At 48.9% G+C, this 284,866-nt stretch overlaps 3 protein-coding genes, 1 long non-coding RNA gene and 1 other non-coding gene across 9 annotated transcripts; 3 read left to right on the forward strand and 2 right to left on the reverse strand.

Moving 5' to 3' along the window:
- Positions 1–23,369: 23,369 nt before the first annotated feature.
- TP53BP2 (tumor protein p53 binding protein 2) lies at positions 23,370–81,161 on the forward strand. Of its 4 annotated transcripts, none has more exons than XM_070602311.1 (18): positions 23,370–23,669; positions 47,482–47,629; positions 51,438–51,551; positions 54,807–54,889; positions 58,147–58,248; positions 60,517–60,691; positions 61,658–61,839; positions 62,188–62,352; positions 62,741–62,969; positions 64,248–64,358; positions 64,682–64,830; positions 65,579–66,041; positions 67,271–68,046; positions 70,594–70,731; positions 71,447–71,580; positions 73,756–73,922; positions 77,551–77,750; positions 80,364–81,161. In XM_070602311.1, the coding sequence occupies exons 1-18, from the start codon at positions 23,643–23,645 to the stop codon at positions 80,403–80,405; spliced, it is 3,405 nt and encodes a 1,134-aa protein (XP_070458412.1). In that variant the 5' UTR covers positions 23,370–23,642; the 3' UTR covers positions 80,406–81,161. The 4 variants fall into 4 exon arrangements, with proteins under 4 accessions (XP_070458412.1, XP_070458414.1, XP_070458415.1 ...); XM_070602313.1 differs by lacking the exon at positions 23,370–23,669 and adding an exon at positions 23,918–24,336; XM_070602314.1 differs by lacking the exon at positions 23,370–23,669 and adding an exon at positions 38,227–38,340.
- A 4,566-nt stretch (positions 81,162–85,727) lies between these two features.
- On the reverse strand, positions 85,728–144,881 carry CAPN2 (calpain 2). Of its 2 annotated transcripts, XM_070602316.1 has the most exons (21): positions 144,382–144,819; positions 139,945–140,014; positions 110,183–110,301; positions 109,004–109,137; positions 107,729–107,897; positions 106,405–106,488; positions 104,881–104,966; positions 103,975–104,049; positions 103,389–103,549; positions 101,318–101,487; positions 99,583–99,594; positions 98,762–98,973; positions 96,747–96,783; positions 95,675–95,740; positions 94,406–94,463; positions 91,790–91,854; positions 90,744–90,812; positions 90,107–90,185; positions 88,762–88,878; positions 88,451–88,509; positions 85,728–86,737 (listed from the first exon to the last, which is right to left on the reverse strand). In XM_070602316.1, the coding sequence occupies exons 1-21, from the start codon at positions 144,616–144,618 to the stop codon at positions 86,714–86,716; spliced, it is 2,103 nt and encodes a 700-aa protein (XP_070458417.1). In that variant the 5' UTR covers positions 144,619–144,819; the 3' UTR covers positions 85,728–86,713. The 2 variants fall into 2 exon arrangements, with proteins under 2 accessions (XP_070458417.1, XP_070458416.1); XM_070602315.1 differs by lacking the exon at positions 99,583–99,594 and having other exon boundaries at positions 101,303–101,487; positions 144,382–144,881.
- On the reverse strand, positions 126,079–126,184 carry LOC139080708 (U6 spliceosomal RNA). The gene has a single exon (XR_011535423.1). It is a non-coding gene; the product is annotated as a U6 spliceosomal RNA (small nuclear RNA).
- Positions 144,882–150,190: 5,309 nt separating the features above from the next.
- Positions 150,191–151,410, forward strand: LOC139080641 (uncharacterized). Its single transcript, XR_011535312.1, has 3 exons — positions 150,191–150,327; positions 151,004–151,091; positions 151,269–151,410. It is a non-coding gene; the product is annotated as an uncharacterized lncRNA (long non-coding RNA).
- Positions 151,411–179,766: 28,356 nt separating this feature from the next.
- CAPN8 (calpain 8) lies at positions 179,767–242,502 on the forward strand. The gene is made up of 21 exons (XM_008543101.2): positions 179,767–180,047; positions 188,945–189,014; positions 209,022–209,140; positions 209,680–209,813; positions 210,630–210,798; positions 211,841–211,924; positions 213,376–213,461; positions 215,828–215,902; positions 216,625–216,785; positions 219,539–219,714; positions 223,552–223,563; positions 226,402–226,613; positions 228,054–228,090; positions 232,169–232,237; positions 234,850–234,907; positions 236,366–236,430; positions 239,051–239,119; positions 239,544–239,622; positions 240,159–240,275; positions 241,169–241,227; positions 242,217–242,502. The coding sequence occupies exons 1-21, from the start codon at positions 179,811–179,813 to the stop codon at positions 242,238–242,240; spliced, it is 2,112 nt and encodes a 703-aa protein (XP_008541323.2). The 5' UTR covers positions 179,767–179,810; the 3' UTR covers positions 242,241–242,502.
- The last annotated feature ends 42,364 nt before the right edge of the window (positions 242,503–284,866 follow it).

Here is a 284,866-nt window from a genome sequence, read left to right on the forward strand (position 1 = left end):
TGCTCCTGTCTGCAGTTTTGGTAAGAGGGGATAAGCCAGACGGATGAAACATTCTAGAGTTTACACAAACTCCCACAACACACTTTGTATTCCCCTCCATTGATTTCCAATTTCTTCGCCTGCCCACGGAAGGAGTAGGTAGCTTTGCTACGAAGGGTCGGCAAGGACATTTCTCTTGACCATGGCTTCCATTGTGAATCTTTAGCTCACTTTGCTCTGGTCCTGCTCACGGGCTCTGGAAGAGCTCTTAATGTTTCAAACTACTTCCAGCACTCCACTGTGTTGCAGGATTGTGTGCGTGTGGATGTTGCCCCTAAGGAAACTTCAGAAAATCACAAGGTGGGGATCCCCCTGGAGTCCTGCTGCAAACTCCTCACAGGCACCAGAGAACGAGCCTGCAGTGGACACTGGGGCAGATGGTCCTTCAAGTGGAAATCCCAGAGGGTGGAAGGAGCTACAGCTCAGAGTGAATGAATGCCTTGGGGGTTGTTGGCAGACTCACGCCTGGGTGAGGATGAGTCATCTCAGGCACCGTAATGCGTGGGTAGAGGTGGGAGGTAGCGTCACTCTAGTTTCAGAGTCAACTTATTAGTATTGATCCAAAATGATTTAGGCAAACCATTTGCCTCTCTTCTTCTAGAAAATAAACATGGAAAACCCCATGTAATCACCAGGATGAGGCAAGAGATTAAGGGTCGTTGACCCACGGGGGACAGCGCTGAGCTGTCTTCTCCGTTGTGACATGTTGCTTTTCAGCTACCAAGCCCCGGGTCGGTCAGGATTACACAGCGGAAAGAGGGGGACTGGGAATCAGGCCGACCTGGCTTTTAATTACAGCTTCTCTACTTCCCTGGCTCAGATTACTGGACTTTTTTAAGTGGTTGGTTTTTTCTTCTGTAAAATGGAGATCTAATAACTACTTCATGGAACTGTCACGAGGATTTAATAAAATAATATTGTAAAAGCACTCAATAAATTGTAAGCACTCAGCAAATGAGAGCCTTGTTATTTGGAGGACCTAATGATGTCATTTTGGTTTTTTAGTCAATTGGGAGAAAGACATTTGCCAAGACTTAAGGTTTCCTCTTTGATTCTGGGTATTAGAATCTCAGGTAGTAGGTTGCATTTTTATCCACATAATTGAGTTAAGTTATAATACTATAGGTTGGCTGGACGATCAGGAAATACACATGTTTTGTTCTTGTTCTTTGTTTGCGGGTAAAGATAAGACAAAATCTTGCATCTTTCTACCCAGGGAAGTAAACTCTACGTTGGTGCTTGTAGATTGTGAACAGTCAGGTGCTGGGTGCATTAGCCAAGGAGAATCCCACTGGGCGTGTGACAGTGGGGGGTTCTATGCAAAGGCCTGGGCGATGATGTGACCACCACAGGCAAAGCCACCCACAAGGCCCCTGTGGGTGTGTGATATTTTAAGAGCTGTTGGTACCATCTGGAGCTTTTTTTCTGTGCCCCTCAACCCTTTACACAAATAAATGGCATCTATGACTTAATATTTTATGACAAAGGGCAATGGGATGTAGGACAAAGAAAATGAAATTAATAATTGTGGTATATGGCTCTGTGCTTAGTATATATAAATACTGATGTGAGTGCAAAGGTTGGTTCAAGGACCGTACAAATTACTCATCTCCACTCCGCAGTTGCCTTTTCCGGTACCCTCAAGTGAGAAGCCTGGTGTCCTCTCCAGCTCTTCTCTCTTTGTCCTCTGCAAATCCAAAGGCACTGCCTACTGCTCAGTCTGTCTACGTGGTGTTTCTGTATTTGTCTCATCCACATTACCAACCTGTGTTGGGCCCTCTTTGCCAGATGTATCAGAGTGGATTTTCCCCAAAGCAGAGCCTGATCTAAGGCCCCGGGTGCAGGGAGCAGGAGCGAGGGAGCAGGGAGAATGAGATAGACAAGGAGGAAAAGCCAATATCAGGATCCATTACTGAGGGTCCGAGTTGCACTGGGCAACAGAGATGTGATCCCACTGGCATCCCCTCCCAGAAGAGTCCACCTGAAGGACAGAAGACAGACATGTTTTCAATGGTTCTGTCCCCTGCGAGTTGGCGGGACTCTGTACTTCTGAGCTGCACATGCCCAGGGCTTGGCGGGCTATCAGAGCCTTAGAGAAAGCCTGGGACAGTCAGCTGAAAGACCACTGCATGCCACCTGAAATCACAGGTTGGCTGAGGGGACGGCATGTGGGCACCATGGTGTCTGGTATGCTGGGCAATTGCGACAGCTTCCTAATTATTCTTTCTGTCCGTATCTCTGCCTCCAATCCACCCTATATATATTGTCAGGTTAATCTTCCTAAAGAACAGCTCTTATCAGGGATTCCTCTGCTTGAAAGTCTTCCGTATCTCTTCATGATATCCTGGGGAAAAGATAAAACTCCCTGGGATAACATTCCGATCCCTGTGAGCTGACTTCAAACTCTTAAACCTTACAGGAAGCCTGGCGCCAGCCAGCGCTATCGAACCGCTCCCTGAAGGCTCCCAGACATCCCCATTTCTTACTTTTGGTCATGCGCTCCCCTCTGCCTGGAGAGCTTGTTCCTCCTTTCCTCTATATTTTGAAATCCTACCCATCCCTCAAGCGACAGTTCAAATGTCACTCGTACTACTTTTCCATTATTGTGCAAAAAATTACCGTTACCTTAGTGGCTTAACCCAAAACCATTTATTACCTCCCAGCTCTGTAGGTCAGAAGTCTGAGCCGGCTCAGCCGGGTTCCCTGCTCGGGGTCTCACGGGGAGGAATCAAGGTACCGGCTGCCCTGGGCTTTTACCCGGAGGCTCTGGGGTGGAGTCCGCTTCCCAGCTCTTCCAGGTTGTCAGCGGAATTCAGTCCCTTTCAGTTGTAGAAATGAAGTCCCTTTTCTTGTCAGCTGTTGGCTGGTGTTGCTTTTGGCTCCTAGAGGTTGCTCTCAGGTCCTTCCACAAGGCCTTCTCCATCTCAGCCACAGACAGCCTCCCTGGAGTCAAATCCCCTTTACCCTTCAAGTTTCCTCCTTCTAGAAGAAGACTCATGATGACATTGGGGCCACCTGGATGGGCTCCCTTTTGCCAAATGAGGTAACAGTCATGGGGGTGATATTTCATCATATTCGCAAGGTTCCATCCACTCTCAAAGAGGATGAGGCTATGGAAGAGTGAGAGTCACTGGGGGTCATTCTTAGAATTCGGCCCCCATATCGCCTCTTTCGGAAAGCCTTTTCTGATCCCTTCTGATGAGAGCTGTGTCCTTCCTCTGCCCCTCACAGCACTTTGTGATAAAGAACTCATTGTGTACACACTGGAGTTACTGAGATCTATTCTCCTCTCTCCATAGAGAATAAGAGGCCTTGCTTACCTTCCATCTATCTTTCTTTGTGTTGGTTCCTCAAAGTCCCTGAATTACTTTTGTGCCAGAATATTTACTGGTATTATACTATATTTTAATACAGAAAGACACATAAAAGACAAAATCTTAACATGTTAAAAAAAAATGTACAGAGCCATGAAATAAATGAAGTTTATAGAAAAGAAAGTGCTTGAATATAATTTTTTTCAATATTTTTTTGTGGAAGATTAGCCCCGAGCTAACATCTGCTGCCAATCTTCCTCTTTTTTCTGAGGAAGATTGGCCCTGAGCCAACGTTCGTGCCCGTGTTCCTCTACTTTATATGTGGGATGCCTGCTACAGCATAGGTTGCCAAGCAATGTGTAGGTCCGCACCTGGGATCGGAACCCACAAACTCTGGGCTGTGAAGCAGAATGTGCAAACTTAACTGCTGCGCCACTGGGCCAGCCCCTTGAATATAATTTTTATAAGTGTTTTCCATGACATTTTTTATGTCTTTTTGGTGGGCTAAATATGAAATATCTCTCTTGGTTCCTTTCACTGCTATTCCTTAAATAATGTTTTTATTGAGATATTAATTTTCTTTTTTGTAGGTAGTATGGTGGATTCCTATATAAACAGAGTTCAGTTGGAATTTAAAATCCAATTGAGGAGTCCTGTCTTTTAATTGGTGTGTTTTACCATTTATATTTATTGTGATTACTAATATATGTACACTTATTACTACCATGTAATTTTGTGTTTGTTTTTTTCCATGCTTTTATTTACTATTTTTTTCTTCTTTCCTGCCTTCTATTGAGTTGATAAATTTTTCTTTACTCTTCTTATTATAATGCTAGGTATAATATTCTGGTGGTTGCCTTAAATTTTTAACATGCGTACCTATTTTTTTCTAACAAAATTTGAAGTTAATCAGTATTTATATCCTCTCCCTGAATGAGGCAAGAATTTAGTGCATTTCAACTTCCTTCCAAACCCTCCTCCCATACTCAGCCTCACGTGGGTCTTTGTTTTAGTTTGTTTCTAAACATGCAAAAACTATTATTATTATTGTTAATGGTCAATATATTTTTAGATTCAGATGTGTTACCGTATATTACCAATTTCTCTCTTCATCTTATTTTTCATATTCTACATTTCCTTTATTCTTTTCCATCCTTTGGTAATTTTTCAATGAGAGTATTTGGGCAGTAAACTTTCTAAGTCATTGGATATTTGAAAGAATTTACTATTTTAGTTTTGTTTTTTAAATTTTTTACAGCACAAAATTTCAAATATTTACAAAAATAGAAAGATTCTTATGTGTCACGATCTTTCACGTGTCCATCACAACTTCAACAACTACCAGTGCGTGGCCAACATCATTTCATCTATATATCTCCACTCACTTCCACTGTTTACTGATTATTTTGAAGCAAATTCTACATTATTATCAGACTGAAAACAAACACTAATTCATTAGGATCATCAAATATCCATTTGGTGTTTAAATTTCCCAATTCTCTCTTTTTTTGCTCTCTCTCTATAGTTTGATGTCCAAATCAGTACTCATACATTGCAATAGGATGGTATGTCTCCGGTCTCAGTGATCTATAGATTTTCCTCTCTCTTTCTCTCTCACACTTTTTTCTTTGCAATGTATTTTTGGAGAAATGGAACCATTTGACCTATGGAATTTCCCATAGTCTGGATTTTGCTGATTGTGTCTCCTGGGTGTCATCTAACTGGTTCTTTGGTCCCCTGTGTTTCCTGTTAACCAGTAGTTAGATCAGAGGCTTGATCTTTCAGGTTCAATTGATTCTGGCCAGGATTTATATACAGAATATATAAATAATTCTCAAAACTCAATAATACAAAATCAAATGACGCGATTTAAAAAAGATGGGTAAAATATTTGAACAGACACTTCACTAAAGAAGGTATATGAGGGGCCAGCCCTGTGGCCTAGTGGTTAAGTTCAGCGTTCAGCGCACTCTGCTTCAGCGGCCCGGGTTCAGTTCCTGGGTGCAGACCTACACCACTCATTGGTGACCATGCTGTGGCAGCAACCCACATACAAAATAGAGGAAGATTGGAACAGATGTTGGCTCAGGGGGAGTATTCCTTAGGAAAAAAAAAAAAAAGAACGTATACGGGTGGTAAAAAGTACATGAAAAGATCCTCAAAATCTTTAGCTATTTGTATTTTAATTTTAAGTACAAATTAATGCCACAATGAGATACCTCTATCTAATTAGTGATCTAATTAGAATGGCTGAAATGGAAAAGCGTGACGATACCAAGTGCTGGTGAGGATGTGGAGGAGCTGGAATTCTCATACACTATTGGTGGACTGTCAGATATACAAACACTTTGGAAAACAGTTTCGAGGCTTTTTAAACGGTTAAATACACACTTACCAGGGGCTGGCCCCGTGGCCGAGTGGTTAAGTTCGTGCGCTCCGCTGCAGGTGGCCCAGTGTTTCGTTAGTTCGAATCCTGGGCGCGGACATGACACTGCTCATCAGACCACGCTGAGGCAGCGTCCCACATGCCACAACTAGAAGAACCCACAACGAAGAATACACAACTATGTGGGGGGCTTTGGGGAGAAAAAGCAAAAAATAAAATCTTTAAAAAAAAAAAATACACACTTACCATCTGACCCAGCTATTCTACTCCTAGTTATTTACCCAAGAGAAATGAAAACATGTCTCTATGCAAAGACTTGTACATTAATGTTCCTAACAGCTTTATCTGTAATATCCCCAAGCTGAGAACAACCCAAATGTCCATGAACAGATCAATGGATAAACATATTGTGGTATATCCAGACAATGGAATACAACTTAACCCCGTCCCCCAATTGGGATAAAATATTGATATACACAAAAACATCGATAACTCTCAAAATAATTATTCTGAGTGAAAAAAAGCCAGACTACCCCCCAAAAGCAAATAGTGTATGATTCCATTTATATAAAATTCTAGAAAATGCAAGCTAATCTATACTGACAGCAATCAGATTGGTAGCCACATGGGGAGGAGGAGGAAAGGGAGGGAAGAGAGGTATGGGTTATAAAGGGACACGAGGAAACTTTTGGGGGTGATGGATATGTTCATTATCTGGATTGTGGTAACATTTTCACAGGTTTGCACATATGTCAAAACTCATCAGTTGTACACTTTAAATGTTGCAGTTTTTAGTATGTCAATCATATCTCAATGTAGTTGGCAGGATAATGGCCCCCAAAGATGCTCATGTCCTGATCCCCAGAACCTGTGAATATATTGCTTACATGGCAAAAAGGAATGAAAGTTGCAGATGGTGTTAAGGTTGCTAATCAGCTGACCTTAAAATAGGGAAACTATCCTGGATTATCTGCGTGGGCCCAAAAATCACAAGTGCCCTTAAAAGTGGCAACCCTTTAAATATATGGAGATTTTTCTAAACATTTTATTATGGAAAAATTTAAACCTCTACAAAAATATAGAGTAAAAGTATAGAGTATAGTATAATGAACCCCACGTGCCCATCACTTACCTTTAACAATGACCAACTCCAGGCAAATCTCATTTCATTTATAGCCTCATCTCCTTCCTTCATCCTTTACTGTTTTGAAGCAAATCCCAGATTATCGTATTGTTCTGTATATATGTATTTTAATATGTATAATAGAAGATAAAGACTTCAAAAATAAACAGAATAATATCATTATCACTCAAATTTACAATAATCTCATGATATCATCAACTATCCAATAATTTATTCTTAAATGATAGTTTGATTGGGCATATGACCTTTTTTTTAAAAAAAATTCACATAAAAAGACCTTTCTGACTGTTTTTATAAGCATCAGACACTTAGAAGAGGAGTATGCAGTTCCGCCTCTAAGTTGCATAAGTGACAAATTTAGTGCCTATGCTAGTTATGAAAGAGGCTCATTTAGAAAGCTGGCGAACCATGCGCACTTTGGCATATGGTAAAAACTTTCTTCAGACTTGCAAAACAACAATTTTTCCCCCCCAAGGAAGTCCGGCCCTGAGCTAACATCTGCTGCCAATCCTCCTCTTTTTGCTGAGGCAGACTGGCCCTGAGCTAACATCCGTGCCCATCTTCCTCTACTTTATATGTGGGACGCCTGTCGCAGCATGGCTTGATAAGCTGTGCGTAGGTCCACGCCCAGGATCCAAACCTGCAAACCATGGTTCCTGAAGCAGAGCTTGAACTTAGCCGCTGCGCCAAAGGGCTGGCCCCATAAAACAATAATGTTAAAATTTAAATCTACCTCCTTTACGGAGTTCACATACAATTACATACCAATATGTCATTTTTAATCCAATGGAGGTTTATTATCGCAAATGTTCTAAGTTATAACTTAATTGTTAATTCCATTTCTTGTAACCTAATTGAAGCTATTTGTAGGCTCTTAGACCATTTGCAAAGTGTTTTCACATCTGTTTCAGAAATTTCCCTGGGCCCTTCAGCCTCTGGAGGCACTCGGACTGTGATATGATAATAAGTCTGCTATTCCCTGGGGCCGTTTTACAAACCACCAAGTCCTACACATCCTGACTAGCTGCCAGGTGTCTGCGGGGGGCCCTGGTTGCCCCGAGATTATCTCGGTACTGAGCGCTGCTACTGCTGCTTGAAGCATCTGGGTTGCAAGCTGTTTGCAGCCACAACACCTACACCCAGAGATTCCGCCTGCCCTCTCCGCAGCCCGTCTGTTCTGGAAAGCACCTTGGACCCGAGGTACAGCGACCAGTGAGCAGCTGGATGCTCTCATTCCACAACCTTCTCGTCAACTGCTTGGGTCCTGGTACAGAGCTGACCACGTCCTACGCATCCTGTCTTAGCCTTGGGCGGTTTCGATGCTTAGGAACCAGGATCTGTTCTCTTTCCCTCTTCCAGTGCTGTGCCAAGTGGCCAGCCTCCTCACTGAATTTTGCTCACTTGCTTGCTCTTTCCTGAAAAGCATCCTTTCCTTCTTTCCCAGCTCCCCCCAGCCACTGGCCCCGGAGTTGTCAGTCATTTTGACCTAAGGCTCATGTTCCTCTGTGAGGTTTCACTTCACACATATAATGATAACTGATGCTCACAGCAATGCCATGAGGTAGGAAAAGCAGGCATTATCCTCATTTCAAGACCAAATCGAGGCTTAGAAAGAGTCAAGTAGGGCTTCAGAGGGCATAAACCTGTGAAGGAATGACTTGAATCAAAGATTGTTGGAGGTAAGGCCAGATGGCTGCTTCACTTGGGGAATGAAGGACCTGAAGAAGAAAATCATGGGCACCCGGACCTCTGAGAGGGGAGACTTGGCCCCCAGACAGAGCCATTCAGAGTTTCCCAGCGGGTTTCTTCTGCATAATCCACACCAACAGCCGGGAGTCCGAGGTGGGGAAGGCCTGACTTTGATACCAGGTGAAAACACCAGGAGCTACCCCTTAGTGACTGTGTACAACGGGGCAGGTTCTGGGTTATGTGTTTTACATATATTATCTCCTTTAATTCTTGCAGTCACCTGAGAGCTAAGTATTGTTTTCCTCATTTTACAGATGTGGACTCTGAGGCTTCCAGAGATTTAAATAAATTGTCCAAGGCCACCAGCTATCAAGCAGCGGAGGTGGCTTCCAGTATGGGTCTGTGTGACACTTGAGTCCATGACTTTAGCCACTCTGCTATATTTCCTTTTGGAGACTGAAGTTCTTAAACACCTAGTAGGCTTTATTTCAGGGACGGAATTAGACAGGTAGACTCAGTCTGTCTCCAGTTAAAGGGACTGATTTTCTGCTGCTTGTGTCTGAGAAACGTTTCTCAGAGACTCAGCAGCTCTTTGATCTCTCGATGGACCAACCTGTTGCTGCCCCGTGGTCCTTGGTACCCAAGAACTCACATCCTTGGTTGAGGTTTTATTCTTCTAGCTTGTTGAAAATTCCTTCGATTTATTATCACCGTCTGCCTTTTTTTAAACTTATTCTCAGACTGACTTAAGATTCATGACTTAGGCTGCTGGCATTATCCAGAGGGAGCCACTTTCCTGATTACTGTTCACCAAGATCTGCCAACATCCCTTGCCATCCTTAGGTTCAACCAGTGTTGGGTTCATCAGCCCAACTTACCACCTGGTTTAGATGCAGCACGTCTCCCCAGCATCCCCCTCTCCCAGGCTGGCTTTTCTGAACCCACACAGGCATGTCCCCAGAGACGACAGCGTCCACTTCCTGCTGCTTCTGAGTGTAGCTGTGAGGCCCCAGCTCTAGCTCAGCTTTGCCACCTGGGAGCAGCCAGGCTGTCATCTGGTTCAACAAGTTCTGTCAGTTAACCCCAACCCTCCTCGTTGGAGGCACGTGTGTACCTGCCAGGAGTGTGCAGACTCACAAGAGGTATTTGGGCCCTGCCTCCGGAGCTGCGGTTTAGAACCACCTCCTGGAACTTTCGGTAGACTTGAATTTGGGGAGGAAGTCTGCTGGCTAGTGGACACCTATCATTTGTGCCCATATGAAGAACCAGAAGACATCTCTTCTAGTCCTCACGTAATTCTGGGAGAGGGTGAAACCCTTCTTGAGGGCTTTTAAGGCATCGAGCCCGTCCTAATGGCACACTTTAACTTTTGTAGTCTTAAACTGCTAACGAACGTGGCAGACTTCAGGCCGTGGTGGGGAACCCACAGAGTTGTAGCTGCCCCTGTTCCTGCTGCCGTGCTGGCTGCTCAGGAGTTCCTCCAAGTTTGTTTTCACTTATGGTTACAAGCATAAGTTTTCACTTCTACTCTGGCCAAGCTGTGGTCCTTGGTACTGGTCTAGCCTCCCTGCTAGAAACAAGTATAAAACTAGACAAAATATATGACGTGACTGTTTTCAGTCATTTAACAACAGGCAGTACCGGCCTGTGCTCCTTGAGGAAAAGGAAGCTCATGGGGTGAGCCCCATCTGCCCTGACTTTGGGCAAATTGGATCTGGGGACAATTTCTATGGCATCACCAGGTAGAGCTCAAACAGAGCGTGGGGTCCCTCTGAGCTGAGGAAGCAGAGATCAGAGTGTGGGGCTCTTGATGTGGCTTGAATCTGTGGGCTGGGGGGCAGGCACTGGAGAAGTGGGAGCAGTGTGTGTGTGTGGAGAGGGGTGGTGCACGGATACTGTGAGACATGTAATCAATGGGACAGAGTGGAGAGCCCAGACATAAACCCACACATATACGGTTAATTTGATTTTTGACAAAAGGGCCAAGGTAATTAAATGGGGAAAGAACAGTCTATTTCATTGGAATAGACTGGATATCCATATTAAAATCAAAAAGAACTTTGACGGGGCTGGCCTGGTGGATAGTGGTTAAGTTCGCATGTTCCACTTCCGTGGCCTGGGGTTGGCAAGTTTGGATCCTGGGCACAGACCTAGCACTACTCATCAAGCCATGCTAAGGTGGCGTGCCACATAAAATAGAGGAAGATTGGAACAGACATTAGCTTAGCAACAATCTCCCTCAAGCAAAAAGAGGAAGATTGGCAACAGATGTTAGCTCAAGGCCGATCTTCCTCATGAAAAAAAAAAAAGAATTTTGACCTTATTTCATAACATATACACAAAGTAACTGAAAACAGATCATGAACCTAAATGTAAAAGGTAAAACTATAAAATTCCTAAAAGAAAACACGAGAGAAAAATCTTTGAAACCTTGGGCTAAGCAAGATTTCTTAGGATGTAAAAAGCAGAAAACATAAAAGAAAAAATTATAAGTTGAACTTCATCAAAATTATAATTTCTCCTCTTTGAAAGACATCATTAAGAGAAATGAAATGAGAAGGCACATAATGGGAGAAAATATTGTCAACACACATCTGTCAAAGGATGTTTTCCTGGAATATACAAAAAATTCTTACAACTTAATAATCATGAGACAAACAACCCAATTGAAGACGGGCTAAAGACTTGGACAGACACTTCACCAAAGAAAATATACAAATGGCCGATAAGCACATGAAAAGAGGCTCACCATGTCGTCAGACTTCATTCAAGAGTTCTTGGAGTGACTGGAACTCTCATGCGTCGCTGATGGCAGTGGAAAATGGTACATCCACTTTGGCAATTTTCTGTAAAGGTAAACATACACCGACCAAATGACCCAACAATTTTATTACTAGACATTTACCAAAGAGAAATGAAAATATGCGTTCAGGAAAAGACTTGTACATGAATGTGTGCATAGCAGATTAATTCATAAGAGCCAGACCAGGAAACAACCCAGATATCTCTCAACAGGTGAAGAGATGGACAAACAATGGAAGACTACTCAGCAATAACAGGAATGAATGATTGACATATGCCACGACATGATTGAATTGCAAAAATACTATGCTGAGCAAAAGAGTTAGACACAAAAGAGGTCGTACTGTCTGATTTTACTTCTTTGATGCTGCGGAACAGGCAAAACTACCCATTAGTCTCAGAAAGTAAATCAGTGGTTTCCGGGTGTAGGGAAGATCGATTCAAAGGGGTTGGAGGGTGGGGGGAATGTTATACAGCTTGATTGGGTGATATATACAGGAGTGTATACAGTTGCCAAAACTCAAGTGACTGTGCACTTAAGATACGTGCGATACATTGTATGTAAATTTATATCTCAATAAAATTGATTAAAAAAATAAAGACCGCAGACCTCATGCAGGAAAGAGATTGGTCACTGCTTCTCACTGATGTGCGACCTTACACAAGTTACTTATCTACGTCTAAATTTGTTTATCTGTTAACTGGACTATTACTGGTATCAATTTCACAAGGTTGTTGCGAGGATTTAATAAGATATGATATGCTGTTTTTCTCAGGGTCTGGCATGGAACTTAACATCAAAGGTAGCTCCAATTACTGCTATTCACGGACTTTTCCTAATCCAGTCACGAAAGAATGTGGTTCACGCTTCGTCTCCTTTTCAGAAGAGCTGCCGCTACAGATCTCAGAGTAGATGTGCACCTTTGCCCACCACGCACAGGTCGTGCAGGCGGGACAGACAGATCACACCCTGGGAAAAGCACCTTCTCTTATGCTAATTCCCTCCCCCAGCTGAGCTGGAGTACTAAACCGTGTACCTGGATACAGAGAAGCAGCTCAGCCCTTTAAGATGAAACAAAATTTCTTGGGACACGGCTGTCCAGTGAAATCCAGGCTTCCTTGAGTTAAAAATGGACTCATTTGATCCAGCGAGGTGTTAGAACAACATGTTGCTCTTAGATTCGTGTGTGGTGTTACGTTTTGCTAAGCTTTTCTGCCCTCCTTGATACTAACAGCTTGCCTGGAGACTTGAACCCGCCCTGCCCACAATTGGCCCTCTGCCACTTACCTCGTGATTACTATCTCAGTAACAACTCATTTGAGCCTACCGCCCTCTCCCATACGCACACCAGTTTCATCTCACCTGACCAGCCAACCCTGCACCGTCTCCTGCAGAACCCGTCGCCCCGCTGGCTCCTGCCTGCTGACAGCTCTTCCCTTGGAGCCTCCAGAAGTAGGGACCCTCCAGACCAAGGAGTCCTCTGCTGGCACCTGTGGGAAGCGGGAAGCACTTTTTGCTTTAAGCTTATCTGAACTCCTAGTCTGAAGAATCAGAGCTGCCTTCCCTCAGCCCGCAAGAGATTTCAGTCTCAGATAAGAAGTGAGGATGCACAATGGGTTGAGGTTCAGACGGGGCAGAGGAAGCTGGGTTTGACACAGCGTGTGCAAGACACTGCTTGATCCGTCTTTGTAGCTCCCGTTGTAGGGGGGCCTTCCTGCTGGCAGGTTTCCTCTATTCTGACTTTTGATTCCTTATGTCCCCTTTTCTTTGAGTTTGGCTCAAGTCAATTTAAAAACACACTCAGTATGACAACGTGCAGATTATTCTATGTGTTCCTTTAGGCGATTTGCTTAGTGGTAGAGGATGGGCTTCAGCCTTAGGAGACCGGATTTGGCTATTCTCTCTGCTGTTTATCGGCTGTGGCGCTTGGGGTAAGGGCCTCTGCTCAGCCACCGTGGCCTTTCTTCTCACGGACCGTGCCGAGCTCATGGCTCCTTCAGGGTCTTTGCATTGGCCATTCCCTCTGCCTGGGACTCTCTTCATCCAGATTTTCTGAGGAAAGTTTCTTCCTGTCGAAGGTCATCTCTCCAGATAGAACTTTGCTGACCACCATTTCTAAAACACCTACCCCCCCCCCCTCCAGTCACTATTGCGTTGTCTTCTTTTCGATTTTTTCAGAGCATTTGTCCTACTTGTTTATCGTCTGTCGTCCTCAATTAAAACAAAACCTTCTAGAGACCAGAACAGGACCTACTCTCTCTTCTTCACGACTATATCCCTCGAGCTTAGAATTGTTCCTGGCACATACGTAGTCACTTCTTAGTAGGCATTTATGGAATGAATCAACGAGTTAGCACCTCTAAGCCTTGGTTTCTCTGTCTGTAAAATGGAGAGAACAGTCCCTCTCTACAGGTGTCGTGAAGATTCTATGAGAAAATGTTTGTAAACCACTGAGCACGATGCTCGGCAGATAGTAAGTGTGCTATAAACGGTGGGCCTAGTTATTGCTATTCCTACCTGCACTTCTCCTTCCTGGGTTTATGAGCTCATCTAGGGCATAGATCACATCTTATTCATATAGTTCATATTGCTATGCATATAGTAGGCATTCAATAAAACATAGTTTAAATGAAATAAAATTTCCTCCTAATAAGTCAAGGCCCCAGATAAATGAAATAAAAAACACACCCGCTCCAGGTAAGCTCATCTCTTAGACTCAGCCCATGAGCACTCCTCCGTGAGAACTTTCCAGACTGTCCCGTCCTGGGAAGGCCAGGGGATTAGGTGACTGCTCCCCGTGCGGACTTCAACCAGAGCACGTGGACGTTCGGTTCCACTCACGTGCTCGTAGGTCTGTTTTCCTCTACGAGGCTGCACGTGCCTTGAATCTTCCTTATCTTTCCATCCTCCCGGCTGGCCCCTCGCCTCCCGGCACTCAGTACAGAAGGGCTGTAGGACAGGGTAGTGGTGAAAGGACAATGGCGTGGTTCTTAACACAGTGTCTTCGACTCTCTCTGTGTACCTCATTTCACACAGACGCGCCCCAGATGGTTCTTGGCTTATAGCAGACATTCAGTAGTGTTCATTGAGTTAAACTGAAAAGTTCAGTATGAACTGAATCTTTTTGGTAAACAAAAGCATATTTAAAAGGACAGGGAAAACTCGCTGTAGTTGGCCCTTTGTAATATGTATAAGTACGCCTTAATTATTGGTGTTTTCAATTTCATGTTCATTTTATTAGATGTGGTAAATGTGAAATATATTTGAGAATATATTTATACTTTCCCCCCAAATCAACTTATAAACACTTTCAGAGAACAAATTACTTTAAGAAAAAAAAAATCTTCAGTGGTTACATCTTGGGGGTTCATTAGTTAGAAGTGAAAATTCTCTCCAACCGGATAACACACTCCTTTTCAAGTTTTATAGTCTTCTAAATTTACCTTAAGTTTCCTCTGGACCTGAACTAGAAGAATAAAAACCGAATTCAGCCAAGACTTTTAGAAACGTCACTCCTCCTCAATTAATCTGCATCCGGCAACAATAGGCAGTGGGGTGGTGTGTTCTCAATTGTTAATTAGTAACTAACTTAAGTGTTACACAACCGTTACTAGAAGGGAGTGTGGACTCCTGGGGTCTGCATAAGTGGGGTTTAAATAGCAGTATAGAAAACCTTAGGATTAGTTTTTCCTTTTCTAATGGTTTATCTGTAGCTATTGGGAAAAACATCTCTTTACAGTAGCAACATGACTGCATCCATTTAATACTTAATTGATGGTGAAACACTGTGTGCTAGGCTAAAGGAAATAGCAAGAACTTTAAGAACTGGTCCTTTCCCCAAAGTAACTTTGGCCAGGCATCTGTAACACCAGCGTGTTTTTCCACAGATACTCTTGAAAAATATTTGAATAAAGCCCCAATTCAAAAATGGTTTTAAAATGACTAGAACTCAGTTCATTGTGATCTAACATAGTGTATTTTGATAGATACCAGGAAGAAATACATGTACATTCCTCTTCATGGAATGTTTGCACTGGGGAAAACAGAAGCCAGAGCAGGCTCTGTTGATGGCCAGTGGCCTTTGTGACACCTCCGTACTTGAAAATGTCTGTTTTCAGTATTTTAGTCTAGGCTTCTCTTGCTTGCTAATGGCAAAGACTCAATTTAACTTTCTGGAATCTCTATCAAGTAGATTTTCATTCTTTTCCAATGCTGCATAGTAATTATAAACAGAGTTCTTATGGAGGATGACATTGTGGGCCAGTCTATGGCTATAGGATTGGGAACATTTACAAATTGCTGGCTGTTATGGACTGAATTGTGTCTCCCTATAATTTGCACGTTGAAGCACTAACCCGCTAATAGGTGGTATTTGAAGGTGGGGCCTTTGGGAGATAATTAGGTGTAGATGAGGACATGAAGGTGGGGCCCACATGACGGGATTAGTGACCTTATAAGAGACACCAGAGAGCTTGCTTCCTCTTTCTCTCTCTGCCATGTGGGATTACAATGTGAAGACGGCAGTCTGCAAGCTAGGAAGAGAGCCCTCACCGGGGAACCAGGTTAGCTGGCACCTTGATCTTGGACTTCCCAGCCTCTAGAAAAAGAAATTCCTGTGGGTTAAGTCACTTAGTCTATGATGTTTTGTTATGGCAGCCTGAGCTGACTAATGCACTAGCTTTAATCACATGAGCTACAGACAAACGAACACCTCATTCATTTATTCATTCTTTCGTTCATTCAGTTGTTCATTCTACCACTACCAGTTTGGGTACTGAAGAATCAATGGTAAACAAGGATGAGTAGAAGTCCCCACCCTATGGATAACAGTCTTGGAGAGGCAGACATTAATTGAACAACACTAGTAACACAAATCAGGCTAAATATTCAGTGGTGACACGTGGCATGAAGGTGAGGTCCTTGGAGCAGAGGGAACATGCAAGGCCAAAGAAAAAAGATGGTGAGGCTGAGTCTCAGAGAGAGAGGGGACTGTGGCACCTAGCAAGGCTGGAGGATGGGCAAGGACACATCTTCAAGGGCTTGGAGGCGGCATCAAGGAGGGACATTAAATAGGGCTGTCAGATCTGTGAGTGAGGATGGTAGCCTGAACAGGGTGGTTGTGGTGACAGAAGATGGGGAGTTTGAATAAATATTTAAGAGAAAGAATGGACAGAGTTTGATGACTGAATAGATGTTAGAGATGAGGGAGAGATGGAGTCAAGCATGATTCCTAGGTTTCTGGCTTGAGAAAATGGATGAACACTTGTGCCATTCACTTAGACAGCAAATACTGGAAGAGGACAGGATGGGGAAGAAAGACTATATATTCCATTTTGGACAAGTTGAGTTTGCAATACTTTGAGACAGCCAAGAGGAAATATCAAGCAGGCAGTTGGCTATGACTGGATATGGATAGCCAGCACTATTCAATAGAACTTCCTGTGATGATGGAAATATTCTATATCTATACTCTCTAATATTTTAGCCACTACCCACACGTGGCCATTTAAATTTAAATTAACTAAAATTAAAAATTTGGTTTCTCAGTTTGCACTAGCCACAATTCAAGTGCTCAATAGCTGTATGTGGTCAGTGACTCTCGCATTGGATGGTGCAGTCCTAGGGCCCAGAGAAGCAGTTTAGGTTGGAAGTATAAAAATTCAAGCCAAGTGTAGATGAGGTTTAAGATTGTGGATAAGACTGTCTAGGAAGAGGGTAGTCAGTGAAAAGAGGAAATGGCTAGAACTGAGCCTCCAGGACCTTCAGCCTAAAAAGGCTGGTGAGGAAGAATGAGTCTTGAAAGAGCACAGAGAAGAAGCAGTCAGAGAGGGAGGAAGGAAACCATGACGGCATTGTCCTAGAAGTCAAGGGGGAAGAATGTTTTCAGAGGGAGGGAACGAGCATCAGCTGAGCGCTCCTGGAAAGTCAAGGAAGATGAAGACTGAAAATGTTTGTTGCATCAGTGGAATGGAAGTCCCTGGTGACTTCAGCAAGGGCTGTTTCAGAGAAGGGATGGGCTGAACAGCAGACTGGATGAGTAAGGGGCAGGTGAGGTAATGGGGAGAGAAATCACAACAGAAGATAAGAAACCATGAGCTCTGTGTTCCATAACATGGATAAATCAGAGAAGGACTCAAACCAAATCAAGACATGGTCAACAGCAGAGAGAGATGTCTTCTAGGCACTGAGTTTATCTTGCAAAGTTACCAGTTTTGAATCTTTTGTCATGAATATGGGGAGGTACACCTCTACTGTTCCTCCTTCCTACCCTAACCATCTTGGAGAGTGGTGTGAGCTAGACTATGCAGGGCTCGGAGGCCGTGTTAACTGCATGTTATCCTAACAGCAATGGAAAGCAATTGAAGGCATCTCTTTTTTTCTATCTTTTTAAACACTTGCTATCTAGAATTTAGAGCAAACACAAGAAAATAGAAAAGTATAATAAACCTCCATGTACTCCTCATCACCTGGCCCCAACACCCTTCCTTCAATCCTGTCCCAGCCATATGTCCGTCCACTTTGATGGGAGAGTTTTAAGCATGGGAGTGTCATGATTACATTTCTGCTAAAAAGATCATTCTTGCTGCTCTGTAGAGCAGGAGTTGGCACACTTCCTCTTTTACTTTTATTTTTTGGTGAGGAAGATTGGCTCTGACCTAACATCTGTGCCAATCTTCCTCTATTTTGTATGTGGGATGCTGCCACAGCATGGCTTGATGAGCTGTGTGTAGGTTGATGCCTGGGATCTGAACTTGCAAACTCCGGGCTGTGGAAGCGGAGCACACAAACCCAAACACTACACCACGGGGCCAGCTCCCAAACTTCCTCCTTAAAGGGCCAGAGAGTAAATATTTTAGGGTTTGCAGGCTGTCCAGTCTCTATCACAACCACTCAGCTCTGCTGTTGTGGTGTGAAAGCCGCCGTAGACAACATGTACACAAATAAGTGTGGCTGTGTTCCAATGACACTTTACTTAAGGACACTGAAATTTGAATTTCATATAATTTTCATGCATCACAAAATATTCTTCTCCTTTGGATTTTTTCCCCCAACCATGAAAAAATGTAAAAATCATTTTTGCTCACAGGCAACACAAAAGTAGGAGGAGAGCCAGATTTGGCCTGATGTTTGGGAACCCCGAGGGTGGAGAATGAGTTGGAGGCAGCAAGAGGAGACGCACAAGACCCGCCTGAGGCGGATGCAGAAGTCAGGAACAAAACCTCACTGGATCTAGCAAACACAAAAGACAGCATGGTAAGCATTTATTAAGGACCACCAACTCTACATTTACGGAGTACATACTACACCCTAGGCACAATGTTAGGGCTGAAGATATAGAAATAAATGAACAACAAAGAGTTTTTGCCACTGAGTCTAGTTGGGGAGACAGATGTGTTTTTTTCTATATGGTAAGTGTCATAATAAATAAATTATATATATATATGGCTATGGAATATGGATGAGATATTGACTAATTCTGTTTGAGAAACATCAAACATGACTTCCAAGAATGACATTTAGGTTGGCACTTAAAAGATGAGTGGAGGACTCATAGGTGGAAGTTAGTATATTGATGAGGAGATCTGATCGGTGGTTACCAGGGAAAAGGGGGGGTGGGGGGAGGGCACAGAGGGGGAAGGGGTGTACCCACAACATGACTAACAAAAATGTACAACTGAAATCTCACAAGGTTGTAATCTATCATAACATTAATAAAAAAAAAAAAAAAAAAAAAAGGTGAGTGGAGGGGCCGGCCCGGCGGTGCAGCGGTTAAGTGTGCATGTTCCACTTCAGCGGCCAGGGTTTCACGGGGCCGCCTGTTTGGATCCTGGGTGCGCACATGGCACTGCTTGGCAAGCCATGCTGTGGTAGGCGTCCCATGTATAAAGCAGAGGAAGGTGGGCACGGATGTTAGCTCAGGGCTAGTCTTCCTCAGCAAAAAGAGGAGGATTGGCAGCAGATGTTAGCTCAGGGCTAATCTTCCTAAAAAAAAAAAAAAAGAGTAGAATCTTACCATATAGGGCAGGAGGGGAAGGTACTGAAGGCATCAACATGTGCAAGGAGGCTTGAAACTCAAGCTCCCCCCATCTCTCTCTTCTGAATTACTGCTGACTGGAGAGGAATGCAGGAGAGAACCAAACAAATGTGTAGGCTAAGAAATCTGTGAACGTGGAGTATCTGAGGTTTCCAGAGGGAAGATAATTGGCGGAACATTCAATGGTCCTACATGATTCAGGCCCTGGCTGTATCTTCCATCTCTCTTACAATTCCCCTCCTTGTTCACTCAGCAACAGGCACACGGGCCTTTGTGCTGTTTCTTTAAATGCCACGCACACCTCTGCCTCAGGCCCTTTGCCCTTGCTGTTCCCACTGCGTAGAGTCTGATTCCCTCCCTCACTTCATTCCTCAGACTCCTTCTCTGCCCACCCTATCTACACAGATGTTATCCTCTGACGTTTACCTATCTGCTCCCCCACCCACAGCATTATCATAAGCTCATCCATTTGTTTGTCGTCTAGCTCCCCTACTAGAATAAAAGCTTCATGAAGGCAATCTTCACGTTGTGTGGGCTGTGGGATCTAGAAGAGTGCCCGGCAAAGTATAGACACACAGAGTATTAGTAAAAGGAATCAACAAAAGGAGGGGGAAGAGAGCAGAGAAGGATGCACGATGGGTTGGAGGTGGAGGGAATGGTACCGCAGGAGTGCAAGTCCCATAGCCTCTATTTTCTTGGCTAAGTAAGAAGGGAGTTCATCTTCTGAGAGGGGAGAGGGATGCAAGGCTTGGCACATCTGTGGGAAACGGGAAAGAACATCACATAGGAGGAAGTTGGGAACTCAAACATTTGAACTCAAGCCAGACAGATAATTAATTCTACTGTGCTCGGGGGTGAGGTGAGGTGCAAAAGAGAAGACAGCTCCCCACCCAGCTTGTGGTAATTTGACTTATCTTTCTTGGCGATGAATACAGAATTAGAGAGTAGGGAGAAGCAAGGAGAGGCTCTTGACAGGATAGGCAGGTGGGGTGAGAGGGAGAAGGTGGAACCTGGAAGGGAGAAGACAACCCACCTGAGAGCCATGTGGGGACGGTAGAGAATGTGAGGGAATGAAACTGAAGCCTAGACGAGGTTTCTTTGATTTCCATGCTTCTACGATTTAAGGAGAAAAAAAAACCCAAAACAAAACCCTTAATATAAACATACCTGCCATTTGGCAGCAGGGAATTCTGAATTGGCTGAAAGTGAGTTTCGGGACATAGTGCCAGCTGCTGTCCCTTTTTTCTTCCCTCTCCTTGGGCAGGGCATTTGTGAAAACAGGCAGTGGAGAAACAGAACTGGACCATCTTATTTTTAATTCTTCTCTCCTTGCTTCTACTTCCATTTTTATTAATAAGCCAGGGCTGCCAATGCTCATACGACATATGATTTACTTTTGTGTGTGGCCAGTTTTGGGGTAGTAGAGAGAGATGTGTTTTCCTTGTTGAGAACTGGAGGTTTAGCGATCGATATCCAGAATTCTTTTTCTTGATAACTGTAGATCATGTTATCTTAGGTTGTTTCTGAGATTTCTTTGTATGCAAGAAAATAATGAAAATCAGTGGAATATGAAGCATATTTCTTGGCACTAAACAATCTCCTTATGAGCTGCAAGTTGCCAAAAGGATTCTTGCTTTCCACAAATGTGCTTAATTTCAGCATTAGAGTTTCTTTTTTCTTTTTTTTTTTTTGAGGAAGATTAGCCCTCAGCTAACATCTGCTGCCAGTCCTCCTCTTTTTGCTGAGGAAGACAGGCCCTGAGCTAACGTCCATGCCCATCTTCCTCTACTTTATACGTGGGACGCCTACCACAGCATGGCTTGCCAAGTGGTGTCATGTCCGCACCCGGGATCCGAACTGGCGAACCTGGGCTGCGGAAGTGGAACGTGCGCACTTAACTGCTGCGCACTGGAAACTATAAAGGAAACTAGAGTTTCTTTTATTTTTATTAAAATTCTCAAATTTAACATGCTCTTCTCTGCAACTTGTTGCACTCATGGTCTTCTCTATCTCAGTTGGTGGCAACTTCCATCCTTCTGGACAAAAATCTTGAACTTATCCTTGAGTTTTGTCTCTCATATTCCATATCTAATCTGTCAGGAAATTCTACGGGTTCAGCCTTGAAAATACGTCCAAGATCTGACCACTTTTCACCACCTCCACTGTTATTGCCCAAGCCACTTTCATCTTTTGCCTGGATTATTGCAAGAGCTTTCTACGGATTCTCTGCTAACTTTCAGTCTGTTTTCCACAGCAGCCAGAGAGATCCATTTAAAATATATGTCAGATCATGGGCCTCATTTGCTCAAAAGCTTTCCATGGCTTCACTAAGAGTAAAAGCCAAAGTCCTTCCAATAGCCCACAAGGCCATACATTCTCTGGCCCCGACATCGCTCTACTTCAGCTCCTGCTGTTATCCCCCTCATCTCGTCCACTCCAGCTATTCTGATCTGCTTGACAGCCCTCAACACCTAGGCAGGCTCCCATGTCAAGGCGTTAGCACTGGCTGTTCCCTCTGCCTGAAAGCCTTCCCTCACAGGTTCACAGGGTTCACTCCATCTCCTTCAAGTCTCTGCTCACGCATCAGTGAGGCCGACCTTGACCACCCTATTTAAAACCTCACCTGGACGCCTCATTCCCTCGTGCCCTTTTATTTTTTCCTTGTAACCATACTTGGTAACTTACATAATTATTAATTATTAATATACTTAGCTATCGGTTTGATTGTCCATCCAATTTTCGTTTTGTTCATTATTCTATCTCCAGCGCTTAGAACACCCAGCCCATGGGAGGTATTTGATAAAAATTTACTGAACGAATGAAGGACTGAATTCCCTTCACTCAACACAATCCTGTTAAAACAACTAGACCTTAGATTTTTGGAGAACTTTGAATTCTACTGAATTAGCCATAGTTTAATATTCCCAGATAGGCAGATGGGATGGTGCAATATGGAGTTTGATGGAGATTCTGGTAGGGTCTATACCGGACTAAGAAAGAATTGTCCCTTCTCCAGGCTACTTAAATCCGGGCGCTTCACTCCACCGAACTTTGTAGAATCACAGAGAAACGTGACTCTGAGCGAGCTTGCATGGACAACTTTACCAGAACTAAGCTTCCCGGAGTTAGGGCTCCTGGAGTCTGTCCCCTAGGCCTTGCTTCCCTGCCTCCACACGGCGGGCGCCGAGTCCCCTCTCGTCGCATCCCAGCCCAGGGCGTAACAAGCATCCTTCGAAGAAACCCACAATGATGCGCTTGAGCGGCAGCGAAGCAGCTGCTCGCAATGGTGCTTTACACATTTTCAACTTTTGCGGGGGTTTGACTTATTTTGATCGTGATAAAATACACATAAAATTTACCATGTTAGTCATTTTTAAGTGTACTTTGAACAAATTACAGCAAGCCACACACGAGTTTTAAATCAGAAGCGGGCAGTGGCACAGGCGAGGAAAGGGCCGTGCTGCGGGCTGAACCACCACCACGATCTCCATTTTGTCGGGACGGGGCCGTCCCCGCGGCCTCCGGGGAGACCCGCAGTCCCCGGGCGCGGCCAGGGCGGTCCACCCGCGTCCGCTCGCTCGCTCGGGCCGAGCCGAGCGGCACCGCCGAGGCCGGGACGCAGCGCGGGCGCCGGGGCGGCCCAGGGCTCCGAAGGCGGAGGGCTCGGCCGCGGCCCCGGCTCCCGCGCGGCTCCCACTATTGTGTTTTCCCGAGGCGCCGCCTCGCCAACCCCGGCGCCGCGGGAGGCGCGCGCCCGAGCCGCCGCGCGCTCGCCCCCGGCCGCGCCTCGTCCCGAGGCCTGGACCCAAAGAGGCCGCCCCGGGCGCGCGCCCGCCGCCGCCGCCGCCCCCGCCCCGCGGGCCCGCGCAGGCGCGCCGCTCCGCCCGCCGCCGCCCCTCCCCCAGGCCCGCCTGCGCGGGGGCGGGGCCGGCGCGGGCTCGGCGGAGCGGCCCGGGCTTAGTTGGTTTCGGAGCGGAGGAGGGAGCCCGAGCGGCCGCCGCGAGCGCCGAGGAGACAAAGCCGCGTCCGGGGGCCGGCCGGGTGGGCCCGGGCTCGGAGGCGCCCCAGCCCGCGGGGAGGGCTCTGCGCCCCGCCGCCGTCCCTCCGCCCCGCCGCCCCGCAACAGGTCCGCCGCCGCCCGGGCGGCCTCGCTCCGCGCGCCCCTCCCCCGCAGCCCGCGCCCCCCGGGGCGCCTCCGCTCTCCTCCCGGCCGCGTCTGGCTGCCCGCTTCGATGCGGTTCGGGTCCAAAATGATGCCGGTAAGCGGGCGGCGGGCGGGCGCGCACGGACCGGGGCGCGGGGCCCGGAAGTGCGCGGGGGCGCGGGCGGGGGTCTGGGGCGCGCCCCTTGCGGGTCCCGAGCGGAGCCCGGCGACCTGCGCCCGCGTCGCGATCCTCAAGGCAGCGGCCGCGGCTCGGTCCTCCGGGCTCCGCACCGCGAGGCCGGCGAGGGGGCGCGGGGAGACCCTCGGCGAGCGCAGCGGTCCCGGCGCGGCTGCGGAGTTGGTGGAGCGGCGGGGAGGGGGGGCGGGCGCTCGAACTTTTCTTTTCCTCCCGGCTGGGTCCTGACTTTTTGCAGTTCTTGAAGGTGACGAACAGGGGAGCCGGGAGTCCCATTATTTGCTTGGTGGTGGTGTTGTTTTTTAAACTTTTCATTGGAGTGAAATATATATAGTGAAAAGCGTACCCTTGCTTTATTTTGATTCGAGTTTTGATCTTGATGTCTGCGATAGCAGCCACGCTGCTTGCTCTCTCTCTGGAAACTGGTCTCAGTAAATGAAGCCTCAAAGTTTTGGATCGCAGTAAGACGTACGTGCCTGGCTCGCTGTTGCACGGCTTGTTCAGCAAGACCTCTGAGAAGATTAGTGAGTTCTTTCTGGGCTCCGCGGGCTTTGGACATGGCCACCAGGCCACAGGTGGACAACAGGTTTGCGACGTTTTTGAAATGTCCCTCTCCTTCGATGTTCGCAGAATCTGGAGGGTTGCATTGCTTTATGCCGACTTTGGTAGCGTGTTTCCTCGAACAAGTTGTCCTTGCAGCTCTGCCGCCGAAGCGGGACCATTTTGCAGTCATCTGATGTTTGTTATGGCTTCATTTGTTCAAACAAAGAAACAGCTTTTCTTTTACTCTTTAGACTGTCTGCGGAATGGAGTGACGACAAGTTTTGTTTACTTGCACTCCCAGATGCAGAGTGTAATATTCTGTCCCCTGGCCGCCTCCTTGTGTGTGTGTGGGGGCGTCCTGAACTTCCACATCCTGGCCAAACATAATTTATTGGAATTGATAAGTGAGTTTAGGTGGTTTGGCTTATTTGATCCTGCCAGAATTCAAGGAATTTGAAAGTGTTAATAAATAGCATTATGCATTCTATTTTAGTTTAATACTTAGTTTTAAAGTTATGTTTCTGGTGTGAATGCCCACTGTTAAAATATGAACAATGGATAATGGTGAGGGATTTTGCTGTTAAAGTTTTTATTCCTTGGATTTACATTTCCTTGTCTTGAAATAACTTTTGCAGGTTGTCTGTGAATTTTACTTAAGAATAGCAGCAAGACAAGAAACGTTTGTTGTTGCAATGTAATTTCTTCCTTAAAGATAGTTTTATGACGGGCTATCCTTTGGGCTCTCTTAACACTTAATGAAAGTTTTCCTTTTCCCAACCACGTACCAGATCATCAGAATTTATGAAAAGTTATGTAGCTCTTGAGAGAGTATTTAATTTAGCAGTACGGTTCTTCTGATTGCCTTTCAAGTGTCAGAGTAGAATCCTAGCTGATTCACAGTGTGGTGTGGTGGCGTGTACACCAGCTTTGCATTTGTTGAGCTCCTACTTTTGTGATCACAGGTTTTTTTTCTTTTTAAATAATTTGTCCCTCGGTTTCAGCATCTGTGAAGTGGGGGTGATAATGGTACCCAGCTCTCAGGGTGGCTGTGAGGATCAGAGCTCCTGTTGAGGAAGCAGTTGGTACAATGCCCAGCTTGCAATCAGTAGTTGCTAGAAAAGAGCTTCCCTTCCTGAATTTGCAATATTGGTTAAACTGGGGATTCTTATCCTTGCAATGCATAAAAGTAAGAAACAGATTTTTTTTAGTCATGTTATGTTGTATGTGTCTTTATCCTGTAATATTTTGAATACTTGAAAACAAGACTATTATTGTTAAATATATTTCTCGTCTTTAGCTTTTAAATGGATTTGAATTTATTTGAAAAATTCTAACCCATTTATCAGGAAAAGCATTATGATTAATAGGAAAAAATGCTTGGTCTCAGAATGTAGGCAGTTGCCTTGATTAGGCTGTTTTGTTGTGGTGGTAAAAGGTAACTATCATAAAAGTAAGCATTTTGGGGCCGGCCCGGTGGCGAAGAGGTTAAGTTTGCACGTTCTGCTTTGGTGGCCTGGGGTTCGCTGGTTTGGGTCCCGGGTGTGGACCTACCCACTGCTTGGCAAGCCGTGCTATGGCAGGCATCCCACATATAAAGTAGAGGAAGATGGGCACGGGTGTTAGCTCAGGACCAGTCTTCCTCAGCAAAAAGAGGAGGATTGGCAGCAGATGTTAGCTCAGGGCTAATCTTCCTTAAAAAAGAAAAAAAGCCCCCACCATTTTAACCATTTTTAAGTATACCGTTCTGTGGCATTGAGTTCATTTCTTGATTTGCTTTTAAAGGTGTTCTACAGATAACAGCTTGCTCTGTAGACTGCATTATATAAAAAATGTGCGAGTAAATTGTGTTCGTGTGTTTTCTCACCAAATGGTCGAGAATCAAGTGACTTTCTTTCCTGTGGGACATGAAGTGATAATTGGACCCAAAACAAGAAGGGGAAGATGCATTTTCGTAGGCGAACTAAAAATAGGTAGACAAGCACTTGAGAACACAGCGGAGTTAATGGTAGGGTGTGCAGAAATGGGTGGAATAATTGCACTCTTTTTCGGATACCTGCCACAGTCGGTAGCTCTGGTTCTGTGATATTTCTCCAGCTTGGTGAGGAGAGACTGGTTCATGTCTCATACTTGGCACCTGACTTTTCTTCGTTAAAGAAGGGGTCATTCGCAGTTTGAGAGTGTGGCTTTTTGGTGAGTCACTCTCATTGTGTTTGACTATCAGATAAAGGGAAAGAATTATTCAGAGCCAGATTTCTCAGCTATTTAAAATTATATCAGATATCTTTTTCATTATTTTCATCTTGTGAAGTGTTCAAACAAATGTGTTTTTATGAAAGAACTTAGCTGACTCTAAAGCATTCACTATTCTTTTTAGATATAGTTATTCTAAAAATTTGTCCGTGCTACTGAAATGATAACTTGAAAAAATGCACCCAACACCACACACATTCTGGAGGGCCACCTGGAGGCCAGAGCACTGCAATTTGCCTGTCTCTCCGTCACAGACGGCATTTACGTCCAGCTGTGGTGGAAACGCTCTGTGTCTCTGCTGTCCAGCATGGTAGCCACCGGCCACCTGCAGCTCCTGCACTTGAAATGTGGCTAATGGGACTGAGAAACTGAATTTAAAAATAATTTATTTAGTTTTAATTATATCTCAATAGCCATATGTGCCTGATGTCCACCGTATGCACAGTCAAGTCGGTTTGACAAAGTAGCACAAAGAATAACTTTACTTTGAATCCCGTATTTGCAGCTTCACGGTTACATTAATATTTCAAATGAGATAATAATGGCCTATTTATCCCTAATGGCTTGGAGAATGGGTTTCCTGATTAATTTAGTGTTCTGTTTAAATGAATTTCATCACATAGCCTTAATACGTATAATATTTTCAAGAAAATAATGGCTCATTTTAAAAAGCTCAGTTGAACTAATCATGACTTAGGTTTTGAATTTAGGGCGTTTTATCTTCCAGCGCTGCAGAGGCAGCGTAATTATTTCTGATTATACCATGATGCTGTAAAATAATGTCCCATCGTTTGAGCTTCTAGTTTGGGGGTGCAGGACAGAAAAATAGGTTCTTGCAGTGTCTCCTTTAGAAGTTTGACCGCTGCTCACTGGGGTTTATATATTTCTAAAGGTGACCGCGTGCAAGTTGTGCGGCTCACAGACCAATAGCTTAACTCCTGCTTAAATGCTTGTGTGATTTTCATGTGAAAGTCTGGTTTGATTTGTGTGTATTTTCCAAATGGAAATTGTGTTTTGAAATTGAGAAGTTTTCAAGTTCTAGCTGTGGAACATTGTACTTCTGTGATTGTAGCCTGTCCTGAAAGGACTGCTGTTTGTCACTGAGCAGTAATGCGGCAAGTCCGTTTAGGTTTTCTTCCAGAATCAAGTTTGTGGTCGGTTCCCTATAGGATTGTAATTCTCAAAGACTGTTAAACAAATCATCTGTTTTTAAAAATGTGCCAAGTATCTCACATTTCATGTGCTGTCATGAGGTGTGTTGCCTTGTGACTTCTGCTATCTTAATTAGAAGCTGAAAACCATTGAAAAATGTCTGTTTTTACCTGTTTCAGAAACAGATTTAGACTTTATAAAGAAACTTAGCACAAGCCTACACCTGCTTAGATTTTAAAAATTAACTGAAAGAGAGTTTACTTGTCTGGAAACAACCTGGACGTTCATTTATTCCTACGCAGGTTCTAGAAAGAACTGTTTTCTCTCCCTCTGTGTGTCCCCTGCCCCCTCAACAGCAGACAGTAAGGACAATAAAACAAAGCTTCTGTTTTCTGGGGCTTTTAAGGAATACTGTGCAGACCTTTATCTCTTGGTAATCTACCATAGTGGGTGGCGTTCCTTAAAATGGCTTTCTAAAGCTGATCTAACGCCGAGCCCTTCTAGAAGCTCCTGTGTTGTCTGGCTTTTCTTCAGCTCAGATGAGGTAACTGCATCCCGGTACGTGTCGGTATGATTTGCCCTCCTGTCCTGTAAACCTCTCACCAGCCTTTTCTGCGAGCAGGTGTCACAAAGAATTAGAAAAGTGGCATACAAGAATTTAGGAATCTGGAGTGTCCTTTTCAGCTCCTGCCACTTAATCAAGTCAAACATTATTTCAATACTTGTTTTTTGATGGAATGCTTGGTGCCGCACAGAACGTTTTTCTTTCATCAGATGTAGTTGAGAAAAGAAAACACAGATGACAGACTGTGTGTGAAATGTGTACTTACGTTGGAGTGGTGGGTGAGACATCAAGATTTTCCACCTTACTGGGGAGAGCCGAGGAGGAGTTGTGGTCATCGCGAGACCCTTTAAGAGCCCTGGGTACTAAGGAGGCAGGGACTCTTAAAACGCTTTGCATTCTGTCTTATCCAAAGAAAACCATCTTATCAAAGAAGTGCACATTCTAAACATAATTAGATCATGTGCCAGAAAAGTTCCTTCGTAGACTCAGCAGCAGTGGATCACGTTTAACTTTTTTCTACATAAAATTTATCCAAAAACAAATGGTTTGTTTGAATGATAACAGAACCAGATTTTCATTGAAAATGTTCGTTTGGCCAGTATACCGAACTTTCGCTTTTGAAATGCATACTTCAATTGCATAACTTAGTACTACTTTATTTAAATTTCAAACATTTCCGCTAAAAATCTCTTAAGGCCCAAGTTTAGGAGAGTGTAGGAAACCATAATAACTATTATAGAATACTAGTTTAAACTACCAGTGGTAATAATAAAAAATGGTTGAGAGTTTCCTGATCTTCCACGGTGGGTTGAGCAATTTTTCTGGAAACCAGAGAGACTGAAGGCGCTCTGCTCTGATTTCCCGCCCGGGGAAGGTGAAGGAGCTTCTCCTGAGAACCTTCTCTGTGCCTGACACTGCGCCACTGATCAGGTTGGTCATCTCGTCCAATCCCGATAGGACCCTGTGAAGTGGGTGTCCCTGGTCTCATTGTCACATAAAGAATTTGAAGCTTGAAGAGTTTCAGTACTTTGCTCCTGGTCACTCAGCAGAAATGAGCTCTGACCCAGGTCTGCCCGTTCACGTGCTCTGTCGGAGATGGCGGTGTCCAGATTAGAATGTTTTTCCATACTTGACAGGACAAGCACTGGTCATGGGGTTCTTTTGGCTAATGCTAGCTTCAAGTAGTGCTTCTCAGAGCATGACTATAATTATTTGTGAGGGAGAAAAAGGAAAACAGAGATGTCTTCCCATATTTAAATCCAAACTGGATGAGAAGGTTGGTAAATGGTTCTCTTATCAAGTTCTGAATGACACGGAGGTGACCTCACCCCATGCAAAGGAAACATGCCGGTGGTGATTATTTTTTTCCTGCCCCTGATACTTCCGTAGAGATCTCAGCGCTCCCACATCTGCAGGGAAAGAATGGGCGCAGCGATCACCTCGTGCATGAGGGTTGTTGAATAATCTTTCTTTAGATGGTGTCTTTAACGAGGGCTTGAAGACGAGGCCGGAGGAAAGAGGATCAGAAGCAGAGTAGGCAGGTGGGGAGACCTGGAGGACACGGAGTCACGCAGCCTCTGCTGTGCCATTGCCGTTGTCATCCTTCTGCATTTCCAGTGGCTTGCATGGTGCAGCAATGACCTGCTGGTGGGATGCTGAGATGCGGGCAGAGTGACAGCATTTCCACTGGCCGCTTCAGGGTGGGCTGTGTAAGGAGTAGTGATTTGGTTTAATCAGATGAGTTTATCGGAAACAAACTAGGGACTGATTTTGAGTGAAACCACATTAAATCGTTGCTTTTCGTTCTTCCTCATAAACCTGCTGATTGTTCTGGGGTGACCTTTTTGGGACAGCATCTGTTCTGCAGATATTTAGGGAACATCCCTATATTCCAGGCACTGTTGCGAGTGCCATGGATACGGGAAAGAATAAGACAGTTTTCAGGGAGCTTCCCTTTCATGGAGTTTACTCTGGGGTTTGGGTGGGGGAGATGGAACATACAAAGAAAAACATGAGAGATAAGTAGGACTTAAATAGCATAATGTGAGTGGCCTGGCTGCTTTAGATTGGGTGGTCAGCGAAGTGACAGTTCAGCTGAGATCTGGGTGACCCGGAGGAGGGGGTCCTGGGAGGCCTTGCTGGTGGAGCATCCAAGTAGGCGGGGTTCGCAGGGGCTGGTGCCAGCCCTGCAGGAAGCAGTGAGGCCTCAAGGCAGGAGCTTCGTGGGTGGGGGCGCAGAGTGGCGAGAGCTGAGGTCAAGAGAGTTGCAGCCCGTAGGCTGTCGTGGGTGGGACCAAGCGTGTAGGTGGCGTGGGAAGGGATATGGTGGCCACTGGAAGCGTTTGAAGCTGTAAAAGTGACATCATCTGATTGATATGAGCAGCTCACCCTGTTGCTGTGTGGAGAATGGGTTGTGGAGCTGCCGGGGTGAAAGGCTGGGGAGGGTGGGAAAGACGTTAGGACACCTGCTGTAGGGGAGTCCCCGGAACACCGCCTACACGTCAAGGGCCTGGCTGATAGTGCAAACTGGTTGTGAACTCAGTTGACACAGTTTCTCGCTTGCTCTAGACATCCAGAGGCCCCGCGGGCGAGAGAAGAAAGTCATGCTCCCCGGGATTGGGAGTAAGACCAAGACAGGCGTAGGGGAAGATTGCTCCAATATAGCAGGCTCCTTCCTGTGGGATGAAAGAGAAACCAAACTTTCTACATGGTGAGGGATCCCTGAAGAGCTTGAGAGAAAGCCTTCTTGTCACTGTGGTTCTTTAAAACAGAGTCGGGCAGATCAGCTTTCTTAAGGAAGCCATAACCGTAAAATGCTTTACAGCAGCTGCGCTTCAGACCACGTGACCCTTCCACCTTGGAAGCTTGTGATGCTCTCACTGAAAAGTTCCTTGATCAGTTTTTTTTTTTGGCGGGGGTGGGGAAGATTGCCCTGAGCTAACGTCCACTGCCAATCTTCCTCCTTTTTCTTTTCTTTTCTTTTTTTTTTTTGGTGAGGAAGACTGGCCCTGAGTTAACATCTATGGCAGTCTTCCTCCATTTTGTATGTGGGACACTCCACAGCATGGCTTGATGAGTAGTGCGTAAGGTCCACGCTGGGATCCAAACCTGCAAACCCTAGGCACGGAAGGAGAGTGCGTGAACTTAACCACTATGCCACCAGGCCAGCACCCCCCGCTTTTTTTTTTTTTTGCTTGAGGAAGATTAGCCCAGAACTAACTCTGTGCCAGCCTTCCACTACTTTGTATGTGGGATACTGCCACAGCATGGCTGATGAGTGGAGTAGGTCAGTGCTCAGGATCCAAACCAGTGAACCTGGGCCACCGAAGCGGAGCGTGCCGAACTTTAATCACTTGGCCGCAGGCCGGCCCCAACCAGTCTTTTTTAATCGGTGATATCTTCATTTCATTGGCAGAGATATAAAGTAGCTGGCAATCTAGGAAGTTCAAGTCAGAGCTGACTTTAATTCTAGAAAGAATCTCATCCTGCCAGTGTTTTTGTGCACACCACGAGATCTAGATGATAACTGAGCTGGTTTGTGATATGTGGGTAATGTTTTGCTAGTTTGTTGATTTCCTGGAAAGGGGGCTCTTTAGGATAGTACTTTGATTTTAAAGGTGGATAGGATCTTTCTCGAGTAGGTTTTGCTTGTTGCTTTCAGTCGCGGGCGACCTGGTATTGCCCACTTTCCTCTGATCTTCCATTTTCTACCTCACCGGTTTCTTCTCTGTGTCACGGTGCCTCCTCTCTAGTCCCTGTGCTCCTTTTCTGCTCTACCCCTCCCTTACCTGGGCTGTCGTAATCCTCTCCTTTTTTATCTTCTTACCTTCACAGTCACGCCCTGCCCAACGATGTTTCAGTCGACAACCGGACCCGTCCATGACGGTGGTCCCATAAGATTAGTGCCATCCAGCCTAGGTGTGTGGCAGGCTGTGCCATCCAGATTTGTGTAAGTGCACGCTGTGGTGTTCACACAACGACGAAGTTTTCAGTGCTGCCCTTCTCAGAACGTGTCAGTGTTGTCAAGCAACGCGTGACTGTACTGCTGTCTGCCCCTTTGATCCATTCAACACGCCACTTCTGTGGTGGTTTTCCTGAAACAGAACTCTGCCTCTTCCCTCTGCACAGCACTTCGGGTCTGCCTTCTGTTACTTACAGCATACGATGCAGACTCCTTACCAGATAGAAAGTGCCTTTAGCATCTAGCCTGGTAGATTGCAGCTTTTTGGTGTCAACGAGACACTTGCATTCCAGAGTATTTAGCCTCACGGTGGAAGTGATATAAAGACCCCGAACTGAGCAGGTCAGATTTAGAACCCAGCACGCGCTGTGAAAGGAGAGGAAGTGCCTCGTCTGGGCACTCAGGGGCATCCACGCACCCCACTGCTCACTCGGCCTCCCTTCTCGATTGTGCTGCAGTTTGAGAAGATCTGCTTACTGCCTCCTGCATGCTCTCGAGGAAGCCTGCATTAGGGCTGCCTGTGGGGCTTGGGGTTACCTTTCCTCCTGCTCACAGCTAGTTGTGCCCTGTTGTGTATTGCTGTCTGTGACCTGCTCTGCACCGTCTGACTTTCCATAACTGTGTGTGTGTGTGTGTGTGTGTGTGTGTGTGTGTGTGAGAAACACGTGTTATAGATAGAGAGTTTCTGCAGCTCATTTCTGGCTCCTGGGTTGAGACCCGCCCTGTCCCTTCCTATTCGGCCAGCCTTGCCCCCGTCCTCCTATTTCAGCAGCTCCGGGATTGCCCTTGTGACAGCATGCTGGGTTTTCTCAAGCCCTGTGCCTTACACGTCATGCTTTTGCCTGGCTGGTCCTCTCCCTCCTTGTCTTCCTCGTCCTGCGGTTTTCAGTTCGGTAGCACTCCTTGAACGGAAGTAGTTTTTTCCTGTTCTCACTGGACAATCGACTTCCTCCAGGAGGAAGTTCTCACGTTGCGTCGTAGCTGTTTGCAGAGCCCCGCGCTGTCCTGTGTGCTCTTGGAGGGCGGGCACCCTGCCTTTCATCTGTGTGTTTCTAGCACTTAACAGTGTTTAACACACTGTGGGGATTCAATAAATATTGTTTGGGTGAATGGATTTCTTATTTTTGATTTTCTTGGGTGAGGGTAGTTCTCACCCATTTAAATTTATGCCCATGATTGGCTTTTGAGCTTTCGTAAAGATTTGCACAGAGGTGACTTCCATAGCAGCGTGTGAGGTCGAAAGGGAAGAAGTAGAAGCAAGGATTGATTGTACTCGTGGCATCATGGGTGGATCGTAAAAATAGAGTGCTTAGTGAATAAAAGTGAAGAAAAGGATGCAATATGTCACAGTGCTGTTGCGTAAAATAGGACACTTGTCCGCAGAGCAGCCATGCTTGGTTTGGAAGAAAGCATCCAACGCTGAGCTTACGGAACTGCTGGTGTCGGGGTGGGGAATTAACTAGCTCAGTATCGTTTTTTAGTTCTTTCACTTGTTTGTGACAGATGTGGAAAGCAGAGTAGCTTCACTTTGAGTAGCTTTGGAGGATGTATTCGAAATTTGAAATCTTACCTAAATCAAGCTGTAGACATAGTTGAAAAGGAGAGAGAAGATTTCTTAAGTTACCCTAAAATGAGCAGAGTGCCTTGTTTTCTTCATCCGAGGCGGCATCTGGCTTGCAGAAGCTCACTTTGAAGTTACCCGTGTGTTCATGTGGAAGTGTTTCTTGAATCCTCAGGATGTGAACATTCTCTGTCATGGTCTAGTGTCCTGTTCACTTTCCGTGGGACTTCGAATCTTGGAACCACAGGATCAGGTCAATTGAACAACATGTATTTCAGGTTTGCTCTGTATAAGACACTGAGAGAGCGTTTTTTAGGGAGGAGAAAAACCTCTGTCCTAAAGGGTTTTATAAACCAGTAAGACAGACGAGCCAGAGATACAGACAACTACAGTGTGAGCGATTGTTAGAGAAGCAGAGAACGTTTGCTTCTGGCCGGAGGTCTGGTTGTGTGTGTGTGGGGGGCGATTGGAGGCAGTTTCATGGTCTTTGAGTTATTCCAGAAGGATAGGATGACTTGAAACAAAGAGACAGGGTGTGGGGGACAGGGAGGGGAGTGAGGAAAAGGGCGGGTTTTTAGCTTTCTCATTTGGTGATTTTTTTTTTTTTTTAAGATTTTATTTTTTCCTTTTTCTCCCCAAAGCCTCCTGGTACATAGTTGTATATTCTTCGTTGTGGGTCCTTCTAGTTGTGGCATGTGGGACGCTGCCTCAGCGTGGTTTGATGAGCACTGCCACATTCGCGCCCAGGATTCGAACCAACGAAACAGTGGGCCGCCTGCAGTGGAGTGCGCAAACTTAACCTCTTGGCCATGGGGCCAGCCCCTGGTGATTTGAGGCTGTGACTGTGGAGCAGCTAATTTGATTTTAGGTCTTAATGTTTCTTATAACTGAATGGAAGTTCCCTGAAATTCAAAATATGTAAAGATAAATACCAGCTTATATGAACCTTTGATGTTTTGATATTGTTACTGGGTTGACTCTTGGCATTATAATAGTTAGTATACACTGGACAGATTAATGTGCACTGCTGTTACCTGTTGGTGAAACAGCTAGTGCTGTGCATTATTTATAGCAAATTATTCAGGAACCTAGCTTCGTGTTACATCTCTGTTTGTAACCCCCTAACGCCACGGTTCTCAAACTCAAGCGGGATTGCTGGGCCCCACCCCATGGGAGTGTGTGTGATTCAGGAGGTCGGAGGAGGGGGTGAGACTTTCTGTCTCTGCTAAGTTCCCGGATAATGCTGATGCTGCTGGTCTGGGGACCACACTTTGGGAACCACTCTTGTGACCTTTCCCTTCCTCCAGAGCCCGTGCTCCGTATGCTTGACCTCTAAGGCCCTGCGTGAGCTAGCCCCTGTCTGCCTCTCTGCCTTCAGTCACATGCGCCTGTGTTCCTGATACACTGGCCTTCTTTCTGTTCATGGAACAGACCAACCTCATCCGCATCTCAGGGCCTTTGCGTGGAATGTCTTCCCCAGATGTTTCAGGCGGCTGGCTCCTTCAACCTCAGGTCCGGTGCCCCTCCCCAGAGATGCCTTCCCTAGCCACGATTAGCCTCCTCCCCTCATCACCTCCGTCCTTCGCTGTCACATCACTCTATACCATGCTCATTTGTTTGTCAGTCTCTTCTCCCTGCCCAGAGAGTGCAGGCCTTTCCATCGCTGTATTCCCTGTGCCTAGACTGTGCTTGCCTCGTAGGTGCAGTGAAGCCTGATGGATGAATGAATGAAAGATGCTGAAGTCAGCAAGGGGTTGGGGTTGGGAGAGAGACATGGAACCAGGAGCCTCCTTAGAGAGACTGACGCTGGAAGGGCATCACTCTCTGAGTCTCAGGGGTGGCGACTGTTACCTGGTTACATATGTGGAGTGGGTGTGTAATCAGACAGCTAAGAACAGCATGCAGCTTTCCGAGAAAACACTGTTTTTCAGAACGTAATGAATTTTTCCCTTAATTAAAGTAACCCCTTCCTATTTGCTGTATCATTTTTTTCCAGAATAGCAATTATCTCAGAAAATGATTGTGTGCTTGCGATCATGCTGAATGAATGGCTAGGATATTCCATGCTGGGTGAACTTTTGTAACAGTACCGTTCAAATTGGTGTTGAGACTTCATGTGTTCCTGACTTCTGAATTCTACTCACTTGCTATAGTGACCAAAGGAGTAGTTTATGATGTATAAAAAACCAATCCATTGAATATGATTTTATGATTTTGCTGTAGATAACTCAGATTTGGCTGATAGACACTGATGGACTGATTTTAAAATATGTCATGATAAAAAGTGGGACACTTGGGGGGCTGGCCCCGTGGCCGAGTGGTTAAGTTCGTGTGCTCCGCTGCAGGCGGCCCAGTGTTTCGTTGGTTCGAATCCTGGGCGCGGACATGGCACTGCTCACCAAACCACGCTGAGGCAGCGTCCCACATGCCACAACTAGAAGGACCCACAACGAAGAATATACAACTATGTACCGAGGGGCTTTGGGGAGAAAAAGGAAAAAGTAAAATCTTTAAAAAAAAAAAAAAAAAAGTGGGATACTTGGTGTAGAGGTGAGTTTAAATATTATTGACCCTCAATAGAACATTGGTACACGTAACTCATGGTAATTGATGAAGATTTTAAAAAGCAGCTTAATGGCCTCGAGAGTAAAGTCTAGGCAGGAGAGACAGCTCGGAAGTCATCATAGGCCTCTGGGGACAGAGATCCTCCGGTAACTGTAATAGGGTCGGACCGATCATCAGGGACGCTGGCGAGTGTGTCTTTGAGGAAAGGACTCAGAGTGAAGCCTTGCGGGTTGCCCATGAGGTACTGGGGAGACGAGGCAGTCCAGGCTGACCCGTGTTCTTGGTGCGCAGTCCCTGCCAGCAGAGTGACCCCTGGAGTGGACAGCCAGGTATTTGAGAAGCAGGAGGCAGAAAATCCCAGGAGACTTTCCAGTGTTGTGAGCCGTGGGCTGACGGGCTGAATGGCTGTGTGTGTTTGAGAGGTTGAAAGAAGCATTGGTTGATGATACTATTTCTTGATTAAATCCCCTTTCTGTATCATAAGTGTTGAGAGAGGTGGTTTCTTGACCAGGTTCTAAGAAGCCTGGTAGCAGCATTCTCTTCCAGAAGGTACTCTGGGGCCTTCTTTCATGAGGGGTGCAGCACAATATAAAAGTGAGGTTGTACTTCACGTCTCTCTCCACAGACAAATGTTAAACACAAAACATCCAGACTTTTCTCTAGTCTCGCTACGAACCTTATTACCTGGCTGTCCCCGTGCTGAGTTTCCTGGGAGCTGTAAGATTTGGGGAGGAAATATGTCACTCTTTTTACAGGTTGTTCATTTTTCTCTAAAAGACAATTTTTTTTCCCTCTCATATTTCTTTTTTCTCTTGGGTAAACCTAAGGGATTTGAGTTTTTATAAATCAAAACTCTGAAGGTGTTACTCCAAAGCTTAATTTCCTTTCTGTGACAAGGAACATCTTATATTCTTGGTTCCTTTTTTCTTTCTGTGCAACTTCACATGGTTTTTTAAATCAAAGAAATAAACTTTAGCCTCTGACACAAAGTGAATTTCTTGTGAAGGCCCTAGCCAGTTCTTTTGTATTTCCTCTTGGAAAAGTCTTCCAAATTTTAATCTGAAATAATTCTTCTTTGAAAATGAATCATTCTTGTATTAATAGCATAACATCATAGTTAGAGTGAATGCATGTCCTGGAAAAACAGAACTCTTAAAAATAGATCTGTGACCCATTCTTTTTAGATGAAAATGGTCTGTGACTTTGGGTTTTTGGAAGGGCGAGTCTCCTCTTGGACATGACTTGAGCACGAATTGCTCTGGAGTGTGGGGAGGTTGCCTGGCAGAACTTAATAGAAATAGTGTTTTATCTTTCCTGAATCTTCTTTCTTTTCACATTCATCACTTTAAGAAGTAGAAGCAAATAGTAATCACATTGACCATTTTTAAGGAAATATTTTCACATTCTTTTTATCACTGTTTATATTGTGTACTTTTAAATTGTAAAGTATTTAAAAAATCTTAACATTGAGATTTAAAACATCTAAAAGTGCCACCTGTACCTGCCGTCCTCATACCACTCATTACGTTTGTGTGTTCCACACAAGTCACCCCGTACACACATACGTTTTCAATGGTTATAATCTCCAGCTTAATTCTGTTTTGTAACGTTATCTTACCGTTTCTCTAACACTGTACTTATACTAGTTGGTGGCTGGGTTATAGTGCTTCCAGCAATTGTATTTTAACTTACGTTTCCACGTCGCTGGATATTTAGTTTTTCATCTTTCTGTTTATAGGTGTTAACACTGTGGTGAAAATCTTTAGGCATTTAGAGTTTTTCTTCATTTCAGTTATTACTTTGGGATAAATTCCCAGAAGTGAGGTCACGAGGTATACATAATCATATGCCTTTTGACACATGACTCATTTCACTTTCCGGCCTGGAGCTTTAACAATTTATAGTGGCACCATCGTGTCTTTGAGTGAACACCTCTCCTCCCGTCTCCTCTCTGTTGGAGCTTATCTTTTAATTGAAGACGAGTGCAGTGGTTGTAAGTGGTACCCCAGCGTTTTAATTTACCCTTCTTTCCCCCAGGCTTTTCCATTTATATTGTCGTACGTGATGTGTCTGTTACATCCTCTGCTCTTCCATACCCTTTCGAGTTTCTCTTCTCCTTGTGCTCAGACTATAAAAAAATGAAGTTCCTGTTTTACAAGTTGGAAAGAAGGTAACGTTTCCGTGTCTTTTGGTCACCGAGAAGGGCGGATCAGGTATTCACATCTTCTACCAAAGGAAGAAAAGCCGTCTGCTGTGCGGCTGGACGTTGTGAGCGTTTTCGGATGCCCCAGCGGTGTCTTGTCCTCGTGGTGTATGGGGCTCTACGGGTGCGACTGAAGGCCGAGGGGTTGTTTTGGTCTGATTCTCGCTGCACTCTCTCTGATGAAAAGAATTACCTCAGAAGTTCCCAGGAACGCATTTGCAGCTTGAGTCAGTGAGAATAATCAACTTTCTCACAATGGCCTCCCAGGGGACATAACTCCAGGGAACACAGTTTTGTCTCCATGTATGGGAAAGAAGCTAATGAAGTCATCTCTATTTTCCTGAGAATATGGTGTTTAAAAAATTATAAAGTGCTAGGAGAAGATGGCATTTTGGAAGTAAGGTTATTATAAATTATTTTTTTATTATTTTTCTTAGGCTTTCCGTGAATTTATGCCTTTTTGCTGAAACCCTCAGTCTATCTCTGATCTCATTTATTTGTTTTATTTCTGAATTTCCGTTTTACCTACAGTCTCATTTATGTAATTTAGTACTAAATTGTTCTCTGATTTTTCCACGAGTGAATCTCATCTACCTTAAGTGGTTTTCTCTCTGACACGTAGTGAGCCTGTAGTGGGCTTTTTAAATTGTGATAAAATTCACATACCATGAAATTCACCCTGTGCAGTGCACATCAGGTGGTTTTTAGTATATTCACAAGGATATAGAGCCGTCACCACTAGTTCTAGAACATTTTCATCACCCCAAAAAGAAACCCCGTACTCTTTAGTGGTTACTCCCAGTTCCCCTGCCCCCGAGCCTCTAAGCACACTTAATCTACTTCTTGTCTCTGTGGATTTGAATATTCTGGACGTTCCCTTTTGTGTCTGGCGTCTGTCACTTAGCATAACATTCTCAAGGTCCATCCATGTTGTAGCATGCGTCGGTACCTCATTCCTTTTTTGTGGCTGAATAATATTCCATTCTAATATAGCAGGCTTTTAAGATTTATTTCTCAATTGCTTGTTTTTAATGGTCGTTGAGTACAGTTGAGGCAGCACAGTAACCCAAGAGAAGCACTGTCAGAAACACATTTACCCTACATATCTCACAGCAAGGATCCAGGCAAGTGGTAACGTGTGTGAGTAAAAATGGTACCTTATTTTATTTTATTTTTTTGGAGAAAGATCAGCCCTGAGCTAACATCTGCTGCCAATCCTCCTCTTTTTTTGCTGAGGACGACTGACCCTGAGCTAACATCTGTTCCCATCTTCCTGTACTTTATATGTGGGACTCCTATCATGGCATGGCTTGCCAAGCACTGCCGTGTCCACACCCGGGATCCGAACCAGCGAACCCGGGGCCGCCGATGCGGAACGTGCGCACCTAACCCGCTTCGCCACCGGGCCGGCCCTGGTACCTTATTTTTATCTTGTTAATTTCATCATTGATTCCTTAAAAGATCGATTTTATTGTACAAGTGGTGCATAGTCATTCTAGAAAATTTAAGCATAGATAAGCTCCCAAAAAGTCACTTCATCCTCTTATCACCAAGGCCTAGCCACTGTTAATTTGAGGAATATAGTCCCAGGCTTTTTTCACTGCGTGTATTACATGTTTGTATAGACATATTTTCCATTTGTATAATAGTATTTGGCAAATACCGTTTTGTAACAAAACAATACCTAAGGGACACTTTTTTGAAAGTTTTGTTATTTGTGCTTTTTCTTTCTAAAATGTTTTAGTGTCGGATGCTGAAAACTTCTAAGATTTAACGGTTCCATTTTTTTATTGTTAAAGGTCATGAATTCTAGGCCACAATCCTTGCTTCCTAAAGGACGTAGTTGATCAAGTGGGCTGAAATTTCTTTCTGAAGTAAAGTTTTCAACATGCTGATCAAACTACTTCATTTTAATGAAATAAAAAACAGCTTCACCTCATTTTTGTTTTCTTTTTCAGGGGTTTAAATTACATTTTTGAAGAATTCTTTGATGGTTTTGGAGCACAGTAGATTTATGAAACACAGATAAAGACCACATGGGCTTCCTTTTTCTCAGGTTAATATGATAATTAGTTTAGCCAGTCCTCTCCTGTGACCCTCTTTTTCTTATTTTTTTGTCCCTCTTCCAAGCAAAGTAAGAAGAAGGGAATTGATATTTATTGAGAAAATGCCTGTTTCTTCTATAGAATTTTAGATTATTATAAATCATCACAATAAAGCCCACAATAATGGCTTTATTACAATCTAAAAGATTTTAAATTATAAGTGATATGTAAGTGTAAGTGATAATTAACCTTTATAACTTGGGGACATACTTAATGTCTATAAATTGAAAGAGTGGATGAAATGAGTTTAAAAGGTTTATTTCCAAAGATGTGATGCCTTTATTTTGTTCTAATCATAATTTCCTGGAAGGGAGGAGGAGCCATTGCAGATATTGTAGCCCATGGTAGCACTTGGGACGTGTGGGTGGTCCTTCACCCCTCCTGTCTCTGATTTTTACAGGTAAGACACTCCCTCGGTGACATATGAAGGGTCGTACAGTCATAGCTTAAAGCCACCTCTTCTAGCCTAATTGTCGCCACTGTGCTATCGTATCCAATTAAGAAATCATCAAACTTGATAAACTGTGTTTGTAATTTAAAAAGTAAATACTATGACGAAGAAAATGAGTGAGGGTGGGACTGGCCATTTGGCCATGCCAAGTGTGAAGCGTCTGGTTCTCCAGATGGCTGTCCCCACCGGGCAGTGAACACTGGTCTAGAGAACAGGTGATGGCTAGAGAGAAAGACTCAGTGTGATCTATACCATTGTCCCTCTCTACGGGAGCACCCGCTCCCACTAAAACCTGCTGTAAATACCCCCATGTTGAAATATAAACAAAGCGCTCCTTTCACCGTCTGTCTTCTTGCATCTCTAGCTACATTTCCTCTGCGCTGTGTTAAAGTGAATCACCTTGGAAGGGTTGTCTGTACCATGTCTCTCTGTCCATCCGTTGGGTTCTCTAGTCTGTTTTGACCAGGCTTTCATCCTCATTACTCAGTGCTTGTCAAGGCCACCAACAACCCCCATCTTGGCAAATGTGGGGATCAGTGCTCGGCCCTCACTTCCGAGACGTCTAAGTTTCCTTTGACTTCGTAGCAACACTTCCTTTGCTTGGTTTCTGGCACATCACACTCCTCTGGGTTTCCTTCCGTGTGTGTGTTTTTTGTTTTTTTCTTAAAGATTTTAATTTTATTTCTCCCTTTTCTCCCCCAAACCCCTCAGAACATAGTTGTGGGTCCTTCCAGTGGTGGCATGTGGGATGCCGCCTCAACATGACCGGATGAGCGGTGCCATGTCTGCGCCCAGGATCCGAACCGGCGAAACCCTGGGCCACCGAAGAGGAGCGTGTGAACTTAACCACTCTGCCGTGGGGCCGGCCCCTCTTTTGTGTTCTTATTGATGGATCTTTCTCAGTCCTTTGCTGGATCCTTGTCCTCTGTGGCACCTCATGATGTTTGACTCTCTCAAGCCACAGTCCTCAGCTTCTTTTCTGTGTCCGGCTGTCCCTAGCTGATCTAGGACACCCAGCCTTATGGCTTTCAAGGCTCGTATTTGCTCATCTCTCAACTTTTCTTATCTCAGTCAGACTTGTGTCTTAAATGGCCTCTTCCTGTCTCCAATTTAGCGTGGAGGCCCCTGTCCTGTGGGCCCCTCTCCAGTCCTTCCTCCATCCTCATCTCAGTAAATTACACCACTGTTTACCCAGTGCTTAGACAGCAAATCCAGTCACCCTTAATTTTTTTCTACTTTAACCTCCCGTGTCCTGTCCATCAAGTGAGTCTTGTTGGCTCTACCTTCAAAACATGCCCAAATCCAGCCATTTTTCACCGCCTTTGCTGTTTCTCGCTACCATCATATCTCATTTTATGTGCTGCATGTCCTCTTAACTGGTCTTTCATGACTGTCCCCCGTCACGTAGTAGCCAGAGTGATTTTTTTTTAAATGACATAAATCACTTTACTCCCCTGTTCAGAATCTTCTGATGACCTCTTTTCTTAAAAAAATATTGAGAGATGATTCACACACCATCATTTTGCAGCATGCAATTCAGTGCTTTTTAGTATATCCACAAGGTTGTGAAACCATCGCCGCTCATTCCGGAACATTTCCATCACCCCAGAACAAACCCTGGGCCCGTTCGTTGGCGGTCGCTTCCCCAGCCCCCGGCAACCTCTTCTCTGCTTTCCATGTCTACTGATTTGCTCCAAAGGCCTCTTAGATTAAAATCCAAATTTCTTGCTCTGGCTTGAGAGCAGTGGTTCTCGGCTCGTGGACCAGCAGTATCAGCGGCACATGGCAGCTCGTTAGAATGCAGGGTCTCAGTCCCCACCCCACATCCACCCAGTCAGAAACTCTGAGGGTGGGGCCCGGCAATCTGCTTAACACCCCTCTGTCCGCTCCAGAGTTTGAGGACCAGTAACATCCTGAGCCGTGGTTTGGGCTCTTTGATTTAATGTCCTGTAATCCTTGCCCCTTGCTCCCCCTAGGGTGACTTTCCTCTTCCACGAATCTGACACCCTTGACCTCCTCAAGGCCTTTACTTTTGCTGATCACTCTGCCGGGATCGGCTTCTCCTAGACCCCGGCTGGGCTTGTGCTCGCCTTCTGTTTAGATTGTTGCTCAAGAGCCCCCTCTAACCACGGAGATGTTGAAGTCACTGAGTTTGGGTTTGGAGGGGAGGCCTGTTGCCCTGAGCTTCCCTTGCTTGTCTCTCCAGATAGACTCCCCACCCGCTTTGTGCCCCAGGAGGTTGACGTCCATAAACTGCATCAGTGGCTCCCCTTGCCCTCTGACTTCTGGTTGTGTCTGTCCAGTGAGGAGGGACGGGACCACGGAAGAGCCAGGCTGGGTCTTGATTCCCGTGACTCCCTCCCTGTGGGCTGGCTGTGTCCCTCTGCACACAGCACACTCGTTCTCTCTGTTGAATTTTGTACTATGTGCCGTATTAGCTATTTAGAAAAGGTTATTTCTACAGTAGAACTTGGACCATGAAGGAGATGGCCTGTAAATATTGGGTGAATGAAAAGGATGTGGAAACAGAAGTAGGACTGTAGCGTGATAGAAGCTGAAGGAATGAGGAGAGGACACACTCTCATTTTTGTCAGAGCCTATAGCTGTGCCACATACGCTGCGCTGTACCCCTCGTAGCAATACCTGAAAGAAAACTTACCGTGAAAAGAAGTCAGATGTAAATCTGTAAAATGCAGTAACAGCTACAGCATTTATTCATTCATAAACAGATTCTTGTTGTGTGCTTGTTACACCAGGCGCAGGTCAGGGTGCTGAGGGTATGGGATTGAGCAGTCAAGCCCCTGGACTGTGTGGTGCTTACGTTCTGGTAGGGAAGACAGATGATAAAAGCACGTTACGTCGATATAATATGTGGCATGTTGGTGACTGTGCCAAGGAGAGAAATAAAGCAGGGACGTGCGTGTGTGCATGTGCGTGTGTGTGTGTGCATGTGCGTGCACTTGTGAGGGTGCTGGTGCAGTTTTGGGCGGGATGCCCAGGGAAGGCCTCCCTGGGAAGGCAGCTTCTGTGTAGAGACCTGAAGGATATGAGGATGCAAGCCGTGCTGCCATCCAGGGAAGAACAGTGCAAACAGGACAGCAAGTGACAGGCTCCAATGGGGAGCACGCCTGGCACGTGTGGGGAACAGCAGGGAGGGCACCAGCGAAGCAGAGAGAGGAGGGGTTAGGAGGAGGTGAGGGCTGGAAGGGTGGTGGGGGATAGATGCTGGTGTGGGTGGATCGTGGATCGGCCAGTCCACACAAGACACCCCCTACCCCCCTGGCACTGCCCAGGTCACAACGCGCAGCACCCCAGCTCTTGCTCCTGAGTTTCCTCTCGGCATCCGCACAGTTGCTCAAGTCACACGCACCCCACGCCCCGCCCTCGTTCAGTCACCAGAGGCTGTCTTTCCTCTTGAGTCTCTCCCTTTTCCTGTCCTCCTGGCCACTGCCTTCGTTCAGGTCCTCCGTTCATGCCTGAGTTGCTAAGTGCCAGCTTTAGGCCGTTGTAAGGATGGTGGCTTTCCCTCGGACACCATGAACACCTAAAATAAATGATGGCTCTTAGAGAACTCAAAGACTGAGGGTCAGAGAGGCGATCTTACTTCCCCGAGCTGGTCCAACTAATGATTAACAAACCTGGGTGAGAACGCAGACCTCCTGCCCGGACTGCGGCCGGGTCACCGTGAGGGCCCAGCCTTGGGGACTTTGCACGCTCGCTGAGATCTCCACGGGGCTGCTCTCCCTGGGGAAGGGCAGACACGGGTCCCTCCTGCGCTTGGCATTTCCACCAGTGTTAATCCTGTGGATTTTGGGGAAAAGTAGTCTTAAACAGACCCGTCTTTCATCATTCTTATTTGTAATTATACTTTTCAATAAATGTAGCTGTTGTTTTTCTGAAAGTAAAGTTGGGGTTACTGTGGTTCAACAGAGCGTTTGTTGAGATGTTTGTGCTGTAAGAACAGCTCACGGAGAGCGGCTGCGTCCGAAGAACAGAGCTGCACCCGGCCTCTCATTTTGGTAGCCCCACAGATCGCTTCTCTGAGTCAGTGTCTCCATTTATAAAGAGAAAGTAACACCTGCTCTGCTGGTCTGAGAGGTGATGTCGGCCTCTGAGCCGCCGTGTGTGAAGCACCCCGAGAGATGGGGCGTACCAGGTGGGGTGCCCCTGGCGTGCGCACAAGCCTGTTGTTTGTTGACAAGGTGTGTGTTGAGATATACTGATGTTGAATGTTTCTCTGGTTGAGTGAACACTCCAGGTCTCGTGTTTACAATGAACACAGCTACTGCTTTGAAGTGTTGAGCTTTGAAGAAAGTTTTGATGTGGGTGGGGAGTGTGGAGAAGTACTGGTTCATACCGAAGTGTAAATTTTTCGTCTCCGTCATTAAATACGCTGTATATTCTGCCAGAGCAGCAGCAGGTGAAATTCGTGGGCTTAGTTAATCTCTGGTGTTTTTTCAACGTAGTAGGATTTTTGTGTAACAGTTTTAAAGTTCTGCCTTCCTGGCTGCGTTGAGGCCTAGAGCTGTGTGTCTTTGTGTAGTTCAGTTTACCGGAATGTGAAAAACTTGATTTAATTAGCTTGAAAGCGAGCCTCTGAGCTCATACTGGGAAATGACAGCGTTTTCCATGCATTTTATTTACTGTTTTGACAGCACCCACTGTGCTCATTTTCCTGCGTTACCTTCCAGGTGTGGGGGCTGCCTCTGTGTTGTCCGTGTCTATGTGAGGGGAGAGCTTCGGTTGCAGGAAGGGAGCCGGGGTGACCTTCGGGAAGCACGGTGGTAGTGTGACGGGGAGCCAGCAGGCTCCGGGGCTGAGCCAGCCGGCCCCTCCCTCGTGCAGATGGGTCTCTTCTCTTCTTACTGTGACCGCTTCCTCGAGGTGCAGTCCGCTGTCTTGGCCAGTGCCTGTCATCGCGCCTCGTCAGGTGCTGCCTTGTGACCAAGAGGAGCCTGGAGCGTCTCTCTCAGTCCTGGGGTCGTGGGCGGAGACAGGGAAGCCAGGGGGGCGTTGTGTGACGTTGGCAGGCACTGTGACGCTTGTGTGATGTTCCTGTGTCGTTGTGGCCTCGGTGCAAGTCCTGTGCATTCTGCTTCTTTTACAGCCTTAAAATCCACACTTTTCCCGCTGTTTAGCGCGTCTCAGGAGTTATTTTTGCAGGCTGTGTACCCGTCCATCGAGTTTGTGTGCTGAAGCCTTGCCGTTCTCTCTCTGATTGGGATTATTTTCACAGGACCGATTCCCACAGTGGATGCCTCTTTCACACGTGTTTTTGTCTGGATACGTAGTGACTTGCTGGGAGCGGGTGCTCACGGAGTTTGCTGCACAGAGGGGTGTACTGTTGCCACCAGCAATTTGCTGCTTCACTCAGCTTCTTCAGCACTGGGAATTAGCCACTTTTCTTTGTGTGTGGTAACTTAATAGATGTGAAAATTTCAATTCTTTAGTAGCAGGGTTTTTTTTTTTTTTTTTGCTGAGGCAGATGCACCCTGAGCTAACATCTGTGCCAGTCTTCCTCTGTTTTGTATGTGGGTTGCTGCCACAGTGTGGCCGCCGACGAGTGGTATAGGTCTGCACCCAGGAACCAAACCCAGGCCACCGAAGTGGAGTGCACTGAACTTAACCACTCGGCCACGGGGCTGGCTCTCAGTACAGTATTTTTAAGATATAGTGTCCATTTTTACTGAGAGAGATGATTGATGAGTTTTAGATTTAAATCTTCTGCTGGCCTGAAGTTTCTCTCCAGGGTCAGATAAGTTCTAGTGTAACAACCAGTCAATTTCTACTTATCCCTTGTTGATAAAGACTTATGCTTTAAAGTAGGCATTTAATTTGATTAAAACATTTTAGGTTTAAAAGTGCGGTGTTTTGGATAGGTAATATACGTCCGTGGTATAAATATTAAATTTCCTCCCAAGTTCTCCGTTCTCTTTCCCATCCCTCCCCTTCAGAAGCAACGCGTTGTGTCCCCGTGCATCCTTTCACAGAGAGGTTGTGCGTGAATAAGTGTATCCATGTGGTGCTTACAGGGTTGGTAGGAGGATCTTTTTGTGGTGTGGGCCTGGCACGTTCGAACGATAGAAGTATTTTGTAAACAAATAAGATAAATAAAATGTCAGAGGAAGACGTAATTTGCCCTTTGGTGTGAGCTGGTGTGACTGTGCTCTCAGGGCCCCCAGGGCTCGGTGGGCCCTGGCCGTGGACGGAGCTCCGGGTCCCTCCCTGATCTTCAGCCAGGGGACAGCTGTGCTGTCCGATTGTACGTTTGCGCTTTGACGGAGACCGGTCAGGGAAAGGGGTCTAAGGTGAATGGGGAGTGAGAGCCGGCAGCGTGGACAGTCCTGGTAACTGTTGTGTCTCCTTCGTTTCCAGATGTTTCTCACGGTGTACCTCAGCAACAACGAGCAGCACTTCACCGAAGTTCCCGTTACCCCAGAGACCGTGTGCCGAGACGTGGTGGACCTGTGCAAGGAGCCTGGCGAGAGCGACTGCCATTTGGCTGAAGTGTGCTGTGGCTCTGGTATGGCACCCGGGCAGCCCCCTGCTGCAGTGGCCATCTTTTATTATTCTGGGTTTGCAGACGTGGCAGAGTGTGACACTCATGTTTGTCCACAGAGAAACCGTGGAATAGCGTGTCCATCAGGAGATAGTGTTCTCCATCCAGCTTTCTTGTGACGTATAAAGTGTTTTTGCTGTTTTCTTTTTCTGCTGTACAACGAAGACACCAGAGTGTGAAACGTCGAAGGACAGGCAGCTGATAGACCAGGTGGAAGCTTCTGGGGTGTCAGGGTCAAATGCATGATGCTCAGGAGTATTTTTTGTGTGCTAAGGCTTTACTTAATTAGGTTGATTGGCCGTCTCTGAGTTTCTGTGGGTTTTTAGGGACAGCTCTTCAGTGGTGACAGCAGACAGCGCCCCGTAGGACTGTGTAGGTGAGCGAGTGCTGTTTCGTAGTTTCTGCCTTGTTCCTGCACAGCCTGGGTGAGCTCCCCCGCTTTCCTTTTGCTCCTTGGGGCTGCCATGTCCCAGCGCAGGTCGCACGCTGTGTTAATTTGGTTCACACCCTTCGTGCTATCTGACTTCAGCGGAGAACTCGCTTCTTACCAGGCGAGCCCTCGTCCTCATCTCGGCTTGCCTCCCCTGCGGTGGGTGGAGCACATCTTCTGCACTCTCCCTGCGTTGCGTACTTCTTTTTCCCTTCACACAGGAGCTGGATTAGACCGTTCACATGAAGAAACCCAAGTGATCTTTTTGAATGAAAATTTGAGAGTCCGACTTCCCTGTTTAAACTCTTTGGTGGCTTTCTCTTCCACTTAGAATAGGGTCCACACTCCTAGCCTTACATTATGAAGACGTAAAGCTGTGTCATCTTTGCTGTCATCTGCTGTCATCGTCCTCCTTGCCCCCCCTGCAGCTTTTTTATGTCCCTGAATAAACTAAACCAAGCTCTTCCCACCGTAGAGCCGCCGGCACTTGCTGTTCCCACGCCTGCGTTGCCCCCCTTCCAGATTGTCATTGCTGGTTCCTGCTGGTCGTTTGATGGTTTCAGTTGTGACGTTCCCTCCTCGGAGAGGCTTTCCCTGAGCGTCCTGCTGAGGGAGCCATCGGATTCTCTGTTGCATCATCATCCTGTTGTCGTCCCCTGCAGAAGACATGTTGCTCTGGGGGGGTGTGTGTTTAGTAGTTTCTTGCTTCTTTAATCCCCGCAGCCCCGAACACAGGCACTGGAACGTGGACTCCCTAAGCTTGGAGACCTTGCCTGTCTTGTCATTGCTGTGCCCCCGCCCAGGGAGAGTGCCTGGTTTCCAGTAGCTGCTCAATAAATAGTTACAGGATGAATAAATGGCTGCTCCCATTCAGCACATTGCCTTGCTTTCTACATCGCTGAGCTGACTGAAACCCCCCTCTCTAGCTTCCTCAGTTTCTTTCCTCTCTGCTCACCTCAGGGTCGCCCTGCATGTGTGCATGCCGTTTCTTCTGATTTTCCTAGAGGAGGACGTGTTCTTTCTCTCTGCCAGGGCTCACGCTCTTCCTTGAAACGCTTCATTCCACCTGCTCCCTTTCCTCTGTAGTCTCTTGCTCACTTGAGTTCACTAACCCTTACTATGTGATGGTGATGTTTAAAGGATTTCGTTTCTTCTTTTTTTTTTGCTGAGGAAGATTTGCTGCAGATTAGGCTAATGCCTGTGCCATTCTTCCTTTACTTTGTATGTGGGTTACTCCCACAGCATGGCTGACAAGTGGTGTATGTCTGCGCCTGGGATCCGAACCCATGAACCCAGGCCACTGAAGCAGAGTGAACGGAGCCCAACCACTACAGCATGGGGCCAGGCCCCTGACTTTTTAGTTAAAAAAAAAAAAAAGACAGGGCTGGCCCCCTGGCTGATGGTTAAAGTTCCGTGTGCTCCACTTTGGTGACCCGGGTTCATGGGTTTGGATCCTGGGTGTGGACCTACTCCACTTATCAGCCATGCTGTGGAGGCATCCCATGCAGAAAGGAGAGGAAGACTGGTGTGGATGTTAGCTCAGGGCTAATCTTCCTCAAGGAAAAAAAGAGGAGGATTGGCAATGGATGTTAGCTTAGGGCGAATCTAACTCACCAAAAAAAAAAAAAAAGACCACAGCAGAATGTGTTCTTTTTTGTAAAAGAAGAAAGAAATAATATAGAAAGGATGGAAGTCTCTTCACTAAGCTTATCAATCACTTGATGTGATTGCTTGTACTTATAGAGATAACTTTTCAGACTTTTTCTCTGTATTTATAAGTAACTATAGAAGAGTTTTGTGTGTTGTCTGTTTTTCTAGTTTTTCTTTATGTAAATAGTATCATACATGTCAATATCCTGCGATTTTGCTGTTTTTCCTTGGAGATCTTTCCAGATTTAGATGTAAGTGTAATTTACATCATTATTTTTAATAATCACATTGTTTCTCATAGTATGCATAAACTGTAGTTAATCTAACCATTTCTTTGTTCACAAACATTTAATTCCCTTGTTTTTATAAATGCTGCACTAAAAATCCTTTTAGGAGCCTCTTGAGCTTGTGTAAGCATTTCTTTAGATATCAAGAAGTGGAACTGCTTGGTTAAAGGTCCACACATTTAAAATTTAATACATATTGCCAGGTGTCCCTCCGCAAAGCCTGTGTAAGTTCACATTCCTCCCAGTTATTTCTGAAAGCATCCCTCGTCAGCCATTGATAGATTACTCTTAATTCTTGCTAAGCTCATAGCAGAGGTTGCCCACTTTTTCATTTGTGTATTGGCCATTTGGGGTTTTTTTTTTTTTGAGGAAGATTAGCCCTGAGCTAACATCCCCTGTGCTAGTCTTCCTCTCTTTCGTACGTGGGATGCCTCCATAGCATGGTTGATGAGTCGTGTAGGTCCACACCCGGGATCTGAACCCGTGAACCCAGGCCGCGTAAGCAGAGCATGCAGAACTTTAACCACTTGGCCACAGGGCTGGCCCCCATCTGTGCCCTTCTTTTTGTCCCAGAAAAGCTCTGACAACTGGCAGTCTCTCTGGAAGAGGGGCCAAGTGGATATATTTTCAATGCACTAACGGAAATATGGTTTGGAAATGGATATGTCTGATTTTTTTAGCACAGTGTGTAAAATTGTAACTTAAAAATAGCTTAATAGGGGCCGGCCCGGTGGCTCAGCAGTTAAGTGTGCCCGTTCCACTTTGGCGGCCTGGGGTTCGCCGATTCGGATCCTGGGTGCAGACATGGCACTGCTTGGCACGCCATGCTGTGGTAGCCGTCCCATAAATAAAGTGGAGGAAGATGGGCACAGATGTTAGCTCAGGTCCAGTCTTCCTCAGCAAAAAAGAGGAGGACTGGCAGCAGATGTTAGCTCAGGGCTAATCTTCCTCAAAAAAGAAAAAAAAAAAGCCTAATAGATGGTAAGACTAAACTGTTTAGAAAGTTCTTTTTGAATTTTTCATTTATGTATTTAAAGAATGATAGCACTATTAGTTAGAAGGGATGTCAGAGACCATCCTCTGTAATAGGTGAGAGGAACTCGGGAAACCTCGGAGGTGAAGTGGTGGGCCTGTGGCTGGAAAGGAGCCCCCTGCATTAGACCCTTGAGCTCCTGGTGGCCGGCCCTGGCCCGCACCTCTGTGCCGAGCTCCACAGGTTTGGCACTGATTACATGGGTGGGAACCCTGTGATGCTTCATGTTCTGAGGGCTCTTTTAAGGAAAAGGAGATTGCCTAGGCAGCTGTTTCCTGCGTTCATCATGCCCCGTCACCCCGAAGGATGAACGGGCAGTGGTGCGTGCGCCTCTTTCGCCTGTGACCGCTGCTCTCTGTCTGTCTCTTTCAGAGCGTCCGGTTGCGGACAACGAGCGCATGCTGGACGTGCTGCAGCGTTTCGGGAGCCAGAGGAGCGAAGTTCGCTTCTTCCTTCGTCATGAGCGCCCCCCTGGCAGGGACGTCGGTAGGTGTCCGTCTGGGAACCGGAGCAGAGACTGGAACTTTTATTTCCTGTGTTGGAGTAGCTGGGGGAGGGGCCCGTGGTCAGGAGCCGGTACTTGGAGGGGTGAAGGAGGTGGGAGTGGAACAGCAAGGGCAGCGTGGACCCCTCCTCCAAGACCGGGCTGTGGGCGGGAGAACAGGGTGTGGTTGTGTTTTGTTTGAAGATGGGAGCAGGTCTGATGGTTTCAGCGCGGGGAAGCAGTGTGCAGCGCAGGGGGCTGGAATACAGGAAGATGGGGTGTGCTTGCTGGCGAGTCCCTGGAAGGGGTCCCTCAGCTCTGGCGGAGAGGCCCTCTGAGGCAGCGGAGGGAGCCCTCCTAACGTAACAGGACGGACGGACAGCTGTGCAGCTGCAGGGAAGTGTGTGCGCTTTGTGGGAGCCGCTGGAGGGACTTCGCATCTGGAGACGCTAGTTTTGTCTGAGCCAGGAGGCAGACTTGTCTCGAAGCGGTGATGAATGCGGTCAGCGGTGGGAGCTGTTGTGGAGCAAAGGAGAGTGCCTACAAGGGAAGACAGGTGACTGGGGACCGTGGAGGCCAGCTGGGGTTAGAGACCATGGACCACGGAGCATCTTTCTCCATCGGTGGCCTGCAGCCAGAGGGTTGTAAGAGAAGAAGATGGTTGGATTGACCCAAGGTTGGGGTTTTGTGGAATAATTCGATGGAAGATCAGTGGGACAGAGGAGGAGAGGATATTGGCAAGATGGCTTCTAAGCTGGGTGGGGAAGAGGTGAAGGTGGGAGGGGCTGCAGGGAAAGAGTAGAGGCTTGAGAGACTGCAAGTCTCAGGTTAACGAATGGCGTAGTGAGGGGAAGCTGCGGTCAGAAGTAGAATGTTCGAATGTAAGATTTCAGAGGTAGAGCGCCCCTAGGTGATGTGGTCCTGGGTTGGGCCATGAAATGAGGCTGAATGAGAGTGGAGATGAGGAAGCCACAGAGCCAAGAGCCAGCCTTTGGATGAGAGTCATCCGGAATGAAGGCAGGACCTGGAGGGGAGTAGTGACTGAGTTTACAGATGTGACTGGAGTTTATAGATGACAAAGGAGAGGGAGCAAGGAAACACCTGAAGGTGGAGAAATAGTGGATTGAAAGCAGCCCTAGACGTTGAGGACCCGACCATCCCTGTGACCCTGGAGGTCTCGTGGGATGTGGGAGCACAAGCAGTCTCAAGTCTGAGATCTGTGGGGAAGCTCTGTTCTCAGGGGGAAGCCCTGGTTGAAGCAGGATTGCGAGGTATTTCTAAAAACGTTGCAACTTTTAACATAGAAAGTTGAGGGTTTGTGACTTCAGTACATAATTCTTGGGAGTAAGAATATAGATAACAGATGTTAGCTATTGGATGTGCCAACAATCTCAATTTTATTGCTTTAGTGCAAATGTCCATATGGTACCCAACAATTAGAAATTTTAAATTTAGAGTGTGGGGGCCCCGGAACTGACTGAGTCCGGCCTCTTCTGCTCTCCGGGTGAGAAAAGCTGATACTGAGGGGTTAAATGACTCGTCAGAGGCTGCGCGGCCAGGGGCAGACCCAGGAGGGGACCTGAATCACCTCCACCAGGCCGGCTCACGTGCCGTTCAGTGTCATTCCTGACTGTCATTTTATTTTAAATAAGCATGTTTTTTTTTTTTTTTCCTGAGCCGCCTTTTCTGGAGCTTTAAATTGCCACCTGCATCTTATTTTTATTTTATTCTTTCTTTACTTTACTATGTACATCCTTTTCTAACAAACGAGTTGAATTTTACCCGTTCATCTGCCAGTTCGAATATCGTCCTGGGTGGTACTGGGTCAGTTATCAAGCAGCCTCTACATAGTGCAATATGCAGTTTCAGTGTGTAATGTGAGACATGTAATCTGACGATAAAGGGGCTGTTTTCACATTCTTGCAGAGCACCAGTGCCACGTAGTGTTTCGATTGGGATAAAGCAGGATTGCTTTCAGTGCACTTCCATAAGGTGTTAGCCTTTTTTTGGGTAGACTTCTAGATTACAGATTAGGAGAGTGTTACCGTATTCTTTTTCCAGTTTAACTAGGACCTGTGACCCAAAATGTATGTGAAATTATTTTTAAGGCTCTTGCTTTTTACTCTAATTGTGTCACTGAACATAAGGAGAGACTGGGTGAGTGCTCTATCTGAGGTAGCAAAGAGGCAATTATTATTCTTCAATGATAGACTTTTCTTTTTCTTGCAGCAATGTTGTGACAGATTGCTTGAGCTATTGTGTCAGAGAATTGAACAGTATTTTAAAAATAAAGCTAATGTGTTAGAGCTCGGTGGAAGTGTGACGCTTGGCTCAGAGGATAGGCACATTTATTGGCATGCGAACGCGTGTTTAGCTTCAAGGCGGGTACGGTCGACATTTGGTTCAAAAGAAATTTTATTCTAAAATTTCTCGAGATAATTTAATAGTTTTTCTAATTTCTGAGAAGTACAGGTATAAGTTTAATTTCATTTATTTAAAAAATTCTCTTTGTTGATATTTGTTTCTTATAATGTATCAGTTTAAATTAAAACTATTTTCCCTTTATGATGAATTAGGTGGTACTGAGAGACCTACATATTGTGACTTAAAAAGTTCTTTTTAGCTAAAAAAGGCAAAGTACACAGGGTTTTCCAGTTAGTACTCTCCCAAACTAAGAAAATGGAGATATTTTACTTAAATAAATGGGGAAGTGCTTCATAGTACTTATGAATCACCACACACATCCTCAATAAATCACATATTTAAAATACCACTTGTTCTGTTTTCAATTGCTTCCTTCCCGTGTAAGTTACAGACACCGTTAATGAGCACAAGGATGGACTGATTTAATTTTCACTTATTTCTTTCAATGAAACTATTCCTGATTTCACCAGTGAGTACTAAATAGAGAACTCGGAGGAGCAGCTATAAGCAGACGGTGTGGATTACCAGAATCAGAAATACGTTTTATTTTGTTAGTTTTTCCTCCTTTGGGACCTGAATCATGCAGCTTCCTAGGGAAATGGTTAGCATGCGATATTTCCAAGTGCTAATTATTCACCATGTCAAGTAAGGTTCTCCAAAACAGGCTGAATTACGAGACCTTAACTCCGTTGTTCTTAGAAGATATTTTGTTTGAAGGATACTTTCAACTTAAAATATCAAAGAGCAGTAATAATGGAAGTCAGAGGTGAACTCGAACTTATGCTATCTGTCAACTCTAGTGTTAATGCATGGCTTTTGAATTTTGTGTTTAGTGGGCGGACCAAGGTCTCAGGATCCGAGTTTAAAAAGAAATGGCGCAAAAGTTCCTGGTGAACATCGCAGAAAGGAGAATGGCGTAAGTGCCCGTTTGCATTCGCGCGTGTGTGCGCGCCACCGTGATGCTGCTCTTTTGACCCTTCAGTCTCGTTCATTGTTTACTTTGTGATTCAGTGGGTTATTAAGGATGGCCCTTTTTTTTTAAATTTTTTTTTTATTGAGTTATTGATAGGTTACAATCTTGTAAAATTTCAATTGTACATTAATGTTTGTCAATCATGTTGTAGGTGCACCACTTCACCCTGTGTGCCCACCCCCCACCCCACCTTTCCCCTGGTATCCACTAAACTGTTCTTGGTCCATAGTTTTAAATTCCTCATATGAGTGGAGTCATACACAGATTATCTTTCTCTCGCTGGCTTATTTCACTTAACATAATTCTCTCAAGGTCCAAGGGATGGCCCTTTTTTGAAAGGTGATTTTAAATGTATTTCGTAGAAATGATTAATTGTAATGGTCTCTCCGTAGCTGACTACCAAAAGCAGTTAGGTGGCGAGTATACCACAAATTCAGAACAAATCATGTTGAGCAAGCCAGAGGAAGTGTTTGTTTCTTGGTAATTTAATTTGTTGCTGTAACTGCTTGGAGAAAAATGGAAAATTATATTTAATGCTCTTGCTGTTGCCTATGAATTTTAGCAAGTATATCTGGGGTACCTTGTAGACGTTTTCTTTTCAGAGCTCAGATGTTTGATACTCTCAGGACTTCGCTAAATTACCTTTGTCCAATCTACGGTCAAGTTATGCTAGAATCCAGATGATCTAAAGCTCCGTTTGCCCCTGTTTTACCTTTCCCCCAATTCTTCCAGTTTCTCTTCTTTGCTCCTAGAGCTATCTTAGTGTGGTGGAAGGCTGAGATCAGGGTGACGGAAATGGTCTCAGCCATTAACAGGATTTGCGTGCATCTTGACACAGTGTATCTTTCCCCCTTGCTGGGATTTTTTTTTCTACTTTATTGACATATAATTGACATATAATAAACTGTACATATTTCAAGTGCACATTTGATAAGTTTTGGCATATGTATACACCTGTGAAACCATCACCACAATCAATATAATGAAAATATTCATCACCCCCGGAAGGTTGCTCACGTCCTTTGGTAATCCTCCCCTTCTTGCCTCCCTCCCCATATAATCTGCGTTTCTCTCATGGCTAATGATGTTGGGCATCTTTTCATGTGCTTATTTGCCATTCGTGTATCTTCTTTGGTGACGTATTTGCTTGCTTTACTCTTTTGGCTCATTTTTTTTTCTTTATTGGGTTGTTTGCTTTCTTATTATTGAATTTGAGAGTTCGTTTTGTATTCTGGATCCAAGTCTTTGATTAGATGTATGATTTGCAAATATTTTTCCCAGTCTATGACTTGTTCTTAATTTTAATAAAGTATAATTGATCAATTTAGAAGTTTTGTAGTTTTAGACTTTACATTTAAGTTTATGAGCCATTTTGAGTTACTCTTTTCATTGGGTGTGAGAATTAAAGTTGATTTTGGTTTTTGTGTGTGGATATCCAGTTGCACAAGCAGCGTTTGCTGAGAAGTCTGTTCTTTCTTTCTTTCTTTTTTTTTTTAAAGATTGGCACCTGGGCTAACAACTGTTGCCAATCATTTTTTTTTTCCTGCTTTATCTCCCCAAACCCCCGCCTGTACACAGTTGTATATCTTAGTTGCACGTCCTTCTAGTTGTGGGATGTGGGACGCCGCCCCAACGTGGCCTGATGAGCGGTGCTATGTCTGTGCCCAGGATCCGAACCCTGGGCCGCTGCAGCGGAGTGCGCAAACTTAAACACTCGGCCACGGGGCCGGCCCCTGTTCTTTCTTTACTCAGTTGTCTTCGCACCTTTGTCTCGCATCAGTTGCCCCATATGTGTGGGGGGTCTATTTTTTTACTCTCTGTTCTGTTCCGTTGATCTGTTTGTCTATCTTAACGTCAGTATCACGCTGTATTGGCTACTGAAACATGAGCAGTCTTGAAATCAGGTAGTGTTGTTTTCCAGCTTTATTCTTTTCAGAGTTGTTTTGGTTGTTCTAGATTCTTTCCACTGCCATATGGAATTTTAGAATTGGCTTGTCAGTTTATACAAAGGAGCCTGCTGGATTTCCATTGGGATTCTGTTGAATCTATAGTTAAATCAGTTTGGGAAGAATTGCCATCTTGACAGTATTGAGCTTTTCAACTCATGAACCCCGTGGTATCTGTCTCCATCTATTTAGGTCTTCTTTCTCTCAGCATTGTTTTAAAGTTTTCGGTGTACAGGTCTTGCGTATCATCTGTTAAATTTATTCCTAAGTACTTCATGTTTTTTATGCTATTGTAAGTGATATTTAAAACATTTTTTTCAATTTCTGGTTTGTTGCTAATATGTAGAAATACAATTAATTTGTATATATTGATGTTTTATCCTGAAGTCTTGCTAAAAACTTATTAGTTTGGATAGCTTTTTTGTAGATTCCACAGGATTTTCTTCATAGATGATTATGTTGTCTGTAAGTAAAGACAGTTTAACTTCTTCCTTTCTGATTTCGATACAGTTTCTTTCTTTTTCTTGCTCTATTGCACTGGTAGAACCTTATGACCTTGTTGAATAGGTGTTTTGAGAGTGGACATCTTGCTTTGTTCCTGATGACCCAGCGCATCTTGAATTTTTTAATGCTAGTGGCATATTTTTATTTTTTATTTATTTTTTTTGAGGAAGATTAGCCCTGAGCTAACTACTGCCAATCCTCCTCTTTTTGCTGAGGAAGACTGGCCCTGAGCTAACATCCATGCCCATCCTCCTCTACTTTATATGTGGGATGCCTGCCACAGTATGGCTTTTGCCAAGCGGTGCCAAGTCCACATCCAGGATCTGAACCGGCAAACCCCATCCCGTGGCCTATTTTTAAAGGGTGTTCTGGTAACTGTATTCTGGGTTGGTTGTCAGTGCCCTAGGATCGTGTTTAACATGAACAAATGCTACTTTCCTAATATAAATTAACTGCAGAACAAGGTAATTCTAAATAGTTCCATTTATATCACGGACTATTGAAACTACTTAATTTTAAATTTACAACTTAAAAATGTTGGTCTGTGTATTAGTGTGTTTTACATCATAGCTTAATACATCAATGTGGGGGGATTAATATAAAAATTAATGGTTTCTTTAATATCATGGAACAAAAATGGCTAAATGTTTTTGTCCTGGTTGGTTCGGGTGAAGCATATGAATAGGCCTTAGAGGCAGGAGTCTCTGGTCGCTTTATGAGGAGCTGGATTGTTTGTGTTTTTCTTTGTAGGTTAGTGGTCCTAGGATGGATCTGACTCTCGCTGAACTTCAGGAAATGGCATCTCGCCAGCAGCAACAGATTGAGGCCCAGCAACAAATGCTGGCGACCAAGGTAATGTCCTGTTTTAAAAGACCTAACAGGCCGCTACTGTTCATGAGTGTGTAAAGCTGCTCAATTCTACCCTCACTACTGAGCCAGTTACTGCACAGCTGCGAGTTGCTACTGTCAACCCGAAAGTTACCTGCTGTTTGGGGCTTTCTCCTCTATTCTACAGCATTTTGTAGAAATCCTAAAATCTTCCCAATTGTTCAAGATCTTCCTGACTCCTGATTCTAATGGACGTTAACCCTGCTGTGTTGGGTACCGGTAACAGGAGAGGCGTATCAGCTTTGCTGGTAGGAACTCCTCTGGGCTCACCTTGTCCTGAATTGTTACTCCAGCAAGAGGAACCTTAAAGTCTGCCGATGCTAACACTGTCCCCTTCTGCTGCCTGGCACACGTAACAGGCTGCTTGCCTTTATTTGGGGACATTCTCCACCCACAAACTGATCCTGGTCCTGGCCCCAAACAAGGGAAATAGAAGAAGCCTGTCTGTTACTGTTACAACCTGTCTCACTGTGGCTTCTCCTGATAGCCGTAGGCTTCTAGTCCAAACCAGGTGTCATCCGAATTTCTCTGTGTATATATGTACGTAGTAAATATTTTATAGTAAATGTTTTAAGGTTTGCAGGCTGTGCTGTCTCCATCCTGCAGTTGTAGCAACAAAAGCAGCCGCGGACAATAGGTGAATGAAGGGGTGTGGCCGTGTTCCAGTAACACTGCGCTTAGAAGAACAGATAGCAAGCTGGATTTCACCTTCAGGCTGGAGTTTGCCAACCCCTGGCCTAAACACTCAGTGTCTACACCTGGCCAGTCCTGTAGAGCTTGTCCGTGTGCTGAAGCTGGGGTAGACAGTTGATGGTTTGACATAGCGAGTTACCCAGCAGGCCTTTGAAGCAATGGGCAGGCCGTCTCTAAGGCAGTTCTCAACAGCACTGTGTCATACTTCTTCATGTGGTGCTTCCTAGGGGTGCTGTGCATCCACTTCTGTTTCTAATGCCGGACACCAGCTTTTTCAAAATCGTGTGTTATCATTGCTTCTCAAACTTTAATGTGCATGTGCATCACCTAGAGGTCTTGTTAAAAATGCATATTCTGATCCAGCAGGTGTGGGTTGGGGTCTCAGATTCTGCACTTCTAACAAGCTCCCATGTGGTGCTTGTGCACCATTCCTTGAGTAACAGGCACAGAAATTCAAATAAAAAGGGTGATTGTTCACACAGTAAATCTCTAACCCCAGGGTCTTATTTTGAAACTCTTTCTGTGTTAATTATATGTTTTAGGCATATTAATCCAAGAAGTTTACCCTTTGTTGGAGGGGGCGTGGGTGAGGAAGATTGACCTTGAGCTAACAACTGTAGCCAATCTTCCTCCTTTTGCTTGAGGAAGATTGGCCCTGAGCTGACATCTGTGCCAATCTTCCTCTTTTTAATGTGGGATGCCTCCACAGCATGGCTTGATGAACGGTGTGTAGGTCTGCACCTAGGATCCAAACCTGCGAACCCTGGGCCACCGAAGTGGAACATACAAACTTAACTGCTATGCCACCAGGCTGGCCCCGAGGAGTTTACCTTAGATTGTAAATTGTATGGCTCTGTTACTCAGTAAAAATTTTTGATATAATAGAAATAAAATTTTAAGTTGCATAATTGCACTTTTCTAAAGGTGTTGAGGAGTTAGTTCTTTAACTCTTTTCTAAGTGTGTTTATTGAGTGTCCACTGTGGAAGGGATGGTTCAGAGCAGTTTACATTTCACGTCTCATTTACTCCTTCTACAGCCCCGGGAGGTAGTTATTATTGATCATTGCAGTTTCATAGATGGGGAGACAGACTCGCATACTCGGTGAGGTTGTGTAATTTGCCCAGAGTTTTGTAAGTGGCAGAGTTTGGGTTTGAATCCGTATTTGACTCCAAAGCTTATCATTGAGCAACTTTCTCATACTGGCGCCCACCTCTCAGTGAGCTCCTTCTTGAATTGTAGCTGCTGTTCATGAAAACTAGTTCAAGGATCGCTGCTGGCTGTGTCAGAACCACTTGGGTGAAAAGTACTGAATCCTGGATCTTACCCCCAGGAGATTCTGGGGCTGGGCCTGGGAGCATCTGTTTTTAACAAACTTCTAGGGCCGTTCTGACGGCTGTGTACAGGACAGACGGTGAGGCTGGAACATTGCCACTAGGGCTGCATCTCAATCTCGGCATCTCAGGGTGTGGCTGGATTATCTTTGGGTTAGTGGGTTGTCTGCTTAAAGTGATATGCCTGCTGATGGCTTTTGTGTTTAGGAACAGCGCTTAAAGTTTTTGAAACAGCAAGACCAGCGTCAACAGCAACAGGCTGCTGAGCAGGAGAAACTTAAGAGGCTCAAAGAAATAGCCGAGAGTCAGGAAGCTAAGCTAAAAAAAGTGAGAGCGCTGAAAGGCCATGTGGAACAGAAGAGGCTAAGCAATGGCAAACTTGGTGAGTTGCTGCTGGTGGGTTTCCTTCAGTTAACCTGCGCATCAGGCTGTGCACCAGACTGTGTGGGTGTAAGCGAACACGTCAGTGTAGGAAGTTTATATAAATTTGTACTAAGTGTGAAGAGGATGAGACTTTGCACGTAGCTAACTTTAAAAGGATTTTTTGGTTTTTTTTGAGGAACATTAACCCTGAGGTAACGTCTGCTGCCAATCCTCCTCTTTTTGCTGAGGAAGACTGGCCCTGAGCTAAAATCCGTGCCCATCTTCCTCTACTTTATATGTGGGATGCCTACCACAGCGTGGCCTGCCAAGCGGTGTCATGTCCACACCCAGGATCCGAACTGGCGAACCCTGGGCCTCTGGAGTGGAACATGCGCACTTAACCGCTGCACCACCAGGCAGCCCCTAAAAGGATTTTTTTCCCAAAAAGTATAATTCACCATAGTTCTGATGCCGCTGGTTCCCCTGAATTGAACTCAGCTGTTGAATATTTTAGACAAGGTTTCTAAGTTTTACCATTGGAAAATGAGTAGTAGTTTGTTTTTTTCCTCTCTAAATATTTTTTGACTGAAAATCAGATGAAGGCAAGGATTTTTATTCATCCAATAGCTCCATCTATTACAGTACCTGTTAAATTAAAATCTTACTGATTTAATACTCCATCTGCCACTGTAAAATTGAGATTAAAAATTGTAAAGAAATCTCATTGTTTCTAAAATTTGGAGTTTGTTTAATTATATCCACAATACAAACTCTGCTAAAAGTACATTCAGAAAGAGGCACAGACATTCAGAGAGAGCCGTGTTCATTTCAGTTGCCTATGAAAGAAATAGGGTGGTTCTAGGACATTTCTTAAGGATTTCTCTACTCTCTAGTAGGAAGTTTATTGTAAAGCCCGGTTGCCTGGGAGGCGGTCCTTTCTTATTTTTCTTTTCAACTCGTGTTCCTTTTCTCCTTCTCATTCTAGTGGAGGAGATTGAACAGATGAATAGCTTGTTCCAGCAAAAACAGAGGGAGCTCGTTCTGGCTGTGTCAAAAGTAGAGGAACTTACGAGACAGCTGGAGATGCTCAAGAACGGCCGGATCGACGGTCACCATGACAGCCAGTCCGCAGTGGCCGAGCTCGATCGGCTCTACACGGAGCTGCAGGTGAGTCCGGCTGCACACGAGATAGAATAGGGTCTCCTCCGGATAAGCGCGAGGGAATGCTGGATTGTGGTTTCTTTTCCTTAAAGGAGAGGGAGGGGATGAGACCTAAAGCCCAAAGAACCCGGAGTCGACTTCGTAGGACCTCAGACAGGAAATTTCAGGCACTCCTCGGAACCATAGTCGGTGGTCTGACGCCTCATTGTAAACCATGAGCTGGGAAGCGTGGAGGGACCTTACATTTTCAGAAATTATGTAATAGCGAGCCATGTGGTTCTCTGTTTGTGAAATTCTTCTTCCTACTCCTTGGCTACCTGCCCCCGCCCCCCCCCCCCCGCCCATTTTATTCAGTTAAGAAACAAACTGAATCAAGAGCAGAATGCCAAGCTGCAGCAACAGAGGGAGTGTTTGAATAAGCGCAATTCAGAAGTGGCAGTCATGGATAAGCGTGTTAATGAGCTGAGGGACCGGCTCTGGAAGAAGAAGGCAGCACTCCAGCAGAAAGAGAACCTTCCAGTAAGTGGGCTGTTTTGTCACGGGCCGGGGAGGGAGAGGGGAGATGACCAGCCTGGCGAGGGCAGTCACCGCAGTGGCTGCTTCAGAACCGTCACTCGGTGTGACTCAGAAACGAGCGAGACAGTACTTCTGGCTCCTCAAAAGCTCGTGCCTTGTTCTTGTGCTTGTTGCTGTTATTGTCTCTGTAGCTTTGCTCTGCTTTCTAATACTTGTAATAAAGTATGGGTGAGAATTCCTTGTGGAGAGTTTTTGTGTGGGGACGTTTCTTGTAGGTTCTGAGGCTAGATCCTGAAAGTGCTGATGTTTAAAAAGTATGAAAATCTCCCAGCCTTTTCTGAGTTTGATCCGATGTGACCTGTAACACTGAAGGACTGTGCTTTTTCTTAAGGTTTCCTCCGATGGGAGTCTGCCCCAGCAGGGGGTCTCTGCGCCGAGTCGTGTGGCTGCTGTCGGTCCCTATATCCAGTCGTTTACGATGCCGCGGATTTCCTCGAGGCCTGAACTTGTGGTGAAGCCAGCCCTGCCGGATGGTTCCTTGGCCATGCAGGTTGCAGATGGGCCCATGAAGGTGCAGACGCTGCCCAACATGAGATCGGGGGCCGCCTCACAAACTAAAGGTAAAGACATTTCTGAGTCCTTCCCCAGCTCAGTTCCTCCATGTCCTCATTATTATTTTTCCCAAGTTTGCATTTTTACAAAATTTGTCTCCCTATCCCTTGTTCTTGTTTGAATTCTAAGAATTTCTGTGTATTTTTTGCTAGTGCAATCAATTTCTTAACCTGAAACAGTACCATTCTATTCAAGAAATGAAAGAAAATGTAGTATTTTTTGCAAACCTGAAAATTGTTTTAATTCCTTCTTGTTAATATGGAATTTTGGATCTGATGTTAATAAATTCAGAACTTTTCATTTTGTGTGAAAACACCATGTATGTGAGTATTAGTGGCGTCATCTACAGAATGTGAGGCGGTGAACTCATTGTGTTGATAAATGGTGTTGGCTTTGATGTGAACTTATGCATGAGTATTTTCCTGCCAGTAACATTTAGAATAAAGGCAAACATTGGGAGGCAGAGTGAAAATAGCAGAGGCTCCTTGTGTTAGTGATCCTTGCATCCTGCAGTGCTCAGGTCCGTGGAGAGGTGCAAGTCGGAGTTTTGTAATAGGAGGAGGAAATGAAGGGAGAGTTAATAGGGAAAACAGGGTGAAAACATCCTTTAAAGACCTTATCCTTCAGACCCCTGGAAGAAAAAAATAATAGCCATTATTGTCTCTCTTCTCAAACCACTGTCGTGTGCAAAAAATAGCTAACTTTAAAATGATTCGTTATTTTGCTGTAATTATCACCGTGAAGCAACAGTGCCACATAGTCTGCGTTTTATTGTAGGAAGAGTTACTTTTGTTTTGTCTCTATAAGGAAAAATAAAAGCTGTGGCTTTGAAACTTAAATATCAGTGTAGGAAAAAACCCTGAAATCACTGATTTGTGAAGGACGGTGGTCAGAGTCATGGGTTGAAAGTCCACGTTTTGCCTTTTTGTTGTGCCTACGTCACCTGTGGTGTCCTTATCTGAGGTACACCTCGGAGCCCTTGGTCTGCTAACCTGGGCGTCTTCTGGGTGTGACGGTGACGTTTTCTTACCCAGTGAGGAGTAGAGTCCTTGCTGGGTCAGGCCGACTTTCTGTTTACCATGAATTATTTTAAATTGCGTTGCGTAGGGGACAAAATCTCAAATTAGAAATAGAAAAATCTGATGTTTCTAAATAAGCTTACGGGGGTTGTTTTGAGTCTGAAATTTCAAGCTCCTTTTCGGGATTAAACTTTGTAGCAGTGAACTGAGCCATTCAGAATCTCTCTAGAACGCTGGGGTAGTGGCAGTGGCTTTTCTGTGTTCCAGGCTCTAAAATCCATTCCCTGGGACCTGAGTGGAGTCCTTCAAATGCAGACTTTTTCCCGACCCAGGCCTCCGCTTCTCTGCCTAAAACCTCCGGGGACGCTGCAGACCAAGGTGAGGTTTCCTTGTGCTGCTCCCCAGCGTTCTGTTTTGGCCATCTAGAAGGCGCCCTGTATTCTTTTTTAGGTAGTTTATTTTCCAGTGCATTAGAACTAGAGACAGTGTTTATTTCCAGAACACTTTCCTTTAGCCACGGAGTTAAGGTACTAGGCTTGTAGTGTTCGAGTTGCTCTTTAATCAACTTAATTTAAAAATGGGAGAGCTTTTAGCGGGGACAGGGTTTCAAAGAAACTGAGGGGAGGTACACTTAAGCGTGAATAAGAAATTTTATGACAAACAGTTTGAACATCCATGTGAGTTTTTCCTGTCGTCATCAGCTGACGATGGGGAGGTGCCACTGAGGGAGAAGGAGAAGAAAGTGCGGCCCTTCTCCATGTTTGACTCAGTGGACCAGTCTGCCGCCCCGCCCTCCTTTGGCACGCTGAGGAAAAACCAGAGCAGTGAAGACATCTTGCGGGATGCTCAGGTACGTAGGAATATCCCACTTTTAAATTTTAATGGTAATTCTGTCTGCCTTTTTTAGAAGAGATAAAGCGTTATGTGAGGGAGAGCAGGAAAAACCGAAATATATGTGGAAGATTAGAAAATATAACAGCATTCTGTTATCTTAAATTCTGTCGCTTGAGTATATTTGTGGTCCCACACCACGTTGGAGGAGGACTGACATACTTGCTTTTGGGTTGTATTTCATGTGATTCTCTAAAAAACATGGGTGCATTGAAGAACATTGTGCTGCTTAATTACATTATTTCTTTAAAATTTGGGGCTGAGTCAAAATTTGGAGTGAAACGATCTGATGGCGAATCTTGTATAGCTGTTAGAATTCCAACCTTTGACAACCCATTCTGGCTGCGTGCTCCAGATCGAGGCGTTTTTTACCACAGTGGTCTAGGTCGCGTGAGGTTCCATGAACAAGGATGGTTTTCATTGATTGGTGCCATTTGTGACTGTGTAAAGTGGCAGATAAAAGTTTTCGCGTGGGCACTTAGAGTTGCCCAAATGGGAAGTGGCAACAAGGAGGAGGCAGTTCAGGACAGGAATCGTGTTGCATTGCTAAAGTCCCTTATTAAATGTGGTTAAATTCAGAGACTTAAAACTTTTTAATGACTTAATTTTCAGTGTATACTCAACATTTGTGAAATTCGGTCACCTGGAACATCCTGGTACCCAGTTATACAATATTCTAACTGGCTCTTTGTGTTTGTGTGTTGCAGGCTGCAAATAAAAATGTGGCTAAAGTCCCACCTCCTGTTCCATCAAAACCAAAACAGATTAATTTGCCTTATTTTGGACAAACCAATCAGTCGCCGTCAGACGTTAAGCCAGATGGAAATCCTCAGCAGTTGTCAGCAGCTGTGGCATCCGTGGGAAATAAACCGAAACCAGCAGGGCAGCAGCCGAGGGTCCTGCTGGCCCCCGGCGCACCTGCAGTGGGCCAAGACCAAGCCCTTGCTCCAGGGTCCAAGCAAGAAAGTCCGCCTGCCGCCGCTGTCCGGCCCTTCACCCCTCAGCCTTCCAAAGATGCCCTGCTGCCGCCTTTCAGGAAACCCCAGACCGTGGCGGCGAGCTCCATATACTCCATGTACACCCAGCATCAGGCTCCCGGAAAGAACTTCCAGCAGGCCGTGCAGAGTGCCTTGACCAAGACGCAGTCCAGAGGGCCGCACTTTTCCAGCGGTGAGCGTCTCGGTGTTGTTCTCACCGCGTAGATGGTGTGTCCAAGCCCTGCATCAGGGCTCCGGCTGTCAGTGAGCGGCAGAGTGACCCGTACCTGTTGTCATGCTTTTGTTCTGAGTTTTGTTTAATCGTGGCTTCTGTTCTTAACCGAGGGTTCAAAAGAGTTCCTGCAAAATGTCAGTTACTGCAGTAGGCACTGAAGATAATAGATGAATAAAATGAAATAAGATGGAAATAATAGATGAACAAGCTGAATAAAAGAGATGAATAGAACCTGTGGTAAACACATAGCCTTCTACTTTGTAATTACTCGTGTGCATTCGTCTTTTACTCGTTGGTGAGCTCCTTTAGAACTGAGAACTCAGGAGCTCATCCGTGAGTGGAGGAAAAACGCCCACAGGTGTCATTCCAGTGCCCAAGGCTGTGTCTTCACTGTAGGGTTGACCAGATGTTCTTGGTGCGTAGAGGGTTGAACAACTGCTTCATGTATGTGTTTTTTAAAAAAATCACTCTCTACTATATTTTAAATTGTTCTAATGAGGACTCAGCCACTAGTTAAATTTAAAAACAAAAAAAAGATGACTTTGTGTTAAATGTAGATAATCTGGTAATTTGTTGGGTTTCTTTCTAAGAGGCATTAGTGGTTTATAGGACTAGAATAAAATTCACCGTGTTGTAATCGAAAGAAAATAGCTTTCTCGTCAGGAAATAAGCATGGAATTGTGGCCTAAGATGTCATAAAGATAGTTGACCGTAAAGAATTAATATATATGCTGGATCTTACTCTTTTCATGGGTCTTTGGTGAAAACTGCTAATATGATAATTTGGGAATTAGGTAATGTTGATAGAATGTTAAGGGGACTAGTTTTGGTAAATATAAGTGGTTCTTGATAATTTTATAAGGCAAATGTGATTGCTCACGTTGATTTACTTTTGAAAATGATAAAAGATGGGCTAGTGTGTGTTTTATTTTAATCTGGACACATCAAAGGATTACCAGTTTTCATTGATTCTAAGTTCTTTTCACGTTTCGACATTTTAAATTTGGATGCTGCAGTCAGTGATTTCTTACACTTATAATTGGCACTGTTTTCTTTCCTATTGTAAAGCTTGTATTGAAAGGTTACCTGTGAAATTAAAAGATGCTTCGCTTATTGTTAGCTATGTCTGTTACTTGCCGTCTTGTTTGATTAATACTAATCAGGGTTTCTCTTCCATTTCCAATTAGTGTACGGCAAGCCCGTGATTGCAGCTGCCCAGAGTCAGCAGCAGCCCCCGGAGAACGCTTACTCCACTGCCCAGGGCAAGCCTGGCAGTCCGGAGCCCGAAACAGAGCCCGTTTCCTCAGGGCAGGAGAACCATGAAAACGAAAGAATTCCTCGACCCCTCAGCCCAACCAAGTTACTGCCTTTCTTGTCCAATCCTTACCGAAACCAGAGTGATGCTGACTTAGAAGCCCTACGAAAGAAACTGTCCAATGCACCGCGGCCCCTGAAAAAACGCAGCTCTATTACAGAGCCTGAGGGTCCTAATGGGCCGAATATTCAGAAACTTCTGTATCAGAGGACCACCATAGCTGCCATGGAGACCATCTCCGTCCCATCCTACCCATCCAAGTCAACCTCAGTGACTGCGGGCTCAGAAAGCCCAGTAGAAATCCAGAATCCCTATTTACACGTGGAGCCAGAGAAGGAGGTGGTCCCTGTGGCTCCTGAACCGGTGTCCCCAGAGGAAATAGGGGGTGCCAGTACAGAGAGCAGTGACTTGCCAGCTCCGTCTCCGGGCCTTGATTATGTGCCTGAAGGAGTCCCAGACAGCAGCCCAAATTTCCAGAATAGCGTGGAAGAGCCAAATCTAGAGGCGCCCCATCCGCTTGACGTGTACCTGGAGGAGTACCCCCCTTACCCGCCCCCGCCGTACCCGTCCGGGGAACCCGAGGGGCCGGGAGAAGACCCTGTGAGCATGCGTCCGCCTGAAATCACTGGGCAGGTGTCTCTGCCTCCTGTAAGTAACGTGCTCTCGTGGTCATTTCAGGAGCCTTGACCTTGTCACCGTCTTCCAGGTGGATGGTTGTCAGAACTCAGTCAGACGCCAGCAAGTACTTAACGGCCACTTGCAAAAGAGGCTTGTGTTGAAATTGCGTGTCGTAGCAAGTGTGTTCCACGGCTGGCCTTTTATTTTACAGTTCCCTTGGCACCAAGTGGATCTCATGAATCAAAATTCAGTATATTCAGTATAAAGAACATTTTTGTCTTTTCGAAAGAACCCTCTTCTTTGTGATGGAAACAGAATTTTGTTCTTAGAGCCATAAGTAGCACCTTGGCGGTTTCTTACCCGGCTGTCAAGTAGTCGGGAAGGCACACTCGACCGAGAGTGGAGAGCTGGATTTGAAGCTCGGTCACTAGCTTAGCTCTGAAATCGGGCGGATGGGTCCACTTCTCTCATTGGTGGTATCCGCTTTCAAACTTTTCTTTTTCTGGCAGTGAAATTTATTTTTAACGTAATATTTAGGTGCAACCTCAAGCTTCCAGCATTGATAAAATTGGTAGGGTTCCGGATGAAGTGGGGGCGCATGGGGGACTTAGCCTCTTCCTCACTTTCAGTGTGGTTTGAAAATCTCTGGGTAGCCTGTGGTCTCGAAGGTTCCTTTGTACGCCAGCATGAAGTGACTAAAGCTTGGTGGGTACTGGCCTGGGCGAGGCTTCCACACTCCTTCCGGGTACTGAGCCTTTATTGGGAAGTTCATCGTGTCGCTTTGAAATAGTTGAGAGAAGGTCAGAATCCCGGAATGTCTTTAAATAAAGTCGGCTTTTTCCGGGTTTAATTGAAAGTCGTTTTGTTTCATTAGGATGCCAAACTATGAATTTTTAAAACCTGGTCAAAAGCAAAATAGGATGTTGTAAGGATTTTTTTTAAAAAGTGCTTTCTATGTTTGATCCCTTCCTACAGCTTTAGGATGTGATAGTGTTCAAAGATGGTGATTATCCAGAGTTGTTTGAACTACTGGTTACCGTAAACGGTCGCTCAAGTTTTATATAGTAAACGTTGGATTCTAGGGGAAAAAGTTTTAAAATAGAGGTTAACACTTTATTTAAGGAGCTCTGTGCCTTCTGTCTAAGTCCTGAGGTTTGATTCTCTTCATTTGAGTGTTCCACAGATGAAAAGGACAGAAGCGTTAGCATCTCCTTTTATTTCCCCTCTCTTTTTGTTGTCTCAGAGAAATTCATACTCTCCAAGAGGAAGAAGGAAACCAGAGTTTATAAAAGTATCATACTGTCTTTTTAAGATTCTGCTATTCTCTTCCTAGGAAGATGCTTGGCTTTTTCATTCTTAGTTCAAGTAAACAGAAGCCGCTGTCTGGTACTTTCTGTGATGGTGGGTGTGGCAGCTGTGCTCACGCTGTGCCCCTGTGCCCCTGTGAGTCGTATTAGCACATTGGTACGGTGTTTACACGCCTTCTCTTTTCTTCAAGAAACAGCATTTTAACCGCTGCATATTTGTGAAATATGTGGATTGCCACTTAGTGTTTTTCAAAATTCAGTAGTTTTCCACACCTCAGATAAAATAAAGAGAAGCCTGTATAGCATATCACACCGTAGGAAACGTTTCCACGTTGTTGGATGGGTTTTTCTTTTTTATTGACGTGTAATTGACGTACAATACTCTGTTAGTTTCAGGTGTACAACATAGTGACTCGGGGTTTTCGTACTGTTGCATATGTTTAAGAAAACTTTTATAGGATGTTGGAGCTAGTTTTTAAAATTTTGCCTTATTTTTTAAAGCCTGACTTATTTTTAGAATGTAGAAAGATTTGATTATCTACTCGTGTACTTTGGAGTATAGTTAAATTTTTAATATAAAATAGTGATAGCATTTTCAGACTGGTAGAATTCCTTCTTGGTATATCCTGAACAGACTAATAACCTTTATTGTTTACCTTAATTGTATGCTTTCTCCCCGAGGAGGCATTTATGTCCTGAAATGGTTAAGAGGAAGGGCTCCAAAGAAGCCGGATTGCTTAGATTTGAATTCTAGCCCTGCTGTCTACTGGCTGCGTGCCTAGTTTCCTTATCTGTAAAATGGGATAATAGGGTTTTTGTGAGGGATGAATGAGTAATCGTTCAGTAAATGTTGTAATTCTGATCTGTGCTCTCGCCCAGTTGAATCGTGTGAGGTTTGTTATACCGTGTTGGCTAGGCAATCTGAAGACCAGTTTTGGCTCATTTTGGTACTTGACAGAAAGTCAGCCCACTGGCCCTTGCGGGTTATGTATATTCTTATTTAGTTTGTGCTATAATGTATTCCCAAATGAAATTCTGCCGGGTTTTATAAAGTTAAGTTCTTCCGCCTGTGTTACATGAGCGTATTCATTAGGCTGTATGTTACGATTTAGGTACTTTTCTGAATAATGTTCAACTTCAGTAAGACGTGCTAGCTCTCTGTTTCTGAAGTTCCTCGCCAGCTCAGCTGGTCTGGTGGCCGTCCCCTTTGTTCATGTGGCCTCTCTGGCTTAGCCCAGGCTCCTCAATTTTCTGTGCGTTTCTTCTGCAGGGCAAGAGGACAAACCTGCGTAAGACCGGTTCAGAGCGGATCGCTCATGGGATGAGGGTGAAATTCAACCCCCTCGCGTTACTTCTAGATTCCTCTTTGGAGGGAGAATTTGACCTCGTACAGAGAATTATTTATGAGGTATGACTTAATTAGTAAATTTCTTACATATGACCTTGTCTTGTGTTTTAAATCTCTCATCAGAAAGCTACTGTAGAGAAACTGTGTTTTGAAACTGTTTTCTTTTCTGGGAGGTGGGTTGTAGAAAGGAACTCTCGAATATGCTCCAAAACAGGCTTTGCTAGTTTCAAGGTGTGACTGTAAAATTTTTGGTGATGCAGAAGTTCAGTTTTCACTAGGGTCCTCTAGAGTATTCTTTCTTCTCCGGGAGATCATCACCGTTTTTAAAAAATTGCTCATGGGTGGGTTTGTGCTAGTGTTCAGTTACGGGACGTGGTCCCTACTTTTCAGAAGCCTACTATTTAAAATATTTTTAGTTGACCTTTTTTCCTTCCCGTGGCAAATGTAACTTTTACCTAGACACTAATTTGTGGTGGGAAGTTGGAGGATAAATAAACGAAAGTGGCTATAAGGATACAGTTTCTGGTACTTTGCCTTCAATTTTTAAAAAACCTTTTTATAGTGAGTGCCTGCTTAATGTGGTTATTCCGTCTGTCTTCTTTCTAGAATTGTTCTTGGTATAGTTTTCTTGGCCCCTCTAGGTCTCAATTATGATTTTAAAAAAATACCAGAAGAGTCTATTTCTGTTCTCTTGATCCTAAAGTGCCAGTTAATAGTGACAGTTCAGGTGACAAGAAATGTGCATGATGGTCCCCCCCTCTCATTGGTGTTCCAGGTTGATGACCCGAGCCTGCCGAACGACGAAGGCATCACAGCTCTCCACAATGCTGTGTGCGCGGGTCACACCGAAATCGTGAAATTCCTGGTGCAGTTTGGTGTGAATGTGAACGCGGCTGATAGTGACGGCTGGTAAGCTTTTCTCTTAAGCTCCACTCAGACCTCAGTTGTATCTGCTCTGGGCGAGGAAAGAGCAGTATCGTAGGTGCTGTTGGAAGGCAAACGAGTGTCAGTATATGTCCTCACACTGCATGTAAGCCAGAAGGAGAAACGTGGAGGGCGTGTTTGAGGAGGTGATGTCCTCATGTGACAGGCATCGCACTCTGCTCTGGAAGCAGAGGGAGTTTTAAAAGTTTAATAGTTAAATAATAGAAATAAGAAATGTCACAAAGTGGCGCACAGTTAATTAGCTTGCTTCAGCAGGTCTGAGAATTGCTGATTTAAGCAAAGTTGCCCCAACCCCCGAAACTTCTCAGAGTCTTTAATATACTAATGCCTATGGTGTGTGTCCAAGAGGGAATTAGAATTTGTATCCCTTCCCAAATGTATTTGACCCTGGAATCCATTTTTCATTGACTGTTTTGTGGAACTGTTGTGTGCATAAAACACAGGAGATAGTATTATAAATGATGATTATTCATAGGACAATGGATTATTATTAAATACTACTAATAATAAAAGTCCCAATAAGTTACTGTCACCCCTTGATAAGTGTAATAGAATAGAAAGTAGTTTTTTTTTGAAAAAGAGTGTTTTAAATTATATGCTCATTTTGGGAAGAATACGAAAAATTTACTTTTTCCATATAGGATTCTTTTAAAAGTACTGTATTTACTGAAGTATTTTAATTTTCTAGCCTATTTTTTTCTTAGTATGGAAAATAGCTATGCTATAATATCAGATTTACAGGTATAGACATACACGTTGCACAGACATATACATTAATTTAAAATCACCTCATATTCCATCGTGTGACTGCATTTGTTTATTGTGGCTGTCTCCCTCTTGTTAGACATTTAGATTGTTTTCCAGTTTTTTTGTTTGTTATAAATAATGCTCAAAGAAGCATTTTAGCTGCAACTTTAAGTGATTATATTTGTAAAAGTAATATGTGCCCACCGTGGAAAATGTACAAAATAGAGAGAAATAAGAAAACAAGCCCCATAATCTAGAGCTAAACACCATTAATATTTTAATATATTTCCTTCAGGCTTATATATATATTTATATACATTTGTATTATATCTTTCTATATTTTAGGCTAATTTTTCGGTTTAACTTTACAGCATAAGCAAATCAAATTATTAACGTGTCATAACGTCCTTGTTTCACTAATATCGGGAGTTTAGAGTATATATAACTTTTCACTGTTAAAAACCATGAAGTTAAAAATCTGTAGTAGTATTCTCCGTGCTATTGATGATAGTGTTCTGGGATGGAGGATGGGGAATACAATTTTTTTAACTTAATTTAGATTTAACTTTTAATTTAATTTATGGCAAGGTGAGTAAAATGAGGAGGAGAGGGAAGAAAAGGGTGGAGAGATGAAATCCCACGGGCCGCGGGCCTGACGAGCGTTCTCAAGGCCGCCGTGCAAGCTTGGCAGTGGTGCTGGCTCTTCTCACACCTTCCGCATTAATCTGGGGTCATTTATACGTTATAAAACACTTGGGATGCTGGAGAAGGTTCTGTGTAACGTATTTATAAATTCCTGCTAACCGGTTGCCTAAAATAGATTAAAATGCTTATTATTGTATAGTCACTTTGCTGGTCCGAATTGAATTGACAATTGCTTTTTTCCAATTTACTTCAGTTTGGATTTTAAAAAATGTTGGATAAAGCATGTGTCATATGCACAACTTAATTCCTTCAAAATTGGTAGTGGTAACGAGCTATTTAAAGGCACATGTTTTGAGCGAAGACCTGTAACTTCAAGACTGTTACGTCCTCTACTCAGGCGGGAAGAATCAGGCTGGGTGCTCCAGAACACAGAACTAAGTGTGTCTTATCCTGTTGTCGATTATTATACGAATTGCACGTCCTTTCTCTCATGTCCCTGCTTCCTCTCACCCTCCCCGCCGCCCTCGCCCCGCGAGCTGGGTGCTCTGAGATTTTCCTCTGTGACTGTAATTCTCCGATGGGCTCAAGTTTCTCTGTTGAACTGATTTAAAAAACTGTAAGAGATTTTCAGAAGAAAGGGCGTGGTAGATGATAGACTCAAGAACTCGCTTCACAGATATCTCGTCACAGCAGGTGTCGTTCAGCTTAGAGAAACATTTCTAGCCCCTGCTGCGTCTTGCCCCGCAGGACCCCGCTGCACTGCGCCGCCTCCTGTAACAACGTCCAGGTGTGCAAGTTCCTGGTGGAGTCGGGAGCCGCCGTGTTCGCCATGACCTACAGCGACATGCAGACGGCCGCAGACAAGTGCGAGGAGATGGAGGAAGGCTACACGCAGTGCTCCCAGTTCCTGTATGGTACGTAGAGTTAGAATCCAGCGGATTGATCCCCGCAGTAATTTACCGTCTCTCTCTAGGGAGCAATTCCAAAAGTACTGTTACTATTTAGAAAAACATTTTTGTGTTGTACATAGTTCTAGGCGTTGAAAATAGGGCAGCCTCAATCCCAAACATTAATGCGGCCTTTGTGTGTATGCCTGGAAACAGCTATTGTCAGGGACATCAGCTACAAAGACAGGGCCGCAGTGTCTGGCTTAGTGGTCACCATGGCTTTTGACCCTCGAAGGATCCTCGGCTCAGACTTCAGTCCTTAGCGAGTGATGGTGTATGTTTGCTGATAAGTAAACAGAGCTCCTTCCTTCCAAGATGATCCAGGAGAAATTCAGCGTCGGTGTAAGAATCCGGTTGATCCAAATTTTCCTCCTAAATCAAACTGGTCATAAAGCAAAATGAGGACAGCACATATTTTAGAGTTGATCTTTTGGCTCTTTTTGTGTTCTTGATTTTGCATTTATGATTCTGACTGATCATGTCAGCTCTGTCCATCACAAGAATGGACTTGAAGTTTTAGATGGAAATATGTTGCTTGATATTTGTACTTACAAGGAAAATTTTTTTCTTTACGAGGCTTAGAAGTTGATTTTTCTTTTTAGTTTGGCCTGAGAGGAATCAGGAAGGGGAAAGACAGAGACACGTGAGGAGGTCCCAGGACTGCATCCCACTCAGGTCTTAGAAACTCCTTTGCCCGTTGATTACATGACCCCCGGGGTTAAAGCCGTCACCACTGTCTTCTCCATTCCACCCTTCCCGGCTCACTGGGCTTGTTCTGGCTCGAGAGAAGGGACAGGGTCAAAGGGAGAACCATGAACTCAGGTTTTCTTCATCATGTCTCAGCTGTTAGTTTTTATTGTGAATATTTATGATTACTTTTTTGTTCTGAACTCTGGATCAAAGAATAACTTTGATATATTAACCTTTTAAAATTAATATATATTAGTATATATTTTGTTATATTAAACGTATTGGCCATTTTGAGCTCTAAGTATGGAATATGATTTTTAAAAACATTTAGGGACCTCTGATCAGAGATTTTTTAAATTTATGAAATATGTCTATCAAGAGCGTTTCTGACTTAAATTTGCAATTTAAATAACGATAATAGATTGACTGCAGTGAACATCCGGGTATTCAGCTTAAGAAACAGAACATTACATGCTCTCTGGTATGGTCTGGGTGCCCCGCCCTGTTGACCCCTCTCACATCTGTGGTGACTGTCACCTTGAATTTTATGTTTCTCATATCTGCCATTGCTTGCTTTTTTCTTTTTGGTGAGGAAGATCGGCCCTGAACTGATACCTGTTGTCAGTCTTCTCCTTTTTTTGCTTAAAGAAGATTGCTCCTGAGCTAACATCTGTGGTAGTGTTCCTCTGTTTTGTGTGTGGGACACTGCCAAGCATGGCTTGATGAGCGGTTGTAGGTCTGTGCCCAGGATCTGAACCTAAGAACCCTGAGCCACTGAAGCAGAGCACACAAACTTACCCACTCCGCCACTGGGCTGGCTCCCTATTCCTTGCTTTTTAAAAATAGTTATATCACCTGTGTGAGAATCCTATAACATTGTTTAGTTTGCCTGGTTTTGACCTTTATATAAAACAAATCACACTGATGACCCTATGGCTTGCTTTTTTCATTTGTCGTTGTTTTTGAGGTTCATCTGTGCTGTTGCACGTAGCTGTAGTTTCTCCCCATTGTGCTGTCCTGTTTCATTTTACAACTGTACCACATTTACTGTTCCATCTACTTATGATGGGTGTTGGGTTGTTTGTTTACTTATTCGTTACAATGCTGGCCCCGTGACCATTTTTGTGCTTATCTTCTGGTGTCTGTCCAGAAGTAGACTCGGCTGGTCACAATGACGCTCATCTAGCAGAGGGCTCCTTTTGCTCCCTGTTCCCTTTGACCCTTGGTAGATTTGGAATCATATCTCATTGTGGCTTTAGTTTGCTTTCCCAAATTACCGGTGACGTTGAGCATGTTTTTAGGTCCCTCAAAAAAACTTTATAACAGTAATTTGTCACTCTTAGTTTGAAAAATAGCAAATAAGAAATTTTCTTCCATTCTTAATGATTTCTTGGAAATGTGACTGGAGTTGTTATTTTCGGTGTACCAGAGTATCCAGAATTTCTCAGCTGCGCCATTCCCATCCCAAACAGATGAGTCTGGCCAGCTTTCAGACTTGGTGGAATTATACTTATATCAGGCCTCATTGTCCTTGTGGATCTAGCTGTCGTGCCCGGCCTGTCTTATTTAAACAGGACAGTTGGAAATTTACTTGTCCCCATTACTGGAAACCTCACCTTGTAGATTGGCAGAGCCTTCTTTTGTTAAAAAACAATGTCATTTCTTGTTTCATTTTCCCCCAGTGTGTGAGAGAGAGAGACAGACTGCCACGTCACATTAATTGATGTGGGAATAATAAGTTCATAATGAATAGTTCAGTGTTTCTCATAAATTGAAAAACCTAGCTATTCAAAGGCAAACAGATATTTTCCTGGCTTTTCTGAAAAACACAGAAGTGAAAATAATGATGAACTCTGAATTGCTCAGGACCTTATTGCTGAATTCCTTCCCTCTCCTCTGCTTTCCTCCTGTTGCCCGCCCGGGGACGACAGCTCTCCCTTATTAGCAGTGCCCGTGGGTGGGAAGGTCGAATGGAGCTCAGCGACACTTACAGTAGCAGTTAATATGTAAATCTGTTGTTACCTCTGGTGAGAGGTGGACATTCGAGGGTTTTTCCTGCCCTAGTTTGTGGATTTCAGTGTCTTAGAATTCTAGTTCTCATTACTTTATATTTGACTAGATGTAGATTTTATATCATGTTTAAAACATTTAGCTATATTTCTTTCTGCATTCTGACATTTATAATTTTTTTTCTTTTATCTTTCCCCATGTGGAAAGCAGTAGAGGCCACTTAATAGACACAACACTTACAGCTCTTTTGCTGTCTGCTCTCAGTTTTAGGTAAAGAATGAAAATGTTTCCAGAGTTCCCTGGACATTACACTTAGGAGTAGGCTGACATTCAACTGGCGTCTCATTCACTTTCTTAGTATCCTAGACTTAAACGGTTTTTTTGTGTGTGTGTGAGGAAGATTGGCCCTGAGCTAACATCTGTGCCAGTCTTCCTCTATTTTATGTAGGATGCTGCCATGGTGTGACCTGACAGGCAGTGCTAGGTCAGCACCGGGGATCTGAATCTGTGAACCCGGGCTGCCGAGGTGGAGCCCGTGAACTTAACCACTGTGCTGCTGGGCTGGCCCCATGGAACAGTCCTTTTTTAATTCCTAAGCTTGCAAAAGTTTTGTATTCTGAGTGAGACTAGTTTCAAGAGCTGCTTATGAGGTGTTTGTTAGTTTTTAAGAGCTGTTCAGAGATGATAGCACACGTTAACTTGTCTTTTGTACGTCCCTTCCACTCCTCCCCTGACCCCAGGAAATTTATGTCCTGAACATTTAATGTAGTAGCTCTGACATTCCAGCACTTACCCAATTCTGCTCATTTGGTTTTATATCTGTAGCTAAAAGTTCTTAAGAGGAGTGTACTCTGAGTTACGTATCCTGTGCTGTATCTTACTGTCATGATTCTAGGCGTTCAGGAGAAAATGGGCATAATGAATAAAGGAGTCATTTATGCACTTTGGGATTATGAGCCTCAGAATGACGACGAGCTGCCCATGAAGGAAGGCGACTGCATGACCATCATCCGCAGGGAAGACGAGGAGGAGGTCGAGTGGTGGTGGGCGCGCCTCAACGAGAAGGAAGGATACGTGCCACGCAATTTGCTGGGAGTGAGTATCCCACACTGGGAGGTTCTCCTGCGTGTCGAGACGGGCTGTGTGAAAACTGCTGTGTGTTACGAATCCAGTGCGCCCTGCTGCCCCTTGTCACTGAGATACGGAATTCTACATTTTTGCTAGTTGTAGATTGAGACTCGAAGCCACATTTTCATTGATTCCTGTAGGGTCAGTAGAGGACGGGCGTCCTGTCTGCGTTTATAAATAGAATAAAGATAACTGCATAGTTGATAGGAATTGAGCTCATGACGTTTGAAATAAATTTTCAGTTTGTTTAAATTAGGATTTTCAAATCTGGTAGAGAGCTTGAATCGGGCACTGAAGACAGGCTTCTTTGCTTTTTCCTACTATTTGATGTTAATTTTCATAAAATCGTATAAACACGTAGAAACCAATAACACCTCTCTATTAGTGCAAAGGGACTGTGCTCATCAGGTAAGACTCTCAGGCGGATTTCCAGGGAAGAGGCTCCTTGTGGTCGGACGGAGGAAGGACAGCGGAGTAAGCTCTGTCAAGACTTTGCGTTTGGCTCTCGTGCAGCTTCCAGTCTTCCCTCACCTGGTCGCATGTGAGGCGGGGGCCCTGCCGCACGTGTGGGAGGGAGGAGAGAAGTGATGGGGTAGGTGAGAGCCCGAGATAAAAGTTTAAAGGTACAGGTGCTCGCAGACTCTGCCGTTGAGGGGGAAGTAAGGAGAGCGAGGGAGGGACGGGCCGATGCAGCCCCCAGCGGGCGCATCCAGTCGGGACACCAGCGTCCACGTCACTTCAGAGCCCCCTGCACACGTGGGCGCTGGGTGCTCAGGGCCCAGGAGGACGGTGGGGGCGCTGGAGCAGGCTGCCCCCTCAGATGGCTGTGAGGATAAAGCCGGAGTGGCACATCGCGCAGACGGGAGCTGTTTTTACTGGTGTCACCCTCAGCCGTCGGGCAGGCGTGCTCGGGTCCCCACAGAGCTTCTCCTCCGGCCTCGGGCCGCGCACCAGGTCTTGCCGGGAGTGTCCCCCGCTCGGGCTCTGCCCTCTGGGGACCTGGTTAAAGTGACTGCAGTATTGCGACCTGGCTGCTGCCCTCCGTCTCCCCCTCCTGACTCTTCCTTCTCCATTGTTGTCTGATGTGCGGCGTAAATGACTTCATCAGCCCCAACCGCCGCCTTCCTGATAGCGACATTTAACCCCAGTGCTGAAATAGGGTGTAGAGTCTTCATGTGATCCTGATATAAACTATAAAGAATAACGAAAGTGAAAAAAATCAGGCTCCAGAGGCTTTAGGAGAACTTTCACGTTCCCAGACGACAGTAGAAATGTGAAAGTCGTTCCCTCGCACGCACCCTCGTTTGCTTCTGTGAAGCCTCTGGCACCGGAGGAGTGTCACCTCCAGTATGAGCCACTTCCCTTCTCCGAGGAACATGAATGGCAAGCGGGCACTTTCGCTCTGTATAGTTTCTCATCTGGGAAAAGCTCTGCCTCTTAGAGCTCGTTGCTTGCTTGAGTCCTTCGTTTTAGTTTCTAATAGAGAGGTCCTGTGGGTGATGACGTGTGGGGGGAGTTGTTCGTGCCCAAGCGTGGAAGCAGTTGGTCTCAGACTGAATTCTGTCTTGTGCATTTGGCTCTTGGAAGGTTCCGGAATCTACAGATTGGACTAAAGATTTCTATTTTAATCTGACGCTTAAATATTCTTAGTCTTTTGGAAAGCTTTTCTAGGTAGAAGTGGCCTCTACACAACTTAATTTTTGTTTTCTTTTGAGGTTAAGAAAAAAAAGGACATTGTGGGAATATTGAATTTCAGGAGCCTAGAAAATTGTGTTGGGTAAATATCTTCTCTCAGTGAGAAAAATAATCCTTTAGAGAACATCGACCCACCAGCTAGTGTCCAGTCTGGCTGAAGTCTGGCTGCTTTCTTGCAGTAAACCTTTTTTCCCTTTGTCTAAGGAGCAGGAAGAGAGCGAGGAGGGTTTCTGTTCAGTTTGCCAGTTGAATTACTAGTCTGACTCTTGGCTTCAAGACTGGGCATCTTGCAGCCTTCACAAACCTCTCCTCTCCAGCTCTTGTTATAGAAAACACAGAACCACAAAATCCTAAAACAAAAGCCTCCACGTATCTTTCCTTAAATCCGTAGACTTTTAGTCTGTGACATTTTGTTCCTGAGAGCCTCAAGTCCCACGACACCATGTTATGTCCATTGAGAATAGAGTTGAAAGACACTTGCATCTCTTATCTTTGCCCTTGGGATGGAAGCCCCTGACGCTGGAGCCTATAGCACATTGCAAGTCACATTTAGAAGTTTGTGGTTCCTGTTAGACTTGATTTATGGTTCAACAAACTGCTGATTGTGTTAATGCTTAGAACCATAGTGGATTTTTGTGTCACTGCACCATGGTATTGTCACCATTGAGAGACCCCTGCAGCTCTTGACTGTCCTTGCAGATAGCTGGTTGGAAGAGTTGTTAATTGTGAGTCTGTGTACTCAGGCAGCCCTGGGGCTCCCCGGGGCAGAAGGAGTTCTTTCTTTAGTTTAATTTCTTTCTTGTGACATCAACCCCTCTCCCCCAGTATTTCTTGAAATTTTGTTAGACTCCCACGTCTGTAAATATTTTTTAAACTCTCTTGCAGCTATACCCAAGAATTAAACCAAGACAGAGGAGCTTGGCCTGAAACTTCACAGAACTTGAGTTAATGAAGAATTCATCTCTGTTATCACTAAGAAGAAGTAATGTGATTGTTTTTGGCAAAAAATTCACAAGACTTATTTTAATGACACTGCAACTTGAAAGCGATGAAGAATGTTCTCTGGAAGAAAATGAAGGATTGAAGAATTCCCTGTTCGTGGAGGACGTTCGGCACAGTGAAATGGAGCTGAGGGGTAAGCTGCCTGTGCACTGGGGTAGAGGCGTTCCGTGTGGCACTCCGAAAGACGCACGGCGACAATCCTGCTTTCCACAAGAAATAGGACCATTTCTGGGGCTACTGGGAAACGAGCTTCACATCCAGCTTAGTTGAAGATTTTCGGCACCTGCCCCTCTACTTGTCCTCCCACCAGAAAGGACCAGTGTCATCGTGGTGCCATCTCCCATTGTCCCCCGGCAGCAGCAGGCCCTCGGGACTCACGGGACGCCTCGAAGCTGCCGCACGCTGGGACATTGTCGGTGAAGGACTGCTGGCTGTCGAGAGCAATGACTTTGTTACGAGTTCTTGTAGCGTCTTCGGAATCACGCATGTATTTGAAATATCGAGACTAAGCTACGCTGCAGGAAATTAGAGTTAGGATCTTGTTTTAGGGTGAATTTGAATCTGTATTTATTGTCTTTTGTATCTCAGTAATTAGACTTCCTATAGACTTACCCATAATATTTGTCAAGATCATAGCTGCCTTTAAAAACAATTGTAATAAAATTAAACTTTTTGACTCTAGCCTTTTACTGGTTTTAGTTTTTGATGTCATTTAACAGCCTTGTTTAAAGTTCACAAGCCATTCGGGTTTCTTAGCTGAAAAATAATACTTCTTTACCAGCCATGTGCTTAAATGTAAGAAGTATTTCTTTGCTTACAGAAAACTGTTTTGCAATTCATGAGTTCTGTGGTAGTCTTTGATAGAGAATTAAGCTTTTTTTTAAAAAAAAAAAGATCTTAGGGCACCTGGTGATAGAAACTTGTACTTACATAAAGCCTCAGACTGTTCCACTGTCCTGATTTTTTTTTTTTTTTTTTTTTTTTTTTTGGTGAGGAAGATTGGTCCTGAGCTAACATCTGTGCCAATCTTCCTCTATTTTATATATGGGATGTGGTCACAGCATGACTTGATGAGCAGTGAGTAGGTCCGGCCTTGGGATGCAAGCCCATGAACCCCAGGCCGCCTAAGCGGAGCATGCAAGCTTCACCACTACACCACCGAGCAAGCCCCTCATGTGTCCTCATTTTATGTCATGTTTTTCATAGAGTTATACATTGATTTGTGGGATGAAAACTTACAGGGACAACGTCTCCACATTGTTTTATTAATTTGTTACCAAGTTCGTGAATTGTTTTAGAACCCGTTTTGCTTAGTGGAACTGTATTATTTAATAGAAGATGCAAATGAAAAACCAGTGACCACTTTTACTTATACTTTTTTATGAGTAGCTAAATCCCAGCAAGAAAGGGAGATGAAAGAACGTTCATGCCTTTCAGAGTAAAAGAGAAATAATGACAACATGAACTAAATGTCAGAAGACGTGTGGTAGGCAGAATTCTAAAGACCCCCTCCCCCCATGTTCCTGTCCCTTGGTGCCATGGACTGGATGTTGGAGCCCTAACTCTCAATGAGATGCATTTGGAGGTAGGGCCTTGGGGGTAATTAGGTTTATGTGAGGGTAGAGCCCCCATGGTGGGATTAGCGTCCTTATGGGAGGAAGACCAGAGGGGCCCGTTTCTCTGTGCCATGTGAGGACACAAGAAGACCACCAGCTACAGGCCAGGAAGAGAGCTCTCACCAGACACCGAATCTGGTGCACCCTGATCTTGGACTTTCCAGCCTCCAGAACTGCGAGAAATAAACATCTGTTGTGTAAGCCACTCAGTCTGTGCTGTTTTGTTATAGCAGCCTGAACAGGCTAGGATAGCTAAGGTTATTCAGTCAGACACTAATCTAGGCGCTGCTGTGGGAGACTTTTCAGATTTAATTAAGTTTACTAATCAACTGACCTTGAAATAGCGAGGTTATCCTGCATTTCCCAGGTGGGCACAGTGTAATCACGTGAGCTCTTCCGAGCCGGAGAGGTGAGGCAGGGGGGTGGGCAGCGAGATTGGGAGGATGAGGTGGACTCAGCCAGTCCTGCCCTTGCTGGCTTTGAAGATGGAGGGGGCGGGAGCCAGGGAAGTTGGAAGCTGAGAAGAACCCCTGGCTGACAGCCAGCAAGGAAGTGGGGACCTCAGGCCTGTAGCCAGACGGAACTGAATTCTCCCAGCCTGAGTGGGCCTGGACACGGATCCTCCTCAAGTCTCCGGTGGGGAGTGAGCTCGCCTGATGAGACAGGTGTTGCACTTCTAACCTGCAGAGCCAAGAGAGTTGGTAAGCCACTCAGTCTGTGCTAATGCATCACAGCAGCAATAGGAAGCAGATAATGTGTGGGTTCTAGTCCTGGGCTGGCGCACTTTCTGCTCAATCACTGGACCTCGCCCAGGACACTGGACCCGCTGAGACTTGGTTTCCTAAACTGAAATGGAGTTTAATACCATCGCCTCAGCACCCCTCAGAGAGGTGAGGGGAACCATGCTAAGCACTGTCCCTGAAGGTACTTGGTACAAAGGTACAAAGAACTGCACAAATGGATGAAAAGGGAAGATGTGAAAGTCAGGAAAATGGCATCAGCTGGGTTTTTTTAAAAGATATTTTATTTTTCCTTTTTCTCCCCAAAGCCCCCTGGTACAGTTGTATATTTTTAGTTGTGGGTCCTTCCAGTTGTGGCATGTGGGACACTGCCACAGCATGGCTGATGAGTGGTGTAGGTCCGTGCCAGGAACTGAACCCGGGCCACGGAAGTGGAGCACACTGAACTGAACCATTAGGCCACAGGGCCAGCCCTGATGGTCTGTTTTATTTCCTTATCTTAAACTTAGAACATCATTTGTTTTTATTCCCCCTTTTTGGTTTTTTACTTGTTTTATTATCAGAGGATCCTTATGTCAAAGCTCCTTATAGAAATATTTAAAAGTACAGAAAAGGGTTATGAAGCAGGAGGAGAAGAGGATCACACTAGAGGCCACCACAGCCAGCCCTGGTGGTCCGGTGGTTAAGGCTCGGCGCTCTCACCGCTGTGGCCCAGGTTTGTGTCCCAGTCAGGGAACCACACCACCCGCCTGTCTTGTTATACTGTGGTGGCTGCGTGTGGCTGGGGTGCTGAAAGCTGTGTCCCTGGGATTTCAAATTCCAGCAGGGTCACCCATGGTGGACAGGTTTCAGCGGAGCTTCCAGACTAAACAGAAGAGATAGAAGGACCTGGCCACCCACTTCCGGAAAAATTGGCCATGAAAACCCCATGAATAGTAGAGAAGCACTGTGATAGAGTGCCAGAAGATGAGAGGATGGTGCAAAAAGACTGGGCAGGGTTCCGCTCTGTGTACACAGGGTCACTGGGAGTCAGAATCCACTCCACAGCACTAACAACAAAAAAAGAGGCAACCGCCATTAACATTTGAGCATGTTTCCTCCTAGTCTTGTCTGTGCTTTTTCTCTTTCCATAGCTGAGTTTACTGTTTAAGCAAGTCCATATTCTGTTTTATGCCTGACACTGTATCATAGACCTGAGTTTTAATGGCTGCACAATATCTGTCTTGCAGTGTGTCCAGTGTTTCTAACGTTGAACTTAACGGCTGTTTTCCGGTTCTTGTGTATTGTAATTGATGCCATAGGCACATCTTTATGATAGCAGAATTTTTAGAGTTTTGAAAAGGAGGAATAAGGCAGCTGAGGAATGGACTCTGCCCAAGAGGATGGCCTGTAAATTTCAGCTGTGCTCAGAGCCTGAAGACAGTGGAGCCACGGAGGGATTTTAACTAGGGGAGGAACAGCGGGGGCACACGAGAGAGCGGGATCCCTGGGGGCAGAGCGCAGAGGGCATGGGGGGCAGGCTGGCAGAGAACCCAGAAGGTAAGGGCTGGTCCTTGCTAGTAGGATCCGGCACCAGGAGGTAAGTGCGATCCTAAAGAGCAGCTGTTTGAGGAGCGTGGGCGGGCCGTTAGCTGGACTGCAGAGGGTGGAGGGGACCCTGTGAAAGGCAGAATTAGGGTCCAGCAGGACAGCTGTCTGGATGACGCAGGGGAGGAGGGTGTAAGGGCGCTTCGCAATGTGGGGAGCACTGAGGCCTGCTTAGACCCTGTGGAGGGAAGAACTGAAGACACACGAGGGGGCTGGGTAGGCCTGAGACTGGGACTCAGAGCAGAGATTCGGGGGGCTTCCTTCACGGGCTGGGGGCAAGGAGGCAGTGAGGGGTTAGGGTCTGGGACTTCCTCCAGGCTCAGAAAGTCGAGGGGATGTGCTTTGTTGGTCATTTTTTTTTCCCCTGTAAAATGGGCATTGGCAAATGTTTATTATGTGGGAGAACTCAGAGTACTTGATAATTCTCTTTTCCAGTCTTTTCTACATTTGCTATGATAAGCATGTACCTTATCTTTTTATTTTCACTTTATTTCTTATACTGTGACTAAAATAGACTTTTAAGAAGTGGTGACCTAGTTCAGCTCTACAGATTAAAGTGCCACAGCAGGGGCAGGGCACCCAGCGCTGCCGGAAAAGTCTGGAGCAGCCCCGCGGGTTGGGAGGGGCCTGCGTGTCCCTCCACCTCCCAGCCCCTGGCCACACTGCCCGTGCTGCTTCAATCTGGAGTCACTCCCCACATCTCACTCTTAGCCCAAAGCCTGTGCTGCTGAATCAGAAAAATCTCATCCCCCAGGGGATTGCCACCTACTGGGCCTCAGACAGCAGTGGGGCAGCAGGACGAACTTAAACTCGTTCAAGTTGAATTGGGGAAATCCATCTTCCTTTCTTTTCATGAAGTCTTAAGCTGGCATTACCTAGCTCAAGTCATCTTACATTGTTCCCATTTTTTTAATGATTCCTCAAGGATCACGAACAGCAGACCAGTGATTTCTCTGCCCGTCGTCTCGGCTCCCTTTCTTGTCCCCCACACCAGCAGGAGTCAGCCACAGTGACGTTTAGATGGCCGGTGAGCAGGGACCTTGCCTGTGGCTCCTTAGGAGACCAGCAAGCAGTGGAAATTACAGCCACGCCCATTTTTCGGTCAATTATCAGAGCTTCTGAATTGGATTTTTATAAATGTTTATAGTTCCACATTGAAATGATGGGGAAGCTGCCTTTTCCTCCCACTACGGGGGTTTGCAGAGGCAGCACACCCTGTGGAAGGGGACGCAGGCTGTAACTGGGTGTGCTCATAACCCACCCACCAGGCCCCCCCCCCCAGGAAGGACAGCATGGCATGCCACTGCCTGGGCAACTCTTTATTGAAACAGTACGTTTGGAAGAAGATAAGGCAACAAGGCAATATTTTTATAACATTGCTAGCATTTTCCCCAAAGTGAAGCCCGGAAACAAGCTTGGGTGGTTTCCACAGGTACTCCCTATGCGATGTCCCCCCGACTCCATGCACGGACAGCAGAGATGGTGACGTTCACGAAGTTTCGAGGCAGGCAGCAGATGGCTCATTGTTTCTCATCACGATTGGCTTGCAAGCTGGACACCTGGTTTCGGTGTCCTGCTTCAGCTGACCAAGAGTAGAGTCTCTTCAAGATGGATAACACTCGGCGTGTAAGACCAGACATGCTCAAAGACTTGAGTTTAAGGAGAACAACTTACTGTTAACCAAGGAATTTTATAAAATCTGTCTTGTTTAATCCAAGTGCCAGAGGTGTGCTTGCTCTCCTGGACTCTTGATGCCTTGGCAAGATTACTTTGTGGAGCATCATTTTCCATTTTGCTTAAGGGCAATGGTAACCCGTTCCCTTGGTATCTGGTTAAACCAAATGGCTGTCTGGTAAATGCCACAGCTGCAGCTTTAAACTGGAAGTTGCTTTTTAAAAATATGCCCAGCAAGGGCCTTGTGTCCTTTGGGATTGCCCTAATGTTTGTGCAGCTATTAAGTACCTCCCTGCATTTTTTCCTGATTTAATATTGCTATAAACAGGGAAGTGTGTAAAAGTAAAAAGTGTATCCTATTTACAGCTTTAAAGCTTTTTTTGAGCTTATCAAATCTTAAGCGATCACTTGTCTTTATTGTAATAATATGCAAATCTTTTACTTGGATATCTGAAAGTTCTGCTATCTCAAATAGTATGATTATTTCCCACTATAATCAGCAGTCTAAGTAAATGTTCCCATCATTTCAAGGTCCAGATAAAAAGTTTCTCTGTGGAAGCTGAGTCCTTGGCTGATCTTCTTTCCTGAGAAGTCTTCAGGCAGATTAGTTATGACTTCAAAGGACCGAGAAACAGAGCCACTGTGAGGAAGAAAAAAAAAATCGGTTCAGCGACCAATTTTAAAACTGAAGGCTATTTAAGCACCTGTAGATTATTCTGAAAGGCTGATGGCTGTACCAGAAAAGCTGACCAAGGGTTAAGAGAGATCAGTGCACTAACTCACATTTTTCTCCCTGAGTCTAGCTTTTTATGGGCCAGTGGTGTATGTGTTATTGGAATCAGGAGGTCATGAATTGATTACGGGGTTGACTGACATGCATGACACGTGAAACTCAGACATAAGAATTCGCATTTTCCTGTCTCTGTCTGAGAGTGTCACAGCAGAACTGTCATGAGGTGTGGACACGCCTTCAACTAGTGGTTTCCGAGCTTGGTTCTGTATTGGAGTCATCTGGGAACTTTAAATCCAATTCTGATTGAATCGGTCAGGGCTGGGCCTGGGCAGCAGGACTTCTGCAAAGTTCCCCCGGTGATGGAACCTGCAGCCGGGGCTGAAATCGCTGCCAGCTGAAGGGGACATTTTCTTGACGCTGCTCGTCCTTAGCAAAGACTAGTCGCAAAGATGTGGGTCTCCAGGGACCCGTGAAAGGCAGGCCTAGAACAGGAGGGAAAGCCAGTGGGCGAGACGCGTCTCAGGAAATGGGAGGAACAGGATACCCAGCAAGAATGATGAAGGGGCTAGCGTTTCCAGAACTTAACCATATGGCAAATTTCAAGGCACAATTGTATTGCCTCTAGCTTAGATTGTAATGTCAGGGTAGGGATATTTCCTAGGCTACACAGAGTTTTAAGCAACTTAGTGTTATTTGTAACCAGCTAAAATAGATTCTCAGTTGACTAAAGGTACCTTATAATGCATAATAGCAGAGTGGATTTAGCGGCTGGCTTCCTCCTGAGTTCAGAATTCAAGGGAAGACTTGCAAGGGTCTCATGCCTGTCCCTACCACTTGGCTCCTCTGGTACAGGGGGACCTTGCCATTCCCACCCGGTGCTGGCCACCCAACCCAGCCCTTTGTCGCCTGTGCCGCTCCAAGCTCAGTTCCCCGGAGTAGAGAGGAAGTGTAGACTGGAGCCAGGTGCTACTGGAAGGATAACCCAGCTGGCTTCTTTCTTTGAAGCAAGAGAACTTCCTGTCATCGGGAGGACAAGAGAACATTTCACGCTTTGCATTTTTGTGGAATTGATCAACCAACTTTATTTGCACTGACGACCATTTCAGAGGTGCGCCTTGCTGGGGTGCCAGACACATGGGCACGGTAATTATATACGGCGAGCTTATTTATTATTGTTAGTTTTATTTCAAAGGGGGAGGAGGGAGAGAAAGGAGTGTGCTCAGAAAGCATGTTTGGTGGATCTGCTCTAAGAATGACAGCTCTTCTCAAAACCCACTGGAGTTTCATCCAAAGGCTTTCTTTAGAAGCACCTTCTCCCGTGCCAGTGAATCAGTCCAGTTTTCTATGAGGGCTCTTGCAGCCGCTCTCTGCTTATTTAACCTTGTGCTGCACTCAAGGCAAAGCTCATGGGAGGAGGGACCAGCTGTGTTTTTGTGGACTCGAGAATCAATAGGTAGTTGGCAAACTACAAACGGCAAATAAAAGTGCATTGCGGGATCTTATAACCATTTACAGGCCTATCCCCGACAGACCAAAAAGAGTCTTAAAGCAAAGCTTTAGAAAGCAGGTCAGTAAGCCCAAGTTCCCCCTCCCCCATCCTCTTAGGAGCCGCTGACTTACAGAGATGAGGTCGAGCTGTATCGTGCCTGTATTCTCGGGATCCAGCTCCTTAAATATCTCTGTGGAGTGAGAAAGAGGATGTCATCAGTGAGTGAGCTGAAACAGAGACCACATTATCCTCCTGCCTGATACGGCAGCTGATTTCATTGAATGTTACAAGCTATTATTTCTTCCCTCCTCCCCCAAATTAAAGGATTTTCATTCTCGACTGGACAGACACGTCTCTGGTTCGGATGACAGCACCCCTGGGGAAAGGCAGGCCGTGTGAATCCCGAGAGAACCGAACGGGGCTTCCCCAAGCACCCACTTACTGAATAGCGTCTCCAGTCGAACCAAACACCGAACGAAGTTATCAAAATCGATGATGAGCTGGTCATCTGCAAACCGAGCGACAATGACCTGGTGCAGCTGACAGGGCAGCTTGAAACCTGGAGTGAAACGAACAGGCAAACCGATTCTGAGTATGAGCTGGCACCCTGGGGCTCTCTTCATGGGCTAGGGGGCTGATGTGGCAATTTATGCTATGGTTATAATTGCTTTTGTACCCTGGCTGCTCTTCTATGAGGCTGGTTTTATTTTGCAAAGCCAGTGCCTTCTGCCGTCGCTTCTGTTTCCGAGCTGTCCGCCGTCAGCCTGCCTGCCTCCTTACTGACCAACATGTAAGATTTTCCTGCCTGTCCCCACCTCCATGGTCACGCTGCTTGCTTCATGCTGTCAACCATCCTTCCTTTTCTGTTTGTTCGTTTAGCTCTGAATCATCTGGGAGACTAGATTCTTCCTGGATGTGTATGGCAGAAACTGTTGATGGTAAACTAATATAAATTCTCCCTTTTCCCATAGTAACAGAATTTTTAATGGGCCATGGCTGCCTAGAATCAGCACTGCATTTCTCAGCCTCCACTGCGGCCACCTGGGGCCTTGTGACAAAGTTCTGGCTGGGGATGCGTGTGTAGAGTGATGTGTGCCCTTAAAAAAGCAAGGAGTCCATCTTTCTTTCCTTCTGTCGACCCACTGCCAGAACATGGTTCTGGTGGCGGGCCACCCTAGGTCCCTCATATAAGGGCAACACTCTAAGGCTGGTGACACGACATGACAGCAGGAGGCACCGCCCCGGCTTGGATGGCTTGAGCTTGGATTACGTGAGAGGAGGATGTATCTTGGTTAGGTCAGTTATTTGGGGTCTCTGCTGCCGTATTACATTCCAATAATAAAATGAACAAACTCCTGTGGTCATGTTTGTCCTCAGAGCACACCACTCTCCCACGCTGCTGTTCTCCCACAGCTTGTGTCCCTTTTCTTGATAGCACCTTCTGCTAGGGACTTACCCAAGTGTGGAGTTGATCCCATTTCTGCCCAACCAACCCTGCACCCAAACAGAGGCGCTGGGGGGAGTCTGTTTGAGAATGGCCTTGCCTGCTTGACCTACCAGCCTGCTCAGAAGGAAACTTAGATTCGAGAAGGTTTAGAAGGCAGAGCATCCTGGACTGCAGTTTATTTTTCCACTAAGTCTTTACAAGGGGAATGAAAAGAACGTCGTCTGTATGGAGCCAGCACCTACTTGATTTCACATGGCATACCACTTTGGATTGTATAGAATACGTATTCATACATTCTACAGATAAAACGAAAGAAGAAAATACTGTCACAAACTCTTACCTGCTTCTTCTAATGCTTTCCGCATCTCATAGGAGTTCATGGTCCCAGACCTGTCCGCGTCGATTTCCCGGTAAATTTTCTGGAACATACAAAATAGTTATAAAACCATGGCCTGGAGCAGGGTAGGGGGCAAGTTCCCTCTGTGCCGTGCGCTGAGTGGGCAGGAAGTTTTCCCAGCTCCGGGCCTCTAGTCTGGCCTGAGAGGAATCACCCAGGTTTCTGCCTCAAATGGCTAATAGTATTTTGCCTCTCTGTGAGCTAGTTTGTAAATATGCCCATCAAATCATCTGGCCAACTGCCTTGGGCCCATCTTATCCTCTATGTAATTTTTGTCCTTGAGCTCTCAAAATCCAGACAAGCTTCTTCAGAACACTTCTGGGGGTGGCTTTTTGATGACCCCATTTCCCGTCAATAATGAGACAAAGGCAGGGAGTAGACACAAGTTGCGAAGTCCTTGTTCTTTCTGCTTGCGTTGGCTCACCTGTCTTCCCTCACCCTGAGCTCCGTTACGGGTGAAATCCCCACCCTCTTGGAACTGCCCCCCCCCCACCCTGGTAAGGAGTTGCTGCCTCCAGAAGTACACGCACAGCACGTTCCTGAGCCCCCGGCCCGCCCGCGCGCCCTCCTGGGCTCTTACTTGGTATTTCTGAATCTTCGTCCAAAGAATGTAGAATTCCTTCAACCCCAGCTTCCCAGTCCCATCCAACTGCCTTCAGTTAAGGGGAGCTCCAGGGTCCAGGTTCACGCGGCATAGGGTCACCTGGTTTGTCCTCCCCACTGGACTTTCTGGGAACCAGCATATTCACAAGGAGCTTTGCAGAAAGACCCTTTTCTAGCTGTTTATATTGGTCAAACCTGTGTCTAAGGGCAGGAGGAAGGGCCAGATAGGGACCTGCTGGCTCCCCCTGAGTCCGCTTACTGTTTGCTCTGGGGGTGCTGTGGGAGGATCCTAGACCCTGCTAAAAACGAGCTGTCACATGATATTCAGGGGGCTGCAGAGGGCTTCTAATGGCTGGCCCCTTGCTGATTTGGGGAGCCCTATTTGCAGTATTTCTCAGAGGCTTTTTGTGGGGGGAGCTACACGGTGGGTGCTGTGAGCCCACAAGATAAAACTGTCTAGAGGCTTAGCCCGTCCCTGGCCAGCACTCCTCGGTGAGCATCGGGAACAAGGGGGAAACGGATGCTCATCTGCCTCAGGGCCAGGTGGGTGGCCTGGAAGGAGCCAGAGCAAAGGAGGAGGATGCTCATGGCGGGTGGGCCCCGGATCTACGAATCAAGAAGGAAATCGTGACCAGAGGAAGCAGGTTCACATCAGAAATATCACGGTTTAGGGAATATTTCCCTAGAGGAAATAGTGGAAAGACTGTCCCTCAGGAAACAAATCTGAGCTGCTTCGGGCGGAGGATGGTGGGGTGCTGTCAGAAATTTCCTGCACGAGGCCCAGGGATGCTGGCCGACCTGCACTTGGAGCCCGCGGAGGTGGCCAGGACGCGCAGCATCTCCTTTTCCCTCATCTCTAGTGTCTCATGCTTCCCCAGGAAGGGAGGTCCGCGCTGACCATAGTGCTACCACAAGTCAGCAAGCCGGCACGGCAGCCGTGCTAAAGGGCAGCGTGCTGGAACCCTTCTAGAGCGAAGTTTCCAGCCCCTTCAGCCCTTCTCTCTAGACCACATTAAAGGATACATCCAACATGTCAACCATGATTTTGCAGGTCTCGATGCTGAAGCCATCGGACTTGATATCTTGCCCTAGAAGACAAAGTAAATGTTTCAGGGAAATCTTCTAGAGCAGCGCTGTCCAATAGAACCTCCTCCAATGATGGAAATGTCCTGTATCTGCACCCTCCAATACTTCAATTATTTTAAATCGCCACATCTGGCTCCTGGCGACCATCCTGGGACAGTGCAGAGGCTGCATAATATTCGCCTGACTTCTCTGTAGATTTGCTGCGGGCAAACAGGTTTCTAATAAGTGCTTTTTAAGTAAATAAATAACGATAAATGATTGGGTCTTTATGTGCTCACGGGTACCAAGTCGCCTGTGGTCGTCAGGCGGGGAAATGAAAAGTGGAGGGCCCGTGAGTTCCTGGTAGGCTGGGACCCGTGAGAGTAAGAGATTTACTTGGGTCATCCATCTGCTGACAGCGACAGAGCATCCATGTCCCCAGCTGACTGAGGAGCCTGAGGACCCGGAAGCCATCAATCTGGAGCCACTGTGCTCTACCAGGTGAGTCCTGTCTCGTTTGGGGTTGGCAGGTGGTATGAGACCGTTGTCACAAATGTGAGTCTGGTTCCCCACTGATTCATGAGGAGCCCCCTGTTTTGTCATGTCCTTGTGAAAGGCTATAACCTAATTGTCTCAAAGCTGGCATCTGGGCACTGACCCCGTCTCAGGAATGGGCATGGGGCTCAGTGTGGGACCCTTGGGCAGAAGGCAGCCATCACCAGGCAGCCGGAGGAGGGGACCGAGCTCAGAGGCACGGGTGAAGCAAATGCTGTCCCCCAACAAGGAGCTGCTGAACCCAAGCCTGGCCTCATTCTCCCCTCCCCCACCCCACCCTCCATCTGTGGAGGAACAATGAGGCTTTAGTCCCCTTGGGCTCATCATGGCCACACATCTGAAGAGCCCATGACCTCACTTGTGCCTGGTGGCCTCAAGGGTAAACACCATCTTCTTGTCCTCCCCCAGATTGGAGGAGGAAGGGTGAGGACCAGGCCCGCCTTGGGGAAGTCCTGCGCTGGTCTGGCCATTCTGAGCCCCTGGTGGGGAGCTCTGTGAATCACGGAAGCTCTAAGGCAGCCGTGTGTTCGGGGCCACAGGGCAGATCCCAGTTATCTATGGTCCCTGCGAGGGGCGGGTGGTTCACGTTCACCGGGATGGAAGACCCCGCTGGCCCTGGACTCTCCTTGGGCTCTAAGTGGAAGATTTCCTTTTATCTCGTGGAGTTAGACCAGAGGCAGCCTTTGAAATCCACGAGACTGCTAGAGATGGTCCACGGGGCTGATGTTCAGGACATGACAACATACGCGTTTGTTTCTGATCCAGGCTTCTAACTTCTGACATTTACAAACCCCTGCTCGGTGGACAGCCATCCTATCAAAGGCAGCATGGTTCTTGTGATCATTTGAGGAGGAAAAAAATAGATGTGTGTGTGTGTTTCTCCCTCTTGGTGATCAATAGTATGTGTGGGGGGGGGTGATATTGGCTTTGATATTTTTGCTTAAGAAATAGTCACAAGGGGGCCGGCCTTGTGACCGAGTGGTTAAATTCGCACGCTCTGCTTCGGCGGCCCAGGGTTTCGCTGTTTTGGATCCTGGGTGCGGACATGGCACTGCTCATCAGGCCATGCTGAGACGGCACCCCACATGCCACAACTAGAAAGACCCACAACTAAAAATATGCAACTACGTACCCGGGGGACTTTGGGAAGAAAAAGGAAAAAATAAAATCTTAAAAAAAAAAAAAAGAAAGAAATAGTTACAAGCTGAAGAGGTTTGTGAGAAGCAGGGCTCCCTAGCTCCTTCTCAAGTCTCTATCTGGTTTTATTCATTCTTCATGGAAACCCTACAGCTTGGGCTGAGAGTGGCCTTTCTGGAGCCTTGAAGTCACTTGCCTAGCCCATTGGCTCCAATGAAGTGACATTTCTCCCAGTAAAGAAGTGGTCAGACTGGCTCCTTTAAACACACATTTGAGAGATGAAGGCCATTCCCTTAGTTTGGGTAGAAGATGGTCCATTGATCCTTCCATTCTGGCTGATCAGTGAGATGTTGTCACTCCATCACTGGGTCCCTGCTAAATAAATGCAGCCAGGAAATTCAGGGGCTTGGAAGGCCTTCTGGCTGCCCTTATCTGGGCTCACTCAGCCTTTTCTTACCAATTAGTCATCGTAATAGCCACCATTTATGGAGCGCAGTCTTTGTGCTCGGCAGTTTCCACGTTACCTCATTTAAGAGGCTCAACCACTCCTAAGACGTAAGTAGTAATAAGCCTCTTTTGCAGATAAGGAAACAAGAGTCAGAGAGGTTATATACCCTTGTTCAGATCACAGAGCCAGTAAGCAGCGGAAACCTGGATGTGCTCTTTCATCTCTAGACCCTGGAAACCTTTATTCTTTTGATCACATCGAGTAGAGCCTCCTTCACCACTTCTTCGATGGTGGCGGTGGCAGGGGTATTTATGTGGCTGTAAGGAGCGATGGTGCAGCCACAGCAGCCAAGACATGGAAGGGGAAGGATTCCCATGTTGCCTCGAGTCCGCAAGAGGAGTAGGATGAAGGATTTGCAAGGAGGGGATACTTACGCTTTGCTAGAATTCTTCTCAGGATGGTCTGCAACTCGAAGGCAGAAATCTCCGCATCCTGTGGACGTGCAACCAGAGCATCATTACTGGCTCCCTTGGAGCAGCACATGAGCAATGGATGCCCGCCCCGGCCAAGCCCCTGGGAGGTGCATTCCGTAGGTCTGGGCTGGAGTCTACGAATGTGCACTCCCAACAAGCCCCAGTAGATGCTGCTGCTTCCCCAGAACACACTTGGAGTGGCACTGCCACAGCCCGTGTTTCAGATAGTGTTGTAAGGTACAGCGTGCTCTAGGCAGAGTTCATTCGCCAGTTCGTTGCCGTACAGAAGATGAAGGATAAATTCTCCACTCTACCCACGTCTGTGGTCTGACTTGACTTGGTTCGCTCACACCATTCCTCCCATCCAGCATGCCTTCCTCACCCTTTAAAACTCAGATCTGGCTTCCTGCAAAGCTGATCAGAACCAGCTGTCTCCAGGAACCAGCCCAGCACTTTCTCTTAGCCAGGGCTCCTCAGAGGTGGCTCATGTGCCTCTATTCACTCACACATGTCGTGTCACTGGGGGACAAGCCCCACTGTTGAAGAGCAAGATTGACTGTGGTCATTTTTGCCTGCTGGGGCCAGGTGTGTGTGTTTGATTCAGTCAGCGGAGAAACAAGTCTCCGTGGCGCCCCGTTCCCTTAGAAGCCGGGAGGGAGGGAGGCAGGGGGAGCAGCCGGCACCTACTTTAGCACTTGGGTGAGGAGGCCCAGAGGAGCTCTGGGGTGGACACCGGAGGGACCTAGATCCTCCGTATAACGGAGGCGGATGACTTTTTTTGGAGTTGTTGGGAAGAAACAAGGCTGAATAATCTGTAGCCGACTAAAGCCTCAATGGCTGAGGGTTTTCTTAAGAACAGGGAAGTCTAGGACTCTGTTGTAAGTTGCTTGCATTCTTCTGTTCCCCCAAATATTTTTGTGGAAATTAAGGATAAGGGGCCGAGTTCCATGTCTCAGTTGAGTGGAACCGAGAAAACAGCCACAAGGTGAGGCCAAGAATCCTAAGGTAGGAGAAATGCAGAGCCAGAGAGACCACGGAAACGGAAGCCCCGGCATCGCTCAGGGGTCCTGGGGAGGACATGGGCGAGGAATCTGATCAGAAGTCGGAGTTAATTTGCAATTTCTTTGTTTTGTTGTTTGTTTCCTCTCCCCTTTGAAACTGAAGGCTCCCTGAGGGGAAAGACTGTCTTTTCAACCAGAGTGAAGAGCATAGAGACCGGGGAACACCTACCTCCCCGGCCAACTGGGCAAACAGCTTCTTGAATCCATCTTCAATGTCGTCCTCACTGACGTTGATCTGGAAGGTGAGGCACAGAAGTAAGAAACAATTGACCCAAGCAAAGAATGACGCCAGGGGGCCTGCCTGCCCTCTCTCCCGGGGCAGCCGCCCCTCCCCGATCACGGTTCCCCTTCTCCACCTCTTGGGCCTGAATTCTAAGGTTACTGGGATTGCAATAAGGCATGGTGTGAAGAATTAATACAAGAAATTCCTTTTCTAGTTAAAACACAGGAGAGGGAATAGAAACTATGTGGGAAGGAGTTAAACTCTAATTTCTCACACACGTATCTTCTTAATCATTTAACCAAAAGGGCCTTTTATGATCTACTCTAATGGGGATTCAGAAGTAAAAAAGACTAGCTGGAATGTTCTAGAAGGATTTTGGCAGTGGCTGGTGGGCACAAGCCCATGAGGCTCTCTGAAATTGTTGGGTCTCCTACTGAGGACACAGGACAAGCACAGACCTTAGGAAAGTGAGGGGTCAATGATGATCACACCACCCAGGTCCTGGGACAGTAGGGAGCAGACTTCCCTCCTCTGTGGTGCTGTCCTTCCTCAACTTTGGATTTGTTGTGGTTGGGCCTATTTGAAGTTCCTGAGTTGTACCCCTCAAAGCCCTTTGGGATTTACCGCTCAATCACAACGCTTAGAACTCTGGGCAACCTGAGAAATCTTGTCATCCAGTGCTCTCATTTTACAGATGAGGAAACTGAGGCCTGGAAGGGAGAGTGACAAGCACCTCGCACGGATCAGTGCAGTACTGGTGTCCCGTCCTTCTCCACAGCACCCCGCATGCACATGGGCTAACTCCGCCCTAACGGGCAGGGGACTGCTCAGGCCCAACACAGCGGCCAGAGCCGCTGCAGGAGGCACTCATGGGCCCCCCGCGGCAGGGATGTGTCTTCCGTTTCAAGCTGTGTTCATGAAGTCCTGGGGGCCTCCTAAACCCTTGGGATCATGTTTGTTCCTCTGCTCCCTGCGTTGGCCAGGACAGAGTGGGTGAAATTCAAGGAGCTACAAGTACCTCTTCAAGGTTGGCCTCGATTTCATCATCAACAACTCTGGAAAGAGAAGGAAATGATGTGTTACTGGAAGGGAGGTGAGGGTGAAAAGAAACGTTGCAGAAATCCCTGCTAAAGTGGAAGTTGACGTTGAATCCAGCATGGGGTGGGCAGAGGGGATTTCTCTGTGCCCTGAGTTTCTGTGCTAACACGTCCCCCGCGTAGCAGAAATTAAGGCAGCAATGATCCAAGGAAGATTTGTGGCCGAAACAACTTGGAGAGCCGGAGATTCTACCGTTGGCTGGGTTTTGGTCTTCATCAGACAGCACGGTCTTCCCGGGCAGCAGGGTGCTGGGACTCTGGACCACTCACTCCGGTCCTGGCCTCAGGGAACCGCTTTCAGTTCCACTGGAAACACTCTTTGCCATGGTAAATCTTTCAAACTGAGAATCAGGCAATGGACACCGCTGCCTATGGGTTCTGCTTAGGGTTGGAGCAGGCAGGCAGTGCAGAGGCCTGTGTGAGATTTCAATTCAGGCAGTGGTCATTTATCCCGTGCACAGTCCTGTGTGTGGGTCCCTCTGCTCCATGTGAGGGCAGTTAAGCTTAGGAGGGTCTTCCCTGTGCCCCTGCATCTTACACTGAGAGTCCCATTCTGCGGTGCCGACACCTCACAGGGGAAAGGATATGGGACTCTTGGTGCTGACAGTTGGAGCCTGCAGCAGAAGGATTAATATCCTGGGACAGGAAAGGCAGGCACCTTTGTGGGGTGGGGGTGTCCCGCCATGGTGGGCAGCTCCCCTGGAGAGCAGGAAAATTGAGGGGGTGGGAGTTTCCGTGGATAGTGGCTTGTGGTTGGCAGGGAGGGAGAGTCCTGGGGTTGACACAGGACGGTGTCATTGCAATGGCACCAGTCAGGTCCCCATTTCCTTGTCAGTGGTAAACTGGATGTGCCAGGATTCCTCCCAGGATCCTGAGAGCTGAGAGCGGGCCCCTTCCCGTGAAGCTCTAGCAAAGGAGGGGACCTGTCCGTGGCAGGAACTGGTCTGCAGCTGCCCAGCACTGTTCCGTCACCTTAACAGCACCCCAGTTTTCTCAGGGGAAACTCCTTCTCTGCCGTGCATTGTCCTGCAGCACGGGTCATTCCCCGCTTCTCCTCCCACTGCCCTCTCCCCTCTGTAGGCGGGCTTACAGAGGCCACCTGACACACTCTACTGGGTCTTTGGATCTCAGCACGTGGCACAGGTCAGAGGCGACACAGCAGTTGCCATGTCCCCGCTTCCCACACCCCAGCCCTCCAGCACACCCTTGGCCCCTGCTCTTCCCTATCTGGTCCCCCCGCCGCCTCCCATCAGCTCTAGATTCCCCGGGGCCTTTCAGTAAATCTCCTTGTGCTTAAGTTGCCCAAGGCTGATTATGTCTCTTGCAATCAAGCGCCCAACGGAATAGACAGGGTTGAGGCAGCAGCTGAAGCGGCAGAAGCCGTGGTGAATTGAGGCCATACTGACAGTGGCATGAGCCATAAAGGGTCCCCAAATAGCTGGGATCCAATAAGCAAGGTGGGAGGGAGCTGGGCTGTAATGGGGACAGGTTGTGAAGACAGAGACCATTGAGACTGTCGTTTACACTTGTCTCCCCCAGGCTGGTCAACTGGGAAAACAAGGATTAGACAGACCAGCACTGCCCGGATCTCTCCAACTGATGGCATTGGGTTCATAGAGAGTCTACTATGGATCGTTAAAGTGAAAATGACAACTTGATCATTCAGAGACACGACTGTGAAATTAGATTCTGCAATTTGCTCCTCAACTACCCCTTTCCTACCAAAAATATCCTGAGTGGCTATTTTCTTTGCTTAGCTGAGAATAAAACTAAAAGTCCCTCGATGTATTAAACCCCCACAGTAACCCTTCAAAGCAGGCAGGTGTTACAGAAAAAGAAACTGACGTTCAGAGGAGTAAAGAGCTCTGCGTGGGTTCAGAACAGGCCAGTGACACGAACAAGCAGGGGAGAGGGGAGAGGAGGCAGAACGACCTACTGGTAGTCAGCTTTCTTTTCGGAAAAGACCCGGATGCAGAAGTCTCCGTCCTTGTTGGGTTCGAAGGTGGACGGCACGATAATGTACTCCCCCGGGGGCAACTTGAAGCGGTTAAGCACCTCCCGGAGGTTGATGAAGGTGTCTGACCGCTCCCTGGCTCGGTGCGTCAGGAAGAAGTTCTTGCTGAGATGGATGTTGGTCTGTCCAAGTAACTGATGAGTAAACAGAAACAAGTGGGAGTAGAGAGTGGAGGGGCTCCCAATCTGGGTCATTTCCACTCATTGAAATAAAAGGATCGCAGCGACAACGTCTGGATCACTTTACAGAAAAAGCAAACTTTCTACCGAAAACAAGGAACACCCACTGAGGATGTAAGAGGCACAGGCAACAGGGGACCCCATATTCACTCAACTTCGCTTGCAGAGAGGCCCCATCTGTCCCCATGGAGGTCCTGGGCCCTCCTCTAAGCGACTCTCAGGGATGTCTGGAGTGTGTGCACACGGCAGGAATCAGCTAGTTATGTGGCGGACCCACTAATAGAAGCAAAGAGGAGCAGGGCGGAGAAGGGGGCCCAGCTTCTAAATAGGTGCGGTCAGTCTGAAAAGTCCAGCACGCCACCAATGGCATTGCCAGGCTCTGACAGAAGTTATTGCTGGGGGCCGGAGCGCCCTGAGTGTCCCCTGGAGTAACTGTGGCCCTTACAGACACACACCGCTATGGATCAGTTATTGCACTAACTGGGCTTGGGCTGGCAGTCTGTGCCTTTTCCTTGTTGGCGAACCTGAGCCCCCAGGGATGGGGCTGACGCATGCCAGACGTACCTCCTCCGGAACCTGCGAAGAGAAAGGAGAGCCTGCTTAATTTAGATTCTGGGAGAGCTGCATCTGGAAATGCCATCACTGGCACTGTCTCCTTTGCCACCCTCTTTCTCTGTAGCTTGAGCAATATTAACCAAGTCAACATACTAATTATTTTCCAAGGAACTCAAAGCATCCCCACATTGAAAAAAAAATCATCTTATGACCCAATAATGTGAATGAACCCTTAAGCACCATTCCTATTATTGAGCATGAAACCCAGGCTCAGAGCTGTGAAGTGACTTATCTAAGGTCACCCAGCCAGCTGTGGCAATGCCCACACTCCACCTCCCACCCAGGACAAGCAGGGCCGCGCCCCAGGAGGAGGCAGAATGGCGAGATGCGTCACTCTGGGGTAGGAGCCAGCAGGCGTCAGTTCCAGGCTTGTGGGCCACATCCTGTCTTTCCTTGGAGAAGTCACTTCCCCTCTCTGGCCTCAGTTTCTTAATCTCTAAAATGGGACCAAATGATCACCCAGGCCCTTCCCCAGCTCTGAAAGCCCACGAGGTGGTGGGGTGGGGGTGGGTTATGTCACAATCAGTTTACAGTTTCCTTAGAGTTCTTTTGAGATCTGAAGTCCTCAGCTCCCATTTCAGAGACTGAGGGGCTAGGAATTGTCTGCATTTTTAGAGCTGATGGTGTTTCCCTACTCCACTTCTTGGTGAGTGAACAGGCAGATCAGTGTCCCATCGGGGGTGGCCATGTTGCCAGAGACGACAGCACAGACAGCCGTCTCCTGACACCCTGTCTGACTCCTACCCGTGGTGCGCCGGGAAACGGGCTCTCGGGGGAGGGTGGGAGCCCCGATTCATAGTATTTGCTAATTTCCAAGGTGTAACTACTCCCCCCTCCACCACAGCCACTTTCAGGCTGCCGGTGTGACCTCACCGAAAGTGGGGCTGGGAAAAGAGGGGCACTCAGCTTTGGGGGGCTGGCTCCAGCACATCGCTGGGCTCAACCCATCAAACCAAAGTGCACCCCACTTCAGCTGCCTGGAGTCTTCTTTGCTCCCCTCTTCTCCCCCTGCTGACCCAGGGCTGGGAGCAGCTCTGTTCTATGCTGCAGAAAGGAGTGGGAAGGTCCAGGGACCAGCATGTTGGGTCAGTTCTCGCCTCCCCAGCCCCAGAGGGGCAGAGGAGGCAATAATGTGGCTGCCTCCTGACTGCGGCCATGCTGGGCTGTTCTTTAATTTGGTATGGAAAGACAGAGGGACGTGCGGGCAGTCAGAGGGCCTGGGTGGGGAGCATAATGACCAATTATTCCCCTGTCCTGAGCTCTCCACTTCCCAGGCCATCCACTGCTGGGCTCTGACCAGCTGGACCATTGGCTTGGTGGCTGCCCTCACAGCATTTCCTGGTGGAGTCCCGTAAGTTCTGTCCTCAGCTTAAGCCTTCTCTGGTCTTTGGAGTGGGTGGGCCCACCAGAGCGCCAGGCCTGGGGGATGTAAGAAGGGCCATGGAGGCCGTTTGAAAGAGAGGAATCACCAGGAAGCCGGCTGTGGGGGGAGCTTCCTGGTGACACAGGGACCTCCCAGCGAGTCGTCTAAGACTGGCCAGGCCCGTGGCTTTGCTTTTCCTTGGCCAAGCTCCCTGACCGGGGTCCCATCTCTAGTTCTGCTTCTGGGCTTGGCCTTCCTGGCGGGGGCTGGGATGAGCAGAGGAGGAAGGGCAGGTGGGAGCTCCACCCGTCCCGCCCACACCTCGTAGATGCCAAAGCCAATGGTGTGCATGTCCTCGCCCATCTTCCTCTGCCGCCGCCGGTGCTTCTGGATGAGGCCCACCAGGAAGGTGCAGCCACTCTCCCCATCATCCTGGTCCTCGTCCTCCTCCTCCAGCTTGATCACGTACTGCGGGTTCATCCAGAAAGTATCTGTGGCCAGAGAGGGGCTGGGGTCAGTAGCCCAGGACACAGGGGCCCTGCCCTGAGCAGGTGTGCATGGGGGAGGAGGCGCTCTGAGGTGGGGCCTGGTCTCCCGGGAGGGATGCTACTGGGAGAGGGATGGAGATGAGGGAGACGGCGGGGCAGAAGGACCAGAGTCCAGACCCCGTCAGGGTGGGAATGGACGCTGGTGGGCCGTGGAGATAGGACGGCCCACACTTGCCTGAACCTCACGGGGACCTGAATTAGAAGCTTCCCCTTGCTGCTCTCCCACTCGCCCGCAGGCTGGCTGGTCTTGGGGATCGGTCTGTCACCTGGAACAGCGTGGCTGGAGCTGGGCCTCCCTCCCGGAGCCTTCCCCTCACCAGGCACTAACGTGGAGGTCAGACACTCACCCGGCTGAGCCTCGGGGACCGGCTCCTGCACCCCCTCAGTGAACCCAGAGCCAGGGACAGCCTGTGCACAGTTTCAGCCTCTCGTCCTGTGTCCCTTGTCCTCCTGGGTCTGTCCCCTGGCCCACTCCCACGATGTTTCTGCCCTGCCCACTTCCAAAACCCATTTACAGGAAGGACCTGAGGTTCGCTCATGTTTAAGGATAGTTATGTCACTTGTCTTCCCTTACCTAATGGGATAAAACTCTAACTGTGGAAATAAAGGCGTCATCTCGAGCAGGCGTGGGTGAACTATGGCTCTGTGGGCTGCTAGTTGCCTGTTTTTGCAAATCAAGTTTTACTGGCACACAGCCACGTCCATTCCTTTAGGTACGGCGGCCTCTGGGCTATGGCAGGGGAGTTGAGTGGTTGCCATAGAGATGGAATGGTCCACAAAGCCAAAAGTATTTGCACTCTGGCCCTTTAGGGAGTTTGCTGATCCCTGACCTAGTGGGTAGGAGAGAGATTTTTGTCTGGGGCAGAGGGCCTTGCCAGCACCTCTGGAACTGCCACTTGGTGGCTGCACCCTTGGGGCAAAGGATTAAAAGCACCAGAGCTAGAGGTCAGTCACCTAATCCAGGCTGACTGCTTGCTCTGTGGCCCAGGTATGCCACTCGGAGCCTCAGCCTGCTCATCTGTAACAGACCATCAGCATATGACTGCGACATGCCACCACAGCTCTTAAACACTGACTCCACAGTCAGATGGCCTGGGTTCAAATCCTGGAAAGCTGTGCAGCTTTGGGCAAGTCACTTAACCTCTCCAGGCCTCAGTCCCCTCACCTTAAAGAGAGATGATAATGAACTACCTGCCTCAGAAATTTGTTGCAAAGATTAAATAGAATTATATATATACATGTATCATTTGTCCTCTCTCTCTGCCCAGTGTGTGTTCCATAATTGGCAGATGTCATCATGATTAGCAATTTCTCGGGGGGAGAAGGGAGGGGAGGACTGGGTCCTCATGGCAGAAAAGCCCCAGGGAATCAACGAAGGATGGACCAGAGGAGAAACCCTCACTCATCTGGACAGGGCCCAGTCCACATCTGCTAAAGGAATCGACTGAGAGGGCTGCTGGGCACAACCAGGGCCTGCGTCCGCGGAGGCCCAGTGGGTGAGGTTCCCTCGCATGGCGAGGCTGCTAGGGCTGAGGGTGGGTAAAGCAGCCCATGGGCCTGAATTGGGATTGAGCGCGGCCTCAGTGGCTGTGGCGGAGGGCCACGATACTGGGAATCTAGGGCCAGGAGAAGATGTCACAGAAATAGCCAGTCTTGGGTTCTGCCTGAGTAGGGAGGCAAGTGAGTGCAAGGTGATGGGGCCGAGAGAACAGAGATGGGTATTGAGACGGAGACTCAGGGAGAAGGGGAGGGTTGGGGAGCAGAGGCTGCCAGGCTGGGTGTGGCACAGCAGGTGCGGGGAGGGGGCCGTGGCCTCTGCAGCCCCGTGTGGCAGTGGGCCTTACTTGGGTAGTTCCTGCAGCCTCCTGCCGTGGAGCCCCGCCGCCAGTTCCCGTCCATCTTGGAGAGTTTCCACTTCTTGTAGGAATCGCTGGTGAGGGTGTCGGGGGTCAGGTTGCAGATCTCCAGGCGAGAGTAGTGCCTCAGGAAGTCGCTGAAGGACATCCTGGCGGAAGCAGGGACGCAGGCATCCAGGTTACAAGAGGCCCCACTGAGAAGCCTGGACCTTCTGCCCAAGGCCAGACTAGGAGCCAGTCAAGGCCACGCAGAGCGGCCTGGAGAGAGCACCTCGGGGCCCAATGGCCACCAGGTCCACAACCAGAAGGTGCGAATTCCAGGCCTGGAGGTGCCACTTTCTGGTGACTTTGAGCTAGTTACTCTCTGTGAAGCTGCTCGCTTTTAAACCCCGTTGTTGAGAGGTACAAATTATGGAGGTTTAAGAATTTTTGTTGAGGGTCTTACAGTGAATTTAAAACAATGACAAAACCAGGACCCCAAGCCCCTGTGCCCTCCACGTGATAATATCGCTAGTTTCCTGGTCAAGATCACTGGGGAAGACACCTCTTTCCCGGAAGCCTCGAGCAATCTTACCAGAACTCTCCGTCTTCATGCCGTCTCGTCAGCCTTTCCCTCACCTCTGGGTCGACAGTGTTCCAGTTTGGGCAGCTGGAAAACCAAGGCATGGGAAAGGCATTAGAAATCATGAGTTTTGCCCAAGGCTCCCCAAAGCTGAGGAGCAGGGGCACATTCTCTCCTCTCTGAGAGCCCAGACCCCAGTAAGTAACACACACGTGGCTAAGAGTGGCAGGAGAGCAAGGTAAGAAGATGCTTTATCCTGGAAGATGGTGGCAAGGAAGAGTCCAGAAAATGGACCCAGCCCATCAGAGGGAGATGACATAGCATCTGTGGCCCAATGAGATGGGGCCTGGCAGCTCTTTTTAGGGACAACTGAAGATGTGATGAGGAGTGGCTCATCTTGGCCTCTGCAGCGAACCTGGAGGCCCTGGCAGGTGTCTCTCTGCCGTGGTGGAGGTTGCCTGCAACAGGCCAAGAAAAAGCTGGAGGAACTGTAGGTGCTGGGCTGTGGGGGAGCAGGAGGAATAGCCCAAAGGCCCAAGGTCTAACAGGCCTGCCAGGAGTCCCGGAAATCAACAGAGGGGCTCCTCTCGGGCCTTAGGCACAGAGTTTACACCTTGGAAAAGAACAGCGCTTGGGGGAAGGTGGGGGTATTTTTTCCCCTGAGGGTCCAATAGCTGGGTGACTCTGAGCTAGGGAAGGTGATAAAGGAATGAGCATCATCCCAGGAGCCCTGGGCCTTGTACAGAGGCACCCAGCCTGCTGCGCGGTGCTGGGGAGTCTTGGGGGACCACCTGCCCCGTGGGCCTGTGCTCGTGGCTCTTCATCCCTCAGCGCAGCCTCCAGGCCTTCCTCTCTCTTCATTTCCCCAGAGCCCCCCAGGAGAATGCAGCCCCCGCCCTCAGCCTGCGCCCTCCTCACTTGTCATTCCACCTCCCGGTCCACTCCACTTCTCCCCAGGGATTTCGGATGCGGATCAGCTTCTGCAGGCTTCCACTGCTTTCAACCTGTGGGAGGATTACATGAGGAGAAGAGGGAGATGGTGAGCGTAAGCCAGGCCCAGGGGTTCCTGGGCCCAAAGCCCCCTTCGCCATGAGCCATGGGGGGTTGAGTCCATGTTATAAGGGGGTCACGAACAGGAGAAGGGCTTGACCCCCAGAAATCTCGCTGCTGCCCAGCTTTGACAGCTCCCAGGATCTGGCCTTTGGAGGACCCAGGCTCTTCAAGCTCTGTCCTGAGCCCGAGGCACACATGCACTTATTCTAGACTCTGCACTGGCGCTTGACCTCTGAACCTCAGTCTAAGAGACTATAATAGGATGCACTTTTGTTCCAGGAGCTCAGGGAAGCTTCACCGCCTGTCAAATGAACACTGGTGATAACGAGCAAACACAGAGCATGAATCCTGGATGGGGGAGGGGGGTGCGATAAAGGATATTTTGGGGCAATTGGGAAAATGTAAATACAGACTATATATTAGATGACGTTATTGAATTAATGTTTATTTTCTTGGGCATGATGGTAGTACTGGGATTATGTAAGAAATGACAGGTCAGGACATCTGCAAATGGCTCTCAAATGGCTCAGAAAAAAAGTACACACGCTAAGAGAAACAAAACAGATGTGGCAAAATGTTAACACTGATTGAATCTATGAATGCTAGAGAAATAGCATTTGCGTTTATTACACTATTCTTTCAACTTTTCTGTAGACTTGACATTTCTCAAAATAAAAAGATGTGTGTATACGTGTGGGAGAATAAAACAAAAATTCAAAGTAAAAAAAAAAAAACAACAACAACAAAACACTGGACATGTCAGAAGACCTGGGGTCTAGTCTGAGTTTCGTACTTAACAGTGAACTTGGACTGCTAATATTTATAATGATAATAGTAACAGCAGCAAGGACAGCTACATACTTAGATACAATGTCTCAGGCACGGTCTGAGCACCTTGCATATGTTAACCTGTCTGAATCACCAGAACAACCTCACAGTGGATATTATTATTATTTCTACTTTAAAGATGAGGAAACCAAGGGGCAGAGAGGTTAAATAACTTGCTCAGAGTCAGATTTGAACACTAATTTTGGGCGCCAATACGTTTGTGACATCAAATGTGAAAGCATTTTAAACAGTCTAAAACACTCCACAGATGATGCAAAGTATCGTTTTATTATTTCTAGCTGGTCTCGAAGAGGAAGGCAATTCTAAAACTAAGGAGAAGCAGGGCGCGCGCCTGGCGGGGGGCCCCCGCGGCCACCAGGGGGCAGCGCGCGCCAGCGGCCGAGGCTCCGGAAGGGACAGGGGCTGAGTCCCGTCTGAGCCTCAGGAATGCAGGACTGTTTAGAAACTGCTGTGGAAACCCGGGGCCCCGCCCTGGGCAGGCACAGGCAAAAATAGGCTTTTGGTCATCGTGTCAGGGAGAGAAATCCCCGCCGGCGTTACCTCCTCGGCGCCGGTGACCGAGTACGCGTGCCCCTTCACCAGCTTCTGGAAGGTGATGGCCTCCGAGTCTGCAGCGCTGGTGATCTGCAAAGATGGGAAGAATCAGTCCAGCTGCTGCATCCTGCCTCCCTCCCTCCCTCCCTCTCTCCCCAGCTCACTCTGGCCCCACAACAAATGCCACCAATGCCGGAGCCCAGCCGGGACCCAGGGCGTGCCACTGCAGGGGCCTTGGCCTGGCGGGGAGGGCGCAGAGCTGGGCTTTCCCACCTGGAGGACCCCCGCTGCTGCTGCCAGAGGCCGAACCGCCATTTACAACCAGAGAAAAGTGGAAATGCAACCCTCCCTCACCCGGGAGAGTGAGCGCTGGCATTAACGTGTGCATGGTGCATTCACACAGTTCTGCAGGCTGACGAGGGCGGACCGGCACGCCATTTCCCTCTCTGCGGGGCACCTGGGCTCAGGACAGACGCTAAACGGCATCATCGGGGGGCCCAGATGCGCTGAGTCCCCTCGTGCTCCATGGTCTGGCCCAGCCCGGCTGACGGTTTACACTGCTCAGAATTTGCTCCTGTTCTGTTAGAACTTCCTCAAAGTCACTCCTTTCTCCCATCTATTCTGATGAAGGCTGTTATTTCTGTCTTGGTAATCGGGAAGAAGGGCTGTGAGTAGAAAGAGTCTTTTGCTTCAACATGGTCTGCAGAAAAAGTCTGGGAATCCCTGCCCGGAGGCAGAGGGAGATTTTGGCCCCAAGAGCCAGCTTCTTATCTCCATCCCACAGGGACCAGGTCCCGATAGGCTAGGGCTCAAGAGCAGCATGGCCTTTGCCTGGAGGCTCCTTGGGGACAGAACATCGTGCCCACTTCCCTTCCCCTGATGAGGTTTGCCAGCAAGGCCAGTATGAGGAAATGGTTCCTTCCTGTGCCTTCTGAAGTCTTCCCACCAGCCCATTAACCCTGCAACAGTGAAGGAGAAGGCTCTTGGGCTCCAGGCACAGGCCCTGCCCATGAGGGAAGCATCTGGAGCAGTCTTCCCTCAGGACCAGCAAAGGGTAGGGGGCTCTCAGGGAACCCATGGTCTCAGGTGGTGATTCACAAGAGGCTGAGGATGGGAAGTGGATTGGAGAGGGAAGGGCTGGAGGCACCATCAACCCCATCAGTTATACCCCAGACAGGCTGACTGTTGCCTTGCAACCCCTGGGTTCAAGGTAATAACGCAATATGGTGGACAAGGGATGGGTTAATGGGTTGCCATGGGCACCACTGGAGGCTCATTTGAGCTAGGGCAGACAGGGGTGGTGGGGTTGGGGAGAGAGGCCTGGACTTACATCAATGGAGCAGCCAAGGAGAGAGCCTTTCTGCAGAGCCTTCTGGATGATCTTGAACAGGTTGGAAGGGGCCTTCCTCAACTCGTACCACTCAGCGATGCCTCCGGTGAAGTCCTCGAAGCCCTCGGTGGTGGCGCCCCCCGAGAGTGCCTCATAACACCCATTGATCCTACAGGAGGGAACAGATGCTGCTGCCACCTGGTGCTGATGCTCCTGCCTCTCCAAATGTCCCCTCTGCTCAGATTCTCCTTGGCTTTTTCTCCATCTCGTGGTGCCCACGAGGGCAAGTTAGCATCTCCATGGTTACCATTTCCCTAGTACTTTGTGAAATGTGTTGAAAATCTCATAGAACCTTAGGGTTGGAAGGACCTAGGAGACTATTTGGTCCAATCTCTCGTATTGATTCTCCCTACATCCTCACAGGAAAGGGGAGGTTTGCTAGTTAGCTGTGTGGCATTTAGAGCTTTAAAAAAGATAATTCAATAATGAGAGCAGTTCCCTGCATCGTAGGCACTGTGTTGGGGGGCTAATTGCTCCTCACTGCCAGTGTGGGCCTCCTGTGGCTTCTCTAACTACTGTTTGAGCATGTGACCTAGAAGCGGGTCTCAGACCCCAGATTCCCACAGCTGGGTTGTGAACCCCTGCCGGCCTCCCTGGAAGGGGCTGTAAGGAACAGAAGTCCCCTGACGCCTTAGAGCTGGTCACTTTAATGGAGGGGTCCCAGATGCACGGCCAGGACGAGGCCATTCTGGAGAGGGGCTGCCATGGGCCTTCCTGCTGAGAACGGGCACTGCTAGGTGCCGGACAAGCTTGATTCTGGGCCACCTGGGTGGGTCACAGCTGGGAGGAGTATGGGAAACCATTTCTAATCAGAGACACCATAGATTCTGGGCAAATTTCCATACCTCCGCAATGGATAGTTTTGCCCACTGGCAAAAACTCTTTGCTGTATTTAGCCGACAAAAATGTAACATGACCTGCCAAGGACCTGCCAAGGAAGTAGAGGGCCTTCTCGAGGCCAGCACACTCAGTACCCTAACTTGTTCCTGTGCTTTTGGTTAAAAATGGCAATAGCTGTCATTTATCAGTGCCGAATGTGGCCAGGTACCACATTATGCATGCATTATCTCCTTGAATTGGGAGCCGAGTTTTGGCCAAAGTGGTCCTTGTATAGAATAGAACTTCCACTCAACGTAGTCCTTGAATAGTTCCTGTTTTTCCAGAATCCAGGGCAGCTGGGGGCAGGCAGCCCGAGGGAAGGGCACAGTCACTTACTTGGCGTACGCCTTCTCCAGCAGGGCGCTCCAGAACTCGCTGCCCTCTGCTGAGTGCACGAAGAGCAGCTCCCCGTCCTTGGTGGGCAGCCTGTCGTCCACCACCACCTCCACCCACTCGCCGTACTGCCAGAACTGCGGGACAGGGGAGGGAGGGGGGGGGCTGGAGGGGGAGCTGGCAGCAGCATGGGGACCCCGAGCCTAAGTTGCATCAGGCTCCCTCCTGCCCTTTTCCCCTATCAAACCATTTATTTGGGGTCAGCTGAGCATGAAGTGCTTGGTGTAGGTTTCATGAGCCCACCCTGGGAGATGTTCCTCCCAACTCTCCTCCTGCAGGCAAATCCTCGGACAGAAGCACTCGGACAGAAGCGCTTGTCCTTCCCTCCAAATCCACACCCACCTCTCGAGCATCCTGCCCTGCACTTTATGCTTTCCAACATTATTTCTCATTCACCAGTATAAAAGGAGGAGAGTGAAGAATAGCTTAATGTTTTGCCTCTGACCTCAAATAAACTTTTTGTTAAAACTTGGAAATTACTTCCTAAGCACTGTGTTCTACTTCCCTCCTTGCACATCCCAAGAGGCCCCCACTGCCATTTTCAAGAGTTCCTGTGTCAGAGGCAGGCCAGGGAGCTTCCTGCTGTCTCTCAGTGTCCTGGAGAACAGCACTGGTCATAGGAGTCTGCAACACTGGGGACTGATGAACTCAGCCAAGCCAGGGGACCTGTTCCTAGCCCCCAGGACCTGTTCCTAGCTTCCAGAATCTGTTCCTAGCTTCTAAGACCTGCTCCTAGCCCCCAGGATCTGTTCCTAGCCCCCAGGACCTGTTCCTAGCTTCCAGAATCTGTTCCTAGCTTCTAGGACCTACTCCTAGACCCCAGGACCTGTTCCTAGCCCCAAGGTCCTGTTCCTAGCTCCCAGGACCTGTTCCTAGCCCCCAGGACCTGCTCCTAGCCCCCAGGACCTGTCCCTAGCCCCAAGGACCTGCTCCTAGCCCCCAGGACCTGTTCCTAGCTTCCAAGACCTGTTCCTAGCTTCCAGAATCTGTTCCTAGTCCCCAGGACCTGCTCCTAGCCCCCAGGACCTGCTCCTAGCCCCCAGGACCTGCTCCTAGCTTCCAGGACCTGTTCCTAGCCCCCAGGACCTGTTGAGGAGAAGCTTGAGCCAGCCATTAAGTTACCTGGAAGTGGAAGATGCCTGCATAGTTCTCCTGGAAGCTCTGGTTTAGGGGGACCACTCGAGCCAGGATTTCTTCATTCAAAGTGAGAGAGGCAATGGCTGCCAGCAGCCAGCAGTCACCTGTGAACACAGAGCCGGGAGCTCTCATCAGAGAATTATGCCGAGAGGACATCAGATATGTTGTCGCTGCCTCTGGGAGCCTGAAGCCTAAGGCGAGCCATGCAGATACAGAGCCAGGTTTCAGACGGTCCTCTTGTGGGGGTAGGTGGGAGGGTCAGGGCGATGCTTTGAGGGGAATGCTGAGGGAGAAAGTTTTTGTTGTGAGTATTTGGATGAGATGGGAGCAGTTATTCCTTGAAAGACCAGAACTCTGTGATGGCTGGACTGTGTCCTCATAGCCTGGCCCCGTGCCTGGCATACTGGAGGCACTCAGCTGAGAGCATCTGCAGATGGTGAGTCCAGCTCGGCAGCAGAGGCTTCTGAGAACACAGGCTTTAAAGGCGCGTTTGAGTGAGAGGAAGGAAACGTGGCGATAAATGGAAGTGGTCGAATGTTGTGGATCTCCTCCCGGGGAGAAGGGTGCAGAGGCAAGGGCAGAAAGCAGTAGGCAGTCCAATGGCAGGAAGGTCTGAGAGATGCAAACCAAGAGCCAGGAGTCAGAGGAGCAGGTGCATAGGGCTGGGCTGTGTCCCGAGGATGGGCGAGGACACACACACACACGGTCCCTTCTGGGATGTGAGTGGGCACCATGTAGTGGGGGATGAGGATGGGGACATCAGATGGGCCGCTGGTCAGTTAGCCTGGCTCCTCCCTGAGCCTCCAACACCCTTCTCCGTGACACGTGGATAACTGTGTGAGCACGTGTGTAAAGCACGCACACCCATCTGGCACCGGTGGTAGATGCTCAGCATGGCAAGCACCAAGACCATTCCATGTGGGTAGAAGCGAGCTGGTGCCAGCAACAGCACAAGATGGTTTGTGGGTGGGGGTCACGTTTACCACCAAATGAGGAGACTCGACTGAGGGGGGTCTGGAAAGAGGATGAGGAAGTTCACTCCATTCGTAAGGAATGTGCCCTTTCCAACAATTTCCCATGACAATAATAGGAAATAGCCTCAGATGAGTTTAACTGTTGGATTTATTTTTACCAATTGGCAGGTCTGTTAAAAATGTTACTGAAGTCCACCGAGTTCTTTGCATTCTGGTCAATAGTTCTTGAACTAGATTGTCCTGTAACATTTAGAAATGATGCTTATAGCTCCTTACATATGCCAGTGACAGCTTGGTAATAAGTGGAGACACATCCCTCCCCAATTAGTCAGGAAGTTAAACAAACCCTGTGGCTCCTTCCATTGGGTGGGTGCTGTGGGTTCACCTGTAGTTTTCCACTGAGCAGCCTTTTGCCCTCCTCCTGGTGACACCGACGTCCCTCTGAGAAACCAGCCCCTCTGCATTCACAATCTGTGGTTTCAGTGGTGGTGACCCTGTCCCCAGTTCCCAGAGGTGGGGCTGTGGCAATCCAGGCATCGGATTCCCCTGGCTTCAGTGGTTGGCTTGGGGAATGCACTGTGACCCAGCCAGAGCCGATGAGGTGCCATGAGACCTTTCCTGGGGCTTTGGCGAGGGTGGAAGTGGCCCTTTTCTACTGCATTGACTCTACAATGATGGATGGTCTGCTGCTGCTGAAGCCATCTTGCTTCTTTGGGAGGAACAGCCTGTCTGAGAATGGAGCCAACTCAGGGGAAAATGGGGGCTGGGAGATGGAGAGAGAGAAACTATGACTTGGTGTCATCACTTGAGTCCCTGAATCAAGCCGTACCTGAAGCCAGACCTGCCTTGGACTTCTCACTGATAACTTGCCTGTTTCCTTACCCATTATGCAGGACTACAAGGGCCTGCAGTAGCTAGGGGAACTTGGGCAATAGCCATTATTTATTGAGCCCTTCCTATGTGCCAGCGCTGTTCTAAGGGCTTCGCATTCATTATCTTGTTTATTTCTCACAACAGCTCTATGAGGATGGCACTATTACCATCTCCATGTTAAAGCTGAGGATAACAAGGCTTGGGTGGTTAAGTGCGCCACCAACAGTACAAGTTAAGAGTTTAAAAGGTGTGGTGTTGGGGCCAGCCCAGTGGCACAGTGGTTAAGTTCAGGCACTCTGCTTCGGCGGCCTGGAGTTTGTGGGTTTGGATCCTGGGTGTGGACCTAGCACCACTCATCAGCCCCGCTGTGGCAGCGTCCCACATAAAGTAGAGGAAGGTTGGCACGGACGTTAGCTAGTGACAATCTTCCTCAAGCAAAAAGAGGAAGATTGGCAACAGCTGTTAGCTCAGGGCTAATCTTCCTCTCACACACACGCACACAAAAGGTGTGGTGCTTGTGTCAGATCTCAGAGACAACCTTTTGGGTCAACTAGGCCTTTCTATAAAACAAACTCGAGACTCTGGGACATGCTAAGAATAAGGAGCTCGCAGAGAAACTTGGCAGTGAGAGTTTCAGGTCTGGCGGTGGGGAAGCAGCCGACAAGCCCCTGACTGGAGGGATGGAAAGTCCTGCTTTTCAATCACTCCTCTTCCTGTAGCCCCAGGTCTTCTCATGACTTCAGTCCTTCTTCGGGATTCTTATTTTTCTTGAGCTTATTTAAGATTTTCTGGGAATCTTGCAAAATGCTTGGATTTGGGTTCATGGATACACAGAGGCAGAAAGGCTGGAGGACAAAGTGGGCCCAAGCGTAGGGATTCCAGCGACGAAAGTCCTGAAGCCGGTTACCCCACAGGCGCCATGGAGCTCCCAGCAAAGCCCTGAGCATCCTCAGAAGAGCTGCGTGGGTCTGTCCCACTGGGGAGTGGCCAGCTTAACACCCTCCTTGTTCCAAGAGTCGATGCTTTTACATAATGCACGTGTGTAGGCACCACACAAGCGTGTGTCTGCTGGTCACTTGCTTCTGTAGTCTCAGAGGTCACAGCTGACTGTGCCGCTATTCATGGGACAATGACTGAAGGCAGGGAGGACTGGCTTCAGGTAGAAGCAGGCTATTTTGTCGCGGCTCCGACATCTAGGTCAGTGCTGACTGCACACCTATCTCAGATTACCGCTCACCACCAGACTGGCGTGCTCTTGCCACATCCCAGAAATCAGTGGCTGTGCTTTGTGGCTTCGTTTTCCTCCTGCATGCCTCAGAAGCATTTCTCCTGGTCACCCCATGTTGGGAGCAAGGCCCCCTCTCCACCTGCCCTTTGGAGAGAATTACTTTTTTCATCCCTGGTTTTCCAATCTGACTTGTTGCCTCTGAAAGAATTCACAATCCTAGAATGTTTCCTAGATGATGACACTGTGGCTTTAAGAGATTAAGTGACTTGCTTGAGGTCACATGTCCTGGAAGGGGCAGTGTGGGGACCAGAACCTGGACTCTCCACTTCCGGTCTATGCTCTTTCCACCAGCAAGAATTAAAAAAACCTAACAGGTAGCTAGCATTTTGTATAATATTTTGCAGTTCATAAAGAGCATGTTACACATTTTATTTGATCCTTGCAGAAGTTTCATGAGATGATTACCCTTATTATTATCATCTTTTGGGGATGAAGAAATGGAAGCTCAGGAAGTCTATCTACTAGATCACGGGCAGGTTTCGCACGCAAATCCTCTGAATCCAAATCCTGGGTTTTGTTTAAAAACCATGCCTTGCTAGAGATTTCTTTCAGCTAAGAGTGTCTGATTCCTTTGACAAAGGAGAGACCCCACTAGGAATATCTAATGCAATTCAAATTTAAAACTAAGGGGTAACAAGCTGGCAGCTTCCTTAAATCCTATATTGTATTTTAATACCCTAATACCCATTGGCTCATGAAATGTTCAAACATGTCACCATTCAACATAATATAACTCACTAAGGCAACAGAAGGATGACCTGTCATTGCACAGCCAAGACCACAGCACTAAGATCACAGCAAAATCAAGAGGAAACTAGAGTTGGACGCATTTTACAGTCAAAGATTTGAAAAGTCTTTCATCGGTTCTCCAAATCCTGCAGTTGCCGGAGACTTAGAGGCCACTAGAAGAACGTCTTGATTTCTCATACGATGGAAGCATTTAAAATCCTATTTTATGCTTCTGATTACTTAACTCTCTCCCTCACCCCAAGCAGCAAAATGTTGTGTTTTTTTTTTGCTGAGGAAGATTCGCTCTGAGCTAACATCTGTTGCCAATCCTCCTCTTTTTGCTTAAGGAAGATTGTCCCTGAGCTAACATCCAAGCTAATCTTCCTCTATTTTGTATGTGGGATGCCTCCACAGCATGGCTGACAAGTGGTGTAGGTCCATGCCCAGGAAACGAACCTGCAAACCCGGGCCACTGAAACAGAGTGCACTGAACTTAACCACTAGACCATGGGCTTGGCCCCAAAATATTCTTAATTATGTTGGGAAGTTCCCAGACGCAGCCCATTTCTTTTATTTATGCAATATCTGCTCATATAAACTTTCTCAGCGACCAGATCTGAACAATGATTATGGTAGTTTACATCCATGGAGACTTACTATGTGCCAGGCCCCTAAATGCTTTACCTGTCTCATTGAGTTAGTGCATTTCACTGTCACAAAACAATTCAAGGTAGGAAGTGACACTGTCACTGTCACAATTCAGTTCCTTGTCATGGTTGAGGAAACTGAGGTCCAAGGTGGTTGGGCAGCTCACCCAAAGGTCCCAGCTCATGCGTGGCTGTCACATCTGCCTGGGCAAGCACGTGCTTTTAATATATAACTTAAATCATCTCCTTTGCAAATTGGTGTCAATTTCTATTTCACTTAATTCACAGGATATCGTCTTGGGGACTTTTGTCCTTTAGAGGTGACTCAATTATGTTTCAGTGTCTGGGCTGCACAGTGTTCTTTCACTGACTTCCTGCTCCCTCCACCTGGGTGGGCTGTATCCTCATGAGGATTTTCTCCCCACAAGGAAACCTGTTACACAGCCTCATCGGTTATGGAGCCTCACTCAGTCCCACCCTTCCTGGCTGAAGGTTCAGATCCTCGGCTCTCCCCATCAAGGTCAGAATCTACCTTCCCTTCAATGATTTATGTTTTCATTAATTCTCCTCTGGACAATCTTGCAGGGACCTGCTCCTGGAGAGGGGACCTGGTTGGAGAAGTCACTGGAGTCTCCTCCCAGCAGAGCCCGTTTGGGTCAGTCACATCCTGGTCTAGATAAAACCAGGCTGGCTAGTTTAAGACAGGCTGGATGAACGGCTTAACTCTGAAGCTACAAACCGCTGGTGCCCTGGAGACCAGAGGAAGAAAGGAGAGTGAAGTTAGGCTATTTCTTCTTCCCTGGCTCCTTTGTGAGCTCGGCTTGAGCTGTGTCCCTTGACCGCAGGGCACGGCTCCTTCAACGTGGCGTCTGTACACGACCCACTCCCAGTTCTAGAATCCTGACAACTGCCTCTGACTCACAGATCAGGGTCCTTTTCTGGAAGGGATTTGGTTATGCTTCCTCATTTGATGACGGAAGGCTGCCGACACAAGCTGTTAATCTCCAGCAGTATTCAAGACTTCTCTGACTGGTGTGGGCTATCCTTCATCAGCTGTTCACGCCTATAAACTCACTCCAAGGGCACAGTCCTGCCTGGAGAGGCTGAGGCAATCGTTACCTCATTTAAAAAGCAGCCCAGATTTTTGGCTAGAAAGATTCATCATCATAAAAATGCCACTTCCCTTTAAGTTAGTCTATAAATTTAATGCAATCCCAATAAAAGTAGTAAGAGGATTTTTTTAAAATTTAAAACTTAGCTGATTCTAAAGTTCATAAAGAAAAATTAAACATGAACAGTAGCCAGAAAAAAATCTAAAAGGGAAGGGAAGTCAGATATGAAAACATATATAAAGCTACAATAATTAAAATAGTACAGAACTTGTGCATGAGTATACAGATAGATAAATGGGATAGAATAGAAAGTCCAGAAATAGTTTCAAACATAGAAATTTAGAATTTAGAATTTAGAAAAGATAAATTATTCACAAATGGAATTGGAACAGCTGAGTAGCCATTTAGAAAAAAATCAAGTTATAGCTTATCTTGTCTCAGGGATAAATTCTAAATGGAATAATATTTTATATAAATGTAACATTATATATCATATATTTCAATATATTATACATTCGTATATAAATGATTAATCTAGCCATTTGTATTATTTGCATATTTATTGTTTATGTATTTATAGGATATATCCTTATTTTAATATATTTACATTATAACTTTTTAATATAATATTTCTATAAATCCATAAACATTCTAGAAGAGACAACAAGAGAATTCTACTATAATCTCTAAAAAATCCAAAGTGGTAATAGGTTATCGAATTGTAACTTGGAAGCCATAAAATCTTAAAATGATAAATTTAGGGGCTGGCCCCGTGGCCGAGTGGTTAAGTTCATGTGCTCCACTTTGGTGGCCCAAGGGTTTGCCAGTTCGGATCCTGGGCGTGGACGTGGCACCACTCATCAAGCCACGCTGAGGCTGCATCCCACATGCCACAACCAGAAGGACCCACAACTAAAAATATACAATTGTGTACCGGAGGGATTTGGGGAGAAAAAGGAAAAATAAAATCTTAAAAAAAAAATGATAAATTTAACTACATTAAAGTAAAAAAAAAAAATCTACAGGGTAAAAAAAATCACAATAAGCAAAGTCAAGCTAAAAAATAACAGAAAAAAAATCTGTCATCCAGATCCCAGACCAAAGGTTATATCTATAAGCTTTTTTAGTATATAAAGCAAAAGAAAAATGAGCTCAATAGAAAAATTGGCAAAGATATAAACAGAGTTAATAGAAGAAGCAAAAATTAATGTCTCAAACATATTACAAGGTACTCACCCTCACCATAAAAGAAACAGAAAGTAAAACTACAAAAAAAAAAAAAAAACTACAGAAAAGTCATTTTTCACCTTGCAGACTGCAAAGATCAAAAGATGTGATCATCTGGAGAGGTTGTAGGGGAGTACAGGAGTCCCCCCTTCTTGGTGGTTTTGTTTTCTGTGGTTTCAGTTACCCTCAGTCAACTTTGATCCAAAAATATTAAATGGAAAATTCCAGAAATAAAGAATTCATAAGTTTTAAATTGCACATAGCGTGATGGAATCTTGTGCCAACCTGCTCTGCCTCATCCAGGATATGACTCATCCCTTTGTTTAGCACATCCAAGTTGAACGTACTCCTCGCCCGTTAGTCACTTAGTAGCCATCTGGATCAATAGTAATAGTAGTAATAATCATTGGACTTAGCAGTTGTCATCAGATTGACTGTCGTGGTATCACAGTGCTTGTGCTCAGGTAACCCTTACTTCACTTAATAATGGCCCCAAAGTGCAAGAGGAATGATGCTGGCAATTTGGATATGCCAAAGAAAAGCCAGAAAATGCTTCTTTTAAGTGAAAGGATGAAAGTTCTCGACTTAATAAGGAAAGAAAAAAAAACTGTATGCCGAGGTTGCTAAGATCTACCATACCTTTTATTACAGTATATCGTTATAATTGTTTTATTACTAATTATAATTGTTAATCACTCACTGTGTCTAGTTTATAAATTAAACTTTATCACAGGCATGTATGTACAGGAAAACGCATAGTATATGTAGGGTTTGGTACTATCCATGGTTTCAGGCACCCACCGGGGGTCTGGGAACATCCCCCGTGGAGAAGGGGGGATCACTGTAAGCACTCTGGTAGCTCGTGGGTGGGCACAGAGATGGGTGCAGGCTCTACAAAGGCAATTTGATGCTATCATCAACGTGCCCCCGTAATTCCCTAGCTAGTCATCTGCCCTCAGACATCCTGACATGAGGAATGATGTAGGTATAAGGTTATTCACTGCAGCACTGGTTGTAACAGAAAGACTGGAAACAGGTTAAATGTCCTTCCATAGAGGGCTGGGAAACCAATTAGGGTCTCTCTCTACAATGAAACTCTGTGCAGCCATAAGAAGGAACAAAGACGTTCTGTTGAGACAGAATGATCTAAAAGATGTGTTAAATAAAACAAAGCAAGGTACAGAACACTATGTGTGATCAGCTCCAGAGCAAAAAACGGAGGAAGGAAATAGAAAAGTAAAAAATGGGGCAACGTTACAGTGGCCCCTTCTGTAATTCATATCTTCCTAATCTGAAGTTACTTTTGGATGATCTGTTATATATAAGAGCAATATGTATCCTTCTGTGTGCTTAAATTGCGGTTTTATTATCATAAACTCTAGCTTATTGCCCTCGATACATAATGGTTATGTCAGCACTTACAGCAAAAAAAATTAACGTTGATATCAGTTATTCTAAAATTATTATTTTTGGTAGAGGTCTGCCGTAATAATTGGTCTATATTCAGTAAGAACAAACAGGCAATCAATTCACTTATTCCTGTGTCCCCCAAAGTGTGTTCTGTAGAAACTAGTTCCTCAAGAATTAACAGATATTCCTTGAACAACACAAAAAAGGAAAACTACAGGCCAATATTGCTGATGAACATAGATGCAAAAATTCTCAACAAAATATTGGCAACCCGAATACAGCAATACATCAAAAAGATCATAGATCACGATCAAGTGGGATTTATTCCAGGGACACAGGGATGGTTCAACATCCACAAATCAATCAATGTGATACACCACATCAACAAAATGAGGAATAAAAACCAATGATCATCTCCACAAATGCAGAGAACGCATTTGACAAGATCCAACAGCCATTTATTTATTTATTAATTTTTTTTCTTTTTAAAGATTGGCAGCTGGGCTAACAACTGTTGCCAATCTTTTTTTTTCCCCTGCTTTATCTCCCCAACCTCCCACCCCCCGTACACAGTTGTATATCTTAGTTGCAGGTCCTTCTAGTTGTGGGATGTGGGACACTGCCTCAATGTGGCCTGACAAGAGGTGCCACGTCCGCGCCCAGGATCTGAACCCTGGGCCGCCGCAGCGGAGCGAGCGAACTTAACCACTCGGCCACGGAGCCGGCCCCTCAACAGCCATTTATGATAAAAATTATTAACAAAATGGGTATAGAAGGAAAGTACCTCAACATGATAAAGGCCATATATGACAAACCCACAGCCAACATCATACTCAATGGGGAAAAACTGAACACCATCACCCTGAGAACAGGAACAAGACAAGGTTGTTCTCTCTCACCACTCTTATTCAACATAGTACTGGAGGTTTTGGCCAAAGCCATTAGGCAAGAGAAAGGAATAAAAGGAATCCAAACAGGGAGTGAAGAAGTGAAACTCTCGCTGTTTGCAGACAACATGATCTTATAGATGGAAAACCCTAAAGAATCCATCGGAAAACTATGAGAAGTAATTAACAACTACAGTAAAGTTGCGGGGTACAAAATCAACTTACAAAAATCAGGTGCATTTCTGTACTCTAATAGCAAACTTAGAGAAAGAGAACTCAAGAATACAATTCCATTTACAATTGCAACAAAAAGAATAAAGCACTAGGAGGAAATTTAACTAAGGAGGTGAAGAACTTATACAATGAAAACTATAAGACATTATTGAAAGAAATAGATGATGACATAAAGAAATGGAAAGAGATTCCATGCACCTGGATTGGAAGAATAAACATAGTTAAGATGTCCACACTACCCAAAGCAATCTACAGATTCAGTGCAATCCCAGTCAGAATCCCAATGACATTCTTCACGAAAATAGAGCAAAGAATCCTAAAATTCATATGGCGCAACAAAAGACCCTGAACTGCTAATGCAATACTGAGAAAACAAAGCTGGAGGCACAATCCCTGACTTCAAAATGTACTACAAAGCCATAGTGATCTGGGCCGGCCCCGTGGCCGAGCAAAGTTCTCGCGCTCAGCTTAGGCAGCCCAGGGTTTCACTGGTTCAGATCCTGGGCGTGGACATGGCACTGCTCATTAGGCCATGCTGAGGCGGTGTTCGACATGCCACAACTAGAAGGACCCACAACTAAAATATACAACTATGTACTTGGGGGATTTGGGGAGAAAAAGCAGGAAAAAAAAAAGAAAAGATTTGGTAACAGTTGTTAGCTCAGGTGCCAATCTTGAAAAAAAAAAAGCCATAGTGATCAAAACGGCACGGTACTGGTACAAAAACAGGCACACAGATCAATGGAACAGAACTGAAAGCCCAGAAATAAAACCACACATCTACAGACTGCTAATCTTCAACAAAGGAGCCAAGAACATACAATGGAGAAAAGATCGTCTCTTCAATCAAGGGTGTTGGGAAAACTGGACAGCCACATTCAAAAGAATGAAGGTAGACCGTTATCTCACGCCATACACAAAAATAAACTCAAAATGGATCAAAGACTTGAAGATAAGTCCTGAAACCGTAAAACTCCTGGAAGCGAATAGAGGTAGTACACTCTTTGACATCAAACTTAAAAGGATCTTTTCGAATACCATGTCTTCTCAGACAAGGGAAACAAAAGAAAAAATAAACAATGGCACTTTATCAGACTAATGAGCTTCTACGAGGCAAAAGAAACTAGGATCAGAACAAAGAGACAACCCAGCAATTGGGAGAAAATATTTGCAAATCATATATCTGACAAGGGGTTAATCTCCATAATATATAAGGAACTCACACAACTGAACAATAAGAAAACAAACAGCCTGATCAAAAGATGGGCAGAGGAGATGGGCAGACATTTTTCCAAAGAAGATATACAGATGGCCAATAAACACATGAAAAGATGTTCAACATCACTAATCATCAGGGAAATGCAAATCAAAACTACACTAAGATACCTAACCTTACACCTGTTAAAATGTCTATAATCACTAAAACTAAAAATAACAAACGTTGGAGAGGGTGTGGAGAGAAGGTAACCTTCATCCACTGCTGGTGGGAATGCAAACTGGTGCAGCCACTATGGAAAACAGTATGGCGATGCCTCAAAAAACTAAAAATAGAAATACCGTATGACCCAGCTATCCCACTACTGGGTATCGACCCAAACAACTTGAAATCAACAATCCAAAGTAACATATGCACCCCTGTGTTCATTGCAGCGCTGTTCACAGTAGCCAAGACATGGAAGCAACCCAAGTGCCCATCGACTGATGGTTGGATAAAGAAGATGCAGTATATATATACAATGGAATACTACTCAGCCAGAAAAAAAAAAGACAAATTCATTCCATTTGCAACAACATGGAAAGACCTGGAGGGAATTATACTAAGCAAAATGAGCCAGACTGAGAAAGACAAACATCAGATGATTTCACTCATGTGTGGAATATAAACAAGCACTGGGACAAAGAAAACAGTTCAGTGGTTACCAGGGGAAGGGGGGTGGGGTGTGGGCACAGGGGGTGAAGGGGAGCACTTGATGTGGTGACAGACAAGAAATAATGTACAACTGAAATCTCACAATGATGTAAACTATTATGAACTTGATAATAAAAAAAAAGAATTAACAGATAGTTCTTGAGAAATGGGTTCTATGGTCAAGTTTGGGAAATGCAAAGCTAACCAGGTCAAGCAAGTGTGGAGACTTCTCACAGCCTTTTTTTTTTTTTTTGAGGAAGATTAGCCCTGAGCTAACATTCACTGTCAATCCTCCTCTTTTTGCTGAGGAAGGCTGGCCCTGAGCTAACATCCGTGCCCGTCTTCCTCCACTTTCTATGTGGGATGCCTGTCACAGCATGGCTTGATAAGCAGTGCCTAGGTCCATGCCCAGGATCTGAACTGGTGAACCGTGGGCTGCCGAAGCAGAACACGCAAACTTAACCACTGCACCACCGGGCCAACCCCTCACAGAGCTTCTCAATAATTTCACGTGGTGACTCTCCCAAGGGTGAGGGGGGTGGGGCATAATATGCATATTTTCCAAACTGATTTGACCCTGGAACACCTCCTGTTGACATCTCACAGAGCCAGTGACCAACGGAGTGTACTTAGGGAGGGGTACGCTTGCAGCTGGTTCCCTGGCCGGTCTCCAGGGGCTGGGCTGCTCGGAACCAGACCTTCCCCAGGGCTCACTGAGATTCTTTTATGTCCGTTTGGCATTAGGACTAAATGTAGGGCCGACCTCTAGCAGCTGAGGTCCTTTTGACAGCATCTATGTCTTTTTTTCTCTCTCCAGGTCTTGACACCCTCTTCTTTCTGGATTGTTCTTTCTTTAGAACTGACTGTCTTTCTTTAATACATGCTTTTTTTTTTTTGGTTAGGCCTTAAATTCTCTGAGGAATGAGGCGAGGCATATGTAAATACATTCTGCCTAAGTCTCTCTAAAGCTCTGACTCACCTCCTCTCTTCTGCCTTTCTCATCCTGGGAGCCGGATGCCTGCCTCAGTCTGTCCAGCGCCCTGGACACGAGCAGGGACAAAAGTCAGAGCAGGGTCACTACAGGTCCTTAAACACCTGGTTGCCTGTGACATCTTCAGCAGGTGGCTGCTGGCCACATCCATCATAAAGGCAGCAGACAGGGCTCTGCCCAGAGCTTTCTAAACCGCCTATTGAAGGCGCTGACCACAGGCTGGACAGACTGGCCATCGCCACATCCAGGCTTCCCCCACTCCCATCTAATTTCTGTCCCTCCTTTCTGTCCTGGAAGACACTCAACCAGTCCAGGCCTGAGAGGCTGGGGCAAGGATGGAGGGATTTTCTGGTAGCTTCCTATCCTAAAGGTCCACCTGGATGCCCCAACAGCCTTGTGCTTAGTCCGGTAGCCCGTGGCTCCCTTCCTCCAGAAGCCCACACTACATCTACTTTATCTCCCCAACCCCCCCCCCCCCACCCCGGTACATAGTTGTATATCTCAGTTGCAGGTCCTTCTAGTTGTGGCATATGGGATACCGCCTCAATGTGGCCTGACGAGCGGTGCCATGTCCATGCCCAGGATCTGAACCCTGGGCCGCTGCAGCGGAGCGCGAGAACTTAACCACTCGGCCACGGGGCCGGTACCCCTACATCTAGACTTAATCCTGTTGGGGGACAGAATTTGCCACCCCAAAATGTATCGCCTTGGCATAAGGCTTATTTTAGACTGGTTATTTTTAAGAAACAGCAGACAGGATAGAAGCTTTGAAAACCAAGTAGAAGTTACCCTCCGTAAAAGACGTTTACATTTGTAAGGAAATCTCCATCTGTAAGAGTGTCACCCTCCCTGTACCAGGAAGATGGGGATGACTCAATCTCTAGAAACTGTCATCAATGGAGAAGGCAACAGTTTACATCTGCATAACAACCTTATTCTCGTTTACAGTGCTTTTCCTGGTAACCTTCTATAGCTGACTCCCCACCCACAACATCCTCTTTTGTCTTTAGCTTGAGTTGGTATTTGAGGTGGCGAGTTACTCAGTTTTCCTGGGTCTCTCTCATGTATCCAGGAGCTCCATGTATTATCAAACTTGCTAGTTTTTCTCCTATTAATCTATCTTGCGTCAATTTAATTCTTAGATGGAGCTGGAAGAATTCAGAAGCGCAGAGGAGAAATTTTTCTTCCCCAATAACTCTTGTACCAGAACAAAGACACCTCGCCCCGCACTGAGATCAGACCTAGAACGCCAATACCCATGGGAAAGAGAACTTCCGATTTCAACGCCCTTATGTGAAAATGAGGGAAAGCAGGTTTGTGGGGAAACGGAGAGGTAGGGGTCTGGGCGTCTGGGGCCGGGTGGAGGTAGAAAGCCGACGACAGAAAGGAAATCACCCGGGGGCGGTGGTCCAGGACCTCAAGGTAGACTTGCCACTTTATCTTTTACTGAGGGCAGCACTGTGGTTCCCTGCCTTCCCCAGTGGGGACCTCTGGATCCCCGTGAGAGGTGTGTCTCCCTGGAGGCTGTGTTTACGCCCCCTCCCTCAAAGAACTGCCCCCACTGGTCCCACAACTTGCTCGCACCCCATTCTCTCACCTTCCTACACACCTTTCTGCCTCCTGGCACCAGGAAGCACCTGCCACACCCTTTGGAGGTTCCTCAGTCAGATTTCAGGCTCTTGGCTGGCCTCTCCATCTCCTCTGGCTGGATTTGTTCCTCCAGCCAGCCCGTGGGATCCGCTTCTGCACAGCCTCCTCCCTGGGACCGTGTGCCCGTCCATTCCCCATTCCACGCTGTCCCAGTGATACCGGTTCAACACAAGGTTGACAGAAAGGAAGCCATATTGTGGAAAAGAAACCATATTGTAACTTTGAATGACTTCAGATCAACTAACCCTGACCCACCAGCCCTTTGAATCTTTGCTTTAGTTTGCCTAGATAAGTAAAGGTCTGTCTCCAGGGGACTTGCAGGCGCTAGATTTTATGGCCCCTCCCTGCTGCTATAAGTTGATAACTTTGTTCCTTTGAGTTCATTAGGAATGCGATAACCCTTGGGCAGAGAGCCTCCGCTCACAGCCATCATCAATGACAACTGAAAGATCAGGGTAGAGGGCATTGCTCCATTCTCTGCCACATATCCAGTAAAACAAACCAGATGTCTGCCCCACCAGGAGATCGAATGGAGGCCCCACCGGACCTCCGGCCTCCCCGACCTGGAGCCTGTTTGGAGAGATGGTTCTTTCAGACATGAGTTGGCCATCTTCCCCCTTGCTGGCAAGCTGTAAGAAGGAAACACTTTCTCTCCCACCATCTTGCCTCCTGACTACTGGCACGTCTTGCAGGCAGCAGAGGACCCCCTTGGGTGGTATCACCAGGTGCCCTCTCTGCTGGCACTGAGGCAGTAAGAGGTGCCCAAACCCACAGGCAGGGTCCCTGCCCACTGGGAGTGCTGGCCTGGTGGACTGAGAACTTTGGCGCCAAGGGAGCACGTGGAACAGGCGGGCACTCCAGGCAGGGCGCTGGTCAGCCTGGGTGCTGAAGGGTCCCAAGGAAGGCTGGAGGCAGGCTCGAAGGGGTTGGAGGGCCTTTGCTGGCCATTCCCCAGCTGCTGGGCACAGATCAAATGGCTTCACGGGCACTGCACAGTGGCACCGCACAGCCACGTGGGGATGCCAGAAGGAAGCAGAGTAGAAAGACCTTCTGGATAGATCTTGGAGGCCCGACCAGAGGTGGGTGGGAACGAGCACTGGATTTGTGGTGAGAAGACCTGAGTTTGAATCCTGATCCCGCCATTTATGACTTGAGAACTTGGATGCATTTCTTTGTGTGTGTGTTTTGAGGAAGATTAGCCCTGAGCTAACATCTGCCGCCAACCTTCTTTTTGCTGAGGAAGACTGGCCCTGAGCTAACATCCGTGCCCATCTTCCCCTACTTTATATGTGGGAAGCCTGCGACAGCATGGCTTGAGCAGTGGTGGGTAGGCCCATGCCTGGGATCTGAACCGGTGAGCCCCAGGCCACCCAAGTGGAACGTGCGAATTTAACCACTGCGCCACCGGGCCGGCCCCTTGGATGCATTTCTTAATTTCTCTGACCTCAGGTGTTCTCAGATATGGAAGGGGAATAATACTCACATATCCTCAGAAAGTTGTTAGGATTAGATGAAAAAGGGAAACTAGGGGTCCATGAATAGGCTTCAGAGATCCAGAAACTGCAACATTTTGTGCTGATTTTGATGTATGTGAATTTATGTGTTCTTCTAGGGGAAAGGAGTCAGGTTTCTTTCCCACCCCCAACCCCAAAAGTTAAGAAACACTGGAGCCAGAACAGCAAGTTCAAATCCTGGCTCTGACCCAGGCCAAACTACTTTCTCTGTGCCTCAGTTTCCTCATATATAAAACGGGTTTAATAATAATAAACTGCCTCACAGAGTGGAGAATGAAATGGGAGAAAATATGTAACGCATGTTAGAACTGAGTCTCTAAGTGCTTGCTGTTTTTTTAAAAAGTTATCTTATTGAGGTCATATCGGCTTATAACATCATGCAAGTTTCAGGTGTGCATTATTATATATCAGTTTCTGTATAGATTGCATCCAGCTCAAAAATATGGAGCGCTTCAGGAATTTGCGTGTCATCCTTGCGCAGGGGCATGCTAATCTTCTCTGTATCGTTCCAATTTTAGTACATGTGCTGCCGAAGCGAGCATGTGCTTGCTGTTTTTATCTCCTAATTTTATAGGGGAGAAAACTGACACCCAGAAGAGCTGAAGTCTCGACTAGGGACGTGTCATGTGCCCCACTGGCCATGTTGGGCTGTCCTGTCCTGGAAGGGGTGACAGCTGATGATGGGGTGGAGAGGGCGTGGGAATGCGGAGGGAGAGAGCCCCAGAGGGGGAGGACGCGGTAAGAATTCAGTGCATATGGAGCCTGTCTCATCACCTTGAGCCCCCTCAAACTCTTCAGAAGGGGGGACCCTCAAATAATGAGTAAATAAAGGTAATGAATGAGCACGGATGAGGTTACAGATGCAAACACATTTACTCTCAACCCAAGAGTGACCACTGCCAGGGCGGAGCTCCCCCACCTCCAGGCCTGATGGAACCTCAACTGGGACTGCTGACATTCGTCCTTCAGGCCCCTCAGTGTTGGTTAGGGGGCCTGAGAACCACGCTCCATGGGGGGGCTGGGTTTGCAGTCTCTTCTCTGCTTTGCCATGTAGGGGAGCAGAATTTGCCACCCCAAAGTGTGTCTCTTCCGCTCAAAAATTTTTAAGAACAAAAGACTCCCGAAGAAACTTTGACCATCCCCCTAATGGCCTAAAATAATTTAAGATAGAGGGCCTGTCGCAGGAAGGAGATGTCACCGTAGATAACTCTAGTATCATATGAACTAGGTGTGGAAGACAGGGAGGAAACCAGCAAGGCCCATTTGATCAAAGTCCTCCCCACGTCTCTGCAAACACTTGTTTATCAAACATTTGCTTTTTTTTTTTTTTTTTGAGGAAGATTAGGCCTGAGCTAACATCTGCTGCCAATCGTCTGCTTTTTGCTGAGGAAGACTGGCCTTGAGCTAACATCCATGCCCATCTTCCTCTACTTTATATGTGGAACGCCTACCACAGCATGGCGTTGCAAGCAGTGCTATGTCTGCACCCAGATCTGAACCGGTGAACCCTGGGCTGCCAAAGCAGAATGTTCGCACGTTAACGTTAACCGCTGTGCCACCGGCTAGCGGCTTGCTTTTCCATCTCCCTGTGAATTGCCTTCCTCCTCTCGGCAGTCCCACCACTACCCCCAACATCCTCCTTTGTCTTTAGCTGAAGACGCTATTTAAGATTGTGGATTGGGTGATTTTGGTGAGTTGCTCAGTTTTCCTGGGATTCTCCCATGTATACATGTTACTACACTTTGTTTGATTTTCTCCTGTTATCCTGACTCATGTTAATTTAATTCTTGGACCAGCCAGAAGGACCTACAAGGGTAGAGGAAAATTTCTTCCTCCCCTACAGCCCCCTCACATAACACAAGGCAAGAGGGTCCTTTAAGAGCCAAACCGCCTCCTGTTGCGTCTGCAGTTTGAGAATCTCCTTCTCTCCCTGCAGGCCTCGGCTGTGGATTTTCAAACAGAATCTTTACCACTTTTACGCCTGTGGCAGAGAGTGTTCATCTGTTAATTTATTCACTTGGTCAACAACTATTTAGTGCCATCCTGTCTGGTGCACCCTCAGGTACCCGCTGAGATCTCTTAAGCTACTTTTGCTCACGGGTCCCCAAGGAATCCCCTCCCAGTCCCCCTCCCCTTCTTTTTTTTAAAGATTTTATTTTTTTTCCTTTTTCGCCCCAAAGCCCCCTGGTACATAGTTGCATATTTTTAGATGGGGGTCCTTCTAGCTGTGGCATGTGGGACGCCACCTCAGCATGGCCTGATGAACGGTGCCACATCCGTGCCCAGGCTCCAAACTGGCGAAACCCTGGGCTGCCGAAGTTGAGTGCGTGAACTTAACCACTTGGCCACGGGGCTGGCCTCCCACCCCCACTTCTAATTTGCTTGGGAAAAGGTCTGAGTTGGATTTCTGGGTCATTAAGCACAGCTTCCTCAACCCTCTGGACTCAGCAGCCTAGGCCTACCTGACAAAAGGTTTAACTGTCTCCAACAGATTAGCAGTTTACCCAATGGGAAGGGGGTGGAGGGAGGGTGAAAGGGGTAAAGGGGCACACATGTATGGTGATGGATAAAAACTAGACTATTGGTGTTAAACACGAGGCAGTCTACGCAGAAGCTGAAACATAATAATGTACGTCTGAAATGTACACAACGTTCTAAGCCAATATGACCTCAATAAAATAACAACAAAAAAAAGGTTTAACCATCTGCAGCTGGGCTCCCCCTCTTCCTGGCTCCTCCGTGAGCACACCAGGTACACACACACGCTTCCCTCCACAGCACGCATTCAGGGGCCTGCCCAGAGCCCCCCCCCCGCCGAGGACGCAACAGTCCCAAGCAGACCTTATGAATGGCTCCTTTAAGCTCCTTTTCTGAAAAGATAAATTCATGCAGAGCCACATCAGTAAGTTTCCAGAGCCGTGCTGCCCGTGTCCCGAAGGTCAGCATCACGCCCAGGCCGCGGTCACCTGGGGCCCCCTGCAGGGAGCAGGATGTGGCCGGGTTACTAATATTTGCGGCTGCTGTTAGTTTTCCTGAGAGGGGAGGATAATATTTGTTGTGTGCTTTCTCCCTTCCCTTCCACTGTCACTGTCTTTCCTCCACAAACAGGAAAGTGAAGCAGACAATCCGGGATGTGCTGGGCTTCTGTCCCGCCTGTCCTCCTGTCACTTCGTCCCCCAGAGTGCAGTTGCCTGTTGACAGTCCAAGCTCTGTGAGGGCAGGGACCACGTCGCAGTGAAGCGCATGCTTTGTGAAGCAAAGTAGACACACGTGCGCACACGTATGCACACACACACACTCACATGCACTCACGCACATGCTTCAGAAACACAGGCTGAGGCAGTCCTCACCTTGGAGAAAGAGCAGACAGAACACAAGCCCAAGGCCAGCCCCACCATGTTCCAGAACCCTCCTGGCCTCAGCACCCCTCTGTCGCTTCTCTCATCTCCTGTGGCCCGACTTGCCCGTGTCACCCGTGAAAGCCTCTGAGCACCTGTCCTTGCGCTGACTCTGGTGTCGGTGTGTCTCTTCTTCCTCCCGTCTAGTCTCAACCTCCCTGTCTGCTCATTCACCCCCTATGCCTGGCCCGTGCTAGGTCTAAAGAATAGTCCTCCCTCTCAGGCGGCTCACGAGCCAGTGTGGGGACTGACATGGAACAGATGGTCACGGAAGATGGCAGTGAGCACGAGGCTTTCAGTCTGAACTGGGTAGACGGCGGCGGTAGGGGGGTGGGGGGCTCCGAGGGGAGCTGGGACTGTCCTGGAGAGCAGGGTGGAGGTGGGGCAGGGAGCACTTGCAGGGAGAAGGAAGGCCAAGTGCAGACACTCAAAAGGAGTGGGGGAGAGCTCAGTGCAGGAGGGCTGGGAGCAGGGCAGAGGCAGGCGGGGGACACGGGGTGTGGAGGGCTGAGGCTGGAGAGATTAGTTCAGGAGTGTCAACTGACCCCCAAGGGAATTCAAGCTAAGGTGCCTTCTCACTCTCTCCCCTTCTGCACCAGACCCTCCGGGTACAAGAAAAAACTTGCACTTTCCAGAATGAGCCACTCTCCTCTTGGGAAGTTCATACCCTGCCCCCTGCTTCCCCGGCCCACACCTTCCCTCCACCTCCCTCCTTAGTCATCCTTGGGGATTCAGTCCCAGCCTTTGGGGGGCCCCTCTGAACCCCTTGCTCTTCCCCTCCTGGGTCCTCACACGACATCCTCGTTGATGCCATTATAGCATGATCAAAACTTATATTTAATTTGTCCACTTAATTGTTTGTTTCTACCACTAGGCTGTCACCTCCCTAAGGACAAGACCTCTGGCAGTAATGTCCAGAACGGATGGAGACAGGCAGGTACCCAGAGCAGGAATCCAGGTGAGCTTAAGGCCCACCCTGGAGTAATGGGGGGAGATAGGAGAGGAGGAAGCTCGGGGAGGGATCAAGGACCCAGAAAGGAGAGGGCTGGAGGGACGTGGAGAGAGGAGGCAGAGAGGCAACTGGCTGGCCTGTGTGGTCAGGGCTTCTGGGCCCCGCAGAATCTCTCAGAACAGCTTAGTGGGTGAAGGGGTCCTGAAGCTGGCAGGATCAGTCCAGCTAGCTGAGTGCCCCTCTGCCCTGCATATTGGAAGGTTCCAGAGAACACACCTGCTCAACCATGAGAGGCGAGCGTCCAAGCAGCCTTGGGTCCAGCGGTGAAGGGCAAGGCCATTATTCAACAGGGAGGAACCATGGCATCTTCCAAAAATGGCGGCCACAATATTTCTGGTTTCTCATGCTCTTCTAGAACCCTGCCCTCCTCCATCAGGAGGTGGAATCTGCGTCGCTTCCCTTGAATCTGCACAGGCCTCTGTCTGTCTCAATGAACAGGATATGGCAGAAGTGATGCCACACGACTTCCAAGGGTAGGTCACAAAAGGCAAGACAGCTTCCCAGCCTCTCTCTTGGAACATGTGCCACTGTGTAAGAAGGTCAGCTACCTTAAATTTTCCATGGAAGAGGCCACATATGAGAAAGAGAGACCCCGGGGCCCCAGCTGATCCAGCCTCCAGCCCAGGCACCAGACACGTGAGTGAAGGGCCTGCAGGTGACCCCAGCCTGGGTCCCGTCTGACTGCAACCACGTGAGAGACCCTGAGAGTCACTTAGCTGAGCCCAGCGATTGTTCAGAACCATGAGCAAGAACCAGGAAACGGTTGCTGTTTCAAGCCGTTGATTTTGGGGGTAGGTTATTACACACAAGGTACAGATGTAACGAGACACGGACCTTCCTGAAATACTGGCCAGGGACAGTAAGTGCACCTGCTAGCTCAACAGTCTGCCCCGCCGGCGGGTACCAGCAAGAGAGTGGAGCCGGCACCAAGAGATGCCAATGTCAGGATGCTGTGCCAAGACGCACAGACGCCCAGTCACTCTGTGGTCCCCCGGGCATCCGAGGACCTGAGATGCACTGTTCACACCTAGTCCAGGAGGCTGATGAGACAGATGGCCCTGCCAGGGGGAGCATCCTCTGAGAAGCAGGGAGGGCCCAATCTCCTCCTTTGCCGCAGCATCTCCCCTGGATGGTGGAGGGTTGGAGCCCCTCTCCCACAGGGTCAAATATCCCAGCAATGCAGCCCTGACTCTGCACTTGCCATGTTGTTTTCTCGTTTCCCACAATGATGTTTACTCCCAAAAGTGGCTGGGCTAGGCGAAGCCACATCGGAAGTGATGCTGGTCTCCAGCAGCTCACTGGCCAATTACCATGGCCCTCTCACCGCCCATTTAGGATCCTTCTCTCTGGCTGCTCCCTTCAGCAGGCTCCCTGCAGGGCCACTCTGTGCCCCGATGCCCAGGACCACCCCCACCATTCCCGTGGTGCTTGATGCTCCTGCATCCCCCTTCGCTCTCCCTGGCTATCAGTGGTTTTCCAGCAGGGTGTTTTTGGCAATGTCTGGGGACAGCCCCCACGATGAAGAACCACCTGGCCCCAAATAGCAACCATGCCCAGGTCGGGAATCCCTGCTCTGTCTCACGTCTTGCTTGTCCTGTGTCCCATTCCTTTGGTGCCCTCTTCCTTTGCTAGGAAATGATAGACGGACCAAAGATATTGAGGTTGCTTCTGGCTAAACTTGACCTTTCCTGTGACACTCATATTTAACAGTCTCCAGCAGACCTGACATCCTCTCGGACAGGAAAATCTCTCATGTCCTAGGCAGCCCGGGGAGGGAGGGGACACATACTTGCAGGTGGCTGGAGTCCCAGCTTTGGAAAGGAGGGGACGGAAGCCCTGAAGAGACAACTCAGGACCACCCTGGAAGCTGGCCAGGAGGGGGTTCTCTAGAGGGAGTGCATCCCTGCCAGCAGCCCAGGCCTGCGAGACCATGACTGATGAGTCACACGGGGCTGTCCCTTCCATGACTCGTTTTGTGGCCTGGCAGCAGCCCAGAAAAGGATACCCCCAAATCAGAATCCCACCCACATACACACATAATCATGTCTCATTATATGAGGGGCTGGGAGGGGGCAGTGGGGAGATGCTCCACTCTACTCACACCTCAGCGCTGCTTAGCACGAAAGCTCCAGCCTCCTCCGAGAACCGCACAGAGAATTATGAGCAAGAGCAAAGGATCCAAACCATGTGTCCCCTCCCCTTCCCCCTGGCTGCTCCTGCTGGAGGAGGCCCTAAAAGGGAGGGAGACGAGGATGCTGAGGCCTGAACGTCACACTCTCCCACTGTGAACCTGCATGGACTACTGGACTCTCAGAAGGGATTCCCTGCCTGGCACCTGAGCCCCCGTCCTGCCCCAGGTCCCTGCAGCCATGGCCCCCATGGTCACTACCTGACATCAGAGTTTCTATCCTCCAGTGCTCCAGCGGACATGGCATCTTCCTGCCAGGCCCAGAGGAAGCCACACCCTTCCTCCCCTAACCCCTGCGGCCCTCAGAGACCCCCACCAGAGGTGGGGGAGCCTTGCCCTGGCTGCCAACTCCTGTGCTGAATTCCTACTCCTGGGAACTTCCCTTCCTCACCTCCTAGAGGAAGCAGCGGGAGAGTCTACTCTCCTGACTTCCTGGGGGCTCCAGTGTTGAACTAAAGGGAAAAAGTCTCACAATGGCTGGGGCAGCAAAATGCAGGAGAAAGATCACGGTGGACTGGCCCGACAGGAAGGAATGCTGGAGACATTCTCAGTCTGATCCTGATCCCCAGAGAGACAGAGACCACAAGGGAGCCTGGGTCCCAATGGCACCTTCCAGTCATACAGGCCTAAAGTTCTCCATCTCATGGGAAAAGGAAGGACGCAAATGTCACCAGTGTTCCCATTTCACAGACGGGTAAGTGGAAGCTCACGGCTGAAAATCACAGGGGTGCTGGTGGCAGAGTGCATGTGCAGGAAGAGGACAGAGCCTGCAGACCTGTGCACTCCGGGGTCTCTGGGCCTTTGAGGGAAACTTCAGGAAGCAATGGCCGTCACATGAGCCCTGGAAGTGGGGCGGAGGGGACTGACCTGAGTTTCTTGAACTTCTCTCTTAATATCATCTCCTCTGTCACCCTCTCCACGACTTCAGTGGTCGCCAATGCCAAGTGCTAGAGCTGGGACCCAAGATGAAGCAGAGTGTGCTCCACGTCACCTCCCCAGCCTCATCTGACATACTCCCCTCGAGCCACACCCTCCCTGAAGATAACTGGCAATTTGCAGTTACCAAACCCCTACGATGCATCAGCCCCTGTACTCGAGCTTTCCATGCATTCTTTCTTTTTTATTTTTTCCTTTTTCTCCCAAAGCCCCCCAGCACATAGTTGGGTTCCTCCAGTTGTGGCATGTGTGACGCTGCCTCAGCATGGCTCCACGAACGGTGCCATGACAGCGCCCAGGATTTGAACTGGTGAAACCCCGGGCTGCCAAAGCGGAGCATGCAAACTTAACCACTCGGCCACGGGGCCGGCCCCTCTATGCATTATTTCATTTCCTCCTCACAGCCCTCTGAGGTGGGGACTATTATCATCCCCATTTCATGGATGAGGAAACTGAGGCTTAAAGGGGATAGGGATTCACCCAAAGTGACAGAACCAGGGAGGGGTGGAACCGGAGGCCAGCCTCTAACTGATGGCCACCCATCTTCACTCTCGACCCTGCTGTTCACAGATGTTCATCGATGTACGTGCCTTGCTTGGCTCTGTGTGAGGACACACGCTGAGGACCATCCCACCCTGGAGAGTAAAGGATGGGAGCCTGGATCCCAGTGCTCAATGGTCTGCTGTGCTGTTCACTGACCTCACAGAACACATGGTCCTTCATTTCTGAAGTCCCCAGGACAGGGGCCTCTCTGTGGCTGATACCGTTGGGGGACGATCTGAGCAAGGGTCCTCAGGCCTTGGGACGGGGGTGTGACTGCTCACAAACACGAGCTGAAGCCTGGTGTGAAAGGATCCGGTGGCGGGGAGTGGGGACTGCCGGCAGAAGGTCGCAGGTTTTGGAGTCAGAATGTCAGAAGTAGACCTTAGGAAAACCCGATGCAAGCCTCTCATCTCAGAGACTGAGGAGTGAGGCCATAACGGGTGTGGGGCCCGGCTCCTGGCTCGGGGAGCACCCAACAAGTGAAAAGTCACGCTCGGATCCCTAGGCCCGTGGGGAGCAGGTGGAACCCAGTGAACTCCTCCTGGGCACCCTGTGGCTTCAGAGGAAAGACATTCAGAGGCAATGGGGGGATTCCCACTGCCTCTCCTCCCTGGGGAGGACAGGTCAGGGAGAGCCAGGGAGAGATCTGCCCTTTAGGCTTCATATAAGGCAGGAACCCCGCTGTGTGAGGGCCAAGGCTGGGGCAGTCAGGACAGGACAGGGGCCTCCGGGCAGAACAGTAGGCTTAGCGATCCATCCCGGCCTGTCTACAGGACAGACGCAGCAGGAAGGGGAGCTGGGAGCACGGGCGGCAGCCACGGGCGAGAAAAGCTGTAAAAGAGCGTTTACAACCAAAGAGAAGCTGAGAGGAAACGATGACTCATGGACAGCGTCCACCAGCTCCAAGAGGCTGGGACAGGCCCCTGCCTCGGAGGCAAGGGTGGTGCTCGCGCTTGGGGGGAAGCGACTGTTTTTTAAGAAAGTGAAAAGAACGTATTTACTTTCTCCACCAAACCAGCCACTTATTTTCTAGTCCTTTTTAATTTTTAAACTACATGCATGATTTTTAAAAATGGCACCTGCAGATTCCAACAGAGGGGCATCCTACGGAACACCTGAGCACCCCTCCTCTAAACCTTCAAGGAAAGTCTGAGAAACTGTCACAGCCCAGAGGAGCCGAAGGAGACACGATGCTGTGTGTAACGTGGTCTCCTGGACGGCATCTTGGAACAGGAAAGGACATTAGCTAAAAACCAAGGAAATCTAAATAGAGTCTGGACTTTAGTTACTAATACTGTACCGACATTGGCTCATTCATTGTAACAAATGTACCACACTAACGTCAGATGTTAAAAATAGGGGGATGTGGGGTGGGGTGTATGGAATACTCCATACTAGCATCTCGATTTTTCTGTAAATCTAAAACTGTTCTAAAAAATAAAGTTTAAAATTAAAATTTTTAAGAAGGCATGTATTATACAAATGACTTTCAAAAATAATCATTGAAAAATCATTAAAAAAAATATTTGACATTTAAACATGAGGGAGATAGGGAAAGATTGGTAAAGGGGACAAACTTTCAGCTGTAAGATGAATAAGGTCAGGGGCCGCCCCGTGGCCGAGTGGTTAAGTTCTCGCGCTCTTCTTTGGCGGCCCAGGGTTTTGTCGGCTCAGATCCTGGGCATGGACATGGCACCACTTGTCAGGCCACACTAAGGTGGCATCCCACATGGCACAACCAGAGGGACCTACAACTACAATTGACAACTATCTACTGGGGGACTTTGGGGAGAAGAAGGGCGGGGAAAAAAAAGAAGATTGGCAACAGATGTTAGCTCAGGTGCCAATCTTTTTTCCTTTTTTTTTTTCTTTATTGCTTGAGCTTGTTTAGTCTTTTTTTTTTTTTTTTAGGAAGATTAGTCCTGAGCTAACATCTGCCCCCAATCCTCCTCTTTTTGCTGAGGAAGACTGGCCCTGAGCTAACATCCGTGCCCATCTTCCTCTACTTTATATGTGGGACGCCTAAAACAGCATGGCTTGTCAAGTGGTGCCATGTCTACACCCGGGATCCAAACAGGTGAGCCCTGGGCCACTGAAGCGGAACGTGCGCACTTAATGGCTGTGCCACCAGGCCAGCTCCTCAAGTGCCAATCTTAAAAAAAAAAAAAAAGAATAACGTCTGAGGATCTACTGTATAACATGGTGTCCGCAGTTGATAACACCATGTGTTACAAGTGAAATTTATATGGTATAACTGAAATTAAACGTTCTCACCAAAAAGAAGATAAACATGTAAAAAAAATTCAATTTTTAAAATTGAAGGGCGTGCACCTGTGTGCGCGCTGTATGGTTATGATCTCCTTTTCCAGTGCTCCTTCCTCTGAGCTCTACAGTCTGTGCCACCTAAATGGAGACACCATGTCTGCCCTACTGCCTTCATGGCACCTCCACCCTCAGGTTATGAGTCTTTAGAGCCAAGGATCTGGTTTCCAACCCTGATTATCTCCTCTTCCTTCTTTTCTACAATTTGGTAAAGGGGCTTTTTGCACAGCTGGACTCGGTACCAATCACGGCCCCCTGAACTTCTTCAGGATTCTACCGTCTGCCAGATGTGTCTGCCTATATTAATCTCATTTTTCCCCACAGCCCTGGGGAGGGAGCATGATCATTATGCCCATTTTACAGAAGAGGAAACTGAGGCTCAGAGAGGTTGGGTAACCTGCCCACAGTCACCGTGGTTCGGAAGCAGCGGAGGGAGTAGGAGCTGGAAACTTCTTCCAGGGAGCTTTTCCCAGGGGTCCTGCGCTACCTGCTCTCAGCTGAGCTGGGCTGTGGGGAGAGGCACCTGCAGCCAAACACCTCCCGTAGGTGCTGGGGGCCCATGTGACTCCTGGGGGGAGAGGCAGGGTGAGCCACCTCTGCGGAGCCCTGAGAACAGGGGCCTGGTTACAAGGAAATGGGGCTGTGCTGTTCTGGCAGCTTCAACAGCGCGACCCCTCCCCCAGGAAGCCAAGGGCCTGCAAGGGCTCCTTGCCAGGGAGCTGCCTTTCCCTGTGAGCTGTGGGGGCTGTGGGGGCGGTGGAGAAAGCTAAGGTGGGAGGAGCTCAGCTTTTAATTTCCTGGGCTGCCCGGGGCCATTCCAAGTGGCAATCACCTGTAAGAACCAGTTGCTGCCAGCAATTCCAGAGCAGAACCAGCTGCACCAGCCTGGGTCTCCCGCCCACCCTCCCTCCCTCCCGGATGGCAGATTTTTCTTTGCTGGTTCCATTCTTAGTACAACCACGGTGTGCAGTGCCGGTGGCTCACTGCAAGCCCGGTCTGTAGACATGAGCTGGAATGACTTTGGTGAGGCTTGGAGCCGAGCCTTCTGGGAAGGAAGGTGGGAGCTGGTGGGTGAACCCCTGCTGGGCTGTAAAGACCGGCAGGGTGCTGGGACATGCACAAGTCCAGGACACTCCCGCCCAGGTCCACGGAGGGACCCAGTGAGCGTCAGGGAAGAAAGCGCAGGGAGGACAATGAATTCTGCTTCGAGAATTTCAACTCCACATTTCCTCACCACAGCATCATGGCAACTCAGAGGGAGTGTGGGGTTATGAAAAAGAGTGCAGAAAGATTTAAAATCAGATCAGGGTTCTTCCTTTGGCCATTTTTAGCTGTGTGGCCTTATAGGCACCCGCCCCCTGGGACCCTGCCTCAGTTTTCTCATCTGCATAGTGGGGATGAAAATACCTATTTTAGAGTTGGGATGATTTCAAGAGATACGGCACTGAAAGATGCTACATGAGTTGCATGCTGTTATATAGGGGTGATGACTCCATATAAGATGAAAGACGATCTGGCGGTGTTGGAACCCTCTAGCACAAGGTCTGCACTCAGCGTCAGGCCCGAGGAACGACTGGAGAATAGCTGGATGCCACATCTTAGGGGATCTTTGAGGTCACCTCATTCACCCCCTTTCCCTGCCACTTTTAGAAGAGACTGAGGTTCTAAGCGATGACCTGCCCATGGTCTCCTACGAGCTGAGCCTCGGCTGTTATCTCTAGTCGTGTGGCCCGGTGTCACTGCCACAGCCCCTGTTCCCGATGCTTCTGAGCCTGTTGGACTTGGTGACTGTCCCCAGCCCATCACTACTCGCTGCCCAGATGCCAGAATCAGCTAAGAGTTTAGTCACTACATTTCACAGATTGTAATCGAGCCAGGATCCTCCAAAATAAAAGACCAAGAAAACAAAATGGCCAATATGGTGTTTTTTTACACCTTAGAAATTACAGACCAGTTACTGAGAGATGTTAAAAGGACTTACACTTAATCTTGTTTTTATTTGACTTGGTGCATATCATGGGGAATTTTCCCCCTAGGAATGTAAGCTACGCCTGCCTCCTCTCCAAACGGTCTGGTAATATTTAAACAGGACTTGAGTCTTGTGTTTGTCACTTGAAATTTGTCCCTTATGATGTCATTAAAGTTTGAAGTAGATGTTTCGTCCAGGTGTGGAATTTAGCCCAGGTGTGGAGTGTAGCCCAGGTGTGGAATTTAGTCCAGGTGTGGAGTATGGTCCAGGTGTGGAATTTAGCCCAGGTGTGGAGTGCGTTCCAGGTGTGGAATTGAGCCCAGGTGTGCAGTGTAGCCCAGGTGGAATGTAGCTCATATGTGGCAGCTGCTGTGTTTATCTCCAGATTCTCTAAAGCCCACAGCGTTGGTCAAAGTCTCCATCAGCTAACTTCCAGCCCTGTTAACACCCATTTTCTCTAACCAATGGATTTTCCTGGTGTACCCACCTTAGGGGTCCAAGGGCCCCCGGGTTTCTATCTTTGGTGGGGAAAAGGCAAGAAACGGGGGGTGGGGTGTTTCCTGCAGGTAAGAACGTGCTCTGGCCTCTCAGGAACCTGCAGAGAGGCTGAGCTCAGACCAGTCAGGTTCTACCCACCCAGCCCTGGGCCACGTCCTGTCTGAGACACACTTCCTGCGGGCTCCGTGCACCTGTCCTGATGGTGCACACGGCTGCCCTGACACCCCTCAGGGGGGTAGTTTTCTAGGCCCCCTTCCAGGGGGTCTAGGTCACAGTTAAACACACAGGCCCTGGAGTCACACGGTCTGCATTTGTGTGCCACGGCCCCACTTCAGCTGTGAGGTGACCTTACACAAGTCACTCCCAGGACCTCAGTGTTCTTGTCTCTAAAATGGGAATAATCACCATACCTTTGAGATTTTGCAAGTGTAGCTTCATGTCTGGCACAGAGTATACACTCAGTAAATATGAGCTATTACTCTTCTGAGCAGCAGACTCTCTGCTAGGTGGGCCAGGAAAGGAGGTAACATCTAAGGTGACCGATTTTGTTACCGTGGACTAGTTTGGAGAGCAAGACAAGTTTCTGACTCATCAGAGCAGATAACCTGCTCCAGCAATCACAGCCCATATTTACTATGAGTTAAAGAATCGAGAGTGGATTCTATGAGAATCTTAAGTCCTGGTCCCAGGCTCCACGGTTAAGACGTCTTCATAGAAGCCTTGGGAGCTCTCACGCCAAAGCTGGAGACTGCGGGTTCCAGTCTCAGCAGGCGCTCCATCCAGGAAGAAATTGGAGCTCAGCTGCAGAGAGCAAAGCGGCAGACCCCCGCAGTCCAGCGCCTCCAGGTGACCGTCCTTAGAGGGACAGTACCACTGCCTTCGCGACAACCACCGGCTTCCCTCTGTTGTGCTACCATGGTGACCTGGCCTTGCAAACACTGAGAGTGCCTGGCGCTTTAACTTCCCCTCAGCAGCAAGCGTTGGGGTTTCCTCTTCCTTCACACTGAGTCACCATCTGCTGTCCCTAAGCCTCAGAGACCTGATGTCTCAGTGCTGTAACGGGCCTGGGGAAGTCCTCCCACGTGGCCCCCAGCCCACAGCCTGACCGTTTCACGGGCCACTGCGAATACCGGCCCCGGGAAGTACAGAAACCAAGGGGTGGGTGAAATCCGGAAGCTCCTCCATTCTCCAGCCGGAGCATCTTTGGAACTCAACAATTTGCCCAGTGCCAGGGACAAGGGAAGCCTCGGTGCACATCTGTGCCTTTGCGTGCCTCAGCACGGGGCCCTCAGGGGACAAGAAATTCCAAAAAGCTTCTAGAAATGGAAATTGTCAAGCTGCTTGGGAAGGGAGAGAAGCGACAGGTCATCCCCCACCCCTCCCACCCACATCCTTGCAGACGAGACCCCGCACCTGCTTTAGGTGCCGTCACTTACCCAGGGCTCCTTGGCAGATGTCTGTGCGGGTGGCTCCTCCAACGATAAATTGCGGATCGTTGCAGAGCTCCTGGGAACGAGACCCACGAAGTGCTGTCAACCCACCAGGCACGTTGCAGTCAGGACACCTCAGTTCCCAATGGGGGCATCAGACCCCTTGTCCCCCTTCTCCTTCCCTCCAGGGAAAGTTCTGCAGTTACAGTTAGACTGCCATGAGGTCCTTCTCTGACCCCTGCTCTGTGGGTCCCACTAGGTGGTGGGGGACACTTAATGCTAAAAAGGGCAATCACTGGACCCCAATACTCCAAACTACCTGGAGCCGTTTTTTTTTTTTTTTTTTTTGCTGAGGAAGATTGGCCCTGAGGTAACATCTGTTGACAGTCCTCCTCTTTTTTTCCCTTGAGGAAGATTGTCACTGAGCTAACATCTGTGCCAGTCTTCCTCTATTTTGTATGTGGGTTGCTGCCACAACATGGCTTGAGGAGTGGTACTAGGTCCACGCCCAGGATCTGAACCTGCGAACCCCTGGCCACTGAAGTGGAGGGTGCAAACTTAACCACTACACCAGCGGGCCGGCCCTGTGGAGCCTATTTCATCATGCCACTTCCTAGGCCATGGCATCAGGGAGTCCAGCCTCCTCTGCAGGACACTGCGACCATCCACACTCTGGAACTGCCCTACCCAGCACGCTAGCCCCTCTCCTCGGATCCTGCAGGTAAGATGTTTTGGCTGCACTGAACTCCTCCTTTCCCACCCTGCTCTCTCCTTTTCCATATCCTCCTCTATCTCAAGCCTCATTGTCTCCTCCTCCAGGAAGCCCCCCTTCGCGGTCCAGCCCTCACTCATCCCTTTGATTCTGAGCCCCACAGTATTTGTACTCTGCAGTTTAGTATTTAGTTGTGCACTGTCTGGGGGTGCTGCTGGGTATCACTGTCTTCCTAACACACACATGCCTCTTGAGGGCAGGGGGATGTAGCTAGCCTTCAGAATTCATCCACGGGGCCATGATGCTTGGAGCCTCCATATACCGTGAACCTGCTGTATATCAATCCTGGGGTGGAGCTTGACCTCGTGGAGCCCACTCAGGAACACGGTGGATACAGTCCCCATCTTACAGGTGAGGAAACAGGGTAAGGAGATCAAGCCACGTGTGCAAAGTTGCACTGCTCCTAAGTTACGGACACGGGGATTTGAACTGACTGTCCTCAAGCCTTACTCTGTCGGCGCCTGAGCTGTCTCTAACTGATGAGGGACAAGCCTAAGGGTGTTAAACCTCAGGACTGGCCCCCTCGCAGCCCTCTCTGAGTGCATTTCCTGATTCTGAAGAGCTCCACCCCAAAGCCGCAAAGGAAGTCAGAGCGTAAATCTGGGCTTCTCTGGGCTTGGGCAACCTTGGTTTGTAGGAGTTCCACCCCGTACCCCCCAGCGTGCCCCTCCTGGTCAAGCAGAAGCTTCTCCTGGGTGAGACCTGGCTCCAGCCCCTGGCCATCGTGGCTTGGATTGAGAAGCTCTTCCAGAACTACAAGCTGAGCACATTCCTTCCACGCCTCTGCATCGTGCCTCCCCTGCTCAAGTCGCTCTGTTTTGAGGATGACAGGGACAATGAGAACATTTTCTAGTGAGGCAAACGAAGCCAGCTTTGCCCAAGGTCTGCCAGCCAAACACTTATCCAGCTGATGGAATAGACCGCACTTGGTGCTGGGAGCCCAAGAACCGTATTGATAACCCTCAGTGCGCCAGGCACTTACCCCAGCAAGAATTTTCCACTATCTTTCAGAAACCTTCTCATACTTTCCACAGCCTCTCCAAAGAAGGCCAAGTTCAGAGAGGCTTTGGAAAATCCAGCCTTGTGCACGGCACGTAGGGCACTGAATTCTATACAGAACGTGACAGAGGAAAGGGCTTGAGGGCTGGGGTTTTGGATTCAGACAACCTGGGTTAGAATCCGGTTCTGCGACCCTGGCAAGTTACTTCTCTTTATGCCTCAGTGAACTCTAAGGAGATGGGGTTGTTCGCACCCTGTCTTGCTAACTCCTCCCTGTCTTTATCTTTCGTCCCTTCCTCTCTGGTGACTCGACATAGAAGACATTCCAGTTGCTTTCATCTGAAACAGCCTCTCAAACCCAGGTCCCTCTCTTCCTATCATTTGTCCCCTCTCCTTTGACAGCACCCTTCTGAAATTCGTAGATCATACTCTTCCTTTCCTCTTTAGAGTCCACAGCAATCCGGCTTCCACCCCACTGAAATTCCACCCCATTGCAACTGCTCTGTCAACCTCACCAGTGACTGGCTCATGTCCAGATCCAGGGGACACATAGCTGTTTCCCTTGCCTGACCCCATCCACAGCAGTGTTTGAGAAAACAGGACAGAGGCAGAGACAGCAGCTGTCAGCTGTGGGCTCTAGCCACCCATAGGCTGGACACAGCCCTGGCCCCACCCTGGACACCTGTTTGAGCAAATATTTAACTTGCCAAGTCTCAGTTTCCTCAGCTGTTGGATGGGACTATAAGAGCCATATCCTCCTGGGTTGTGCAGTGCACAGCCTGCCCCACCCTAAGCAGGGGCTATGAAATGGCCCCAGATTTCTATTTCCCCATCTGGAAGACCCACAGGCATCTCCAACTGTTGGGTGACCTGTTTCCTCTCGCTAGCCCCTAAAGTCTTCAGAAGCAGGAACCATATGCACTGTGCCTGGCATACAGTACGTGCTTAATAAATGCTTATTGAATGAATGAAAGAATAAGTGAAGGAGTGAGTGAATTCACTTTGCAAGCTGTAAAGTGCTATACAAATGCAAGGTGAATATATTCTCTTATTTATCATTTTCACAGCCGTAATTTCATTTTGAGGCTCGTTGCAATCCTGCATTCATTCATTCACTCCTTCCGCAAAGAGTCCCTGTCTTTTGTTCACAGAGGTATCCCCAACATTGAAGCCAAGGCCTGGCTTATAGGAGGCATTCAGTGTTACATGAATGCACGCATACTGGGAAAGGGCGCTAACCCTGCGAGGCACTGGGATGTATGGGTGGATAATGCACACAGGGGCCCTGGAGTGCAACAGGAAAAATGAGCAAATACTCGTAATTATATTTATAAATTGTGAAAATGCTTTGAAGGGCATTAGCAGGGCGGTGATAGAAATGGGGAGGGGGCTGCTAAGAATGGTCAGGAATGACCTCTTTGGGGAGGGGGCATGTGACCAAGTCCCAAAGAATGAGAGTGAGCCAGACTGGAGAAAACCAGGAAAGAGCCTGGGGGTGGGGGGGGAGCTTGTGGGAAGCGAGAAGGCCCAAAGCCGGACAGATGGGGGTGCTTATGAGAAAGTGAAGGCAGCTGGGCCGGGCCAGCCGGAAGAGAGGAAAATATTAGGCATCTCCTCTCCTTTGAGATGAAATGGAGGCAGGGAGGTTAAACAGCTCAGGCAGGCTCACCCCGCAGGTTAGCAAGCGGGCAGCCGGAGCCCCGAGCCCTGGCCTGGGGCATGTCCTATTGCAGCCCCGCCTCCCGCTGCATCTGGGGGCCCAGAAGGTGACCCGGGAGGCTCAGGGGCAGGCGTGCGCATTCTCAGAACGCCAGTCTGGAGGTTGCATTTCCCCGGGATTCTCCTTCAGGTTTGGTGGGGGAGGGACGCTCCATGAAGTGCCCATAGAAGGTGGCCGGCAGGGCCTCCCTGGGAAACAGACAACTAGATCAGGGAGCAAGCCGTCCCAAGGCCTGCCGGGGCGAGGAGGACAGGGAGCCTGGGGGCGGAACAAGGGGGGTTGGGGGTGCCCCCCCCCAGGTGCTCGGGGAGGATTCTGGGCTGGTGGAATGAGGAGGCACGGGCTCCTTGCTGCATCTCCCCCATTCTTTGTTAGTCATCAGTGTAAATGTTACCGGGAGGTCTCCAGCAACATTTTGTTAAAATAAACAAGAAACTCCGATTGCATAAATTTAACCCCGACTGCATGAGACAAGCCCTAGTCACAAAAAGACCAGGCTGCGGAAGGTCCCCCTCCCTGAAGCAGAGAGTATCCGAGTTTGCCTGACTTTTCCTGGTCCCCTGTCGCCTCCCACCCTCCTTTCTCACCCCACCTCCCACCGTCTCCCCACTGGTGTCCCATAAAGTTTCCCCCAGGCCCCCTTCGTCCCCCGAGATTTTCTGAAGTCCGCAGGGGGCTCCCCTGGCGGGCCTGCTAATGGCATTTGAGGGCGGCACGCGCCCCGACCCGTCCCGGGAGGCGCCGTGGGTGGGAGAGGGGACAGGCCCGCTCTGGGGACGCGGGCCGCCCGGGGAGCCCCCGCGCGCGCCTGCACCGGGTAACGGGCTCCGGCGCCGGGCAGCGGGCGGCGCTCTGCGGTCCCGGCTGCAGCGTGGGGCTCCCCGCGCGCCCGGCCCGGCCCTGGTGGCGGAGGCCCGGGCTCGGGCGCCGCCGGCCCGCCCCGCCTGCCTACCGTGGGCCGCTTCCACTGGATGCCCTGCGTCTTGCTGGAGTAGGGGCCCAGCTCCTTGAAGCCCAGGGAGGAAGGGCCGGCCGGGAAGGAGGGGTCCTGGAAGAGCGCCCCGGCCTCCAGGCACTCTGCGTGCAGCGCCTCGTAGTCCTGGTTGAGGTACTTGACGGCCCTCTCGTGCGAGCCCAGCCCCTCGGCCGCCTCCCGGTCCCTCGCCAGCTTGGCTGCGATGCCCGACATCCTGGCGTCCCGGCGCGCGTGGCACAGCGAGCGGGGCTCGGCTCTCGCAGGGCGCGGCGCCACCGGCCTGCGGACGCCGCTACCGGGCCGAGGGAGCTGATTCACCGCCCCGGACGCGCCCTCCGCCGCGGGGTGTGGCCTCGCCGCGCCGGCCTGCTCGGCGCCCGGCCCGGGACGCCCGGCCCGCGGCCTGCAGAGCGGCGGCACGCGGAGCCGGCGGGCCAGTGCTGCCCCCTGCGGACCGGCCCGGGCTGGGCGTCCGGGTGGACAAGGCAGGACTCCGCCAGAACCGGACAGCCAACTTCCCACCTCCCGGGGAGGAGGGCTGGCAAAACCCGGGCTGGGGCAGACATGACCGTCCAGGAACGCCCTGGGCTCAGGAGATCAGGAGGGAGCCCAAGGAGAACAAAGGAGTTGCCATCGACTGGGCCCTCACTTTGTGCAAACTATCCTAACGGCTCTGCATGCGTTCTAAGGTCGTCTTTCTGCTGTTGAACCCGGGGGCCAGCTGGCTTTCACTACACTCAGGTGTCTGTTTGCAAAAGCGGCTGGACATGCGTTACTGAAACCCAGCCTACAGATAACATCTGTGAGCCTGTGTCACCATGGCAACCGGTGCTTGAGTCTTTCAGGAACTGAGTTGACTCTGTCCAGTTCAGGCTGGTTAAGACCACTGAATCATCATCTGGGCCCGCAGGCATGATGGCTAGGTGACCCTTTGACTTCGAGGAGCTGAAAACTCCACCCTGGGGCTGGCATTTTGTGAACTTGCCTCCTCTGAAGAGGCATGAAGCTTGACTAGGCTTGCAGCTGATGGGCAATTATGTCACTTCTCCTTACCTCCCATCACTTATCTATTCCAACCTTCAGACTACCCCGTCCCTCTATTTCATAAATATCCTCAAACCCATTTTCAGGGAGGCAGATTTGAGACTTGTTCTCTGTCTCCTCTCTCGCCTGCCCTGTGAAGTAAAGCCTTGCCCTGCCGCAAACTCCTCCTCTCTGACATTGGCGTAATTGTGTGGCGGGCAAAACCACCCTGGTTCCGGAACACTCTTGTCCCCATTTTGCAGATGCGAAAACTGAGCATCAGAGCATTAAATGACATTACCCAATGTTGCACAACTGGTCAGAGGCAGAACAGGGATTCTAAATCACCCAGGCCTGTTCCAATCAGCTACACTGCTGTGGTCAGTGATTTGATCACCAATAGAGTTGCCAGATTTGGCAAATAAAAACACATCCTCCCAGTTAAATTTGAATTTCAAGTAAACACCAATATTTTTTTTTCCTTCTTCTTCTTTATTTACTTATTTATTTTTTGGTGAGGAAGATTGGCCCTGAGCTAACGTCTATGCCAGTCTTCCTCTATTTTGTACGTGGGATGCCTCCACAGCATGGCTGATGAGTGGAGTAGGTCTGCACCTGGGATCTGAACCCGTGAACCAGGGCCACCTAAGCAGAACGAGCAGAACTTTAACCACTTGGCCACGGGGCAGCCCCCAACACCAATAATTTTTTGAGTATGTTCCAAATATTGCATGAGGGCATACTTACACTAAAAAGTTATTTGTTGTTTATCTGAAACTCACATTGAACTGGGAGGATGGAGTCAATATTGGAGAGGATGTAGAATGGTGCCTGTGTTAGGGACTGCCGGGACCACTCTGTTGGGCAGAGAGCTTGAGATTCTCAGCTCATAAACAGAGAGAAGTGTGTGCCGGGGAGTGTGTCCTCTGCTCCTCTCCCATCCTTCGCTAAGGTAGAAGGATTTGTGTTTCAATGGAAAGCTAAGCATTGTTTAGAGCAGTGGTTCTTGGCTGGGGTGAATTTGCCCTCCCTACCCCACCCCACCCTGGGGGACATTTGGCAATGTCTGGAGACATTTTTTATTGTCATGACCAGGGTATGGGGTGCTACTGGCCTCCATTGGGTAGGAGCCAGGAATGCTGCTAAACATCTTACAATGCCAGGAGAGCTCCCACAGCAAAGAATGATCTGGTCCAAAGTGTCAACAATGCTGAGCCTGAGAACCCCGGTTTAGAGCACTCCTTCCAGGTTATCTGAATCCAAGTCTGTCATTGGTTTTGAGTTATTTTACAGCTCTGAGTTTAGAAAACTATAGCAATGCAATGCAGATACGCAAATTAATTCTGTCCAGTGGAGGGATCTCTCCCCGCTGTGGAGAAGCACGTTGAGTCCGTCTGCATATTTATTCCAATATTCTTTACTTCATAGGTGTTTGTGCTTCTTTGACTTTCCTTTGAATCAGCTACAACATCTGCTTAGTTGCCTCATTTAATTAATGAGTTAAATGAAGTCTTTAAGATGTGTTCATTTTATATCTATACGAGACTCATGGTTTTACCTTTATTTGAGAATTTTATTTTAACCAGTGGAAGGACGACCAGATAATGGTCTGTGGAGAAAGTGGCATTTAAGTTGATTTTGAAGGAGAGTTTGAGATTTGAATATTCAGGACTTTTCTGCAAAACAATGACCTGTCAGGAAAACTTAAAAGTCTTTGGAATTAAAAGAAAAAAAGGATTCCTGGGTGTCCTCTGGGACATGAGGTGAAAGGATCCCAAGGCGCCCTTCCAGGGCATCAGATCAGTGCTTCTCTGTGCCTTTCACAGTCTTCAAGCTATTGTACAACTGTAAGTTGTAGAAAATCGATAGCATTGCAAATAATTCCGGTCCACATATATGCAAGTGAATTTTCTCTGGAGGAAGTGCAAACAGCCTGCTTCAGTTTCACATCTATTAACAAATTTCAATTCTACATTCCTAACTGGCAACTCTTTTGGATTCTCCTTTGAACTATTTTTTTTAACACCTGTCAGTTCCCTCACTCGTTAATCAGTTAATTAAAATCTTTGACATATGTTCATTTTATATTTGTATGAGAGTCATTATTTTGCCCTTTTAAGACTGTATCTTTGTTTTTTTTAAATGAAAAACTTTTATTTTATTTTTTTGGGTGAGGAAGATTGGCCCTGAGCCAACATCTGTTGCCAATCCTGTTTTTTTTTTTCGCTTGAGGAAGACTGTCACTGAGCTAACATCTGTGCCAATCTTTCTCTATTTTGTATGTGGGAGGCTGCTACAGGGTAGCTTGGTGAGCAGTGTGTAGGTCTGTGCCTGGGATCTGAACCCTCGAATCCTGGATCGCCAAAGTGGAGCATGTGAACTTAACTACCATGCCATCGGGCTGGCCCTAAGACAGTGTCTTTTAACAGACACAATGTGGACAGGTCCTGTGCCTTAGTCATTGTGCTAGTCTGGTAACCTCCTGTAACTGACTTCCCTCCCCCTCCCAACGCTGGCATTTCTTTAAGGATTAAGCATCTTTCCTTAGGCAAGGAACTGATTGCTGCGCTCACCTGTGACCTCCCAGCTCCAGACAATAGACTTGCCTCCTGCTACACCCACCGAGATAGCAGACCATTACCTGCTGTGTCCATCAAGCACTGTGCCGACAGGGCAATCTTGTGACTATTGTGGGAGGGACATTTCAATCACATGTGAAACACCCTGTTTGGGGGTATATAACCACTATGTGCACCCCACTTCTTCGGTGCCCTTTCTTCCTTCGGGAAGAAAGGCCCTGGGCCATGGTTCCTCATAAAGTTTTGTTTAATTTTCTCTTGCTATTCTGTCTCATGTGAATTTAATTCGTTCTCCGGCCAGACGAACCCACATTTGGGAAGAGGAAATGTCTTCCTCCCCTACAGTTTAAGAGGAAATGTCTTTCTCCCCTACAACAGCAATGTGGGTGACAGCCCATTTGTGGCTAGGGTCCTGCCAAACTGCAGCCAGCGTCAGGGGAATTACATTGGCCATTAGAAGGGACATTCCAATTAGAGAAGAGCATTTAAGAAGTGCATTTGAAAGCAAAGGCTTCAAAATTCCAAAATAACCATATTGAAAGTTTCATTGCAAAAAGCTAATGAAAAATTAAATTTGAGGGGCTGGCCTGGTGGCACAGTGGTTAAGTTCACACATTCTGGTTTGGCGGCCCAGAGTTCTTGGGTTTGGATCCCAGGTGCAGACATGGCACTGTTTGTCAAGCCACGTTGTGGCAGGCGTCCCACATATAAAGTAGGGAAGATGGGCATGGATGTGATGCGGGGTCGGTGAGCCGAGGAGTCGAAAGAAAGATTTCTTGGACTCTCAAGATCTGGCAGTAGTGCTCTTTTATTTAGAGAACAGTGTGGAATAGCAATGGGGACAGGACCCATGGACAGTAAAGAGCTGTTGCTGCATGGGGACAGGACCCATGGGCAGTCAGAGCTGCTGCGTGGGGATAGGACCCACGGGCAGTCAGAGATGCTGCTGGCATGGGGAGCTGCTGCTGCTGCAAACATGGGTGGAGAATAAGGCTAAATTTAAGGCATAGGTATGTGAGTTATTTCTTTACAAGACAAAGGAAAGAATATGTAAAAAGAGTTGTTAAAATGGTATTGGTGCCGGTAGGGTTCTGGTTATTGGGTGGTCCTATAACTTTTAGATAAGAATCAGACCGGATTAAGTAAACGGCAGAAGTCACCACTTAAATATTACCTTCAGCTAAAGACAAAGGAGGATGTTGGGGGTGGGGGGGTCAGTTACATGAGGTTGCCAGACAGTAAACAACTTAAGTTCTTTCCTTTGGCATTGATTAAGAGTTTCTAGAGATAAGGTCATCTCCCTTCTTCCCGGCACAGAGAGGGAGGCATCTTTACAGATGGGGGTTTCCCTTACAAATGTAAATGCCTCCCAACAAAGGGCAAGCAAACTCTGCTCCTTGGAGCCTGCTTCTCATCTGCAGTTTTAAAAGTAGCCAGCCTAAAAATCCTCATCAGATGTTAGCTCAGGGCCAGTCTTCCTCAGCAAAAAGAGGAGGATTGGCGGCAGATGTTAGTTCAGGGCTAATCTTCCTTAAAAAAAAACAAAGAAAAAGAAAAGTTAAGATTTGAGAGGTGCCTAAAAGAAAAGTTTCTACAGAAGTCTGTTAAGTTTATGCCTTTATGAACACTCCCATAGGAGTTATAACTGAACTGCTTTCTGTTTTTGCAGGTTGACATACCAAGGAGTGCAGTCAGCAGCCGCCCCATTTCTATGGAATCAGCCTACATTTTGGGTTTGGTTTTGAATTCACCAATATTGTCCTCCCCTCCCCAACCTAGTCTCGTCCTCGACTAAGCATTCAGTGCCCAATTCTTACACTCTGCTTTGCTTTTCCAAACTTTAGTCGGGTTTCTTTCTTTCCTACAGGACTTTGAACTCCGCTTGCCTCCAAGTCTGAGCAAACACAATAAAAGTGGAATGTGCCCCCTTCCTCAGCTTCTCCTGGGAGGCGGCTGATTACAGCTGGAGCTTTTCCTGTCCGAGCCCCAGTCAGTTCCCCTTGTTTGTCCAGCTTCCCTTCCAGAGATTCGCTTTATCCCAGCCTGCCCCTCCCTTACCCCGTAAGAGAGAACTCCTTTTCTGCTTGATTTCGAGACACTTGCAGGCGTCAGAGATCAGACTGTTCTCTCTATTGCACTAATCTTTCTTTCTAATTAACCCTTCTCCATCTAAGTCTCGATGTGTTTTCCTTTGACATCCTCCATCTCCAGTTTCAAGTCTGGGCACGCTGCCTGACGGACAGGTACCACTGGCCGCCACCAGGCTCCGCTTTTTCTACCCTTGGATGAAATGGGAGACACAGGCATCCATTTCTAGCTGGTAGGTTTCTGGGGCAAGGGTTTTAGGAAATCATCACTATTGAGAACAGAGGAAAGAGACAGCCTTTCCTGGAAGCTGTGAATTTGTTTCACCGTCCGATTTCTTTTGGGCCCACCCCAATTTCTTCTGGCTCTGGATTCTTGGGCGACAGCTTGTCCACCTGCTCAGTGAGGCACAGCAGCCAGGAGTACAGACATCTCTGCCAGTCTCCTCCAGGACTGTTCATCCCCGGGGGAAGCGCCTCCTCCAGGCAGATGGCCGAGGTTCCCCTCCTGAGTCCTCTAAGCAACAGAGTAGTGGGCAGCCCAGACCTCTCAGGGCAGTCAAATCAGAACCTTCCAGGAGCCCTGGGGCAGGAGGGCCCTGTGGCTCACCCTGGACCGCCTCTCCCCTGCCCGGCAACACCCTCTTCCATGCAGCCCTGGCCTCAGATTCACCAGCCTCCCAGGGCCTCTGTGCACACCAGACTCAGCTCACAAAGGCCTGTCGCTGTCATCAGCTGCTTAACTTTATTTGCAGGTGCACACAATGATTACTGCCACCGCCACTGGACAAGGTCCAGTTTTTCAACCTGAACAAACACAGCTCTTTATACTTTTCAAAGCCTCCCCCACCAGGCTGTCTCAGGGGATCGGCAAAATCTCATCCTTCTCTGACCACGCCATCCCTTCCACAGGAATGCCCCGGCACAGAGACTCACACTCTCCACCGGCCTCCCTGCCGAGGACTTTCCTCGAATGAGTCACCAGCCCTGAGGGCAGCGAGTGAGTCAGAAGCAGCTGGGATCACCCAAGACTGCCCGGGTGTGGCACAGCCCTTGTGTGCCAGCAGTTGTGTTTGTGTGTGTGTGTGTGTGCACGTGAGAGAATGTGTGTGTGTCTCTGAGAGCCACAGCAAGGCAATCTCTTTTTGTAGCACTTTTCTTTCTTTTTTTTTTTGAGGAAGACTAGCCCTGAGCTAACATCTGCTGCCAATCCTCCTCTTTTTTTTGCTGAAGAAGACTGGCCCTGAGCTAACATCCATGCCCATCTTCCTCTACTTTGTATGTGGGACGCCTGCCACAGCATGGCTTGCCAAGCGGTGCCATGTCCGCACCGGGATCCAAACCCACCAACCCCGAGCCGCTGAAGTGGAACCTCCAGACTTAACTGCTGCACCACCGGGCGGGCCCCTGTAGCATTTTTCTTTAGATTATTTTCTCCAAAGGAAAAGAAGAGAAAAGGCAACATCTAGGCCACACCCACTGGTGGGCCTGGATGTCCCAGCCGTGTCAGGGGCACAGTCTGCAGGTTCTGCCACCTGTTTAATGGATCACCTCCGTGTGCCAGGCACCGAGCTCCGTGTTTTCCGCGCATGTGCACATTTCATCTTCACAACTGGTCACGGGAGATATTTCCTCATTTTATAAATGAGAAAATGGAGGCCGGGCAGAGCTGATGCTACCGTGTGGCCAGCGAGCCTGACCCTCCGTCCGGCTCTGGGAGGCCCAGGCGATGGCACGGCCGGCTTCCTCTCCAGCGCAGAGGCCGAGGACAGGTCGGTTCTTTCTTCCCTTCCCTCTTGCAGGGTTGTGATCCAGGTCCAAAGGAACGAGGAGGGGACAGGAATTCCCGAGTTACAAAAATGGCTTTGTTTGAAAGATTTCCCGCCTTTGGAGCAGTTACAGGGCTTGTTCCTTCCTATGACTGCGGGGGGTTGGACATCACCAAGGGGGGCTGCTCCCGGTGGCATTGCCAGGGCTCAAGAGGAGATGCACAGTCTTGTCCCGGGTGTTGCAAAAGCTGGGAGGAGCGGAGAGGAGGAGGAGAGAAGAAAACTCCGGAAAAAGCTTCAGAAAAGCCCCGCCGGTTTCCTGGGCCCTGAGAGAATTCCAGCAGCGAGCGGGCGCTGTGGCCACCCCGCCCTGGCGGAGGAGAGGCCGGTGGCAGAGGGGCTGCCCCTGCCCCAAACCCCGCCCCTGGGAGGGGTGTTCATAGCAGGGGTCCCCCAATAATAACGCTGCTGCTGCTGAATTGTATCTTGCATTTGTGGCGTCCTTTGCCATTTTGAAAATACTCACCCCCGGTTCTCCCAGCTCTGAAAATGGGGCAATCGCATTGCCTTTGCAGAGTCCGGAGAGTCGTTCGTAAGGAAACACGGCCTCGCCCGGCGTGAGAAATCGCCCGGGCAACTACGGCCCCTTAGGAGGCCTCTGCCCACCCCGCCCTCCCGCGTCTGCAGTCTCGGTGGTCGCTGCGGGACTTTCCCCAACACGCCAGCGTGGCAGGAACCAGTTTCCCGGCTGCTGTTCGGCAGTGGTTTGAAAACTGTAAGCATCACCGGGGCCTGTTTCCAGGGCCGTTTAGGTAGCCCCATCTTGAGAAACACGGCTCTGTCTGATCTCTTTGTCATATGTCTCCCAATTCCATTCCTCTTCTCAGCCAATGAACAGGCTTGTTACCAGGGAGAAGGGTGGAAAATACCTAGCAGGCGCTGTGGCCCCAGACACCCACCCACTGGAAGGGAAGTTGGTGTTGGCGCTGGGGCAGGAAGCCTCTGCTGGTTTAGGCAGGATCTGGAGATTGCAGAGATGGGGCTGGGGGCCACGGGGCTAGACCAGTGAGGGGGGACGGAGGGGGCTGGGGGCAGCCAACTGCCAATCCTGCTCTTCCACACGACGGCCACCCAGCTCTACCGCCTTAGCACTTTGGGTCTCCACATTTCTCCTGCACTCTGCTACATATGTTTTACGGCAATTTAGACGTTTCACTATTTTCTCGCCTCTCTGCAATACTGTATTCTACCTGGGGTCAGGCACTATTTTCTTGTTTTGTTATTTTTTACCTCCTCCCTCCGTTGACGCAAATAATCCATGATCAATCTATAAATCAAAGCCGGAGTGAGTTCATTATGAGCCAGTGTGAGGACTCTAGCCTGGGAGAAATTTTGCACTAAGGAAAAGTTCATCACTTCCCTGCAGGCATAGAGCTCGGCCCAGTGCTGTCTTGTGATGGCTATGAGCCAGCTTATCCCAGGGACCTAGATTCCAGGAACCCTTCTGGTTTCCCTTCCCCCAGCTGTGGCCCCCTTTAGTCTTCCATCAAGGCAACGTGTCAAACTGACCATGACACAGTAGCAACACCAAGAACCCGAGTGTGGATCCCAGGCGAGCGTCTTAAGCTTCCTGCGCCTCAGGTTTTCCGTCTGTAAAATAGAGATAGTGGCATCAGTGGTGTTACCAGAGTGCTCTGTAATTCTCATGGGAGGAGACTTATAAATATAGCGCGGGTTGTGGATAAAAATCAGGGGAGGCCGTGGGGCTTTCCTTCTGTACAATGAGGCCCTGGATGCACTGTCATTGCTGAAGTGTTCACATTTGGAGATCCACATGACAGAAGCCCAGGGCTGGGATGGAACTTCAGAGGTCTTCTAGTTGACTGTCCACCAAATCTTTCAGCAGATCATAAGTTCCATGAGAGGTTAATGGATGTTCTGTGGTGTGAGTGTGGGGGTGTTTTTTTCGTGGTCAAATAAATTTGGGAAATGCTTCCTAGTATGTTCCCCCCTTAATGAGTCATAATGTATATGATTAGATTAAAGGTTCTGACAAGTCCTGTAGCAAAGAATTCTGTTTAACCTGGTCTGTCAGTTTGGGTCCTCCAGGAAGCAAATGCCAACACGACGTTAGATGTGCGAGAGACTTATCGGGGGTGATGCCTGTGAAAGACAAGGGAAGAGGGAGCAGAGGAGGCGGGGGAGCCCTCAGACCACCGTGCAGGTCTGACACCTGTGAAAGCAGAGAGAGAGAAGGAAAGGTGGTGGGGTAGGAGGGTCCTTAGGCTGCGGTGCCTCCCTGAGAAATCTCAGCCAACCCCGTGGAGACCTCTGAGCACAGCTGGCCCGTGAGAGGTCTGCGCTGGACAGAAATGGCCAGCCCACTGTCTCTGCTGTGTTGTCATTGACTGGAACAGCCTGGGGAGAGCGTGGCCTCATCTTGAATGTTCTGCATGTATTTATTCATTTTTTTTATTGAGGTATAATTGACATACAACATTATATTAGTTTCAGTTATACAATATAATGATTCAATATTTGTTTATATTGCAAAATGATCACCACACTAAGTCTAGTTAACATCTGTCACCATACATAGTTACAGAAGTTTATTTTCTTGTGATGAGAACTTTTGTTTTTTGAGGCAGATTAACCCTGAGCTAACATCTGCCACCAATCCTCCTCTTTTTGCTGAGGCAGACTGGCCCTGAGCTAACATCCATGACCATCTTCCTCCACTTTATATGTGGGATGCCTACCACAGCATGGCTTGCCAAGCAGTGCCATGTCTGCACCCAGGATCCGAACCAGCGAACCGCGGGCTGCTGAAGCAGAATGTGTGCACTTAACTGCTGCACCATCGGGCCGGCCCCAATGAGAACTCTTAAGATCTACTCCCTTAGCAACTTTTGAATATGCAATACAGTGTTATTAACTATAGTCACCAGGCTGTACATTATGTCTCCATGACTTATTTATTTATTTTGAGGAAGATTAGCCCTGAGCTAACATCTGTGCCAATCCTCCTCTTTTTGCTGAGGAAGACTGGCCCTGAGCTAACGTCTGTGCCCATCTTCCTCTATTTTATGTGGGACGCCACCACAGCATGGCTTGACAAGCAGTGCTAGGTCTGCGCCTGGGATCTGAACCTGTGGACTCCTGGCCGCCAAAGCGGAGTGGGTGAACTTAACCACTATGCCACTGTGCTGGCCCCAACTTATTTATTTTATAACTGGAAGTTTGGACACTTAGGTTCTTTCCATGTCTTGGCCATTGTACATAATGCTGCAATGAACGTGGGGGTACAGATATCGTTTTGAGTCAGCATTTTCATTTTCTTTGGATAGATCCTCACAATAATCTGATGAGAAGGATCTTGCTATTTTTTCTACATTTACATATGAGGAAACTGAGTCACCAAGAGTTTCAATGACTCAGCCAGGGTCATCTGGCTAGTGAGTAGTGGAGTCAGAATTTGAAGGCAAGGCTGCATTTGGGAACCTCTGCCCTAGACGTGGGGCGATGTGGTTTGCAGAGCAAATGAAGGAGAAAATGAACATTCTGACCCTGTTCACCAGCGCCCTGCAGACCGAAATGGCCAAACGGCCACAGTCACTGATGGCTTCCCTGACCCCAAATGCAGGGAGAGCTTCTCAGGTCCCACGTCCTGTATCCTCTGGCCGCCTCCATCACTGATGCCCTTCCCCTCCTTCCTGAAAAAGCTTTCTTCCCTCTGCTCCTGCAGACAGCTCCCTCCCTTGGTTTTCCTCCCAGCTCGCTGGCTGTTCTTTCTCAGTCTCCTTCAGCAGCTCCTCTTTCTCTGCCTGGACATTTGGGTGGACCGGGCCTTTTCTGCCTCAAAACCCGCCTGGTTCAACATCCCCTCTACTTCCAACTTCCACTCCCGGGGCCGCTTGTAAACGCAGCTGGCACTTGGGGTGGAATAACCAGGATGCTGCACTGGCTGAGGCTTCCTCCTCTGGGAGGTGGGTCATTTGTTTGTTTTTTCTCTCCTTTATATATATGCATATATACATGGAGGAAACTTTCTATGAATCATTTATAGGCGATATAATATAGGACTTTTCCAGGAGATATTTATTTTTTAGAATATTAATTTGGGTGTCCAGGCACAGCTAGTGGAAGCTTAATGGTGCCCAAGTCATTCTCCCTAGGATTTAGGATTGAAATCTCCATAGGATTTAAAGTCTGGAAAGTCATTCCTTTGCATCAGCCCCTTCTGAGGATGAGCCGGTCAGCTGTGGAGCCCATCCCAGGCTGTCACCGTCTGACAGTCAGGCCCCCGGGCTCTTCCTTGGTCCAGAGAGAAGCTCTGCCCAGCAGCTCCTGAGAGAGAGCACGGAGACCTACCCCGGGCCAAATAAGGGAAAATTACAAAGGGGGCCTCAGAGTCGGGTCTGAGTCACGTCTGAGCGATGTGGCCACGTTCTGACTCAGCGCGTGGAGATCCTTCAGCTCCTAAGGGCAAGAATGAGAATCATGAAAGCAGCAGGCTTGGAGGTGGAACGGGAGGGCGGCACCATCACCTCTCGTGTAACCCGTGCAGATGAGAAGCCAGCCTAGGCCAGAGAGGGGCTGGGACAGCTGGAGAGCCAGCAGCCAGAGGGAGCGCTGGAGCCCGCGCGGGGTCTCAGGCTCACAGGGCGGGGTCCCAGCCCGCTGCCCCCTCCCCAGGCTACGCCCAGCCTCTGCCTGGATGCTGACCTTGTCGCTCTGCCTCTGACTGGGTTATGCTGGGGAGGCCTCGGCTCCCTGACTCATAGTTAGCAGGGAGTGTCTTGGAGGAGTTTCTTTCCACCCAAGTTGTCTAGGGACTGATCAGAAATGCAAGTCATGTCAAGACCGAAGTGCTCTCTAACGTAAATTCTGTGATGCGGCTTTGAATGTAAATCGGAAAGTGCAAACATGAATAATTAGAGCTGTGACCTTGGCACTTTTTACATGACTTCTGTTAGGGCGTTTATCACCAGGTGCTGCGATATTTACTTGTCTGATTCCCTGTTGGCCTGTAGGTTCCTGAAACGGACGATGATGTCTTTCTTATTCATCTTGCGATCCTGGCATAGCTCCTGACACCTGGTGGGTCCTTGATAAAGGGTTATCGAATGAAGGAACATAGGCATAAAGCTTTCCCAAGGCAAGGCAAGATAGCATCAGTGTTTGTGTCATTGACATGGGCGGGAGCGGGGGGGGGGGGGGAATGCTGCTTGGGGCCCTGGGTCCTGCTAAAGGGGTGCCTGAGTGGAGAGTTTTGAGGAGCCCGGATTTAAATCTACCAGGATTGTTTGAGACATCTGTGTTTAGAGTGGGGTGGGGTGCACCATCCCTATTTACAAGGAACCAGCAGGCCCCTCCCCCAGGGTGGAGCACTTGTGAAGTGTACTCTAGGAGAAAGGTCAGCATGTTCTTGAACAAAGGCCCTGAAAGCATTTCCTGCTGTGTCTCCCGTCCCCTCACTCCCTGTGGCTGGACTGGGCCACAGTCTCTCAGGTGTGGGTGCTGGTGCTCATGTGAGAAGTGGGGAGCCCAGGAAATCTTCAGGGGGTCTGCTTGGGACCAGACTGGCCGTCATACACAGCCCAGCCTCTGCACCCCATTTCCACCCCTGGGGGCATTTTGAAGCCAACTTCCAACGTCCAGCGAAGTGCTGGAAACCCTGGAAACCCAGGGAACTCTCTTGGACTCTTGAGGTCTTGTGCATAGGGGTGGGGTGGGGTGGTGGCAATGTGGTGGGGAGGGTAGAGGAGGACACGAGTGAGCCCTGGAGCTCGGGAGGGGCTGGATCCTGTAGGGCTTTGGGAGGGCAACAAGAGAGTCATTGGAAGACTAGGGAGGTGAGTGTTATGATCAGGCTGGGCAGGGGAGGGGGAGGCATCTCGGTGGAGAGGGCCTCTGAGCCCCATCGCAGGTGCCATCTTGAAGGCTCCCTCTTGGCAACAGAACTCTGACCAGGACTGCAGACTCTCTGCCCCCGCCCACAATGAAACAAGTCTGTGCCAACAGGCCGACAGGCTCTCACTGGAGAGAAAGTAACTCTCTCAATCCTTTTGCGGAGCTGGGATGATTTCTCTGAATCTCGGAGAGTTTTAAAAATCACCAAGATTTGCTGAAGAACAACTATAAGGCGCAGTAATGTCTTTACGCCAAAATAAGGCTCTCCACTGTGAACAATGCGGGGTGACATCACACCCGTTCGGAGGATGGTGGCCAAATGGCGCCGCCAAAGGACTCTTTGGTGTTGCGTTGGCTCCACCATGTGGCAAAATGTAGTACTGTTATATCAAAGCAAGAAAAACCCCAATTTAATTGTGGAAAAGGAAATCTGTACCTCAAAAGGCTTTTAATATTTTTCAGCATAAACATCAAAAATTGGCAAAGTGTATTGCTGTGTATCTCAGGCAGTCACGACTCCAGATTCCAAAGCCCGCTGTCCATTTATCTACCCTCTCTCTTCTTATCTAGCTATCCTCTATCTGTATCTATCTCTATCATCTATCTATCTTTCTGTCTATCTATCATCTATCTATTTTCTATGGTCTATCATCTATTTATCATCTATAATCCATCCATATCTATCTATCATCATTATTGTCTATCTCTATCATCATCATCTGTCTTCTATCATCTACCTATCTTCTATCATCTATTTTCTATCATCTATCATCTATCCATCTCTCTCTCTCTACCTACCTACCTATCCATCCATCCATCCATCCATCCATCCACCCACCCACCCACCTATCTATCTATCTATCTATCTGTCTGTCTGTCTATCTATGTATCTACCTATCTTATCTATCTATCTACCTATCCATCCATCTATCCACCCACCCACACACCTATCTATCTTCTATCATCTATCTATCAATCATCTATCACTTATCATCTATCTATCTAACATAAATCAATTGGCCCATCCATCCCTCCATTCGTTCATCCATCCATGTATCTATCTATCATTATTTGTGACCAGGTATAATATTCCAGGTATAATGCTGGGCACCGAGCCTTCAACCATGAACAAGACACAGTACTGTCCTCACAGAGGATGCAGACAAGTAAGTAGGCAATTACAATTCACTGTGATAAGCACTATGATAGGAAATGCATTACTGGGGATCCCCACCCAGACTTGAGGAGTCTTGGAAGGTTTCACTGAGAAGGTAATAACCATGCTGAGGCCTGAGAGCTGAGTTCAATTCATGTAAGGAGAGGTGGGAGAGGCAGGTGGATTGAGAAATGATGGGAAGGGAGAGGGTTCCAAACTGATGGAGTAGTTTGGGTTGGGGGAACTGAGAGAAGTTTTGAGTGGCTGGCATGTAGAATGCAAGACGGGAGAGGTGGTGGGAGAGGAGACAGAAAGGAGAGCAGGAGCCACAACACAGGGCTTCCTGAGCTATCTCGGGGAGTTGGGACTAAGACAAAGGGCTTTAGCCAAGGCTTTTAGCTTCAGTATGGCAGATGGGTTTGAGGGCGAGCGAGGACAGTTAGGAGACTGTTGCAATGATCCAAGGAGAGATTGGGGCGAGTGGACTGGCAAGGGGGCGACTATAGTGACATAATGGACAGATTTGAGAGAGATTTAGGGGGCAGAAAAGATGGGACTCAGTAATTGACCGGATGTGCTCAGTGCAAGACGAACTCAGGGTTCTGTCTTGAGAAACAGGCTATTTTCCCAGATAGGGAAGATTGCAGTGGGAGTATGGCAGAGGGAAGTAGGAAGACGGTAAGTGCAGGTTGGGACATGTCGAGTTTGAGATGCCTCTGGGATATCCAGGTGCAGATTTCCAGTGGACGCTTGGAGATGTGGATAGACTTGAGGAGGAGATGAGGATCTGAGAATCATTAGCATGAGGTGGTCACGGAACCCATGAGTGTAGATGAACTTGAGGCGGGAGATTGTGAAGGATGACAAGACCAGGACCTTGAATATCACTCACACTGAAGGAATAGGCAGAGAAAGAGGAGCTGGTAAAGAGATGGAGAGCAGGCAACCAAAGAGGCAGAAGGAAAACTAGAAGAGTCATGCCAATGGGAGCAGAGGGAAGAGATGTTTTCAAGGAGAAAAAGTCAGTAGCAGATCAGAGAGCAAGTAAGACAGGTGTGGTCTCTGGACTTGGTCACTGACCTTTCCTTGCAGTGGTGGCATTGGAGGCCAGAAGGTTTGAGTTCTCTCTGTTCTGTCAGCAAACCACATTGTCCTGTGTCTTGAGCAGTGGTTTCCAAACCTCATCATCTTGCAAGCACCAAACTCTTTCATTTCTCTTGTATGCATATGATATATACGTCTATCTACCTATCTACCCATCTATCTATCCATCCATCCACATATCTATATATATATGTATCTATCTATCTTCCATCATTTATTTATCATCTATCTATCCATCCATCTATATCTTCTATCATCTATCTCCATCTATCGGTCTATCTTTCTGTCTGCCTATCTATCTACCTATCTGTCTATCTATCTATCTATCCATCCGTCCATCCATATATGCATATATGCATATGTGTGTGTATAGTATTTTTTTTAATGAACCATTTGAGACTCAGTTACAGACATTGCACCTATTTACCCTGAAAGACTTCAAGGTGTATCAAAGACAGAATATTTAACATTGACATATTGCTATTATCTAATCCATAGTTTATATTCAAATTTTATCAATTATCCCAATAATGTCTTTTATAACTTTTTTGCCAGGTAAATGATCCACTCCAGGAGCATGAAGTACATTTAATTGTTATGTCTTTCTAGTCTTCTTTACTCTAGAACACTTCCTCAGTCTTATTTTGTCTTCCATGACCTTGACATTTTTTTTGACCTTGACAGTTTTGAAGAATATCGGCCAGATAGTTTGTACAGTGTTCTTCAATTTGAATTTGTCTGATGTTTCTTCATGACCAGATTCAGGTTATGCATTTTAGGCAATAATATCATAGCAATGATGTTGTGTCTTTCTCAGGACATTGCATCAGGAGGCACATGATATTGAATTGCCGCATTACTGGTGATGTTAATTTTGATCACTTCGTGAAGGTGGTATCTGCCAGTTTCTCCTTTGTAAAGCTACTATTTTTCCCTCCGTAATTAATCAGCCATTTGTCAAGAAATACTTTGAAACTGTATAAATATCCTGTTCCTCATCAAACGTTCACCCACTAGTTTTAGCATTCATTGATAATGCTTGCTTGAAACAACCATTACTGAGTATTACAAAACAGTGTTTTTCCTGTTTTATTATTTCTTTTACCTTTATTGGCTGGCATTCTACTGGCAGGAAGAGCTTTCACTTCTCCAGCTACTTATATTTTATTCAATGGGTCATAATCCATTACTACCATTATTTATCTTGATGCTCAAATTGCCCCAGATTTGGCCAGTGGAAGTCCCTTCAGTCCAGCTCCTGTGTCCTTTTGACATATTCCCGTCATTTTTTAAGCTCTCCCTTACTTTCTGGCACATAAATATATTCCAGATTCCTCTTATGCGTTTTCTGCCCCAGCTCTGGAATTAACCATTTCTTCAAGGAGCCTGCGTTCCTTGTAGTGGAGAATGGTATTTAGAAACCAAGATCTGGGTGCTTATTGCTACTGAATTAGCAAGGCTTCCAGGTCCTCGTGCAGACAGATCTCTGTTCTCTTTCTGCAGAGGACACTCTGTCCAGTCTCCAGCTAACAGGCTCACCCAAGGATTTTCTTTTTCTTCAGGGGACCGTACCTGTGTATGCTTTCTTCATTCACTATTGAATAAGGCTCAGACTCTGTGAGGTTACAAGTTGGATGTAGAGTTTTGTCTGGAACAGATGCAACTCATTTCTTTTGGGACAAAAATAAAACAACAAAAACTAAAAAACAAAAACCAACAAATCAGAAACAAAAGCCCCAAATCCCAAAGGTTACAGTATTCTTGCCCTGAAAGACATTAACGAGTTTTGTATATAACCCAGAAATCCTACTTTACCATTTTTTATTCTGTGCCGTAATGCTGAATGTCTCAAATTCTCTTCGAACTAACTTTACCATCCAGCTGGTTCTCTCTTAAGTAAATAAATCATTAAAAAAATTAGGTATATAAACTCATGATCACTTTATATTTATAAAAGTATATACATGAAATAAAGTTTTAACATACAAAAAAATTAACTTTACCACACGAGTTCATATTGATCTCCAATTCCAAGTGAACACCATGTGATTTATTTTAAAGTTCCCTCTTTCCATATTTGTAATTCCCTTTTCCAACAATGAGAAACAGGCTTCAATCATTCTTAATAGATTTCTTCATTTACTTAATCTAGGAATACACAGAAAGTAGTTTCAAATTGCTAACTCATACTACTGTGAAAATCAAAACTACTAACCAGTTTCAATATTCGTTTCCAGTTCTTTTGGTCTTTAGAGAGGATGTATGGTCAAAACGCCATGGGCAAAGTCTCTTGGATTTGTTCTTTTTCCCCTGTCCAATAGATTCTTTCTGTGTCTGAAATCTGTTTAGAATAGGACTGGCCCAGTTTATTCCACTACCCTCAGCTAGAGTGTTGCTAACTGTGGAAGTTCCTTCTACATGAAAACAGGTCCTCATGTTTGCACAAAGTGGCCACGTAAATAGAAATATCAAATATATATGTAACCAAAGGCAAAAAAAAGTTGTGGTTCCATCACCTCCCGGGAGCTGTGCATTCAATTTACCAGTGATTTATATTTTTACTAGCCTTTTGCTGATATCCTAACTACACATTAGTTCTTTCCACCCCACATGGAAAATGACAGTATTGGCACATTTTAATTAACTCCAGATATTTTTCTCTGTGTAGGACTCTGTGAAACTGATATCCCTCCAGAGGACCCCAGATAATAAGACGCGGTTCCAATTCTCCAGAGCTGGGCCATTCAAAGCCAGTTTTAAACAAGAGGTTGAATGACGCTCCTGATGGCTCAGTTTTATACATGGTATTAGTGTACTTCTGGTGGCAAGGGAGTTTTTTATGACTCGTATAAATGACATCTTAATTTTTAGTTTTTAATAGTTTGGCTGTGTGTTTTTTTCCCATTAGCATCAGGAACAAGCTCTTAACATACGTAACTCTGCAAAAATTTGGAGTTTATTGTTAGGTTCTTGGTCCCCATTTCATCACCTTTTCCCATCTTAATGGTATTCTCTCTATTTTCCATGCGTACAGGGCCCCTAGGATCTCATCTCACACATTTTAAGATCTTCTTTCATAAAACGATCTGAAATTAATTCACGTTAAGGTGCAAATAACAGGTAATAGCCTAAAGTGTCACCCCTCTCTTCGAGGCTCCTAGGGGGCAACCAAGTTAGTGGAGCATGCTTCTACCCTCAGGGCCAGCTGCATAATTTGCAGGGCTCAGTGCAAAATGAGCATGTGCCTACATTTTTCAAAACCCAGGAAAAAGAGCCATCAAAATATAAAGCTTTTTTTTTTAAAATACTTTTTCTTGTAAAATGTAATAGGGGTAATAGTGATAGCTGAGGAAGAGTATAAACTTACAAATTGCAAAAATAAACTAGTTTTGGTGGCATAATTTTATATAATACAATGAATAATAATACTCTATTAATCTGATATCTTGATTGATCATAAGAGTTTTCTGGTTTACCTTTTTGCAAATTCGTTTATTAGGCCATCAGAATTTATACTTTCACGACGGTGACAGCAGAACATTAACGAAGCGTGGGGCCCTTCTGAGACCAGAGCTGCACAGGTTGCCCATCCATGCAGCTGGCACTGCCTACCCTGTTGCTAGTTGAGTTCTCCAGCTGTAGATGCTGAGATGGGATTTGGCCTGCAGAATATTTATTAGGGATCAACATCTGTGGATGGGAGAGGAAGTAGTCTTGGTCAAAGGGAGAAGTCAAAATGCCATGCAGTTGTGACAAAATTTTAGCCAATCCCATGGGAAGCTCTGGACCGTCCGTGGCCCATAAGAGATGCTAAGTGGGGCCAACATGCCTTTATACCCTTGCCTCTACTGGTCATTGGATGTTAGCTGCCCCAACTGCAGGGAGTGTGATTAGCAGAAGGTTTCCAGCTCTCAGCTCCTTTAGGGTTTGTCCCAGTTGCAGAGAGCCATCTCACCCAAGGACACAGCCTTCCCAGGTTGGCCCACATCCTTTGTTGTCTTTTTTTTTTGAGGAAGATTAGCCCTGAGCTAACATCTGTTGCCAATCTTCTTTTTTTTTTTCTTCTTCTTCTTCTCCCCAAAGCCCCGCAGCACATAGCTGTATATTCTAGTTGTGAGTGCCTCTGGTTGTGCTAGGTGGGATGCTGCCTCAGCGTGGCTTGATGAGTAGTGCCATGTCCAGGTCCGGGATCCAAACCGGTGAAACCCCAGGGCGCTGACAGGGGTGTGTGTGAACTTAACCACTTGGCCACGGGGCTGGCCCTGGAAGAATTAACTTTTTTATTATTCCATTTCACCATTAGGTTGGTTAGTTATGCATTCATTTACTATTCTTTTAGTGGTTACCCTAGATAGTACAACACATATCTTTGTCTTATTAAAGTCTAATATAAATTAGTACTTTCACCATTTTCTGGACAATGCAAAGCCCTTAGAACACTTAAATTTGTTTTGTCTCCTCTTATGTGTTCTGGTAATCACATATTTTCATTTTCTCTATATTTATAATGCCATAAAGCATTATTATTATTATTTGATGCAATTTTCATTTGGATATATATATATATACACATAATTACCACTTTCTTTGCTCTTTATTCCTTCTTGCATCTCAGATTCCTTTTATCAGGAATCACTTTTCTGCTTGGAGTATACTCAGTTTTTGTTTGTCTGAAAGAAAATCCAGTTTTTAAAAAAATCTGAAAGTATCTTTATTTTAGCTTAATTCTTGAAGGGTATGTTTGCTGGGCATAGAATTTCAGTTAACAGTCAAACGTGCTAGCCAGCTGTGCCATAAAGACACACTGGGCGTAGAATCATAGGTTGGCCCTGATTTTCTTTCAGCACATGGAGTATTTCATTCCACTGAATTCTGACTACCATTGTCGCTGCTGAGAAGATCAATTGTCAATCTATTATTTTGTTGAAGGCAATAATCTTTTTCTCTGAATATTTTAAAGATTTTTATATTTTCTCTGGTTTTTAAAGTTTTTCATGATGTGTCTAGATGTTGATTTCTTTTTCTTTATCTTGGTCGGGCTTTGTTGGGCTTCTTGAATCTGTGGTTTGATGATTTTTATCAGTTCTGGACAATTCTCAGCCATTGTCTCTTCAAATATTCTCTACCCCCTTCTCTCTCCTCTGCTTTTGGGACATCAATGATATGTTATTAGGACTTCTCGTACTCTTTATGTCTCTTACCCTATCTTTTTCTATTTTACACCTTCTAATCTCTCTGTGCTTTGGTCTTCTGATCTATCTTCCAGTTCACAAATTTTCTCTTCTGTTGTATCCAGTCCACTGTCAGACCTAGCCAGTGAGTTCTCAATTTGGGTTATTGAGTTTTTTCATTTTAGAAGTTCTTTCTGACTCCTTTTCAAATCCATGGTGTCACTTTTTGTAGTTTTCTGTTAATGATATGTTTTAAAGTGTGTATTTTATTGGTTTAACTATAACAGTTTAGGTATTTTATGCTCAGTGTACGAAAATTCCCAAAGCTTAAGTCTTTGTGTGTCTATTTTCTTTCTTTTTTTTGTTTCTTTTTTTGAGGAAGATTAGCCCTGAGCTAACTACTGCCAATCCTCCTCTTTTTTGCTGAGGAAGACTGGTCCTGAGCTAACATCTGTGCCCATCTTCCTCTACTTTATATGTTGGACACCTACCACAGCATGGTTTTTGCCAAGTGGTGCCATGTCTGCACCCAGGATCCGAACTGGCGAACCCCAGCCCGCCAAGAAGCGGAACGTGCGAACTTAACCACTGCGCCACCAGGTCAGCCCCATGTGTGTCTATTTTCTATTTTTACTTATGGCTCTTGATAAATATTGCTCTTGAAAAAATATTTATAGGACTATTAAGAGACCTGGAATGATACCACCTTCCCCTGGGGAGGATTTCCACTCGTTTCAGCTCCCGGGTCTGGTCGAGGGCCACCTGAGACTTGCAAGGCTTGAGGTCCCCTGGACAGGTCACTCAGATCCAGGCTGCAGTTCCACTCCTAGTCTACTTCTGGCTACACCTTCCGAGTCCAATTTAAAGCGTGGGAGGGTGTTGGACTGCTCACCTTCAGAGGTCCTGGCCACGGCTGCTGAACCCTTCTTCCCACAGGGCTATTGTTTAGATTCAAAATTATTTCTCAGTTGTTCTTTTAGGAGCAGCAAAAACAAACCAACAAACATGCTCAGGGCAGAGTGGCTTGGCATGCATGACTTATCTCTCTGGGTTCTTGCCTTCCTAGATTTTGAGCCAGTTGGTCTGCACCATTTTTTTTTTTAAGGATTGACATCTGAGTGAACACCTGTTGCCAATCTTTTTTTTTTTTTCTTCTTCTCCCCAAAGCCCACCAGCACATAGCTGTATATTCTAGCTGTAGGTCCTTTTGGTTGTGCTATGTGGGACACTGCCTCAGCATGGCCTGACGAGCGATGCCATGTCCGCGCCCAGGATCCAAACCGGGGAAACCCTGGGCTGCCGAAGCAGAGCACACAAACTTAACCACTTGACCACAGGGCCAGCCCTGCACCATGTTTTTAACTTTTTTTTTTTTGAGGAAGATTTGCCCTGAGCTAACATCTAATGCCAATCCTCCTCTCTTTTTTTTCTGAGGAAGACTGGCCCTGAGCTAACATCTATGCCCATCCTCCTCTACCCCATATGTGGGACGCCTGCCACAGCACGGCTTGCCAAGCGGTGCCATGTCCACATCCGGGATCCAAACGGGCGAACCCTGGGCCGCCGAAGCGGAACGTGTGAACCTAACCACTGTGCCACCAGGCCAGCCCCTTTTTTTTAAACTTTTGATGCTTTTAAAATTTAAACAGTTTCATCCAGCAATTTTTTGTCCTTAGTGGGAGGGTTGTTTTGAATTACCTAACCTACCATTACTAGAAGCAAAAGACCTTTTCCCCACTCTTTTCATTTATCCTTTAAAATTTTATTTTTGCCCTTTTGTTTGGAAAATGTAAAACATACACAAAAGTAAAGAGAGGAGCAGAAGGAACTCCCTTGTACTCATCACGCAGCTTCAACATTGATCAACTTTCTCCAATTCTTGTTTTATTTACTTACCTCTGCATTTTTTTTTTTTTTCGGCTTGACTATTTTAAATCAAAAGGCAGAAAAATATCATTGTAACTGAAAATACTTTAGTATGAGTGTTTATCAGGTAAGTATTTAAAACAATATGTATAATAACTACAATATCTTATCATACCCAACAAAATTAACAATATTATCTTAACGTGACGTAGTACCTGTCTTAGGCTCAGTTTTCCTCAGTTGTCTCCAAAATGTTTTTTTACAGTTTCTTCGAATTGGAACCCAAAGAAGTCTCCTGAATTGCATTTGAATGCTGGGTTTCTTAACTACCTTTAGATCTATAACGGACTTGCCTTCACCCCGTTTTCTACCATGACATTTATTTGTGGAAGAAAATGTATCATGTGTCCTGCAGAATTTCCCACATTCGGGAGCTGTTGACTGTATGCTTATGGTGTCATTTAACATGTGTCTCTAACCCAGTGACACTTAACTGGGGGTGTTTTGCCACCCAGAGAACATGTGGCAACACCTGGACATTTTCGGTTGTGATGACTGCAGGCGTGCTACTGCGATCTAGTAAGTGGAGGCCAGGGATGCTGTTACACAGCCTATAATGCACAGAACAGCTCCCCTTGACAAGGAATTATCTGGTTCAAAGATCAATAGTGCAGTTATGGAGAATCCCTGCTTAACCATTTATTTTCTCTAAAATGGCAATTAGATTGAGAGGTTTGATTAGATTCAAGTTCACTTTTGGGGAGAAGACAGAATTCTTCACAGATGGACCTGTGTTGTACATCCTATTATATCAAGTGAGAAGGCAAGAGTGTCCCATTTTAGTGATGCACAAGTTGATAAGTACGTTTCGGTGCTGTCAGCCTGATCCATCCATTATAACGTTCCCCGTCACTTTTCATCTCACAGTTCTAGCATCCATTGGTGACGGCTGCTGAGACTCATTATTTGGCTAAGGCTGCAAAATGGTGACACTTTTCATTCTATCACTCGTTCTCTTATCAGCTGCAATTCTTCCGTACAGAAAAGCACTGCCTTCTCAACTATTTACCTTGAAATATGGTCCACACAGGAAAGGCAGGATAAATGCATGATTCTTTCCTTTTATCAATTTTCAGAATGCCCCAGTCATGTAAAAATATGTTTAAAATATTCTTTATAGGTTTTTTCAATAAAACCAGCTATAAAGAGGGAAAGCGTTACAATACAGACAAAGTTATACCAAGCCCTTGGTTCTAAGGAGTCCACAGGCCTGTTGGGATGACACAAAGATCTAGGGGGCAGCAGAGACCACCAGCTGCTGGAGCCAGAACACCTTGGCCTCGATCCCTTTAAAAAATCCCTTACCACGGACCCTGGCTGCTTGCAGCCCTCATTTCAGCTAGCTCGAGTCCCAGCTGATCTGAGAGGCCACACCGGGTCATGTCTGCCGGGACGAGCAGAGGTTCTCTCTTGTGCTCCTGGCCCTTGTCACGGGCGCTGAAAGAAAAGCGTCTCACCTTAGACCAGCGGCAGCACCCCAGCAGCCCTTGCGGGAACTCTGTGACAAGAAAGCAGCCTCCCCCAGTTCAGCTGCCTGGGTGCATTCTACAGGTTTGCAAGTGATCATTTGTCTCTTTCAACAGTGTCAACACAGTGTCTTGGAAAAAAGCACGGGCTTTTAGGTAAGACAAACCTGGGTTCAAATCCTGCTTCTGCTCCTCATGAACGGTGTGATGAAGCTTATCTGGGGAAACGTGGTTGACGATAGTTGCTATTGCTCAGGGTTGTTGCTGAAACAGAGGACGCCGTAAGTGAAGGGTCAGCCGCGGGGTTTGATGCCTGTGCGCGCATGCGCAGTAAGCGGGAGGAGGGCTTCCCCCTTCCCCTGGGGGTGCTTCTCCTAGCTCGGGGCTGATGGTTGTGTTCTTGCTCGGGAGCCCATTGCCTCCAGGCAAGTGCAGCTTGGATGAGGGCCCAGCAGGGCTGTGTTCTGGGCTCCCCTGTCCTCTGTGTCAGAAGAGAAAAGGAAGATGCGGAAGAAAATGACTTCTCCAGGTGACGATGAGGAAGGGACAGAGCCGAGGCCAGAATCCAGGTCTCCTGACTTTTGGTCTCAGGCTCTTATTGGTTGCCTCTAAATGACTATTTTCTCTAGATACTCCTAGCCCTTTTCTAAGGCCTTCTCTGTTGTCTTGGTTTAAGTCATAGTTGCAAACCTTTTCAGAGAATCAAGCGTGAAATAAGAGCCCTCAGGATACATGTGTGCTTAAATTCCTGTAACGATACCCACCCTGGGCTTAATTATACTCTGTCTCTTGCCAATCCAAAGTAGTGAGACACAAAGCTTGGATGTAACTTGTACGTTTAGCTAGTTATTTATTAATCAGATTTGTACTGAACATCTCCTGTGTGTCAGGTGTCAGGGAGTGGGCCACACGGAAGGGGGCTGAGATGATGAGGGCGGGGATAGAGACACAGGGATGGAGAATGCAGTCCCTGCAGGCGAGAAGTTTCAGCTCTAATAGGAGGAGTGGAGGCGATTTGGAACCAGAAAGCAAACCGTTGAGTACCATTCAATGTGATGCACAGGACGGCCCGGGAGCTTTTCTAGGGGAGTGAGACTTGCACTTAATCTAGGAAGAGGAGCCATGGCTGAGCAGGGAGAGACAGGGTGACTGTCATTTCCGTTAGAGGGGCTGGAGGTGTAAGAGGCACGGTGGGTTTGGGGGGCTTCTCCTAGTGACTTCTGTGTGGAAGAAGCATGGGCAGGTAGGGCTGTGAAGGTGACAGGGCTGCGGCAGGAGGCAGGTGGTGAGAGGCGTGATGCCATGCCAAGGAGTCAGGATGTCGCCGTCAAGGCAAGACGGGGGGCTTTGAAGTACTCTAAGTAAGAGAATTGACTGGAGATTGGAGGGGGTCGAGAAATTTGGAGGGCTGTTGCCATGACCCAGGCTAGGAGGATGAAGAATTGTACCGAAGCCATGGCTGTGGGGATGGACAGGAGGGAAGTAACTCAAGGGATATGTAAGAGGAAGACCGGACAGGACACGCGATCAAATGGTGACCGCGGGAAGGACCTGCATCAATGTTTTGTAATCAGCTTTGGGAAGTTGCTACTATAAGCCCAACCTACCACCTGGCTCTTGCAGGTTCAGCTTGGGGCATCCCTCTGAAGTTTGTTAGAAATTGGAAGTCTAATAAGAACCTATGAGCATTTTCTTCCTCCTTTGCTTTCCCTTTGAAAAACCCAGTGAAAATTCAATGTTCTCTTTGTCCTGGTGATGTGGGCAGCTGGGGAGGAGAAACTTGGCTGTTTCCCAGTACGGCCTAGAGCCTGCCAGGGGGAAATGATTGAGGGGCTGTGGACACCTTCCTCCCATCCAGTTTCACTCTCAGCTCTGCTGTGGCACCAGGGTTGTCAGATTTGAGGGTCCTTGGGCACGATTCCTAGCCCATAAGCATCTTCCCCGCTGCCTGCTGTGGGATTTTTTTTTTTTTACTGTCCATGTTCAAAATTGGATTAATTATAATCCTTGATTCATGACACATTCTCATCATTCGTCCATGCATGGCTTTTTAAAATTTATTATGAATAGTATAATGAACTGCTATGTGGATCCACCACCCCACCCAAGAATGAAAACATTGCCTAAAACTTACGTGTATCTCTATTCCTCTCCCACCCCATTTTCCCCTCTTCCAAATGTAAAGGACCACTATTCTGACCTTTGTGCTTATCTTTCCTTTTTGGTTGTGTTTTCTTTCATGTATTTGTATGTGTGTGTTTTTCCCTTCCGCATTCAAAATTGCCCCACTGAAGTGGGAAGAAAGTCTCTAAACTTGGAGAAGAGCAAAGATGTGCTTCTTGGGAATAGAGTCTGGCAGCTTCCTGAATATGTTTCTTATTCAAAACTTAAAACATACCTCTTACAAAAACATCATTGAGTAATTGATAGTTCAAGAAAATATGTCATGTTTATGCTCCAGCATGTCACCGGCACCCTGGAGTGCACGTGTCCCCAGGTAGAGAGGCATTTCTGCCTTCCATGACTGCTTGCTATGCGGGCTCTGCCAGCCCGAAAGCAGTGCAGCCCTCCAACAGAGAAACCCAGGGAGGGGCTAGGGCAGCGGAAGCCCCTGTGTGCATAAAAATGGTGAAGCTCTCCAAGGGACATAGGCGGACTCTGACGTCACGTGCCATGGCAACTAATCCCTTAGTTTGGTCAGTGACCTTGGATCTGTGTGGCCTGGCTCAAAAGGTGAGCTGGGCCAATTAGATTCTCTTTCTTGGGAAACTGGACTGAGAAACACACAAAGAATTATTTTCTAGTTAGTGGTGGGAGTTGTACTTGACAAGTCAAGAGACAGAGTTGAAGCTGGAGAAGCCATGATGGGCCACGGGAAAGTCACAGTTGCACTGGAGCAAAAATGATGAGTAGTCCAAGGAGGCCAGTGGATAGCAGGACTGAACTGGATGGTTGACCAGAGCGGGGACTTGTTAATGGGAGGGCAGTGTGGGAGGACCCCCAAGTCCTGGTGCTGAGGCTGCTGACGCTATGCGTATCCAACTTTCAATGGAATTCAACTTCTGATTTCAGAAAGCCAGGCACCATCAAGGCTCTAGTTCTTAGATTTCCTGTTCTCAGGTATCCATAACCCTGTTTAATCCAACTTTTTACCTATTCCATGCCTGTCTCTGCACCTGCACAGAGGAACGTGGCTGGTATGAAGCATACTGTCAAGCTGTGGCGGTTTTAAAATGTGCCCGCAAATTCTTTGCTATTCCTCCCTTTAAGAGGTGAAGGCTAACTCCCTCCTTTTGATGGTGGGCTGGACTTAGTGACTTGCTTCTAATGAAGAGAATAAATCAGAAGTGACTGTGCAAATTTAGAAACTAGGTCATAAAAGGTGCTGCAATTTCCTCTTCCATCTTTTGGATCACTTGCTCTGGAGGAAGTAAGCTGTCCTGTCATGAGGACACTCAAGCAGCCTCTGGGGAGCCCCATGTTGGCCTCCTGCCAACAGCCATGGGAGTGCGCCATCTTGGAAGTAGTTCTCTCACCTCAGTCAAGCCTTCAGTTGACTGGAGCCCCTGCCGACCTCTTAACTGCAACCTTAAGAAAGACTCTGAGACCAGAACCACCCAGCTAAACCACCTCTGACCTTCTTACCCATGGAAAGTGTAAGATGATAAATATTTGTCGTTCTAGGCCACTGGGTTTGGGATAATTTATTAGCAGCAGTTGATAACTAAGTTACACGCTGATTTGTCTCTCATTCAACTGATGATCACTAACTTAACTGGGCTCTTAATGCCATCTGGTAACCATGCTATTATGTTTCCTGTCCTTTCGTTTTCTCATTCTCTTAGACACTGTTTCAAACCTTCTCTCTTTCACATCTCCAACACCTCCACCCCATTCTCGCTGTCAGCTAATGTCCTTAATTCCTATTTCCATGCGTAAAAACTAAAGCAAGCAGAAGAGAACCTCCCCAGGTCCTGCTGCCACATCTCCCCTGACATCTGTGTCTGCCTTCTCTCCTGTGACCAGGGATGGGCTGTCCGTGCTCCCAGCAAAGGCCAGCCTCTCCCCTCGGGCTCTAGATCTGATCCCCTCTTGCCCTCAAGGACATCCCTCACGAAATTCTCTCCCCCTCTGTTTCTAGGAAGAAAGAGCACTGACCTGTGTCCAATTGCTACTTTTAGGTCAAGTAAGATGAGGACTGAGAAGCAACCCTTGGTTTTGGCAACGTCACGGTCATTGGCCAACAGTTTACCTTGAAAACCTGACTGGAGGGGAGGTAAGAGAGCATGGGAGAGGAGAATTAGACACATGAGTATACACACCTCTTTGATGAAATTTTTTTGAAAAAGGAGAGAGAAATGGGGAAGGGATATGGGGTCAAGAAAGGCTAGGAACAGGAGAAATTAAAGCAAGTTTGTATACTGAAGGAAATGACCCAGGAGAGGAGAAAACTGATGACACAGGTACATCCATGGCCACCTGGCAACAGGGACTGAGGGCAAGGAAGTGTGTGACATAGTGACATGCCCAACAAGAACAACCTCAGAGTACACTTAATAAGCCTCCCAAGCACACGAGGTACTCTGGGAAGGACTGCATGACAAACTTTAGATGTATACAACTCCTGCCTTCCTTGGTCTTGTTTTCTTTTTGTCTTTTTTTTTTTTTTTTTGGCTGAGGAAGATTAACCCTGAGCTAACATCTGTGCCAATCTTCCTCTGTTCTGTATGTGAGCCACCACCACAGCATGGCTGAGTGGTATATGTTCACACCCAGGAACTGAACCTGTGGCTGCTGCAGCAGAGTGTGCCAAACTTAACCACTAGGCCACCAGAGCTAGCCCTGGCCTTGTTTTCTAAAACAGACTGGGTCAGGAAAATTCCCAACTTTGTTTCCCAGCTTTTCCTTTTCTAGGAAGTTGTTTCCTTTCAGATGAAATCGCAAGTCTCCCCTGTTTACCAAAACCTGAGTCCTTGACTGTTCCAGCTCCAGGGGTGGGTGGGAGAGGGTCCCCAGGCGTGCCAGTGCTCGGGGGATCCTGGCTGTGTCTTCCCTTCCCACGCATCCCTTCCAGCCACTCCTGGACTCAGAGGAGGGAAGCTTGGGGATTCGTCTCCCCACCTGCGCAGCCCCACTGCCAACACCCTTTTTAGGCCGCCATCAATTCCTGCCTGGCTTACAGCGACTCTTAACCATAGAGGAAAATCCCACACTCACAGCCCCAGCACGTCTTTTCGTCTTGCCCATCGCTTCATCCCTCCTCCAGCCATTCTGGATCAGTGATCGTCCTTCCTGCCGTTACTCAGGCTGCTCCTCTAGTCTCAGATGCCCTTTGCTCACTGCTCTCCTTCAAAATCCTGATCATTCTTCAAGTCCCTTATCCTTCAGGTTCCAGATGGAATGCTACCTCTTCCAGGAAGACCTCCTTATCATCTGTCCCCTCAGAACTGGCCACTCCTTTCTTTGGGTGTTGCTCTGTCCTTCCCGTGGCATTGAAGTTCCCTGTGAGCAGGGATGGTGTTTATTTGTCTGTTTATCCTTCTACCCAGCATCTACTCCTGCCCAGCATAGTGTTGGCACAGAGAGGGGTTCTGGCTTGGACGGCTGGCTGAGTCAGTGGACTTCTCACTTTCAGGTGTCATGGCCCGTTGCCCAGATCAGGGCTTCCCCATGGGAGGCAGTGCAGGTCCTGTGTCGCAGAAAGAACGTAGATTTTAAAATCGGAAGACTTGGGCTCCAGTTTGCCACGTGAGTGGCCTTGGGCTAGCCTGACAATAGGACCTACCTGTAGAGTTTCTGTGAGTCTCTAATCAGCCGTGGACTTGAACGTGCTAACATTCTATTCAAACGTGAGTTTTTACAGCCATGCTTGGTCATACTGGGTCAGCAGGCTCGGGGTTGGCCACTGGGGGGCAGTCTCAGCTGGCATTCCAACTGGGCTCCACCAGACCCCTTCCTGCCAGGGATGGGGGCCTGGGATGGAGTGTGATCCCAAGATATGAGGGGTGATCCTGCAGACCTGGAGAGGATGCGCCCACACCTGGCCCACCCAGCCTTCTGCTCTCTCAGGCTGGTTAGATAGGGTTTGGGCGCACAGCTCTGGTGCTGTTTGGCACGACGGAATACTTGCCGTCCTGGGCAGATGGAGAGCCAATCTTTTCCTTAGAGGCCAATAATGAACGCTGGGATCACAACAGGGCAGGGCTTCTTCTTTTTAATACTATTTTCTTTAATTTTTAATTGCGATGCAATTCACGTAAGAGAAAGCTCACCATTTTAAAGTACTCTGTGATTTTTAATACATTCACTATGCTGTGCAACCATCACTGCTATCTAATTCTGGAAAATTTTTATCACCCCCAAAAGAAACTTTGTACCTGTTTGTAGTCAATCCCAGTTCCCCTCTCTTCCCTATGCCTGGCAATGGATGGTCTGCTTTCTGTTTCTATGGATTTGCTCATCCGGGATATTTCCTATAACTGGAGCTGTATGATATGGAGCCTTTTGTGACTGCCTTCTTTCCCTTCGCATAGTGTTTCCAAGAGCATCCGTGTTGTAGCGTGTGTCAGTACTTCATTCCTTTTTATGGCTGGATAATATTCAGTTTCATGGATATACCATGTATTGTTTCTCCATTCATCCGGCCATGGCCATTTGGGTTGTTTCCACTTTTTGGCTACTGGGAATATTGCTGTTATGAGCATTCGAGCACAAGTTTTTGTGTGGACTTAGGTTTTCAATTCTCTTTCAATTTCCCGGAGTGGAATGATTATTGGAGTTACTATGTATCTTGGTGTCTAGCATCTTGAGGCACTGCCGGACTATTTTCCAAAGCGGCTGCACCACGCTACATCCCCATCAGCGAGGTCTGAGAACCTTCAATCCTCTTGACGTCGGCTTCATCCCCTGCTTGCCTTGGAATTCCGCAATGGGAAGGCCCAGGAGGGAGAATGCTGCCGCCAGCCTTCACCCGGCCCTTTCCAAAGTTGCAGTTATGCGCGACAACAAGCTTTGCAAACTTTAGTGGTCCGCAAAGCACACCTGGGCCTTTGGACTATTTCTCTTCCTTGCGGAGGGGACGGTGCAGCCTTGGTCCTTGCAGCCGAGGAGGAGCAGTCTGTGGATAAAGCTCAGCGCTCTGGCTCGGCTGGTGGCTGGTGGGCGCACCGGCGCAGCAGCGTGTACCCGCGCTGTTTGCCGAGAACAGGTCTCGTTATGTGGGTGCCGCCAGGTGTGCTTCTGCTCGGCTTCATCAGCCTCTGTAACGGATCCTGGGCTTCCTGCAAGGGAGCCAGTCTTAGCTTTTGTGGATGTCCGGGTGTGAGGCTGGGGAGACATCAATTCAGGCTGACAGAGCCAGCGGGCGCAGGGCTGTTCGCTGCCTGCTCAGGAGGGACCGCTCCTGACCGCGCTGGCTCTTCTCTTCACGACTCGGTGAGGGGTAGCTCTATCTGCAGGCTCAGCCCCGTCTGCCTGCATGAGGAAGGGTTTGTTTGTGCAGCATCTGGATGTGACGAGGGAGGCGATTTAGGCGTGTGGGGTGGGAAGGAGATTGCTAACCCCAAAGGAGTCCCTTATGGAGAGGGAAAATCGCCAGCTGCGCCTACCTGCGATTGGAAGGAGGAAGGGCTTGCTCATTTCAGTCTAAAGGGAATGTTTTGGGGAAGCACAGGGAAGAATGGAGCTGGAGAAAACAATTCCATGGGATCCTGTCGATTCACTCATGACCTTTCCTGAAGGTGTCAGGTCCATTATACCTGGTGTGTGTATATCCAACCCTGAGTGGCTTAGACCCGTGAGTGTTTATTCACTCAACAAACATTTATTCAGTCCCTACTATGCACCAGGAGCTTTCTAGGCTCCAGCCATACAGCGATGAGCAAAACCAACACAGACAATTGTCCTTGTGGCGATCAGAGCCTGGTGGGGTGGAGGGGCATTAATTAAATGATTGCTGGGCATGGCAGGGCAGGTTGCTATGAGAGCACATAAGAGGGGCACGGCTTTGTCTAGGGGGGTCCAGAAAGCCTTCCCTGGGGCACTTGGGGTCTGAAGGATGAGCAGGGGGTGGATGTGGGGAGAAGAGTATTTCTGGCAGAGGGCACAGCGGGTGCAAAGCTCTGGAGTGGGAGAGAGCAGACGTTCCTGGAGGTGAGCAGAGAGGGAGGAGATGTGGGGAGGAGGCAGGAGGTGGGGAGGTGGGGAAAGGTGGGTCTGCTTAGGGTCCTACAGGCTGTGCAGACATTCCCCCCACCCCCCACCCAGGGGAATGGCCAGCCATTGGAGGCTTGAGGCTCAGAAATGACATGGTCAGATTTGTGTTTGAAATGGCCACTCCAAGTAGAGTAAGATCACTCATGAGCATCAATCCCAAACTTCAAAGAATTAGGCGGTAGATTCAAAAGTAAAAATAAATATTTCCTTTCCTTTCCCACACAGACTTACTAGAGTTCTCCAGGAATCTAATAGGCCTGAGAGGATTCTGTGTCGATTGAACGGAGCCGTGGTTCTGGTTTTAAAGGAGGATGGGGCGGCCCCAAGTGAGACCAGGGGCAACTTTGGGGGCTGGTGAAATGTTCACAGTTGTGAACCCTGGATGAGCTTAATCGCTGGGACAGACGTTGAATCAAGGGACAGTCGTGTGGAGGAAATGAAGGGGGGGCTCCCAGAGGGGCCAGGGCAAGGCCAAGTCTTCTGATGCTAGCTTGAGCCTCTGAAGGTCATTTTGGCCTTGAATTTCTGGCAAAACCTGAAAAACCACATTTTATCCTGGAGGCCTGGGGAGCAGACCCTTCTTTCTGCTTGTCAGACCTGCCCACCTAGCTAACTGCATTACACATAGACTGTCACTGGCTTAGGAGGTCAGAGCTGGGGGGCCTCAGAGGTCAGCCGGTCCAGAGCTTCTCAGGGTGTGGTCCGTGGACACCTGCATCAGCATCATCTCTGGGATAATAGTTTAAAAACTTCAGACTCCTGGGTCCTACCTCGGACCGCTGAATCCGAACTTTTGGGGGAAGAAGGAACAGTGGTAGTGTTACAGAGCCCTAAGGGACCTGTGACCCACAAGTGAGTCCTTTTGCCTGGAGCCGCTCATGGCAATAGAATGAGACCGAGCTCATAAGAGCAGAGCAGAAACTTTGCTCTTTGATTGACAGATGGAGGAGGCAGTGCTGTGCTCTCAAACACCTTCTCCCCAAGGGCAGGTGGGCAGAGTTCTTATGGGGTGTGGGGAGGGGGCATCTCTGCGTCATTGCTTGGGGGGGGGGTGCATTTGGGGCATGCACAGATCTTCCCTTTTTGCACACGGCACCTTTTGAACATCTTTCCTTTTGCACATGGCACCCATCGCTAACCTGGACCTTTCTGATTTGGACCGGTTGTGTGGTTTGGCATCTGGCATTGTTCTGCCTTGGTTCCTATAAGCAAGCACAACTTAAAAACAAAGGCTTAGACGTGGGAAATGTCGTAGGGACTTCCGTGGGTGACACTGGGGCCTCAGGAAATCAGCATTTTAAGCAAGTGCTCCGGGGACTGATTCTTACACATGCTGTGTTAGTTTCCTGTGGCTGCTGTAACAAATTTCCATATACGTGGTGGCTTAAAGCCACGGAGAATATGTTGTCTCACGTTTGGGAGGCCGGAAGTCCAAAATCAGTTTTACTGGGCTGACAGCAGGGTACGGGGAAGGGCACACGCCCTCCGCAGCTCTGGGGGAGAATTCCTTCCTGCCTCTTCCAGCTTCCGGTGGCGGCCGGCATTCCTTGGCCTGTGGCAGCGTCCTTCCAATCTCTGCCTCTGACACACTGTTTTCTTTTTTGGGCTGCTGTCAAGTCTCCCCCTGCCTCCATCTTATGAGGACGCTTGTAATTGCATTTAAGGCCACGATAGTCTCCCCATTTCAAGATCCTTAATTTAACTTAATCTGCAAAGACCCTTTTTCCAAATAAGGTACTATGTCCAGGTGCCAGAGATTAGGGCTCAGTATCTTTCTTCTTTTTAAAAGATTTTTATTATTTTTTTTTCCTTCTTCTCCCCAAAGCCCCCCAGTACATAGTTATATTTTAGTTATGGGTCCTTCTAGTTCTGTTATGTGGGATGCCGCCTCAGCGTGGCTTGATGAGCAGTGCTAGGTCCATGCCCAGGATCTGAACCGGCAAAAACCCCGGCCGCCAAAGCAGAGTGCATGAACTTAACCACTTGGCCACGGGGCCAGCTCCGGGACTCAGTATCTTTGGGGGACCATTTTCTCAGCTGCCACATGCCATAAAGTTCAAAAATCACTATGTGGTCCACATCCTTCGGGTACAGCAGGCCTGGGTTCCGGAGCCCCGAGAAAAGTGATTAATCTAAGGTGGCAGAGCCCATTTCCCTTCTGAGATTAGAACCCATGACTCCTGATCCCCAGACCTTCTCTTTCTGGTCCTGATTCCTAGGAATGTGAGAGCTGACGTGTACCGAGTGCTTCTTAGGCACAAGTCTAAGCAAATTACACGTCCTGTCTCATCACTCTTCCAAACAACCCTATGAGGCAGGTCCTACTATTAGCTTCCACTTTACAGATGAGAAAATTAAGGGGAAGCGAGGTTAGATAACTTGCCCGAGGTGACAGAGCTAATGACTGGTGGAGCTGGGATAGAAACGACGGCAGTCAGAGGCCGAAACCTTCCTTCACACTTGAAACAGCCTCCAGTCCGACTTACTCTGATCTGCTCGGTGAATTACCCTTCTCCGATGTTTTTGTCCTCCTGGGAAATATGGAACCAAACTTTTCTGGAAGGAAAGGAGACCGCTCTAACCCCTGCCCTCGTCCTGCTCGGAACCACTTCTCCAACTCCTTGGCGATTACTTGCCTCCAGCTATAAGACAGGCCTGCTCGTTCTCAGCCAGTGGGGCCCGTGAGAGGCAGGCAGGTCTTGCAAAGAGGTGGGGATGGCTGTGATCCTAATGGATTTCTTAGGGTAATGGCCCAGGAGGTTCTCAGCATCTGAATTATCTGCTGAAAGGCGGAAGGGGAAGGTGGGGCAGAGTCATTGTACCTTGGGCACATATTTGCTCCTGGCCATGACTCACTGCCTCCCTTGGGAGCGGGGCCTCTGGTGAAATGTTTACCTGCTCCACCTCCCTCCATGCTGCCTTATAGCTCCCTCCCAGTGGGGCAGGTCCCAGAGCACTCAGCAGCTCTGCCCGCGTGTCTACCCCACAGAGCCCACGGCCATGGCAGCCCTGGCGGCTGGAGTATCCAGGCGGCGGGCGGCAGCTGAAGGGCTTGGTTCCAACCAGAAGGCCATGAAGTACTTGGACCAGGACTTTGAGACCTTGAGGCAACAGTGCTTGGACTCAGGCGTCCTATTTAAGGACCCAGAGTTCCCAGCATGCCCATCAGCCTTGGGCTACAAGGACCTGGGCCCAGGCTCCCCCGAAACTCAAGGCATTGTCTGGAGGCGGCCCACGGTAAGGAGATGGGCTTGCTGTGGAGGTTCACCCAGGACTGAGAGCCCTCGCTTCTGGTCAGAGTGGTCGAGGGAGGAGTCACGGCTGTGGATCCTAAGTTCCTGGATCCCATATTCTAGAACAACCCCCCACTGCCTTTTCAGAGGCTGTGAGTAAAGAGGGAAGAGCACGCATGGGCCTCAGAACCAGACAAGTTAGATCTGAATCCTGGCTCTGCCTGTGTGACCTTGGACAGGTAACCTCTGTGAACCTCAGTTTTCTCGTCTGTGAAATGGTCTTACTGGCACCTTACTTTTCAGAGTTGGTATGAGGACTAGTGGTAAAGCTCAGAGCAGAGTGCCTGGCACGTAATAGGCACAGAATATGTGGTAGTTATTGCAGAGGCCCCCTGGGCCAGCGCACTGTGGAACAACCAAGGCTAGATGTAAGCAGTCGTGGGGTGAATTGGGACGTTGTTCTCGAAAGGTGCAGAGTGGGTTAAGGTCACGCAATGTCATTGTTCTATCAGGGCTGGGGAGTAGAGAGGTGGGGGTTGTGGGTCTGTGAATGCAGGTGGAAGTCGGGGGCTCCTGAGTGCTGTCACTGATGCCACCCAAAGCTCCGGGGCGGGGAATGGAGAACTGTCCTCCCAAGTTTAGACCATGACCTACTACGATGTGACCCCGTCAAGCGACATAGCCTCCTTCACGCAGAGTGGTTGTGAGAATTGAAACAATCATATGAAGTGCTCTGTTCCATGTCTGGCACAGCAAAGCTCTCATAAGACAACACCTTGGCCGGGACGCCTTCTGTCTTCTAGACCATGATGGGGAAATCAAGTCATAGTACCTATTTCTTGGCAGTGGTTGAAAAGGGAGGACAAGGAGAGAATAATTCCTTGGACATGGTCAGAATCATCCTTTAGGTCCAGCTCTCTCAAGCCTTCTGTTCTCGTCCTGTCAATTTTGCACAGCAGTTTCCACCTCGGAGAAGGACTCCTGTGCCCTGCCTCCCTCCTGCCCACCGTGGCCCATCTTCCCATCCTCCTCTTCACGCCGTATGGATCACCCTGGGGTGTTGGCAAAATCAAGGTTGGGAATCATGGTTTTATATTCCAGTTGCGAGAGTGGATAGCCACATTTCATTTCAACAGACGGTTTCTCAGGCGTCAGTTTTGCGCCAGGCGTTGGCTATGTACAGCCTGGGAGGGTGGTCGGGGAGAATCCGAGGCGGGAGCGGGGGTCTCAGCTCTGGTGGAGAGTATGGGGAGATGGGCACGTGAGTGAAGGACTGACACCCTGAGCAGGGTGAAGGAGGTCCTCAACAGAGGCGTAGACCGTGGGCGTGGGAACCTGGGATGCTAGGAGCCAACCTTGGGAAGACTTAGGGAGGAGGATGCACTGGTGGAACCAAAGGATCCCAAGCGGCTTGGGGGCGGGAGCTGGGTGTGTGGGGGGGTGGGGGATGGAAAAGGGGGAAGGGGAAGATTTCACTTTGTGACCAAAGTCAGGTGTCAGTTAACCTTTGCCTCTTTTTTTCTCCTTTATTTGAAAGGAGATGCAGTAAAATCCAGAGGATAAGGTAGTAGAAGCTGATTAATGTGGAATTGAGGTATTCCCATAGTTTGGGGTTTTCAGATGAATAAATAATGCTTGTCAAAATTCACCCTCCCCATCCTCCATCATCAATTAGGAATTATCACTCGGCTGCCTTTGGCCAGGCTCGTGCTCACACGTCGCGAGGTTTGTCAAAGGACACAGTTTTATCCTCTAAGATCTTACAGATTATTAAACAGACTCCTGAGGTGGTGATGACCCTGATTCTGTTTCTGTCAGGGACGTGCCTTGGAACCTGGGAAAGTCAGCCTGTTGCTAAGCGCTGCACTGCTTTCTCCCAAGAGCCGCTCATGGTCTGCAGGATGGTTGGGGTGTCCAGAAATGAGGCGCATCGCTGAGTTCACGCATTGCTTTCTTCCCTCCCTCCCTCTCCCCTCCTTTCTCTCTTCCTTCCTTTCTAATTGTGGTAGAATACACTGAACATAAAATTTACCGTTAACCATTTTCAAGTGCACGGTTCGGTGATGCTAAGAGCATTTACATTGCTGTGCAACTCTTGCCACCAACCATCGCCAAAACGTTTTTCATCTTCCTGAACTGAACCTCCGTACTCCTTCAACACTAACTCCCCATTCTTCCTTCCTCCAACCCCTGGCAGCCACCACTCTACTTTCTGTGTCTATGAGTTTGACCACTCTAGGCGGAAACTCCTATGAGTAGAATCATACCGTGTTTGTCCTTTTGTGACTGGCTTATTCCACTTAGCATGATGTCCTCAAGATTCATCCATGTTGTAACATGTAACAGTATTTCCTTCCTTTTTAAGGCTGAATAATATTCCATTGCTTATTTTTTAAAATCCATTCATCCATCAGTGGACACTTGAGTTGCTTCTACTTTTGGCTATTGTGAATCATGCTTCTGTGAATACAGGTGGACAAATATCTCTTTGAGACCCCACTCTCAATTCTTTTGTGTATGTACCCAGAAGTGGAATTGCTAGATCATATGGTAATTCTATTTTTGATTTATTTATTTATTTATTTTAAAGATTTTATTTTTCCTTTTTCTCCCCAAAGCCCCCCAGTACATAGTTGCATATTTTTGTTGTGGGTCCTTCTGGTTGTGCTATGTGGGATGCTGTCTCAGCATGGCTTGATGAGCCATGCCATGTCCACACCCAAGATCTGAACTGGTGAAACCCTGGGCCGCCAAAGCGGAGTGTGCAAACTTAACCACTCCACCACGGGGCGGGCCCCTACTTTCGATTTTGTGAGGAACCAACATACTGTTTTCCATAACCACTGTACCGTTTTACATTCCCACCAACAGTGCCCAAGCCTTCCAATTTCTCCACATCCTTGCCAACATTTGTTATTTTCTGTTTTTTCATAGTGGCCATCCTAATGGGTGTGAGGTGGTATCTCGTTGTGGTTTTGACTTGCGTTTCCCTAATGACTGGTGATGTTGAGCATCTTTTCATGTATTTCTTGGCCATCTGTGCATCTTCTTTGGAGAAATGCCTATTCAAGTCCTTTGCCCTTTTTTAAATTGGACTCTTTGCTTTCTTGTTTCACTTACTCCTTTTGAGGGTAACTCCTTACTTCCTTAGTCTTAGGGGCTGTACGCCAACTGCCCAAATGTGCCTCTTATGATCCTGGTTCCCACAAAGATGTTAGTTTTTACCTGCCTTTGTGGAGAAAGGAGATGGGATGGGCTAACTATGTACATATACATGTTTTTGCCCTCTCAATACTAAATAAATCTTGGTACTTAGCTGTTTTCTGAAATCATAAAATTTGACATCCTGCCCCTGCTGAGTGTTTCTGCCTGCTTTTTTTCCTTTTTCTACTGAGGAAGATTTGCCCTGGGCTAACATCTGTGCCAATCTTCCTCTAGTTTGTATGTGGGTTGCTGCCACAGCATGGCTCATGAGTGGTGTAGGTCCACACCCAGGAACTGAACCCGGGCTGCCAAAGTGGAGTGTGCCAAACTTAACCACTAGGCCATGGGGCTGGCCCCCATTTCTGCCTGTTTTTAAGCTGCCAAGTGAAAATTTTGCTTGGGCCCTGTCCCAAGGTTTGGAAGACAAATTTGCCCAGATTGAAGATCTCAAGGTCAAGCTGGGGTTCTCAGGATAAACTTTTGGCTATTCAGATGCTAAGGAATTTTTTTCCACTAGCATTGTGGAAGAGCAACAATCTTATCACAAACAAGATAGCTGGCCATGTGAGGTCAGCAGAGGCTCTTAGCTGCTGCTTCTCTGCATTCTCACTTCCCGGCTTCCCCACCATCCTGGGTCCATGCCCAGCCCAGGCCTCTGTGGTTTAAAGGATGGCCACTGTGCGTGGGCCCTAGTGCCAGCCAGTCAGTGATATTTGTCTCTGCCCAATTTTTGGCAATTAAGCAGTTTATTAATCATAAGGAGAAACATAGAGAGGGAAGTGAGGCAATGTCAAGTGCATAGTAAGGACTCATGGAGCAGCCAACCCAGGTTAAGAGAAACGTTGAGGGTTGAGTTGTTGGGAGTAGGATCAGGATGAGGGGGAGAGGCCCCAGTTTGGGGCTTCCACTCGTTTTCCAGCTGCTGCCTCTTGGATTCATGACTTTGGACTTTCCAATTCAGCCTTGACTTACTGAGTGCAGGTCACATGCAGGTGCTAGTGCGGAGTCTCCACGGAGCATTAGGTAGTCAAGAGAGACAGGTGGACAAATGACAGGCAGCCAAGTGGCTAAGAGCTTGGGCCTAGGCGTCAGGTGGGTCAGGATTCTGGTTCCCTCTCTGGCATTTACCCCCTGTGTGGCCATGGGTAAGTATCTCCCCAGGCCTCAGTTTCCTCATCTATAAAATGGGAATAATAATGTTACCTACCTCATTGGGTTGTTGGGAAGCTTGAATGAGAGAATGGGTCGAGTGCAGTGCCTGACACATAATAAATGCTCAATACTGTAGTGAGCTGTTATCACAAGACAGAATGTCCGGAGAGTGAAATATAAATATGAACAAAATGTATGGGAGTTCAGGGGAAGATGGAGTTCAATTTGACCGTGGAGTTGGAGTAGGTTCATTACTGCAGACGTTCGAGCTGCACTTGGTGAAAGAAGAGGGCCATGATAGAGGCCACGAGGGCACAGGTGTGAGCAAAGACTGTGGAAGCTTGCGGGAGTGTACTCAGAGCAAGCGTATGCAGAGGAAGGCAGTGGCCCATTGTCATTAAGGGAGAGAGAACATTGTGGGGAACAGAGATGAGGCTGCAAATGTCAAATGGGGCCAGATCCTAGAGGGACGGGAGTGCTGGCCTAAGTAATGTGGGCATCAACGACGGTGATGACGATGAAGATGGCGGTGTCACTGGGTTTCCTGAAACAGTGCAGTCAGAGCTCCTGCAATGCCAAACACAGGCTGTTAGATGTGGGCTGATGCCCTGGGAGCAATGTTTCCACGTGGCCGTTGTCACTGAATGTGCGACTGAAGCCGCTTCCTACCTTGGATTCTTAACTGATGCCCGTGTTTCTCTTGCGTCCATTCATTGGAGGCTGAAATGAGTCGAGTAATTTGTGTGTATGGACTGTTTTGAGATCCTTACCTGAGTAACAGTAAACATCATTATTAAAAAGATGTGGTTGTTATTAAGGAAGAAAAACATAGTGTCCCGAGTGTGGGAGGTGGGAGCCTGCCTCTTCGAAGAGGTCTGCCTCTATGAAACCTCTTTGGCTGCCAAAGTCCTTTGTATCACTGGTCTATGTTCCAGTGGAGAGCTGGCAAGGGAGAGAAGACTTCGGGAATTTCTTCAGGCATAATGCTGAGGTGCAATCTCCTTGCAAAGCTGAGGTCTCTTTGTGGCCCCTGAAAGAGTCATACGACATTTCAGTCTTGGCATTGCTTGGTGGTTTTTTCTTTGGAGGGGGGTTGCCTTTTGAATTATGCTAATAAAGAACATGTACCAAAATGAACATTCCATCTATCTATAGACTACTTAGCACCATTCTGGTTATAACACTTGAAATTGTCTCCATCCTTTGCGAGCCACTCTGTCCTCCAGACCAATCTCAACGTTTTAGCAGCACTTGGTAGACCTGTCAGACACGAGTCTAATGAGCTTATATCCTGTGAACAGTGTGACACAGGTAATTGAATCCACAGCTCAGGGGGGTGATTTTGGAAGCATCGTCATACTCTGTAGTTAGGAGCTGAAGCCACGGGTTTGCATGATGTCACCAAGAGAGAATGCTTGGGGCATGTTCCTGCTGTATGGAATGGCATCATTGCAGGGGGTTAAGGCCTGGGCCCAGGGGTTCCCTGGTTCTTAGGGATGGCAGAGGGACCCTTGAAGGAGACTGAGAAAGAGTATTTAGAGAGGTGAGGAGAAAGTCGAGAACAAGTAAAGATACAGATGCCAAGAGAGGAGAGTTTTCAGAAGGAGGGACTAGGCAGTAGTCGCGAATGTTAGGGAGCAGTCAGACTGGCATAGAGCAGTGCTCCGTCTCTGATACTGGGGACTCAGGTGGCAGGAATTTCATGGAGCTGTGGATGTAGAAGCCAGACTTCAGGAGACCGATGGGTGAATGGGTGATGGGCATCAGGGGACCATTCAAGAGGGTTTTTGAGGAGAGAGATTCCGCCAAACTTCTGTAGGGTGTGCCCTCTTCCCTTCCTTCTCAATGATGCAACCTATTCCTTTTTTTGGTGAGGAAGATTGGCCCTGAGCTAACATCTGTTGCCAATCCTCCTCTTTTTGCTGAGGAAGATGTCGCTGAACTAACATCTCTGGCAATCTTCCTCTATTTTGTATGTGGGACGTCCCTACAATATGGCTTGATGAGTGATGTGTAGGTCCACACCCAGGATCCTAACCCATGAACCCAGGGCTCCTGAAGTGGAGCTTGTGAACTCAACAACTATGCCACCAGGTTGGACCTGCTACCTCTTCCTTTTTTAAAACAAAATTTAAGTTAATGTATTTTTTATCCATCCCTTTTTATTTATTAATTTTTCATATCTCTCCACCTTTTGTTCACCAAGAGATGACAGGTTGGAGACTGGGAGCGCCTGGGATTAGAATTTGCAGCTGCCCACCATTTTTTTTGTTGTTGTTGACGAAGATTCGCCCTGAGCTAACGTCTGTGCCAATCTTCCTCTGTTTTATATGTGGGATGCTTTCACAGCATGGCCACCGCCAGGTGTCGTAGGTCTGCAACTGGGAACTGAACTCGGGACACCGAAGTGGAGCGCATCGAACTTAACCACTAGGCCACAGGGCCGGCCCCAGCTGCCCACTTTTAGAACACCTAGTTTGGCTAATGATGCTTCTCTCTTTGCCACTAGAGATTGCAAAAGACTGAAACAAATGGACAAATAGAACTAAAGAGCCATCCCTGGAGGACTGGCTAAATAACTCGTGGTACTTATCATGAAATTATAAAGCTCTGCAGGTGCTGAGAAAAGATGCGCAAGAGAAATGTGATAAAAAATGGACATGTATGTAAACGTGCTTTCATATCCAAAGACAGTTTCTGGAAGGACACATAAATGTTAATAGTGGCCAGCCCTGTGGCTGAGTGGTTAAGCTCATGTGCTCCACTTCGGCGGCCCAGGGTTTGCCAGTTTGGATCCTGGGTGCGGACATGGCACCCCTCATCAGGCCGTGTTGAGGCGGCGTCCCACATCGAGGAACTAGAATGACTTACCACTAGGATATACAACTATGTACTGGGGCTTTGGGGAAGAAAAAAAATAGAGGAAGACTGGCAACAGATGTTAGTTCAGGGCCACTCTTCCTTGCCAAAAAAAGCTTGAAAAAAAAAAAAAAGACTCACTAGGAAGAGATTAGAGTACCAAGCTCTTTATAAAAAAAAGAGAAATGTTAACAGTGAGGAATCTGAAGTGGAAGCAATTTTTTGTTTTACGGCATTATTTACTGTTAGATAATTTTTTACTCTTGTGCATGTATTACTTTTCCAATAAGAAACAAGTTAACGAATTTTTTTAATACTTGGAAGAAAAAAAAATGCCAGCCCGAAGGCGTCGTTCCCTCCCGTTTAGGCGGGAGCTGCAGCTTTATTTAGGGTTGTAGGGCTGCCGCTTGGAAGGCTCCAGTCACACAGCACAACCGCAGAATCCCAGGTCACAGCCCCATATCTGCCTTCAGCCCGTCCTCGTGCCTGCTTGCGTTCTTTGAGCCACCGTTTCTTCCTCTCTACAGAGCAAGGTGGAAATGCTTCTCGCTCTTTATGGTCAGACAGTCCTTGGTATAGTACCACCCAGGATGCCTCTGGTGAAATGTGGGCTCACCTCTGTTTTTGTCCCTTGAGGTCCCACCCTTCCCGCTAACTGTTGGCCCGGTGGCTGGGCAGAGCCACCCCTCCTTCGGGAACCAATCCATCGCCTGCTGCTAAACACTGCCTTTCTAATGCACAGCTCCCCTCTCCCCTCTAAGTCTCCCGTACGTCATCCCTGTTGGGTAGTTCTCATTTGTCTCCTGTTGCATATGTGGTCCACATTCCATCCTCACGCACTAGATCTTTGTCTGATTTTCTCATGAATGTCCGTCTTGGTTTCCCACATAGACTGAAAGCACTTTGAGGCCAAGAACCACACACTTTCCTTTCTTCATTTCACCATGCTCCCCTCTTTCTTCTGCCTGCTGTGGAGCAATGAGCACTGTGTCTAGAATGGGCACCCAATAAATCCTTGCTGGGTAAGCAAAGAAGGAATATCTGGGAATGCCTCACTGTGCCCCGTAGAGCTCTGGGACCATGAGGTGGCCTGTGGGCAGAGGGCACTTTGAGGCAGGGGAGTGGAGGGAGCGCAGATCAGATATGTGAGCATCCCAGAGATGAGCTCTCTCTGCACTTGGCACTTCCTGACACCTTGGTGTCTCCACCAGCACGTGGGAGCGTCATCACTTACTCGAGTATTTAGTGAGTGTCCACAGAGTAAGTAGCATTTTTTAGAGTGCTAACCATTATTCTAATCTTCTGTCTGTAAACAAGGGTGTTGTCCGAATGGGTGAGATCATATTCCACCACATTATTATCTCAGCCTTTGCCTTTCTCCACACCCCCCGCCCCCACCTTCTCACACCCACGCACCCACACAGTATGTATAGTCTTAAAATTACTGCTCTCTTTGGGGCTGTGGGCTCCAGCGCCTGCTCTGCCACCCCCTGGCTGTGTGACTGTGGGCAGGACTCCCCCCTTCTCTGGGCTTCAGGGTCCCCAGCAATAAAATGAGCTATGCACCGGAGATGATCTCCCGGGTTTCTTCCAGGTGTGAATTCAATGACTCTAAAGTTCCTTTACCCTGCGGCCACCATCGCTGCATCATCTTGTGACTCGTGTTTTGTCCCCAATTGCTTTCAGGAATTGTGTTCCAGCCCTCAGTTCATCGTTGGTGGAGCCACGCGCACAGACATTTGTCAGGGTGGTCTCGGTGAGTAACCGGGGAGAGTCCTGTTTGCTTTGAGACAGGGCGGAGGTGTGTGTGTAATGAGTAACATCAGATGACGCTGTTAGACTTGACCAACTAAGTGATGCCCGTGATTTCTCCATATGGTGTTGTGTTTTTGATATGGTACTGTTCACGGTGGGTCTGGAATTCTGGAACTCCCTCTGGCTCCCCCTAACAAGAGATTTTCCCCATGCTCAGATAACCCCTTTGAATGCTGGAGTCCGGAGCCAGGATTGTAGGCGTGTAGTTGATAACTGTGCTGTGCTATGTTTTGATAATAGTTCTCTTTAATGGACATAATTTGCCCTATGGAATGGCCACGTCTATACAATTATGGGCTGTCATACTAGATGCTTTTACAGTTAGTAAGAACACAAGAATCTCACCTTTCTAGCCCAGCTTTCTTTCACAGGCCTGGAATCCTAGGATTAAGAACTTTTGCTTCTCAGCCTTCCATATTCCCTCCAAATCAGGTGCACTGAAGCTTAGGAAATAATTTCTTTTCTTTTGTGAGTTCTGGCCTCAAGTGTCAGAAACCGAGGTTCTCCTTGATAGCACGTTAGCTTGTTGACCTCATAAACCCTGCCGATCCCAGGGCCTCCCAGTTTCTGCGCTGAGTTGGACAACATGATATTTTAGGGGACAACATGGCCCTGAATTAAATCTGCTGGGCTTCCAAACCGCCATCAAGTGATAGCTGCAAAATACAGAATTGGGAATGAAGGCAAGGAGGGAACAAATCCCGCTTGGTGGAAGTCAGCAAAACAAACAAAATCTCGGCATCCATACGGGCCTGCTAAGCCTTTATCTTTCAGGAGCTCCCCATCCTCTCCCCGCCTTGTGCCAGGTTGTTTCAGCCTGCTGGTCACCGTTATGATTTTGCAAATCACAGGGCATTTTATTTTAATGCTGCCAGTGTTCTTTCCTTTAACGAGGAGAGCGCAAGTCCCCTTAGCCAGCGCTCATGGAGCGTGAGTATAAAGCAGCGAGAATGTTAGGGGTGCCACACGCAGGCGGGTGCCCATTCCCTGGAAACCACAGCCTCTGCATCCCAAGGCTTTGTGTCAGGCTCACAGCAGGGTGGCCTTCTGACCTTTTCTCCTTCTGGGTAAGTGTGGCTTGCCTTTTTCCTTCAAGCTAAATGTTTAACCTAATTTAGCACGTGTCTCAGGGAAACACAAGGTCAACTCTCCGCTTTTAACAGCTTCTCATTATGGATGTTTGAACTTTGGGAAAGGTGTGTAATGAGAGCCTGTTAATTGATTGAGTCGGATAGACATCTTCTGGATAGTTTTCAGCAGGGAGAAAAGAGGGTTTCTAAAAAGAGGCCTGAGTGTTACCGTGGGGAGTGTGTGCCGTGATGAGCCGGTGCTGAGAGTGCCGCCGATGACCCAGCTGCCTCTCAGAATCCAGCTCACAGCAAAGGGAGCGTGGCCCAGCTGTGGGCACCCTGGCTCAGCCCAGCCGAGGCGGTGGCGGTTTTAATGAACAGAGTGGAAAGGAGCTGTGGAGTCCAGCTTGCTGAAGGGCTCTTGGTACAGGGGCCCGCGGGTCTGTTGACCTGATGGAACCCCAACAAGTAGAAAAGTGGGTGCCTCATGGCGCCAGGGTGGAAGCCAGCGGCTGAATCCCAACAGCCTTCGTGCCCTGTGAGATTGGCACCCAGGCTGGCCCTGCACAGTGGGTGGACTGTGGCGAGATTAAGAGGAGAAGTTCCTGCCCCAACACACAGTGCGTGTGCCCACGGAACAAGGCGGTGTCATGCAGCCCTTGTTGAATCAGGGCGTGACATGAGTTATGTTTGCTAAATGCTTTGTTGGTTTTTCAGAGGCCAACACAGTGCAGTGGGGTCTACTGTAGGTTTTTAAAAAACTCATGATTATTTTTTAACCGTTGATCTCTATAATGAAAATGCTATCTTTTGCACAGAGTTTTGTGTTACTATTATTAGTTTGAATATACACTGTTCAAAAATTGAAACAACTGAAAGGCGTGCAGTTCCCATCTGAAAAGTCAGCCTCCTGTCTGTCCTGTGTGTGGAGACCTCGCTGGTCCCTCCGCTGCTTGCTCCAGCACAGTCTGTCTCTCCTTGGCATGTTGGCCCATGCACGTCCCAGAACATCGTGAGGCATCTGTGGCCACTGAGATGACTCTGTCCTATGCATGCAGGACACATCTCTTTGTGCTCTCCACACGGGAAGTCGTGCCTGTGCGTCGGCCAGAGCTCCTTGGTCACTGGTTTTAGAAGTCCAACCCAACTAGTTTAAGGAAAAGGGGAATTTCTTGGCTCATCCAACTGGACCATGGGAAGCGAGGGCATCGCTGGCCTCAGGAAGCCTGATCCAGGGATCTAAGATGTTCTTGGAGCTCTCTCTGCCTGTCTCTCATCTCTGCTGGTCTGTGGGCTGGCTTCACTCTCTTCCATGGCAGGCAGGCTCCATATGGCAGGAAATATGACCATTGGTGGTTCCAGACCTCAACATGGTAGAGTCCTGAAGCAGCTCCGCTTCCACAAATCTCAGAAAAGGACTCTGATTGATGGTTGGTGTCTTTGCCCATTTTTGGATTCAGTTATTTCAGTCAGAGGGTGAGGTCCTATCTGATTGGCTCTGCCTGGGTCATGGGTCTCTCTTGGGACTGGGAACCTCGCCCTTCACCACAGGGGGAACTCTCCAAGAGAAGGAGGCAGTGGCGCTGGGCAGACCGAATAGGGAAAGCATACTGCAACATATAAGCCGGGTGCAGGGGACTCAGGTCTGGCCAGCCTGTGCTCTCCCCATCCCAGGTCATCTCTGCTCTTTGAAGTCAATGGCCCTGCCATCTCTCCCCCGCCCCTAAATCCGTTACCCTGCAATGCTCCTGGAAATGCCCATCCCTGAGGGCCCTCCTCTCCCTCTTGGTGTCCCCCGAGTGGAAAGCGCTCACGCAGGGAGACCCGGGTCTTCGTGGTCTGCCTGTGGCCGCCTCAGTTTTCACAGCTGTGAAATGGGAATATAGTCAAACCCAGCTTGCCAGGTGCTTGTGATGAGTAGAGAACCGACACTCGGTGCCTTGTCTTCCTGGAAGTGGGCACTCCCGTGCGTGGAAGTGGATGTTAATGACCCCAGTTGCTGACTGTGGGCTCCACGGGCCTGACTCCCTTACACATCTTTACATCCACAGCCCCTGGGGCAGAGCTGGATGGATGTTTGTGGGCTTTTGACCCTTCGACCCAAACCCTCCGTCTCTCCCATCGTTCAATCATTTGGAAACAAGGATGGCCTAAATCCGAGGCAACTTGTATCCTTCTTACTTCCTTGCCAATATCACTCTTGGCAGTCAGGCTGGGTCAGGGATTTAGGGAAAAAATCCCGTCCTGAAGTTGTCTGCACGTCTTTATTTTCAGAGGATTCCAAAGTTTCATGCGAACTAGCCTGTCTGTCTGCCCGTCCTCAGCTCACTGAGGCTGCTGGGTAGGATAAAGGTGTTTGAAGGTGCTTGCTGATCCTTGACAACAGAGACAGGCCCTGAATGACATTGTCCCAAGGCCCTGATGGTGGGCTGTGGGTAAAGGAACACAGGGAGAAGCCCCTACTTCCTGTTTGCTGGATCCTGTGGCCCCCCCACCCCCAGGGACTCTGCTCCAAGGCTTCTGAGTTGGCCTGTCTCTCACAGGCTCAGCAGGACCTGCTAACTCCACCTGCCCCACAGGTCCACCTGCCCCTGCCTTAGTTCGTCCACCTGGAGGGCAACACCGACACCAGGTGTCACTTATGCCTACGGGTGCGAAAACGCAACAGGACTTGAAACATCTTTAGGCACAATGGGCCTAAAGGCCACATGAGAGATGTTACTCTAGAACTGTAGGAGACTTTGGTCTCTGAGAAATGAAATTTGACACTTGCTGTTTTCAGGAACAGGGAGTAGGAGATTTTCTTCTTGAATAAATGAGGAACAGAGGCTTCAGACCTTAGATAGAAATGTGAATGCTTTCTGAATAACAAATGCTACAATGTTTATCCACACTTTTGATCTGCTGGGTGGTTTATTTTCCAGGCAGGGCAGGATTAGTAAGTGAGATAAGCTTTCCTTTGAAGGTTTGGTGAGTATTGGGGTTTCCCTCTCTATACTACCTTCCTGCCCATTTCCCCCTCAGGTGTGCTTGCTTATTTCTTCTACCCTCCTTTCTCTATCGATCTGGTTTTTCTCTTCCCCTCTGCGGAATTGATGTCTTTTTCATCTTTGTTGTATTTATTGAACAGAGTTTTACATTTCGTATTCTTGTTTTGAAAAGGGAATGACTATCCCATTTCACATGTCTCTATAGACATACAGAAAACAAACAACCACCTAAATTCAGGAGCCTTCTGCTGTGTCCCTCACATTGGTTTTGCTCTGCGAGTCAGCATCCCCCTGGAGCAGGGGCCCGGCGCCCAGCCCTCAGCAGCCAGGACTGGTGTCAGCATTTTTAAAAGCACTTTGCTAGACACCTTTTGATCTGTAGGGTCCTTGGAGGACTGGGGCGAAGTCAATCAATTCACTAGGACCCAATGGTTACTTTTAATGAGCAATCAGGGGAAGCCTCAAAGAAATTAAAGGGCCAAACCTGCTTGTTGATTCTGGAGAGCACAGGGCCAGACATCCAGGAAGCAGAAAAATTGTCGATGACAGTTCCTTACAGCCCAGTCATACGTGACATGGAGGAAATTCACTTTGCTAACAGGGTCTTATCCTGCCTGTGTTGGTTCCCCATTTTCGTGGCATGTCTTTTCCCTCTATTTGATTCCTAGCGCTCAGTGCCCTCGTGTTTGGTCCCACTATCACCACTGCCCTATCTACTCTGAGGAAAGGGCCTGGGACAACCATTTACACTTTAGTGCGAATTTGAGCCAGTGGGTTATGGGAGGATTTGTAAATTGAGTATTGTTTCAAGAGCATGAAAGCATTCTATTGTTGCATCTTTAGTTACACTAACCCTCACCAACTTATTTCCTTAAGTATGAATGCAGGTGAAGAATCACAGTAATAGAAATCAGATCATTTTCATATCACATTCCAATTGTTGCAAATATCTCAAAATACCACTTCTACTCATCACTTCCGCATAATTATGCTGTTTCTTAGGCCACCCTCCAAATCTTTTGTATAGAACATTAATAAGACGCACAAACCTTCTTGTATTATAATTTTCTAACACATGTTTTGGTAACTGTTTCAATAGGATTTTTTAGAGTCCTCTTTTTTCTTTATGCATTAAGAAACATTACTCTGACATTAGATCTTGACTTCACGGGACTGCCAGAGGGTCCATTCACAGGGAAGGTGAAGAAGCCTGCATTGCAGGAGTGTTAGGCTGCTTCTGCTAGAGAGAGATTTCTTTTGGCAGCAAGAGAATCTTGTCCGGACTCTCAGTTGCACCTCCTCAGAGGGGTCCTAACTCTCCCCACTTCCTAAGGGAAATGCAGAAAGTGCAGGCCAGCCTCTGAGGCCCCAGGGAGATGAGCCCCTGCCCTTGAGGTTACTAACCTTACTTGGAGGCGATGAGCGGTGCCAGGCCAGGGGTGCTCTCTGAGCTTCGTCTTGGCTGAGCAGCCTGAGGTTTGGGTCTAAAAACCACGTCCCAGAGGGTAGCTGATTCCTATGCATGGGGGACTTGCTGAAATACTTCTGTCCTCCACTTTTAGAGGACAGGATTTGTAATGTATTCCACAGACCCAACAGGACCCCCACCGTTGGGGCCCGACACAGTGTCCAACAGCTCAGGGCACTGCCCACGGCTGAGGTTCCTACTTGGCGGACATCCACCAGGGTCCAAGGACACTTTCTCCATCAAGGACAGGCTGTGAGTCTTGGGGTCCTCCAGCCCTCTCTGACCTTTTAGGGGCACGCCGCTGCCCCCACCTCAGCCATCAGGTCTGGCACTCGTGGCTGGTTAACGGGCACGAATAAAGGAGGCCCGGGAGCCACCTGCAGACAGTGTGGTTCATGGAGGGCTGGTGATGCAGTGTCGGGTCCCTGAGACTATGGGGAGCCCATGTGTGCTGGGGGCTACGGCTCCTCCCTGAGAGGGGACAGTGGAGGTGGAGGCAGGCTGGCGCAGGAGCAGGAAGCAGGAGGTGACGGGCTGCGCTCAGGCCTCCATGAACTCGGGTTCAGCCTTGGGCATTTCTTAGAAACTTCCACAGGAGCATCTGGGGCTGTGGGTCATGGGCATACCCCTTCAGTGCCTGCCGCCCACGGAACAGACGTGTGGATCCTCCTTTCCCTCCTCTGCGCTCTCCTCCTCCCATGAGAGCCTGGTCCTTCCAGAAGCAAACCCACAGCGCCTACTCACCGGAGAAGGACAGATGCTTCCTTTGTTCTAAGAGGCTACACAGATTTGAAGAATCAAGCAGAGTCTCCATTGCAGCAGTCTGGGCCATTTTACAAGCCCTTCCCAGATGCCACCCTCTTTTAGAGGCTCTCTCTTGGCCCTGTCTGTTCTTGTTGTCTCCCTCCTGCCATCTCAGCTCTTGCCCTTTCGCCAACAACTCTAGGCCGGGAGGAGGTTACAATAGAGAGTAGTGGGGCCTGTGGCAAACTAGAGATCATGCCCTGCATGACGGGGAAGCACCCCCCAGCTTGACCCGGACGTTACCGTGCAGGAGCTAGGAGACCCACCCCGACTGCCTTGCATCTAATAGCGCCCCCTAGTTACTGTCACTCCCCTCGCTCGGCTTTTCTTTTCCGTGTGGCATTTACCACCTGCTACATGTATTTATTTATTGGTTGTCTTCCCCGCTAGAATGGAAACCCCATGACATCGAGGATATTTTTCTCCCTGCTGTCGTCTCCTTAGGGCCTAGAATAGTACTTGGCACAGACTAGATGCTCAATAAATGTTTGTAGAATCAATATATGAATGGATTTGGGCCAGATTTTGCACTTTTTTAAAGAGAAACCAGAAATCTAGTTTTCTATGTGAAACCTGCCCATTCAATATCTCAATCACCATGCAGGCAGCACTGCACAAGCAGACCAGAACAGATCGGCAAGCCGTTTAGGACTGGTTTAGCCTCTCAGTCTATACCAAGTCCCCTTTGCACACTCCACTGTCCACCCAGCTTTCACCCTTCTTCTCTGCGCTGAACTGCTGCTAGCCGTCCTTGCCTGGGTCTTTGGAGAAGTCAGTTCTTTTCTGGGGGAGCCCTGGGCCCCTGCACTGGCTGCTGGTTGAGACTGCTTTCTCTGTGGCTGCCTGCCCAGCGACCTGGCCAGGGACCCCTCGACCCCATCCCCGGGACTTTTGCTTCCTTCCTGTCTCCTTTCGCATCTTTTTGCTCCTAGGCGCTGTACTCAGAATATTTTCCCAGCCTAAAAATACTTTGCTCTCAGACCCCAACACTCCACTGGGCTGCTGGGCATTTTTACATCTGGGTTTATTTTCACTTCATCTCTTAATACGTCTGAGGCTGGAAGGCTGTCCTCATCTTGCCGTGGAGCCTCTCCTTGATCCTGTGTCTAATATCTGATGCACTTGAAGGACCCATTTGTACATTTGGAAGGGTCAGGATCCCCAGTGCCAATTTGGGAGCGCAGCACCATTTGCAGTCATTTTTGGAGGCGGGTATTCGGCAACCTGTGTCAGCGGCCCCAGCGCCAACAGTGAAGGACCACTTTTATGTCACCGTGTGCATTTCAGCCTTGGCCAGAGCTAACGATGAGTCTGAGCGCTCATCTTTTATTTTTTTTCTCTGTTGGACCCGGCTTCTCATATTTCGTCTCATTTTTTAATCCAAAGGGCATTATAATTAAACTCAGTAAGTAAACCACTTCCTTGAAACTGGCTCTGAGATGTGTTTGCATAAGCCCCAGATATATTTACTTACTGATGTTTTTTCCTTTCAGTGAATCAATTCCATTTTTATAATCTACTAAGAAATTTTTCCCTTCCAGATAGCATTAAAGACCTGGTTTAAAGCGAGGGGAAAAAGGAAGTTCTGGAGCAGTTCCACGCCATTGAGCCTTATTCCTTCAACAACAGGAGAAATGAGATGAGCACTGGCCTGGTGGGCTGCTTGAAAACAAGCAGGAAGTCTGTGATAATTTCAACACGCTCCCTCAGCTGTGTAGAGTTTTCTTTCATTTTTCCTTTCCACCCCGCTGATCTCTTAGAAGGTAAAGCAGGATGGCCTCTGATTTCAAAAGATGACCTCCCAACTTTTCCCGTTTTGTCCCCCTTTTTGGACTCTATTAACTCTCTGGGATGCTCTGCAGCTTCTGGGAGCCAAAGACACCCCCAGAACTGTCCTCGGCAAAATGCTGTGACAGGTGGGAGCCACCCTCGGCGCCCAGCTGTCCCCGCTCTGCTGTCAGGTCTGAGGCCGCATTCTGGGTAGCCATGGGAACCGCGAGTGGAGCTGTGAGCCCACCTATGGGGGGGCCGCAGGAAGTGGGTTATTTAGTGCATTTTATTCCATGTCGTACAGCTCGAAAGGAGTGATTTTTGAGGATATAAAAATTATAGTTGCCATAAGGAGTCACACGGCCATTGCTCAGAAAAACACCAGTAAGATTTGGGGCTAATCTTTGAAACGGTGTTAGTGACACTCTTCCCGGGGCGACCCCAATACCCCACCCCCTGCTGAGAGTTTCTGCACATCTGCAGTGCCAGGGACCCATGTGCTCTGTGGTCTTGCTTCTAGAAGAACAGAGGCTTGCTCTAATGCAACCTAAAATGAGGATGATACCCAGTAAGGTGTGCTAGATTCTTAATTTACAGGTACAGCAGGAGGTGGGGGGCACGTGGCGGGTTCAAGGATGGTTGGTGGTGGGACGCATAGGAGACCGAAGGGACATGTGGCTTGTCAGACATACTAATTTGTCAGGATCAGGAAGAACATTCACAGTTCAGTCATTCATCTTACAAATACTTTTTAAGGGCTTTCTTCCAACAAACGGGCACTGTCTCTCCTCTCCTGGTAAAGAGGGAGAGGAAAAGGCTTTCAGGCCACAGAAAGAATTTGAACAAAGGTCCTTCGGCTAGAAAGAGCCGGGCACTGGCATGGACCCGCAAGAAAGTGCCAGGGCTGGAGCATGGAGGGAGCAGGGGTGCAGAAACTGAGGGTGGAAAGCAGAGAGGCGCCAGGTCACGCGGGGCCTTGATGCTGCGGGAAGAATTGGGGACTTTATTCCTCAGGGCAATGGGGACACGGGGGAGGTTTGTCAGCAGGGGCATGTTCAGCCAGACCTGTGCAGTGGGGACAACGGAAACGCCAGGCAGGAGGCAAGGCCCCACCAGAAACCCTCATTAACTCGTATGGGAAGAGGGGCCCACTAAAAGCATAACGGTGGTCCACAATTCTTAGTAAATAGTTTCTAAAAAGGTTTGATTAGTGTATAACTTTGAAAAATAATACCAAAAATTGTGAAAAAAATGTTTTCTTAGATTTCACAATGCTTGTGTAGTAATTGCAGCTTTGTGCTGCATCTTAGAACTAGGAATGAAATCAATTGTTGACTTTTTTGAGGCGTGTGCTTTTTCCAAAGAAATGACGAGACAGCAGGATGCAACACCCTCCGTTTCTCGCTTGAGTTTCGAAGCAGAATCAGGAAAACATTCAAAGACTTCATCAGTTTTCCCAAGGTCCTCTTTCAACCCTCTGATGCTCTGACCATGCCCCTTTGAAGTGTCAATCCTGCCTTGAGCCGGGTCCGTTTTCTCTTCCTCGGCGGCTGTAACTGCTTTAACTCTGCCGGGTTCGACGTGGACGGTGGCTCGGGAGCAGCTCTTCTATGCCAGTTTCATCAACTTCATGAAATCCTGCAAACTTAGCAGAATGTTCGTTGTCACTTTGCAGCTACTTTGCATTATATTTGCATGTGAGACGGGCTTGATGGGTAGGGATAGGTATTAGTGTTAAGCGGGGAGGATGTTTAAGTGCAAATGCGTGAATATTTTCACATCGTGACAAGTTTGTTTCTTTCTGCAACCTCCTAATTACAGCTCCTGGATAATGAACGTTTGCAGAAAGAGGGTCCCTCATAATCCCAGTGGGAGAGAAGGCAATGGCAGGGGGTGTTAGAGAGGAGGGGCTGGATTCTGGAGCTATTTAAGAATAAAGTCAAAAGCATTTGGGAAGCAATTGGATGTGAGTGGAGTGAGTGGAAAGAACCAAAATGAGTCCCAGGAACAACCCCTGATGGCCTAGTGGTTAAAGTTCGGTGCGCTCTGCTTCAGCGGCCTGGGTTTGGTTCCCGGGTGCGGAACCACACCACTCGTCTGTCAGTAGCCATGCTATGGCCACGGCTCATGTAGAAGAACTAGAAGGACTTAAAACTAGAATATACAACTACGTACTGGGCCTTTGGGGAGGGGAAAAAAAGAAAAAAAACGAGGAAAATTGGAAACAGATGTTAGCTCAGGGTGAATCTTTCCCAGCAAAAAAAAAAAAAAAAAAAAAAGTGGATGTGCAAAAAGATAAAAAGACTCCCAGGCTTGAGCAACTGAGAAACTAAAACACTAGTGGTGCTGATGTTTGAGAGAGGAAACCCAGAGGAGAGGCAGGTGGGTGGGAGCAAGATGACGAGCCGTGCTTGATAGGTCAGACGTGGAGGTTAGTATGGGGAGTGGCACCAGCAACTTCCTAGTATAATTTTCGTTTTCGTTTTCTTTTTTTAAAGATTTTTTTAAAAAAATTATTTTCCTTTTTCTCCCCAAAGCCGCCCGGTATATAGTTGTATATTCTTCGTCGTGGGTCCTTCTAGTTGTGGCATGTGGGACGCTGCCTCAGCGTGGTTTGATGAGCAGTGCCTTGTCCGCGCCCAGGATTTGAACCAACGAAACACTGGGCCGCCTGCAGCAGAGCGCATGAACTTAACCGTTCAGCCACGGGGCCAGGCCCTCATTTTTGTTTTCTTGTGGGTAGCAGCCACTGGTGTTCTAGTGTAGATGCTGGTGGTCTGGTGGTTAGGATTCAGGGCTCCCACCACTGAGACCCAGGTTCATTCCACTGTAAGGGAACCTCACCACCGTCTGTAGGTTGTCATACTGTGGCAGCTGCGTGTTGCTGTGATGCTGAAAGCTGTGCCACAGGTATTTTAAATACCAGCAGGGTCACCTGTGGTGGACAGGTTTCAGCGGAGCGTCCAGACTAAGACAGACTAGGAAGGAGGACCTGGCCACCCACTTGCAACAAACTGGCCATGAAAACCCTATGAACAGCAGTGGAGCATTGTCAGATACAGCGCTGGTGGGGAGAGGATGGTGTAAAAAGACCGGGCAGGGTTCTGCTCTGCTGTGCACAAGGACGCTAGGAGTCGGAATCCACTCCACGGCACTAACTACATGCTCAGTAGATGTTTGCTGATTCCCTTGTTTGGGCATCTCTGTGTTTTTGGTTAATTGTGGGTTGGGTGATAACAGCTAACAACAAGAGCTTTATTGAAGACTTTCTACACAGCAGGCTGTAAGCTAAGCACTTTGTACACATTGTCTCGTTTTTATCTTCATAACAACTCCAAGAAGTGGCAACTATTTGATGTTATTGTGATGTAAGTGGATGCTACTATAGGAGGTAGGTCAGAGGGTGAGCCAAATGTTAACGAGAGGGGCAGTGGTGCGGGCAATGGAGAGTGAGGATGGAGAGAGGCTAATGAGGAGCTGTGTGTGGTTTGAGGGGAGGACAGAAGGTTCCTGAAATTTCTTGCTTGTCTTGCCTAGACGTCTAGGGCAAATATTTCCGATGCTGATAACCCTGCTTGCCTCACCTTCTGAGTGGCTCTGCAGAATGTAGGAAAGGCGGCGAGCTAGTGATCCTGGCTCTGACATTGTGTGGCCGACCTTGGGAGGTCGCTTAACTGCTCAAGCCCTAAGCTTTACTCATCAGGAAAGCGGGGAATAAATACCCGCTTGATTGGCACAAAGCTTGGAAGATTCGCTCTAGGAAGGTGCTCTCCTTGTGCGGCCCACCGGAGAGCCACTGGAATTTTCCTTATCTGCAGAGATGTGGCTTATTGTGGGAGACTATCTGAAGTTCATCCAGCCAGCTCCTCTGGAGTCACTGGGTTTGGCACTTGGCACATGTCTGAGATCTAAAACTGCTGTGATCCTCCTCAGGGGCCCTGCCTGGGAAGTGGGGAACTAAATTGAGTCCCCTTTAGTTTAAAACTTTGTCCAATCCAATAACTGAAACAGTCGTTTTAAGCCTAACTCAGTCCCTTTTGGTAACTGGTTAGCCTTTCAGATTCCTCTTCTGCCCTCCTTTCCAAGATGGCGCCGGAGGACCGGCCCACCGGATCCTCGTGTGTGTGCTGGCTGTGTCTGCCGAGCTGTGGTTCGCCTGGTTCCTGCCCTGGCCTTCTACTGGTGTCCACTGCTGGCATCACACTGGTGGCCTCTTTTTTTTAATTTGTTGGTGTCACAAGGGGACTGAGGGGGTTTGCAGAGAGCCAGCCAGGCATCTCTGTCCATCCGTGGCTCACCACTTTCTTAGTGCTCTGGAGGCTGCCCAGGCTGGTGCAGAACTTCTTTCCAGAGTGGTTTTCTCTCTGAGTCCCAGTTGGGGAGGCCCTCGGTCCTCTGGGCTCCCTCAACCCATTGGGCACTTGCTCCTTGCTCTGGAGTTTTGCAGCCCACCTCTTATTGCTCTTCCCTGTCTGCCTTCCCTGGAAGCTGCATTGGCAAATGGGGTCGAGTAGAGAGAAGCTGGCTTACCCATAGGGACCATCAATCAAGGTACTCAAGAGGTACCGTAAAAATGTTAGAGTATTTTTGCTGCTACTGTATGTACGCAAATGTGCATCTTTTATATCTTTTGTGGCCTGATGTCTTCTCTACCCAACTGGAGATTTATATTTATATACATTCTCAAACATTCCTCTTGTTACAAATAAGTCCTTTTCGCTCAGTGTGAAAGGATCCTGTACAATAAACTGTGAGGTACAAACCCATTTTGCAGATTAGAAAACTGAGGATCAGAGGAGTTAGGTGACTGCGGCAGGTCACTCAGCAGACACGTAGGGGCCTGAGGATTGAAACCAGGCTTTTGGAGTCCAAAGCCTGTGTTGTTTCTACTCTTCTATGCTTGTGGGCTTCTCAAGGGCAGGGACCATGTCTTACATCTCTCTCATCCTGGTATCCTGCAGACTGTCCCCCACATGAGGATGCTCGCTAAGTGCTGGTGAGTGATGATGACATGCAAGAACTACGCCCTAAACCTGAAGGGAGGGAATCTCCCTAAGATATGTTTTCCAAGGAGGATTGGAGGCTGGAGTGGTGGGGGAGATTTACGAAATCATGCAAAGAACCCAGAATATAAATGAAGCCTCCGGCTCAGGATGCTCTGGGGTGTGAACGTGGCCGATTTATTCACGCCCCCCAGCCCTGTGCGCCACCCAGCCAGCCTGTGCAGGCGCTGCTACTGGGTGGCTATGTGGCTTGGGAGAGCAGGTGACAATGATCTCAGAGTAAACTGGAGCCTTGAGGTTGCCCAAAGGCCATGACAGAGCTGGAGTCAGGCGTCCCCAGGGCTGGCAGGTGTCTGTGCTTCAGGGCTAAGGCTGGGGAGAGAGCAGAGGGGTGTCTACAGGGTGGAGGCTGGCCACAGGGGAGGGCTAGGCTGCAGGGGCGGGGTCACCAGAGACCCAGCTGAGCTGATGTCTCCCAGGTTCCGAAATGTCAAGCTTTGCCTTGGCTTGCGGAGGTGGGGGCTGACATCTGTATGATTTGGAGGGAAGGAAGAATGGTATAATTATGTGGCTCAAGGGTCCGGCAGGAGGTCAAGAGGTCACTCTCCCACCTCCAGGGAGGCCTGAGTCTAATCATGCCAGGGGTGTTCAGTGGGGCCAATGTTGATGAGACCCTACTCCTGGCGTGGGTACCAAACTCCGGGAGCAGGTCAGAGACTTCCTTCGGCTGTTACAGTTTTCTTTAGCCGGAGAAGACAGGAGTGAGAGAAGTAAGGGGAAAGCAGGAAGTGGCTCCCAGAGTAGTGATAGCTTAAGAAAGAGCGTTATCGTCATCGTCAGTGACATTGATAATACTGAGCAGCGGTTTAGAACTATAGATTTACGCAAAGCCATTTTGTCCACACTCCCTCCAGTGCAGACTTTCCTCAGCCCCTGATTTTGCTGTGGAAGTTCTGGCTCATTAGTTCTCAATGGGGAGCTGATCCCCACCCCGTACCCCCCAGGGGACATTTGACAATGTCTGGAGACGTTATAGTGGGAGGCAGGTGCGACTGGCGTCTAGTGAGTGGAGGCCAGGGACGCCACTGAATATCCTCCAGTGCACAGGACAGGCCCCACGGCACAGAACTATCCAGACCAAAGTGTCAGTAGCTCTGAGTTAGGGAACCCTGTCCCAGCTGGATGCTCTATGTCATAGGAGCATTATTAACTAAGGCAGCAGCTCTAAGTTCTAAACCCGGTTCTAGTCTTATGCAGTATTAACATATGCTGTTTTATCTCCCCTTGTTTGAGCTATTGACTGCAAAATGGGCTCAGTCATTAGACTTCCCTGCTGGTAATCAAAGTGTCAATTTTCAAATCACTTCTGACAATTTCCTACCCACTTGGTTTCAATCAGTCGGCATTATGCTGGAGTCTGAAACGTCTGAGGCCCACGGTTTGCCCCCAGGGAGCTGTCAGTCTAGCCAGAGAGATGGGAGTTGTCAGCAAAGCAAGAAGAGCCACAGTGTGCGTGTGTTTTAATGTCGGTGAAAAGGCAGGAATTAAACGCTGGGGGCTGGAAAAGGCACGAGCAACATCAACGGGAGAGAGAAGGAGGTGAGCTTCCGTGACGGCTTAGCACCGATGCACAGAGCGGAAATAGCGCCTGTGTACAAACCCTGCGAAGGATGCCTCGGCTGTAATCAAATCCTGAAGATGGATTTTTACAAAACGGGCACATATTAGCAGGGTCAAAGTCTTTGCATTACATTCAGCTGTGCAATCGGCAGAGCCCTGTGTGTTCTCCTCGACTGATCTCAGCCCACTGGGAGCCCCCATGGCCATGGACCGTGAGCAGGAGGGAAATGGAAATTAGCCAATTAAAAGTATTTCTGGGGGCTGGCCCCGTGGCTGAGTGGTTGAGTTCACGAGCTCCACTTTGGCGACCCAGGATTTTGCTGGTTTGGATCCTGGGCACGGACATGGCATCAGGCCATGCTGAGGCAGCGTCCCACATGCCACAACCAGAAGGACCCATAACTAAAAATACACAACTATGTACTGGGGGGCTTTGGGGAGAAAAAGGAAAAATAAAATCTTTAAAAGTATTTCTGTCTCTGCCTGTTTCAGGTTCTCCTCTCTTTTGGATAAATGTTCCTCTTTCCATCGCTCTATTTGGTGGTTTCTTGCTTCTTCATGGCCCCTCTCCAGGCTCCCCAAGATGGTGCCTGCATATCAGGAAGGCCGTATGTCCTCCGGGCAGTGCGAGAAGGGCAGCTGGTCCTTGTGTACCTGGTGCTGTCCTCTGGGTCCTGGCTGGTCCCCTGGAGATGTGACTGGTGTATCGTGTGGTCTGTTCTCTTGGTACCATGAGGGTCCAGTGGAGCTTCCCGGGCTGACTCAGGCCCGCCTGGGTGCATGCTGACACATTGCGTCTTCCAGCCAGTCCCTGAGCCACGTGGTCAACACAACCTCTGCAGTAGGGTTGACCTGCCTTTTCCTCCCTGCCCTTGGCTCAGTCATCATCTGTTGGCAGAGGGAGTGCTTGGGGGCGCTCTTTGCCATCTTCTCTCACCTTCTTTCTGCCTAAATACTCCGTGCTGCCATTTTTACTTTGCTCCCAGAGTCCCCAGTGGGAAGCAGGGCATGAATCCTCTCTGCTTTGGCTTCCTCTGCAATCTACCTGGGGTTGAACTCTTGTTGCAACTCCAGCCATTGTTCATCCTCGAGATGGGGGAGGAGACTGCAGGGCCTCCGATGTCTGACCTTTTCTCTTTCTTCCCCTCCTCTCTCCTTCTCCCTGTGGCCCAGAAGCGTCTTCACTTCCTCCCTTGATGTTTGGGAAATTCTGTTAAGTTGCAGCCTGCGTTTTTGCTACCTATGGCTTATAGTAACGCTAGGTGTTCAGACCTTCAAGTTTTGACTGTAATATGTGAATTTTTGAATTTAGAGGTATCTTTTTTAACAAAGGCTGACTCAGGATTATTATTTCTTGATGGACTTAAAAACTTTTTTTTGACAGAGCAGAGCAACGACTTCGTTGTGATGGTTGGGGTCCATCTGATGTTTTCTGGAAGCCCTGAAGCCTACTGATGCAGTGGGTGGGGGGTTCAGGGGGATCGTTCTTTGAGCGAAATAAAGAAGATCGGCTTATTCTTTTAGTAAATATTGAACCCATTACATATATAACCTGAATAAGGAGTAGGAAGAACAAAGCTCAGGAGGTTTCCCGACTCCCCATGAGGTCAGTGACCCAGGACTCCCCACCCTAGCTCTCTGCTTGGCCAAACCTCTAACCCATGACCAGCCTTCGCTGGAGGTGGCTGGGGAGAAGGGACTTCTTCATTAAGATTATTTCCCAGTTTTTTTGTCCACCTTATTCACCACCAAACTTGGGTCCAAAAGCCTCTTGGCTGCTTTTAGAAGTTAAAACTTTGCTCAAAGATCAAAGCTGTGCGGGCTGGCCCGGTGGTGCAGGGGTTAAGTTCGCATGTGCTGCTTTGGTGGCCTGGGGTTCGCTGGTTCAGATCCCAGGCATGGACCTACACACTGCTTGTCAAGCCATGCTGTGGCAGCCGTCTCACATATAAAGTAAAGGTAGAAGGGCACAGATGTTAGCTCAGGGCCAATCTTCCTCAAAAAAAAAAATTAAAAAAAGAAGATCAAAGCTGTGTCTCCACTGAGAAGAACCCAACGACTATGCCACAGCCTTCAAGGCAGTTCTCCAAAACAAGTTCCTGAAATGTTTTGAGCAATAGAATAAATGTCCATCCTCCCCAGAGAACTCTTTGAAGGGGAACACACTCATTTGGCTGTGTTCTTCAGAAAAAGCATCTTTGTCCTGACAATCCATTCACACCTTATAGAGTCACTGGCAGGAATCCAAAAGCTTGTGTACCCGCCACGTCTCCTCAGAACGCTGTGCGAGCCAGGTGGACCCTGTGAAATGTCAGGAGTGAGGCAGATGAAGAGAGAATTAAGCTCTCCTCCAGCTGGGCAGCCCCCTTTGATGTCAGCAACTGAGGGACATTTCATTCCTGTGCCTTGAATTGTAATGTCTCTGGAGTGTTCTAGGCGGGCTGTTGGAAGGAGCTTGGGCTGGGAGCAAGAAGGTCCATTTCAGAAGAGAGGCCAGGCTGCACCCAGTCATGAGGGTCATGAGGCAGCTCTGACCCCGATGAGAGGCCACCTGCCTCATAGAGGGTTGCAGAGCAGTCTCCCCGTCCACTCCCCAGAGGCCTGTGTCTTGGGGACTGTCTTCCCTTGTCTCCCTCTGCCCCAGAGCTTCAGAGGCAAAGGCCCTGATGCTGGTGGAGGTGGAAGCTGTCAGGCTCAGTGCACGTCCTCGTGGGACTCCACTTCCCACACGCCGGGGAGATTCAGGGGCCAACATGTGGAAGGCGCTCTTGGGGGTTTGCACAAGAGCAAAATGTAATTCATTGATTCCTTCATTCCCTTGCTAATTTATTTTTATTGATTGAACTTTCATTGCGTCCCGACTATGTGTCAGCCACCAGCTGGGGATGCCCAGATGAAGGAACCCACATCTCTGCTCTGTAGGAAGAGATCAGAGAGGAGTGGGGAGAGAGACAGCTCCAGTGGCCCAGGAAGGTGCTGGTGGCTCTGAGGAGGGAGTGCATGGGCCGCCGAGGCAGGTCAGCCATTGGATCAGGAAAGCTCGGCCAAGTGGCTGATGCACAAATGGAGGTTTGAGTCCAAAGTGGGTGGTGACTACGATCTGAGGCAGCTTGTGTTCAGTGCACAGAGAAGTATAAATAAGGTCTTTGGGAAACACAGGAAAATGAGGTGACTTGTGGCTGGAGGATGAGAGGCGGGGCCGAAGGCTTCGTGGAGAAGAGGAAAGATTCAACAGGTGGTGTTGCAAGCAGAGGGAACAAACGAGAAAAAGCGTGGCCATGGAAAAGACCAGGGCGTGGTTTGTGCACATCCAAGTTTGACTGGAGATTAGATTCAGGGTGGGAGTATCACGGGAGAAAGGCGGGGGAAGTGGGCAGAGTCATATTGTGAAGGATCTGGTTGCCTGTTTTTACTTCAGTCTTAAGCAACGGAGGGAGTTGGAGGTTTTTGCGTAGACATGACATGATCACAGGTGTTAGCAGGAAGGAGACAGGAGGGATGGGAGGAAACTGTGCTATTTTGTTCACTCTTTGGAAATTGCCTTTTAATGAGATATTGCCCCTCTTGAGTCTTCTGTAGTGAGAAGCAACAAACCCATGACTGCCCGTACGACTCTGCCTCCCCCGGCCGCCGGGTCTGGTCTCCCCTGGGAGCCCTGCTGCCATCAGGACGAGGGTGCTTGTCAGTGAAGTGGAGCCGGGTGAGAGAGGGAGGCGGGAAGCAGAGTTGCCTTCTGGATCAGAAAAGCTCCTCCAAAAGGAAATGTGTGTGTGAGAGACAGAGAGACAGAGAGAATGTGAGGTTGGGTGGGGAAAGCAAGAGGGAAAGGAATTAATTTAGGACCAAATCAGGAAGCTCTTTGTTGACAGCGAAGGACAGACAGAGAAAAAGGCTTTCTAGGGTGACCTGGTGATGGAGCCGTGCCAAACAGATGACGGATCCTCAGAGGCGGGATCCTGGGCCACAGTTTACTCTCCTGAATCTGAGAAAACCATGGGGCGTTCACTCCTGGACTATACATGCAGCTTCGGCCAGTGTTACAGGAAAGCAAAGCCAGATGAGGTCCTCAAAGCATCTCTAAATGATGGAAGGGGCTTCCATGGGAAGATACATTGAAGAGATGCAGATTTTTTTTAATGGAAAAAGTGAAGGTGAGATACACAGGCAGGATTTTGGATTCATTTGAACTGAACGAATGGGAGAAACTTGTCACCAAACCCTCAACTTCTGGAGGTGGGGCCCTGCAGTGAAACCGGACAGAGGCCGCTGTTGGGCCAGTGGGATGAAACATCCTCTCACACTATGAGAAGCGTGTTTAAAGACATGGAGATCTCAGAGACCGATGTAGGGTAGGCGTATACACAAGACGTGCTTACATCATGATGATAGATCCGCCACAGGATGTTGGGGTGAGCCAGAAGTGTCTGGCGCTTGTGCTTAATCTCGTGAAGTCCACACCCCAAGGGACAAAGATGCCTTCCAAGAAAGTGCCACTCACTGACCCGGTCTGGGAGGTCCTGACTTGCATAGAAAGGGGTTTTCTGTTTTCTTCTACATTTACTTGGCTCTGCAAAGACCAACACCAAGCCCTAGGAATTTTAACCTCTCTTGACTTTTATATCTTCTGCCTCAAATTAAGATGATTTAGTGCTCATCAATACCTCAAGAGTGTTAGAAGCGTTGAAACATCAAGGCTGTCATAGTGAGCTCTGAAACATAGAGGGGGAGTCCTTTAAACAGACATGTGGATCCAACTCTCCATCGTCCAAGGTCGTGCTGTGCAAGGAACACACCTGCACACACACTCACATGTGCACACACTCACACGCACACATCCTGGGTTGGCCAAATAGCTTCAATGATTTCCCCCCACCAAATGTTTTTATCAGAGTTGCTAATAAGTGACCCAAGAGACTGGTTTTTGTTTCTTTTTTTCTTTCTTTCCATTTTCTACTCCACTAGTCGAGCGCTTAGGAGATGTGAAATGTTCAGCGTGCAGTGGGCGGTAGGGAGGAGAACCTCCAGTGATTGAGTACGTGACTTCCAGTGAGGCGTCAGGAGCTGACAGCTGCTTGTGACCTTGGAGGAAGGGAGTCTGACTATCTGACTTAGATGGGAAAGGTGTGACATGACTCTGGATTGAACAGGACAGTGAGGGTCTGAGAGAGCAGGGACCCTGCAGGCCTGGCCTGACCAGTGTGTGTCCCCTGTGCCATGGTGCAGGTGACTGCTGGCTTCTGGCGGCCATTGCCTCCCTCACCTTGAATGAAGAGCTGCTTTACCGGGTGGTCCCCAGGGACCAGAACTTCCAGAAGAACTACGCAGGAATCTTTCATTTTCAGGTACTGGACCTTGCTCGGGGCCCTTGATGCTGCTTTCCGTGCTCTCGGGTCCCGCCCCAGATCTAGTGCGTCAGAAACTCTGGGGGTGGGGCCCGGGAGCCTCTGTTTTCACAAGCCCTCCAGGTGGTTCTAAGGCACACTTGAACCTGAGAACCACTGATTTAACATATCCATCCAATCATCCACACGTCCATCCCCCTCCTGTCTCCCCCAGGCCACGTGGCCTTGAGGAAAGCACTTTGGAGTGAGGCTCAGGAGATGCGAGTCTGAGTAACCCCCTGTTGCCACTGCATGATGCTGGGCAAGTTTTCTTACCCACAAACTCAGACCCTGGATTGACGTTTCCTGCTTTCTCTGGCATCTCCTATGTGCATGGATAAGTAAGACACAGGTCCTGCCCTTAAGGAGCTTGGAGCTCATTAAAGGTCCAAGGCTTGACCGCTGATGAGCACTGAGGCGCTTTCTGAGGTCCACCGAAGAAACTCACTCTGCCCATCAGCTTATCCCTATGAGCAGCAGCTGTGTTTTCCCACCCCCAGTTCTGGCAGTATGGAGAGTGGGTGGAGGTGGTCGTCGATGACAGGCTGCCCACCAGGAACGGGAAGCTGCTTTTCCTGCACTCGGAGGAAGGCAATGAATTCTGGAGTGCGCTGCTGGAGAAAGCCTACGCCAAGTAAGTGGGGCAGTGGGGAGCCAGGAGATCCCACAGTCTCCCTGGAGGGCCCCCCAAACTCAAAGTGTCGGGTCCAAGTCTTTCCCAGCACCTGGACCCCCATGTACTGTATCCCTCAGTAACTCAGAGAAACAGAAATTTGGGCTAAGAGTTTAAAATCCCAGCTCTGTCTCATGTGAATCTGTGCATCAGGGGCACGCCCCTTAGCTTTCTCCTCTTTCAAAACCCAAGGTCAGTTCTTAGGTCAATGTGAATCTTTAAAAGAATGAAGAAGAAGATGAAAACAAATACTTAGATACCAGACTCAACAAGGTCTCCACCCTTTGCTCAAGAGTCATTCTCCTTCTCGCTGGCATTCCATGTTCAAAGCCTTCTTTTGGGTTCTTTTAATTAGTTGCATTTAGTGGTACCCTTTTCTGCAACCCCAGCTCCTTTCCAGCCCTATTCCCAAAGCAGGCCCCAGGGGATGCCTCTCAGCCTCGAGGGAGTGTCCCCCCATCCCTACCCATGCCCCAGAAACCCAAGGAGCCAGGGGCAGCTCTGGAAATGTTCCACTTCGCTGCTTTTTCTAGGAGTGGGTGGCCCAGTGAGAGGTGGTCTTAGATTCGTTCCTGGCACAGTGCTGAGCTGGCCACTTGAGACGGTGGCCTCAGCACTTTCCTGGCCCATGTAAAATTGGCGAAATCGGCAAAGGACCCTCATTTACCTTCCAGACCACGCCCTGTCCTAGCACCACCCCGGCCCCCACGTCACGTGGTCCCCTCGTGGGGTTGCTCATGGCTGTGGATAATGCATGCTTGCTTTCTTTTCCAACAGGCTCAATGGTTCTTATGAGGCTCTTGCTGGAGGGTCCACAGTGGAGGGGTTTGAGGATTTCACTGGTGGCATCTCTGAGTTTTATGATCTGAAGAAGCCGCCGCCCAGTCTGTATCATATCATCCGGAAGGCGCTCCGCTCCAGCTCTCTGCTGGCCTGCTCCATTGATGTGAGCCACAATGGCTTCTCTTGGCTCCCCTCCCCAAGTATGGCAGGGAAGGGACTGGACGTGGGTGAGAGGCCTGGGAAGGCTTTGGGCCAGAGCAGAGTCTGGGACTTTCTGGGCAAGTCCGGTGACATTTTAATCCCCAGCATGCGGGAACTGGTTAAGATCTAATTAGTGGGGAGGAACCGGGGCTGGTCTCATGGTAGGAGCTCCAATGCCCCTAATTGTTAGAGCCCCTTTAGTTCTGTGGGAATCGCCCTGAGAATGTAGCTTGATCCCTGGGTCCTGGGCCCTGCCTTTGTCACCTCCTTTTTGCCAAGTAATCTTGGGATTTTGGAAAACAAATATGATGACTGATAATACTTGATGGAGTTCAAGATCGCTGAAGGAAGGGAAGAGGTTCTGAACCAGGGTCGTGCCCTCTCTCTCATGGAGGGTTGGCTGTACGGAGTGCCAAGGTGGCGTGGAGACCAGAGCCTGGAGGCCACCAGCCCTGTGGTCTCTTGTCACCTGTCACTCCACCCACATTTCCTTCCTCTCTTTCTCTTACCTGGTGATCTCAGACGTGTGAATGACATGTGTCAATGGACATCCCAGCAGGATATGTGTGGTTTTGGTGGAGAAGTGGTATGGGGGTGTGGAGGGTGGGCTGTGATGAGGAAGGATGATTGGGAAGCCCTCTCAGTGAAAACGTGGAGAACCAGGACTTGTCCAGAACATTCGTCATGGATAATTAGTCTTCTTCAGGCAGCATGGGGTTGCTCTTGGAGAATTCACGACTTCCCAGTTTCCTGGGGCATTTTAAGGGCTGGTAAGCCACATTCCAGTCTTGGCAGCCACGCAGCGCCCTGCCTGGAACCGAAGCCCTAATTAAAGAGGGCTGAATGGAGAGGGCTCTGCTTACCTGAGCTTCATGGTTTCCCCTGCACCTCCGGCCGCACACCGGGGCCCGGTGGCTGTGTAGTCTGTCTTTGGAAAACATTGTAGGACCGGCCTCAACCAGATCAGAGTCAGCCACGCTGAGTGGACTTTATTCTCAACCCAGGTCTCCAGTGTGGCTGAAACGGAAGCCATCACCCGCCAGAAGCTGGTGAAGGGTCACGCATACTCTGTCACCGGAGTCGAAGAGGTAGAATCATGGGGGCAGGGAGGGCAGTGTGCAATGATGGTACCATAAGTCCAGAGCATCCCTGAGAGGATGAGAGAGGGGATCAGCCCCAGAGCTTCCCAGCCCCGCTGAGGCACGGTCTCCCTGGTTGCACAGAGCCCTGACCACATGTGTGCCCTTAGCTCTGGCTCATGACAAGGGCCCTTCTGACGCTCACCAACTCGGAGATGGATCACGTGCCGTCTCTGAACTACAGCTCTATGGGTTTTAACGAAGTGTAGGCTGTCCTCTGGGATGTGGCCAGGAAGAGGAAGACGGTTCTGGAGGAAAGTTGTAGAAATTGTGAGTTAGATTCTACACTCATTCCAAGAAGTACGTTTGTGCAGGTAAAGCAGTGGAAACCATAGGATCCCCAAAGAGAAAAAAGGCAGTGGTACCCGCGCCTGCTTTCGGGGTGCGGTATAATGATGGAAGGAACGCAGGTAGTCCCCACTCTGCTTCCAAAAAGAATTTGAGGCGGCTTCCAAGGAAAAGCATAGACACAATGAGACCATCCCAATCTGGGCGAAGACCATTCTAGGCTAAAGACAGTGCAACAATTGAGAAATTCATTTTGCTTTGGGTTTCCCAATGGCCGAGGCCCAAAGGGAAATGCAATGGGTGTCTCAGCTCTTGCTATTTATTAAAATGGCATGCATGCATTTTACATGTGTTTGTGTTTTACAAATATGCTCTTGAATCAAGTCAATTCCCAAATCCGAATGGAGCATGTATGTGTAAGCATTGGGCTAGGGTATGACGGAAGATACAAAGGAAAGTAAGACACAGCAGACTTCACGGTTGCTCTTGTTTGTGGGTGTATGCAGGTGCAAGTGTGGGGCTCACAGTGAGCGTTCAGTAAACAGTCGGGGAAGGAGGTATAGACGGGCTCTGGGGACAGGCTGCCTGGGGGGGGGGGTCTGTCCTCCATCTACCACTTACTAGCTAGGTAACCTTGGGTAACAGCCTCTCTGAGATTCAGTCTCAGATTTTTGAGCTGTAAAATGAAGGTAATAACACTACCCAGCTCACAGGATTGTCGTGAGGTTCAAATGAGGCATTTGAAATGCTTCGCGCCATGCTAGTCTGTAATACATACTCAATAAATATGAACTGCTGTGTTATTAATATTTGTTTGGGTGGCATTTATTATTATTAGGTCTCGTATATTAAGAACTGAGTCAACCATAAAACCGAAACACAAGTTAAAGCAGACATAAGCTTGTTTTTGTGCCAGACTCACTATTTATTCAACCAAATTGTGAAAAATAGAGCAGCTGGCCGAAGCCTGAAAACATGTGTTAAGAGAAAATGAGAGCATGGTTGTTTAGGGACCTTTGAAAGATCAAATGCCAATCCTGTTGGGTGCAGACGTGAATGTGGGGCAGCGGGATGCAGCAACTCAGTTGCTTTTTTGTGCGTGGCCTTTGCAGGTGGATTTCCAGGGCCATCCGGAGAAGCTGATCCGACTCAGGAATCCGTGGGGAGAAGTGGAGTGGACGGGAGCCTGGAGTGACAAGTAAGTCCTTTCCCCTCCCCTGGTCCTCACCGCCCCCTGAGGAAAGGCATCAGCAAACCCAGAATAATCATGAGACGGAGGGTAGAGTGAGTTCGGCAGCGGTTTCTGTCTACAAATTAAGCAGCTTGTTCAGAAAACAGTATAAGATGGTTCCAGGCTGGGAGAAGCAAAACAAAAACCACTTAGCTGTCATCTTTGATTCTGGATCTGGGCTCTGGCATTTGCAGAAATGGCAGCTTGGTCGAGTTTTGTTCAGGGCTGGAGGCTTTGCCTGTTTTCTGCCTATCACCTGTGGCTATCCAAAGGTGAGATCCATCACTCACCATTGGATTCTTTCCATTCCACGAACCCTGGTCACTCTGACAAAGGCCAGACCCCTCAGCAAGAGGAAACCGTGCTTAGAAAGCAGAGCTTGACCCTAGGAGCTGCTGGCCACAGCTGGCAGTGACGGATGGGAGTGGCGCTCGCTCTCCCTGGGAGCTCGTTACGGGCGGGTATCCATCTTTTCTGACAGTCATTAACGCCCTGAGAGGCTTTCCTTGGGCGGCCTCTCTGCTGGGGGGAGGAAGTCGGTCAGAGATGGTGACTTGACACCGAGGCCTCCTGCGGTGTCCCAGGACAGCCGTGCCTTGGAATCGATGTCACTGTGGTACGGGAGGATGGAGAAAGCATGGAGCGGTTTCCGTTCTACTTGGCATTGCTGGCAGGGGGAGGCAGGCTGGCTCTGGGAAAGGAATTAGAATTTGCTGGTGTCATTGATGAAGAGCCGTCAGAAATGGGAGTGGTTATAATAACCCCCCTCCTGATATGTTCTTAAATCTCGAGTGTGCCCCCACATCCTGTCCAAACTCTGTGAGGCCACTGGGGCGTTTGAAGGGAACTTTATTACATTTAATCACACATCATTACTGCTCATAACTGCCACACTTCCCTTCAGGTTGGTGTCAAGAGGAAATATGTGTCCCTAGGACCACAGATTGGCCTTCTGTATTGAAGATTTTTTTATTCCATTGCCTAAGATTCAGCAAAATGCAAAACCCCGGTTTCCAACTGCCCCAAAACAATGTCACTCTAAATGAAATTGAAACCCTGAGTTTTGGCCATTTTAACCAACAGCTGTTTATCAAGCTGCCCAAAGGGCTTCTCTGACTTCCTCTCCTTTTCTTGATGTCGCTCAGGCTCCAGCAGGCTGGGACAGGTCTAAGGGTGGGAGGTGGTGACTGGTGAGGACCGTGTGCTCCATCGTCTTGAGATGCAGCCTGGGGTATATATGCACTGACTGTTGGGGGAGAAGGGGGCTTCATCTCTGAGGGACCATCCCTAGGCTCAGCCCAGTGTCTACTTAAATTAAACAAATGTTTTTTAGTTCCAAAATACCAACTGGGAGATTTAGGTGAGATCTAGAATTCTCCAACGTGTCCCCTAATCTTTGTTTACAACAAGCGCATTCTGAGATTTGGTGCTGATCCAATGGATGTTTCAGCGAATGGAAGAGGCCCTGGGAGCTTTGCTGTCTGCTCCCTCGGGGCTCTTGGAGGCCAGCTGCGAGGGAGAGGCCGGCCTTGGGGTGCCTGGCTTTTCTGCAGAGAAGGGAAGGTATCTATGTTCTGCTGAGAGTATTCAGGGAGAGAGTTTTTATTTTAAGTTGGATCTTGATATTGCTCACTTATTTAGACATTGCATAGGTATTTCAGGAAAACCTAACTTTGTAAAGGTCAGGTAGCTGGAGATGGCATTTGAACAGAGCATGTTGGTATTGCCACCAGAAGGCCACCAGCAGGAGGCCTCATCGGGCAGACATTCCTTCAGGGGAATTGCCATAAAACTGGGCCTGACTGTCATTCTTTAGACTCAGGAAGTGGACCATGTCCCTGCCCAGAGGTGGTCAGACTCTCTCCAATGTCTTCACCCCAGCCTGATAGATAAGCCTGGATGACAACTTGCTGACGGATCCTGGTGTGCGTGCCTTTCTGCAACAGCATCCTCGCCTCTCCTCTCTTGGGCTTCCCCATTCCTGTGGTCAGGGGCCTGGGAGGCTTAATCAGAAATGTAAAACTTGCTTGGAGAGTGAAATTAGAGCAAAGCTGCGGAGCAACGTTTCTGCTGCATGTCTGGGGTCACCTTGCCAGTGCCCATGGAGTCCATGTCCCTGGCCTGCGTCCTCTCCCCAGACTGTGTGCTCCCCACCTACTGTGTGTTCTGCCTTTTCTTTCCACATGGCTGGGGTTTTTTTGGCATTCCATTTCTGGCCCTTTGAGGGGAGTTTAGCCGCAGTAAACAGCTCGCACTGCAGCAAATCCTTCAGAAATGACCACCTCTGCTTCCTTTTTAAAAATAATTATAATTTTATTATTCTTTTTCCCCAGTGCACCAGAGTGGAGCTACATAGATCCCAGGCAGAAGGAAAAGCTGGACAAGAAAGCTGAGGATGGAGAATTTTGGTGAGAGAGTTGCTTCCTGCAGAGCTGCCCCCTTAGTTGCGGGTCACTTCCGGTTCTGACAGGGGGCAGCGCATCTCTGTGTATTCCAGGAATTCAACATGGCGCCTGGCCAGGGGGGCTGTCATTCTTCTCCCCCTTTTCACCCTAGTATAATTCTACCTCTCCTCCAGTGTGTCTAAAGCATTGAAACCACAATATCTGGGCCCTCAATGTGCATTAGCAATCAACCTGTCTTCCTAAGTTTCCGTATGTTTCCAATGAAACAAGGCCTTTACTTCTGTCTCTTTAAGACTTATCTTGCCATCAAAATAGGATAACTTCCTTCGTGGGTGGGCTAAGGACGAAATAAGGACACTTCTTGAATGAGTCACTGCTGAGGGGACATCTCTATGCTGGACGTCAGTCAGAACTGAATAGGAGAAGAGCTCTTGTAGGCTTAGCTGTAACCAAGCTGGAGGCAGGGGCTGTGTTCGGATTGCCTGCTGGAGCCTCCTCCACTGTACGGTCCGTCTCTGTGCTTGGTTGGTTAGCTGTGTGATGGAGGCTCTCTCATAACAACGGAGAAGCTAGCAACAGTGAGCAATTCGTGCAGTAGTCCCTGCGTGCTTGTGTCAGTGCGCTGAAGTGGCCTCTGCTTCTTCCCGGGCCCAGGAGACCTGCCTTCCGTCACCTTTCCAGCCTGACTTTCTTGACCCAGAGCCCTCTGCTCCCTCTGCCTCCAGGATGTCTTTTGCGGATTTCTTGAGGCAGTTCTCTCGCCTGGAGATCTGCAACCTGTCCCCGGACTCCCTGAGCAGCGAGGAGGTGCACAGATGGAACCTGGTCCTGTTCAACGGCCGCTGGACGCGGGGCTCCACCGCGGGGGGCTGCCAGAACTACCCAGGTGAGGCAAAGGTCTGCCTGGGCCCCATCTCCTTCTGGCTTGTCCTCCTCGAGCTGGGTGTTCCTCTCTGGACATGCCTTTGCACTCTGTTCTCTGGCTCCTGGGCACCCCTTGGAGGCCCAGCTCCGCCCTGGGGCTTGGAGGCCAGGGCGGCATGGGTGGGCGGTGGCTCTGCAGCCCCTCACCTGAGGCCTGATCTCAGGTAGCACCATTCTTCAGCTTCTGTGTGTTCGGACTGTCCCTGCTTCACCCACCTGCCCCCTGCCCCCCAAGGACGTGCTTCTTTGTACTAACCATGCTCTTGGCCCCCAGCGCCAAGATCTCCTGTTCTTCTCTTGGGCTTCCGCCGCCTGACCCAGCTGGCTAACGCCCATCCCACTGAGCTCTGGGTCGGAGCGGCTAGTGGTGTGCTAGAGGGACACAGGTGTGACGTCTGTGTCTTTCGGGGGGCTGCATCCACTGGAGCAGCAATTTTGCTTTGCGTCTGTGGCTGTCGGAGGTGGAGGGACCTGACTGTGTGGGTTGGGGATGACCACACACAGGGCATGCGAGTGGCACTCCCTGCTCTCATGGGAGTCATTGGCGCTCCATCCCTGAGGGTTAGTCTGGTACAAGCCGTTGCCTCTGCACTAATCTGGGCCCTCATTTACGAAAGGTGGGGAGCCTGTCCCGGCTCACCGGAGATCACTAATATGTACACATACAGGCTCCTCCTAGGTCGAATCAGCTGAGGCAGCTCCTGAGGAAGAAACTGAAAAACGACCCCACATCTCTAAGGAGAAATGAAGGAAAGCAAAACCCGCTCTCTCCACTTCCCACGCCCCCAGACCCTGCGCTCCCCCGTCTGAGGATCTGACATGACGTGCTGATGAACTTAGACTGTAAGCGCAGGGCAGGCCAGCTTCCTTCTCAGGACCGAGCTCCTCGCGGGCTGTGCTCCGTGCTGTGGAAGCAGCATTATATACAGTCCCACACTGGTGCAGGCTTGATCTTGACCAGGCCTCCCCTCATTCATCCCCCTCCCACCCAGAGCTCCCATTTCTGGTGGCAGGGATGCGTGCAGAGCAGAGAGGAAGGGGGAGGAGGGGCACCCTTTCCTGCCCCCATTGCTCAGCTTAACAGCTGTGGGCCCCTGGGAGGATCCTTTCCTTCTTCTGAGCTTCACCTTTCCAATCCTCAACGTGGAATGATAATACCCACCTTCGCAAGCGCCTTGTAAACTGGGTAGCGTTATACAAATGGGAGGTGTTATTTTTATGGCCCATTCTCTTCTTCTAGTTCTGTTAAGGAATAAAGAAAAAACGTAGGGATTGCAGTAATGTTGCATGTGGGAGAAATTAAAATACGCTCACCATTAGCAAGCTCTTAGAAAATGCCTAGGAAATTTGCATGGATCATTCTGGGAGCTCAGAACTGTGGGGATGCCTAAGGTATCTGTACACACGGAATCGCTCTCCCATCTGTGCCGCCACTAGCTGTCGCAGAGGGATGGATGGTTCCCGCCCTTTGGTAATGATGTAAGTATAGACGATTCCAGAATCATCTCTGACTCCTCTGGAATGTACAGATATTTGGTTTTAAAATCAACCCACTTGTGCCCTAAATAAAAAATCTGGAAGTGGGAGATTCTGGGAAGGTGGAATTGAATAAGTAATATTTTTGCGAAGAAAATAGAATAATCAGTGTCTCTTGGTCACCTGTGAATGCCTTGTGTTTTCATCAAGTTGGACCCTGGCTTGGAGGATGTCAGAACTCCCCTCCACCCCCAAGTCCTTTCTTCCCCCAGGGCACATCATTATTGAAATTGTTGAGGTCCTAGCGTGGAGATGCCCCTCATGTCCGGCTTCTCCAATTATGCTCTGCTGCTTGACTCGGTCATAGAATTGCTGTGTGCCCTTGGGTGACCCATTTGACCTCTCTATGCCTTGGCTTATGTAGTCACTATTTTGAGAGATTTTAAAAAAATTCATCTTTGAAACTAGCAGTCTTTTGCAATATCCATAGGTGGTGTGGCGGGCATGCTTCTTAATTGCCAATTATTATTCCTCATGCATTATTAAATGACTTACACTTGAAGGGAGTGTGTCTCATCAGTGGGCTGCAATGCCAAAGCCATCAAGTGAGGCCCTTGGGCTGATGGACAGAGGATGAGCCATGAGGGCGGCTTCAGGCTGCGATCTGAAGAGGGGGCCCTCTGAGGGAGGACACATACCCCTCAGATGGGGGTTTCTGGGGAGCAAGAGTGGTGGTCTCTATAGCCTGTCAGCAGAAGCCTCCTACATAGCCAGCCTCCTCTGGACTTGGTCCTCATCTGTCCCCATGCCTTTTACCCAGAGATCTCCTTCCTCCAGGAGGTAGGTTTGTCTTCACGGGCCAGGAGCTGAGAACAAGGAGATGTCAACCATCTCCCCAGAAAGAATTGGAGGTTCCTTCCCAGGGGGCAGGGTAGCCCTGGGACCATGGCACCTTGACTGTTCCCTGTCAAGAGTGTCCGGGCCCCTGGTTGGTCAAATGGACGAGTGCAGAGTTCCCCAAAGCCATGGGTTGCGCTGCTGGTGTGTGGGTGGGGTAGGGAGATGGGAGGGAATGCCTGCCCACCTCGCAAAGAAAACCCACCGAGGGCCTGCTTACTGGGCACAATTTGGCCAGAGTTTTCTTTCACTGGGATGATCAAAGATCTTCCCTTCATTTTTATTCTCGCCCATCTCCTCACCCCGCACGGGGGGAACCTCCATCTCCCGGGTGACTTCCAGCCACGTACTGGACCAACCCCCAGTTCAAAATCCATTTGGATGAGGTGGACGACCACCAGGAGGAGAGCGAGGGTGAACCCTGCTGCACGGTGCTGCTGGGTCTGATGCAGAAGAATCGCAGGAGACAGAAGAGGATGGGACAGGGCATGCTCAGCATCGGCTACGCGGTCTACAAGGTACTCCCGAGCTGGGATCATCCTTTACCACATACCTGGCGTCTTTGGTGGGAATATTTTGACGAGTAATTGGAGTGCATCTTTCCTATTGCTTGAATATTCCTAATCAAGCATTGTCCTTGCTCCCCTATACGCCTCTCCCAGTGGCCTTACTGAGGCCTGAATTCCACAATTAGAGATTCATTCTTATGGCTTAAGTCTCTGCTGTTAACCTTGAGACATGTAATTCACTAAACTTTGCCTGTCATTGAGGGCTAAGTGACATTAGACTCACATTAGTGTATCTTAGACTCTTTCCAGGTATAGGCTTCTCAGGGGCCAGGAGCCAAGAACATAGGGGCATAAGACACTTGGGATGACAGAAGGAGTATGAGGGCATCACGGAGTGGGAGAAGGGAGGCTGGACATGGGAACCAAAGACAAACACTCTGTTTCTTCCTGGGCATCTTAGAGACACTTGTTGGGACACACAAGGGATGAGCTGGGGTGACAGAAGCTACATGGCCATTTTCAGTTCTGGTGTCTCTGGAATGGGAGCCACAGCTGGCTCTCCTCTCAGGCTGCAGTACCTGGCTCAGCACGCCAGTTTGCACGGGTGACTACCCCTCCATGGCTGTCTCAGCCTCACAGATATGTTAAAGCAAGACCTTCAGGTCTCGACAAGCCTAGCCAGGAGCAAATTGACATCCACTTTTTCATACAGACAAAGACTCCTTGTAGCAAATTCCGGAGGGATTCACGGTGGTTGTTTTTATACCATTTTGTTAAAACTGAATTTCTTGGGAAAAATACAATTCTAATCAGGAGGACCAAGAGCTGGCTGGAGGCCCAATGTCTCAGTATAAATGACCGCATGAAAAGGAAGTATTGTAATGAGAACCAGTAAGGAAAGTGCAATTGTCCGGTTCGTACCTCCCAGCCCCTTTCTTTCTCCTGTTCTGGACCCTCGGGCTTTAGAGTTTAGGGTGCGGTCTGTGTGTGTATTTTATATTGGAGGAATGGGAATTAGAAATAATTGCTGCTTGATGGCAGGAGAAAAGAATGTCAAGTAAATAAGCTCCAATCGTACTCCAGCTTAGCCCTTCCATCCGCACCTAGAATGTAAACAGCAGCCAACTAGATTCTTTGCTTGTAGGGATAAAAATCTGAGAAGGCACTTCCCGTACGCATGTGCCTTCAACGTGCGTTAGTGAGCATAGCAGATGCTCCGTGCTGGGTGCTGGGAGGAAAGCTGGGAGACAGAGGAAAAGCACGTGGTTACTACCCTCCAGGTGCTCACCTTCTGGGGGAAGTCAGACACACTCCCCTAACTGCGGGGCAGGTCAGATCCACTGTGATGGGGACCAGCGCGGGCCCGAGGTCTCCTCAGGAAGGGACGGCTTCACGGAGGAGGAGACTTCTGATCAAAGCTTCAAAAGATGAGCTGGATTTCAAAGGTGGAGAAGGGAGAACATTCCAGCCAGAGGGGGCACTACGTGCTTCTTGATGGCTGGAAAGTAAGTGATGGTTTTGGAGAATGGGTTGTAGGCAGGCATGGCTGAGGGTGGGCTCCTCAGGGACTGGCCGCCAGTTCTTCATTGCCAGCCCCGCCTTAGATAGCCAGGTCAGCACAGCATTCCTGCAAAGGGACGTGAGCTAACACACTGCAATAGCTTGGCTGGTGTGGCGTTGGCTCTCGTAAATAACATCTACAGCATGTCGATTTTTCAGACATCAAATTACAGCTGCTTATAAAATAACCCCCTGTGTGTGATCTGTGGGCCTTCTTCTCATGGCCAGAGGCGTATAATTCAGAGCATGACAACTGGGGAAGCAAGCAGTTTTAAAGTTAGATTGAGGGGGATATAGGGTTATAGGGAGTACCTGGGGTTATAGGGAGTACCTGGGATTTTAGGGGTACTGGGGCTGTAGGGGGTTCCTGGGGTTGTAGGAGTACCTGAGATTGTAGGGAGTGCCTGGGGTTGTAGGGGTACCTGGGGCTGTAGGGGGTTCCTGGGGTTGTAGAAGTACCTGGGGTTGTAAGAGAACCCTGGGGTTGTAGGGGTACCTGGGGTTGTAGGAGTACCTGGGGTTGTAGGGAGTACCTGGGATTGTAGGAGTGCCTGGGGTTGTAGGAGTACCTGGGATGGTAGGAGTACCTGGGATTGTAGGAGTACCTGGGGTTGTAGGAGTACCTGGGATGGTAGGAGTACCTGGGATTGTAGGAGTACCTGGGGTTGTAGGAGTACCTGGGTGTGTGGGGTGTACCTGTCTCTGTAGGGGCCTGGGGTGGTAGGGGGATGTAGGGATTGTAGGGGTACCATCCTCTGACCCCTGTACCCGCTCCTCTGGCTTTCCGTGTCTGCACACTGGAGTCTGGTTTGAGGTTGGAAGTCTGACACTGAGAAGCAGCCAGAAGCCCGGAAGGCTGAGCCCTGCTTGTCTGGCCTCGTCTCTCTCCCCTGTTATCTTCCTGCAGTGACAACAGACTCATGCCAGGCAGGCCTGTCATTTGCATTCAGGACCCTGCATTTCAAAGCGACTGTCTCTTCCCATCCATCAGTGGGCAAGGGCCAAGGCTTGCTCTCCTGCCTTCTGCTCCGGATTTGTGCCACCCAGAGGCCCGCCGGACTGGCTGGGTTCCTGCCCGCTGCCTCCTGCCAGGCTGGATTCAGAGCATATTGCCGGCGGCACTGGGCGTGTTGGGTGGAAAGCGGCCAAGGAGGTTCAGAGAGTCCCTGCCGAGGGGTGAAGGCTTTAGGCGGGAGCAGAGAGGAAGATACCACGAGGACCTCTGCTCTCCCAGACACCCAGGGCATCTGCATGGGGCATTTTGGTTTTAAACTCAAAATTGGAGGAGCGACAGTGACCCTGAACTTTTCTGCCTCTGCCGCCAGTTACTAATAGGGGCACCAGAGTGACGATGCCAGCTGATCCATATTTTCCTAATTTTTGTTTCCAGAGTTGCAGGCAGTTGCCCATGGACCCAAGCCACCAACAATGCCCTTCCTGTCCTTCCGGTCAAGAGCGTGTGTGGCAGGGGCGAAGTGGGGAAAGGACCCAAGGGGGTTGAACCTCCGTTCTCCCTGGGCATGGGAGGGCTCCACTCTGCGGCTGAGAGCTCATCTGTGCGAGGCAGCATTCCCAGTTGCAAATAATAGAGTCTCTCTCTCCCTCGACTAGTGAAAAAGGAACTGACCAGCTCATGCAACCAAACCAAGGGACAGGAGGGCTCCATGGGACAAGGGACTTGCATGCTGGCAGGACCCTTTCTGTCCACATCTCCTCTCTGCTGTCAGTGCCGTTCTCCGGTCCAGCGTTCTTCACAGTATCCCTAATAGCACAGCACAAAAGAAGGGGTCCCCTCCCCTTAGTTCCAATACAGAAATCCTAGAGAAGTCTCTGATGGACTCAGCTTGCGTCATGTGCCTGTTCCAGGACTGGTCACTGTAGCCAAGGGCAGGGTGGATAATGGCTCAGGTTGAGCCAGAGCCCCGTTCTGGGCATGTCCTTGATCTGGAGGCCAGGTCTGAAGGTCTGTAAGACGCTAGCTCTCATTTAAACCCCAGTTATTACTCCCGAAGAATTTGGGATCCTGGTACATTATACAACTAGAAAACGAAGAGGTAGAACCTTTTTTTTTCATTCGGATATCTGGGGCTCAGTAGTCTACAGATGGCCTTAAACTTCATCAACAACTTTCCAGTTTTAGAAATGATGACTAGTCTCTCACTTTAGCACAGATGTCCTCCCCAGTGGCCCCAGCAGCCTGTCTGCAAGATGTGGGGAGGGACACAAAGGCACGATGGAGGGACCTCAGCAGTCTCAGGTGACCTGTTCTCTTCTTCTCTCCTGTAGGTCCCCAAAGAGGTACGTGAGTGCTGACAGACATATCCTTCCTTTGGTAAGAAATAGCGTGGCTGCCTGCACGGACGGGCACACAGCCGCATCTGCTTCCTCAGGTGGAAGCCGGTCCTCCCACAGACAGATTCCCCCATGGTCTGGTGAGCTGGTAACCCTGAGAGTTGGTAAGGACAATCCTGAGTCCCACCTTCCAGGCCCCTGTGGAAAGGGCACAGTGGTGACCTTTGCCCCCGTGAACCTGGTGGTCTGATTAGAACAAGATGATGGTAGCACACCTTAGCTCCTATCTATCTAGCTGACAGAAATAAATGCCCTGATCTCTGATAAGAAAAGAAAACACCACGTTTATCTTTTCGGCTCCCTGCTGTTCCTGCTTTTCCTTGACGATTTACACCTGGGTGAGAGAGACATACCATCATCGTCATACCAGCATCTGGGGTTTCCTGCTGCTGTCCCAGGCCTCACCCATCAGCTGTTCCATCTACCTCGACCCTTTGAAGGAGGAGCCTCAGGCAGCGCTCCTGGGGAAGGGACTGGTGCGGCTTGTGTGACAGCGCATCCTTGATGGCAGCCAGCACAAAGTCAGGCCCCGTTCCTCCTGGCCCAGTGAGCCTCTCCTTAGCTGCATGCTGGTGATACCGGGGGAGCTTTTAAAAATCTCCATGCCCAGGTTGCACCCCAGACCAATTATAGCCGGATCCCTCCGGTATTGCAATGTGCAGCCGAGGTCAGGAACCACTGTGGTGTCAGGGCTCCCCCAACTGGAATGAGTTGCACTAATTACTGAGAGGTGTTTTACCCTGATGTGGTCTTACCCCCACTCTCCCAGGGTCTCAGGCTCAGCCAGCTATGTAGCATGTGCCAATAAGGCCAGGTTCACAGGCTCCAGCCCATGTCTTGTTTCAAGGCTGCAGGCTACTGGTCCACCTGCCTGTTGGCTCACAAATGCATGTCGTTGATTACGGAGGTAACAGATCAGGGAGTACAGATGATTTAGAGCACACGCTCTTCACTCCTTGGAAATAATTACATCCAAACCTGAGTCAAGTCTGGTCAATGGTGGTTCCCATCAGAAATGGCCCGTTTAAAGGAGAGAAAGATCATACGCGCACACGATGGAACTTCTCCCAACACGCTGGCTACCCGGTCCCTCAATGTGTCACCGTGGATCCTGTGCTCTGCAAGTGCCAGTGGGTCTCCAACCAACGGTTCTCAAACCACTGTCTCAGAATCTCCTGGGGGGCTTGTTAAAGCACAGATGGCTGGGCCCCACCCCCAGAGCTCCCGATTACGTAGGTCTGGCGTGAGGCCTGAGAATCTGCATTTCTAACAAGCTCCCCACGGATGCTTCTGCTCATCCTGGGCCCGCACTTTGAGGACCACCCTCAGTGAAACCTGCTTGACCCTCATCCTGTCGCTCCCAGCTGAGCCGCGCCAAGGGAAGGGGTGAGGGCTGGGGGCTGGTGGCACATGCCTGTTTGGAGTCCTAGTAGGACCGAAGGGACTCAGCCCTTGCTTCAGTGTCCTCCAGTTCCCACTCTGGCCTCCCAAACAGGGCTTCTCTAATCTGTCCCACCCCAGGGTTCTTACTAGAACTCAGTTTGCCCCTTTCCCAGCCCAACCCCACCAAAGTTGGCTTCCCCACCTCACCTCCCACATCCTTTCTCCTGCTGGTTCCATTTCTTCCCCTTGCTGTCATCAGGGATGGCAAGAATGATGTTTAGCCCCCTAGCCCTTCGTCCATGCCCATGGCCTGCTGGCCATGCCCCAGCATTCTCCTGCCCAGAGTGTAAACATTTTTAGGGGGAATCCCAAGGGCTGTGGCTGCCCTGGTACCCAGGTCAGCCAGGGCTGGCTGGGGCTGGCTGGGGCGTCCCTGTGGGGTCCTCACCAGGCTGGTGCAGGCAGGTGGCCCCGCTTTCCTCCCCTACTTAGCAGACCTGTGATCCAAAGAGGGTCTGGTGACCATGAATGGACACTGGCCACTCTAGGGTGGGCATTCCAGCCTAGAGTCACACAGAAGTCACAGCCCTTACAGCTTATCAGCACCTGTCCCCTGTCATAGGCATCCTGATGGAGATTGGTCATAAAGATCCAGCACCAGGAGAGGCTTAATTGGGCAGTAATGACACTGACACCTGTGTTTTCGAAGCCCTCTGCAATCGCTAATTAGCATGTGTCATACACCCACAGCCTCCCCCTCTCTCCAACAAAAGGACGGGTCATGGGGAGCATCCTCCCCTCCTGGGGAGAGCCACGGCCCTGAGGGAGGCCTGGCCGCGGCCGCCCGCTCTGTCTGCCTCCTTAAGAGCTGCCACCTTGGCCTCCCAGCCTGATCGTCCTGGTCACCTTGCAGAGCAGTTTTCCTAGGGAGGCCAACGTGAGTGGGCCCTTCTGGCTGCTTTGGATGAGGACCAGGGTTTCAGCTCGCTTCTCCAGCCATAGGCCTGTATTGGGATGCTCAGTGCTACACCCCCAGGTACAGCCGCAGAATAAGAGTCTGTTGGATTCAATGAGTGGGCGATTCATGAGGACAAATATCCAGAGAGAAGCTGAGCACACACCAGAGACCCTGCTGTTCAACCCTTCATTTAGCCGGGAAGAGGGCAAGGAGTCTGGCCAAGGTTGCATAGTCAAGGTCATTGCCACAAACAGGGCCTGGCACCCGGAAGGTGCTCTAAATACACTTGATGATTGACACGTGGTGACAGAACCCAAGGCCTCCTCATTCTTAGTCCAGTGTTAAAAATCAACAATTCCTAAATCAGCACAATAAAACCAAACTCTTTGGCCCCCACCTTCCAGGATTTCAGGAGAAATTGACCTGATTGTTGCTTTGTGCAGCTGGAGTGTCACACAGATGTGCACCTGGGCCGGGACTTCTTCCTGGGCCACCAGCCCTCAGCGCGCTCCAGCACCTACATCAACCTGCGGGAGGTCTCCAGCCGGGTCCGGCTGCCCCCGGGCGAGTACCTGGTGGTGCCATCCACCTTCGAGCCCTTCAAGGACGGCGACTTCTGCCTGAGGGTGTTCTCAGAGAAGAAAGCCAGAGCCCTGTGCGTGTCCTTTCCCTCCATGCTGGTGGTGGGGGCAGTGGTCTGAGTGCCCAGGGCTGTGGCCTGACACAGGTCAGGACCCCGTCCCTGGATGTGACCCAACCTGGCTCCCAGCCGATGCCTCCCAGAGGACGTTTGTAAAACACCACAGGTCCCCAGGGTCCTCGCTGGGTGTCCCCCTCCTGCCCCCTCCACTTTGGTCTATAGGACACTGGGGAGTTTTCTTTTAAAAGAAAAGGTCAAGCCTGGAGAGAAGGGACACCACGAACAGCCTGGTTAGAGGGTTCTTCTCCCAGCAGGGCTGGGCTGTGAGGCGCGGAGAGCAGGACCCGGATGAGATGAGAGCACCACCTCCCCCTCTACACACTGCATACAGACCACACACACACACCCCCCCACACCCCACATATACACCACTACACACACACGAATGCCACACATACATACCACAACACATACCATACACACCACACACAAGCACCACACATACACACGCATACCATATAAACGGTATACACACACACACAACCCTGCACCCCACATATACACTTACCACACACACACACACACGAATGCCACACATACACACACGAATGCCACACATACACACTGCAACACAGAATACCACACACAAGCACCACACACACACACACACGATACACACACACCACACCACACACATGCACACCATACACATGCCATGCAGTACACACACACATCCACCACACACATGAACACCATACCCCCACCCACATACCCTTATACACACCACACACATGCCCACCACACACATACCCTTCCCCCAACACCACATATACAACAACATGCATATCACACATACCCCACACACAGTAGACACACACCACACATACCACAATCAGTATGCACACATGACGTATATACCACACACACATACACAGCTCAACCCTCCCACCACATATCACCCACACACATATATGCACCACACATACCATACACTCACACTAAACACACCACACGCACACTCCACCACAAACTGTGTATGTGTATATGTGCAATGCGGGCTGTGGGCCTGCTGGCTCATTCCCCAGAGGCCGTTTCAACAGGGATTCACACAGCTGGCTTCCCAGGGGAGTTGAAGGGTAGTAACTGGGGCAAGGTGGGGAGAGAATTCTCCAGAAGAGTGGTCCACCAGGGTGAAGATTCTAGATTTCATGAAGAGCCAACTGAACGTGGCAGCTCTTGTCTCTGGTGAAAAACTCGGGGTGGGGTGAGGATTTGGGGGGAGAAGAGGAGGGGTCCTGGTAAGAGATTCAGTTGATATAATTTGGTGATAGTAGGAACTGAAGGTCTTGGGTAGGAAGCCAAGCCCTCAGAAAGGTCAGGAACTTCCTAAAAGCACTGAGCCATGAGCTGTGCTTTTTACTCACTCATATGTGTTTCTCTGTCTTTGCATTTCAGGGAAATGGGGAATGTGGTAGCTGGAGACCTGCACGAGGTATGCAATCTCTTAGTATGCCAAGCTCTGGCACTCGTGCATAGCAGTCGTAGAGGTTTCTTATTGATTTGTAAGAGTTCTTTATATATTAAAGGTGATAACTTTTTATTCATCAGGGCCACAACATTTGCAGGCCCTGGCTCTTCCTGACGAAGATGAGACAGAAGCAGCACTGGGACCCAGCTTTGCACACATCCCTAACCCCTGGGGGGAGGCTTATCATCCCTACATCTAGTCAGCTGGACCCTCAGATCCAGCCCTTCCTGTGTGCTTGAGGAGTTCTGTGCAGGACAGAGGAGGCGATGGGAGAAAGAGATCCGGTCTCCCACTCTTAGATAGACTTCCAGTCTTTTAGAGGTTGAATGATGGAAACATATGAAAAAGATGAAGGAAAACTCATGCTGGAAATGATCTAAACCTCTAAAGTCTCTGGGTGCTAGAGTGAGCACTAGTCTGGGAAGGCTCCATGGAGGAGGTGAGTTCAGGGCTGACTTTGGGGGAGGACGTGAGTGCGTGGGGTTTGAAGTGTGCGTCCACTTTCCTCAGCCTTAACCCCTCCCTCTTGTCGTCAATTTGCTGTCCTCTCCTTCAGATAACGTGCGTGGAGGCAGCATGTTGAGTGTGGCTGCTTCGTTAGGGTAGGGTCAGGGGGCCACACTGTGTCTACAACTGACCCGGGGTGGGGCTGGACTATCTTCATGGGGGCACAGGCCCAGCTTTCACTACTCCATTCCGTCTACCCAAATGGATTGGGGTGTCTCTGCAGATGCCACACAGAGCACCCCACAGCTGCCGAGTTTGAGCCTCTGGCAGCATGGGGAGCGGGGCAGACATATTCTGTTGTTTGGCGTATGTCAAATTTCTGAGCTCATATTTCTGCAGATGCATGAGAAGTTGCCAAATACGGATCCATCCTGCCCTGCGGGGGTGGGGGTGTGTGTGGTGAGTTTACTAGACAGGAAAGGCTCGCCTCCATTGTCTGTCCTGCCTCCCTCCGGCATGTCCCTGAACTGAGCCTGGCGCATGGTGGGGAAGCCAGTGGTGGATAGTGCCTCCTGCCTTGAGTCAGCTGCAATACTGGGCCCCAGGGGCCATTTCTGTGCTTGTGGATCTCAGTGATGCCGCTGCCCCCAGGGGACTTATCTGTCACAATGGCATCTCTTACTATGATCCAGACGTTGTTAGAAAGGCCAGTGGGCCAGGGTAGAAGGTATGCAGCGGAGTGCGCAATTCTGTTTTCTTTTGGTTTCCACTAAATGAAGCTAAAATTGACTCTAAGTCCCCATTGCACCAGGCTGGCGGGAGTTCAGTCCTAGTCATTATGGGGCTCCCCAGCTCTGCCTCCCATGGTCTGGGGTTTTCTGAAACAGCAAAACAACAGGAAGTTGCTTCTGGTCGTGAGTCCACACTGGTCTCCCTTGGGACGCCCAGTGTCTCAGCTCACAGGTTCTGCGAGGGCGGCTCCCGGGCTTCTGCACCAAGTCTGGGGCTTGGAATCTTGGGCGAACCAGGAGCTCCCAGGCCTAGGGTCCAGCCTTCCCTTCTGAGGTCCCTGGATCAAGGCTAGGGAGCCACACGGGGAGCCACACAGCATTCCAGGGCCTGTGGACTTCTGACATCTTGGTTTCTGGGAAACTTGGCCTTTTCTCTCTAGGGCTCCCCTCCCTCAACACACACACACACATGCACGTGCACACACAGACACGGGATAACATCTTCAGAGGACTCTGGACTTTACAGGAGACTAGAAGAGCCATTGCTTTCAAGAACTTCAGTTTTCCTCCCTCCTGAAGCCCCCAGCTTGTGGGCAGTCGGACATTCGAAGGCCCGACTCCCTGCTAGGAATGGGGGAGTGAAAAAATTACAGGGTGGACAAAGCACTCTGGGAATTTAGATGTGTTCATCTGAGCAGGGTTGAAAAGATGTCGTCAACACGCAGCGTAACAACAGGAAAAGAGTCCTTGCTTTTGCCACGCTGCCTTACCAGTTACAAAGCATTTTCACACATATTTTCTCAGGACAGCAGATAATTCCACTACAGGAAGTACCTTGAGAGCAAGGACTGTGTCTTGTTCAGTAGTGCATCTCTGACGCAGATAAAGAACAGTTTCCGACATGTGCCGGGCGTCCAGCACATCTGTTTTTAAATGAATGAACAAGCTGTGAAGTGCCCTATACACCATCATATAAAAGCATCTTTCTCACTCCCCTCCCCTCCACAAATGCCCCTGTGAGCCATGATCCCCCCTAGCGGCGAAGTGCCTGCCACGTACCAGTGTGTGTGCCCATATCCATATATTGGGGTATGCAATTTCATACTTTTTTCCCCCAGAATAATAGAATATTACTCCACATCCAGAATTTGTGGATTTCCCACTAGATTTCGTCATATAGTATATTGTGTTACATAAATAACATAATGTTTTTATTCTACAAAACCACTTTAAAATCACGTATGTGAGATAAGAAGTGTTTATCATTTTTTCTTCTAAAAAGTTTAGAAGCGTTGTTGGATTTGCTCATCCTATGTGTAAACAATATGACAATCATTAATATCGCCGTGCTACAGATGAGGGAATGGAGCCCTGGAGAGGGCGGGCTGTCGAAGGAAGGATGCTGAGAGCATCTGCTCTGGTTGTCGTACAGGTCAGGGGTGGAGAAGTGCATGGGCCACCGTTTGAATCCTGGTTCCACCCTTTACTAGCTGTGTAATCGTGGCCTGTTACGTAACACTTTAAAACCTCAGTCTCTCCATCTTTGAAATATAGACAGCAATGACACCGACCTCATAGAGTGGTCATGAATATTAAATGAAATAATGCACATATAGCACCTGACAGGTAGTAAGTACTCAACAAAGCTAAGTACTATTACCACGGTTGTTACTCTTATTAGCACAGTGTCATCAGGCCGTATTGGATCTTTTGGACTTTTCCGAGTGATGGTTTTGGAAGAAATTGACCTGGCTTTCTGAAACTCTTCAAGACATCTGGGAAGCTTGTGTCTTTTCCCATTCTGTCTGGTAGTGACAGTTGGGGAGGAAAGAGTCCATTGTCATATCAGAAAGTCTCTGGAAGAATCATTCATATAATGATTTGTAATTTTCAAAGGACTTTAACACATGTTAGCTCTCATTTGGTTCTCAACATGACCCCATGGAACAGGCCTAATTAATTTGATATTAGAGTTGAGGAAATGGATGTTCAGAACCCTGAGGTGGAATCCAGTAAGTGGCCAATGTGGTTTTATTTTAATTCATTAATTAAAAATTTTTTTTGAGGAAGATCAGCCCTGAGCTAACATCCACCACCAACCCTCCTCTTTTTTGCTGAGGAAGATTGGCCCTGAGCTAACATCCATGCCCATCTTGTTCTATTTTATATGTGGGATGCCTGCCACAGCATGGCTTGACAAGTGGTGCATAGGTCTGCACCCGGGATCCAAACCAGTGAACCCCAGGGCACTGAAGTGGAGTGCATGAACTTAAACTGTTCTGCCATCGGGCTGGCCCCAGCCAATGTGGTTTTTGAAGTCCAGTCTTCTGGCTCTTGGTTCTGCTGTTTCCACTAGGCCGTGATCTTAACTACTTTGTAATCGTGTTGCTATTTCAGAATCTGATGAAAGCTAAGAAAATACCTATCAACACTACTCCACATATCAACACTACTGCAAATTTTCAGGCCATTTCTGGAGTTCACAGACCCCCTGAGGGTTGTTGGAGAATCCCTCAGGAGCCCACAGATTCGGACTGAGAGCCTCTGCTCTCAGCATCTCTGCTGGCCTCTGAAAGCAATCCATGGTTGAAACCAGAAGTTCAGGGTTGGTGGGGATCACGACCCCACATCACCCAGAAAGGAAGCCCTTAGACGCCCCTGCCCCACCTCTTTGCGCCTATGAGCTCCCCGGGCCAGGACCGGGGCTCTCTCCTGTTTGCCGCCATCTGCCCCTACCTACCCAATGCCTGGCGCATGATAGGTGCGCAATCGATACAATAACGATGACCGAAGGAATTATAAATCTTTGCCTTTCGTTCTCCTCAACGATTCCCATCTTACTTTGCAATCGTCCTGCCTTTTAGCCACATCCCAGTGAGGTGGATCAAGAAGACGGCCAGTTTGAGAGCCTGTTTGAGAGGCTGGCAGGGAAGGTGAGTGGAGCGCATCTACAAGCTTCCAGACAGGCGGGAGAGCGCTCAAGAACGCTCTGGTCCTTTAGTCTTTACTCCCTCCAGTCTCCGTGAGTGAAGAAGGTGAGGTTGCAGGTCTCGGGGGGGCCCCCCAGCTTCTGTCTGTTGCCTCCTCCTTTCTTAAAACTGAGGCCTTTCCTGCCCTGCTGGGGAGAGGGATAATGATCCTGAGGCCACTTTTCTCGCTGCGTTGACTGACTCTAGAGAAAATAGAAAAGCTGAAACTCCAGAGCCTGCCCGAGCCTTTGTGTTTGTAAACTGGCCCTGTCAGATCAGGGTCCTGACCAAAAAGCTGGGGTGGCAGAGCCTCCCTAAATCAACATCCTCCAGAGGCGGAAGCAGTCGCCCGGCCCGGGGAAGGCAGCTCGGTTACCCTGGCCTGGGGTGGGTGCTGTCTGTCTGGCCACCTCACCTGCCCTCAGGGAGACCCCCAGCACCTGGCCTGTGGAATTCAAGCTTGGCCCCCGTGCCAGCCCCGCTTGGGCGCACAGAGCCAGGGGGAGAAGCCACACGCGTGCCCACTGCTCCTTCTCTCCCCGTCCTGCTGACTTGGGTTTATTGTGGTTCTGGTCCTATGAGCTGCGCTAACAAAGTACCCCAGCCTGGGTGGCTTGTCAACCGCAGACATTTACTTCTCGAAGTTCTGGAGGCTCGAAGTCGAGATGAGGATGCCAGCATGGTTGGGTTCTGGTGAGGACCCCCTTCTAAGCTGCAGACTGCTGACTTCTTGCTGAGTCCTCAGGAGGTGGAAAGAGGAGGGGAGAGCTCTCTGGGGTCCCTTCTATAGGGGCACTAATCCCATTCCTGAGGGCTGCACCCTCATGGCCTCATCACCTCCCTAAGGTCCCACCTTCTAACACCATCACCTTGGGGTTAGGTTTCAACCTATGAATTTTGGGGCCCAAACACTCCATCCAAGACAAAAGGGGAGAAACAATGCTCTCCACGTTCCAGGGCAGCTTGGAGCTACTTTTTGGACTTAAGGATAGAAGAGAAGAAAACACATCAGAACGCTTTGCAGAGAATAAGACCTGGGAAGGCAGATCCTTTTGCACAGTATTTAGTGAAAGCTTTGCAAAAATGAGTCAATTTATGTTTTAGATGGATGCTCAGACCAGTATTTTTACTAACAAACCCTTGTTGCAAGCAGAAAAAACAAACAAACAAACAAAAAAACCAAAAAAAACCCAAACCCTTGTTGCCTTAGCTGCCAAGGGGCCACATTTTATTAAGAACATAAGACTGGTAAAAAAAAAAAAAAGCTTCTATTTGGACAGTTCTTCACGTACCTTATCTTGCTTTTCTCTCCTGCTGTGGGGGCAATATCGCTCACTCTCCCCACTCTGCTGGTGAAGGGTCAGGAGCTGGCTGGGCCACAGGCCTCGTGCGGGACAGGCCAAGGTGTGAACACAGACTCTCGACATCCCACTTCTTTCCTGGCAGGCTCACGGGGCTGATCTTCTTGGCCCCGAGGCTTTTCAGAGGGTTCAGAGGTCTTATTATCGGGACTGCCTATTCTGTGCCAGAACGAGGCCAGCTGCCCTCACAGTAGACGCTGCTCTGTGCACCTGTCTTGTTTATTTCCAGTAGTACCACCTCCACCAGCCAGGAGGGAGCAGTAGGACCACCCGGGTACAAATGATAAAACCACACTTCATGAGGGGAAGTGATTTGGCCAAGGTCATACCATCGGTGAGGGGCAGGGTCCCGATTGGAACCCAGATCTCAGTCCAGGGCCCCTTCCTGTGCCTTGTTAATCATCCTACCTGAGGTCTGTCCTCCAGCTGAGAGGTAAGGGACTACCCGTCCTCTGGCTCAGTGTCCATACCTCATGCACGTGGGAAACCCCGCTCTCCTGTCTCTACTTCTGGTTTGAGATGGGCTACTGCGTGAAAAAACTGGCCTTGAAAACCCTGTGAATAGCAGCAGAGCATTGTCTGATAGAGCCCCGGAACGGGAGAGGATGGCACAAAAGGAGCAGGCAGGGTTTCCCTCTGTGAACACAGGGGCGCTAGGAGTTGAAATCTAACAGCAAACTGCATGAAATAGCAGCTCCCAAAGGTGCAGTGGGAAAGGGGGCCCTTTGGGTGAGACAGTCTTAGGTTTCAAATCCCAACTCTGCCACTTGGTAGCTGTGAGCACCAAGCAATTATATCACCTGGGGATGACAAATGACATTGTGTATGTATATGGTCTTTAGCAGTTCACAACCTCAGCTTCCTCAACTCCAAAATGGGTGCAGAGTCCTTTGCAGGATTTGAGGAAATTCCACGTGGGGTGTGTGGCCTGTCAGTGCCAGCTGCCACTATTGCTACTCGCCACCCTTTGTTCTCTAAGCCCCAGGCAAGGCAGCAAGCCCCCTGGGTGGCAGCCTTCTGCCATGGGGGTTCTTGCTTACGCCATTGATGAGCGCCTCCCACCAGGCTGTGGGGGCCCCATTGGAGTTTTTAAAGATGTCACAGCCTTTGAAAATCACAGGGTCGGTGGACCTGGTGTCTGACTCTACATTTATATAACATCTTGAAACGCTTGTCAGGGTCCAACATGACTTGTATCTGGGTTCCTCTTTCTAGGATTCTGAGATTGGTGCCAATGAACTCAAGAAGGTTCTGAATGAGGTGTTTTCCAAACGTAAGTTCTTCCTTGGGGCTTTTCAGAAAGTCCATGGGAGCCTAAGAGAGATGCTGGGGTGGGGGTGAGGGTGGGTCAGGCATCCGATCGGGAGCACCGCAGGTGGGAAGAAGGGGCTTTTGGCTTCTGACCCCTGATTCCCTCCAGGCTGAGAGAGTGTCCAGCAGGAGGGAGATGCTGGAGTGGAGGGAGTGCTGGGTGGGGCTGACACTGGGGCCCTGCAGAAAGGAGTCCTGAGTCCTGGGAGGAGAGAAGCCGGGCTGAGAATGACTTAAGTGATGTTTTCCCACAAAATTAATAATGTTGATGCCGTGGAAGCCTTGCTCTGTAGCGCATCTCTGGGGAAGGAGTATGGAGGGGTGATTCTGACTTTCCTAGACAGCACGCACTTCCCCATCTTCAGACTTCAGCCAGCCCTGGGGGCTGTCAGAGGATCAGACTGCATCAGGAGGGTAGGCTGGCTCCTCCTGTCTGAACCCAAGCCCAAGGGGGCTGGCACGGAGCAGGTCCTGTGGTGCCCAGGGAGGAGCCCGGTTCAGTCTTCCAGCTGGTCGACTGACGGGCTCACTCACCCACTGCTGCAGGGCAGTGTGAGAATGCAGACACGGGCTGGTCCAGTGCGCGCATCCCGGAGACGGCACCCTGGGCTCACAGCCCAGGCCCTGGCTGCTCCAGCTCTGGCTCCTGCCTTTGCTGAGAAAGAGCCCAGAGAAGAGGAGGGGCCTGCAGGGTCTCTGGCCCCTTCCTCCTGGCTCACAGGCACGGGCGAGGTGAGCTGGGGGCCAGGGATGGCTGTGGCTCCAGGGAGGTGCCTGCAATTCAGCGAGTTCGGATAACAGGTGCCCTTTGAGAGGCTGTGTGTTGTGGCTGAAAGTGCAGGCTGTGGAGCCGGGTGGCCTGCCTTTAAATCCCAGCTCTGCCCCATGCTGGTCGTGAGATCTTGAGCGAGTTAACCTCTCTGGGCCTCAGTTTCTTTATCCATAAATTGGGGATAATGATAATATCTACCACATGGAGTTAATTTGAGGCATAGAGGTACAGGGCTTAGAGCAATACCTAGCACATAAAAAGTTAGCTGTTTTGTCAGGAACTTACCATATACCAAGCGCTGTGCTAAAAACATCACTCACATTGTCTCATTTTGTCCCCGACCAGTCTCTGGGGCGGATATTATTATTGTGCTTATATCCCCTTGACGGAGGAGGAAACCAGACTCAGAGATATTAGTCTGCTGAAGTCCCGTGACTTGTGAGCAACAAAGACGAGGCTCAGACACGGAACCCCAATTCTGGTGCCCCCTGCACTGCCTCCTCTGCCGAGGAGCCCGCCACCTTTGTGTGGAGACCTCCTTCGGCTCCATGCTCTGGCTAGTGGCTCTGGTGGCCTCAGCCACGGAGATTATTTCCGCCGTCTTCAAATGATCCTGAGTCCTGCCCCCTTTGCCGTTTAAATATTTAGGAACGGACATAAAATTCGATGGATTTGACATCAACACTTGCCGGGAGATGATCAGCCTGATGGATGTATCCTTTAAATGTCCCATGGTTTTTACTTTTTTCCTGTTTTTGACGACTCCTCAGCATTTCCCAGTGAGAAGGGAGGGAGGGGTAGGAATGAGAAGGGAAACCAGTGTTTACTGAGCATGTGTCAGCTGTCCTGCTTGAGCTTTAAAGAAAAATGCATCATCTCATGTTTGCTCCTCGATGAGCTTGAGATTATCTCCGTTTTACAGGTGGAGAAACTGAGGCAGGCAGTGTTTAAGCGACTTGTTTAAAATCCTTGGATTCAGAGACAGTGTGGCACCTGTGCTCTTCCTCCACTCACAGCCTGCCTCCCTCCAGGCTCCATTCCCACCCTCCTCCCTCTTTCCCACCCTCTGCCCCTCTCCCCCACCCCCTCCCCATCCCTATATGATCTTCATCTCAGGGTCTTAACACAGCCCTCCGACAGCCACTACCAAGAGTTTAAAATTATCACACGAGACAAAACCTATTTGTTCTCTCTGACCCGATTTAACCCTCACTCTACATCGAAGAATGTGGAAGAGTTTTGGGGAGGAATGGAGAGGGTTCGGGCATCCTCGGTGGAAGGAACAGCTTATGTGAAGGCAGAATGGGAGAATGGTGGAGTATCACTTCCTCCAGTCTTTGCCTAGGGTGGGTCCAGGTTACCATTCTCCATGGTGCTGATGGTGAAGGCGATTTCTTTATATATCGGAGCATTGGAGCATTCTCCTAGTTTGTAGCACCTCATCCGTGATGTGAACTGATGACCTCTGGGGCAGGGGAATGACTTTTATTTGCATGGTGGTCATGCGGAGGGTCCTGAATAGCCAGCGTGTAGGTACTGACCTCTGCTGAGGTTGTCAGCCATGGAGAGACGCTGCCCTTGTGGTCCCAGAGCTTCAGATGCTGGGGCTCTTCCTCCCAGAGTCCTTCTGTGAGGCCTGCATGGTAAACAATTTAATTCCTGGGCCACAAAGAACTGTTAAGTGTTGATTCACTTTGCTGCAAATAGTTCCTTGGTTTCTGAATCGTTCTTCTCAGACTTGCCTATGGATTCAATTTAGATGAATTGTGGTCACCCCTTTGTTGTCACCCTGTCATTGTTCCCAGTGGTATTGGCGTCTCTCATGGCTCCAAGAGGACTGGGACTCTGTCATTCTTCAGGAGGGTCTGTTCCACCGTTCGGATGGTGCGAGCAGTGGTTTTGAACCAGAGCGTGCAGCAGACCGGCCCGTGGAGCCTTTTGTAAAAATAACAACCCTACTGAGATGTAATTCACGTACCATACAATGTACTCGTTTAGTTTATTCACAGAGTTGTGCAAAGATCACCACCCATTTTAGAGCATTTTCATCACCCGTCAAGAGACTCTGTACCCATGTTAACACTCGCTCCCCTTTGCCCCTCAGCTCCCCCACACCCCCTGCCCTGCAAACACTTTCAGTCTCTACAGATTTGCCTATTCTGGATACTTCATATAAACGGAATCATGTAACCTGTGGTCCATTGTGACTGGATTCTTTCATTTAGCAGGATATTTTAAGCATGATGGCCTGTATCATTGCCTGTGGAGTTTTAAAAATACGGTTGCCTGAGTCTCACTCCTGGAAGTGCTGATTCAATAGCTCTGGGACGAGGCCTGGGTCTCTGCGGGCAGTTCCACCTGGAATTGAGGACCACTGGTGTTCTGGGACAAGGGCTTTGGAACAGACAAAAGTCCAAATTCTGGCTCCACCACTTATTATTTGTATAAATTTGGAGAACTTACTAACTGCTTGAACCTCAGTTTCTTCTCCTAGAAAATGAGATAGCAGTATGGAGCTCCTCTGGCTATTGTGAGGATGAAATGAGATCGAATTATACAAAGTGCCTCAACCCAGAGCATTAGCTCCCTGTGCATGTGACTATTGTGAGCGATGTTCGTTGAATTATTAGTGAGGATTTGAAGGCTGTGGTGCCTTCAACACTCAGCGTGGATCATAGATACAAGAACACGGACTTTCTTAATGGGCGAGGTTTATGCTCTCGGGTGTAAACATGACTTGTTTGGCTAGTTGAGGGAGGTGAGAGTGATGGCCTATGAGCCAGCTGTGCTCAGTGTCCCAGTGTCCTGGGAATCAGGGCTGGGAAGCTTGGATCTCCCCTCCAGACGTACTGACAAACTCAGGCAGACTGTGGTGGACAAGAATCTCAATCCTGTGCAAGTGATGATTTTTCTGATAACATTTTGACATTCTAAACAACAAAATGTTTCAATTATCAATCACAGAAATTTAAATCTGGAAGAGAATTTACAGGTCATATAGCCCGACCCTCTCAGTAACCCAGATGATGGGGGTGGGGGGGTGTTAGATGCTAATCAATGACATTGTGAAGAGGGCTGCAGGCTCAGGACATGCCCTTTGTTCTAGCTCTGTGCCTGACCTCAAAGGAGGGCCTTTGAGAGTGTTTGACTCTTTCTTCTTCATCTGAATTTGTTTCCCACCAACTCTTCCCACCTTGACCCCCAGGACCTGCTTACTGCAGGCATGGATGTTCACTGAGGCCTTAGGACTTTCACTGTGTAAGGTCACAAGAGAAAGAAACCCATAAGACATGTAGAATTTGGGCTTGATTTTGTGGCCTTTAACATGCCTAGAACAATGGGACGGGCACCTTGGGACCAGTGGAATTCAAGACGCTCTGGTTGAAGATTCGGAAGTATCTGGTAACGCTTCTCTCCCTCTTGGGCATCCTCTGGGCCCTGGCCCCTCTCCTCTGTTCTGTTTCTAGCCCTTTGCCCTCCCTGACACTCACTCCTAGTCTGTTGCATGCCCTCATCTGACCAGATCCTTAATCATGGTCAAAACCAACACAAAACCTGGCCACGTCGTTCAGGAAGGACTAAGAAGGCAATGAGGGATGTTCGTGCTGATCCCTTCATGGAAGCCCTACTGTTCAGAGGGCAGAGGGGCCAGCACGGCCCTCAGCCCAAGCTCTTACCTTTGTTCTGAAACTTCTTGTGAGGAGCCAGTGAGGTCTCTTTTGGAGGGCATCTCTGACCTTCCAAGGAAGCGAGGGGGTGAAGGGAGATGGTCCCAGCAGGGGCCACAAATGACTGTTTTCTATCTGGAATTTCTCTCCTGCTTTAGGAAATCTATCAGGAAACTGATTATAACCACTTGGGGACCATTGATGCCCACGAGATGAGGACAGCCCTCAAGAAGGCAGGTGAGGACACATCCTGTAGACAAGGTCTCGGGACCCGAGGGGCTCATTTTAGGTAGTTATTGTGACAATAATGATCATCAGTGGTAGTTATCTTGTGTTGGAGATCAATGTGACAACAAAGATCTGTGAAGCATCTTTCCCATCCAGGGAGGACGGCATCTTGCTGGATTCTGTATGACATAACACTTTAGACTTTTCCCAAGGACTTTGCCTGTTACTGGTGAGGTGACGGCAATCACAGAGGGGGCTGTGAAGGACACAGGCAGGACAGGCAGTCCCCTCATCTTCTCTGCTTTCTCTTGCCGCAGTGAATGTGATGCACAGCTGACTTAGTGTTGGAGCTATGGGCCTAACTTAGGACCAGGGAGGGGGCAATAATCCTAATGAGGCTCATCCAAATGGAGGCTGATTGGATGACCAGACCCTTCTGAGGGACAGACTCAGGCCTGACCCCTGCACTGTCAGCCCCTGAGTTCTACTGGAGCCGGTGCTGAGCCCTCCACTCCACCTGTGACCCAGGTCCCCTCTGCCCGCAGGTTTCACCCTCAACAACCAGGTGCAGCAGACCATAACCCTGCGGTATGCATGCAGCAAACTCGGCATCGACTTCGATGGCTTCGTTGCCTGTATGATCCGCCTGGAGACCCTCTTCAGTGAGTCGCTCTCTCCTTTAACCCCATCCCATTTCTCCCGGGGTGCAGGGAGTGGCAGGGGGCAGGGCCAGGAGGCAGAACCAGACGGTGTCTTTGGGAGGCCACGGGGTCAAAGAAACCACGGATGGGGCTCTGTAACTGTGGCACCCTTGAGGGAGGGGAAGCAGAAGCTGAAGGGCCTGAGGATGTCCAAGTTGGGCACACCAAGGTCAGAGGCTGCTTTTTCTTGGGGACTTACAAATGTGCCATCTAGATGGTTGTGCAGTCACTGGGCCGAGGTGAATGAGTCCCAGTAATGGTCCTTAAATGGTTTTTAGTGCTTATTCACACCCATGCCTCCGTGGGGTCATAGTGAGAGCATGTGTCACCTCCCAGGGAGGGGATGGGGTCCGCCTCTAGGAGGCAATAGGTTCTCCTGCCCCCTTGGGCCCGGGGCCTCATGCTGAGATAGCCTATTGAGGGACAGTGTTTTCTTTCCACTGAGGAGTGGGAGGGACGTGAGTTCTAACAGGAAATGTTCAGCCAGCCAGAGACGAAGCTAAGGGACTGGGTGCCCCACAGATGGGGCAACCACTGTCTGTCCCACAACCCCCGCCCCCCCTCCACCCCTGTTAAAAGAATTGCAAGTTCCTAGAGCTTCTGAAGATGGAGATGACGAAAGACCATCTCTGCTCGCAACTGGAAGTTTGTGCATTTGGGCAGGGGACCTCTGCTGCCAAAGAACCTTGCCCCGGGCGAGGGATCCAGAGGGAGCTTTTCAGGCCCTGCAGCTGGCTGGTGGGGGGGAAGGGGGAGGGCACCCTGTGGGGGTGGGGTGGACAGAGGCAGCTCCCTGACTATTCCCAAGTCCAGGAACATCCCCGTCTAATTTCATTCCTTCTCTGGCATTCTAGAACTGTTCAGGCTTCTGGACAAGGACCAGAGTGGCATTGTCCAGCTCTCTCTGGCTGAGGTAAATGGCTTGAGCTTTGGTGAACTGCTTGCTGACGGCACTTTGGAATTCTTGGATGGTCCGGGGGCTGAGTGGGGCTTATTCATATTGACCTGTCTTACTTCCCTGTGAATGCCATCCCTGTTCTAGGGAGGCATTGTGGGGAGGAGTGGGGTTGTCCTGCAGTCTTTTAAACGTTTTTATTTACTTATTATCATTATTATCATCTTAAAGATAGAGTTACAGCTACATTTCAGATCATTTCAAGGATGGAAGCTCTTATTAATTCGGATGGAATTGTGGGTGGTGGGTACAATTTAAAGTGTCTGACTTCTAGGACCAGATGTCTTAGGTTGACAGATAGAAAGACACCAGAAACAAAAAATTGAATTGCAACAAGGTAGACTGAGGATGCAAAATAAATGGGTGTTCTACTGTGTGAGTCACATGGCGTCTTATGCAGACACCACCGTAGCACTTCCCCTGGGGAGGGCTGCAGCCCCGTACATGCAGATGCGTATGTCCCGAGGGTCCAGGCCAGTGGGGAGGCATTGCCCTCCACCTGCTTCTGAGGCAGAGGAACGAGAGGACCAGGTTATTCCCGGCCCTGCCAACTCGTCCGGGCACAACCATTTTCTTTTCTTCTCTGAAATGGGAATGTCATTGAGCCTTCTAAGGAAAGCTTTCATAGAAGCTTATCTTGTGGATGCCTAAGTACACCTGGACAAGAGTGCTGAACGTTAAGTATACAAACTGAGTGTATAAGCACACACACACATCTATTTTTGGAAGTCCCTCTTGGGTGTGGGTTTGTCCTAAGTCACGTTCCTATAGTGCTCTGGCTTAGGGCTTAGTGACTTGGTTAAGGGCTTCTTCTTGTTGAGCAAGGCTCTTACTGGAGGGCAGAGATGGAACAAGCTCGCACCCATGGGAGGCAGGAGAGTGTCTCAGGCAGAGTCTCTCCAGCTGCCGGAGGCACAGTGAGCTCACCCATTGTCCTTCTTTTGCAGTGGCTGTGCTGTGTGTTGGTCTGACGCAGAGTTTTGGACATTGGCAACGCTCCCTGCCAGCCTGCCTGCCCCTTTTCTCCCCTACTTTACAGCTTTGTGAACATTTATCCTTGAATGGCGTTCACTGGTTATTCATCTCCTGTCTGTCATTGTCCCCTGAGATCCTGGCCTGTCCCACTGGAGCAGTCTGGAGAGCCCTGGGTCTCTCTCAGCGGCGTTGCAGCTGACCAGCTGACCAGGGCCCAGTGGAGGGACAGAAATCAATTAAAGATGTGAGCCAAAATGATTTCTGCTTTTGTCTAGTGATATGCAATGAGGGACTGCCCTGGGCTTCTCATGCTTTAAGAAAGAAGATGCTCTTGGGAAATGGCATGGCCCAAAGCTGCTGAAAGATGGGAAAAGTAGGTGGGTTTCTTGGAGGGGAGGCCTGCTGCAGATCAAGCTGCCTCTGAGGGCCCCTGCGGGGAAGGAGTCAGCTCCAGCCTGTCTGAGAACAGGCCTCTCTTCCTCACTTTGCGGGGAAAGGTTGCCACACTGCGCATGTCTGCATCTGCGAGTCTAGAGGTAAATTCCTGCGGAGGGAGTTCTTACCTGACAAACAGCTAGAGGGACGTGCAATTCCGGTTAGTTTTGGCCACAGCTGAACACGGGGGTCTTTGTTGTTGGTAGGAAAATAGATGCCACAGCCTAGTGTCCTAATGGGTAGATGGGGACAGAGCTGGGTCTTACACGCGGACTTTGGAAATGAGATATAAAGGAGATGAACGTCTTAGTGAGTTTGAGACGCTGTAACAAACACCACAGACTAGGGGGCTCATAAACAACAGACCCTGATTTCTCATAGTTCTGGAGGCTGAAAGTCTCCAGAAAGAGATCAGGGAGCCAGCAGGGTCTGGTTCTGGTGAGACCCTCATTCAGGTCGCAGACTCCTGACTCCTTGGCGTGTCCTCACATGGAGAGCAGAGAGAGGAAGCGAGCTCTCTCGTGACTCTTCTAAGGGCGCTAATCTCATCATGAGGACCCCACCCTCATGACCTCATCTAACCCTAATGACCTCCACACACCATCACATGGGGCAGGGGTGGGGTTTCAACACATGACTTGGGGGGGACACAGCATTCAGTGGATGACAGAGAGCTACTGGAGAGAAGACACGCATACACACCTTGGCCTCCGTATTAGTCTGATTAAGGATTAACGTTCAACCTGCAGAAGTAGAGCTGGGTGAAGGTTCCTTATAGGAGCACAGCTCAGGACTCACCTGTCGGCCTTTGATTATGGCTGCCTTTGATTCTCCCAGGGACGGTGCGGTAGGAGGGCCTCCGTAGCTGAAGCAGGAGGTGGAGCTCTGGGACTCACCCCTCAGGGAGGGGCTCTGATGGCACCACTGCAGGGAGAGCTCAGTTCATTTGATGGTGGAGAAGGAGGAATATTTATTTTGGCAGCCTGTGGGTCCCAGAGGGAAAAGGGTCCTTCCTCGTCCAGTCGGAGGTATGAAGGCGGTAGGGGGACCAGAGTGTCCATCGGCAGCACTCAGCCCTAGAGGCCCAGCTGGCTTTAGTCTGATGCTCATTGACCAGGTACAAGTCCCCACCCCACTCTTTAAAAATGCTACAAACCACTTCTCCCTTACTTTTCAAATACAGCATGGCTGCCTACATTTCAAGCGCTATGTTATAACCAACTTGCAACAGGTCGTTTTATTTTTAAAGTCTGCAAGCTTCAACCACTTTTGAGGATAGTCTGGTAACCCCCCAAAACACAGTCTCCTTGCAGAATCTATAGCCAAATCTCCTGATTCACTTTAAAACGTGCTTTTACAGTTGGCTTATTCAAGTGGAGATTCAACCGGCCTCACCTTGCCCCTTTTAATCTAGAGTCATCTCCCCCCTTTTTTGTGGTATTGAATGATTAACGAATAATTGGACTTTTGAGAAAGAACGTCACAGGATGAGGCTACTCCATCTGCATCTCAGTCTAATTAAGCCTCACACCGGGGGTCTGTCCCAGCTCCCTCCCTCTCCCCAGGGCCACACGGGGTGCCTTACAGGGCCCTGGAATAGGGGGAAAGCAGGGGTCTAACTTTCTCTCCAGTGGGGCTGCCATCTGAGCATGCCCATCCTTGGAGGTGGTATCTCCTGCTTGTGGCCCATTGGCTCCAGGACTATCCAGGCTGGAGCCACCCCTCTTGGGTCACACCTGGTCTTTGCTCTGGTTGTCTTCAGTTCTCTGAGTCTGCGCCTGGGCGGGTGTGGGAGGCAGGGCCCTGCTGGGAGCGTCTCGGTCGGGGTTCTGGCCCTCAGGAGTCCCTCCCTCTCAATCCCTCCTGCCCTAGACTCCTTGCCGCCTGCAGGAGGCTCAGCTTTCAGAGAAGGAAACCTCTGAAAGGGGGTTCTGCTCAGGCTGCCTGTTTGTCACAGCTGTCCCCTGAGGCCAGAGAGCTCACAGGCTGGGCCACCTGCTGACAACAGGGGGAAGCACAAACCCAGCTTGAGCTGTAGTGAATTATTCCGCAGTTAAAGCAGCAGCCCCTTCCGTGGAGGAAGGGAGAGCAGACACAGGTGGCACTCCAGACCTCTCGGAGAGGGCTGGGACCCTCGGGGCTGGAATTTCACATCCGTTTAAACATGAGTCACCACTCCCGCTGCCCCCTGGAACTTCAAATACATTTCTGCATATTTCCTAGACTGTCATCTAACTGCCAGTTGGTCAGTGCCTCAGCTTCTTCAAATGGGATAATAATAATACCTACCTTATGGGATTATTGTAAGGACTAGTGAGAGACTGCACAAAAGCACGAAGAACAGTGCCCGTTCCCTAGGTAACATGCCATATGATCGCTTTTGTGGTCGCGATTGTTAGAGGCCGGCGTCTGGGTCTCTTTTGTATATTTTGAGCTGTGCTTGCTGGGCTTTCCTTTGATCCTGATCAAGTTTAGGTCCAAGACAGAGGATCCTGAGGTTCAGCAATGTTCCCAGAGTTGACGTACCACCACGTGCTCCTTGTGGCCAGTGGGGCGGGCGGTACCTGTCCGGGTCCTGAGCACACCAGGCCTGCTGAGGGCTCCGGCGAGGGGAGTCTGCTTCTGAGCTTTCTCTAAGGGGAGTGGCTGTGTTGGTAAACACAGAGGAAGGCAGACGGGCACGCTCTGAACTTTTAGAAGGTACTGTGGTTCTGTGCATAGTGTAAGCCTTCAATTTCAGCTTGTTGAATTGAATTGAATTGAATTGAATTCAACAAGGAAGAGAAGATTAGGACATGAAAGCCATTATCTGGCAATGAAATTCAAGCCAAAATCATCCTGTGGTCAACATGATCCTGCTTATGCTCTGGAAGGGGTTGCCGGGGAGCCTGCTCAGAGCCTCACGGACACTCGTACGTGGATTTGCACAGTGGGCCCACCCAGTGGGCATGGGCAGCTCCACTTTGGCCCCTAGACTCCAGCTGGTGACCTGGAGTGGCATCCTTTCACCATCCCGAGGACAGTGGAGCAATTCTACTCAGTAACTCAATCAATAAACGTGTCTTAAGCACTAACTTCATGTCAGGCTCAGTGCTCACCCTGGGAGTTGCAGGGAGGGGGTGCAAAGGTGATAAGGCAGGGCCCCGCCTCAAAGAGGCTTACTATCTAATGCGGGCAACAGACTTGTCACAAGGAACAGCAAGTTGATACAGCATGACCTCAGGGCTGGAAGAGAGGCACAGAAAGTCAGGCCACCAGAGGAGAGAGAAGTTATGCTGTGTCCGGAAGTGGAGCAGACTCCACGCAGGATGGGCCGGAATTTGACAGCTGGGGCTGCCTTCATTCACCCAGGAAATATTTATTAAGCATCAGCTATATTCTAGGTATAGCCAGCCCTGGTGGTCTAGTGGTTGAGATTTGATGCTCTCACTGCTGGGGCCCGGGCTTGTTTCCTGGTCAGAGAACAACATCACCCGTCTGTTGGTCGTATGCTGTGGTGGCTGCGCGTTGCTGTGATGCTGAAAGCTATGCCACCGGGATTTCAAATGCCAGCGGGTCACCCACGGCGGACAAGTTTCAGCAGAGCTTCCAAACTAAGACAGACGAGGAAGAAGGACCTGGCCAGCCACTTCTGAAAAAAACTGGCCGTGAAAATCCTATGAATCACAGCGGAACATTGTCTGATATAGCACCGGAAGGGGAGAGGATGGAACACAAAGACCGAGCAGGGTTCCGCTCTGTTGTCCACAGGGTCCCAGGAGCTTGAATCCTCTCCACAGCACTAACGACAACAATTCTAGGTATTGTGCAGGCCCCGTAAGTGAGGGGGAAAGATGCTCCAGGTGGAGGGGCAAGCATGGGAGGAGGCAAGTGCCTAGGAAAGACGGAGCCGTTTGTAGATCCTGGGCTTGGGGAGGATTCAGAGCTGCATGCTGACTTTGAGGCTGTCGCTGCAGCCCTGCAGAACCGCCGGGCTGGGAAGCAGCAACCATCTTCCCTGCTTAGTCCCATCTTCTGTGCCACGTTCCTGCCTAGGGTACTTTGCCTTTGAGTATCAGAGGGAAATGATTTGGGGCTATTCCCCAAACAAGCCAAGATCCTTGGCCTCCTGAGGTTAGGCTGCTCAGTAACGTCTACCCCTCCATTCCCTGGGCTGGAAGGACCCCCGAGCTCTGTCGGCAGCTGAGAGACGCCTGCTGTGGCTGGCAGTGGGCCAAGGCACCTGGACCTGCAGCCAGCAGTGGCCTCTGCAGCAATGTCCTTACCACCCAGGGTGAAGAAGAGAGGGCAACCCCTAGAACCACAGAGGCCCCGGGGAGGAGGGTCCTTTATGGGGACTGTCCCTGGGTACGCCCAGAAATGCCCCCTGGAGCTGAAAAGCAATCCAGATGCATGACTAATAAAGCCTCCCACTTCCACCTGCATCCTTGAAACATTTACTACTAATTAATTTCTCAATTACACAACAATGCACTTCCTAATCACACAGGGGAAGCACCAGCAGCTATAAAGGGTCGTTATCTATTGCACAAGTGATTCTAATGGACGCTCTCCCAGACTCGAGAGAGGAAGGGAAGAGGCTGGGGGAGGGGAGGGAGGAGAGAGAGAGACGGCTAGATGGAGATTGAGAAGGAAAGCCTGGCTGGCAGGGCCTTCCTAGTCTCGGAGGCTAGCTGACGTCTGGAGGAGCTCTGCTGTCTGGGGACCTCAGTAACCCTTCCAGAAGACATGCAGCTGCCTCTGAGCTGAGGGAGAAAAGGCTTCCTTGGGAACCCTGCCAACTGTGCAAGCACCAACATGGAAATATAAATAATAACATACAGACGCGACACAAACATAATTATAGCCCAACATTATGGGGAGAGAGACTCACTGGGGACCGGGTGCTTTCTCACGTCGGAAAGTCCCCTTTCCCATTGTGGTGATTAAAGCAGAGAGTTTCTAGTTTCTGACTCTCTCTCTTTTTTGTTTTGTTTTTACTGCCATGTGGATTTTTTTTTTTTTGCATTTATACAAAAAAATTGGAGAGCAAGTTAAAATGAGTGGCTTTCATATCATGTTGGAGTACCTGCATTAGCAAATGCTTATTAGGCTCATCAAATATTGAGCACCTACCGTGTGTGGGGATGTACGCTGGGCACCCAAATGAGATGTGATCCCTGCCTTTGGGTATGGCACTAGATTCTGAGGAGAGAGACAGGGGTCAAAACAAGTGGCTTCAATATGAGGCGAAGGGACAGCAGCCGGGGCAGGCATAGGGAGCCACGAGGGTCCTGGCTCATCTTGGGGTTCAGGCAAAGCTGTGGGGGACAGAGGAGAGAGTGGAATAGGAGTTCCCTCCCGTCTGACCCAGATCGCGAGGGCCGGCAGCCCTCCCCCACCCTCAGCACCTGGCTTACATGTAGCAGGCCAGGTGGGAAGGCCGCAGGGGCGGGAGGTTATCCTGGGTGGTGTGCTGTATCTGCCGCAGTCCATCAGGAGACAGAAAGTACTGCAGTTATTCGAACAGAAAGAATTAAATGTAACAAATTGTTAACTGGGTATAAAGTTACAACTAGCAATTGAATGGATGCAAAGAGCACTTCAAGGTATCCTGGAGGTCACAGGGGCAGGAAACTGCAACGCATAGGGCTGAGCGAACAAAGAGAAGAGGTTGGAATTACTAAACCTTAGAAACTTAGAGGAGAGACCCCATCGAGCTGAAACTCGGACGTCTGAGGAGCTGGTGTCTGGACTGGGGAGGCTGCGCCACAGAAGGCGCGCTTTACCATCTCGGGAATAATTGCAAAGTGGAGCCAGCTGCCGCTAGCGCCCCCTGTTGGCAGATCGGAGTGACAGCTCCTCACAGCGGACACAGATTCCGAAGGTGGGGGCGTCCTGTAAGTGGAGATTCAGTCCTTCAACATAGATTTTTGAGCACCCTCAAAATGTCAGGCACTTTTCTAGCTCTGGGGTCACCACAGTGAACAAAACAGACAAACTTCCCTGTCTTTGTGGGCTGACATTCTAGTTGAGGGAAACAGACAATAGACAAAAATAAATGAGTAAATTATATGGCATATGTAACATATTGTATGAAAAGAAAGAAAGCATAAGAGGGGTGCGTGTGTGCGTGTGTGTGATTAGAACAAGCATTCGGTTTTAAATAGGAAAGTCTGGAAAGTCCTCTCTGAGAATATGGCCTTTGAGAAAAGACCTGAAAAATGTGAGGGACTGAGCTGTCTGGATACTCAGGAGAAGAACATTCTAGGTAGAGAAAACCAAAGAATACAGATGGACAAGTTGAGGAAGCGCGCAGAGGCCGAGAGGCTGGAGCTGGAGGGAGAGAGCAGGACCCACCTCACTGCCGGCCTGATCCTTACAATCATGGTGACGAGCTTGGGTTTGACTCAAGTGAGACGGGAAGTCGATGGAAGGTTTGAGCCAAAGAGTGACAAGGTCCCACTTGTATTTCATGGGGACCATTCTGGCAGTTGAGTTGAGAATTGAGTCAAGGAGCAGCAGAGAGACTGGGAGGGGTGAGGTCACAACCTGGGTGGGAGGTGACAGTGGCTGGGGTGGGTCTGGCAGGCATGGAGGTGGTGAGGAGCGCTCAGATTCCAGGCAGACTTTGAAAAGCGAGTTGATAGGATCTGCGGTGGGGCTAGATGTGGGGTATGAATGAAGGGAGGAGTCAAGGATGATGACAGTATTTTTGGCTGAAGCAACTGAAGGATGGAGCTGACACTGAGGTGTTTTTGTTTTTAATATTTATACCACCTATATTATAAAGTTGTGAAAAGATTCCATTTTAATTCATTAAGAGAAAATTAAATCTGAAGAATGCAGTCTTAATAACCTGAAAGCTACACATCATCCTGAATAATTAGAATATTTGCATGTTTTCTTCTCAGTACTCTTATGGCTCCCATAGGGAGAGAAAGGCTTCTTTTTCCAGACAGGCTCTGGGAGTGGAAGTGACTTTGTACCCTCTGGGGCTGTACTTTCCCACCATACCTACATCTCTTCTAGAGTTTTTTTCTGACTCCTGCTCCCCACAGGTGGCCTCCCCATTGCCAGCTACTGAGGACTTGTCTGTCCTTGCCTTTATCCGCTCTGCATTCTCCTGGGTTCCCTCTCAATTTCTAGCCTTTTCCTCCTCCGTCTCCCCTGGCTCCTGAGATGTGGTCCAGCCCCAGATGCCCATCCCTCTCCAGCCCAGCTCTCTCTGACTTTGTCTTGAGTTTCAGCTGCCTTCTGGGGCCAAGGTCGTCCTGAAGGCACATGCGATTCTCCATGTCCCCAACTGAACTCATTCTTACCCCTTTATTCCTGATTCCCCTTCCCTCCCATCTCTGATGTCACTTAAGGTCACCCCCCAGCCATTCTGGCTACAAACTCAGTCATCTTCAACGCCTTCCTCTTACTCATCTTCCTGGTTAATCCATCACTGATTCCTGTCAGTTCTCTTTTCTCTTTCTCCTGGTTTCCCCCTTTTCTTCCCACTGCTCCAATTTAGGCTATCGCCTGTCTCTCCCCACCTGCCATGTGCAGACGCCTGCTAATTAACTCTCCTTTCAAGCTTCTGCCTCTCCGTCCCCTGCATCCGAAGTTGCTTCCTAAAGTGCCCGTGGATCAATCTCTCTCCTTCTCCAAACTTTCAGTGGTGTCCTGTCGCCCCAGAATGACTGTCAGACTCCTTAGCACAGCATCCGAGACCCTCCTTGGATGGGTCCCAGGCCAACTTTCCAGACTCTTCCCCAGTTTCATAGCTGTGTTTTAATCATGTAGGATGACTTGATATTAACCAAAACCACCAGGCATGCTCACACATTTGTGGGGTTTTCCTTTACTCTGTGCCCTCCTTTTATCTTTTCTCCCCCTCCATGCCCCACTCACAGGGCCCCACCTCCTTCCATCACCCACAAAGGTGGCAAAAGGCAGAGTTTCCTTATGTCTTTCCAACATGCCCAAACTCCAGTTGTATCCTATTTAGTCCAAACCTCCCAGCTGGGCAGAGATGAAGGCCAGGGCCCTGGACCAGAGAAGAAGGGCCTACAGGGGCCCTGAACTTGAGCCACTGAAGGCCCATCTGCTCGCCCCAGGCACGTCTGCAATGCCATCCAACCCGTTCTCTCACCGTCTCTGGAGAAGGCGGTGCTTCTCTGCATCTGCGATGCGCATGAAATGAACCAGTGAATTCCCAGTATTTAGCCAAGTCTCTTCAGGGAAAACCATGCAGATGAAGGAGTGTGTTCCAGGCTCTCTCGGACCTCACCTTTTGCCCTCAAAAGGGAGAAAAGTCTTCACTGAGCTCCTGGGACCCCAGGGTGCCGAGTCCAGTCTCTCTATAGCTGCAGCTCTCAGGTGCCCCTTCCTGGGGCTCCTCCACCATCTGGGGCCCCGGCCCAGCCTTGAGCTGGTCTCCTGCCCCTGGTCCTCCGTGGGCTCTAGGGGAGGGAGCGCGTGTTCCTGGGCCGGCAGTCCTGGTCATTCTTGCCCATCAGGATAGCGACAGCTCCTTTGGCTTCTCTTTCCCATGTGGACTCTGTGGGTGATTTTTTCTCCCTCCTCTGGCCTCACCTCCAGCCATGCTCCCAGGCCAAGCAGACCAGGATTAAGGCCTGCCTGCCCCCAGGGATATGCCCCCATTGGACCCCCCAGGATGTGTCCATACAGCCCCAGCACTTACTGTCTTTGGGCTCATCTGCTCCTGGCCTCTGGGTCTTCCAAGGGGACAGTTCCTTAGGAGGGACAATTCTGAGCCAATAGAGAAGACTTAGTGGCCGTCCTGAGGCCCCTCCTTCCCAGCTAGGGAAGGAAGAGATTGCACTCCAGCACAGACCTCATGGCAGCTTCACCCCGAAGGTGCCCTAATTGTGGGGCTGCGAGTCAGGAGCCACGAGTCCTTGTCGTTAACTGTTCAGCGATCTTAGGAAGTCATTTCACCTCTCTGGACCTCCATGCCCATGAAGGCTGCAGGGGACAACTTGTGTCCTGGATCCGAGTCCTAGGTCTGGCGGGCTGTCGTGGAGGGCTTCGGCTCCTCGTAGCAGCTCCTGGGTCTTGCTGGGCACGGAGAGAGGCTGTGTCCCACACTCCTGTCTTCCCTCACCTGCCCTCAGCGGCCCCTTCCTTGCAGCCTGGGAGTATCTTCTCCATTTCAAGTGTGTCGAGTTGATTATGAAGTTTGAATTCAGTGTCCACAGATTCTTTTATTTTGTTTCACATGCCAGTTGTCTGGAGCCCAGTGTGCAAATTTATGGAAAGCAGTATGCAAATGAGAGCACAGAACATGAAGGCTGCTGTCGAGGAAAAACCCTGAACTGTCAGGGGACCCAGGCTCCCTGCCAGCTCTGCACTCCCCCGTTCAATGACTTTTCCAGGCCCCACGTTCCTCATCTGTAATGGGAGGGTATTGGGCTAGAGGGTCACGCAGCTTCCTTTCCAGTTCTCCAAAGCCAACATTCTGTGTTTGGGGAAATTGTTAAAGTGTCTATGGAGGAAGAAGCTTCTGGAGGGCAGTTTGCGACTAGGACCCCTTTCAGAGGGAGGTCTGGGCTTCAGTGGGAAGGATATAAGCTAGGAACCGAGGGTGGTGGGATCCCTTCCAGTGGAATTTCCTTTCATGCCCTTAGCCCCATTTGGCCTTTCTGCTCCGTCCCACTAAGGTGCAAAATTAACAGCGCTGACAGCTAACAGTCGTTGAGCTTTTCTATACTCCAGAATTTCTAGGATATGTTCTGTGTGTTCTCTCATCCAATCAACAAGCCATAGGGGTGAAGAGCATGGCTTGTGGAGCTGGCCGTCTAGCTCCAGAGTCAGCTCTGCTGCTCACTGGCTGTGGGATCTTTCTGTCCCCAAATTTTCTTCTTTGAAAATGGGAATGATTATTGTACCTTCCTCATAGGGTTGTGATCAGGATTGAATGGATTTGCCCGTGTGTTCAGAACAGTGTCCAGCACACGGGAAATGCTCCATTAAGATCTCGCTGCTAACGTTACACACGCCAGCCCTTACCACAGTCCTGTGAGGTAGGTACTCAGTCCCACGTACTGCTGAGGACATTGAGGCTTAGAGAGGTTCAGGGTGGTGGCTGGCTTAGTCATCTTGGGCACCTTGGGCTGCTCTCACAAAGACTGCAGTCTTCTGGTACCCTCACGTGGCAGAAAGAAGGCGTCTGTCTTTCTGGAGTCCCTCTTATAAGGGCACTAATCTCATTCATGGGGGCTCCATCCTTATGACCTCATCACCTCCAGAGGCCCCACTTCCAAACACGATCACACTGGGGGTTGAGTTTCAACATAAGAATGTTGGGGGGACACAAACATTCAGTCCATAGCAGCGGCCAAGGTGGAACTCAAGCCCGTGATGGGCCACACGTGTCCACTCCACACCACCTAGTGCTCCCAGAATGGTCCTCACTGGCCTATTCCTCAGCACAAGCTCCAGACCCGAGGAGTATGCTCCTCTCTCCCCTTCCGTGGTCTCCAGATGTTCTCTGAGGCTCTCAAATTGAGAAGAAAGCAGTTGACGTGCTAATTCACAGATTTTCCCATGGAACCCAAGAGAGAGGCAAAGGGCCAGAGCCCCCCAGTGGACGAGGCCTTTCACAGCCTGATGCAACTCTCAGAACTAGTGACCGGAGTCCTGGGAGAGGTCCCTGCTGGACCCAAGGCCAAGCTGCCCAAGCACAGACTCCTTTCCCCACGCACTCGGTCTCCTGGGTGCCCACCTGTGCTGGAGACGGTGAGCTTGGCTCTACCTAGCGCACACAAACACTCCGGTTTACCTACAGGACTAATGAATTCTGCCGACGCAATAATCAGCAGCAACGGAGGAGTCGCCAGAGCGAGTTCTTTCCAGAGTGCAATGTAATTAATTTAAAGTGACTTATTTAGTAAGATGGTAATGGCAAGGCTAATGTTATCTCCCCGGATGACAAGCCTATTAGCTGTGTGCCGCCTTCGGGGGAAGCAGGGAAGCAGGGCAGTCACACAGAAGCAGGGCCATCTTGCAGAGCAGCCTTGCCCCGCTCCCTGGCCTCTGCCTCGTGCTGCAGGTTGATTTCTTCTGCTTCTGCTTCTTCCTGGGACGGAGCAGCGGTAGGAACCACTGCCCGCATTGCCATGGCCCCTGGGGACAAGCCCACAGCAGGCAGGCGTCCTCTTCTCTAATCATCCAGGGATACACTATGTCTGGAGTGAGGGCCACGGGTGGCTGATGGACACTTCTTGTTCAAGAAGATGTGCTGGCCCCAGACGAGAGAGGTCACGGGAGTCTTACGGTTAGATTTAGAAAGCATCTTCTGTTTGGGCAGCTCTATATTTAAATCTCCTTGTCACCCATGGGCCACATGACCTTGGTTGCATCACTCAACAGTCTAGTCTCTTCCCTAACCTGTCAACCGGAAATGGTGATGGCTGCCTTGCGGAACAGCCCAGGTCCTTCTCTCATTGGCTGCGGGGGTATTAGAGACGGTGATGGCCCACGCAGAGCAAAGACGGCACATGACACACTTGGCACTTTAACCTTGGTTTGTGTGCCCTGCTGCTTCTCTCTCTTCTTTTGCTCCTGCTTTTAATTCATGCTAGTTGGTCTTTAATGGAGTCTCATAAAGTTTCTTAACCCATTTCTGGAATAAAGTGGAAGATAAATAAATTACAAGTAGTTGTGCGGACCAAAGGACCATTGCCAAGTGTCCACATTTTACTGGGTGCTCCCTCCCTCCCTCCCTGGTGGGATTCCACTGTCTGCTTCCCATTCTAGGTGGGGGAGGTCGATGCGGAGGGCCAGCTTTGGGGTGGGGGGGACCCTGTGAGGAAGGGGGGGTCAGGGAAGCCAGTGAGCAAACACCGGAAGCAGAGTCTGAGGGGGTGAAGGTCTGAGTTGAAGAGATGGTCCAAGAACTAGTCACCACGGAATTGGATGGAAAAGGCAGAGCCAAGGAATGAAGTGAAGAGCAGGTGAGTTTCGGGGGAGCTGATAAGAAGGGTCAAAGTGGGTGGTGTGGGCTCTTGAGCTGAGGTGCTCACAACTGTGGCAGCTTTTTAGGGGGTGTGTAGGGTACTTTGAAGGAATCAAAGTAGGGGAGCCAGCTGGGACCCCATTTGCCAGCTATGGGGCACAGATAATCTGGCAGGTTTCTGTGTACCCTGGAAGGATGAGAGAAGGCGGTTCTCGGGGGGGGGGGGGGACCAGGGTACTGACTAAGCCCAGAGGGATCATACAAGCATTATAGGCCAGTGAGGGACTCTGGTGGGTGAAGTCCAGGGGACCAGCCCAATCGCGATTCAGCAAGCTCTTCTCAACATCGCCATTGGCCAAACCAAAAATGTCAGAGGAGGCATGACTGAAGCTGGATTTCCACCAGGCCTTGAACCCTCGCATCGTACACAGCATCAGCAGAGCAGGCTCTGATGCACCTTGGTAGATAGAGAAACTGACTTCTGGAAATTCGCACTCTGGCTCAAGAACGAAATGAGCATCTGAATGGATAGAAGATTCTTTCTCTGGGCAGAAGCTTAGTTTTCTCAAGCCTGATAAAAGTGAAGTATTAGAAGCAGCAGAAACAGAGAAAGTTTAGAGAAAATTTCAGAAAAAATTTAGGGTATATGTTGATCAAAAACTTGGGCTCTGAGTCAGACAAACTTTGACTCCCCATTTCCTGGCTTTGTGACCCTGGACACAGGGAGTTACTGAACCCACCAACCCTCAGTCTCTTCATCTGTAAAATGGGGTAATAGCAGCTCCTGCCGGCCTGTGTGACTGGAGACTTAGAGGAGTTAATGCGCGTCCAGCTCTGGGTTCAGGGACAGGCACAAAGCGGACACTCTGTCAATGTTGGCTCTCCTCTTTATTAAAAGCAAAAATCCCATTCAGAAAATTTAGAAATATTTTTGTTCTTTAAAAATCCATTTTCTGGGGCAGCCCCATGGCCGAGTGGTTAAGTTTGCACACTCCGCTTCAGAGGTCCAGGGTTTCACCAGTTCGGATCCTGGGCGCAGACATAGCACCGCTCATCAGGCCATGCCGAGGTGGCATCCCACATGCCACAACTAGAAGGACCCACAGCTACAATATACAGCTATGTACTGGGGGGATTTGGGGAGAAAAAGCAGGAAAAAAAATCCATTTTCTTCCTCTACCTTCTTGACATTGGAAAGCACTTAACACAGAAAATATAACTACCTTTGTCATGGTAATGTCAACAATGTCATCTCCTCTCTGACTTTTGCTCATTTTTCATAACCTAATAAAAGCTAAGAGATGCCAGATTGCTGAAGAATTCAGTTGCTGGGAGCTCCATTTAAAACACAAATTTAAAACATTTTGAAGTAAATTCTATTACATTTAAAAATATTGTGTGACTAGGGACTCATTTCCATCTGCTTCACCAAATATGATCATTTCAAATGCGAACACGTTAGACACAATCTATTTTTCTAGTTCACACCTAGAGGAGATTTTAAAAATACAACCCGCATGAGTAGCGGGGGCCCACGTCCAGACTGTAGTGCTCAGGGGTGGGATTAAGTGGGTTGGGTGTGTGCTGTGGGTGTTGGGGTCAGGGGGTGCTTCACAGCAGCCTTTGCAGGAGTTATTTTGCATGGAAGATGGGTACACATGGACAAAGGGGCACCAGGGGCATTGGGTTTGATGTTGGTGCAGGGTTTGACTTTGGGTTTGACGTTGGTGCTGGGTTTGACGTTGGTGTTAGGTTTGACATTGGGGCTGGGTTTGACGTTGGTGTTGGTTTAGTGTTGGTGTTAGGTTTGACGTTGGGGCTGGGTTTGACTTCGGTATTGGGTTTGACATTGGGGCTGGGTTTGACATTGGTGTTGGGTTTGACGTTGGGGCTGGGTTTGACGTTGGTGTTGGTTTGACATTGGTGTCAGGTTTGATGTTGGGGCTGGGTTTGACGTTGGTTTTGGGTTTGACGTTGGTGCTGGCTTTGATGTTGGTGCTGGGTTTGTCGTTGATGCTGGGTTTGACATTGGGCTGGGTTTGACATTGGTGCTGGGTTTGACGTTGGTGTTGGGGTTGACGTTGGTGCTGGGGTTGACGTTGGTGCGGGGTTGATGTTGGTGTTGGAAGGTAAGATGGTGCCAGCCTCACACTCTTGTCCCCTCCCCATCCCTGTGGCAGGAGCAGAAGAGCTACCTTTGTGGGGACAGGGAGCCAAGGGCCAGGAATGGGATGCCAAGAAGAGGAGACCCTTCTCTGTACTTGAGGACAGCTCAGAGAGAGTGGAAGAGAACATGGTGTTACTTCTACCCCTGAGAGTTCCAGGCTTTGGGAGCACCTGGTGAGAGCATGAGGTAGACACCCCAGCTTTCTCACCAGAGATACTGGAGGTAGTGGAGCCGGGCACCAGTGAGAAGCTGCTCTCAGTGTCTTTTGAGCAGTGGTCATCAGAAAGGGGGATGGCGGGGCCAGTAGCACTGTGTGAGCCCGTGGCTTCTCTCGACTGCTCTTACTTATCACTTGTTCCTCTGATTTCCAGCTTCCAGAATTTTGTTTTTTTCCTAAAAAAAAATCTTTGTGGGGAGAGGGGACATACGGGAAATCTCTGTACATTTCCCTCAATTTTGCTGTGAACCTAAAACTGCTCTAAAAAAATTGTCCTAATTTAAAAAAGTAGAGCTCGATGGAAATGAACGGTAGGCCACACAATAGGGCAGAAAAGGGACTAAATCCTAAAAGTGGTAAATTAAAAAAAAAAATCCTTTGCTGTCGTTTTAGTGGGGTTTAGGGAGGGAAGAATGTTAGATGCGTGTTCAATCCACCATCTTTATCCAGAAGTCTGCTTTCTATTTTTTTTAAGTCAATGAGTTAAGTTGTTTAAGAAATTGTTCATTTCATCCAAGTTTTTAACTTTACTGGCACAAAACTGTTCATGCCTTTTCTGATGATGTTTAAATCTCTGCTGTATTTGTAGTTATAACCTGTTTCATTCCTGTTATATTTTGTTTGTGTTCTGTCTCTGATGAAATCTCGTTGGAGTCTTGTCTTTCTTACCAGTGTTTCAAAGGGTTGGCCTGTCACATTCCCTGTTCGTCCTATTTGAGAACAAGCTTGGCTTGTCACCAGGGTGGGACTTTGTGTTTGACTCTTTCTGTCTGCTTTAAGCTCAGAGCTAGGACGCCAAAGTTGTCCCACTGAAGGATGGTGTGCCAACTTTTGCACAATCATATTCTATTTCTGAGAGTTTTTTTCACACTCAGAATGAAGCCAACTCAACACTGTCTTATCAAAGATGGAGGGGAATATGTGTGTGTGTGTGTGTTGGGGGGGGATAGTATGACCTTGAGCTGCCCTTGTAAACGACATCTAACTAATACTAAACACCAAGCAATGGCGGGGGGGGGGGGGGGGAGGGGAACGACTCATAGTGCTCAGAGAGTAAAGAATTAGCAACCACAGATAAGAGGCAAACTAATGATTATGTTTTATCATCTCACGTTTTTCAGAGAATTAAAGGCAGTAAGCTGTAGAATTGATGTCACCATAAGTCCCCCCACATCACGGCTGTTTTATAGTGTTTTAAGTGGATTTTACTGCTGGAGATTTTGGAAACATATACACACGTCTCCTGATGCCTGCATGTGGCAACATGGAAGTGACGAACAGGGACAGGGGCTCTGTTGGCACCGCAGGGGCCTCACTCCCAGAGACCTGCTTTCTGGACATGGACTTGTGTGTCTCTGCCTCTTGAGATCATTTTTTCCCACCATCTACACTGTTTCATATATATGACAGTCACTTACACTAGGAGTTATTTATGTGGCACTTTGCAAAGTGCTTGAAAAATACAATTGCTATTCAGTTATTCCTTACAGCTCCCTTGTGAGGGTGATCCTGTCTGCATGTCAAGCTTTAGAGGTTCCAGAGGCAGAATGCTTCTTCTTGGGACAAGAAGTCACAAGCAGGAATCCCGGCTGCCACTCCAGGGCTGCCCGGGGGCTCTGCATATCTCTATTCATGCTGGAAGCTTCCTCTGCAGGATACATTTCTAGTTCAAATGGGAGAGTTCAAAAGGGATCAGAGGGACCAAGAAAGCAGGGCAGCTGGGGTTTGGCCAGGGCACAGTGCTCAGGACACCCAGGGACACTCTCCTGTGTCAGGAGCTCAGGAACTTTGGGGCAGAAGAGCTCATCTCTGTGAATAATGACTTCCCTGAGGACACTCCTCTGGGATGGTCCACGTGGGCTGTTGTTCTCATTTAGATTGTCACTGACTATGCAGAGGTTGGGCAGTATTACTAGGGCATGGGTGGGTCGTGTCCAGGCACTCCAGAGGTAGGTAGCGGGGAGGTGGGGCTGGCGTCCTTGGTTCCTGAAGGCCAAAGCTGCTCCTGACAGGTGGTCCAGGCTAGGAGCCCCAATGAGGGCAGGCCCAGGGTGAGTGGTTTGGAAGGAAGAGCAAGGAGAAATGAACTGGGACCTCACAGCAGCACCGGCCATATTCTTCCAGGCTCGGAGGCTTGGCCTCTCTTGGGGGGCAGAGAAGAGATGGCTCCAAGCAAGCAGGGAGGGTGGGGTGCACCTGTGGTTCCTCCGAGGAATCATCTGGACCCTGGCTGATGCTCCTAGTGTGGGGACTCATGGGTGGGATCCCTTGCCTTCTTTGTCCCCCGCAGCTGGCAGGCTCCGAGTTGAGCTGGGGAGAGAGAAGAATGTCCACCTGCAATGATGTCCAGCATTCTGCTGCCCCCAGGAACCCCAGGGCCGAGTGGCGAGAAGGGGAGGAAGGGAGGTGGTCCTAGAGACTTCCGCCCCAACGTGCCCTCATCTCATTTGATGCTCTTGGCAGCCCTTTGCAGTCAACATCATTAACTCCATTTTACAGACGAAGAAACCGATATTCAAAGCAGTTATGCAACTTGTCCAAGATTATACAACTAATTAGGAGAGGAGAGTGGGCTCATTAGCCTCTCCAATGAGCCAAAGTACCTGTGTGTCTCTCTCCAGGCTTCGGTTTCCTTGGGTGTAAAATGAATTTAGCTCAGGAATTTGTATTCCTTCTGCCTCCGACGGCCCTCCGGGCTGCACCCAGCATTCACCACAGAGTCAGCCATGGCAGAGTCCACTTCGGATGCCCTCCCCTGGCGTGATCTTTGGTGAAGTCTCAAGTTTCTCTGGTTTCCTGGAAGACGCTGATTGTACACAGAGAGAACGGTGGTAAGAGGCCACGGGCTACTGAGATTAATGACCTTTTGTCACAATCACAAGTTGAAGAGGCTGTGACATTTAAGTGAGTCCTCATCTGCATCTTGAGGAAAAAGGGAGCATCCTGCCCATAGGTCCCCGCTGGGGATGGGGATCTCAGTGGTCTCACACAGTTTGCCTCTGAACTCTGCTCTTCTCTTGAAAGACATTTGGTTTCAGCTCCTCCAAAGGGCCCTTCGTGAAGCACCTGTTTTAACTTAAGAGCGCTCCCCTCAATTTCCCCAGGAACACGAGCAAGACCCTCCTATTTCCAGATCTCAAGGCAGGACCCCTGAGGTGAGACCTGGGACAGGCTCTCTCATCTCTGCGGGAACAATTTTGCCCTGTCAGTAGCTCTTTTCCTGCGGGGTCTCCAGGCACCAACTGCCCGGGCAAGTAAGTCTCTTGCAGGAGACTGGAGAACAAGATGATGATGAAACATGGAAGTTGATCTCTTACCTGTTTCCTGAGCGGACATTAACAGCCACTTCTGGCACAGCAGGTTGGAGAATGGGGCTGGTTCTTTGTACCTGTGAGGGAAGCCTACTGAGCCAAAGTCAGAAATACCCTTTAGGAAACTGAGATGGAGATGAGCGAGTGTGGGTCCCAGCTGGCTCTTGGGTGTTTTATTTCTTAGCTTATGTTTACTGAGCACCTGCTATGAGCAGAGCATTGAGCTATGGCTTCAGGAAAGAGCAGAGTTGGTTATTGGTTGCTGAACCAATGACCTTTCCCAATCTCCTTCTTCCTTTCTGGTCAAGCACGCCACACATGATAGAAGCTGAGATGCCCTCTGCCCACTTTCTCAGACTTCCTTGCAGCTAAGGAGTGCACGTGGGACCCAACCTTGATTAAGGAGCCAGCGGGGGAAGTCTTCTAGGGAACTTCTGGGGAAGATTTCCTCTCTGACGAAAAAGAGAAATGTGAAGAGAGGTTGTCTCTCTTTCCTTCTGATGTGATTGCATGAGAACAGGTGGTTGGCAGCCATCTTGCCACCTTCAGGGGATCAGGCAGACACAGAGGACAGCAGAGTGGAAAGGTGGAAGGCAATAAGTCCTTGATGACTTCATCACCCTGAATTAACCAACTTCCTATCTCCAGACTTCTTTTTTTTTTTAGATTGGTACCTGAGTGAACATCTGTTGCCAATCTTCCTTTTTTTTCCTTCTTCTCCCCAAAGCCCCCCAGTACATAGCTGTATATTCTAGTTGCAGATCTTTCCTATTGAGCTATGTGGGACGCCACCTCAGCATGGTGCTTTCTTTTTTTTTAAAGATTTTATTTTTTTCCTTTTTCTCCCCAAAGCCCCCCGGTACATAGTTGTATATTCTTCGTTGTGGGTCCTTCTAGTTGTGGCATGTGGGACACTGCCTCAGTGTGGTTTGATGAGCAGAGCCATGACTGCACCCAGAACTCGAACCAACGAAACACTGGGCCGCCTGCAGCGGAGCACGTGAACTTAACCACTTGGCCATGGGGCCAGCCCCATCAGCATGGCTTGATGAGCGGTGCCATGTCTGTGCCCAGGATCTGAACCAGCGAGTGAAACTCTGGGCCACCAAAGCAGAGCACATGAACTTAACCACTCGGCCACGGGGCCAGCCCCTCTCCAGACTTCTTGATGTGTGAGATAATAAATTTCCTTATTGTTTAAGCCAGTTTGACTAGAATATTCTATTACTTGCAGCCAAAACATCCTAAATGACACATATAGAAAACAGAATCTTTTCCCTCAGGAGATTAGTGTCCAAGGGAGACAGGAAATCCACCCATTAGGCACCTGGAAAGCACTTACTGACTCATGCCATACCCATGATGTATGGCTCGACCTTATTTTATACAAAAGATGTATTTAGGGGCCGGCCCCATGGCTGAGTGGTTAAGTTCGTGCGCTCTGCTTCGGTGGCCCAGGCTTTCACCATTTTGGATCCCAGGCTCGGACCTAGCACCACTCATCAAGCCATGCTGAGGTGGCGTCCCACATAGCAGAGCCAGAAGGACCTACAACTAGAATACACAACTGTCTACTGGGGGGCTTTGGGGAGAAGAAGAAAAAAGAAGATTGGTAACAGATGTTAGCTCAGGTGCCAATCTTAAAAAAAAAGATTAAAAAAAAGGATGCATTCATAGAAACAGTGTGTTACACAAACTACAGTTCTCCAGTGACTTCGTAACTGTTTCTGCATCAATAATTGGTATTTAACTCACAATAGCTCCTAACACTGGAGAGTTTCTTTCTTCTGTTTTGACAAGTGGTAAATATCCGGAAATCCCTACCATTAAAGTGAAGTATTTTGTAAACAAGGTATTCCTTTTACCAGAGTATTCATCCTTTATCTCCTTTAATTTTATCCTTTAATTTTAGGCTTTGGAAATAGGGGTCCTAATGAGAAGCCCACCTGGGTCCCAGCTGGGTATCAGGCTGTATGATCATGTCTATTATTCCCAAAGGCCAGACTGGGGTAAAACATGGAATATGTTCATACCGTCATTGTTCCAAGTGTTTATCGTATCCTCGTTGCTATAGGGATGATGAGATGTTAAAATGGTGCCTGTGGCTGAAGCTCGTGGACAAATCCATACGTCATTCAAAGAAGGCCAGAGACTATCTGCAGGATTTGCCATGGAGCTCTCCCAAATCCGGTCACACGAGTCCCTCCTCCTTAGTGAGGGCATCAAAGATCGGAAACGGAAAGTTAGGAAGTGGATTTCCAGAGAGAGCTCCAGGCGAGTCCAATGGGAGGGTGGTTCACCCGCCTTGAGCTCTCTCCTGTTGAGGAGCTCTAGAAGCTGGTTCCCAGACTCACTTGTCTGCAGAGTGCTGGGTATTTAGTTCTGCCAGTGAGATGCCCTGGAGTTAGACTTGGAAGCAGAGAGGAGGTCAGAGCCACTCCTTCTCCGCCATCATGGCGGCAGGTGCATGTGCTCTGGCAACATGAGTTTTTCCAGTGGATTCTCTTTCCCAGCCAGTCTCCTGCCTCAGGGCTGCTGGCCAGCTGTGAACGTCAACAGCTGTTTCCGCAGTTTTCAGACTCCAGGCAGTGCAACAGCTTCCTGATCTTTGGGACCGCTGCCATGGGGACAAACCTGCAGTTCTGGAGTGGGCTAGTGTGGCACTCCTGACTCTCTCTCCTCCAGCCCTTCCGAGAATCTGACCAGCACCTGACTCCTGTGAAAGTTAGCCGATTAGAGGGGACAGTCCCCCAGACACCCTCACTTCTGACACCAAGTCCAAGTTCAAGAGGTTCCAAAAACCTGTTCTGATAATTCTCTAGAAGGACTCACAGAACTCCCTCAACTTGGTACGTTCACAATTATGGTTTATTACGGGAAAAGGATATGGAGTAAAATGAGCCAAGGGAAAGGATGCACCCGCAGAGCCCAGGAAAGTCCCAAGCGTGGAATCTCCCTTCCCCTCGCCCCGTGGAGTCAGGACACACTCCTCTCCAGCATGTGTGACAACACGCATGAATGGAGTGCCACCGACCAAAGAAGCTTTCACTCTTTCATCCTTTTTGATTAAAATAACCAGTGGTTTCTATTTCTTACTGAACCCTCACTAATCCAGGGGCGTGGGAGGTTCATCCTCCTTCACTTCAAGTGAAGATGGAAGGGTTGTAAACAGATCACCCAGAAAGCTCAATCTGGGTCCTCTTCAGTTTTCGGGACACAGTGGTCCAGGGTCTGAGCCCCCCTGGGAAATCTAAAAGGCAAGAGACAGGCTCACCAATGGCTTTGCGAGGAGCAATGCAGAGGTTTCTGCTGCGCTGGGGCTGGCCTGCACCCCTGGGGTCCTGCAGGTCAAGGGTGAGGGGTGATGGACCTCCTCAGACCACGCGGGAGAGAAGGTCAATGTGGGCCATCTTAGGGCCTGTATGGGAGGGCTACCTGGAGGGGCAGACAGGCCGCAGCTGAAAGGAGCTGGAGGGACCGCTGATGGTTTAGGGGCTGGGGAGAGAGGAAGGATCCAATGGGGACGGATGTGCTTTCACAAGGGTCAAGGGAGCCGATGGCGTGAGAGCCCCCGCTTTAGGACATCTTCAGAGAAACCACAAAAGTGCACGAGAAAAAATCCTCCTTAGTATCAGAGGGAGTTGGTGCTAGATCACCCAGGGGAGCAGCCCAGGGAGCCTTCCGCTCTCCTCTCCCTGTTCTTCTTTCCCCTACGTCACTCCAGTTCCAGTGGGTCTGAAGCTGGACAGAAGGTGACAGAGGGCACCTGAATTCTCTGGGCCAGGACCGTTGGCTACAAAATGGGAGGGCCTTGGCCCTTCAGCTGAAAGTAGTGCTGGTCAGGTCCCGGGGGCAGGGGCGGCTCTGGCCCTAAGGAGGACCTGTACTTGGTTTAATGCTCTGCTGCTGCCATCTTGAAACACTGAATAGTTTTCCGACAAAGGGCCCTGCATTTTCATTTCATACTGGGCCCCGAAATTTATGCAGCCGGGCTGGCCCCTGGGGAGGCAGGTTTCCTGAAGACTCACTGAGGTCACTGCAGCCCTGGAGGGTCTCCAGCTCACTCTTACCTTGTTCAGGCAGCAACGATGACAACAATTACAGCCACCAATTATCCAGCGTCCTCCAGGGGCCAGGCACAATGCCAACCAGGGCTTTACAAACAGCATTGCAAACCTCACTTGCAAGCTTTTCAGACAGCAAGACTGAGCTTCATCCTTAACGTAAAACTCATCCAAGATGGCACCGCCAGGACCGAAGCCGGCTTTGTCTCCCTTCCATGTCTTTCCACTAGATGCATTGCTGTTTTGTCCCAGGAACCGTGCAGAGATCTGGGGATACAGAGTACAGTCCCTGACCTCAAGGGGTTAAAGCACCTTGCTAACAATGACAGCAAACCCCTACATAGCAGTTCCAATGGGCCAGACACGGCTCTAAGCAATTCATCTGTGTTAACTCAGTTAGCCTGCACAGCAACAATCTGTCGTCGGAGGTACTATTATGAGTCCCATTTTACAGAGGGGAACACTGAGGTAGAGAGAAGGTGGGCCCCTCGCCCGCACTCACGTGGCTGGAAGGTGGCGGGGCCCAGCTTCAGGCCCAGGCCGTCTGGGTCTGCAGCTCCCGCGCTCAACTGCTTGCTCTCGGGCCGCTCACCTCAGCCAGGCCTCTCTCTGCTCTGATGACGAGGGAAGGAACGTCAACGAATATGGAGCTCCTTCCAGGGGTCCCTATGCTGTGTTAGAATCTGGGGGGACAACCGGGGACACAACACAGCCTCTGCCCTCAAGGACCTTACCCTGTAGAGGGTCGCACATGTGGAGGGTGAAGGGCCCTGAAGTGACCCACGTGGGGCTTTTGGGAAGTCCTGAGACATGGAGGCAAACCTAGATGGGCGAGGGGCTAGGAAAGGCCTCTGGGATCTGGAAGGATGAGTAGTAATGAGCTGGGCAAGGGAGGCAGGGACAGGGCAGCATGGATGAGGGAGGGGGCAGAGTGTATAGGGGACACACCTGGTCTGAACAGCTGGAGGGAAGTGCTGGGGGCCCTGTGGCAAGCGGTGGCTGGAGAGGGAAGCAGGGGAGCAGCGCAGGCCACCCAGGCCTCATTGGCCTGGCTAGAGAGTCCACATTTGATCCGGGAAAAACTGGAGCCTTTGAAGAGGGTCAGAGTCAGTCGGCCCTTTAAGATGCTCGTTGTAGGAGCGGAGGGGAGACCGAGGAGAGGGGAGAAAGGAGGCGGGTGGGCACAGGGGCTGTGACATGGGGACCCCAATGCAACATGATGGGGGCTGAGGTCTGGGGGTGGCCGTGGATGCAGGTGTTACAGGTTCACGCAGACATGGGGACAGGCTCCGCACACATAGCTGGAGGGAAGCTACCTAGTGACAGACTCCGAGCTGTCTGTTCCACCCTCGCTCACTGCTCCTTCTGCATCTGAATCCACAGGGAGCTCCTTCCTCCCCTCTCTTCTCAGCATTTGCTCTGGTTATGCTGCTCCCTTCACAGGAAGCTCTCTCCATCCAAGCCACGCTGGGTCCCTCGGTGCCATTTGTGCCTCCCCGGTCAGACTGGACGGAAGAAACGCAGAGCTGGACAGAGCCAACTCGGGGACCTGCCTGTGACTCGGGCACTTGGTGGGGAGACCCAGTGTGTGTCACTCCATCATCCACAGCCAGCACCCACCTCACGCCGGGGACCCATGCTCTCACAATGACGTTCGTTTGGATAGTAACCTAACAAAGGCAAAATTGGGAGTGTTGCTTGTAAAACCATCCCACGACACCTTGCAGAGAGCAATGGCTGTGGTCTGGGGGTTGTTCCTGGCTTCATTTTAGCTGTGCCTCTGCCTCCCATCTCAGCACAGGTGAATCTTTACCATCAATTAGGTGCTTATAGTTGCCTGGGAATGTGAAACAAAACTTTGGTGGAGGAGAGGCTGCAGGTGAGTGAGAGCAGGTGAGGGGTGGGGGCGGCCAGGCTAAGTGACTAAAGAAGGAGCAGGCGGAGAAGAGAGGAGGGTGGGGGCAACGGGGCATGCAAGGGCCAGCTTAGGGCTCTCTGCAGAGTTTGGGGGCTGGACAGTGATGTCTGGAGGGGGTTGGGGTCCTCTCCCAAGGGGCCTGGAAACCCAGATAGTCCTGGAGTTGGGCTTTTTGAGAAAGATGACACCCCGTGGTAATTTCCCAGTGTGGTTCTGTGTTGCTGCGCGGCCCCAAGACCAAACCAGCCCCAGAGAGGCTGCTGGGCTGGCTGCCGTTTCCAGCACGGCTGGGAACCAATCCGCCTGGACAGGCAGAAGCCCTTGACTCTGACTGCCCATTGCTCCCAGGCACCATCTCCAGGCACCTCCACCCCGAGAAAGGGTGCCCCACGTCACGTGGGGGTAGGACATGTCTCTTTCCTGCCTCCAGTGCAGGTGCCCATGTCCCCTGATGGCTGAGGGCTGGGTCTCTCCTTCCAGATGGCCTGCGTCTCAGCCTGGGGGCAGGTAGGGCAGCATGACAGGGGAAGGGCAGAGGGAGACAACCGAAGTCATTTTCCCTCTGCTTCGATATCTTTTTTCCTTTGGGTACAAATTGAGGCAAAGTCAATTAAATGAAAAAGTCAGCATGGTTGGGTTGAGAAACTAAACAGAAACTCAGACTGAGCAAGCATTACGCTTCTTATAAGAATATTAATTCAACTAAACGGCACTGTTGGGGCTGGGGAGTGGGTCTGTAATTCGGACGCCTGCGAGAGCCCTGAATTCACAGTGCAGTTTCCACCGTTTCCTATCGAAGGCATTCATAATACAGTTTATGAGCTTCTTGCTCAGGTCACTCTCGTAAATGAGAAGTTATTCCCAGAGGATCTTATCTGATACACTAAATGGATAAAATCATTGAATTTATTAACATCTAAATTAAAAAGTCTGAAAAATGGAGTTCTAATTAATCAGCTTGCAAACAGCTACCCCCAAGGATAAGATAAGAGACCCTGTAGCAAGAGCTAGTGATTGGAGACATATTATTTTTTACAACAATAATAATATTTTCACAGCAGCTCCTATCTGAGGAGTTCAAAGCCATCCGGTAAATGTTAATTATTTCAAGACTTTCTGAAATGGAGGCAGATAATTACTGTTTTCTTGGGCTTTCTAATGAGGAAATGGTGCAGAGAGGGAAGGGTGGTGCCTTTGCCCAAGGTCATGGTGCCCCTTGTCAGAAAGAGGATCAGGAAGCCAGTGGAGTTCTAGGACCTTGCTCCCCCTCTGGCCTCGCACCCTTGGGCTTTCTGTTTCCTGTTCTGCGCTTTGTGACCAGTCTCCCTCCCACCCAACCACCCCCATCCACCATCTTGTTCAACAGCCCCTGTCACAGGTGTTCGCCAGCCTCCCAGGGACCTGGACCTGCAGCAGTGGGAGCCCCCAGATGCCCAGGTTAGCTGTCCTGCTCCCCTCAGTGGTCTCTCACCTGTCAGGAAACCTGCAGAGAGCCTCCCGTGGCCCTCGGGCTGGCCCTGCATCCTCCTGCCACAGGCTGGGGGAATGCTCAGCCTCTGACCAGCTCCGGGAGGAGAGTCATCTTTGGAGAGGCTCTCCCATCTGTCCCAGTTTGGTTTATCCACTCTGAGCTCTGACATCTGGTATTCTGGGCTGCCTTCCTGGAGCCTAGTCCTTCCCCCATCACCAAGGAAACAGGGGGTGGTCCCTCCCCTCTCCTGAGCTTTGCTAGGGGCTAGAGGTGGCGCCCTTACCATCAGGCAGACCAGAATGCAAGATGTCAGAGGCTCACTCTCCTCCAGGCTGTGGAGCTGACCGGTGAAACCATCATCTGGGAACTAAATCATTGACACACACAGGGAGGCCAGCCAGTGCTGGGAAATCAATGTTGCCCTTTCCCCGTGAGAATGATGGAGGGAAGATGCACTCCGTGTAGATAACAGGTCACAGAATGTCTTCATATTTGATACCTCACCTCACCGACGCCCAGTCCCTGTAAGGTCGGGAGAGGCAGGCAAAACTAGTTCTATTTTATAGATAGAGGAGGAAACTAACATTTTTTGAGTCCTATTGTGTTGGGCAATTTACATATGCTATCCTATTAGGTAAGTTTTTTCTTCTTCTTTTTTTAATAAGAATACTGATGCTCAGAGAGGGTAAGAAATGCAGTCCAGGTCACACAAAGTAAATGAAAAAGCCGAGATTTGAACCTAGACTGTCATCCTTCACACCGGGGTCTTTACCGTTGCCCTCCATAGATGGGGGTCCCGTGACCTCAGAAAGGCCAAATGAGCCTCTCAGAGTATCTGGGCAATGGAACAGAGACAAGGGGCCCAGTGCCTCGACTGACATCCCAGCCTTCTGTGCTCTACCCTCCACTGGGGGTGGGCGCCAAGGATGCGCTCTTCATTCCGTGGGTAACTTGTTTTCCCCAAGAGACCCTTCATTTGCTCATCGAGTGCGTTTTAGTAATTACTTATTTGGTGAATTCCTAAGTGGGCAACCAAGTGGACTGTCAAGGCCTTGGGGGAGGAGGGTCTGCCTTTCTTGTAGCTTGTAGTCCTGCTCCCTGCCCCCCACGTCCTTTCTCATGCTCTCCCAACTCCTTCCACGCTAGTGAAGGCACTGCCTCCTCTGGGAAGCTTTCTCTTTTTTTCGTCTTCTTCTCCCCAAAGCCCCCCAGTACATAGTTGTATATTCCAGTTATGAGTGCCTCTGGTTGTGCTATGTGGGACGCCGCCTCAGCGTGGCCTGATGAGCGGTGCCATGTCCGCGCCCAGGATCCGAACCGGCGAAACCCTGGGCCACCGAAGCAGAGCTCAGACTTAACCACTTGGCCGCAGGGCCGGCCCCTTAACCATTTCTAAGTGCACAGTTCTGTGGCATTAGCACATTCACTGTTGTGCAGCCGTCGCCACCATCCATCTCTAGAATGTTTTCATCTTCTCTAACTGAGGCTCTGTCCCGTTAGACAAGAACTCCCCATTCTCCTCCCCCAGCCCCTGCAGCCATGGTCCTACATTCTGTCTCTAGGAATTTGACAGTTGATTGTTTTAATGGCACAAAACTACTTAAGTGTGGTGTGCACCTGCATCAGGCACAGGCCACTTGGCCCCACCTGGAGACCCCTGGGACCTCTGTGCTCTGCTTAAGATGTGAGCTTGCTTTTGACACAACTCCTTTTTTTTTTTTTTAACATCTGTGCCAATCTTTCTCTACTTTATATATGGGTCACTGCCACAGCATGGCTGACGAATGGTATAGATCTGTGTCCAGGATCCAAACTCGTGAACCTGGGTCCCTGAAGTGGAACGCACCAAACTTCACCACTATGCCACGGGGCCAGCCCCTTGACACATCTCCTCTTGTGGGTGACAGGGCCCAACATTGAACTCAAGTCCATTTGACTCTAAACCTATGCTCAAAACTCCAAGGACTGCATCTTGAGTGGGGGCGTTTCAGGAACTGTGGTAGGGGAGGCCTGGGGGCTTCAGCAGGCTGGGAGTCTAGAGAGCTGAGATTTGTGGAATCTTTCAGATCACACTTGGTTGCCTGTTCATGAGATCAGCTTCATCCACGGACACTCGGGGGTCTAGATTTTCTTTTCCTTCTTGCTGTGGGCTTATTCATTGCACACGAGCGTTCCTGGTTACTGAGGACAGTCGGGCTCCATGTCCACCATGGGGCTTCGTGGAGAGTACTCCCCTCGTACCTGTGGCAGTGGACCCTGCACACACTCCACTTCCCTGCTTGAGTCACTTCCTCCTGGGCCTGGCCTCGAGCTCAGCCGCTGCAGGGGGGTGGGGTGGAGGTGGGGAGGGTGGGGGAGTGCATTTTAGCACAGTCATAGCCTGAGGCCTCGGGCGGGTCCCACCAGGCACCAACCCCTGCAGCAATAATCATCATGTCAGCTCCCTTGTCTTAAGCACCCGTGTGTGTCAAGCACTGTTTGACCCGCATAATCTCATCTAATCCTCGCCACAGCTGTTTCAGGTTGGGTTTGCTAGAAGGAGGTTTGAAATGCAAGCGATTCTAATGCAAGTGATTTAATGAGTGGGCACCGTTGGGAGAAACCTACAAGGATGTGAGGACAATTCGGGGTAGGGATTCGGGAAAGAATAGAGGTAGGGATGGGGTAGGGATACAGGTAGGGATGGGGTAGGGAAAGAGGCGGAGCAACGGTGTGGGGAAGCTGGAGTCTAGCCCAGCCTGACCCCGGTGCTGGAGTCTGGAAGGTACCATTGAGTTGCCCTGCTTTGAGCGCAGGCCTTTGTTCTCCTCCTCAGTCAGTCGTTAGAGTTGACCTCCCTGGGGTGGGTCTGGGGGTGTAACCTCGCAGGAATCTCTGGGTGAGGTGGCTTAAAGGGGACACAGGCAGTTCTCCAGAGAAGGGTCCCCCGGGCAGCTGGGAGCAGCCCAGCCTGGGAGAGCAGATCTGGGTGAGGCTCCAACAGCATCTTCTAGAACAACCTTCTGAGGTATGTACTCATACTATCCCCATGTTACAGAGGAAAACTGAGGCCCAGAGAGGGCGAGCGACTGGCCCAGGACCTACTTTCAGTAAACGGCAGAGGCAGGACGTGGACCCAGGAGTTCCATCCCAGAGTCGCGGCTCTTACGCTGCCAGAGCCGGAGGATTCTGTGGCCGGTCCCACAAGCCCTACTGCCTGTCCGCTCGGCTCTCTGCGTCGCATGAATAGCAGATAAGGCCCCGATCTCAGGAGTTTCTTTCTTGCTCACATGAAGTCCAGCTAGCAGTGGGGGGTGGGGGCGGCGGCCCACAGACGCAGGGCCCCGCTGGAGGCCTGCCATCCTGCAAGCACGGCTCCCACGTTGACCTGCCCCTTCGAGGCTCAAGGGAGGTGGAGGGGTCTGTGGGAGCTCTTAGGGGCCAGGCCTGGAAGCCATGAACGCTGCTTCTATCACATTCTGTAGATCAGGACCCAGCCGCTGCCCCTCCAAGATGCTGGGTGACTGGAAAAACATCGTCCCTGACTGGGGAGCTGCGTCCCAGCCTCCACTCCATAGAGTGATGGGGAGAGCCCCACATAGCGGGGTCACAGATCCCGATGAGACCACACGTGCCACTTCCTTGGCCCTGGGGTTTAGCTCAGTGTTTTCCCCCTTGTCTCCAGCCCCAGTCTCTAAGAGCCTGAATGTCCTTTCACCAGCAGGTGCCTGGGACATACCTTCAGGGCTGTGTCTTGGGTGGCTTCCTGCCTTTGTGCCCCGATTTCACCCCTGGGAGGGGGGTGGGCGTGCTGGGGGTGAGGACGCAGGCTGCTGGGAGCTGGGAAGCCTGGCCGGAATCAGCATTGGCACCTTTTAAAGAAGCCAAGTCAGAGGCAGACAGAGCGAAGACGATGGGTGTGGGGAGGGAACCCTGGATCCTACTGCTAACAGGGTCTGCATCTCAGAGAGCCAACTGAAGTCCTCAGACCTATTCCCTCCCTCAGACAGCACGCCCTAAACCAGGCCCAGGAGGTACAGAGGTTAGACCTCGGCTCTGTGCCTGTGAAGCTCCTGGTCCAGCAGGAGGGACTGGGTATCGACCCCCAGGGACATCCCAGCGGAGCAGCCTCATGACGGGAGGAGGCACTTGGGGCAGCCAGAGCCCCTGTCTGAGCCCAGGGCAGTCTGGGAAGGCTTCCCAGAGGAGGTGAGGCTGAGTTCAGTCTTGGGCTGACTAGGATTATCCACAGGGTCTCTGAGGGCTGGTGGGCTAGGGTTGGGTGGCACGCTGAGTGCAGGGAACAGATGGTGCGTGACTGGGGGATGTACGAGAAGGAAGCAGGTGGCCCAGGGAGGGCCCTGCAGGTCCTGCCAGGGGCTCATTACCCTGAAGGCCCTGGTGGATCACTGAAGGATGACTCGGGGAAGAAACATAATCCAATCTTGTGTTCTGAAGGCCAGGTGAAGACTGGGGTGGAGGGTATTGCATTAATCCAAGTGAGAAGTAAGGACCTGAATTTGGGCAGCTGGAGTAGGGACAGGGCGGGGTGTGTGTGTGTAGATTACAGAGATATTTAGGGTAGAATGGTGGGTGGGAGGAGTCAGGATGACTTCCAGTTTCCTGGGGTTGGGGGCTGGGATGGGACCACTCCCTGAGAGGGGCTGAGGCCATAACCCCTGGTGTCCCCACAGGCAGGGAGGCAGGTGGTGCAGTGGCAATCCACCCGTGTGCTGGCTTCTAATTCCAGGACTTCCCCTTAGAAGCCAAGTGTATTGGTTTGCTGGGGCTGTCATAACAAAATGCCATAGACTGGGTGGCTTCAAAAAACAGACATTTATTTTCTCGCAGTCTGGAGGGTGGAAGTGCAACATCGAGGTGCCAGCATGGTCAGTCTCCGGTGAGGCCTCCCCTTGGGTTGCAGACGGCTACCATCTCAGTGTGTGCTCACGTGACCTCTTCATTGTGCGAGCATGAGCATGGAGAGAGAGAACAAGTTCTCTGGTGTCTTCTCTTATAAGGGCACTAATCCCATCCTGAGGCCCCCACCCCTGTGACCTCATTCAAGCCTAGTTACCTCTCAAAGGCCCCATCCCCTAATACCATCACACTGGGGGTTAGGGCCTCATCATATGGATTTGCAGGGGCAGCCACAAACAGTCCGTAACACGAAGTGACCTCAGGCAAGCCATTAAGCTTTCAATGCCTCAGTTTACTCATCTGCAAAAGGGCACCCATACCTGCCCTGCCTTCCTCCATGGAAGCGTGAGGATCAAATAAAAGCTGTGTGGGAAAGTGTTTTGAAAACCACGAGGAGTTTTGTGTACAAGGAGTTGCTTCGAGGAGAAGGGCCATAGGAGAGAGCACACAGCCGACCAGCCAAGAAGCCACTGGAGATCCCTGGCTTGGGGCACCGTCTGGCTGCTCTTGAGCCAGTCCTGTTCTCCTAAATATCCCCAAAGAACCTTCTGCCCTGCTGTGGCCTGAGTGCGGAGGCCCCACCGGGATGTGGATCCTTTGGACTGTTCCACCGCTGCGGGCATGTACCCCCAGGTGCTTCTGGGTAGGAACTGGGGTGACCTTTTCTCTAACAGGCCTTCGTGGGCCCCAGCGACTTGGCAATTAGTGGACTCTTAAGGCAGCCATATTATGGTCTCTGCAATGGGCTGAAGCCCTCTGGCTGCCTGGAGAACCTTTTACGGCTCAGCCAGGGGCGCTGGGACCTCAGACCCTCTGGACTTAGCCTTTCTTTGAGCAAATTCCTCCCTTGCCTCTGGGAAGTGGCTGTTTGCACAGGCCCGGAGAGCTTTCTTCTTTACTCTGCAAAAAATGTTAAGCAAACATTTAAGGAATAAGGGCTTTATAATGATGAGAGTAAACACTGAGGAATACCAGCTATTATGGGACATAAGTGTTTAACAAAAAGTGAAAAGGAAAAATAAATGGAAAACCGCTGCTTGTCCCGAGCAGATCTTGAGTGTCTTGCTGGTGTGTGATAGAGGGGTAGAGAACCAGCCTTTCCCACACTTCCGGTTTTGGGCCACAGCTCCCAGATCCAGGTGTGCAGACGGCTCCTAAGAGCCTCGATGCCCAGTTGTTTTCAGATCAATGAGGACTTCCTCCTCCTGGATCCTTAGAAAAGCAGAACAGATGGGATGGTGAGACCAGAGAGGACCAGCTCTGCTGTGCTCTACACTGTGCGGCAGGTCAGGCTGCTCCCCTGAGAAAAACATGGGCAGAGAGCCCAAGGGAAAGGAGATGGGGTCACCCCGGGGACAGCCTCAAGACTCTTCCACAAGATGGAAAGTCCAGGCAGAGGTCAAGGGCTGCCCACCAGGTATGGATGCTCTCACTCGTCCCCACACCCCAACTTACACATGCACCACCAACTCCGGGTAGGCTGAGACTAAAAGAAAGACCTTTTATGAGTTCCCTGTCTGGGGAGCCATTCAGGTTTTCTCTGAGAATCGATGCCCTGCCTCTTTCTGGGGGGCGTACCATTGTGGTTTGACAGCTAGGGTCAAATCCTAGTCCTGACACTTGTTGGCCATTGGCCCCAGCTACTTACCTTCTCTGAGCCTTGGCTTCCTTGTCTGTAAAATGGGCTCATGAAGAATCTGCCTCATAAGGTGCTTGTGAGGATTCGATGAGATGGAGCCTGGGCAGGGTTTAGCTGGGCGTGCGGTACCTGCTCGGTCAACATCAGCCACTCTTTCCTCTCTGTCTCCTCTCCCTGCCGCAGGCTGGGAGCCAGCGGTGGCCGTGTTGTTGACTGAGGTACACACTCTTGGAGCGTCAGCTTGCCAGGCTCACCCCAAAACCAGCCTCCCTGGGCTTCCAATTTGGCTTGGCCTCCTTCCAAACTGCTTGCCATAAGATCCGGAAAGGTTAGTGGCTCCCAGGGGAGTCTCTTTACCTCCCACTGGAAGCCACTATCACTTTGTAGAATGGCTTTAGGAAAGATGCGTTTCACTAAATTTCAGAGCAGAAAGGGGCCTTTGGAAGCCCTTTGCTGCACCGCATGCCTCTCCAGGAGCAGCCTTCTCCAGATGGGCCACTCAGCCTCAGGACAGGGGCGAACGTGCTGAGGAATAAAGAGCTACAGCGGTGAGAGAGAGGGGAGGACGCTGTGCCTAATGACATTCACCGTTCAGGACGATTTGATGAACTTTCCCCGGGAGTAGACTTTGAACCAGCTAAAGGTGTGGGGAACCTTCCGGGCCTTCAGTTCTCAGTGGGCTCCTTGGAGGAGCCGAGTGTGGGGGGCTTAACTTGGGAGGTGGAGGTTCATGGTCGAACTGTTTGGGGAGACTTTTCCAAAACTCACATCCTCCCCCACCCCCATCAGGGTATTTGAGAATCTCGATTGGGAGTGTGTGTTGATAAAGCTCCCGGGTGATTCTCATACACGTCCTGCCTCTGGCTGAGCACCACGGGCCGGGCCGCGGCCGAGGTTCAGAGAATAAGTATCAGGTAGCAGTGACCTCACAGCGTGGCTGCTGCTGGTGGACCATGATGCTAGAAGCGGGCCTCACATTTGTGTGATGAATAGTTTACAGACTCTTTTCGCAGACATCACCTCATTTGAAGTCCAAGGTCACACTCTGATAGTCAAGGCTGGCACATCTCCATTTTACAAATGAGAAAGTTGAGGCCCACGTAGGACAAATGGATATAGCAAAGAAGGATAAGTCAGAGCAAGAATCCAGCTCTTCCAAGCCACACCGCCGTGGTCCCAGTCCAGGCCACGCCATGTGAGGATGTGACCGGGGGGCTGTGGCCAGCATCCAACTGTAGGTGGGGACACTTTGAAATGTGCATTTAAAAAGCATTTCTTCTATCCCTTTGTCAAACAGCCCTTGAAAAGGAACCCGTTTCTTTGTGTGATGTTGTTGTGTGTTGGGGTGTCATAATTCTCTTAGAGTAGTTTCTGGAATTAGACAGCAAAGCCCCCCAGAGTTCGCCTGCCTTCCATGAGTGGGCAGCTTTCAACTGCTATGGAATCAGAAGGCTTCTCTCTTGGAAAGTTCTAGATGGTAAAATGGATGTCCAGACATATTCTTTGATTTGATTGGAGCCCAGGAGTCCAGTGGGGCAAACGTAAAGCCAGCCTCATAATCGGGGTTCAGGCATAGGGAACCATCCGATGGAGTGGGTGCCCCAAACTTGGGTGACTTGGAAGAAGATGTAGTGAGACTCCTGGCAGGGAGTCACCAGGAGTGTACCAAAGTTCTGGCAGAGGGGAGCAGCCTTGGCAGCAGGGCCTGCGTGTTGGGGAAAGCTGTGTGGACACATTCCAGATGTGGCCTGAGGCTGGCTTGACCCCTCCCTGAAGTGCCTGTGACCCAGGAAGGCAAAGGGCCGGGGCATCAATGGGAGAGCCATGAATAGGCACCCAACATCCTTTCTGAAGGAGCTGGGTAGGAGAAGGGAAGGAAGGAGCTTTCCTGCTGACCAGAGGTGGGGCGGAGGGTGGTGAGGTGGTCAGGAATGGCCCGACATTGGATACCAGTAGGCATGGCTTGAATCCCACGGGCATCTGACTCAGAACAGAAGGAGCATTGGACAGGAGGCAGGGGTGGTGGCTGGGTCATATGTGAGATCTTCTCCCCTGCCCCACCTCGCCAGAGGCTTCTAGAGGGAATGACAGAGAGTCACTTCCCAAAAGAACACTAGAATCTCTGCTGATCCAACAAAGAGTGAGTTTGGTCACTACTGTAGATATGACATTGATAGACACCAGCGGGCGAGACCTGGAGGCATTTGAGTTACGTTCACTCTGAGAGGGAGCTGTTGCAAATCCAGGCCATTCAGCTGACGGGACTCCATTCGCCTGTGTATTTTGGGGAAGCCCAGCGAAAGTGGAGCTGCAGATAAGGAAGGTGGCACCTCATTTGGGAAGCAATTTGCAGAAGCTCACTGTCGTGAATGTCGGGGCGCACCCTTGAGAAGCCCCCTCCAGGACAGAGTTTCATTCTCTCAGCTGCTGCTAGCTCACAGCTGAGTCCTCTCTGGGAATTGCCCTCAGCCAAGAACACGTCCTCTTCCTGGGGCAGCCTCTCTGGAGAGAGATGACCTGTCACGGTGTGGGTGGGAAGGTCTGACATCCTTGCTCTCCTGGGGGACAACTGCGAAGGGCTGCCCAGCTGCCTGGCTCCCCGGAGGATTGCCAGATGCCTCTGCTGGGACTGCACAGGGCCTCAATGACTCCCCACGCCCAATCCTGCTTCCTTCGCTCACCCGCTAAGGTGTGGGTCCCAGGAGCCCTGCCCAGTGAATCTCCTGCTTGCTAAGTTCTCAGTCTGCTTCCGGGAGCCTGAGCTGGGAGGGCCCCAGCCCTGTGGTCTCTCCATCACCACACTGCCTCCTGAGTGAGGGGAGAGATAGTGATCGGAGCTGGAGGCTGCCACCAACCTTGGGCCCCTTATATTTGAGCCCTGAACTGAGCGCTCCTTTAAAGCCCTGGAGAAGCGTGCAAGGACTGGAAGGAGCCTCGGAGAGAGGGTGTTGCTGTCTCCAGGAGCCTCCCTTCTGTGTGCCTTTAGCCCCATGTGGAGTCTTGGGAAAAATAGGGAAAGCAGAGTCTAGTCTGACATGCAGCCATTTGACACTCTTTATTGACCCTGATGCAACTGGCATCATGGGAATGAGCCACATTAGGCCTTACTTCAGCCAGAGAGCAAGTTTTACACAGTTTTGTATTTAGTCCAGCCCCCTTGTAGCAGTCAGGGTTTTCCAGAGAAACAGAATACACACACACACACATACGTGTGTGCACAAGAGAGGAGAGAGGAAAGAGAGAGAGACTTAGCGACGTTTATTTTAAGGAATTGATTCATGCCATTGCAGAGGCTGGCAAGTCTAAATTAGCAGAGGCTGGAGACGCAGGGGAGAGACCATGTTGCAGCTGGAGTCCAAAGGCCGTGTGCTGGCAGAATTCCCCCTTCCTGGGGGAGGTCAGTCTTTTTTCTCTTAAAGCCTTCCACTGATTGGACGAGATACGTGTTAATCTCATCTAAAATATACTGTCATAGCAACATCCAGATGTGTTTGACCAAATATCTGGGTGCCGTGGTGCAGCCAAGTTGACATAAAATTAACCATCACACCCCTCCACATTGCACAATCTCTGTCCATTTCAGCCTCAGAAACTTTGCCCTCATTGCCTGAATGAACCACATCCCATAACAAGCAGGCAGGGCACGTCAGGTGAGAGGGGAGCTCTGAGTCTGCTAAGGCAGTGCCATTCTCAACTGGAGACAGGCGTTTGCTTCCAGGAGTTCACCTGTGTCTTTATCTCGTCTGGCGGATTTTGGACATTTTGATCTATAGCACTTCCATTTACCAGCAGCTGGCGAGCTGATTCTGTAAACGGCCACATAGTAACTATTTTAGGCTGTGTGGGGCCACATTTACCTCTGTTGCATATTCTTTGTTGGTTTTACCACTCCTTAAAAATGTAAAAACCACTCTTAGCTTGCTGGCCGTGTGAAAACAGACCAAGGGCCAGACTGGCCTGCGAGCTGTATTTGCCAAACTTTAAACTACTGACATTCCAGGTGCAGCTGGATGCTTGACATTCTGGGGCCACTTCCAGTCCAGAAGAGCACTCCCCCAACTGCTTCCAAATCCAGTTGTTCAACAGAGGCCTCAAAGACATCAAAGCTGCAAGGTCCACAGGCACAGGAGGGCCTCTTCCCCCTGAAGCTTGAAGGACCAAATCTCTCGCTAACGATGGGGAAGCTTCTCCAACGTGAAAGCTTGGTGAATGAATACCAGCCACTACCCTCCCTACCCCCAGCTGGTTATGCAGCACAGTCACCTCCAATTCTGTGTGATGCTTAGAGTCCCCACCAGGGGGCACTACCCTAGGTGGACCGGAGGCTCCTCACACCTGGGCGGGGAGGAAGGCAGCTGTGTGGACTTTGACAGCTGCCCGTGGCCAGAGCACCCGGACCTTGTGTGCAGGCAGGAGCCTGCCCTTGGGGTGAAGCCACATGCAGGCAGTGAGGTCCGTCAGCACCCCGCCCAGGCTTTTCAGTGATCAGAGTCACGGGGTTATGAAACCAACTTTTTGATGTGTGTGTCGGGAGGTGGCGATGGGGTTTTTTATGAACCACCTGTGAATCAACTCAACTGCACAATCCTGTTGGGTAAAGCCTTTGTGAAAACATGAGGTCTTATGCTGGCAGGTGATATTTTAGCGTGTGTGTGTTCCCGTCTCCCGAGAGTTAAAGGAGAATGGAAATAGTTCAGTTCGTGGTTTCTCTAGTTTTGTTTGATCTCTGATTATAAAGAACTCTCTTCTCAGAACTTCGACTTTTCATTCCTCTCCCTCCCTCTCTCTCCCCCACTTCCTGCTTTTCTTCTTCCCTCCCGCCCCTCTTTCCTCCTCCCTCCCTCATTCTCTCCCTCCTTCCCTTCCATCATCTACCTCGTCTGTGATCTCACAGGCTGTGAGAGATCCGTGGGTAGCTCAGGGGAGGGCATGTCTAAAGCAAACATGGAACAATCTTTGCTCATCTGCAGCCCTCTCTTCCTTCTCTAAAGTACTGTTTCTGTGATATTAACAGCACAATGAAAGCTGACCCAGGGTTCCTGGCTCTGAGTGGCAGGAGGCGAGAATGCAAATATATCAAGTATTGGATGAAAGTACAAACCCCTTCTGGGCCACAGCTCTTGGAACAGGTGGCATCTGCCCTCAGACCCACTCTCTTTGTCCTCAGAGGACCCATCTTTGGAGCACCAGGAAATGCAGGCTAACCTCCCCCCACCCCCTCATAGCACTGGCATTCTCAGCCCAGGACTGAAACTTGGGACCATGTGGCAAACCCCACCCCTGAAGGGACCCGCCGGAGTGAGAGGCCCCGGAACAGAGGATGAGTAGCAGATTCAGGAAGAGCCAAATACGAGTGCAAGACGCCTTGGAGGTTAGTGCAGGAATGTTCCTTCAAGATCTTTGACCGCTCCGGTGACACAATAGCAAATCTCCTCAGAATTCCATTTATTTGATAATCTTGGACTAATTTCCAGAACGTATAATAATATATTTCAGGAGAAGGCATTGTGTGTTTTATTGCAGTAACATTTATTTCATCATAAATTTGCCTTTAGATTTGATTAAAAATGTACTGTCGCAGCTGCTGCCGTTTGAACCATTGGAACCGAGCCTGTGAACAGCTTTCTCCTACAGAGACTGTTCCAGATCCGGTCGGCGCTTCCAGAACGGTCCACCGAGACGCCTTCCGAGGACTGGGTCTGAGGCTCTTCTTCAAGTTACTAAATGCCAGCATCGTCCTGGTCATTTTAGAGTTTGTACTTCAGTCTTAATATGAAAAGAAGCAATCAATATAAGAAGAAGCTTTTCAGATCCATCCCATTTTCTTTCTTTTTCTTCGTGAAGTAGGACATTTAACTGAAACCTCTTATGGTAAACCATTCCAATCCAACAAATGTTTAGGAAAATATGAATAGGTGCTCTGAAAACTGTGGAGCGCGCCTTCAGAATCTACCGCACGTGGGGCTATTATTTTAATTTCTGAGTTAATGCGGCTTCTAACTTATGACAACAATAACTTCATGAAGACAGGCTGTGGAGAACAAAGCTATTTTCACCCTTTACTGAACGGTTCAGAAATCACACTGCTTTAATCTCTCTTTAATATATTTTTTTGTTCTCTAACTTTTTAGAAATGTTTTATAATTCTGGAATGTAAGCCATCTTTGCAGGATGGAAAAGCAGAGAAAAATGGCATTGTCATTCATGCCTTCACTCGTCCCATTTATTTCTTCATTTTTTTAAATCAGTAAAATTAACCTCCTAGTAATAGCTTCCTTATAAGGCTGTGGGGAGGCCTAAATGATAGAAGTCTGCAAGGTGCCGAGCAGGGTGCCCGACACGTCGAAGGTACTCAGTGAATCTTAGTTTCCATCTTCCAACGTCCCTGTTCACTCTCTTCCCTCCTCAGGAGATCTCTAATAAACAAATGCCATGTGCTAGGTTGTAACATATACAGGGTATACGATGCTAAGGAAAACCCCAACTGAAGGAACAAAAATAATAATCTAGTATGAAAGCTCTTACCCCATAATGTAGCGGGAGAGCCTCACGCTCTCTCCCTTTCCCTCTCTCTCCTTTTCTTCTTTCTGTGACGCTGGACTTGACTTTTCTCAGTTGGGCAAGTCATCTTTGAGGCACTAATGGTAGCTTTCCGCACAGACACAGGTGGCGGTGACGGGTCCCCAGGAGGCAATCCGGGTGTCTGTGTTGAGGAGGTGGAGTGACTGTATCTTTGGAGAAGAAGGTATCTTTAGACCTTTTGTGTTTGGAGGCTGTTGGGACCCTGGCAATAGTTAGGGCGACCGCCTTCCTGGGAGAGGGCGTGTTCTCTGAGCTGGTGGAGGTGCGTGAGGTGGGATGGCCGGGTGTGGGCCTGAAGGGGCCGAGCTCCATGGCCCGGGGAACCACAGGGAGCCCAAGGAGCACCAGGCAGGGGACGGTCCTCCCTCGGGGACCAAGGGAGCCTGTCCCTGGAGCAGCTGACAGCAAAGCCAAGGAAGGGGCACAGGGGAGCACCAGGAGAGAAATTCTGGACTCCTCGTTCATCTGGCATGTGCGTTGAGCTGGTTTTGTTTATTTGTAAAATATAGAATAGGTGTGACTTGACTTGCCCACTGAGTTTGCAGCAGAGTTGTACCAGTTCCCCCGGCGTACAAGGGCTGTGGGACCTGCTGTGGCAAACTCTCTCCTCCTGCCCATCTCTGCAAAGCAGGGCATCTTGCATACGATTCCCATGTCTTCCTTAGACACTCATGCATATGCTCAACAACTACAAAGAAGTCACGGTTGTTGTCTCATCGCACTCTTTATTCTGGAACCTTCCATGGCTCCCCATTGTCTACTAAAGTAAGGACAAGCCCTCCACAGTCTGGCTCAGACCTACCTTTATCTTTCTAGTCTTAAATCTCAACCCTCACCCTCACGTGCTGCACTGTGGTCAGAAGTGACAGACTTTTCAAATTTCTAAATGTGCCCCAGGCTGTCAGTGTAGTTTCTTCTGCTTGGAATGGCCCGGGGCCCCGGCTCCACCACTCACTGCCTGTGAGTGCGCGTCCAAACTCGCCAAGTCCAGTTGATCAACAGAAACCTCGGTGACATCGAAGCTGCAAGGTCCACAGGCACAGAAGGGCCTCTTCTCCCCAAGCTCGAAGGACCGAATCTGCCCCAGTGATGGGGAAGCTTCTCCATCATGAAAGCTTGGTGAATGAATACCAGCCACCACCCTCCCTCCCCCAAGCTGGTTATGCAGCATAGTCACCCCCAATTCTGTGTGATGCTTAGAGTCCCCGCCAGGGGGCACTACCCTAGGTGACCTGGAGGCTCCACACACCTGGATGAGAAGGAAGGCAACTGTGTGGACTTTGACAGCTGCCTGTGGCCAGAGCACCGGGACCCTGTGTGCAGGCAGGAGCCTGCCCCTGGGGTGAAGCCACATGCAGGCAGTGAGGCCCGTCAGCCCTCCGGGGGCTTTTCAGTGATGAGTCCTGGAATTCTGAAACCTAGCTTTTTGGTGGGTGTGTGTTGGGTAGGGGTGGGGATGGGTGCTTTTTATGAACCACCCTGACCCTTGGGTGAGTCTCTAACCCCTCTACGGCTTGGGCATCTCATTGGAACAGGAGAAGGATGTTGCCAGACAGCACGGTAGGGAGGTCGGCGTTATGCTTCGTATCCCACCAGGGCCAGCTCCGATACCATTTACCCTTAGGCTTTTCCTGTTTCCCAGCGCTGTCCTCACTAAATCTCTGGCTTGGAACTCCCACAGTATGCGGGGTGTTATCTCTTTCATGGCACGCGTGGTCACAAAGTCACACAGCTCTAAACTCCCGGAGGCAGGAACCAGGTCTGACACATCTTTGTATTCCCCTGGCAGAGCTAGGGAATAGGGTAGGAATTACTCACTCTTGGTTGATTCGAAAGCTTAAAATATTAACCCACATTTGTTGAAGGTCTTTCTATTTGGCAAGCCTTTTGCGCAGGTTATCTCATGTCCCCTCTCAACACAGCCTCATGGGCAGGCACTCCAATTAGTCCCATCGATGTGACTGCCCACAGTCATTCAAGCAAGGAGAGCCCACTGGACTCAACCTGGGGCAGTCTGGTCCCAGCCCACGCTCTCAACCCTCGTGGCATAGGTCAGCTAGTTCACACTCGGAAGGTCCTTTGGGGACCCACTGATGCTGGCGGCTATCTTTGGTAGCTTATGGAAGGGCAAGGTTCTCCCCAAACAAGGGATGAAGGTATTTACCCAAAAGATCAATGGTTCCCAGCCTTGGCTGCACTCTGGAATCAGCTGGAAATCTGGGTTTTTGATGGTACCTGGTGAGGCCTGTGGAGAAAGCCTACAAGTGGATATGAATCCCCTTTTATTTGCTTATTTTTTGTGTATCACGGTAAAATATACACAACATAACATCCATCATTTTAACCAGTTTTAAGTGTATAGTTCAGTGACATTAAGTACATTCACAATGTTGTGCAATCATCACCACCATCCATCTCCAGAACTCGCCCATCATCCCAAACAGAAACTCTGTACCCACTAAAAAATAAGCTCCCATCATCACCCACCTCCTCCAGCCCATGGCAGCCACCATTCCACTTTCTGTCTCTATGAATTTGACTCCTCTAGGGACCTCATCTGAGTGGAGTCATACAGTGTTTGTCTTTTTGTGACTGGCTTATTTCACTGTGCATAACGTCTTCAACATTCATCCATGTTGTAGCAGGTATCAGAATTTCATTCTCTTTTAAGGCGGAATAATATTGCCGAATAATATTCCCTTGAATGTTGTTAAAGGAAAAAATTATTCAGGACACTTGTTAGAGATGGTGAGGCAGTGTTTATTCAAGGGGGCTGCTAGCATGGAGTTTTGTAGTGAGAGAGAGAGAGCAGACTCAACTTCAACAAGGACAACTAGGGTTTTATGACCAAGGAGCTAGGTTGGTGGATGGAAAATTACTGAGAAGAATCATCAGTCAGATGGGGGCGTCCTGCTAGACTGAATCAGTGGGATTCTCGCTGAAGACAGGCCAGGAGGATCAGACATGGAGGGTGGGGTGAGGAATTTGATGCCTGTGGAGGGTGGTCAGGTACCAATGGCAGGGGGTCTTCACTGAGCTGACTTAGCAGGACTCTTGCTCCAACTGGATTCTACAAGAACTGAGAGGGAAGCCCAAGGTTGGGTCAAGTGGAGCAGAGGGGTCCCAGGAGCCTGATTAAAGTTAGGCCAGGGAGTCTTTGTCGACATATGTCCCACATTTTATCTATTCCCCCATCAATGAGCATTTGGGTTGTTTCCACCTTTCAGCCGTTATGAATAATGCTGCTGTGAACTCAGATGTACAAATATCTGTTCAGGTCTCTGCTTTCAGTTCTTTGGGGTATATACCCAGGAGTAGAATTGCTGGATCATATGGTAATTCTGTTTAATTTTTTGAGGAACCTCCATACTGTTTTCCGCTGTGGCTGCACCATTTTATATTCCCACCAACAGCACACAAGGGTTCCAATTGCTCCAAAGCCCTGCCCACACTTGTTATTTTCTTTGATGGTGGCCATCCTGATGAGTGTGAGGTGGTATCTCATTGAGAAGCTTTTAAAACTGCCCAAGGCGGCACTCCGGCCCTATTTTGCCAGACTCTGGAGGGACCCGGGTTTCAGTGCTTTTCACAGCTCCAGGTGGTTCCAATGTGTGGCCAAGGCTGGGAACACCCACGGTGGACAATCTCTGCCCACCGCATGAGCTCCCAGCGCCCTGGCCTCTTGAGCCCTACTGCCGAGGCCCCTCTCCTCTCTTGAGGATGGAATTAAGTTATTGACACCCTTGAAGAGTTACAAGAGGAAAAGGTGAGCTGGCACAGTGTCCCCCAAAATGCGGGACTTGGGGAGTCTGGTGCTCCCGGGAGCAGAACCTGGCTGCTTGGGTTTCCTTCACCTTAAATAGGTTTCCCCGTGCGGAACCCCAGCTCCCAGGCACCTCAAAGCCAGTCTGGCTTCTTCCCTCGTAAAGAAGGCGATCACATGCTCCTTCATTACTCTCCAAAGCACATCTG

This window comes from Equus przewalskii, chromosome 31 (assembly GCF_037783145.1).
Source record: "Equus przewalskii isolate Varuska chromosome 31, EquPr2, whole genome shotgun sequence".
In the NCBI taxonomy this organism is placed as follows: Eukaryota; Metazoa; Chordata; class Mammalia; order Perissodactyla; family Equidae; genus Equus; species Equus przewalskii.

What these genes read in the sequence shown, in the direction of transcription:
- TP53BP2 (XM_070602311.1), top strand. Translation starts at nt 23,643, where the DNA reads ATGCGGTTCGGGTCCAAAATGATGCCG. An exon ending in AACAAATGCTGGCGACCAAG is followed by an intron (nt 58,249 to 60,516) that starts GTAATGTCCTGT and finishes TTTTGTGTTTAG; the next exon opens with GAACAGCGCTTAAAGTTTTT. An exon ending in AGGGCCGCACTTTTCCAGCG is followed by an intron (nt 66,042 to 67,270) that starts GTGAGCGTCTCG and finishes ATTTCCAATTAG; the next exon opens with TGTACGGCAAGCCCGTGATT.
- CAPN2 (XM_070602315.1), bottom strand. Translation starts at nt 144,618, where the DNA reads ATGTCGGGCATCGCAGCCAAGCTGGCGAGGGACCGGGAGGCGGCCGAG. An exon ending in CGAAGATTCAGAAATACCAA is followed by an intron (nt 90,186 to 90,743) that starts GTAAGAGCCCAG and finishes TGTATGTTCCAG; the next exon opens with AAAATTTACCGGGAAATCGA. An exon ending in TCGACTGGAGACGCTATTCA is followed by an intron (nt 88,510 to 88,761) that starts GTAAGTGGGTGC and finishes CTCACTCCACAG; the next exon opens with AGATATTTAAGGAGCTGGAT.
- CAPN8 (XM_008543101.2), top strand. Translation starts at nt 179,811, where the DNA reads ATGGCAGCCCTGGCGGCTGGAGTATCCAGGCGGCGGGCGGCAGCTGAA. An exon ending in GAATGAGGTGTTTTCCAAAC is followed by an intron (nt 234,908 to 236,365) that starts GTAAGTTCTTCC and finishes TTAAATATTTAG; the next exon opens with GAACGGACATAAAATTCGAT. An exon ending in TCCAGCTCTCTCTGGCTGAG is followed by an intron (nt 241,228 to 242,216) that starts GTAAATGGCTTG and finishes CTTCTTTTGCAG; the next exon opens with TGGCTGTGCTGTGTGTTGGT.